This window comes from Piliocolobus tephrosceles, chromosome 5, assembly GCF_002776525.5.
Source record: "Piliocolobus tephrosceles isolate RC106 chromosome 5, ASM277652v3, whole genome shotgun sequence".
Classification (NCBI taxonomy): domain Eukaryota; kingdom Metazoa; phylum Chordata; class Mammalia; order Primates; family Cercopithecidae; genus Piliocolobus; species Piliocolobus tephrosceles.
In genome coordinates this window covers 59,192,070-59,430,239 of record NC_045438.1, presented here as the reverse complement: position 1 = coordinate 59,430,239, position 238,170 = coordinate 59,192,070, and the positions used below count along the sequence as shown (strand labels likewise).

Genomic DNA, 238,170 nt, shown 5'->3' with positions numbered 1-238,170 from the left:
CCCCCCCCCCCCCCCCCCCCCCCCCCCCCCCCCCCCCCCCCCCCCCGGCCTGGGGCAGGTGAGGGCGCGCCGCCGCCTCCCGCCCGGCCCCGCGCTCCCCCCGGCGGCCAGGCAGCTGCGCGAGGCCGCGCCCCGGGGCTGAGGCTTCCCGTGGGCGGGCGTGGAGCGGAAGGGCCTCCCAGATGCCACGCATTCCTCGCCGCGGAGGAGGATGCCCCGCACGGGGAGCCCCCGAGAGCCGGGCCGCGATGCCGGCCGCCCGCAGCCTTATATGGGCAGCCCGGCCCGGCAGCCCGCCAGGCTGGACCCGCTGACTGCTCCCGCCGGGGGCGCTCCGCCTCCCTGTGTGGTCGGCTCCTGCGACCCTGGACGAGTCCTTTCGACCTTGCGTGCCTCGGTCTCCCTGCAGCGAAACGGGGTCATAACTGCACCTACTTCGGCGAGGAGAACTGAGTTAATTCGCGGAGACGCTTAGCGGGTGCGGAGCGCTTGGAGCGGGCTGGAGAAAGATTACTTTTCACTAGCGTTCTATTCCGGAGGCTGTTGCGGTCACCGTCCCCGCCAGGGAGAGGTGTTGGGGGTCAACGGTGCGTTGTCGCGAAGCCGTGATCCCCAGACCACGACCCCCACTTACCACGTGACTCTGACTTCTCTGCGCGCCACCTTCCTCTCCTGTCAGATGGTGACAGCGCCTCTCCCACCGGCCCTGGACACCGGCATGTGTCCACTGGAGTGTGGCCTCGCAGCCCAGTCACCTGTGGCCCGGCCTTCTGGCGCTGGGTTCTAGCGCCGAGGCTCAGCCTGTCAGAGCTGCAGGGGAGGTGGAGTGGGGATGGGTGTTTAGGGCTGAGTTGGAATCACCCTTTGGGGTGGTTTGGCGGCTTAATTGGCTTAATTCCCTTCTCTTGTGATGGGTGAAGCTTGTGAGAAGCCTCCATCAGCTGTTTCCATCCCACCGGCAAACGAACTCAGTTCCTCTCCCACCCCATTCTGCTGCACTGGGCCAAGCTGTTTGTCTCTGGGACTTGTCCTAGGAAGGGCAGAGCCCCCAGAGCCAAGCAGAACATTGCCATGCCCCTGCACACATTCAGTAATGACCAGACAAGGGGACAACCTCTCAGGTGATGATTGGGTAATAAATTTGAGCAACCCCAGCAGAGATCATCTTGACCCTCAGCCCCTTTCCTTGCCCACAAACTCGGCCCAGGTCAAGCATGATGTGCTCAATATCCCAGGCATGATGCTCATCAGCTGTCTGAGCAGCTTCTTTCGGTGTAAATAGAAATATTATTACCTCATGAAAACAGTATGCCCATTCAGTGAGGCATATGAGCCTTTGGCCCACTTTTTGATCCCAAATTCACTTCTTCCTGGAAGCCTTCCTGGAATGCTGAGGTCCCAGATAATAGTGCTTATATAACACCCAGATTATATCTAATATATATGATATATATATATATATTGCTTGAGAAGTGTTTTTATATCTTTTCTCTTAGCCCTGTTTTGCAAATTAAGTGGTAAGGCCTTAGGGAGGGGACCCAGTCTTCCATTTATTTCTCTCTCCTCTTTCCTAACTAGCATCACATAATCTAAAGTCCTGCACAGTGGCATACCATACCTATTTTAGAAATTTTCCTGCAGTCAGGACCAGCACTTGAGCTTCACAGCTTATAGAATCCAAGTCACCATCAACTGTAAAATGAACCACTATTTTATGTACCACTGAGAAAAAAAAAAAAAAAAAAGCTTCCAATTAAACTAGAACATGCCACTGATAGTCATCTCTGCCCTGATTTAGACAATGTTAAAATGCACATCTCAGACTCAAGGAACTACAGCGGCTGTTCCTCCGTCTCTGAGAATTGACTGGGTGAGCCAAGAGCCTGCTGGGTTTTGGGGCCTGTGCTCTCTGGTTTCGGGTGGGACAGTCCACCTGGGCAGCAGAGGGAGCAGCTTCCTCACATGCGCACTGGCTTGATAGACCAAGGGTACCCAGGCACCGGCACCTTTTGCAGATGGAGCAAGTCACTGACCTTGAGGCATTCAAGGAAAAGGTCGGCTCAGACACCTAAACCCCCAGTGGAGTTTGGGCAAAGGAGTGGGCCCATCTGCGGCAGGAGAGTTGGGTGTTTCCACTTTCTGAGACGTAGAATGTCTGGAGGGTAGGGAATTGGGAAGGGGAGGAGGTGGGGAAGGAAGCAAAAGCCAAATCCACCAGCCCCAGAGTAAGCCACAGCAGGAAATGTAGCTCAGCGTGGTGTGGGTGAGGGAACCAGGGAGCCCAACAGGTTATCAGAGCAAACAAAGAGGGGAATGTAGGGGAGATATGCACTGAATGTTTGAGCCACCCTACTGCCCATCCCCTGCTGCCCTACCAAATCCATATGTTGAAGCCCTAACCCCCAGTGGAAAGGTATTTAGAAATGGGACCTTTGGGAGCTCATTAGGTCAAATGACATCATGCTAGTGGGGCCCTCACAATAAGAATGATAGGATTAGTGTCCTTATAAGAAGAGACAGGCCAGGCATCGTGGCTCATGCCTGTAATCCCAGCACTTTGGGAAGCTGAGGTGGGTGGATCACTTGAGGTCAGGAGTTTGAGACCACCCTGGCCAACATGGCAAAACCTCGTCTCTACGAAAAATAAAAAAAAAATAGCTGGGTCTGGTGGTGCGTGCCTGTAATCCCAGCTACTCGAGAGGCTGAGGCAGGAGAACCACTTGAACCCGGGAGGCAGAGGTTGCAGTGAGCGGAGATGGAGCCACTGTACTGCAGCCTGGTTGACAGCGCGACTCTGTCTCAAAGAGAAAAAAAACAAGAAGAGACATGGAGGGAAGGGCCTGAGCATCTGCTGGCCAGGAAGAGGGCCCTCACCAAGAGCCACATCAGCTGGCACCTTGATCTCGGACTTTCTAGCTTCTGGAACTGAGAAATACATTTCTATTATTTAAGCTACTGGCCTGTGGTATTTTATTGTGGAAAACTGCATTATTAGTCTTTGTGTTACTCTAAAGGAATACCTGAGACTGGGTAATTTATAAAGAAAATAGATGTCATTGGCTCATGGTTCTGCAGGCTGTACAGGAAGCATGGTGCTGGTGTCTGCTTCTGGGGAGGCCTCAAGAAGCTTACCGTCATGGTGGAAGGCAACCAGGAGCCAGCATGTCACCTGGTGATATTGGAGCAGGAGAGCTAGGAGGGAGGTGCCGCACGCTTTCAAACACTCAATTCTCGTGTGAATTAACTGAGCAAGAACTCACTTATCATCAAGAGGATGGTACTAAACCATTCATGAGAGGTCCACCCTCATGATGCAATCCTCCCCCCAGGCCCCACCTCCAACACTGGGGATTACATTTCAACAGGAGATTTGGAGTGGACAGACATCTAACCCCTATCAGAGCCTGAGTCGGGTAAGACAAGAGAGGTTTAAAAGAAATACAAGTCTGTATTTGGTGCCTGTATTTGCCCACAGCCCTGTCCCACTGCCTGCTCCCTCCTGCCTCCATACCTGTCCTCCCAACCTCCTGTGGGCTGTGTGTTTGGTATAATATGAGCCGCACAAAGGACAGTGGGAAGTCAGACAGGACCCTGGCATTTTGAGAACGGGACAGCAGCGATACCATCCCGGAGCAAGGAGGAGGCGAGTTTAATTGGAGACAGACTGGGTGGGCAGGTCATCCAATGGGAAATGGCTACAGATGAAGGACCAGGAAAGCGTATGGCAGCGATCAAAGGGGAGTGGAGACAGACGGGGGTAGAAGGCAGGGGCAGGAGGAAAAGACGATCAAGAGGTACCCTGAGAAAGCAGAGGAGCCAAGGGCGTGACCCGGACAGCTCTGGATCTCACGTGAACTGAGTGAAAACTCATCATCCAGAGGATGGCGCTAAACCATTCCTGAGGGCCCCTCCCTCTTCAGAAAGGAGGCATTTTTTAACAGACCCGAAGGAGGTAAGAGAAACAGTCATCAGGCATCTGGGGCTACAGCCTCCCACATGCAAAAGCCCTGAGAGGCGACTGGTTTAAAAACCTCAGGAAGGTCTCCAAGAATCAGGACTCAGAAAAGAAAATTGGTTTGGTGAGAAGGTAACGGGGACCTTTGAGGGGGCAGCTTCACTAGAGGGTTGGGCAAAAAAGCCAACTTGCAAAGAAGTAAGGAAGAAATGGTGCCGTGAGTGTAGTCTGCTGGCTCTGGAAGCCGGGCTGGGAGAAACACAAGATGAACAGAATCGGGGGCAGACGGGACAGCAGAGACCTTCGAGGACCAGCCAGACCCGCACATGGTGGAAGGCAAACAGCAAAGAGCAGAGTAGGAGAGCTCAGGCCCAGCACGGAGAGGCACCTGTCTCTAGAGGGGAGAAAGGAAGGCCCCCGAAAGGGAGGTGGCAGGATTTGGAGGGAGAGAAGGTTGGGAGGACAGGTATGGAGGCAGGAGGGAGCAGGTAGTGGGACAGGGCTGTGGGCAAGCTGGAGGAGGAGGCGCTGTCCTCCCGAGAACTGGCCCTTGGTGAGCTCCCCATGAGCACACGAGGGTGGGAATGGGAGTTAGCGAGAGTGGGAAAGGCCCAGGACGCTGGCCACGGTGCATGCAATCTAGAAGTCATAGTCAAGATCCTCTGGGCCTAAACCCAGGGTGGACTGAAGAACTGGAGGTAGCCTTGGCTAACCATCTCTCTCTGGTTCCTCTGCAAAATGAAGAGGAAGGCCTCAAGCCTGCCAGTTCTAACTGAAAATCATATCCAGGCTCTGACCACGGTTCACTGGCTCACTGTTTCAGGTTCGGTTCCCTGTGGCATGGACTCCCAGCAGGGGATGTGCCTGCAGGGTCTGTACTGGGGAGAAAGATGGAGGGGGAGGATGAGGAGTTGAGCTGCCTGAGTGCATCCAGTGGTCCTGGCTTCTGAGGAGGGGTGAGGGCAGGGCACCCCAGCCAGGAGCAACAGTCGCAGCACTGGGGGAATAGATGCTTTCTCCAGGACCTACAGTTTGAGGTCGTGGCAGGCACCCACTGTCCCCACCTGGTCTGGCATCTTTAGCTTGGATCTAGTCACCCTCCTCCCCTGGCCTCACCGGCAGCTGGAATGGCCCTGCTGACACCGTCAACCTGCACAGCTCACTCTGTGGAGGCTGAAGTCCAGGTGCTCCATGGTCTGGCCGGTCTCCAGACCCATCTGTGACTGCTCTCTGGGCCTTGTCCAGCCAGGCTTGCCACAGTCCTCGTGCTGGTGCACCAGGTGAGCCCCCCACAGGGCTTCTGCGTGTGGGAGGCAGTTGCTCCAGACGCCCAACGCTGCTTCTCTTACCTCCTTCACGTCCATCAAAAAACGGCTCCTTAGTGAAGCCTTCCTGAGCCTCTCTATCTAAACTTCCTCCCCCCATCCACTCCGTTATGGGCTGAATTTTGCCCCCCAAATCCATGCATTGAACTCCTAACCCCCAGTACCTCAGAATGGGACTGCACTTAGAGGCGAGATCTTTAACTAGACGGTTAAGAGAAAACGAGGTCTTTGGGGTGGGCCCTAATCCATCAGGACTGGGGTCCCTACACAAAGAGAAGATTTTGCCAGGTGCGGTGGTTCACGCCTGTAATCCAGCACTTTGAAAGGCTAAGACAGGAGGATCACTTGAGGCCAGGAGTTTGAGACCAGTCTGGACAACCTAGTGAGACTCTACAAAAAATTAAAAGAAAAATAGGCAGCCATTGGATGGTGGCATGGATCTGTAGCCCCAGCTACTCTGGAGGCTGAGATAGGAGGATCACATGAGCCCAGGAGTTTGAGGTTACAGTGAGCTATGGTCATACCACTGGATTCCAGCCTGGGTGACAGAGCGAGACCCTGTCTCTTAAAACAAAAAACAAAGGCTGGGCACAGTGGTTCACACCTGTAATCCCAGCACTTCGGGAGGCCGAGGAGGGTGGATCGCTTGAGCCTGGGAGCTCAAGACTAACCTGGGCAACATAGTGAAACACCACCTCTACACAAAATACAAAAAAATTAGCTGGGGCAGTAGTGCACACCTGTAGTCCCAGCTACTTGGGAGGCTGAGGTAGGAGGACCACTTGAGCCCGTGAGTATGAGGCTGCAATGAGCTGAGATGATGCCACTGCACTCTGGCCTGGCTGACAGAGCAAGACCCTGTCTCAAACAAAACAAAACAAACAACTAAAATGAAATGAAAAATAAAAAGAAGGTGAAATTTGGACCCAGACGGGTGCCCACAGAGGGAAGCCCATGTGAGGACGGAGGGAGAAGAAAACCATATTGCACAAGCCAAGGAGAGAGGCCTCAGAAGAAAGCAACCCTGCCAGCACCTTGATCTTGGACTTCCAGCTTCCACAACTGAGAAATAGATTTCTGCTCTTTCAGCCACCCAGTTATTGGTACTTTGTTCTGGCAGCCTGAGCAGACAAATTCACCCCCAACTTTTCATGTCTTTCCCTGTTTCATTTCTCTCCTTAGTGCTTATTAGTCTCTATTATGATAAATCGTTGACTTGTTGACCCTGTTGTCACCCAACTCTCCCACTGTCATGTAAGCTCCTGTGCAGGGTTTCTTCTGTTTTGCTTTATTTAGCCCTCTTTGTTCACGGTGTATCCCTGGTGCCTAGAACAGTGCCTGGCACCTACTAGGCAGCCAGGAGTCCTTGTGCAATGAGTAGGTGGATCTCCTTCCCACCATCTGATCTCTGTGGGAGGGGAGGATTCACAACCTTTTTGGGCTGTCTGTTGCAGAGATTCTTATGCTGCTTGGTAGATTGATTGAATACATATTTACTAGGCACCTACTATATGGCAAGCATTGTTCCAGGTGCTGGGGATACAGCAGCAAAGAAAACAGACAAAAATCCCTGCCACGGAGAAGAAATCAAACAAAGTACATCATGTGCTCATGGCAGTAGTGCCATGGAAGACAAACGAGTGGGGAAGACGGAGGTGCAGAACTCTAAATAGGTGGACAGCTGAGGCCTTGCAGGGAAGTGGCATTTGAGTGAAAAATGAAACAAATGAGGGGTGAGCCGCGAGGGTATCTGAGGACAGGGCAGGTCAGGGAAAAACCAGGAGGAGGGAGAGGAACCACGGGGAGCAGGGGGTGGTGGTTGAAGAGGAGGCCAGAGGAGGAAGGGGGCCCAGGCTGTTGGCCACTATAATAACTTGGGCCTCTATGCTGAGTGACAGGGCAGAGAAGGAGACATGCTCAGATTCATGTTTTCACCAAGCATTCTAGCTGCTGAGTTGAAACTTGAGTGCAAGGGTGGAGGCAGGGAGACCAGGTGAGACCAGGAAAGAGGCTGCTACCATTGCCGGGGGCAGTAGGACAAGGCTGATGATGGTGGGGTGGTGAGAAATGGTCGGATTCTGTCTAGATTTTTGAAGGGTGAGTAAGCAGGAATTGTTTTTATGGCAGATGCGGGATGTAAGGGAAAGACAGGGGTTAGAAGATGGAGATTTTGGTCAGGACAACTGGAAGGATGGCATTGAATCAGCGGAGACGAGTTTGCATGTGGAGGAGCAGGTGGCTGGGGGTGGGGCAGGCAATTTGGGGCAGGCCGATTTTGAGATGCAGATTACATATTCAGTTGCAAGTGTTAGGTGGACGGTAGAGTATGCAAGCCTGGGGTCCAAGGGTGAGATCTGGACAGAGATGAAAATATGGAGGTCTGTCAGTGTAAAAAATAAAATCAGATAAAATATTACAATTTTAGAAGTGTATTGTGCATACAAAACAATAATTTGCAAACTGGGTTGCAAATTGTTTGCAAACCAAACATGGTAGGAAGCTCCATTCACAACCGTTCTAGTACCATTTATAAAGTATTAGGAGCAAGCTCATTTCCTCTAGGATGATGATGCGAACCTTTCCTCTTTCCTCACAGATCCTATTTCCCTCTACCTCCTTCATCTCAGCAATCTGTCTTGCCTCATACTTTCCTGAGAAATAGTCAACCGAAAAGAACTGCTTCACGATATTTTCCAGCGTGCCAACATTTTCCCATCATCTTCTTCCAAAGTCCCTGCTTCCTTCACCCCAGCCATTTGCTCTCTTTCCCTCTCCTGAGGATTGTGTCCTTTCCTTCATCCCAACGCCCACGGCACTCATCTCCCCCTCTCTCCTGGGTGGTTCATTCCCAGCAGGGTACAAATGTGCTCTAGTGGCTCCCACCAAAAAAGGAAGCCCTCCCCTCACCCCACAGCCCGTTATACTCTTCCCACTAGACCTTTCTCATCGCTCATGCAGTGCTTTGGCTGTGTGCGGTGGCTCATGCCTGTAATCTCAGCCTTTCGGGAGGCCAGGGCAGGAGGATCACTTGAGGCGAGGAGTTCAAGACCAACCTGGATACCATGGCAAGACCCCACATCTACAAAAAATTTAAAAATTAGCCAGGTGTGGTGGTGTGTGCCTGTTGTCCTGGCTACTCAGGAGGCTGAGACAGGAGGACTGCTCGAGCCCAGGAGTTTAAGACTGCGGTGAGCTAAAATCGTGCCATTGCAGTCCAGCAGAGCTGGGGTGACAGAGCGAGACTCGATCTCTGAAAACTAACAATAATAAAATACAATAATAAAACAAGGATTGTTTTGTCAATGTCAAACGAAGCCAATCTGCAGGACTGTGGACTTTTCTTCCAGTACTGTTTAGGGGTGTTGGAATTGTTAAAAAAAATTATGGGAGACATTGTTTTAGACTGAGCTCTGGCACTAGGTCCCAACAACCTAGACAAAACCAAAATGAAGTCACTAATGCTAAATGCCACAAATTCACATGAAGCTTTAAGGAGGCCTCTAGATCCCAAACCAGACCAGTTTTTCCTGAAAACAGGAGATTCCAGAGTCTATCTGAGTCCATGTAATGAGGAGCTGCTCTTTGCTTTAACCCTTACAAAATAGTAATGGAAAAAGTTAACCAGTTTTTTTTTCCTGTTCTGTTTCCTTGTTGCCATTTTATAAAATCTAGTTTTCTGCTATTGCTCAGTGAGAGCTTTTATTTTATTTTATTATTTTTTGAGACAGAGTTTCACTCTTTTCGCCCAGGCTGGAGTGCAGGGGCACCATCTCCACTCACTGCAACCTCCGCCTCCCGGGTTCAAGTGATTCTCCTGCCTCAGCCTCCCGAGTAGCTGGGATTACAGGCATGCGCCACCACACCCAGCTAATTTTTGTATTTTTAGTAGAGATGGGTTTTCACCATGTTCGCCAGGCTGGTCTCGAACTCCTGACCTCAGGTGATCTGCCAGCCCTGGCCTGCCGAAGTGCTGGCTTTACAGGCGTGAGCCACTGTGCCCGGCCTTGTTTTATTTTCTATAAGGGAGGTTTCCCTGATTCATGAATCCTGAATAAGAGCCAATTAGATCTACATCTAAATTGGTTGTTATTTTGTATTTTGACAGTTCTGGGGACTGCAAAGGGACCCAAAAGAGACAACTGACAACTCCCAAGACCCCTTAAGAAACACAGAAGAGGCCCTGCTGGCCCTGTTTGAGGTTTCCTGTCCTTATGCAGTCCAGAGGGGTGTCAGTTCTTCTCAAATTAGGCTCTGCTCTTTGTGCACTGAGGCCCCTGATCTTTTTGGCTTTTGAATTAAGGATTAGTTTGTGACCTTGGAAAGGATCCCAAGGGTAGTTTGTGCTGTGAGAGGGCACTTGTCCTCTGGGTTGCTGTGGCTGATGACTCACTGGCAAGAGCTGCAGTCTTAAAGGCAACTAGTAGTGTTTGCAGTAAGTGGTTATTCCTACAGGGGCCAAGAAGTCTGACTTTCAGAATCTGCAGGTATTTGTGTTTCTATCCTCTTCGTTTGTTTTTCTTGCATGCTTAGGTTGGGGGAAATCACTGGCTAAGTTGATCAAGGGTATCTCAGAGCTAAAGCCATAATTTGATTGGTGGGCATGGTTCAGGCACTTAAACACTATTGGAGCACTTACCAATAATACTCCTGCCAGGTGCAGTGGCTCATGCCTGTAATCCCAGCACTTTGGGAGGCTGAGGCGGGCGGATCATCTGAGGTCAGGAGTTCAAAATCAGCCTGGTCAACATAGCGAAACCCCATCTCTACTAAAAATACAAAAATAAGCTGGTGTGGTGGTGCACGGCTGTAATCCCAGCTACTCAGGAGGCTGAGGCAGGAGAATCACCTGAATGTGGGAGGTGGAGGTTACAGTGAGCCGAGACTGTGCCACTGCACTCCAGCCTGGGAGACACAGCGAGACTCTGTTTGGGGAAAAAAAAAAAAAAAAAAAAAAAAAAGAATAAGACTCTTGTGAAAGGCTAAGCTGGTCACGGAATGGGCTAGTTGATGTCAGGTCACCCACCAGCTGCAAGAAAATGTTCGTGCAATGCAGTACACTGAGGAAGGATTGGATGAGCCAGAAGTGGGATCCTTAATTTCTGCCCATGCCTGCCTTTCCATGCATAAGAATATGGCCCCGAATACCTAATGTAGGTGACGGGTTGATGGGTGCAGCAAACTGCCATGGCAGGTGTATGCCTATGTAATGAACAAGCACATTCTGCACATATACCCCAGAACTTAAAGTATAATAATTAAAAAAAAAGGCTTTGAGAGAGTGCATTCACTGTCTTTTGCCCTTCTGCCATCTCAGGAAATAGTGTTCCTCCCACCGCCCCCCTCGCCACCCCCTCCCCCCAAAAAACAATATGGCCCCAGAAACTGCAAATATTTACAAAATGGCAAAAGATATTTTAGAGTCACAGTGTAATCCCATTTTAGAATTACAGTATATTTTAGGATTACAATATAAAAGATCTTACTAAAAATATTTGAGAATTACAGTGGTCGGGGAGGGAGAGCTTCAGCATAAATAGCTAGTGCATGCGGGGCTTGAAACCTGGATGACGGGTTGATCGGTGCAGCAAAACACCATGGCACACGTAGACTCATGTAACAAACCTGCACATTCTGCACGTGTACCCCAGAACTTGAAGTAAAACAAAATACAATTAAAAAAAAAAAAGAATTGCAGTGGCCATCTGCGGAACATTCTAGATGAACAAGACCATTTATCTAAGAAGTGCACTTGAAGCCCAAGCCTCCCAACTTAGGCAAAGAGAATGGGATTTTTATTTTAATTGGCATTTAGAAGCCTCAAAGAGACAACAGGACTCGTGAGCCTAGGCAGCCTAAGGCCAGGAAAAACAGGGGCTGCCCATCAGAGTGTGCCGACAGCTACCAGTCAGGAGGAAAGCAAGTCAGTCCCTTTCAAGTTCCCTGATGTCGGTCATCAGCGAAGCAGCTGGGGCGCTCTGCCAACATCACCCCCCACACTCCCTGCCCCACACACCCCTGGAGGTGTTAGGAAGACCTGTGTGGCACAGGGCGAGGACTGAGCTCACTTGGCTCAGCTCCCTGGGAAAGCCTGTCTGAGCACTGCTGGGTGGGACAGGTGCTGGACAGCTGTGAATAGGAAGGGCTGGTTTGGAAGTTCATTATGAGTTACTAGTTTTTGTAAAAAAAAAAAAAAAAAAAAAAGGCATATGAGGCACTATCTGTCCATATCTACACACACAAGGCTTGACTTACGGCCTTACGACTGGATATAGAGACTGATCTCTCAGAGGATTGTACCCGAGTCAGCCCAGGGACAGGGGCTTTCCAGACACAAATTATCTTCTCTACCCCTGCTCAGAGTGTGCCGGGCAGCCACAGGCTACCATTCTTGCAGTGCCACACTCTGCAAACTCCAGGCCCTGGGGTTGGAGAGTGCGGGGCCTCCCTCTGTCCAGGTCCCCGGGTTCCTGCATGTTCCTTCCTCCTGGTCTGTTGCTGAAAGTCAACAAGCCTGTTGGTTGGGTTGCTACAGAGACTGCAGGTGCCCGTGGGCTCTGGGGACCAGCGGAGTTTTATTCACTTCCGTGGCCAAGATCAAGCTCCCCACACAGGTGTGCCAGCCTGTCGGCCAGGCCCCAGGCCCCAACCTAGCATCACAGCTGGAAAAACAACCCGAAGCACACCTGTCCCAGGTATATGGGAAAGAAGGGGGCTTTCACATGCCAAGAACAGCAAGGTCTGCCTGTCCTTAATAGAAACGTTGTTCAAATCAATTCCACATCCGAGGAGAACCTACTAGGGACAGGATGAGTTTTCAGGCTGGGGTCTGGCTGTTCCATCGTTGTCAACTGAGGAGGCTCACCAGGGCCTCTGACAATGCAGCTCTGTTCCTGAATGCCCAGGCCTAGCATGGGAGCTGGGCCAACAGACGGACAGGGAAGAAGGGAGGGCACCGCCGCCGAGCGCCTCCTCCCCAGCATCCCCTCGCAGAAGGAGGAACAGGACTCCCAGAGTACCCTCGCTTCCGGGGCTGGCAGGCCTCCTTCCTTTCTGTCCTTAACCTTCTCCAGAAATACCCCTTTTCTGATTGGTCTGCAAGATTCACACAGAGAGAAAATGCCATGACTGTTTTATAAAAAGGCCTGCACATTGTCACTCCAGAGAGTGGAGTAAAAAGTTACAGGGTGGAAAGGTTTGATGAAACATCCAGAAGACCTTTCTGGCAATTCTAGGTGTGCCCTGGAGAAAGGGAGTGCCTTGGGTGGGAGCAAGCTCACCTGCCCTGGAGGGAGGAGACAGCCTGAGTGGCGACTGTGGCTGGAGCGGCTGAGAAAGGAGTCCTTTTACGATGTTTATGTATGTTTAAAAATATTCAAAATAGAAATTAAAAATATTATTCCTATATTTTGCTTCATCATATAGTTTTGAAAAGTAAAGCAGAATTGCAAATTACTATATGGTAATTTCCTTTTAAGAAAAACCAATTTAGTTAAGTCTAAATATATAGCCTATAACATATTATAGCACTTCATGCTATCAGGAACAAAGTGTACTTTGGAATTAGGTGTACTTTAGAATGCTTTGGCTGGAAGTAACAGAAAACTCAACTCTCAAAGTATTAAATAGGCGGGCGCGGTAGCTCATGCCTATAATCCCAGCACTTTGGGAGGCCAAGGTGGGAGGATCACCTGATGTCAGGAGCTCGAGACCAACCTGGCCAACACTGAAACCCCGTCTCTACTAAAAATACAAAAATTAGCTGGGTGTGGTGGCAGGCACCTGTAATCCCAGCTACTCAGGAGCCTGAGGCAGGAGAATCGCTTGACCTTGGAAGGTGGAGGTTGCAGTGAGCCAAGATCCCACCATGTACTCTAGCCTGGGCGACAGAATAGACTCTTTGTCTCAAAAAAACAAAAAAACAAAAACAAAACAAACAAAAAAAAATCTGCCCTCCCGTCACCAAAAAAGTCTTAAATAAACAAGAATTCTCAAGGTAGGCCACCCACAGCTGGGGTAGCACCTCATCAATGTCATCAAAGACCCAGGCAAGCTTGTTCTTTCTCTTCATGATACCTAGCATGTTGGCTTGTTGCCTCATGATCACAAAATAGTTGCTCCAGCTCCAGACATTACAGCAATATTCAAGGTAGAAAGAAGAGAGGAATTCACACCAACTGTATCTGTCCCTTTTATAAGAAAAAGGCAAAAGCTTCTCTCTCTGCAAGTCCACTACAAATTTCTGCTTATGATTCTTCGGCCAGAACTGTGTCATGTGGCCTCCATGAGACACAATGGAAACTTTTGCAGCCTTTTCAGCTGAGATGGACAAGAGAGAAAGGGGTTAGGAATGAATGAGTTTGGGTCAGATGACCAACAATGTCCTCCATGTCTAGTGCAGCCAATATCTGATAATCAGTCTTGTTCTTTAGTGTAAGGCCTAGCACTGCCTTAGAAACTTCGTTATAAATTCTTTCTCCAAATTTATGATAATAATACTATGATTCCTATTAAAATGTATTCCTATGAAAATATACCTCCTATTTTCATTTTTTCCATATATTTCCTCTCCAGGGCAATCATGGTGAAGTAAATAGGACAGGAGTTATTTCTGATTTGTGCAGAACGCTGAAGTCCTGATTGGATTGCTATGAGGCACTGAGTCTCCAAACCACTCGCCTAGTGGATTGTTGTTGTTGTTTTGTTTCATTTTCTTTTATTTATTGTTTTTATTTTTTATTTTTTGAGATGGAGTCTTGCTCTGTCACCCAGGCTGGAGTGCAATGGCACAATCTTGGCTCACTGCAACCTCTGCCTTTCGGGTTCAAGCCATTCTCTTGCCTCAGCCTCCTGAGTAGTTGAGACTACAGGTGTGCACCACCACACCTGGCTAATTTTTGTATTCTTAGTAGAGATGGGGTTTCGCCATGTTGTCCAGGCTGGTCTTGAACTGCTGAACTCAAGTGATCCTCCCGCCTCGGCCTCCCAAAGTACTGGGATTACAGGCATGAGCCACTGCACCTGGCCTCATTTTATTTTTGAGACAGGGTCTTATTCTGTCACCCAGGCTGGAGCACAGTGGTGTAAACAGGGCTCACTGCAGCCTCAACCTCCTGTACTCAAACAATCCTTCCACCTCAGCCTCCCAAGTAGCTGCGACCACAGGTGCCTAACTTTTTATCTTTTGTAGAGATGAGATCTCACTTTATTGCCCAGGCTGGTCTCCAACTCCTGGACTCAAGTGATCCTCCTATCTCAGCCTCTGAAAGTGCTGGGATTACAGGTGTGAGACACCGCACCCAGCCTCACCCATTGTTTTTACTAGTGGTCACACTGCCTCTCTGGTTTCATATTTTATCTCTTTGAGATCACTCGTTTGTCTACTGCATTGCTGTCTAATTCAGCAGAGTTAAGAGGTTGTCTTCATTTGCTGACGAATGCACAGATCGCTGTTCCTCTCACCATAGCTCTAGAAACAGGAGAGCAACTTAACCGCCGTACCCATGGATAGATTTCTACAGCAAATGTGGAAAAAAAGGGAGTGAAATAGAAAGCCAATAGCAATGAAGAAATATTGCAGCACTTTTGTAGATCCAGCTATGTGACTATTTTAACCACAAAACAACACGAATCCACGTAAGACATAAAAAAATTGAGAGCAAAAAAAGGATCTGCTGCGGTTTCGTGTGCACGATAAAGAGGAAAATGGAGCTCTGTCCGAGGTCAGCCGCCTCCCTTCCGCCTTTGGAGTCCTCACTTCTGTAGCATCTTAAAAAGGTATTCTGCTCAATCTTCAACCAGGGCATGGCTTTTGTACTATAAAAATGCCCCCACGGTGTATGTTTTTAAGTAAATTGATACATTCAGACTCAGTGGGCCGAGCGCGATGGCTCACGCCTGTAATCCCAGCACTTTGGGAGGCTGAGGTGAGTGCATCATTTGAAGTCAGGAGTTTGAGACCCAGCCTGGCCAACATGGTGAAACCCCACCTCTACTAAAAATACAAAAATTAGCCAGTAGTCCCAGCTACTCGGTAGGCTGAGGCAGGAGAATGGCTTGAGTCTGGGAGGTGGAGGTTTCAGCGAGCTGAGATGGCACCACTGTGTTCCAGCCTGGGCTATAGAGTGAGACTCTGTCTCTCAAAAAAAAAAAAAAAAAAAAAAAAAAAAAAAAAAAAAAGGACTCGGCGTGTCTCTAGGCCTGGCCCCGTTTCAGGAGCTGCAGCTGTTTTCAAGGCCGACTTGCTTCCTGCCTGAGCGATGCCCAGTGGCCCACTGCTGGCCTGCACGGCTTTATTTAGACAATAATGTTGACCAGACAGCCAGACTTTTCCTACTCTCTTTACGTCCGGAAGGGTTTGCTCATAATTAGTTAAATCAGCTCTCTCTGCCTCTCAGTGCCAAGATGTTTATAGAAATCTCACTACTTCTGCTGTTGGCTATACTTTTCATTCTCTGCCACCACAACTTTCCCCATTGTTTCTAAAACCCTTCATCCAAAAACCTAAATCTCCTCCCTGAGCCAAACAGGGCAATTGGCTTTGAAAGGGAACACACCTGTTCAACACAAAGACTTTCTCTCCTTTCTCCTCGAGGCTCAGCTACTTGCCATCTCTCCCCTTCTTGAGCACCAAAGGGTGAGCAAAGATCTTGGATTGGCTGTTGCTTGCCGGAGCTGTTCTGCGCCAGAAAGATCCTCCGGGCGCCCTTCACAGTGGTGACCTGGGTTCAATACTGTCTTGCTCAGACAGCTGACCTGCTAATCAGCCCGCACCTTTGAGGGCTAAGGGGAAACTGACCTCCCCTGACCTGTGAAATTATCCCTCCCTGCCTCTCCATGACATGCATCTTCAGTGCGTGTGTTGTCAGAAAAAGGAGAGGAGGAGAAGCGGTTCCAAGAAAAATAACAGGATGTGGTTGATGAAATATGAAATGAAAGTCTGGTATGGTATGGAAACTGACTTTGTCTTTTTTTTTTTTTTAGACAGAGTCTCACTCTGTCGCCCAGGCTGGAGTGCAGTGGTGAGAACTCAGTACACTCCAACCTCTGCCTCCCAGGTTCAAGTGATTCTCCTGCCCAGTCTCCCATGTAGCTGGGATTACAGGCACACGCCACCGTGCCCGGCTTTTTTTTTTTTTCGTATTTTTAATACAGACGGGGTTTCACCATGTTGGCAGCCTGGTCTCAAACTCCTGACCTCAAGTGATCCACCCACTTCGGCCTCCCAGAGTGCTGGGATTACAGGCATTAGCCACTGCACCGGGCCTGACTGTGTTTTTAAGGCAGTGGCTCCTAACCTTTATTGAGTCACCCAGATCTTTAAGAATCTGATGACAGGTACAAATCCTTTCCCCAGAAAAAAATGTAAAATATGCACTTGAATGATTTGCCTAAAGTCTCACATGGTTCATTGGTACCCCTTCTCCCAAGCCCCAGAATTATCTGGACCACAGGTGACAAAGTCCTATTTTAAGGCCAGGTGTGATGGATCACACCTGTAATCCCAGCACTTTGGGAGGCTGAGGTGTGTGGATTGCTTAAGCCCAGGAATTCGAGACCCCCCTGGGTAACATGGCGAAACCCTGTCTCTACAAAAAATACAAACATTAGCTGGGCATGGTGGGGTGCGCCTGTAATCCCAGCTACTCAGGGGTCTGAGGCGGGAGGGTCCGTGAGCCTGGGAGGTCAAGGCTTCAGTGAAGCCAAGATTACACCACTGCACTCCAGACTGGGTGACAAAGTGAGACCCCATCTAAAAAAAAAAAAAAAAAAAAGAAAGAAAAAAGATTCCTATTTTAGAAGCTATTACAAGTACCCCTTAAAGGTGGTTGGAATATAAATCTTAACTACAAAGAAATTCCCAATGACATTAGGAAATGCAGAGTTAATATCATGCAAAAGAAGAGGATTAGGAGCTGGGAGCTCCTCAAAGAAAAATTTTAATTCACCAGTGGTCAATTCTTCTCCTGTTGTGGCTATATACCTCCCATTTATGCTAATGAATTTGCTACCCTTTGTGTAGATGTGTGGCAAGAGAAGAATAATCTCTTCTCAGTTGCAACCAATTGATCCATCTGGAAGTGATTTAAACATCAAAAAATCATTCAATCTCACAAAAATCATTTGTTTGCATTTGCAAATTCATGTTTTGTTTTGCTTCCTCTTCCTCTGCATTTTAGAGTGGATGAATAGTTTTCTATATGGCACATTTTCAAATACTCCTGCTTCATTACACCAATACATTTTTAGACATGTGTTTAGGGGCAGAGTGAGCACACACTCTGGCTCAAAAAAGAGAGAGAGACAAGACCAGTCACGACAGGCAGGAATAGTTCCTGCTGCATAACACACAAATACAAGTCTCAATGGCCCAACATAGTAGGAGCTGATTTCTTGATTGAGCACATTCTGCTACAGGTCTGAGTGGCAATCCAGGCCATCTCTCCTCTGTGTGCTGGCTCTGCCTTCTAAGCTGCTGCAACTCTTCAGCCCCTTTGTGCCAATGCTTAGTCCCATCATCACCACGGGAAGTGGGAGGACAGCTGGAGGGATGAACATCGCAATGACGTGCTTCCACCTGGAACCGTGCACATCTCCCCAGCTATGTTTCTTTGGCCAAAGTGAATCACATAGTGATGTCTAGTTTTACAGAGACAGGAAAGCATGAGCCATGGAAGGGGTTCAGAAAAGCTGACAACCAAAGGATAGAAAAGCTGTAAGATCTACTACAGAGACTGCTGACACATGCTTGGGAATTAGAACAAATTTTGAGAAATGTCTGTTAAGATGTTCTCTATGAATGGGAAAACTACCCTTGCCCTAGATTTTAAAAATAAATCAGGCTGGGCGCTGGTTCACACCTGTAATTCCAGTCCTTTAGGAGGCTGAGGCAGGCAGATCACTGGAGGTCAGGAGTTTGAGACCAGCCTGGCCAATATGGTGAAACCCTGTCTCTACTAAAGACACAAAAATTAGCTGAGTGTGATGGCGCACTCTTATAATACCAGCTACTCAGGAGACTGAGGTAGAAGAATTGCTTAAAGTTGGAAGGTGGAGTTTGCAGTGAGCCAAGATCACACCACTGCATTCTAACCTGGGCGACAGAGCAAGACTCTGTCTCAAAAACAAAATAAATAAAGTAAAAATAAATCATGAGTTTTTTACTTCCGGCCATGATGGCATAACAGAGGGCAGTTTACACCTTCACTTATCCTTAGATAAAGAGAAAGCCAGACCCAATATATGAAAAATATATTCAGACACTAGATGTCAGGCAGTGCAAGACTTTGATCACTGGAGAAAAGAAACAAACAAGATGAGGCCTATGAGGGCTCTGCATTACTGTCTGAGGCAGTTCTTAAGCCCAGGAAAGGGAGGGGAAACCAAAGGGATCTCAGTGGTCTCACTGAATGGAGGAGACTGATCAGAATTTGGGGAGGCCGAGGTGGCTAGAGTTTGAAGGGCAAAGTGTGGGAGTGAAGGGAACTACAGAGAGAAAGAGAGAGAGAGAGGGAGACAGAGACAGAGACAGACAGAAACAGACAGACAGACACAGTCCATTCAGACTGTTATAACAAAAATACCATAAACTATGTGGCTTATAAACAATAAACATTCATTTCTCATAGTTCTGGAGGATGGGAAGTCCAAGATCAAGGTACCAGCAGAGTCAGTGTCTAGGGAGGTTCCATTCTTTATAGATGGCAACTGTGTGCTGCATCCTCACATGGTGGAAGGAGCAGACAAGCTCCCTTGGGCCTCTTTTATAAGGGCACTAATCCCATTCATGACCTAATCACCTCCCAAAGGCCCCACCTCTTAATACTATCACCTTAGGAATTAAGATTTCAGCGTATGATTTGGGCAGGACATGGACATTCAGACCATAGCAGAGGGTGTATGAGTGTGTGTGTGTCTATGTCTGTGTGTCTGTGTCTGTGTCTGGTGTGTGTGTCTATGTTTCAGAGAGAGAGAGGAATTGCTTGTTTTGGAGGTCTGCTGAAGAGTGCCCTAGAGAGACTTTGCTGAACATTGTATGCATTCATGTGAGAAAACGATGTGAGGATAGTGATCATAACCACAAAAAACTCCACAGGCAGGCCAAACAATTCCTGGGGCTCACAGGGCTGGAAATAGATCATGTAATCACTAGCCAGAGTGTGAAGATATCTTAATTCAGGGCATCTGGCAGGATCCACTTGGTAGGAGACAAAATTAGTTCTACTCAAAGAGACTGCTCTGATCCTACTCTATAAAATTTAAAAGAAAACCTTGAAAGGATCAAACTGATTTCAAGTTACTGAACTACATGCCAGAAAGAAAGCTGAACACTATTTAAAAGAATACAATAAAACCCAGCACCCAACAATGTAAAATTTTACAATGCCAACATCTAATCAAAAACTACCAGGCATGCAAAGAAACAGGAAAATATGAACATCACCAAGAGAAATATCAATCAACAGAAAAGACCCAGAAATAAAATACATGATGGTATTAACAGATAAAGACTTTAAAGCAACTATTACAAATATATTCCATATATTCATGAAGGTAGGGAAAAATAGAAACATAAATGAGGAGAGAAATTAATAATATAAGAAAGATTCAAATGGAATTTACTAGAGATAAACTATAATATCTGGAATAAAAAAATACATGATGTGGGATTAACAGCAGAGAGATGCTGCAGAAGAAAACATCAGTGAGCTCAAGGACATAGCAATAGCAACTGTCCAAGAACGAAACACATTGACAAAACAAATGAACAGAGAATCCAGTGATCTGTGCACAAGATCAAGTGGTGTAACATGTATATCTCTGCAGCTTCAGAAATAAAGGAGGGAAACAGAATATTTGAAGAAATAGGGCCAACATTTTTTCACATTTAATGAAAACTTTATAGCCATAGATACAAGGACTTTAGTCAAACCAAAGCAGAAGGAGCACGGAGAAAACTATTTTAAGGCACATCATAATCAAACTGCTGGAAACCAGTGACAAAGAGAAAATCTTAAAAGCAGGTCAGGGAAGGCTGGATGCAGTGGCTTGCGCCTGTAATCCCAGCACTTCGGGAGGCCGAGGTGGACGGATCACGAGGTCAGGAGATCGTAGACCATCCTGGATAACATGGTGAAACCCCGTCTCTACTAAAAATACAAAAAATTAGCCAGGTGTGGTGGCGGGTGCCTGTAGTCCCAGTTACTTGGGAGGCTGAGGCAGGAGAATGGCATGAACCTGGGAGATGGAGCTTGCAATGAGCAGAGATCACGCCACACTGCACTCCAGCCTGGGCAACAGAGTGAGACTCCATCTCAAAAAAAAAAAAAAAAAAAAAAAAAAAGAAAAAAAAAAGCAGGTCAAGGAAAAAAACCCATTATGTACAAAAGAGCAAGATAAGAGTGATGGCAGATTTGTCATTCATCAGAAACTATGCAAGCCAGGAGACAACAGAGTGACATCCTTAAAGTACTGAAAGGAGGCCAGGTGCAGAGGCTCACATCTGTAATCCCAGCAATTTGGAAGGCCAAGGCAGGAGGATCAGGAGTTTGAGACCAGCCTAGACAACATAGCAAGACCTCTTGTCTGCTAAAAATAATAATAAAAATAATTAGCCAGGTGTGGTGGCATAGGCCTGTGGTCCCAGCTACTTGGGAGGCTGAGGTGACAGAATTACTTGAGCCTGGGAGCTCGAGGCTGCAATGAGCCATGATTGCACCACTACACTCCAGCCTGGATGCCAGAGCCAGACCCTGTCTCAAAAAAAGTACTGAAAAGAAAAAGAAAGCAATCAATCCAGAATTCTATCCTGTATAAAATTTCTTTCAAAATCAGCTTTTCAGACAAACAAAAGCTGAGAGAATTAATTAACTAGGGAACCTACACTCCAAGAAATGTTACAGGACACTCCTCAGGTAGAAGGAAAATGGCACTAGAGGGAAATTTGGATGTACACAAGGATTCAAAATGATAAATGCATCAGTAAATGTAAAATACTTTTTTGTAATTGAAAATACTCTTTAAAAGATAATTAACTGTTTAAAGCAAAAATATTAACAGTGTCTTTTTGAGTTTACAATATATGTAGAATAAAATATATGACAACAATGAGGTACAAAAGGGGAAAATGGAAGTAACATATTGTAAGGTTCATATGCTGTGTATGAGGTGGCACAATATTATTTAGAAATAGACTCTGATAAGTTAAACACATATAGCAAAGAGGGAAAAGGGAGGTCTTATTGGAGGTAAAATAAAATCATAAAAAGTACTCAATTCAAAAGAGGGGAAAAAAAAGAATGAAGAACAGATTGAACAAATAAAAGACTAATGGCAAGATAATGGATTTAAACCCAGCCATGTTGATAATCACATTAAATATAAACCGTCTAACAATAATTGGGTGCTTTATGACTCCAGTTCAGGAACAAACAAATATAAATACATTGTATACAGGAAGGAAACAGTGAAGACTTTACTCTCTATAATGGAAATGACTGTAACAGTGAAATGCTTCCATCCAGAGGCACAAGAGCCCCTCAAAGCTTTAAGCCATGGCTGCTGCTTGGTCTCTTCAGCTCTTTTTTATTAATTTTTTTTATGTTTTAGAGACAGGGTCTCACTCTGCTACCCAGCCTGGAGTGTAGTGGTATAATCATAGCTCACTGCAGCCTTGAACCCCTAAGTTTGAGCCATTCCCCTGCCTCAGCCTCCCAAGTAGCTGGGACTGCAGGCATGTGCCACCACGCCTGGTGAAGTTTTAAATTTTTTTTGTGGAGTCAGAATCTTGCTGTGTTGCCCAGGCTGGTCTCAAGCTCCTGGCCTCAAGTGATACTCCTGCTTCAGCTTCCCAAAGCACTGGGATTACAGGCATCAGCTACCTTGCTTGGCCTCTTCAGGCCCCTTGATTCAAGAAAGCACAAGGCAAGGAGGGGAGTCACCATCCTGTTGGAAAACTGACCAGTTGTCAGGAGGCTGTCGTATGTAGGGCTGCTTTTCCAAAACAGGGGCAGGGAAGAATACGTTTGGTCTCTGGGTACTCACGTACTCCATTTTGATGGCACATAGATAAGTGCATGCATGCTTCAGAGGGGGCACGAGGAGACAATCTGTGTCAGGAGGTTCAGTTGAATCACTAAATTAGAGTGGTACAGACCGGGTGTGGTGGCTCACACCTGAGTCTTAGCACTTTGGGAGGCTGAAGCGGGCAGATCACCTGAGGTGAGAAGTTTGAGACCAGTCTGGCCAACATGATGAAACCCTGTCTCTACTAAAAATACAAACATTAGCCAGGCATGGTGGTGTGCCCCTGTAATCCCAGCTGCTTGGGAGGCTGAGGCAGGAGAATTGCTTGAACCCGGAAGGCGGAGGTTGCAGTGAGCCAAGATTGAGCCATTATGTTCCAGCCTGGGTGACAGAGGGAGACTCGGTCTCAGAAAAAAAAAAAAAAAAAAAAGAATTAGGGCAGTACAACGGCACTGTTGTACAATTGCACTACTATCCTCCACATGTGTGTGGCAGGGCAGGAACTCTGCAATGTAAAATCACATTTTTTGCCTTTGGAATTCGCAAGTAATCTGTGGGCTCATACGATGGCACCTTGAAATGATGAACCTTTTCCCTAATTGTTTAGGCATCAATTAATGACTCTTGCAGAAACAGATTCCACTGGTGGTTGCAAATGGTCTTTTAAAAGTTATTTTTCTTTTTTGAGACAGAGTCTCGCTCTGTTCCCCAGACTGGAGTGCAGTGGCACAATCTTGGTTCACTGCAACCTCCACCTCCTGGGTTCAGCCAATTCTCCCTGCCTCAGCCTCCCAAGTAGCTGGGATTGCAGGTGTGTATCACCACATCCGGCTAATTTTTGTATTTTTAGTGGAGACAGGGTTTTGCCATGTTGGCCAGGCTGGTCTTGAACTCCTGACCTCAGGTGATCTGCCCGCTTCGGCCTCCCAGAGTGCTGGGAATGCAGGTGTGAGTCACCAGGCCTGGCCGTCTTTAAAAAATTCTATCATTTTTGTACATCTATGAGCAGAAAATTGGTACATGAGGAACTTTCCTTCTTTGTCCAAGATAAATTGATGGTCCTCCTAAAAAGACCAGATAAATGCTTAGTTCTTTTCCTTTACTTATTATATCTAGATATCTACTCTTCTTCAGAGTGCAGAGGCGAGAACAGCTGTGCCAGAAAGCCCCTCCCAGCGGTGGGGCCCTCCCGGCATCACTTAGAGAACGGCAGGAGCTTGGGCCCAGGCAGGGACTCCTGGCTTCTGCTGGGGGCAGCACCTCTCTAGTACAGCCTCCCTGGGACTGCCTCCCACGTGTCCCCCTAGGTGGCTCGGACAGTCACAGTTAAGGCGGGACAGAGTGTGTCCTCAGACTTCCCGCGTTCATCCCTCTCTCAATCCTGAGGTTCGAAAGTGGGAACCAGGCGTTGCCACCAGGTGTGTTCCCTCCGCTGCTCCAGGCGCTTCTTGTCTAGCAGGAAAGAAAGGAGGGCTTCCGAGTGGAGGTGGCCCAGGGTGAGTTCCTACAGAGCCCTCCTTATCTCAGAGGCGGCAGCAAGCGCTCACTGCTGCCCACAGCAGGTGACAAGCCGAGTGAGGGCGCTAGCTCTCCTATCATCATCGTCACTGCTTCCATAAACCGGGAGGTTAAAGTCCAGGAGACGCCGCGCCCCTGCTCCGAGGCACCCGAGCACCTGATCAATTCCAAGCCTGAGTAAATAGTTCTGATTCTCTTCGCCTTGACAAACTCTGATCCTTCACTCAATGATAAGCCTTTGGATAGTGAGGGAGTTCTGAAAGCTTCCTACTTCCCCCAAGGAGGTATTTGTTAGGCTGCAGAAAAGGAAACTGATTCTTTCCAGGTTTTTAAAACGTTCTTCCAGCTCTTTGGCGTGTGAATTCCTGTGACCGCCCCAGCTACGCGCTCAGCAGTTATTGCTTGGACAGTAAAGCCAGTATCATGTGATATACTTTGCCTGGAAAATTACCGTGAGGCATGTGGCAGACCCAAAGAATGAGGACCGCACCTTGTTATTAATAAAGTCAGGTCCTGGCGCTGGAGGCTGAGCCTTCCGAGGGCTTGCAGCTGGGCGCCTGCCCGCTCCACTTCCTTTTCTGGAGGGAGCTGCGTGATCATCGGCTTCTCACGCTCTATTTGCCTAATTTAGATTATTTTTAAAATGAATTCTGTCCTCTGAGCAGCTACCAGTATATTTTGGGGGGTCATATATGAGTAGTGGTTTTCTATTTTGTTTTTTAGGCGTCAGAAATAATGACTGAGTGCACGGGTAAAGGGAGGGTAGTAGTAGAAGGTGCTCCTAGAATCATATGCAGGAAATAAGCTCTGCTGAGGTGATCCCACTCACCAGGCCCTTCCCTTAGACAAAGAGGGTAACAATGTCAGGTTAAATTCAATCCACTCCATCTAATAAGGGCCAGTGATGACTGCACTGATTGGTCTGGGCCTCAAGGAGATGCCATGTCTTAGCCTGAGAAGGACCACAGTTAGCTGAAGGGACACGCCACCAGGTGGGACACAGCAGGCTGGGTTCAGAGAATGGAAGGAGCCCAGGGTGTCAGGAGAGATGCCACCTGCCTGTGCTCCACGTTAATCCTGGCTTTGGGCCGGGCACGGTGGCTCACACCCGTAATCCCAGCACTTTGGGAGGTCGAGGCAGGAGGACTACTTGAGGCCAGGAGTTCAAGACCAGCCTGGCCAACATGGTGAGACCCCATGTCTACAAAAAAATTGGAAAAATAAGCCAGGCATGGTGGCGGGTGCCTGTAGCCCCACCTTCTTGGGGAGGCTGAGGTGGGAGAATCAGTTGAGGGGCAGGGCTGCAGTGAGCTGTGATTGCCACTGCACTCCAGCCTGGGTGACAGAGCAAAACCCTTTCCCTAAAAAAACACCAAAAACAAACAAACAAACAAAACACTCCCCACCCCCACCAGAAGAAACCAAACCCAGCTTTGCTCCTGAGAGTCACCAGAGGGACACTTGGTTTGCATTTGTCACAGCTCCTCTGGCTGGCTAGAGAGGCAGGAATGGGTTATTTATAGAGGACTAGTTTGGATGCAGAGATAATTAAAGGGGTATCACAATGATTCAGGCCAGAGATGACAGTGGTGTCAACTCGCAAGGAGGGGCAGAGATAGAGCAAAATGGGTGAATGACAGAAATGTTTCCATGGTAGACCCACAGGCTTGGAGATAGATGGGAAGTAGGGCAGGAGAAAATGCCCGGGTTTCTGGCTGCTGACTGGAGGGTGGTGCCTCTCCCTGGGCTCCTGAACAGAAGGGGAATGCCTCAGAGAGTGAGCACACACAGGACACAGTTGGTTTCAGGGTGGCCACGGGACCTCCAGGTGGGGATGGTGAGTGGACAAGGACATGCACGGACATGCGCGGATGTGCAGCTACCAAGAAAGGCTGCTATGGAGACCCATGTTTAAGAGTCAAGGAGGCCGGGTGCGGTGGCTCATGCCTGTCATCTCAGCATTTTGGGAGGTGGAAGCGGGCAGATCACCTGAGGTCAGGAGTTCAAGACCAGCTTGGCCAACATGGTGGAACCCTGTCTCTACTAAAAATACAAAAATTCGCCAGGCATGATGGCGGATGCCTGTAATCCCAGCTAGTCGGGAGGCTGAGGTAGGAGACTCCCTTGAAACTGTGAGGTGGAGGTTGCAGTGAGCCGAGATTGCACCGCTGCACTCCAGCCTGGGTGACAGAGCGAGACCCTGTCTCAAAACAAACAAACAAACAAACAAACAAAAAATGAATCAAGGAAAGGGTATTCTGAAATCAAGGCTGTCTCTGTAATTACCTAGGAAGAGAAAGCAAGTACAGAGGAAGGAGAGAATCAAGTCAAGGACAGAAGGAGGTATATAAGCAGATAATGTAATATTTTCAAAGTAGTTTCTTTCCATCTTTTTCTTTACATGCACTGTTTTTCAAAACAGGAACCTTACTGGCTATACAAAAATACAAACTGAACCTGTAGCTGTGTATTCTGCTCTGGGCATTAGCTTTCCCTTGCTGCTTTAGAACTACTTTTATAAACATAATTTTTAATGGATGCATAATTACACCATTTACTTTTTACATTTAAGAAGCCACATTTGAAGTTAGGTTGATAAAGTCATAAAGCAAGCAATGACTTTATTCCATTCCAATGAGAGATGGAATAAGGGTAGGTGTGTGCAAAGGCCAGGGAACATCGTGGGAACTGCTCAGTGCCGTGGGGAGTGGGGTCAGGTAAACTTGACGTCACAGTTGGTCACAGGTGCTGTAACAAAATACCTTAGACTGGATAGTAGCTCACCATGCTACTGCAGTGGAGGCTGGAATGTGCAAAATCAAGGTGCCCACAGATTCAGCGTCTGGCCAGACCTCTTTGCTTCCAAATGACGCCTTGTTGCCATGTTCTCCACGGCTGAAGGGATGGAAGGGACTAGGACACTCCCTCCAAACTCCAAAAGGCTCCACTTCTTAATACCATCACATTGGGCATTAGGTCCCAACATGTAAATTTTGTGGGGACACCCACATTCAGACCATAACTTGGGAAGGCAAGTGGCATTTGAGCAGGGCCCTGGGACACAGCTGGCCTTCTCAGGGTTCAGTCAGTGCCCACTGAAACTAGCTCAGTCCTCAGATTCCCCTCCAACCTAGTTCTATTATTTTTTCTAATTTTTGTGGGTGCATAGTAGGTGTATACATCTGTGGGGTACACGAGATGTTTTGATGCAGGCATGCAATGTGAAATAATCACATCATGGAGAACGGGGCAGCCATCCCCTCCAGCATTTATCGTATGTGTTACAAACAATCCAGTTACACTTCTACTTGTTTTTAAATGTACAATTATTACTGACTATTGTCACGCTGTTGTGTGATCAAATAGTATGTCTTATTCAGTCTATTTTTTTTTGTACCCATTAACCATCCCCACCTCCCCGCCTTCAGTGCCCCCACTACCCTTCCCAGCCTCTGGTAACCATCCTTCCAGTCTCTATGTCCACGAGTTTAACTTTTAGTTCCTACAAATGAGTGACAACATGAGATGTTTGTCTTTCTGTGCCTGACTTATTTCACTTACCATAATAACCTCCAGCTCCATCCATGTTGTTGCAAATGACAGGATCTCATTATTTTTATGGCTGAATAGTACTCCATTGTGCACATTTTCTTTATCCATTCATTTGCTGATGGACACTTGGGTGGCTTCCAAATCTTGGCTATTGTGAACAGTGCTGCAACTAACATGGGAGTGCAGATATCTCTTTGATATACTGATTTCGTTTCTTTTGGGTATATACCCAGCAGTGGGATTGCTGGATAATATGGTAGCTTTTTGAGGAAGCTCCAAACTATTGTCTATAGTGGTTGCAATAATTTACATTCCCATCAACAGTGTATGAGGGTTCCTTTTTCTCAAAATCCTCACCAGCATTTATTACTGCCTGTCTTTTAGATAAAAGCCATTTAAACTGGGGTGAGATGATTGATTTGCATTTCTCTGATCAGTGATGTTGAGCACCTTTCATATGCCTGTTTGCCATTTGTATGTGTTCTTTTGAGAAATGCCTATTCAAATATTTTGCTCATTTTTTGATCAGATTATAAGATTTTTTTCCTATCAAGTTGTTTGAGATCCTTATATATTCTGATTATCAATCCCTTGTCAGATGGGTAGTTTGCAAATATTTTCTTCCATTCTGTGGGTTTTCTCTTCACTTGGTTGATTGTTGTTTCCTTTGCTCTGCAGAAGTTTTTTACCTTGATTTGATCCCATTTTTCCATGTTTGCTTTGGTTACCTGTGCTTTTGGGGTACTGCTCATGAAATTTTTGCCCAGACCAATGTCCTGGAGACTTTCCTCAATGTTTTCTTGTAGTAGTTTCATAGTTTGAGGTCTTAGATTTAAGTCTTAAATCCATTTTAATTTTTGTATATGGCAAGAGACAGGGGTCTAGTTTCATTCTTCTGCATATTGATATCCAGTTTTCTCAGCACCATTTATTGAAGATACTGTCTTCCCCAGCATATGTTCTCAGCACCTTTTTTGAAAATGAATTCACAAGTGTGTGGATTTGTTTCTGGGTTCTCTATTCTGTTCCATTGGTCTATGTATCTGTTTTTATGCCAGTACCATGCTGTTTTGGTTACTATAGCTTTGTAGTATAATTTGAAGTCAGGTAATGTGATTGCTCCAGTCTTGTTCTTTTTGTTGAGGATAGCTTCAGCTATTCTGGGTCTTTCATTATTCCATATAAATTTTAGGATTTCTTTTTTTTTTTTTTTTTAAGAATGTTGTTGGCATTTGGATAGGGATTGCATTGAATCTGTAGATTGTTTTGGGTAGTATGGACATTTTAACAGTATTTTTTCTTCTAATCCATGAACATGGAATATTTTTCCATTTTCCATTTTTGATGTCCTTTTCAATTTATTTCATCAGTGTTTTATAGTTTTCATTATAGAGATCTTAACACTTCTTTGGTTAATTCCTAGGTATTTCATTTTATGTGTGGCTATTGTAAATGAGATCACTTTTTAAGTTTCCTTTTCAGATTGCTCACTGTTGTCATATAGAACTGCTACTGATTTTTGTATGTTGATTTTGTATCTTGTAACTTTACTGAATTTATCAGTTCTAATACTGTTTTGTGTGTGTGTGTGTGGACTCTAGTTTTTTTTCAAGTATAAGATCATATCATCTGCAAACAAGGATAATTTGACTTCTTCCATTCCAATTGGGATGCTTTTTCTTTCTCTTATTATAGCTAGGACTTCCAGTACTGTGTTAAGTGGTGAAAGTGAGCATTCTTGTTATGTTCCAGATCTTAGAGGAAAGGTTTTCAGGTTTTTTCCCATTTAGTAATGACACTATCTGGGGGTGTGTTGCATATGGCTTTTACTATGCTGAGGCATGTTCCTTCTATCCCTTTTTTTTAATCATGAAGGGATATTGAGTTTTGTCAAATGCCTTTTCAGCATCAATTGAAATGATATGATTTTATCCTTCATTCTGTTTATATAATGTATCACATTGATTTGTTGTGATACATTACAAATGTTGAACCATCCTTGCATTCCAGAGATAAATCTCATTTGGTCATGATGAATGATCTTTTTCATGTATTGTTGCATTCGTTTTGCTAGTATTTTGTTCAGGATTTTTGCATCAACATTCATCAGAGACATTGGCTTGTAGTTTTCTTTTTTTGATGTGTCTTTGTCTGGTTTTGGTATCAGGGCAATACTGGCCTAGTAGAATGAATTTGGAAGTATTACCTCCCCTATTTTTTGGAGTAGTTTGAGTAGGTCTCCCTCTGTTTTACAACTGTACTTTAAAAATACTTTTGTCTTTTCAGAATCAAACCTATAAAAATTCTTATGAGAAAATACATGGAGAAATCATTATGATAGATAGGCCTTGTAGATATCATGTTAAGTGAACTAGGTCATAGAGAACAGATATCATCTAATTCCACCTATGAGGTCCCTAGAGCAGTCAGAGTCACAGAGACAGAGAGTAGAAGGGTGAGTGCCAGGGTGGAGGAGGAGAAATGGGGAATTACTGTTTAATGGGTATAGGGTTTCAATTTGGGAAGATGAAAAAGTTCTGGATGGTGATGGTTACACAACAATGTAAAAGTACTTAATGCCACAGAACTGTGCACTTAAAAACAGCTAAAATGGTAAATTTCATGCTATGTATATTTTACAATAAAATAAAAAAACTTTGTCTTAATTACCCCATGATGATGGTGCATTAGTGCTCACTGATGTAGTTAAAAGCTAAAGAAAAATTTTACATCTAAATGTCCAACTATTGGAAACTGGTACATAGACTTATGTGTAGGGTCATTATGAAGACTGCCATAGCATGAAAAAACACAAAGCAAGCACAGATAAAGAATACAAAATTACATGAGACCACAATAATCAATCAATTTACATAAGAGAGATTCTCAATGGCCAAATTTGGGACATATGAGGATCTAAAAATTAGGTCTGTAAATAATTGTAATACATGGAATAATAGAAATCCATGCCTCCATAAGATACTGAAACAAGGGAAAAAGAGCATCTGCCACCTTTGTAGGTGACTCTTACTGTCAGGGTCACCTAGGGGGACACTTGGGAGGCAGGCCTTGGGAGTCCGTTTCAGAGGTGCTGCCCCTGGCTGAAGCCAGGAGTCCCTGGCCTGGGACTATGTCCCTGCTCTTCTCTAAGTGATGCAGGGAAGGGAAGGGCTTTTGGATGCATCTGTTTTCATCCCTGCACTCTGGAGATGGGTAGACAAGAGCTCGCTGGCTCGTTCGAGGGGACACATGTTGGCATCAGAGTTAGGACCTTTGGTTCCTGACAATTCAAATGTCTTTACATTACCAAGTGTTTCTTCACTGGAAGGAAAGTCTCCAAACTTTTGACGATTCCCACACCCCAGGGTCAGTATAAGCATAAAATGAGATTTGTACGTGGAAAGGCAAATCAGTGCCTGGTTCGTAGCTGGTGCTAATGAACGTTTAGTCAACATGTGATTTGGGAAACCAAATCTAACAGTTTAAATTTTTTTTGGATTACAATACAACCTCATTGTAAAAAAAAAATTCAGAAAAACATGATTTTATAATAAAGATCACTCCTGATTACACCCCCAAAGAACAAATGGAGAAGCTGAATCCTTAGGAGCCCATGTCCTACCTCCTAGCCCTAGTTCTGCATTTTTACAGATTTCCCCATCACTCTATTTCTGCACTACCATGGTCTCTTAGACTTTACTGATAATGGCTTTTTATCCTTATCCACAGGCATTTATTGAGCTCCTTCTGAATGTACCTGAAAATACCTATTGACCACTAGGCAAACAGCAGTTGTCTGCTTTAAAGCAGGGCTTCTCAACCTTAGCATTACTGACGTTTTGGGCAAATAGTTCTTTATCACGGAGGCTGTGCTGTGCACTGGAGGATCCACTAGATGACAGTAACACCCTTCAGTAACTGTCTCCAGAAATGGCCAAGTGAGTCCTGGAGAGCACAAGGACTTAAGGTGGAGAACTACTGTTTTAAGGACAACTGGTGGAGCTACCTGTTCGCTGCAGCCTTGGACATTTAGTGGTGGCAACCACCCATGCCCACCACCACCTCGTACCAGTGGAGCAGTCCTTAATTCCAGCTTGCTGGCAAGCTAGCATGTTTTCAGTACAGTCAGTGGCTTCTCTCCAGAATTAATGACTTCCCCTAAGCCCACCTCTTGGCCTCCCTCACCCAGCACTAGGTACTTCCTCCTCTGAGTCGAGCCAGGTGGGAAGTTCCCCAACCTTTAAAGAATAGTGCTTCAAAACAGTGGTTCTTTCAAAGCTCACACGGTTTCTGGAGTCAAGCTCACACAACCTCACTCTCATTCTGTCTTCAGAGTTCTGCAAATCCTACAGACTGATTCACTGGACTTGGTGATTTTTTTCTAAGATACGGATCTCACCAAAAGACCTCTGAGCTTACTGTCAAGTCAGAAACGAAGCCGACCTCTCCCCACGGGGCTTCCTGGTCTTCAGACAACCTTGTTTTTGTCCTTTGAATTGCCAATGGCATTCAAAACATTCTCATTTCTGCTTTGATGAAATCTCAACTTGTTCTGGTTCTTTTCTATTGTATGCTAACGGGGTGTGAAAGACCATTCCTCATCTTCCAACAGTCTAGGCCAGTGTATATCTTTTTGGTGGCTTTATTCATTTATTCTGTCATTAAAAAATGTTTTCTTACAAAAGTACCTGCTGGGTCTGGGATTTGATGTTGCCCTACTTACAAGCAACTAAGTTGGTCTGCTACTGTTCCATGGATACTGGCAGGGGACATGAGACAGGTTCCTGGGTCAGGGGCAAAGCACTTGATGAGCCATGGCACAGCAAGCAACACAAACTCCAGTTCTCCTTGCCCTGCCAGTCCCTTGGTGGAACCTTGAGTGGCCAGAGGGTGCCTGCCCAAACAGTGGGTTGTCAGAAGAGGACCTGGAGCTGGACAACCCACTGTTTTACAGCAAGCAGTAGGCAAGCCTATACTCCTTCCAAGACATGACTCTGTCCCTCAAGTAGCTTGCTACAAATGCAGTGTGGACGGGGTGAAGAGAAGGCAGGGCTCTGTGTTCCTGACACAGCCAGCAAAAAAGCCAGCTGGAATGCAAGAGACCCACAGAAAACATTCTCCCAAAAGGGGAACTCATTCTTCCTACTTGCTTGCAGAAAGGGATTTAAAATCAAACAGGCTGGGAAAATTGAGTTACACACACAGGAAAAACAGGGCCATTCTCACCCATCACTGTTCAGTTCCACTCAGCCATCACTCTTTTTTTACTTTGACTACTTTATAGACTGTGAGGTCGGGTGCCGTGGCTCATGCCTGTAATCCCAGCAGTTTTGGAAGCCGAGGTAGGCAGATCACCTGAGGTCAGGAGTTTGAGACCAGCTTGGCCAACCTGGTGAAACCCCGTCTCGACTAAAGATAAAAAAAAAATTAGTCGTGCATGGTGGTGTGCACCTGTAATCCCAGCCACTCGGGAGACTGAGGCAGGAGAATCACTTAAACCAGGAGGCCGAAGTTGCAGTGAGCTGACATCATGCCACTGCACTCCAGCCTGGACCACAGAGTGAGATTGTCTCATAAACAAACAGACTGTAAGATTCTGGATTCCCAGTTGTTAGGCAGGAATCTACGGATTCTCTCAGCGAAGATGTAGACCAGTGGTGCCGGGAGAGGCTGCTGTGCACAGCCTGTCAACCCTGCCCACTGGGGTGGGGGGTAGGGGTGCCCATAGACCATCTCTCTGGGACTGAAGCCCATGACAGAAGTAGATAATGCTGTCTCTTCTCTATGTGAGTAGACCCAGGAGTCTCACATCCCCTGCCAGTATCCATGAAACAGCAAGAGACTAACTTATTTGCCTGTAAGTAGGGCAATGTCAAATCCCAGATCCAGTAGGTACTTCTGTAAGAAAACATTTTTAGAATGACAGAGTAAGAAAATGAATAAAGCCACCAAAAGAAATAAGAAAGTGAATAAAGTCACCAATAAGAAAATGAATAAAGCTACGTTGTTCCAGCCAGTGCCTCTGTAGTCATCTTTCTTGGTGACCCCAACACCTACAAACCATGCAGTGTTGACATCCTGGGACTGCTGCTCCAGGTGGGAGGTAACTGATGTCACCTGCTTGACAAGGAGACTGACCTTTTCTTCCACCATGCCTTCATCTCTCCTCTCCAAATCCTGACATTTTTTCCACTATATTTGTAAAAGTTACGTGATTGTACGACTATAGCTCTTCTGTGATGTCTACAGGTTGATACAAATAATGAAAAATCAAAACATCAATGTATCTGAGAACCACATGGTGCGTGTGACCCCTGAGGATATATACTCTATGTTGCCACTTGAAGGAGAATCTTCCAGGTATCAAATCCCGTGGATTCTCTTATTTTCTTTCACATTCCCTCTGCTGTTCCTGGCTCACAGTCGGTGACCATGCTCTGAGGAGCCCGTGCCATCTCCATTTCCCCCATCCCTTTTTCACTTTCCTGGCCGCTGCCTCACACCAGTCAAATCCGAATATCTGGGAGGCGGACACAGGGTGAGTGTCTGCTTCTTGCAACTCCCAGGTGTTTATGATATGCTTCCCAGACTGCAACACTGACCTATGGAACTGAAATGATGAATTCATGTCAGACAGAAGTAGGATTTGGGGAAGAATTCATTACCTGGACCATTTTCAGCAGCTGGAATAAAAAGCACTTAATAACAACAATAAAAATCACACACAAAGGCCAAAAAGTGTTTTGAAAAAGTGCTTTGAGAATTTACTGTACAGTTTTTTTTAAACAATTTATTTGTATGTTGGCTTCTACATGCTCTTACATTCGTGTAAAACATTTATACATATTCTTTACAATTTGTACATATATTAAATGGCTATAGCATAAACATTGTTTTATGGGATTTTATAGAAGAAAAATCAAGTGGGGAAAATTACTTATGAAACATTAACAAAAACCTGTGATATTAAAGAACAAGATGTTCTCATATTCATTTGATTTCCTCATCTACTTATTTTTGGTGTCATTTTATTTACGCTGGCCCAGACTTTCCATTTCCCATAATTATTAGGTCAGAAAAATGAAAGCAGTGGGAGGGAACGCAGTAAGGCACCTGTGGGAGATGGAAGCGCTCCTCCGCAGAAGTGAGACGGTGGCTGCCAGTGTTGAGTTAGAGCTGTAGGTGTGCCAAGGTCCTGTTTTGCTTTATGCCATTAACTGAAGTGCTGGTGCTCAGAAACATCCTGTGTGAAGTTTTGGATGTAGTCAGGAAGGGCACTGGTCTGTTCTTTCTTTCCAATCTCAAAGTCCTCAGGATTCTGTACGCTGTTCAGGCTGCAACCCTTCTCAGTCCCTACACTTTTCCATCTAATGGGGAGGGCAGGGGTGCTAAACTGTGCTTTTTCTCTTTGCTGATTACACCAACTGGCCATGAACCCGCCATCCAAATCAAGCAGTGTGCCATCCCTGCAACAGCCCTTCTCATCACGTTGGAAGAGCAGCCAAAGAATAAGAAGGGACGAGAGGCTCCGGGGTGCTGGGTGTGGTGCCCTCCTCCCCCTAGGCCCTCCTGAGCACAGCCACTCACCCGTTAGACCAAAGCCACAAAACTCTCTAAAAAGTCCCTCAATTCTTCTAATGTATTCTTTATGGCATAAAACCTGCCTTAACCATGATTAGGAAGAAAGTGCAAAGAGAGAAAGCACTGGTCCTCACGTGAGAGCAACACATCAGAAATGACGCTGAGGACACGGGTGGCCAGGGGTATCTGCTCATCTGCCAGGCTGTGGGGTCCCCCTGGAGGGACATGGGATGGCCCACCTGCCACACACCATGATGTTGCTGGCAGCCTCGGGGGCCCCCGGCATCCTCCATCCTGAAGTGTAAGCACTTGAGCCGTAACTGTGGCAGTGAAAGGCATAAAGACTTCCCTCAATGATAGGAACCCCAGAGGACTGAAAAGAGTTATAAAAATATACAAACATAGATATTTTTTATTCTGGCATAGATCGTATTTTTAAGAAAGTAATTAGTAATTAATTATCTGACACCAGGTAAGAACTGGAAGATTGTGGGAGACTTATAAATTATATAAGACATATAATTTATAAGACATATAAATTATGACTCTGTGTAAAATATCAGTGGGGAGAAACCCCTCATTCTCCATTGAAAATTCTGGTAACTTTTAAGTACTTTCCAAAAATAGAGATGATTTCCACTGGTTTAAATAATGGATGCGGAAATGAACAAAAGACCATCCCTAAATAACTGATGCGTTTAGGGTGGCTAATAAAATAAACGCAGTTTTTTGCAACTGTTTCTTTTTGGTTTTCTTTTTTTTTCTGAATAATAGGGGAAAAAAAGTTTTGAATTGCATTGCCCCAAGTCAGGAGAAAGCGCTCAGCATTCTCTTCAAGGCCCGTTCTGTCCTACATCACCGGAAAACGGCTGAGGGCCTGCCTCAGCTTTTCTGCAATCTGACAAGAAAGCAAAACAAAATAACGTTGAGATATCACTCCCATTACGACCTCACAGTATTCTTTATTCACAATGCCAACAAGTTAAACATGACACAAATTCCAATTCTTTAACTGGTCTTTTTGGCACCAGCCCTGCCCCGCGTTGCTGCTGGAGAGACCTTAACCCTGAATGGCACTGGCAGCACTGAGGCCCGAGCTGGCCCTGGTGGTCCCTTCCCGCCGGGGGGCGTCTGTACGTGCTCCCTGCCTCTGCCCTAGCGGCGCTTCCAGACGAACTGCTTTTCCTCAGATGAGCTGGGGGCTCAGGCCTTCATGCTTGCCTAGAGCCCCCTCCTTTCCTGGAGGAGTATGAGCTTCCAGAATCCCCTGAAGGTTGTGTCGCCCTGGCCACACCCTGCTCTGTCACTGCTGGGTGTGCAGACAGCACGAGCCTGCCTGTGAAGCTAAGGAGGCGCTGGAGTCGTCTACGCGCCAGGGCCTCCTGCTCCTTAAGGCGCAGCTGTCTTATCCATCCCTGGATGGTAAACATCCAGAGTGAGGGCTTGGTATATAAGAAACACTCAATGTATGTCTGCTCCACGAACACACACGCGTATTTTAATAACTTAAGGGTTGCTGTGCCATAAAACTTAGATTGAAAACCTGACAATGTTGTATCAGCTACTTAGGTTTATGCAAAGACAGTGATGAAATACACGGTTTTCTATTCTGAATTACAATGTATAAATAACTATATTATACTTGGACTTGAAAATCAATAAATCAACGTTATCAAAATTCGGAGAGTTTCCCTTGCATTATTTTCTCACACAGACAAATGTAATCTGTTATATTCTAACATACAATGAAAGGCAAATCCACAATGGCACCAACTGACGGGAAAAGTGTGCATTTAAAGAGCACAGGGCCCATGTCCTGTAAGGGAGGACAGGGTTTAGGTGAGTTCCTCCCATAAGTTAGTCTCCCAAACCAACTGTACAAGACACAATTCACAAATATGCATTAGGCACATATCAAGCACAGTTCTCCTTTAAGAACTGGCTGCTGGAGACAGGTGTTCTCAGTAGTGTCCAGTTTGCAGATGCCACCAGTATGGCTGTGAGCAGAGGGCTTGCAAACCACTCCCCATGAACATGGCTTAGATCCCACGGCCAGAGGAGAGCTGGGTAGGCAGCAAGGCCGCCAGCGGAAACTGGATTCTACATTACAGAACTTACCTGCAGGTGCCTGAGGTGGACATGCTACTAGATCTTTGTTTTCTGGTAAACAACAAAAATACTAGGCAGAGGTAAGAAAAATTTAAGTTTTCGTTATTGTTTTGTGAATAGAACCGTTCCAGGTCTCACTTTTTTGTGTTTTCTTTCTCTGCGATTTCCATGGCGCATTGTGAAAACCTCATTCATGAAAAGCAAAGGCTGCCTTTGGTTTCCTCGTGGTGCCAGGCTCCTGTTCCAGCTGCCAACGGAGCCCCAGGGACGGCTGGGTGACCTCATCTCATTCAGAACCGTTCCTGGTGCACAGAGGCACAGAGAGGCTGTGACACGCGGGAAGGAGCTGCACAATAAGGAACGTCTTGGGGCCTTGCAACTAGCATCCAAGACCCTGCTTCAGAAGAAAACCTTTTTTTAACCCAGTGTTACCCAAAAAGCAAAGGGCAGATAGAATTAGGAGATTAAAAAAATCCTGTCCAAAATTTAGGCTCCTTTGGTTTCTTACTTAGGATTAAAGAAAACAAACAGATTAACTTGACATGGTCAAAGTGGTTTACCAGGAACCCTCTCCTCAAGCACATGCGAAAGGCATGCGGATGCCCACTCACCGTTTCGTAAAACTGCACTTGCTGCTCCAGGTACAGGCGGATGACACTGTTGTAATCATAGATCCGATTACTGTGAAAGTGATTCATCTCAGCTACAACCAAAATCAAAACATCAATCAGTTTTCCCTCCAAGTTTTCAAATGACAACATCTGGTTTCTCTGCTCAGTTACAATTAATCATCAACTGGACCTAATCTGGTTGGCTGCAGTACAGTGTCAGTTCTTGGCAAACCACTTTACTAAGAGATTAGAAAAACAAGTTGAGCCGGGCGCAGTGGCTCACATCTGCAATCCCAGTACTGTGGGAGGCGAAGTGGGTAGATCACCTGAGGTCAGGAGTTCAAGACCAGCCTGGCCAGCATGGCAAAACCCCAACTCTACTAAAAATAGAAAAATCAGACGGGCGTGGAGACAGGTGCCTGTAATCCCAGCTACTCGGGAGGCCAAGGCAGGAGAATTGCTTGAACTCGGGAGATGGAGGTTGCAGTGAGCCGAGACTGCACTACTGCACTCCAGCCTGGGCGACAGAGGGAGACTCTGTCTCAAACAAAACAAAACAGTTAATAACAAACATTACTTTCCAGTATACGAATGACTTACACTGACTTGCATATTCAAAACTATAAAATCCAATACAGATAAATCACCCAAATGTGGACTATTACTCTAACAGAACTGATCAAAGAGAAACTACTTGGTCATACTTGCTACAGATGACTGCAGTTCACAGCTTCCAGTGCGTCTGCATTGGACCTAGCAAGGCACCTGGGGGCCCTGCCCCGCACCCTCCCGCGCAGCAATTGCTTCAGCAGGTTTCTGGTGAAAGGCTGGGCAGCGTGTGGGACAGTGGGAGGCCCTTCCTCAGTACGGGGAGCTTTGCTGTCCATGAGCACCAGCCACGCTGTCAGAACCCAGCCTCTCAGAGGGCAGAAGGACTGGATGCTGAGGGAGAACTTTCCTCATCTTCACTGAATACCTGGATTCCTTATCTCTCTGTGCCCCTCTGCCCCTACCCCCAACTTTGGAGGAGTCTTCATCATCAGAAGGCCTCACTGTCTCCGTTGGATGCCTCCTACTCCACCTTCTCCCAAACCCTCCAGGCTGAGAAAGCCAGCGGCTGCACAGATTACCATGACACACACTGCTCTACATTTTACATTCAGTTATTTGAAGTTGTACAAAGCTTTGTGTTTATCAATTTGGATACCCTCAAACACAAGTTCAAAACCAAATTTCCCATTTCAAACCCTTCAAAACCCAAAACTTCAATCAGGTTTCCTCATTTTTGCTGTAGTGGCCTTGGCTCTGGACACTCCCTCGTCCATCTCTTTCTCCCATGAATGCCCCAGTCTTGAAAGCTGTTCCTTGGAAAAGCCTGCAAATTTGTTTCCTTCTCTTCTCCCCAGTACCACATCTTTAGGTCCTCAAAGCTCAGACTACAACAGTGATGGTCTTCTGGTTGGGCTCTTGGACAGTGTCCGCATTTTCCAATCTCCATTCCATAACCAGCAAATCCTTCTCCCTTGAAGACTGATTTTTTTTTTACTCCCCTTTAATGGCTTCTTAATGCCCACATCAAGTCTAGAGTTTTCAAGTTCTTTCACAATCAAAATTTATTTCCCAGTAACCTCTAAGTATGTTTTACTCTTTCACGCCCATGACACAATCTAGCACCACGATTTTGTGGCTTTTGTTCCTAACAGAACACGCTCTCCATTCTCTGCCATGCAAATGCCATCCACCCATCCGCCAACAGGAAAAATCCACCTGCTGCTCTCATCTGCTCAAAAACACTCAAACCTATACAAATTCATGTCTTCTTTTTTTTAAAACACAAAAAAACTGTGCCTAAAATGACACACCCAAACCCCTTCACATTCCATGATCCCAAGGCACGCAGGTTACAGACTGCTAAAAGCTGAGCTCTGGCATTTAATAGAGCATTATGATATCACAGATTGCAAAAGGAATCTTCAATGTCTCTCAGAAATAGTAAAATGTGCAGTTTTAATCAAGCTGTCATTCACAGCTAGATAAGGTGGACAGGTGAAAAATTAAATAAATATTACAGATTTTCATCAGTACTGGGATCCTGCAAACAAGGGGCTTACAAGTGTCTCAATTACTTATCAGATGCTCATATCTGGATTTCTCTCTAGCAAGGGAAACTTTGCTGGGGAAAAAAAAAACCTCTACCAGCACCTCATAAGGACCCTTGCATCTTACCTTGCAACGCGTAAGACATGGTGCTGACTCTCTTCACCATGTTCTGTTTGTCTTGTGGGGTGATTTTACTTGTTGCAACGAGTTTGTCACTTTCTTTCACCTTTTCTATTGCTCCCTGTGAAATACAAAATACAACAGTATGAATAAAGCTGAAATGATTAGTCATTAGTTTAAAATATAACAATGCTAATATATTCTATAACTGATTTGCTACTGAACAGGAAATACCTCCACAAAACAAGAGAGGAAAGCATCTAAATTTAACTTCCTTCAAGTCCCTTAGAAGCAAAAAGGCTGCTATTCTTGAGAAATGTCACTAAGCTAAAATGAACAGTTTTATGCTACAACAAGAGAGAAAAGCAAACAGCACACCATCTCTGTAATATTCAGAAGCCAGTGCCATTTGAAGAGTAGCACATAATGGAAATCAGACATTAGCAGGTTTTGAAAGTCATGTGCCTAGGTACAGGGCAGTGTGTGCACACAGGCACTTTCTCTCTCTTCTTTTATACAACAGAATATTTTATAAGCTAGTGCCTAAGTGTTCTGATTGTAAGTCCAGGGCTTTCCTTTGATTTTTAAGAGGTGCTGAATCCATTTAAAGACTTAGATGGAAGTGGCTGGAAAGGTTGCCAAACATTTCCCACTCCAGTATCATCATGCTGCTCGTTATTTAGGACTGTCTGGGAAGAACAACTCTATACTCTTGCATTAATTAGGCTCTAGGCCTACAACTCTGATGCTGCTGGCATACATTTTGACAACAAGCTAATTGTTCTCAGATTTGTATTAAGTTATCTGAAGTTGTACAAACCTAATTTACCTATGGTACCCCTTCATGATATTTAAGTTACAAAGCAGAATGCTAAAATGGCCACATGCCAGCACTGTTAAGATCACAGACCAGCCGTTTGCAGAGATTTTCCTAACAAATCCAAGTACATCACAATATACTAGACTACTATGGTTGACATGAAATACTCACAACTCATGCCTGAGGTGATGTACAGACTTTTTAAAAAGGGAGAGAAAACCAGAATTCATTATGTGAGAACACCCCAAACCAATTTTAAAATTCAGTTACAAAACCTTTCTAACGGGAATTACAGTTTCTTTTTTAATAATAAAGATAAACATATAAAACCAATACTACTATGCATGTCTGCCTGCTTCACCTGCTGTTGTCTTCTATAAACGTCTACAATCAGGTTACCTTGTGAGTGCCAATGATGTCAGGGAAGCAGCCAAGAAAACCTTTATACTCGTGATTACATTCCATCAGGAAATGGAGATCTTTCTTTGGCTATAACAAGATACAAGCTGATTGTTACTAGCAGAGAAATTCAGAAAATCAAGGAAAAGAGAACCATTATATGCAAAGACTGTAAATCCTGCATGTGCTACACTAAATTACTGAGTGTTAAGCATTCAGATCACTTTTTCTAAAAGAAAGTAGCTCCCAAGACTGCCTGTCTTTGACTCTTACGTTGTAAAGAAAATGACAAAACATCATGTAATTTTTAAGTTGGTTTGTAAAATTATTTTGTTGTGGCCCAAAATATACCACCATGAAGGAAGAAAGTTCAGCTAATGCTGTATGTTTACATACAAACAAATGAGTTGCTGTAGTTTAACTTCTAAATATGAGCAGAGAATATAAAAATGTTATTAAAACACTCAGTAATCATTTTAAGTGGCAATTTAAAATTTTTCCATTTTTCTGAATTGTAATTTTAATAGCTATGTTACTCACATCTCTAAAATGAATGCATTTTTAGAAGTATTAGCAAAGTAGCCCATAACCACATTAGTGTGTGTACACATGTGTGCATCCACAAACATAGCTTTAAGTCATCCGAAAAAAAATTTTTTTTAATTAAGGGATTAGAAAATAACTTAGATTCTTCTTAAGGGAACTTATTATCTGTTACCTAAAAAAAAAAAAAAAAAAAACCCTGAAATTGGGGTACTAAAGATTCCAATAAAAGCTATGTAGCTATGACAAGGACCTGCCCTGTCCTGGGGACTGTAGCAGGTGCTTTTTTTTAATGAGCTGTTAAATCTTGAGAACCATACAGGGTAGGCACTACCACTGCAGATTAACAGATGAGGAAACCATGGCTCAGAGAGGCTAAGCAATGGTCCATACAGATCTGAGCCAGCGTTCTTTCCTGTTCATTAGAATCCCCTGATGGCTAAGAACAGATCAGAGGCATCAATACTGGGGTACATTCATTTAGATTTCTTTTCTTCTGAGATAGGGTCTCACTCTGTCACCTGGGCTAAAGTGCAGTGGTATGATCATGGCTTACTGCAGCCTTGACTTCCTGGGCTCAAGCAATCTTCCTACGTCAGCCTCCTGAGTAGCTGGGACTACAGGCATACACCACTATACCCGGCTAATTTTTTTGGGGTTCACTGTGTTGCCCAGGCTGGTCTCGAACTCCTGGACTCAAGAAATTCACCCGCCTTGGCCTCCCAAAGTGCCAGATTACAGTTGTGAGCCACTGTGCCTGGCCTATTTAGATTTCTTGATGACAAATTTATCCATCCACTTTGTCTTAATCTAAGAAACCATGATTAAATACAATTAACAAAAATACACAGAAACAGAAAAGAAGAGGGTACTTATTTGGGAAGTTTGTCTTAAGACATGTTTTAAATTAAATATGTGGACTAGATAGCATCAAATCGTAATTGGAATTGTGTGATTATGTTAGTACCTGTTCTGCCACGAGACTGGCAATTTCTTCATAAGTCTTTCCTGCTTCTGTTATTGCATCATTGAGATCTGTTTCACCTGAAAATGACCAATTTTATCAGTGGTTATAAGTTATACATATTTTCATTTCACTTGTTAAAAATTTTATTATTGATTTTATTGGTAAATTTTATTTTAGAAACTTTCAAACATTTTCAAAACTAGTGGAAACAGAATGAATGCCCATCACCCACCATCTGCCTTCCCCACCACTGGCAGCTCTCGCCAGCCTCTGTTCATCTACACCCTGACCTGCTTTCACCGGATATCAATATCTCATCCATAAATCCTGCCTAACAGATGAGGACTCTAAAACATGAGGCAGTACCATTATGACACCTAAGACGAGACTGTCACTCTGCTATAATGAGGTCTCTCAGGGCGAGTTGGCTGCTTGAATCAGGATGTAAAGGTCCACACAGCACAGAACTGATACGTTTCTTAACTCTGTGGATTCTTCTTCCTCGGCCCCTTTTTTCCCTGCATGTTTCTTTTCGTGGGGTGTTGAACTTGTTGTGTGCCTTGGTGCCTGCATTCTGGATGCTGCTGGCTGCATCTCTGGTGATACTTCACACACTCCTCTGTCCCTGTATTCTCTTTACACTAGCTATTAGACCTAGAGGCCTGATCAGAGTCACACGCCACCAGTTCCAGTTATTTCTACTCTTAGAATGTTAGAAAATGATCGTTATCTAGAATGACCATTGTCTGGATCTTTTATTTTATTATTATTTATTCTTTTTTGAGACAGAGTCTCACTCTGTTGCCCAGGCTGGAGTGCAGTGGCACGATCTCAGCTCACTGCAAGCTCCGCCTCCCAGGTTCACACCATTCTCCTGCCTCAGCCTCCTGAGGAGCTGGGACTACAGGCACCTGTCACCACACCCGGCTAATTTTTTGTGTTTTCAGTAGAGATGGGGTTTCACTGTGTTGGCCAGGCTTGTCTCCAACTCATGACCTCAGGTGATCCACCTGCCTCGGCCTCCCAAAGTGCTGGGATTACAGGCGTGAGCCACTGCTCCCGGCCAAGGATCTTTTATTTTAGTATGAGTTTGCAAAATGGTGTTATTCTATTTCTACCATTCCTTCTTTATTAGCCGAAATACTTCCATAAGGATCAACTTTCCTTTATCAGTAATATTCTGGTTACCCAGAGGTAGAGTCTGAATAGGAAAAGCAGGTTAAGTGCTTAATTCTTTTTTCTCTTTACAGTTTTCAAAATAATGAGTTAATCCCCTATCATTCTCTAAAAGTAACTGAGATTAATTTCTTAAAAAGCATCTTTATAATTCTGGATTTAAAAATATTTGATATGCTTCATTCCACATTAATTATCATTTTCACTAATGCTCAAATTTTCTTTTCTTTGGCCAGTGGTAGGCTCTTCCAATTGGTATTTAAGTCTTTTGATAGGAATCCTGGTTCATTGCGGTAGGACGTGGACCTTATCATTGGTGCCAGGGAACGCTTCTTGCTACTGGATTGGGTAATTGTTTCTAGGGCTTTAACAGAAAGGCAAATTGTGCATATATATATATATATTTTTTTTTATTTTTTATTTTTTTTTATTTTTTAAGAGGGAAAACACATAACGAGCTCACACTGATGTTTCCAAAGCAAATTTATGACTTTAGGGGTTTTCTTCATTTATTTTAAAACTTATTTTAAAAATCTTAATTGCTAACAACAGTAACATAATTACATATTTGATTTATCCTACAATATGAAAACAGTTTTAGAAGTTTTAGAATAACAATACCAACCTGATATTGACTACATGTTTCGTGAAAATACCTAACATTTTTATAGTCTTTCTGACCTTGAGGCATCTGCTCCTGGGGGCATATAAAATGCCATTTTAAGGTGCTTTGAAATAATTCCTCTGTGTGCTATGCCTTCATCTTGATGTATCAAGTCATTTGTTTTATTTTGCTTTTGATTAGGAATTTTTTTCCATTTGATTTAAATTTGTTTTCTAATAATTATGTAAAGCATTCACATTATTCCAAAGTCAACTCTACAAAACAAGATATAATCAGAAGTTTACCTTCCAAGTCTCTCTCCTCCCCCATAATCATTTAAGAATTTTTATCACTTATATTTCCATATGATCATCCATAACAATATGCAATGTTTCACGGTTTTGTGCAGGGGCCATGCTAACAGTCTATATTATTTCAAGTTAGTACATGAACTGTTAAAGGAGCACTGGAAGTTATTTTTACTATAATCAGAATATTCCTAGGATTCAAACTCATTTACGTTATTGCAAGATCGCATAGTATAGCACTGCTCAAAGACACCAACACATCTGAGCAAGTGGATGTGATGAGACACAGTACTCAACACTGCTGACCACTGTCCTTTGCGATGGGAGAAAAGCCAGTCAACAGGAACTTGAATGCTTCCTTAAAATAGTATCTTAAGTAGAATGATATTCAATATAAAACATACACTGAATATTTTTAATACCTGAAAAAGTGCTATCTGCAATATGAATATTTAATTATGTATTGATAATTACAGTCCAGAAAATGTTAAAGGATCATGAGGCAGCTCCCAGTAGGGAACCCATGGATGAGCCTGTGGAGCCGGGCACAGTGTCTCAGGTTCACGCTCTGCGGCCCACCTTCTCCCCAGGCTGCCCCTGTTGCTGTGCTGCCTCACCCCTGCTGCCACCTGCATCCTTTTCTACTCCACCTTGCTCCGTATCATTACATTTCCTTACTTCTATGCTGCTTCAGGCTAAAATTACACAGACTGTACAACCCTGGAAAGAATCTGATCACTTTGAAGGTAGGTGAATTCTACCATATTTTTATGAGGATGAGTAATATATGAAAAGATTTACAGCACAAAGTAATTGAAGAACTTTTTAGAAACCATGTCCCAGATTACCAACTGTCTTCTTTTCCCCCTCTTTTCAAGACTTTTGGTTCAATTACCTGTATCCTCTATTAATAACAACATATTTCATGAATAGTTAGTGGTATCTTTGTCTCTTCTAGCACTTCCCAGGAAAAGAAGTGAATTGCTATTTTAAAATTCTATGATTCAGTGCTATAGCTCTTTTAGAATTTGTCTAGCAGGTTTTCCAGGTTGCAGGAAACCTCTCTCTGCAACAACAACAACAAAATGTATGATTCAGTTCAACATCGTTTCTAAGGTTTCTACGTGACTCCAAATTACTGGGGATCCCAGCAACAAATTCTGAAGTTACTAAAGGGGTAATTGTGGGGCTTCTATTTTCAATTAGGATATGGACACTGCAGGAAACTACTGCTCTTGCCGTATTACAAAAATACCAAATCAACTAAACAAGTCAAGCCTTTTTTTCAAGTCACTGAAGCACCATGAAAATGAAGAAATTCAAATCAACTAAATTCAGAAAAAAGTGCGCTCTGCCCCGCTAGGTGATGGGCTTCCCGGGGGCATGTGGGCTAGCACGAGGCACGGGAAGCTGGAGGAACCTCAAATGCAGAGCTGGTTCTCCCACAGGGATTTCTGTGGCCTAAGAGGTGACAGTGGGAAGCTGTGGGCTAGGCTGAAGAACAGTAAGAGGGCTGTAAGGTGAGGTTCAAGGAAGGCAGATTGCAGCTGAGTTCTGACACGTAAGAAAGCATCAGGACCAACGGGCCGAAAGTCCAGCATCTCTAGGAGAAATGCTCTCACCCTGTTGAGACATCGCAGAGCCACCATGCTAAAAGGGCTCCAAGGCATCTGCCTCCTCCCTAAGCAATGGGTGTGGCTCTCATCTCAGCTCTTCCACCACCCACTTGTTACCTGGGCCAAGATGTTTCTCTGTCCTGGCCTTGAGTTGCTAGTCTAGACCTCAAAGACCACTTCTGGTCTAAAAGTGTCAACTGTAAGACATGATAAGGCCAGGGCAATGAGAACTATTCCCAGGTGGGAGCCCTAAATCTTACATTTTGGTGATAAACTAATTTCTTATTAGTTTATTATTAAAATATTCAGAAACTGACATTCAAAGCACTGTCTGCCCTGAGTATCAGGACCAACACCTGTACCAATTCTATCACTTCTGTAAGTGACAGGAGATAACAGATTTAATAGGTGCCACCTAGCTGACAAATGCCTTTTCATTATTATTCTTTTTTTATTTATTTTTTTATTGAGATGGGGTCTCACTCTGCTGCTCATATTGGAGTGCAGTGTTGTGATCATGACACACCATAGCCTCAACCTCCTGGGCTCAAGCGATCCTCCTGCTTCAGCCTCCAGAACAGCTGAGACTACAGGTGTGTGACATCATGCCTGGATAATTTTTATTATTTCTTTGTAGAGATGGGGTCTCCTTATGCTGCCTGGGCTCTTTTTCCTTTTAATAAAAAGAGCTAACTTGTTCTCATTAAGTGCTGCCAATGTAAACCATGAACTCTAAATTCCATGGGTAAGATACATATTTATAGGGTAAGCTGAAACAGTTAAGGAGAAAACAGGCAACACAAACTTACTACTTGGTCAAACATTTTTCCTTGAAATGGCCTTGATGAAATCTGGCTTTTGTTTTTTTGAGACAGGGTCTTGCTCTGTCACCCAGGCTGGAGTGCACTGGTAAGATCACGGTTCAGTGCAACCTCTGTCTCCTGGGCTTAAGTGATCCTCCCACCTCAGCCTCCCAGATAGCTGGGACTAGCTGTACGCACCACCATACCCAGCTAATTTTTGATTTTTTTGTAGAGATGGGGGTCTCACCATGTTGCCCAACCTGGTCTCAAACTCCTGTACTCAAGTGATTTGCCTGCCTCAGCCTCCCAAAGTGTTGGAATTATAGGAGTAAGCCACTATGCCCAGCCAAATCTGGCCTCTGTTAACAGGAAGACTTGGCAGAGAAATGAAACTGATGGCCTTGAAACAAAAATGCTACACCTGAGAGCAAAAAAAGGTAAACAAGCTAGCAAGAAAATACAAATTATAACAACCTTTGGCTTTTCTCAAAAGTCCTAGGATGAGGGTGCAAAAGTCCTTAGTGCAGCAGCCTAGCCAATTTACACATCAACAACCAGGGTGCTTCACTGAGGAGGGAGTCTGCAGGCAACAGGTCTGGATAAAGCTCTAAAGGCCCATTGGATGAATGAAGAAAGACGCACCTTGATAGCCGCTAGAACTGAACACTGTGGCCAAACTCTGCAAGGCCTTTCCTATCTTCTGATATTCCTTGGGCAATGCTGAAAGAGAAAAAGGAATAAACGATTAGTCTTCTGAGCAAACTGAAATGGGATTAAACTATTCCCTGAAAGTGATTACTTTATCGTAACGTTGGAAGTGATTCAAAATAGTCTATATTCCTTCATAAAACATTGTTTCAAAAGTGATTTTTTCAACTGATTTCTTTCGATTATTTTTAATTGACTGTTCAATTAATGGTGGATGCTATCATTACTGACAATCACTCCTACTTTCTCATTCACCAAATGAGAGGTAAGTGAGATGGAAGCTCCTTTAGATGATTTCTAGCTTACAAAGTGCTTCTAGCGACACTGCGCTCAATCATCACGTTAGCCCCTCTACCAGATGCAGAGACACCATCCTCACCATGGAGAGGATTAGGAAAGTAAGACTCAGATAACTGACTTGCCCAAGGTCACATGGCTAATAAATGCTGGATGTGGACTTGTGATTCCAAATACGCAGACTTTCCCACTGTTACGGGTGCATAAATGACCATTTGCAAACCATGACCACCAAAGACTGAAAGCAACAAGGTGCGGAGGAAAATACAACAGTCAGAGGTCGCATGACCAGGGAAGAGGGGTCTGAGTTTTCTCATCTGTATGAAGAGATGATTTCACTAAATGACCCCTGAGGTTTCTGTTTAAGGTGCTAAGATTCTGGGATCACTTTGGAGAACTTACTAAGAGTCTCTGCACCTTAGGCTACTTTCTTTGCATTTGTATGGAGCCCCCTTAAATGGAGCATCTGTTTACCTTTCAAAAGAAACCATTATTTGCATTTAAAGACTCATTGCAGTTTTTAAAGGAGAAAAAGAAAACTTTTAATGTTTCTTTAAAAAATATTTAGGTCAGAGACATTTGAGGTAAGGTCTATAAGCTGCAGTTATCAGGAAACATGAATCCAAATTACATGAGCTCAGTTAATTTTAATAAACTGTCCACCCTCTGGTACCTCAGTTTTGCCTCTCTACCTAAAGGTGCCTGGCATGTGGTTCACCATGCAGAGTGTGTGCTGGAGTTTTCATTCTACACATTAGGAATTTTAAAGAACTATTTTGAGAAAGAGAAGGAGATATGCCTGAGTCAAATCCCTTTCCCCATCCCACAAAAGAGCAGCCTGAGGTCAGCATTCCCTACTTTCTACATTTAGCCTTGTGAATTACACAGGACATGGAGTTTATCGGACATTAGACATAAGGCATTTAATTTTTTAAAAGATATCAAAATCCCAAATTTTTATGATAGCCTTAAAAAATGCAATTGTAAAATTTGCACTCAGGAAAAATGGCTTTCAAAGAACATACAGATTTAAACGATGTGTTATGATGGTCTTGCAAGAGTTTACAGTCAAAATTAATTCACTGCCTTTAGAACTGAATTCTTTCATTTATACTTTAGAACAGCGATGATCCCCAACCTTTCTGGCACCAGGGACTGGTTTTATGGAAGATAATTTTTCCACGGACAGACAGTGGGTTGGGGGGATGGTTTGGGGATGAAACTGTTCCACCTCAGATCATCAGGCATTAGATTCTCATAAGGGCTCACAACCTAGATCTCGTGTATGCGTGGCTCACAATAGGGTGTGAATTTCTATAAGAATCTAATGCCACCACTGATGTGACGGGAGGCGGAGCTCAGGCGGTAATGTGAGTGATGGGGAGCGCCTGGAGATAGAGATGAAGCTTCACTTGCCTCCTGCTGTGCGGTAATGGTCCATGTACCAGCCCATGGCCTGGGGACTGGGGACCTCTGCTTTTGAGAATAATGTCAATTCGCCTTTTGTTCATGAGTCATCCTCTATGACCAAAGTCTTGACACAAGTTTTGTTTTCTAGATGCCGCATTTGTATACATTATTTTCTCAGGGCTAATTCTCTATATTTAGGATATAGCATCATATTTCTTTGCTATGGGAAAGAAACAACTATTATTCCTGGTGTCTGCCCCTCAAGCATGAATAGCTGCTATGTTACAAGTTCTTTTGTTGGTATAATATGTGGATGGTAAAGCGCCACTGGTACTGGTATTGCCGCTAGTAGAGGAAGAGGTAGAGGTAGCATTGGCTAATGGTTGAGGTAAGGCAGGGCCTGGCAAACTTCCTCTGCAAAGTGCCAGATAGTAAACGTTTTAGGCTTTATGGAGCCACAAGTTTCTGTTGAAACTACTCAACTCCACCATTATGACACAAATGTAGCCAAAGACAATAGACAAATAAACGGGCATGGGTGTGTTCCAATAAAACTTTATTTACAAAATACGTGGCAAGCCAAATTCGGCGCTCAGACCATAGTTTACTGACTCCTGATGTAAGGCTTTGGATTTCATATCTGGATCGAATAGTAATACTGGCATTGTCTTTGCTGTGCTATCTTTTAATTCATCTACGAGTCACTCCATATTTAGTTTCCTGTTCTTTAAAATTATTATTGGATTTCAAATTCTGATTGTTTTCCTTTTTAGTGTAAAAATATCACCTTTAAAAAAATCATTACAAGAACAGATCCCTTTCCTATGCTGAGCATCAAAGGCCAATATAAAAGTAGGTATATATTACTCATAATTCAAAATATAAAACATTCTTATTTTTTTAAAACTGAATACAACCAATATTCCTGTATGGTGTTATGAGGTGAAGGCCAGAAAATTCTTAGTGATAGATTAGAAGGCCCTTTTCTCCAGAAGTTAAGACATAGCAATAAGAGCAGACCAGATATAAAGGAGAGAAGTCCTAGGACTCTAAGGGAGTCAAAGACATCTGCATATTGGACAGCAGTGAGATCCCAGCATTTCACGGCCTGACAAGTCATTCTGCAGCCTCTGAGCCTGTGGGTGTAACACGGCAGCAGTCCACAGCATTAGCCCCACAGCTGGATACGTGACTGTTTATCTATCCTGGGCCACATGTGTGGCGACAGAGCTGCACAGTTCTGGGGAATACAGGAAAAACCTTCAGCAGAACGAAAGCCTACAAACCAAAGAGAAGGAGGGAGGCAGGAAGTTCTTAGGGACACGGCAGAGTGGGCAGAAAGCCGTGACTGACAGTGACACTCTCCCCTCGGCAGTGCTTCTGCTCTGACATATTTTTACTACTAACTATACTGGTTTTTTCTAAACACTATGGCTTTAGTCAAATATACAACATCTTACCAAATGGATGAAGATTAAAAAACAAAATCATGAGACTAAGAATAACTACAAGCACTCTCAAAACATGCAAAAATGATTAATTTTCCAAAGATCATAAAGCCCCAAATTACTGGAACTAATTAAGTGAACATGGTGCTCCTTATGAGATTTCTTAATCTGGCTTTGTTAGTCAGTTTTCTGTGGTTTAATTTGGGTGAAGTGAGATTAAACAGAATCATAGGAGGGACATTACTGCCATCCACCAAATACACTTCTGTTTGAGGCAGCAGGTTCCCTTCTATGATAAGGGACATAAAACCGAGCCTGCATCACCCCCTACGAGCCCAGTGCGCTGTAAGGAGTGGACTTACGCCCCGTGCAGCGCTTCCAGTGCTCCTGCCCCACCGTCAGCAGCTCCTTCACGCCGTCATCCATGGCCTTGGTGAACTTCCCCACAGCCTCACACTTCTGCTCTCTGTGGGCGAAGGCAGCCGTCAGTCACATAAGCAGGAGGAACAGCACTGCTGTGGGGACACTCAGGCCAAATGTACCCACAGGCACTTGTTTCCTTGCACGGTAACAACTCCCCTTTCACTAAGTTAGCCTTAAATACAGGCTTGATGCAGACATTTAAAGAACTACGTAAAAAGCGGTGATTTATATTTTAACTTTGCTTCCTTTCTGCCTCTACAATTCTTTGTGAATTTTAAAATTATTCTAAAGTAAATAAAATAATTTATTGAATATCTTATTTAGGAAAATTCCAATCACTGGGGGGACCATCAAATCTATAAAAGAATAATAGGGGTTGCTAATGCTAACTGGCCATTCATTCCAAGTACTCAGTGAAATACAGACAATAACCCGGACACACAATCACCTAAGTGATCTGAAAGATACAGTTCTTTCTAAGGATGTCAAAAGTGTATTTACCAGCCTAAAAAGATCACAATATACTGTTAGATGAAAAAAGCAGATTATAAAACAAAATGTCTAGTGTGAGATCATTTTTGTTTAAACAACCTTTCCTATAATTACATATGTACAGAGGAGGATTTGGGAGACTAAACACTAACATATTAACACTGATTTTCTCTCTGGGTGGTTGAAGAGTTACGTGTATGTGTGTGTGTGTTTCTTGTCTATACTTTCGGTAACACATACACAATAATTTTACGATGAAAAAGTTTTTTAAAATTAAAAACCATGCAAATTTCTTGTAAGTCCTTAAGAGAAAAGGAACTACTCCAAAGTTTCAACTGACCTTGTATTTTAAAAACTAAATGATTAAAATCAACAGATTAAAAAAATATACAGAAAAAGCAGGTTAGAGACTGCTTCCTCAAGGCAATGTTCAAAGAGGTTTGCTGTCTGAATATTGCGTGGGTTTTAGGTGGCTCCGTGCCGCCTGGTTTCATCACACTATTGGAAACAGCTACTCAACACCGTGTCAACTATGAAATCACTGGCTTCAAGGTAAAAGAAAGATTTTAATCTGATGTTGCAGTTATAAAGACAGTACTTCTACATACAAATGATGTTTCCCTTGTCATTGGACTACAAATCCCGCTCATTTCATAAAACTCTAGTCTGACAATTTGAGTTTCGGCTGCGGCTACTCTGGCTGAGGCCTGATGGCCAAAGGAGGAGGGTGCAGATTGAGAAGAAAGAAAACCTGGCAGCGTCTCTCACATTTCTACTAAGTCCAAGTCAGGTGCCTCTGGCTCCATGGTGGAAAATATCATGACTCCCGCCAGCTCATCTTTCTCAGCCTTCCTCTTTCCAGTTTTCCATTCCTGTAAATGAGAACGCTGTAAGGTTCAAGTGGAGAGCACAAACTGGTCTTCAAAATTCCCAAACAGGACCAGCTCATTGATCACCTTTATCTTTCTAATTTTCAGGAAGCAGCTCCCACTCTATCTCCCTCCTCACCATGGACCAAATACCTTTATGCCCCAAATGCAATCTCAGGGCATGAACAGTGTCATTCCACAGAATGGACCTAAAGGGACCAAGTCTTTTGAGAATGAACCGATTCAGTCATGTTCCCTTTCCAATGGCTACCTACATAAACACAGCAAAAAGAAACACCCTATATACATACACACGCACACACACACACACACACACACACACATATATTTTTTGAGACAGTCTCACTTTGCCTTCTAGGCTGGAGTACAGTGGCGTGATCTCAGCTCACTGTAGCCTTGAACTTCCAGGTTCACGTGATCCTCCCACCTCAGCCCCCTAAATAGCTGGGACTTACGGCGCACGCCACCATGCCTGGCTAATTCTTATATCTTTTGTAGAGATGGTGTTTCACCATATTAGCCAGGCTGGTCCGGAACTCCTGGGCTCAAGCAATCTGCCCACCTCGGTCCCCACAAAGTTCTGGGATTCCAGGCATAAGCCACTGTGCTCACCCCACCCTGTGCATTCTAAGTGCCTCAAATGTTTAGGTTAACTGATTTCTAAAAAGGTAAATGCTTTTCTAAAATATAACACAGAAACCAGTATTAGGAGCTTTTTTTTTTAAAAAAAAAATACTAACATATACACACAGAGTACCCCAAAGCAAAAATATCCAGTGCAATGAATGTCACAAAGTGAATATTTGCCTAACGACCAACTAGGCCAGGAAGGAGCAAAGAGCTCCCATTCCAAAAGTACCCCCGCATTGTCCTTTCCCCAAGCACTGCTACCTCTTCCCTCTCCCACAAAGGTAACCAGTAATCTCTCTCTTATGGTTTTCATTTCCTTGCTTTTCTACTATGGTTTGAATGTGTTCCCTCCAAACTTCATGTTTTGAAACTTAATAGCCAACGTGATAATATTAAGAGGTGGAGCCTTTAAGAAGTGATTAGGTCATGAGAGCCTCTCCCCTTGTGAATGAGATTAGCGTCCTGATAAAAGAGCTTGATGCAGGGAGTTTGTCCCTTTTTGTTTTTCCACCTTCCACCATGTGGGGACTCAGCATTTCTCCCTTTTGGAGGATGCAGCCCTCACCACACACCAAATGCTGATGCCTTGATCTTTGACTTCCAGCCTCCGTAACTGTGAGAAATAAATTTGTTGTATATAAATTATCCAGTCTCAGGTACTTTGTTACAGCAGCACAAATGGACTTTGTTTAGATGCACCTAAGCATGCATCCTACCCTGTCCTGCTAGTTTTTCAAGCTAGCAAAGAACCCTATAAATGCGTTCTTTGGTGTCTGGCTTCTTTTGCTCAATCTTGGTTAGGAACTACAGTCACAATTTTGTGTAGAACTACAGTTCATTCATTTCACTGCTGTATAACATTCTACTGTATGAATAATACCCAATTTATTTATCTATTCTACTACTGGTAGCCACCCTTATCAAGTTATGAATGAAGCTGTTACGTACATGTCTCCTGGTGTCTGTGTGCCTGCATTTCTATATTCACTACATACCCAGGAGTGGAAATGCCAGGTCATACGAGAGAGTTCAACTTTAGTAAATGCCAAACTTTTCCAAATTGGTTTTACCAGTTTTCTCCCAACAGGTTATGAGTCCCAATGGCATCTCACCTCACCAAGATGACACTTGGTATGGTCAGTTTTAGCCACTCTGGCAAGTGTGTAGTGGTATCTTGCTGTGGTTTTAATATGTATTTATTGATTGCTAATGAGATTAGGTCCTTTTCTATACATCTGTTGTTGATTCTGATACCTTATTTTATGAAGTACATGATCAAATCTCCTATTTTTCCATTGGGCTTATTGATGTTTTCATATATTCTAAAATCTAGCCCTTCATTGCTTATATATATGTGCAAGTATCTTCTACTCAGTAGCTTTTCGTTTGTAATAGCTCTGCTGAACAAAGAAGTTCTAATGTAGTCTAATTTATCCACATCTTTCTGCAGAGTCTTCTTCATGTCATATTTCAGAAATTCTTCCCTGCTCTCTAGGATACGAGGATGTCCCACGTTATCTTCTGTAAGCATTACTATGTTGCTTTTCACATTTAGATCTGCGAGCCACATGGAATTCATTTTCAAGAAAACTATATACAATGAAAACTTTCAAACATATACAAAAGAAGAAAAGTATAATAAACCCCTCAGGTTCAGCTTCAATAATTACCAACACTTTGCCAATCTTTTTTTAATTATCATTAGTTTAGTATGAGATACAGAAGTCATTTACATGATGAAGCTTTTGGAACTGTGGTGGCACGGGCAGCCTCATGTGATGCCGTTTCAGTAGGGATTTACTTCGGCTTACACACTTTCTAAGAATGGCACCGCCTCTAAATAAGAAATGACCCTTGTCTAGAACTACTTGGTGCCTCCATATTCTGGGAAAACTTTAACTTTCACACTAACTGGTTAAATCTTTCCACCCCCACCTTTAAGGTCTGATCCAATAGCTACTACTGTTGCTTGCAATACTTTTGAGATTTTTCTGGAAGTATAACAACTCCTTTGGCTACAGTTTTGGGTGCTTTCCTTTCAACCAATACTCAAAGACTGAAAGAAACTTTCCAAGTGCCTGTTTGCTGTGACTCCACAGGAGACCCACAGCTCCACCTTCAGCACATGTGGCCAAGGGAGAAGTTGCCCAGGCACCACTGCTCCCCGGGAGGTGCCAATCTTGTTTCATAGGTACTCTCCTCCGTTCTATCTGTGGAATTTTTTTTTTCTTACTTTAAAGCTAATTTCAAATATAATACATACATATATATATATATTTGAGACAGAGTTTTGCTCTGTCGCCCAGGCTGGAATGCAGTGGCACAATCTCGGCTCACTGTAACCTTCACCCCGGGGTTCAAATGATTCTCCTGCTTCGGCTTCCCAAGTGGCTGGGATTACAGGTGTGTGCCACCACACCTGGTGAATTTTTGTATTTTTAGTAGAGACAGGGTTTTGCCATATTGGCCAGGCTGGTCTTGAACTCCTGACCTCAAGTGATCCACCACACCCAGCCTGGGACATATTTTAAAAACAACAATATCAATAACAACCCTAATACAATCAACTGCAGATTGTAGTGAGGTTGCGAGCACATTTCATTTCCCTGTAATGTGCCATCCAACTGACCCAGCACCAGCTACTGAAAAGACTGTCCTTTCCCTACTATGCTCAGTGCCATGTTTCTCAGAGATCAAGTGTCTATTCTGCTCTACTGGTTGGGTTGTCTAGCCTTATGCCAAGTCATGCTTTTAAACATTTTTAGCTTCACAATGAGTTCTGATATGCAATAAAGTCCTCCTCCTAGTTCATTATTTTCCAAGAGAATCCCGGCAATTCTTGGCATTTTGATTTTCTACATATGGAATCCTTACTGTTTTCAGTCCATGAGACACAGTATTAGAAAACTTATTTAGGTCTTCTATTATTTTTCTCAATAATGTTTCATAGTTTTCTATGTACATTTTTTTTACATTTTCTTCTATTTATTCCTGGATATTTGATACTTCTGATGTTATTGTAAATGAGTTTTCTTTTTTTTTAGATTTTCGATTTCTGTTTTTGGCTGATAAATACATAATGTCTTCTATCCAGCTACCTTACTAACCACTTATTTCTAATAATGTCTCTGTAGATTCTTTAGGGGTTTCTGTGTCTACCATTTATCCACATGAGCTGCTACTTACCACAGCATCATAGTTTCTATGTAGTTCTACACTGTCATTTAGCAAGCGAGGAAATTCTGGCCCAAAGGGATTAAATACCTTCACTAAGATCACAGAGGCAGTTAGAAGTAGCGCTAAGACCAGAACTCAAGTGCCCTGACTCCAAGTTCTTTCTTTTTTCTCTTATACCACTTTTATGACAAGCTGATCCCTCTTTCAAAGTGGCAGTCATTTAAAACAACACAACACAACTGATGTCTAGGATTTATTAAACCCACCATGCATAAAACATGGCCTTCAGAAGTGCCTTCTAAATCAAATCCTTGGAAAATCTATCAAATAAGCTCTTATAAAAGTCTTGTGGGCACCAGGAAGGCAACAAACTTGGAGGAGGTTCCCTGTAGTTTCTATAACTACAAAGTAACCAAAACAGTTACTGAATTCAAAGAACTTAGTTTCACTACTATACAGCTACATGACACACACAGTGTGACCGAGTACCCTATCTCACCATAAATATACACAAACTCCTAAGACATGGTGAAAAGACCCGTGATATACACAAATTCACAAAGACATGGTGAAGCATCTCCACGTTGTCTCATTCCCAAGCTGGTGACATATAACATATCACATGAGCTGGTCAATTCCAGAAATAGTCAATAACTGAAAATTATTGTTTCATAGCCAAATATGTATGTTAAGCGTATGCATACACCTGTAAACATACACCGATAGAGCCCTAATATTTAAGACTTACTATCTGTTCACTTCAACAAGTGAAAAGTACTACAAAGAAGTTTAGCAAGTCAATCTCTCAAAGTTCCAAGAGGGTATATGATATTCTATTATTTGATCAGAGACAAAAATAGCTTCATAATTTATTTCCCAGGCTGATAATGTCTTTAGCATCTGCTGTGGCTTCTAGGCCAACTCCTGCTTTTATTCTTTAGGGTGCTTTCTAAGATATGCAGTATTTGTTGAGACAAATTGTGGAGGAAACATCTTTAGAGAATAAAATGATACAATAAGGAGTACAGTAAATGCTTACTGAGAGAGAAAACTATTTCCAAAGCAGACAATTTTGAGATGTCAGGCAGCCAACTTTTCCCTGACTTTAATGAAGAACAGATGACCACTGGCAGACTAACTGGTCACGGGGCAGGCAGAGAGAGGCCAGCATTGACTTCAGACTCACCATTACAGTGATGAAAATGGCCTGGCTCTGAGAAGAGCGGCTCATGTCTGCCTCTCCCTTTCCTGTCATCATGCTATTACATCGTAAGGACAACGTGATCAGGAAAATTGGTCACCCCACTCCCCTCACTTCATGCTGATAATACCTTCAGAGTTTGGGGACTATCCTCCTATTTTTACAACATCTAGGGAAAAACCGCTGACCCCATTACATCCTTCACCCTGCCCCTGCCCATCCTGAGCCAAGCCACTCCCGGTGTAGGGGAAGCCCTTCTGGCAGGCAGCTCTTCACTCATCATGACAAATTTCCTATGGTGGGGATTTAGGTTTCTGTCCCCTCACTGTCACTGGAGGAAGTGAGAAATAACTAACCAACATAATTTTAACTCCTTTCAGAAATAAGTTTGGTGTGAATGAGAAAACTCTCAATATCCTCTGATGCCATAATAATACAATGTCCTACCTTCTCATCTCGGAAATTTAGGAACTGCTGGAAAACTTCACTTTCAGAGATTACTGGATGGCGACACATCCTGGTCATCCAGGCCTGAAGTCTCTCCATGCGCATTTTGATAAATTCCTCTTCAAAGCGGCCTGCAAGCGACACACAAAGAATGACATGCAACTTTGTCTAAAATGAATTACTGTTACCATACTGTAACTGAAAAACCATTTCTATGGCTACTGGCTACTTGGTAGAAAGTGATTTAGCAAAAGGTAAACCATGGTGATTTTTCACCAATCTAAAATACAAGCAACACAATGAACGCTCAAAGACACACAGGTAAGATGCAACAGACTTTAGTATTTAAGAATATAATTCCAATTTAACGTATCTACAAACCCTTTAATTGGGACAAGAATAATGACAACCTCAAAGTGCTATTTTCTTCAATTATCCTTAAAGTACTAAAAAAAAATTAAATCTTATCTCAACATGAAAACCTGTCTCTTTCCTACAAGCTAACAGGCCAGTTTCTTTGTGGCCACAGGAAGTCCTATAGGCAAGAAAGGAGTGATAAGTGGAATTTAACGTCATTCTCACAAATGACATGACATTTCCATATTATAAAAATGTGTCCAAATGCAATATAAATTACATATATACAAGTTTAAATTTATCATTATGAAAAGTAACCAACATTGTAGCTTTTTTCCTCCATGTATTTTAAATTACTTAAATGGAAATACCAAAGGAATTTTTCCATGAATGCAATCATGTAAGTTGCTATTCCAGAACTTGTGACCATACTAAAACAGTTTATAGAGTGGTCCTTTCTGTTTTAAAAGTAGAAGGTCAGCTTGACAAGGATGGCATAACAAACATCGAGTGAACACTAAGAATGTTTATAAATCTACAAACAAAAATTACTATCAGTTGAAAGGCTTCTAGTGGTAGAAGTTCCAGCTATGGCCTGGAGAGATCAGCTAACCCTATCCCTCAAAAGCAACTATAAAGCTAGACAACATTGACAAAAACAATCAAATGAGTGCTCTAGAAAACAATAAAAGGCGAATGGCCATCTAAGAAGTGTTTATGCTTGAAGAACTAAACTTCAGGCAACAATGGTGGAAATCTGTGGTGTTGAGAGGCTGCTCCTGTCTCTCCCGGGCCTGCTGCCTGTGTGTCACCCCACCCCACATGTGTTTGACATGGCAGTACCACTAGGGTGGACAGGCTGTGAAGATGGGCAGCTGCAGCTTCTCCGTCAGGGTAAGAGGCTTACTTGAAGTGATGGGAGATGCCCATGTTCAATGGTGGTGTCAGTGGCAGTGACAATCTCAGAGACAGATGAACAGGAAGGGCCAACAGCTCTGATAGCCAAGGTTGAACCATGCATATTCCAGGCTGAGGCTGTATGCATACACAGTGGAGACCAGAGAAGGTTCAAGCCAGGTACACAATCCTGGTCAACTGTGAGGCTGTACACACAAGTAAAGGAGACACAAAAGGGTCTGGTAGAAAGTAAAAGCCAGGGCAACTTAAATATGACCTGAGTTTTGAATGAGTTACATCAAGTTACAGTTACATCGACAGAGGATAGAAGCCCCAACTTACTGGCCTGAGGTGGCTGGTTACAACCTCTGTCAATCAATCATAGGCTTACTACCAATCCACACAGACACAGGAGCAAACTCTAGGAAGGCAAATGTAAAATAAACTAATTAACAAACACAGCAGTAACTGAACTGCCAGGGAGACAGACTTCAGAGATTTAATCTTAGGCAAGTTACTTAACAAATAAAAAGCAGAAACAACAACCTTCAGGGAGGTAAACTCAGAATCTAGAGTTGCTAAAATATATTCTCAAAAATGTCCAGTTTTCAACAAAAAATTAAGAGATATGCGAAGAAATAGCAAGATATGACCCATACTGAGAAAAAAACAAGCAGTCAATAGACACTATCTCTGAGTGTCCTCAGACGTTGAGTTTGGCAGAAAAAAAAAACAATGTGGCAGATAAAGCAGATTCTCTAAAGATGTTCGAAGAACTAAGGGAAGCCTAAAAACATTAAAGAAAAATATGACAGAGAATCAACACACAGAATTTCAAAAAGGCAACAGAAGTTACCAAAAAAGAATCACTTGGAAATTCTGGAGTTGAAAGTATAGTAATTGAAATTAAAAATTCACTGCAGATAAGGCTCAGCAGAAGATTTAAGGTAGCAAAAGAAAAAAAACACCCAGTGAATTTGAAGATAGATCAACAGAAGTTAACTAACATGAAGAACACAGAGAAAAAAAAAGAAACGTAAAATGAACATACCTTAGAATACATCAAGCACACCAAACACTTGTAATGAGAATCCCAGAGGAAGAAGAGAGAGACCAAAAAATATTTGAAGAAATAATGGCAGTAAACTTCTCAAATCTGATGGAAAAGGAATCTACATTTCCAAGAAGCTCAACAAACCTCAACACAGTCTGCATTTGTAGGATAAATACAAAGAGATTCACAACTAGATAAGACAGAGTTCAACTACTAAAAGACAAAAACAAAATCTTGAAAGCAGCAAGTGAAAAATGACTGATCATGCACAGTGGTGTGGGCATGTTAGATAAACAGCATTAACACAGCTGACTTGCTGTCTGACACAATGTAGCCAGATCAGTACAACTATCCTCTAAAAATAAAGACATACCCAGATAAATAATGAGAGAATTCACTGATAATAGATATGCATTATAAGAAGTATTAAAGGAAGTCCTTCAGGCTAAAAAGAAATTAGTAGAGATGGTGACTTGAATCTGCAGAGAGAAATAAACAGCACCAGAAATAAAAGGATTAATGTAAAAGACTCTATAGATATATTTTTTCTATTTTGTTTCCTTAGCATCTTTAAAACACAAAGGACTGTAGAAAGCAGTAATTGCCACACTGTATTGTTGGAGTCATAACATATAGATGTAATATATATGAAAATAACAGCATAAATGAGGGAAGTGAATAAAGCTATACAGGATAAAAGTTTCTATATGTTAGTGGAATAAATATTAATTTAAAGTGCACTGTGATGTTAAAAAAGATGCATATTATATCCCATAGGGCAACCACTAAGAAAATAACTTTAAAAATTTAGTTTAAACAATGAGAGGAATTAAAACTATACACTGTAAAATATTTAACACAAGGGAAAGGCAGTAAAGGAGCAAAAAGAAGCAAATACAGAACACAAATAACAAAATGGCAAATGTGAATCTAACCATGTCAATAATTATACTAAATACAAATGGACGCCTGTAGTCCCAGCTACTGGTGAGGCTGAGGCAGGAGAATGGCGTAAACCCGGGAGGCGGAGCTTGTAGTGAGCTGAGATCCGGCCACTGCACTCCAGCCTGGGCGACAGAGCGAGACCCCATGTCAATAAATAAATAAATAAATAAATAAATAAATAAATAAATAAATAAATGGTCTAAAAACCCCAATCAAAAGCAGAGATTGTGAGACCTGATAAAAAAGTAAGATCCAACTATCTTGCCTATAAGAGAAACAGCTTAATTTCAAAGGCACACATATACTGAAAGTAAATGGATGAGAAAAGATATACCATACAAACAGCAACCATAAGACAAATGGAGTGGCTATACTAATAGTAGACAAGTATGCTTTAACACAGGAAATCTTACTAGAGACAATGGGGGACACCTCATGATAAAAGAGTCACTACATCAGGAAGATATTACAAACTGTGTGTCTACCTAACAAGAGAGCCTCAAAATACATTAAACAAAAAGTGACAGAATTAAAAGGAGAGATGGTCCACCAATAATAATGCTAAATTTCAATACCCGATACTCAATAATTGACAGAACTAGAAAGAAAATTGGCAAGGATACAGAAACCTGAATAACACTATCAACCCAGTCTGATTGACATGAATGAAATGCTCCACCCAGTTGCTACAGACACATATTCTTTTGAAGCATACATGGAACATTCTCTAGGACAGACCATATGCTAGGCCATAAAATAAATCTGAATAAATGTAAAAGGACTAAAAATCATGCAAAGTATGTTCTCTGAACATAATAAAACTGGAGGTCAAAAGAAAAAAATTTGGGAAATGGCCAAATATTTGGAAATTAAACATAGAGTTGGTTCTCTGGATCCATGGGTTCAGCATCCATGGATTCAACCAACCTCAGACTGCAAATATTTGAGGAAAAAAAAATGTTTCTGTAATGAGTATGGATGTACTTTTTTCCTTGTTATTATTCTCAAAACAATACAGTATAACAATGATTTACATAGCATTTACATTGGATTAGGTATTATAATTAATGTGCATAGGTTATATGCAAATACTATACCATTTTATATCGGGGACTTGAGCATCCATGGATTTTGGTATCTGTGGGAGGTTCTGAAACCAATTCCCATGGATACTGAGGTATAGGTATATTTCTAAATAACCCATGGATCAATAAGATGATGAGAAAAATTAGAAAATGTTTTGACTTGAATGAACATGAAAACTCAATATATCAGACTTTATGGAATGCAGCAAAAGCAATGCTTAGAGGAAAGTTTTTAGCATTTAACGCCTGTGATAGCAGAAATATCTCAAAACAATAATCTAAGTTTCTATGTTAAGAAACTAGGAAAAGAATAAATCAAACTCAAACCAAGCTGATGGAGAGAAATGATAAAAGAGCAGAAAACAATACAATATAAAAGAGAAAAATAAAAACCAATAAAACCAAAGAAAAAAGAGAGGTGATAATGATCAAAATCAGAAATGAAGGAGTATATATCATTACAGACCTAACATCTTTAAAAGTACAAAGAGATACTATGAGCAACTTTAAAACTATATCCAACAACTTATATGAAATAAACAAATTCCCTTAAAGACCCAAGCTACCACAGCTACCACAGAGATAGCCTGAACAGTCCTATAGCTATTAAGGAAATTAAATTCATAGTTAAAGCCTTCCCACAAAGAACACTCCAGGTCCAGATGATTTTAGTGGTGAATTCTATCAAACATGTATAGAACAATATCAATTCTATTTAATCTCTTCCAGAATATAAAAAAGGAGAGAATAGTTCCAAACTCATCCTATAAGACTAGCATTGCCCTGATACTAAAACCAGACAAAGAAATTACCAGAAAACTATAGACCAGCAATCATCATGAACCAAATCCTCAACCAAATATTATTAGCAAATTTAATCCAGCAATATATAAGAATAATGTGTCACCATCGAGTGCATGTAAGGCTGGTTCGGCAGTGGAAAGCTGATGAATGTGATTTACTGTATTAACAGCAGAAGAAAAGCCATACAATCACTCGATGGGTACACAAAATACATGGGACAAAATTCAGCATCTATTCATGAACAAAAACTTACAGCAACCTAGAAATAGAAGGGAAATTCCTTAACTTGATAAAAGCACATCTAACAAAAAAACCTACAGCTAACATCATACTTAATGGTGAAAGACTGAATGCTTTGCCTTTAAGATCAGGAATAAGCCAAAGATGATTGCTCTCACGATTTCTATTCAACAGCATACAGGGAGTCCTAGCAAGTGCAATAAGGTGAAAACAGAAATAGAAGGCCCATGGACTGGGAAAGATGAAATAAAACTCTCTATTCCAAGCTGACATGATTGTCTACATTAAAAAAGAAAAGAGAAAAAAACCAAAGCATCTATACTCACAAAAAAACCTCCTGGAACTACTGAGTAAGCTTAGCAAGGCCACAGATACAAGGTGGATATAAAAAAAAATCAATTGTATCTCTATATGCAATACATAACTAGAAAACAAATTTAAAAAACAAAGAGTACCATCTACAATACAACTCTCCAATGAAATTCTTACACATAAATTTTTTTTTTTTTTTTGAGACAAAGTCTAACTCTGTCACCCAGGCTGGAATGCAGTGGCGTGATCCCAGCCCACTGCAACCTCTGCCTCCTGGATTCAAGCGATTCTCCTACCTCAGACTCCTGAGTAGCTGGGACTACAGGTGCACACCACCATGCCTGGCTAATTTTTTTTTTTTTTTAGTAGAGATGGGGTTTCACCATGTTGGCCAGGTTGGTCTCAAACTCCTGACCGCAGGTGATCCACCCGCCTCAGCCTCCCAAAGTGCTGAGATTACAGCTGTGAGCCACCGTGCCTGGCCTGAAATTCTTACATATAAATCTAACAAAATATATGCAGAATCTGTATGTTGAAGACTCCAAAACCCTAATGAAAATAAAACATGATATATTTATATATATGGACGAGAAGATATCAAGAAGTGAAAACTGTTCTATAGAATCAATGCGGTTCCAATAAAAATTCCAGCATGATTATAAATATCTACAAACTGACATTTAAATTTACAAGGAAAGGAAAAGAAAAAGAATAGCCAAAACAGTGTTGTAAAGGAACCAAGTTGGAGGATTCACGCTACCTGATTTAAAGACTTACCATAAAGCTACACAAGTCAAGACAGTGCAGGACTGGAGAAAGGGATGGACACATGAATCAATGGAACAGAACAGAATCCAGAAATAAACCCACAAATACAATCAACTGATTTTTTTCTTTTACAAACATCATTCTAATAAATGTAAAACAGATCTGTCTTTCCAAAAGATGGTGTGACACCCACTGAATATCCCGATGCAAAAAAAAAAAAAAAGCACTACCTCTACCACACTGCACACCTTATATGAAAATAACCTCAAAATGCATCGAAGACCTAAATGAAAAGCCTAAAACTACAAAACCTTTAGAAGAAAATGTTGTGAATTGATCTTAGCCATGACACCTCAAGCACAGTCCATGAAAGAAAAAACTGATACAGTGAACTTCATTAAAATTAAAAGCCTTTGTTATGCAAAAGACACTGTTAAGAAAATAATAAGGCTAGTGTGGTAGCTCATGCCTCTAATCCCAACACTTTAGGAGGTTGAAGTGGGCGGATCGCTTGAGCTCAGGACTTCAAGACCAGCCTAGGCAACAGGGTGAAACCCTGTCTCTACCAAAAATACAAAAAATTCACAAGAAGTGTTGAGGAGAGCCTGCAGTCCCCTAGCTACTCAGGAGGCTGAGGCTGGAAGACTGCTTGATCCCGGGAGGTCAAGGTTGTAGTGAGCTGAGATGGTTGACATTGCACTCCAGCCTGGGCGACCAGAGTGAGACCCTGTCTAAAGAAAAAGAAAATGACAAGCCAAGCCACAGCTGCGACAAGTTATTTGCAAATCACTTATCTAACAAATAACTTGTTTCTAGAATATATATATATATTTTTAAAAATCTCAGGATTCAACAACAAGAAAACAGACTGATACAAAATGAGCAAAAGATGTGAACAGACGCTTCAGCACCGAAGACCTACAGATGGGAAATAAGCATGTGAAGAGATGCTCGGCCCCACTCGCCATCAGGAAACGCAAATCAAAACCACGCTGAGATCTCACTGCATACCTATTGGACTGGTTAAAACGAGGAAAACTGGACACTATCAAGTGCAGGTAGGGATGTGGAACTACTGATATTCTCATATATTGCTGGTGAGGATTCCAAAATGGTATAGCCTCTTTGAAAAACAGTCGGGCAATTTCTTAAACATTAAACATATACTTGCCAAAAGACCCAGACTCTTATTTACCCAAGAGGAATGAAAACTTATGTTCATACAAAAACCTGTTTGCAAATGTTTATGGCAGCTTTATTCATAATTGCCAAAAGGTGGAAACCCAAATGTCCTTCAGAGTGAATGGATAAACAAGCTATGGTATATCTAAACACTGGAATACTATTGGCCTCAAAAGGAATAAACTATTGACACAACAAAATGAATGAATTGCAAATGCGTCATGCTAAATGAAAGCAGTCAGACTCGAAAGGCTATACACTGCATGCTTCCATTTATAATGACATTCTAGAAAACGCAAAACTATGAACACACAGAACACATCAGCTATTGCCATGGTTAGGACTAGGGGGATGGGTAGCACGAGGGAACCTGGGGAGGTGATGGAGCTGTTCTGTATCATGAAATGTAGTGGTGGATCAGAGAATACTATAAACACCTCTATGCAAATAAACTAGAAAACCTAGAAGAAATGGATAATTTCCTGGACACTTACACTCTTCCAAGACTAAACCAGGAAGAAGGTGAATCCCTGAATAGGCTCTGAAATTGAGGCAGTAATTAATAGCCTACCAACCAAAAAAAGTCCAGGACCAGACAGATTCACAGCCAAATTCTACCAGAAGTACAAGGAGGAGTTGGTACCATTCCTTCTGAAACTATTCCAATCAATAGAAAAAGAGAGAATCCTCCCTAACTCATTTTACGAGACCAACATCATCCTGATACCAAAGCCTGACAGAGATACAACAAAAAAAGAGAATTCTAGACCAATATCCCTGATGAACATCGATGCGAAAATCCTCAATAAAATACTGGCAAATCAAACCAGTAGCACATCAAAAAGCTTATCCACCATGATCAAGTGGGCTTCATCCCTGGGATGCAAGGCTGGTTCAACATACGCAAATCAATAAATGTAATCCAGCATATAAAGAGAACCAAAGACAAAAACCACATGATTATCTCAATAGATGCAGAAAAAGCCTTTGACAAAATTCAACAGCCCTTTATGCTAAAAACTCTCAATAAATTCGATATTGATGTGGAACGTATCTCAATATAAGAGCTATTTATGACAAACCAACAGCCAATATCACACTGAATGAACAAAAACTGGAAGCATTCCCTTTGTAAACTGGCACAAGACAGAGATGCCCTCTCTCACCACTCCTATTCAACATAGTGTTGGAAGTTCTGGCTAGGGCAATCAGGCAAGAGAAAGAAATCAAGGGTATTCAGTTAGGAAAAGAAGAAATCAAATTGTCCCTGTTTGCAGATGACATGATTGTATATTTAGAAAACCCCATTGTCTCAGCCCAAAATCTCCTTAAGCTGATAAGAAACTTCAGCAAAGTCTCAGGATACAAAATCAATGTGCAAAAATCACAAGCATTCTTATACACCAGTAACAGACAAACAGAGAGCCAAATCATGAATCAACTCCCATTTACAATAGCTTCAAAGGGAATAAAATACCTAGGAATCCAACTTACAAGGGATGTAAAGGACCTCTTCAAGGAGAACTACAAACCACTGCTCAGTGAAATAAAAGAGGACACAAACAAATGGAAGAACATACCATGCTCATGGATAGGAAGAATCAATATTGTGAAAATGGCCATACTGCCCAAGGTAATTTATAGATTCAATGCCATTCCCATTAAGCTACCAATGAGTTTCTTCACAGAATTGGAAAAAACTGCTTTAAAGTTCATACGGAACCGAAAAACACCCCGCATTGCCAAGACAATCCTAAGCCAAAAGAACAAAGCTGGAGGCATCATGTTACCTGACTTCAAACTATACTACAAGGCTACAGTAACCAAAACAGCATGGTACTGGCACCAAAACAGAGATATAGACCGATGGAACAGAACAGAGCCCTCAGAAATAATACCACACATCTACAGCCATCTGATCTTTGACAGACCTGACAAAAACAAGAAATGGGGAAATTCCCTATTTAATAAATGGTGCTGGGAAAATTGGCTAGCCATAAGTAGAAAGCTGAAACTGGATCCTTTCCTTACTACTTCTTATACGAAAATTAATTCAAGATGGATTAGAGACTTAAATGTTAGACCTAATACCATAAAAACCCTAGAAGAAAACATAGGTAATACCATTCAGGATATAGGCATGGGCAAGGACTTCATGTCTAAAACACCAAAAGCAACGGCAACAAAAGCCAAAATTGACAAATGGGATCTAATTAAACTAAAGAGCTTCTGCACAGCAGAAGAAACTATCATCACAATGAACAGGCAACCTACAGAATGGGAGAAAATTTTTGCAATCTACTCATCTGACAAAGGGCTAATATCCAGAACCTACAAAGAACTCAAATTTACAAGAAAAAAGCAGATAACCCCATCAAAAAGTGGGCAAAGGATATGAACAGACACTTCTCAAAAGAAGACATGCATACAGCCAACAGACACATGAAAAAATGCTCATCATCACTCGCCATCAGAGAAATGCAAATCAAAACCACAATGAGATACCATCTCACACCAGTTAGAATGGCAATCATTAAAAAATCAGGAAACAGCAGGTGCTGGAGAGGATGTGGAGAAATAGGAACACTTTCACACTGTTGGTGGGAGTGTAAACTAGTTCAACCATTGTGGAAAACAGTGTGGCGATTCCTCAAGGATCTAGAACTAGAAATACCATTTGACCCAGCCATCCCATTACTGGGGATACACCCAGAGGATTATAAGTCATGTTGCTATAAAGACACATGCACATGTATGTTTACTGCAGCACTATTCACAATAGCAAAGACTTGGAATCAACCCAAATGTCCATCAATGACACACTGGATTAAGAAATGTGGCACATACACACCATGGAATACTACACAGCCATAAAAAAGGATGAGTTTGTGTTCTTTGTAGGGACATGGATGCAGCTGGAAACCATCATCCTCAGCAAACTATCGCAAGAACAGAAAACCAAATACCGCATGTTCTCACTCACAGGTGGGAACTGAACAATGAGATCACTTGGACACAGGAAGGGGAACATCATACACAGGGTCCTATTGTGGAGAGGGGGGAGGGATAGCATTAGGAGACATACCTAATGTAAATGACGAGTTAATGGGTGCAGCACACCAACATGGCACATGTATACATATGTAACAAACCTGCATGTTGTGCACATGTACCCTAGAACTTAAAGTATATACACATGTACCCTAGAACTTTAAAGTATTAAAAAAAAAGAAAAAGTAAAGGGAAAAAAAAAAAAAAAAAAAAAAAAAAAAAAAAGAAAAGAAATGTAGTGGTGGTTGCAAGACTTCAGTGGTAGCTGTCAAAACTCAAATTCTACACCAAAAAAATGAATTTACTGTACTTAAGTTTAAAAATAAAATTTAAACAATGAAACTTGAACTTTCCTTTAGAAACTATGAGTATAAGCCAGGCAACGGTGGTGTACACCTATAATCCCAGCTACTTGGGAGGCTAAGGTGGGAGGATCACTTGAGTCCAGGAGGTCAAGGCTGCAGTGAGCTATGACTGTGCCACTGCACTCCAGGCTGGGTGACAGAGCAAGACCCTGTCTCCAAAAATAAATAAATAAATAAATAATAGATAGTATTATGCACCTATATATCAAAAACTTTTATTACCTAAAAAGTGGACTTGAACAGAACAATGAGTCTAGACACTGTCAGTGTACTAAAGCATTGCAAACTTTGCATTTACTAGCAGTAGATTAAGCAGAAGCAAAGCCTTGTGCCTTGGAAAAAACACAATTTACCTCCTGGCCAAAAAGCCAGCCTGGACCTGGGATACGATGAACTCTCCATTATGGCCAGGTGACTTATACCCAGAGTTCATTATCCGATCATTGGTTGAAATTTAGAGATTCTTATTTTATTGAAAAATTGTTCTTGTGAAAATTTTTCTGACACAGCTGGTTTCTCTTTAAGCTTATGACTTCAGATGTTATTTTATGCTTGGTAGAATTTTCAGACCAAGTTGCAAAGAATTAGAAAAAAGGAGGAACTTTTATTTCTCTGTTTTCCATGAACCTTACTAAGGTTTTCACTAAGTATATGAATATATCAGTTTGATCCCAGGAATAAAACCATATTCATTCAATAGTATTTCCATAAAAAAATCTCTAAACACATACAGGAATGTTAACTGTACACTTTTTCATGGATTAATTATCGAGTCCACAGGAATATCATAGCATCACCTACTAAGCATTCCTTTTTCTTTTCTCCTGTAGTTAAGTGAGAGGAGAGCTCTCATATAATAATGATCTGTGGGCATCCCAGGCAGGAGGCAAACAAGTGAGAAGGGAAAATAGAGCCCTTCTGTGCTGTTCGGCTTCCTTGGCTCACATCCCAGTTAGAGAATCAAAGCTCAACTTTCTTCACATTGAGGGGCTGCTGCTTTCTTGCTTTTCTATGACATTCCCCTCCCTGGCTGCACGCCTGAACTTATTTTTTTTAAACAAATCTTAGTATGGAAGGAGAACCGTGACTCTCTGAAGCTTTACAAGAGTACTGAATTATCCGACTCAGAATAAACATTGTATTACAATCTAAAAGATATGAGAATTTCTTACAAGCCTGAAACAGGCCATTAACCTATGTATTTAAACACCATGGAGCACACGCTGTGCCAACCAAGTTGATAAAGGAGAGTACAATATTCAAGGAAATAGACTATAATTTTAAATGGCAGAACTGAAGTTTTCATGGAAAGAAATCTGTATTTTTAAAGAGAAAGCTGTGATTAAAAGCAATAAGGATGACAAAAAGGATGTACAGGGAGTGTCTGAACTGGGTTAGAAGTAGGGGTGCAGTCAGCACCTCTGGGCGGAAGGCAGCAGCAGCCCACGGCCCTCTGGCTGTCACTCCACAGCCCCAGCATCATGAGGCACCACTCAAGTGTCACCCAGGGGACCGTGGGGATGTGTTTATCTACCCAGCAGTGCAGCCCCATCTTCAATTTTCCTATGACAATTTGAAATTTTTGAAATGTTTTCCAAAAAAATCAAAATCAAAACTTTTAAAACAAAAGTTTCCATCTCCACAAAACACTTCAGGGAAAAATAAACAGAAAACAAAGTAAAATATAAAGTAATGTTTTAAGGAGAATAATTTACTCATTGTATGAATACTAATTCTAGGGAAAGATTAGTCAGCCCACATCTTAACATAAACAGAGTAAGTAAGCTGTGGGATCAGGTTCAAATTCCTTTTTCGACAACAGAGAGAGGAACCTGTTTAATGTTTGGATTTCCATTTCCTCATATATAAAGTGAAGATGAAAATGACTATCTGTGAGGACAGATGAGAGGCACTCGGGAAGTGTCCAGGCAGGCACACGTGGGACTCCACGGGGATGCTGACATGTCTCCATCTGGCACTGCCACCTGGCTGTGAAGAGTCGCAGGCCCTCTCTGAACTGTTTGACTCTTGCGAGTGCAGTGAGAATTCCACCGCCTCTGGTCTTCCCTGACCTTTGGGAAAGAACTCTTACTTCACCCCTCCATGTTGCTTCTCCCTGGGTTCAGGTGAGCCTCTCGGTGTCTCCTTCACATCTCTTTCAGGCCTCTCTGGCTCTGACCTTTGAAGACCTCCTCTCACTCTCAGTCCACTCCTTTCTATTTTCGCTAGTTCATGTATATGAACATTTTCTAGCAATATACTAAACTCTGCCTAACCTTTAGGTCCATTTCTTCACAAACTAACTTACTTACTTACTTTATTCATTCATTCATTCATTCATTCATTCATTCATTCATTCATTCATTCATTTAGATGGAGTCTCGCTCTGTCGCCTGGGCTGGAGTGCAGAGGTGCGATCTCGGCTCACTACAACCTCCGCCTCCCGGGATCACGCCATTCTCCTGCCTCAGCCTCCCCAGGAGCTGGGACTACAGGCGCCCGCCACCACGCCCGGCTAATTTTTTAGTAGACATGGGGTTTCACTGTGTTAGCCAGGATGGTCTCCATCTCCTGACCTCGTGATCCGCCCGCCTCGGCCTCCCAAAGTGCTGGGATTACAGGCGCGAGCCACTGCGCCCGGCCCACAACCTTTATTTCAACACACACATACTGAGTCCCTGAGTGCCTACATAGAATAGCAGAGACTACCCTAGGCTGGAGATTAAAAACAAAAACCATTCCTAGACACAAAAACAAACCTTTCTACCTGCATACTTACAAGGTGTTCTAGTAACACCATGGGTTACTTACCAAAATATTCTTGGGGGTAGGGGAGAGGAGGGAATGTGGCACTTAAAAAACAAGAGAAGGGAGAAGGTAATAATCAAAATAAATAGAAAATGGTACTTTTAAAAAACAAGAAAAGGGAGAGGGCAATAATCAAAGTAAGCAGAAAACCGGGCAGCTTCTTCCTTCATTAACACTTAGCAGTTCTGTGGCTTCTCCGTCCAGTGCTCACTCATCTAATGAAATAATGCAGCTTATCTGCATAACCTGTTTGCATCATGTGGGTCATATGTTTTTATTTCCGTTTTAGGCTATTTGAATCATTTCTATTTTTGCAGGTGTCATTTTTCACATATTTTAAATGTACATATTTCTTTTGTAGAAAGGGTACAGCAATGAAGGCAATGACTCTGCTGGAATTCAAGACACATACCAAGATCAGTGATTTGCACATTAAACGTTCTTGTTAGATGTTTAGGCAACTTCCAGATATATGTACAACATGCTATGGTTCTCCATAGCTGTATTTAATTACTGTTCCCAACTCCTGCCTCCTGCTGCTCTACAGGATGGAAAACGCCATCACTGACTTATAGGAGGATAATCTGACTTGAGTCTTTTTATTTGTCATGTTGGGTTTAGCATTAAACATACTCACCTGTGACTTGTTTGTCTGGAAGAGAAGGGATTGGAATGGCTGACCCAAACTTAACCAGGAGACGCTCATATAACCAGTCAAAGTGCTTATACCTGTGGTTTACAGATCGATTAGTGTTCTACAAAATAAGCGGAAGAGAAAAGGTTACCAATGCCAACTCTAGAAAATGAAGAAAAAAGCAAGCTGCAATCAGTGATCCACACGATTCTGCTTTTGATAACGTGGATACTTACAGTGGGTGTTAGCTGATACTCAATGTAGCTCTTCAGACCATACATTTTGGAGCCTTTCCTGGGATCTGCTACCACACAGTCAAATGTAGAGGTAGGATAAACCCACATTGGGCCATAATCTCCAACCTATGCAATGTTCCAGAAATAAGTAATTTTGTTACATGGAAAAATAATAAATATAATTGATGTGAGTCAGTAAGTCATTCTTTTCAGAATGAGAAGTCCTTTGGAGGGTCATTCTTGTTCCGCTTTGAAAGGTGCATACATGGTTCAATGGTTTCTGTTCCTGTTAGATATTATGTTTAAAGAATGCACCTGTGGGAAACTCTTCTGCTCCCATGTGGGTAGCTCAGCCCATGGAGAGGAGACATCAGCTTCCCCCTCCTGAGGAGAGTGCCGGTTACAACACAATGTTTCTTTCTAGTCTAGCTGTCTCAAGCTACATGTGATGAAGGACTAGTTTTTAAAAATTTCCAATCTGTCACAGACTAATAGTTTGGTGAAATATAACATTATACATTTTGATTTTTAACAATACCGAATTGTCCTCAAGTTTTCTAAATATTCTCATGTTCCATACCTATCTCATGGTGGATCAGGAACAAGCAGTTTTCAGATGGGCAACTGGTCTGTGGATCATACTTTGAGTAGCATTGCTGTGGCTCATAGAAGCGATTAATCAGATTGGCCAGAGATAATGGCCATTGTTTTACTACTAGTGGCAGGGTGGGGGGAGGGGGAGGTACTATGTCTTAAAAGCAAGAACCAGGTTAGCTGTTTGTTCCGTGGGCTGCTGTGCCTAAGCACAGTGGGCTGGCTCACTTCCAACCCCGAGGTATCACGCCCACCTGGGCAAGGCTTGCCCAAAGACGGTAGGCCTCCATTCCTTTCCCACTGGCCTTCTCTTCTATCTGTGACTAGGGGCAAAAGTTCACAAATTCAGGTGAGGCTTACACTAGCTCACTGGGATTTTAGCTGTGGTGGGAGGTGAGGAAGGGAAACCAGCTAAGTTCTATGTGGGGGTGTAGAGACCACGTGTGTAAGTTTTGAGCCTGAGAATCATTTCTGCTAGGCATTGCTAGGTGACAATATGTCTGCTGTCCCAAACCTGGTTTTTTCATCTTATTTAAAACAGCATCCAAGGCCATGGGGGCAGCTGCAGAGGAACCTGGATGCTCCTGAAATCACTCCAAGTCACCAACAGTCTCAAGTTGGTTCTGCCTCATTCATTTCATAAACTTCGACCACAATGACAGACTCCAGAGATTCAGACTGTACGACAGTAGCTCTTATGAAAACACATTTCAGAGCAATAGAAGTCCTTATTATACTGAGAATGTTATCTATCTTCTTGGCTTGACAATGAAAAATAATTGAGTTACAATCCAAGACAAGAATGAAAAGCAAACACACGGACTGTAAAAGGACCCACTATTCAGGAAGCGGGTTCACTCAGAGATCCATCCAGAGACTCAAGGAGAATAAAATAATTCATGAACAGGTTTTATTCTTGCAGATTTGAAAAAGTACAGTAAGAAAGTAAAAAGAAAGTGAGAAAAATCACACAGATTGTGCTGAAGGAAGAGAGATTTGTTCAGGCTGAGACCTCAGAGAGGCAAGGCCAGAGAGACATAAAAAGGAAAAAAAAGTATACCCAGTCCTAGTTTTTTTTTTTTTTTAAGTGGAAGATGGGAAAAGCGGATTGGGATATTTAAGTCCAGAGTCTGTTAGGTAAGGAAGATGCCCTACTGTAAGGATAGGAGCAGTTTAAAAAGAGACTAAAATTTCTGAGAACAAATTAATATAACATCCTCAGAGAGAGCCCAGATCCAAGAAACTACCTGAAAGGTGCAGAGGAGATGACTTTTGGGGGCTCCCTCAGTGAGTAGGCCGAGAGCGGCAACTGCGCTTAGCTAGGGCCCCATGTCATGGGTCTCTGCTTCATGAGAAGGCTAGGTTACGGCACTTTTAGAGCAAAGAATTAGTCTCTGCTTTCTCTGGGCCTCCTGAAGACGCGGTGGCTTTCCTCAGCTTCTTTCATGGATAGACGCCCACACAGGCAGACCCACCTACTGGCTGCATGGGTCCAGTTCTACCTAAAACTTGTGGGTCAATGAAAGGCTGGAACCCTTAGCTCTGTACCACCACTGCACGCTTGGGACAAAGTCCCCTTTAAGAATCTGAGGCAGGCCGGCTGCGGGGGATCATGCCTGTAATCCCAGCACTTTGGGAGGCCGATGCGGGCGGATCACAAGGTCAGGAGTTCAAGACCAGCCTGGTCAATATGGTGAAACCCCGTCTCTACTAAAAAATACAAAAAGAATTAGCCAGGCTTGGTGGTGCATGCCTGTAATCTCAGCTACTCAGGAGGCTGAGGCAGGAGAATTGCTTGAACCCGTGAGGCAGAGGTTGCAGTGCGCCAAGATCGCGCCACTGCACTCCAACCTGGGTGACAGAGTGAGACTCTGTCTTAAAAACAAACAAACAAACAAAAAACAAAACTGAGGCAGAGCTATGTGCTCTTGATTTTGACGAGTGTTAAATCTCATGAAAAGAATAATGGTACATGTTCACTTATTTAAGTCCAGAGAAAACAAGAAAAAAAAATCTTTAATATAACTACTCAGAAGTTAATTACCCCAAATTTGCTTTGAGGGAAAAAGCATAAAAAGGGCTCTTGGTTACAGCTCTTCAGTCTGTAGGCTGTAATCAAGCCTGGAGGCTTCCAGGGTTTAGAGTTTTTCAAACATGCAGGCACAAGTAAATAAAGAATCTAATACTATTCCTGCAATTTTATCAAGTCTCCAAAGATTACAGAATAAGACCAGATGTTTCCTCATCCTTGATTGAGTCCAGGGTGAGAACACTCAAGGCTTCAGGTTCCCAATCTGATTGTTACAGGGTTAAGTCAATAGGATCAGAAGAGAGCTACACTTCTCTTTTCCAGAATTTCATTTGGGAATCTACAACTAAGTATCACCTAGACAGAAAAACTATCACCAATGCAAATGTGGAATGAAACCAAAGCGCTTGTGTCACGTTATGCAATAACCAAGTAATTCTAAGACAGATATTCTTAATGATGTCCTTAACTCCCAGCTTTTATTTGGTAGCTCCTTACCTCGATTTGACAGCTGGCTTACTGGAAAAAACACTATTACCAATATATCTGAAAGGGCACCTTATTCTGATAACAAACATGTACTTTACAAGGGAAGAAACAAATATTTGAATTGAGTTCATCAGTGAAACAGAAAAACAGTATGTAAAATACACTTCAAGACACTTTAGAAAAAAATGATCAAAATAGTACGTTTTATGAGTGTTTGTTCAATACTAAAAGTCTGAAAGATGAAGAAACAATATAATGACAGGCATTAATTTGTGTTAATTATCTTTAGTACTCCTACAACACTAACATATATTATCTGTTATTTGAGACATTAAATATATTTAAAAATACTTTCCAAAAGATGAGTAACTCACTTAGTTTTAAGGTACAGTGTTAAGAGTTTAATCAGAAAGAAAGAAAACAAAAATAAACAAACTTACAATGATGGGAATTTTCTCTTTGGGTTTTGCTAGTTGTTTGGCCAACAAATACTGTTCCGTGCCAGGTTTCGCAAATCCAGGAAATCTAATCATGAATATAAATGTTCATCAATCTTAAGTCTTTTACTGAATTTACCAATTTTAACCTTGTCCTGTCTTTCGGGTGCACTAGAACTAGGAAACTGAACTGTGGTAAATGAAACCTAATGTAATCAGATTGTTCAATGGCCAATTAGGCATTTAATTTAGCTTGATCTGGTAAAGAGAACAGTTTGACTCCAGAAGGTGTGATGTTTATGGGCACTCTATTTGCTTGACTGTGTCTGAAACATTCCGTCACCCCACAGAGTGAAGGGCAGACCTGAAAAAACGCCCCCTAGTCCCCTGGGGCAGTGAGTAGTGGGCATGCCAATCTGAATTGGCCACAGGGGGCAATAGCCACGTGCTGGCATTTCTACATCCAAATTAAAGTTGCCTTTCAACAAGCTCACTCCAGAGGCCACAACTGTCCCAAAGAGGCTGTCCTGCTCATCAGTGTATGTGCTTGTTTCTTTTGGAATTGCTTTCAGAAGCAGTTCATGACAGTGGAAAACAAGTCTCCTTGGTAAAGGGACCCAAGGTATAATCAATAAATTTGGCTTTGCGGTGGGGGGTGAGGGGGGAGGTCACTTAAGACCCAAAAACTTAAATAAACTTGACTACTTCCAGAAATCAAATCCACAGCCAAAGGACATTTCTAAAATTGGAGGACAGGTAGAACACAGCCATCCAAAGTGCTACTGAAAAAGACAAGATTAATTTGGGTTTTAGAATTTTTCTTTCAGTAAACAGAATGAAGTAAAATATCTACAGTGGGAAAAGGAATCTTATTGCTATGAAGTTCCAGTTGCATTGCTTCTACTTTCATTCATGTGCCAAGCTGAAGGCCAGTGTGATGCTCTCAGGGGCCCATGTCTTCTTTTCCTGCATTCTTGACTGACTTCCCTTGAGTCTCCTTTCTCTAGACATTCCTTTAAAACACAGCTTATACAGGAGACCAGAGGTGTCCTGCAGCTGGATGGCGTGGGGTTTGAATTCTGACTCCAACACTTAGGTAGCCTTAGGGGCTGAAATCTCTTTGTGGAAGAATGAGACCAGAATGACCTACCTTCTAAGGTGATAAGGGAATTAAAGATTTATGTAAAGAGCCTCGTATGTACTCAGTACATTTTAGTCATTGGTGATTAAGTCATCCCCTCTTTGGAAGTACTCCCTGCAGCCTCAGGTACAGTCTTCCTCGGCATTTTGAGCATATTTTGTGATTCCATTCATCACACGTGATTGCCGCTATCCATTTACCTATTACAACAGCCAGAGTGACTTAGAGGAAGCATTTGTGTTTTCAGGACCTGGAGGAGTTTTTGGAGCATACTGAATGCTTAACGAATTAACAGGCTAACCTGGAACACTTTTATTAATTAATTAATTAATTTTATTTATTTTTTTGAGACAGAGTCTCACTATGTCGCCAGGCTGGAGTACAGTGGCGCGATCTTGGCTCACCATAACCTCCACCTCCCTGGTTCAAATGATTCTCCTGCCTCAGCCTCCCGAGTAGCTGGGACTACAGGAGCGCTTCTGTGGGGATTATATATCACGGCTATTATATATACAGGCTATTACTTGACTAGCCTGTAAGCATTTCACTTTTTGGGCACTGTTATGGACCACAGAAAAATTTGAGGACAGCAATGTATTAATTATTTCAGCAGCATCAAGATGTCTTTTTTTTTTTTTTTTTTTGAGACAGAGTCTCTCTGTGTTGCCCAGGTTGGAGTGCAGTGGCGCCATCTCAGCTCACTGCAACATCCGCCTCCCGGGTTCAAGCGATTTTCCTGCCTCAGCCTTCCAAGTGGCTAAGATTACAGGCGCGCCACCACGCTCGGCCAATTTTTTATTTTTGGTACAGACCATGTTGGCCAGGCTGGTCTCGAATTCCTGACCCTGTTATCTGCCTGCCTCAGCCTCCCAAAGTGCTGGGATTACAGGCATGAGCCACTGCACCCGGCCCAAGATGAATTCTTATAGTGCTCAAGTATATTTAATTTCGGATCTCCTTTTCTAGTATAAAATTTATGTTCCATGACTAGTATACAGCTGTCATATAAAATGGATTAATTGCTGAAAAAGTGTTAATACTTAAAAACAATTTTTATAATTGTCTTAAGTTTAAGTGACTCATTTATACATTAGTAGAGTTAAATACAAATACACCGGGTTTTAAACTGTTCACAGCACTACACAGAGACACAGATGCCTCAGAGGCACAGGTTCAAGTTAGGACTGCTTTCGTGTGGTTTCAACCTGGAACGATATTTTAGAGCAGAAAGAATTCTTAAAGCCAACCTCCTTGCTTTCGAGATGAAGAAACTGAGATTCCAACAGGTCATGAAACTGCTAAAGGTTATAAGTAAATCAGAGAGCAAGAGTGGAGCAGAGGAGAGCACCAAAAAACCAGGGTCAGAGACCCCCAGGCATGAGGGAACCTCACTCATCAGCCATGAAAACATGGCTGCTCATTTTTCTCAGTCTCTGCTTCATTTGCTCAAAATGGGGTTAATTTATATGAATTTTCAATATACTTGATATTCACATTTAAAGAACATCTGACAATGATGCACATCACTACTGACCACGACTGAAAACTTCAAATTTGACTCTGAAACAAGACGCAGTTGACTAACGAGACAGAGAATTATTCATTTTATTATGCATGCAATTGAGCAGGAAAATATATAATGGAAGAAACTGGATTAAGAGGCAGCAAAAGTGTGCAGTCAAAAGAGAACGCATTTAATCATCAAAGCTATTTAAATACACTTTGGAGTACTTGTAGGACTTATTAAACTAGATCTAGACCTAGATCTTGATGTCTAAATATATGTCAAATGTTATGTTTTTAATTTTTCCAGATACAGATTAACATTCCTTGATATCTGCTTTGAATCATGGACTTGGAATATTGAGAAAAAGTATTAGTAATTTCAAAAAATAAACTAAACATAACTGCTGGAAGAAGAGTACTTGAAAATTCTGATGGAAGTCATAAATTATTAATATATCTCCTTCAAGCTACACTGGCATAAACTACAGCCTTATTTAGGTCTCTCCAAAGAATCCTACAGTGCTATGTCCATGGTCACTAGTGCCCACATGCTTTCCTGTTAAGTAGGGTATCTACAAGTACTGTTAAAAACTTTTTTTTTTTTTTTGGCTAGGTACGGTGGCTTGAGCCTGTAATCCCAGCACTTTGGGAGGTAGAGGCGGGTGGATCACTTAAGACCAGGAGCTTGAGACCGGCCTGGCCAATGTGGTTAAACCTTGTCTCTACTAAAAATACAAAAATTAGCTGGGCATAGTGGCACGCATTTGTAATCCCAGCTACTCAGGTGGCTGAGGCACAAGAATCACTTGAACCAGGGAGGTGGGCGTTGCAGTGAGCCAAGATCGCAGCACTGCACTTCAGCCTGGGTGACGGAGACGCCTGTCTCAAAACAAGAAAACAAAACAAAATACAACACTTTTTTTTTGTTTTAAATCTAAGAGAAACCTAAGCTAAAATAAAGCTCCCGACCACGTTTTTAGGTGCAGGAGCTGAGAACACGGGCTTCGGCACCTGAGGGCCTGGTTTCCTGACTGGAACACTTGGGTGCGTCTCTCTGGGCATCAGTTTGCCTGCAGTAAAACACGGGTTTTATATACCACAAAGGATATCAGGGCCACATGCAAATGACACAAACCACTCTGCACAATGCCTGGCACACGGCAAGTGATTAATAAAATAGTAAAACATTTAAAACAGAGTTGTTATTATTTCTTTTTTTAGCTTTCCTGTGACATTAGCAATGAAACCTTAATATGTCATAAACTGATAGAGGTAGAAGTAATGAAAACAATTGGAAAATCATTAAATAAAATAAATATTTCACTTATTAACCTTGTAAAACAAAAATCTTTTTTTTTTTTAAGTAAGCTTCTCAGTTAAGATCCAAATAAAAATAACTGAATCATATCCGAAACTAAGGAGATCACTGGAAAGGGAAAAAGCCAGCTGCCTCTTTGTATGGTACTTTGTATTACCGTTTACTTCTACTATGGTCCTGGTTCCCCAGCTCCCCTTTAAACTTACTTGTTAAGGGGAATTTTCATGGATGAGGAGCTGGCACGACTGTTTCCTCGCTGAGAGCCGCCTGCATCGGCTGATTCCGAATCCTTAAAGTAGGAAGAGGACTTGGGCCCATCCCAGTCTTCATCCCAGTCATCATCATCACCAGTTGCTAGAGGTGAAAATGGAAGATCATCAGTTAAAAAAAAAAAAAAAAAGACCAAAACAAAAATGAAAATTGCTTAATTTTCTGATAGTAACTACCTACCGGGCAAATCAATTTTTTTTTGATGGAGAAAAGGGTATAATACAGGAGTATAAAATGGATGCTAAGAGTAATGGCTGTGTAGTCAATTTTAAGGCTTGAATTACAGATTCTTTTAGTGCAAAACACAAATCAGAAGCAACTTAAAAAGGGCTGTCAGATTAATTTTTAATTTTTGACAAGGGCATCAAGATGACACAATGGAGAAAGGGCAGTCTCCTTAGTAAGTCGTGCTGGGAGAACCAGGTATCTACATGCAAAAGAATAAAACTGGACCTTGTCTTATACCACACACAAAAATCAACTTAAAATAGATTACAGACCTAAATGGAAGACCTGAAACCACACAACTCCTAGAAGGAGACACAGGGGAAAAGCTCCTTGGTGCAGGCCTTGGCAACTGTTTTTTTGAATATTACACCAAAACGCAGGTAACAAAGTCAAAAATAACAAGTGGGACTACAAGAAACTAAAAAGCTTCTGAACAGCAAAGGAAACAATCAAAATGAAAAGGTAGCCTATCAGCTGGAAGAAAATATTTGTGAGCCATGCATCTGATAACCTGTTAATATTCAAAACATACAAGGAACTCGCACAATAGCAAAAAAAAAAAAAAAAAGAAAAAGAAAAAGAAAAAAAAAAACTCAATTAAAAAATGGACAAAGGACCCAAATAGACACTTTTCCAAAGAAGACCAAAAAAATGGCCAAGAGGTATATGAAAAGGCACTCAACATCACTAATCACTAGGGAAACGGAAATCAAAACCACAGTGAAATATCATGTCCCACTTCTTAGCATGGCTATTTTATTTTATTTTATTTATTTTATTTTAGAGATTGAGTCTCACTCTGTCACCCAGGCTGGAGTGCAGTGGTGCGATCTCAGCTCACTGCAAGCTTGACCTCCCAGGTTCTCGCCATTCTCCTGCCTCAGCCTCCCGAGTAGCTGGGACTACAGGTGCCTGCCACCACGCCCGGCTAAATTTTTTGTATTTTTAGTAGAGATGGGGTTTCACCGTATTAGCCAGGATGGTCTCGATCTCCTGACCTCGTGATCCACCCGCCTCAGCCTCCCAAAGTGCTGGGATTACAGGCGTGAGCCACCGTGCCTGGCCTACTTATTTATTTTTTGAGACAGAGTCTTGCTTTGTCACTCAGGCTGGGGTACAGTGGCACAATCTCAGCTCACTGCAACTTCCGCCTCCCAGGTTCAAGTGATTCTCATGCCTCAGCTTCCTGAGTAGTTGGGATTACAGGCACTCACCACCACGCCCGGCTAATTTTTGTATTTTTAGTAGAGATAGGGTTTCATCATGCTGCCCAGGCTGGTCTTGAACTCCTGACCTCAGGTAATCCGCCTGCCTCAGGCTCCCAAAGTGCTAAAATTACAGGCATGAGCCACTGCGCCCGACTGGATAGCTATTATTTAAAAACTCAAAAGATCGTGAGTGTTAGCGAAGGTGTGAAGAAAACGGAACCCTTGTACAATTTTGATGGAAATGTAAATTAGCATAGCTGCTATGGAAAACAGTATGGAGGTCTAAAAAATAAAAATATAACTAACATATGACACAGCAACTCCTCTCCTAGGTATATATGCCAAAGAAATGAGAGCAGTACCTTGTAGAGATATCTGCACGCCCATTTTCAATGCAGCATTATTTGCAATTGCCAAGATAGAGAATCATTCTAAGTGTCTGTCAATGGATGAAGGAATAAAGAAACTGTAGTATACACATAAAATGGAATATTATTCAGCTTTAAAAGGAAATCCTGCCATTTGCGACACCATGGATGAACCTGAAGGACAGTAGGCTAAAGGAAATAAGCCACACACACAAATAAAAATACCGCGTGATCTTAACTACAAGTGGAACTTTTAACAGGTCTTTAAAAAATCTAAAAAACTTACAGAAGCAGAGAGTGGAAGGGTGGTTACCAGGGGCAGGGGCAGGGACAGGGGGAACTAGGGAGATGAAGGTCAAAGGTACAAAGTTGCAGTCATATAGGATAGTCTAGAGATCTCATGTACAGCATGAGGGCTACAGTTAATGAAATTGCATTATATATGGGAAAGTTGCTGAGGGAGATTTTAGGTGCTCTTACCACGCACACCCACTTGCACATACACATGCACACACGCACTTAGGTAACCATGTGAGGTGAGGGATATGTTAAGCGCTTGACAGTAGTAATGATTTCACTATGTACATGTATATTACATCACTCTGTACACCTTAAATATAGTTACTTTTCTTTTTTTTTTTTGAGATGGAGCCTTGCTTTGTCGCCCAGGCTGGAATGCAGTGGTGCGATGTCGGCTCACTGCAAGCTCCACCTCCAGGGTTCACGCCATTCTCCTGCCTCAGCTTTCCGAGTAGCTGGGACTACAGGCATCCGTCACCACGCCTGGTTAATTTTTTTTGTATTTTTAGTAGAGACAGGGTCTCACTGTGTTAGCCAGGATGGCCTCGATCTCCTGACCTCGTGATCTGCCCGCCTTGGCCTCCCAAAGTGCTGGGAATTACAGGCGTGAAAATACAGATAATTTTTTTAAAGGGCTGTCAGTCCAAGTCACTTCAGATAAATGCAGACTATAAGAATGTTAAATGGTACACAGGAGAAAAGACTTCTAGAGGCCTAGACACTGACGCATCTAGTCTTACACATTTACAAATAAGCAGAATACCCTTTAATTCTAGAGGCTTGGGGAGGACAAAAGGGACGACAGATCTTTGAAAAGCAGCTGTTTAACACTAACAATAAAGGGGAGAGAAGCGCAATGAGGGGGGACATTAAAAAGACCGGGTTGGGGTTTGGGAGAAAAAGGGAAAGAGAAAAAGATGAGAGTGAAGAACCAATTAAGCAGTATCAGTAGCTACTATTCTGACAATAACCCCCGTGTCAGATAAGGTGCTGTCGGCTCTCCTCCTCCTCCTTCCTCCCCCATTCTAATGGCCTGAGTGTCCTTTAGTGTCAGACGTTAAGAGTGCCACTATGGAGAAGCTGAGAGACAAATGCCAAATGGGAGAACAAACTGTGAGAAGGATGTGGGCCAAGTGACCACAGAACCAGACACCAGGAGTCTCTCAATGCTTCTACCCAGCCTACACCCCTGGTCCTGCTGACAGGCAGCTCCTGTCCACAACTGCCAGTCTTGAGCCAGGACCTGCACCCTTGTTTAAGCTTACGAGTGAGGTCCTTGCTGTTTAGAACAGATATTCAATTCTTGGCCCAATGTGCTTACAGAGGAGACAGATTCAGAGATTGTAAAAAAAAAAAAAAAAAAAAAAGGGAGACTATCTTCTTATTTAACTTCAGAACAGACATAAATGCCTTTAATTCCCAAATTATTTCCCATTCCATATATTTCTCTTCTGCCTCAGTACTTCTATTCATCACCTAGTCAAACAGGAAGTTAAAACAGTGAATGCAGAGGTCTTAAACCAGCAGGATGAGCCACACCCCATCCACATACACTGGTTTCTGGCTCAAGATTTTAAAACAAATGTGTTAGCTGCTGAGATGTTAAAATGAGAAGGTGACAAATAACCAAGACTTCTCATCTCTCTGAAGATGTGGAGATCAGAATGTGGACTAAGCTTCCTTGCAAATGCAGTGATCCATGGGCGACAGCAGGGGCCCTCAGCCTTCTGCAGCCTCCACCGCCCATTCTGCTTTTATTTTACCAACCCAGCATGTGAATATGTGACTTCACGTGGATAAGTAAGACTGAACTAAAGTTACAGTTAATGACCATCTACATTTGGATCCAGGTTTGCTACTAGTGAATAAGGGCAACTGCGAGTAGTTCTTTTGAATAAAATCTATTTTCGACTCAATGACCCAGAGTGGTATTGTGAGGTAAGAAATAGCTATCTGGTCTGTGTCCCCAGCTCCCAGCACAGAGCTCCTAAAACTCTTGTAACTTCCTGAATGTTAGGTGTGCAAGGTGCAACTTTTGTTCTGATATTTGGTCTCTGATCCTGGCTCCTGACACAGACCTCCTAACCCTTGGAATTTCCCGAGTGGTAGGAGTATCTTTTGTTTGAATGAGGTGACTCTTGGTGGGATAGGGGCTGGTCAACAGAAGGACCAAGCCAGGATTAGAAGCTTGGAACTTCCAGCTCCACCTCCCATTCTCTGGGAAGAAAAGTGGGGCCAGAGGTTGAGTTAATAATCAATCATGCCAGCCAGGCGTGGTGGCTCACGCCTGTAATCCCAGCACTTTGGGAGGCTGAGGCAGGTGGATCACCTGAGGTCAGGAATTTGAGACCAGCCTGGCCAACATGGTGAAACCTCGCCTCTACTAAAAATACAAAAAATCAGCTGGGTGTGGCAGTGGGTAATTCCAGCTACTCAGGAGGCTGAGGCAAGACACTCACTTGAACCTGGGAGGTGGAAGCTGCAGTGAGCCGAGATCACGCCACTGCACTCCAGCCTGGGCAACAAGAGCAAAACTCGGAGGAAGGAGGAAGGAGGAAGGAGGAAGGAGGAAGGAGGAAGGAGGAAGAAGAAAGAAGAAAGAAGAAGAAGAAGAATCGATCATGCCTATGTGATGAAACTGCTGTAAAAATCCTTGAGCTATAGGGAAAGAGATTCTGGGGTGCTGAACATGTAGGGGAACATGGGGCAGGGGGACGTGGAAGCTCCGCCCCATGCACATGTGCCCCACCCTATGCACATGTCTTCATCTGGCTCTTTATTAGCATCCTATAAACTGTGCTTTGTAATAAACTGACAGTAGTAAGTAAAGTGCTTCCCTGAGTTCTGTAAGCTGTTCCAGCAGCTTAAGTGAACCCATGGTGGCGGTAGTGGGAAATCCCTTGATCTGACTCCAGGTAGACAGTATCACGACAGTAGGACACTCAGTCAGTGTCTGCTGCACAGCTGCCTGGTGTGTGGGGCAATCCTCCCTTCCCATGCTGTGGTCACAAAACTGTTCTGTGTTTTGCTAAGTATGGGACAGCAAAAACAGTTTAGTCTTCCCTGTCTCTCTCATTCAGCCATGGGCAGGCAGGGCAGGACCTCACGCCCCTCTCCTCACCTGGTCCTTGGTAGGCCTGGGGGTGGCCGAAGGCAGTGTCCCAGTTGTTGGGAGTGTTTGTGTTTCTTTGGGCTCCAGTCCCCTCTGGCTGGGCCCCCCAGCCTTCTGAGCTTTCCCAGTTCCCGGATTTGGAGGCACTCCAGGCTGACCACGGGTCACTGCCACTGCCAACCTATTGAAAGGGGTAAAAAGAAAGAGAATTTTTGTGACTTTTGGAAACTATGACTCAACTCAATAATGAACTGACATAATTGAATACAACAGGAGTGCTAAAAAAAATTTAATAGAAGTGTATTCAAAACAACTTTACATACACAGTATTTTAATTTCCAAACATGTAGGAAAGCACAAAAGGTAGCATCAACCTAATTTTACTGATACGAACACATTTTGCCATATTTGCTTAGGAACTTTGAAAACAGCAACAAGGAAACTATTAGAAGCAGCTAGAGTCCTCTCTTTTTCTTTCTCTCCAGAAGTAACCACTACTTTTCTGAACCTGTATCCATTCCCATGTGTGTTTTCATACTTCAGCTGCACATGTACACATTCACAAACAACTGTTCTATATTTTTAAAATTGGCCTAAAGGATGTCATACTGTATCTCTTTGCAAGTTTTTTTCCCCATTCAACATTATGTTTTTGAGATTATTCATGCTGATAATGAGGACCTATTTCTAACTGCTTTATAGCAATCTGTTGTATTTTTAAGTAGGTCTTTTAATTTGAAAAAGAATACATGTATAATAAAAAACTTCAAACAGAATAAAAGTATATGCAATTTGAGAAATATGCCTAAAATCTTAAGATGCTAGTCATTCTAAGGAACTACTACTGTCAAAAGACACAAAATTACAACACATTTCGTTACAGATCTACTTGGCTTTTACTTGAGATTCATGAATCTGGGCAGTCTTCTTCCTACAGTCTAGAAGGAGCACTCCCACTGGGCATGAACAGAGCACTCGATTTTTAAAGATGGGTTAATAAGGAAATAGAACAACAGAAAGAAAGTTGATGGTTAACACCAGTTTACTTCAGGATACTTTTTCATAATGGTTAAAGCTGAGGGGACTCCTTATTATGCTAACTCAGGTAGACTGGGATCTCCTGTTCTCAAGAAAAAATCAGTTTGTTTTGGGACCTATCTGCTTCCTTCAAATTTCAGTTTGCTATGGAGCGTCTAGCACAAGTGACTCCATTCTGGTTTGGTCTGGTCTGCTGGGGCCCAGTGCAGGAACTCTGAAACAACGGCCTACTATAATTTTTGTTTCATGCTACTAACAAATTCCTTTTATATACTTACTCAAACATCCCATGGACAGAGATAGATCCTTTTGGTTTTTAAACATGTAAGTTGGCCTAAATTATATTATTTTTGCTTGGTACTTTTTTTTTTTTTTTCTCTTAACAGCATATAACATTCTGCAAGGTACATCAACGCATATGGACACAATATTCTTTCACATTGTCTCCATAAAATTCCATTGTATATATTTCCTACAACTTGACCAGTACATGCTGATGTTCATTTATCTTGTTTTCAGTCTTTGGGTACTATAAATAATACAGTGTCATCAGAAAGACCAAAATAGACACCCCTTTATCAACTAAGATGGATCCTAAGGTTAAGGGAATAGAGCAACTTTCTAAATTACTAGGGCTAAATTCACCAAGAACAGGAGCTATCAGACCCCTCCTAACTCTGATTTACATCCCAGACCAAGACAACTCTAACCGGGCAGAGGACTGGCCTTACAAACATTTTCTTCTGACAAGCAACTGCAGGCCTTAAAGCCAGTTTCAGCAGCTCGCCGAGGCTGCACACAAACTGTGTCTACAGTTCACCTTTACACATAAAGAGCCCAATTCCACCTCATTTTAATGCTAAAATCTCACCTCAAAGTGAACAACAGTATATGTTACATATGTTTACCCACTGCACATGCTCTTAACTCCTCTCATACATATGTATTGCTTTGCCCCAAAACTCCTAAATATATGTGACTCTAGTGTGATACAGGCCCTGTGAGGCATAAAACCCAATGTGTACCTTCATCTTCGGCACACACCAGAGGTCTCTTCCCAGTCTGTAAACTGTTAACTGCCTACAAACCTCTCCTTTCTATTAATCAGCCATCCTGGTGGTCCTTTAGATGAAAACTGCAATCCAAAAGGCCTCTGTGAAATTTCTAGAAGAAAAAATGCTAGGCTTAAGGAGACTGTGTATTTAGAACCGATGGATTTTGTCAAATTGCGTTTCAAAGAGAATGCAGTTACATTCCCACACTCTGACAACTGTTACACTGAGGGGTTTTGTCTTACATAGAAAGGGACTTACATACTTTTATTTAAAAAATATTTCTCAAGATGGGCGGATCACGAGGTCAGGAGATCAAGACCATCCTGGCTAAGACGGTGAAACCCTGTCTCTACTAAAAAAATACAAAAAACTAGCCAGGTGTGGTGGCGGGCACCTGTAGTCCCAGCTACTCGGGAGGCTGAGGCAGGAGAATGGTGTGAACCTGGGAGGCGGAGCTTGCAGTGAGCCGAGATCCGGCCACTGCACTCTAGCCTGGGCAACAGAGCGAGATCCGTCTCAAAAAAAATGAAAAAAAAATATTTCTATCCCATAATTCCTTTGAGTAATTTTATAGTTTAATTATTAATCTTACAAATAAAATTTTGGAATGGGAAATAGATGGCACCCAATCTCAAAGAATATTCCAGTAGAGAGTACACTTAGCACCTCTTAGCCCTGCCCCCACCACCCCACCCTTGAGGCAAATACAGTTTTTTGTTAGCTTTATTATTATTTTTAAACATTTAAATCTTGTATCTGTCTGGAACTAAAGTAAAACAAATAATATAGGGGCTGGGCACAGTGGCTCACGCCTGTAATCCCAGCACTTTCGGAGGCCGAGGCAGGAGGACCACCTGAGGTCAGGAGTTTGAGACCAGCCTGGCCAACATGGTGAAACCCCATCTCTACTAAAAATACAAAAATTAGCCAGGTGTAGTGGTGGGTGCCTGTAATCCCAGCTACTTGGGAGGCTGAGGCAAAAGAATCACTTGAATCTGGGAGGCAGAGATTGCAATGAGTTGAGATCATGCCACTGCGCTCCAGACTGGGCGACAGAGAGAGACTCTGTCTCAAAAAAAAAAAAAAGAAAGAAAAACAAGAGGAGAGGAGAGGGGAGGGGAGGGGAGGGGAGGGGAGGGGAGGGGAGGGGAGAGGAGAGGAGGAGGAGGAGAGGAGAAAAGAAAAGAAATAATCCAGGGATCCAGCTGAACATCTTGTCCTCAGTCTGTCACCCTAACACCATTTCACAAACAATCCATCTTTCCCCCATGATTTGAAATGTCACCTTCACTGCATATCAGATTTGGGTCTATAGCTGGACTCTCTTGTTTCTTAGTGATCTATTTTGTACTAGTACCACACTTTCACAGAAAAACTATCAATACTTTAGCATAACATCTCTTAGTTGTTTATTTTTATGTATAAACTTTAGCATCAGCTTAATATTTAAAACAATCTGAACTTTTACATTAGAATGTTGAGTTAAAATACTGATTTTCATTTGAATCGCTGTTTATTGAATTCATAGAAAATGATTAAAATTATTCACGCCTTTCACTCCACAGTTTCAGTACTAAATCTATTTCACAGCATGAAATAGCATGTCTTCCCCTTTATTTGAGTCTTACACACACACACACACACAAATGGTGGTAGTTAAAAAAAGAAATCTATTTGCAAGAAAATTATCCACCCTGTCTAATACAGTCCCTAATGTTGTAGGACACCCTAGTGGCTGGTCTGTTTCGACTCTTCACCAACCGACACATGGGGCACACAGCTGGCTGTCACGTGCCAGGTGCATCAGAAACAGACCATATGCTTTTCATGTGGAAGTATGATGTCATTCTACTGCCCTATATACCTCTAAGGAAAAAACTGAAATTACTTGTCATTTTACTCTATGTTAAATACTAACAGGAGAAAGATGTTTCATCCCCAAGACTGTGACTTCTCAAACACACAGCTTACAAGGTGACATTCGGCTTCGGGATGGACTCTCAGATGACCCCAGTGGACGTTGGAAATGAAGGCGATCATGCTGAGGACCTGGCAGTCATACTTCAGCTAAGAGAAATCCTTCCTTCTACAGTTTTCTTTAAGGGAATGTAGTTTTATTCTCCTATTTTATGTAGCAATATATTCTGTGTCCTCCAAACTGTTAAGTTACAAGGTTTTGTTTTTCAAATAAGAACTTGAAAAAGTACCAAAGTTTGGGACACTAAGGACAGACTATCATTGGTATAGCGGCCTCAGCCTGGTTTCCATCAAGGACCAGCTATGAAATGGAGGGCCTCGGAGGGCCACAGTCAGGAGCCTAGCGAGTTGGAATTCCGTTAACAGCTCTACCTCTCGCTCGCTGTGTAATCTTGGGCTAGAGTTCAGAAGTAAGCGGCCTGGATTCAGAAGACTGCCAGAAGCTAAGTGAGGTACACCGCAAAGGAACACGGGACTGTGAGCTAGTACAGAAGAGTGAATATTCGCTGGGTCCTTCCAGAAGATGGTGCGGTCTTAGCAAACTGGCCAGGAAGGATTTTCATCAAGATGGAGGAAAGACCTGGAGGTGAACTATTCATAGCAACTGTCCTCAGAAAATTAAAATCCATTTAATTAGGGCAGAAACAAATAATAATTCTTTGCAAATCACTTGGTTAATACTTTATAGGTGTGTAATAACTGTCATAGTAGTTGGTTATGTATACGATCTTAGCTCTCTACCTAGGTTATGAAATCTTTGTGGGTATGTTTATTTCTATCTCTTTGGGTTTTTTTTTTTTTTTTTCTGGAACATTATCTTGTTTCAACCCAACTCCTGCTGATAAGACTTTTCTCAAAACCCTACCAACTGGAGATCTTTCCTGCAGCCTCTGTCATGGCCCTTGGACTCACTCCCTCAGCAGATGGCCTTTTACTCCCCTGGCAGGTCCCTTACCCTCTTATCTGTAACCAGTCACCGGCTTTCTCTCTGAACTCATCCTTCCCATACATTGGTCTCTGACTTCTTTGCTCTCAACCCCCAAATCCCTTTGGTAGTTCCCTAACTACAGACATCTTGTCACGGTAAAACCTATCCTGCTCCAGGGCTGAGGTTTCCATCCTGCGGCGCCTCTCTGTCCTTTCCTTCCACCTTTCCCTCCTCTTCCTTTCTACTGATCAGCATCTTCATCCTCTTTCTCTTCCCACCCCTTATTTCATGAAGCTCTTCCTGACTTAACTGTCCATCATGGCTAATCAAAATCCCTTCATTAGCACTCACTGCCCCTGGATTCAACTCCAAGCTTCCTGTGGCTCAATCAAGAGTCTCTTCAGTGCAGGTCCCAACTTTGCCTCGTGCTGCATTCCCCATTCTCCCTACCTGCCACTAACCTTCACTCTGAAGCTTCGAACTTCACACATTTCCCCAAACCTTTCCACATCTCTGCTGTTACTCACACTATACTGTACTCTTATCTGCACACCTCATCTTCCTCAATTTAGCAAAGTCCTACCCCATCAAAAGGGCTCTGGCCTTCCCACAGCCTGCTGGCTGACATCTAGTCACCTCCTTTTACTTTCTTCATTATTTGCAAATTAGATGGTCAGTACCACCAGTGAATCGGGGGATAGCTCTGTCTTACCTGGAGAACGTTTCCCCCAAAAGATTCTCCAAATGCCTTGTATAAAGTGGCAAGGACTCAAATATTTTAAACGTGATCATTTGTATGAAATACACCTTACTCTTTGTCAGACCTCTAACCTTCATAACATGATCACCAAAAGGAGGAAATCAGATTTGTCTTATGTATACTAGTCTTTTTGAAAAAGTTAACTTGTGGTGGATCGCAGAATAAGTGATTGTTCAGTATGTGACTACAGAAAAAATGATTTTTGGCTGGGCGTGGCAGCTCACACCTGTAATCCCAACATTTTGGGAAGCCGAGGCAGAAGGATCACTTGAGGTCAGGAGTTCAAGACCAGCCTGGCCAACATGGTGAAACCCCATGTCTATTAAAAATACAAAAATTAGCTGGGTGTAGTGGCAGGAGCCTATAATCCCAGCTACTTGGGAGGCTGAAGCAGGAGAATCACTTGAACCTGGAAGGTGGAGGTTGCAGTGAGCTGAGATCACACCACCGCACTCCAGCCTGGGTGACAGAGTGAGACTCTGTCTCAAAAAAAAAACAAAAAAAGATAAAGAAAGAAAAAAAGAATTTTTAGCATGTGACACTATGAGTACTCTTAAAATAACAGTGTCTGAGTTCTGAAAGTGGAATCAGCTCACCACAGAAAAGCTGGACGATACAGACAAGAGATGGAGGGATGGGCAAATATGAGAGAAAGCAGGAGCTGTAAAATGAGAATAGTAATATCCAGAAGGTGGGTATATGATTATTCACTATGAAATTCATTTAACTTTTCTACGCTTGAAATTTTAACAAACATTGGAAAATGCAACAAACAAAATTGACATATACAATCACTCTTGTCTGAGCTCCATCAGAAGGACACAGAGAAGGGCTGTGTCCATCAGGGTTTGCTGCCATCTCCTGCTGCCCGTGAACATGGGGCCCTGGGTAAACGTTTCATAAATTAAGTATCTGTTGAATGAATACACTCCTAAAGCATGTTTGCTTGGGTCTCTGAGACATATTTAAATCTATGTAATCAACACAGGTAGATGATTATGTCTGACTCTCTTCCTAACTCCTGCCCCAACTAAATCAAATGCTTCTTTAGGGACAGGAGCAATATACTAACAAATTTGCTGGTTTAATGTTCTAAATTTAAAAGCTATCCCCTCTTCATAATGCAAATACAGAAATACATTTACGCAGGCTTTACATTGGGAGACTTATTTAAACACATTCATTCACTCAAAAGATTTACAGCATTAGCTAAATTTCTTCAGAAAGTAGCCTGGCTTGTACTTGACTGCAGAGCCACTGGATCACAGAACAGACTGAGAATGGCCACGAGGGGTGGGGGAGATGGACATGCACACCTGTGGTGGTGCTGTGTGGTGAGTGTAGGAAAGCTGCACATAGTACAAATATACAATATGGGATAAAAAGGGGCAAGACGAATTCTGGTACACTAGGTGGAGTTTAACTCCCTTTAGGAAGCTGTTGGAATTGACTCAAGTAATCATTATACCACATGGGTAAAGTGGTTAAGAACTTTAAGGCTTAAAGCCTACTGTCTGGGTTTGAATCCCAGCTTTATCACTTACCACTAGCTGAGTGGCCTTGGGCAATTTACTTAGCTCTCTTAGTCCCCACACTTATGTAAGGGGTATAACATTATCCTCCTGTAAGAATTAAATGACATAATGCACACAAAGCATCTAACACAACACCTGGAACATAGTATGCATTCGGTAGAGGTTATCTTAATAAGTGAGGGCACAACTAAAATATAAAGAAAATAATAAAGACTAGCATTTCTTTGAGTAAATCCCCATCTAAGTAAAATACCTATTAGTTTATGCTATGCAGGAAAAGATCAGACACTTGTATTTACAAATGGCTGCACAGCCAGGTCATATTAATAGACTTTTAATTGAAGAGATAACAGGCTTAAGATATCTTCTATTCCAGTCAACGTTCTGTTCCCTTCAGATACGTAAAAGAGGAAGAAGACAGAAATATTTTTACCGTAAAGGTCAACAACGGCAACTCCTAATTCTTGGGACTTTCGGCACAAATATTTTCTGTTGCCACATGCTGAGATCTTGACTTTTTTCAAAACCTAAGCTTTACTGTAACAAACTAAGCTACAATGATCTGGTTGAAGGATCCTTTGGTATCTGACTTTTTTTTTTTTTTTTTTTTTTTTGGAGACAGGGTCTTGCTTTGTCACCCAGGCCGGAGTGCAGTGGTGTGATCTCAGCTCACTGCAACCTCTGCCTCTCAAGTTCAAACAATTCTCCTGCCTCAGCCTCCCAAACAGCTGGGATTACAGGTGTGCACAACCACACCCAGCTAATTTTTGTATTTTTAGTAGAGATGGGTTTTGCCATGTTGGCCAGGCTGGTCTCGAACTCCTGACCTCAGGTAATTCGCCTGCCTCTGCCTCCCAAAGTGCTGGGATTACAGGTATGAGCTACTGCTCCTGATGTCTCTGACATTTTTGTTCTCCATCCCCACAACCCCTTTGGTCTCTCAACTGCAGACATTTGGTCATGCAATAATCCCCCTCGGCTCCTTCACTCAGGTTTCCAATGCTGAGATGCCTCTTCTGTTTCTTTCTTTACACCTTCCCTTCCTCTCGAATTTCTATAGTACAATGTCTTCATTCTCCTTTTCCCTTTCTCCGTGGTACCACACTCCTCACAGTCAACCACAGAGTTAAAGACCTTTCATGAGATCTCACTGCCCGTGGGATAAATTCATCAATCAAGCCTCCTCTAAGAGGCCTCCATGGTGTAAATCCCCACGATCTTTCCAGTTCCTACATACTCCACATCCCATGTCACCATGCCCCAAGAAGAGCTCCTGCAAGACACTTTACCTGACACAATCACCTCACTTGGGAAAACAATATGACTTTTAGGGTTTATTAAATGTTTATTTCCTCTTGTGTTCAAGTTTGAAATTTACCTTATTAATGGAAGAAGGAGAAGGAGAAGAAGGTGGTGACTGGCTGAGACTTTCGACACAACCAATCTGAGCCAAAATATCCACCTTAAAATAAAAAAGGTGTTCAGTGAACAAGAGTGATAGAGCAGGTCAAAGTTTTTAACCAAAACCAGCACATTCATGGCAGGACCAAATTCTCCAGAAAACTCTAGCATGCCACTCACTCACAAACATTACATGCAAAAAGCCCCAATTGTGTAGCAATGGGTTATCTTCAATGCATTATATTTTCTAAAGTCTGTTGTTTGGTATCACAGTACAGTATTACTGAAGCCCTAAAAATAACTATAAGCAGCACAGAAAGAATGGAACAAGTATCAGGCAAGTCATACAGTCAGAGAAACAAACTCCAGAGGAAAAAACAGAAATAGCCAAGTTGTAAAAAATGTTAATATTCTGAACCTTTTGCTTTCAGAGGCATTAGACATGTATGTGAGAGAGTCCAGACAAAATGAGCAAAGCCACCTAGTCAACTCGAAGCTGACCACAGAGCCACAAGTGAGTCCTACCAATCGCAGCTGTGAAGGACACAACAGCCCAGCTGGTCTGTGAACTCAGGAGCAAAGGCCAATGTCTCCTGATGTGTGCTCTTAGGGGTCTAACTGGCCTACAATACAGCATCTTGTGAGAAGAGGTAACTGACACGCTTCCATGAAGCCAATCAATGGGTAAACTGCAGCAGTGTGTTAAGAGGACCACTCTGGAGCCCAACTTCCAGGCTTCAAATCCCAGTTCCACAACTGTCCAGTAGGGAAGTCAGTACTAAGAACATTTATATAGTGGATGACAGTGTCCTTTTCAGGGGCAACTCTCTTGTGAAGTAAGTGGTGGTATTATTCTCACCTGAGAGATGAAAATAAACTTGGAGTTGAAAATCAGTTAATACGCAAAGCAGACAACAAAGATGGAGTAACAGGGACCCAGTTCATGCTCCAATTGAAAACTAAAAATATGATGACATATAGGAAACTGTGTTCAAATCACTGGATACCAGGTAGTGAAGAAGTGATCCCGAGATACGGGAAACAGAGTAAGCTTACAAGTGCCAGACCACTGCGTGGAGAGACTCTCCAGGCCACAGAGCAGGCATGGAAAACCCACATAAAGCTCGGCGGTCTCTGTGGTGGGAGGAGACAGAGTCTGGGGAAGACAGAGACGCACCGAGAGAGCTCTGGAGACTGCAGAGGGCATTGCAGATCTGCACCGATCAGCCCGTCACGTGAGGGGGCTACCCAAGGTCAGCAAAAGACACACATGAAAGAACCAAGAGTGCAATCCCTCACACAGGGCTATTCCCACCAGCCCAAATGGAAATCTTCGTAATTCACGGGGCATCGGGTACAATACTACAAAGGATTTGTTTCAGGACAGGGGCAAAAATATCCCTAAGCTAAATGTTGCTCTGGGCTTAAAAATAAAACCTGAAATAATCAGACTATTTCAAAGTAACTTAGGTGCATCCCAGAACAAGGCTCAAAGATGTTTATGGGAAGGTAAAAATGTCCAGCGTATAGCAAGGTGAAAATTGCAATGTCTGGCATCCAATCATAATTTACCAGGCATGAAAAGAAGGAAAATAAGACCCAGAACGAAGAAAAATGAAGCTGATGCAGTACTGACAGAGATGAAAGAAGTAGTGCTATTTAAGAGCAAGAGAAGTTTCAAATATCACTGAGGTAGAGGAAGAGCTTGAATGGGCTTCCAAAAGGTGATAACTTTAAACACAAAGAAAAAAAACAAAACACATCATTAAATCAATGTAAATCCATGCATCCATGCTACTATCAGAAAAAAGACAGGAATGCTCTCTTCACTGGTCACTATTTGTAGTAGCTATAAAACAACTTCTTACTTTGAAACCTGGCAATTAAGGAGAGGTGGAATTAGCCATCTATCCTGAATTCGAAATTGAAATTAGACATAATTAACTAGCTCCAGCTGATACAGGAAAGTCCTACTTTCTAGATGAAACCAGCTTAGTAAGTGTGGAAGGAGTAACATTACTGATTCTGGCAAGGATTACCAACTGGTGGTAAACCATTACCATTTATATACAATTTATATCTGTATGTTTGTGTGTATACCCATGTTCACACAGAGAAAATAAAACAGACACCTAGTGTAAAGAGTACTGACTGTGGAAATGGAATACTTTTCTTTCTGGTAGTCTGAATTTTCTACAATGCATATGTACTGCTTCTGTAATAATAAAATAAAAGGTTACTTTACTCACTGTTTTTAAAGACAGGATGCTAATTAGCAAATGCTGACCACAAAAATAGTAGTTTCTGGTTTTGCTATATTTTTTTATGTTGTTGTATTCTGCTCCTCATATGACATCCCTGGGGAACTGGGACCAGTAAGAAACAAACCCTTACTTCTGACAACAACATGCAGAAAGTACGGCAGGGGCTTGTTTGGATGACATGGTTAGACCTGACTCAGTTCACTGGTTTGCTAGTAAGCAGCTAAGACATGGCCTAAGAGGAAGGGCTCTCACTGCAGAGACCATGAGAATAGCAAATGTGGCGTGGCAGAGATGGGCAATGGCACCACGACTGCTATCTGTCTGCACCGTAACCACATCAGGCCTTGCAGGAGGGCTGGGTTTCAGAATTAATGAAAATGGTAACTTACATTTACTTAAAGTTGCTTTCTGTTTGGCTTTCTACCAAATGTGTACAAAGGGTATATGAAAGCTCAAAACATACTGTGAGTGGTCGCGGCTCTTACGGCCCACCTAATTCCTTCCAGTGGACACCAAACGTCCACCACAGGTCAATATATATCATCCCATCTGGTAAGTCCACCAGTTAAGAGGAGTTCCCAATCACAGGCTGACTACTCTCTATGTTATGATCTTGGGATGGGGCCCTGGAGGCATTCAGGGGTCCGCCTATCACCACATAAGGAATTCCTCACTGTGCCTGTCACATCCTTCCACAGCGCCTGTGATGATGTCACCTGGCCTATCGTGCCACGGCCCATCTTATGACTATAACATATGCAACTGCGTTAGGAAGTAGGAATAGAAAGCAAATAATATCTGATTCTTAAACCGGAGAACATCTCAACCAGAATTTCTGACAAAAATTTAACTCTTTTCCTCAAAAGGGCCTGAAGAGGTGACAATATTCTCTTACACAAAAAAAATTAACCACCTTAGCTCAAAATATGGAAGAATTTGACAGGTTTCCTGTTTCGTTCTTTATAGATCCTTGGCTCAAAGGACATGATCTAATTCTACAGATGAACCTGTACTGACGTTAGAAAACCACTAATGGAACATAAAACTTGCACATTGTTTTAAAAACGAAAGTAGATCACAACAACAGACTCAGTCTATTTATAGCCAGTCATATCAATATTACTGATTGGGAATTACCAAAAGAGGTGAAATTATTTAACAAATTCTTTGTTAAAGTCACATTCTGAATGTACAGATGTCAATTTCAGGTGTTTATTTATTTATTTATTTAATTTTTTTTTTTTTTTTTTTGAGACGGAGTCTCGCTCTGTCGTCCAGGCTGGAGTGCAGTGGCGCGATCCGGGCTCACTGCAAGCTCTGCCTCCTGGGTTCATGCCATTCTCCTGCCTCAGCCTCCCAAGTAGCTGAGACTACAGGTGCCCACCACTACGCCCGGCTAATTTTTTGTATTTTCAGTAGAGACGGGGTTTCACTGTGTTAGCCAGGATGGTCTCGATCTCCTGACCTCGTGATCCACCCGCCTCGGCCTCCCAACATGCTGGGATTACAGGCGTGAGCCACTGCGCCAGGCCCAGGTGTTTACTTTTTAAACAAAGAGAATTAAAACAACAAAAGTTTCCTTAAAGTAAACGGATATTTGTATTAGCTTAGAGAGTCTACTTATTCCGATAGCTCAAAGTCCTAAAATAGGCAGCTTTGAGTACAGAATAGGATGGCACTACAATTAGCAAATAGTTTGCTTCCAGACAGACCTAAGAGAAGTCCATGTGAAATAAGCTTTTACCCTGTTCTGATGACAGGATGGATGTATAACAATGCTGGCTGGTCCTTCAGCACCGCAGTTTTAAGGTTAAAAAAAAAAAAGACTTTGCTTTAACAGTCTGTTTCCAGTTAGACAAAACAAACAAAAACCACCCTACATAATAAACTTCACCAGCGTGTATTTTTGAAAGGTTCCTGAGATGTACAAAGCTGTCTTATAGATGTCAGGGATCTGTGATAAAGCACAGAAGGTTGGTATTGGCAGCCTCATGCAGTTTTGAAGAAGATGTCCATACATCCTCTAACACTGGTATACGATCTTCCTTAAAAAGCCCTATTACCAACTAAAAAGAATTCATACAGGGGGTAGGAGTGAGAGTGAAGAGATGGAGAGAACCTTTTCAATAAAGTTCTGTAAAGAGAAAGTCTCAATAAGCAATTATGAGATGCCTAAGGCATAAGACTTATGTGAGTTAATGAAAATATAAGCACATGTAATACTGAACCTTTGTGAAGCTTTATCAATTTATTTTTAAATGGACTACAAAAAAAGACCTAAAATGGCCTGTGTAAAAAATATACATATCTCAATTAAAAATCCTTTATTGCTAAAAATTGCTAACGATCATCTGAGCCTTCCATTAGTCAAGCTGCACCCTTTTTGCTAAGGTGGGGCTCTTGTTTTGATGTTCACGGCTGCTGACTGATCAGGGTGGTGGTTGCTGAAGGTTGGGGTGGCTATAGCAACTTCTTAAAACAAGACAATGAAGTCTGCCACGTCAACTGACTCTTCCTTTCATGAAAGATTTCTCTGTAGCATGTGATGCTGTTTGATAGCATTTTGCCCACAGTAGAACTTCTTTCAAAACTGGAATCAATTCTCTCAAACCCTCCTGCTATTTTATCTACTAAGTTTGTTGTCATTTCAACAATGTTCATAGCATTCTCACCAGGAATAGATTCCATCTCAGGAAACCACTTTCTTTGCTCATCCATAAGAAGCAAAAGTTTTATCAAGAGGTTGAAGCAATTCAGTCACCTCTTCAGGCTTCACTTCTATTTCTAGTTCTCTTACTATTTCTACCACATCTGCAGTTACTTCCTCCACTAACATCTTCTATGAGGGCTGGAATCTACTTCTTCCAAACTCCTGTTAATGTTGATATTTTGACCTTCTTCCATCCATCATGAATGTTCCTCTTGGCATCCAGAATGATGAATCCTTTTCAGAAGGTTTTCAATGTACTTTGCCTGGATCCACCAGAGGAATCACTATCTATGGCAGCCATAGCCTTGCAAAATGTATTTCTTATAAGACTTAGAAGTCAAAATTACTCCTCAATCCATGGGCTGTTGAATAAGTGCTGTGTTAGCAGGCATGGAAACATCAGTCTTCATGTACATCTCCATCAGGGCTCTCAGGTGACCAAGGGCGTTGTCAATGAGCAGTAATATTTTGAAAGAAATCTTTTTTTCTCAGCAGTTGGTCTTAACAGTGGGCTTGATATATTCAGTAAATCATTTTGCAAACAGATGTGCTGTCATCCAGGCTTTGCTATTCAATTTACAGAACACAGAGTAGACTTCACATAATTTTAAGGGCCCTTAGGATTTTCAGAATGGTAAATAAGCACTGGTTTCAACAAAGTTACCAGCCGCAGTAGCTCCTTCTAAGAGAGTCAGCCTGTTCTTTGAAACTCTGAAGCAGGCACTGGCTTCCCTTCTCCAGCTGTGCAAGTCCTAAGACGGCATCTTCTTCCAATAATAGAAGGCTGTTTCATCTGCTCTGAAAATCTGTTGTTTAGTGCAGCACCATCATCAATAATCTTTGCTAGATCTTCTGGATAAGTGCTTCTACAGCAGCACTTGCATGCTTCACCGTGCACTTTTATATTATGAAGACAGCTTCTTTCTTTAAGCCTCATGAACCAAGCTCTGCCAGCTTCTAACTTTTCTTCTGCAGCTTCCTCACCTCTCTCAGCCTTCACAGAATTGAAGAGTTAGGACCTTGCTCTGCATTAGGCTTTGGCTTAAGGGAATGTTGTGCCTGGTTTGATCTTCTATCCAGACCACTCAAACCTTCTCGTTATCGACAATAAGGCTGTTTCACTTTCTTATCATTCAAGTGTTCACTGGACTACTACTTTGAAGTTCCTTCAAGAACTTTTCCTTTGCATTCACAACTTGGCTAAGTATTTGGCTCAAGAGGACTTGGCTTTTGGCCTGTTTCAGCTTTTGACATGCCTTCTTCACTAAGTTCAATGATTTCTAGCTCTTGATTGAAAGTGACAGAAATGTGACTCTTCCTTTCACTGAAACACTCAGAGGCCACTGCAGGGTTATTAATTGGTTAACTGAACTACTGTCGTGTCTCAGAGAAGAGGGAGGCCCAAGGAGAGGGAGAAAGAGGAGGGAATGGCTGGTGGGTGGAACAGCTGGAACACATAAAACATGTCAATTAAGCTCGCCACTGTGGTGCCTCAAAACAATCACAACAGTACCATCAAAGACCACTCATCACAGGTCACCAAAACAGATACAATAATAATGAACAAGTATGAAACATTGTAAGGATTAACAAAATGTGAACCAGAGACACCAAGTGAGTACGTGCTATTGACAAAATGGCGCCCACAGACTTGCTCAACGCAGGGGGTGCCAAAAACTTTTGATCTGTAAAAAAACGCATTACCTGTCAAGTGCAACAAAGTTCTTTTTTTTTTTTGAGATGGAGTCTCGCTTTGTCGCTCAGGCTGGAGTGCAGTGGCACCATCTCGGCTCACTGCAAGCTCCGCCTCCTGGGTTCATGCCATTCTCCTGCCTCAGCCTCTGAGTAGCTGAGACTATAGGCACGCACCACCACGCCCGGCTAATTTTTTGTATTTTTAGTAGAGATGGGGTTTCACCGTGTTGGCCAGGATGGTCTCAATCTCCTGACCTCGTGATCCGCCCGCCTCAGCCTCCCAAAGTGCTGGGATTACAGGCATGAGCCACCGCGCCCGGCTAAGTGCAATAAAGTAAAGGGCAATAAAATGAAGTGTGCCTGTCCTTAATGTCTTGTTTCAGAAGCAGTGGTACATGAGATTAACTATAATGAACAATTATCAAACCACTACTAAGTACTGTGTACTCTTCTAAATACTTTAGAACTCTTTTCATTTACTCTTTCCAACAATCCTATGAGGTTTTACAGATGAGGCACAGAGATGCTAAGCAGCTTATCCTGATTCACACAGGATGTGTGAGATCTGGGATTAAAATCCACACAGTCTGGCTCCTGAGCTCACTGCCTTGACACCAAGCTAGGTTGCCTCTTAAGGAGGAGAGAAAAGACAGGAAATCTGTTAGAACAATGGATCTCAATCAGTTCCTTCTCTTTCCACATCTCAAGGATGCAGAGCACGCCTCTCAATAACAGTGGCTCACGATGGCACTCGGTTAGGGTTTTAAAGCAGAATAAAAAGAGGGCACAGAAAGAAGTAACATTTCAGAGAAACAGAAACAGGAAAGTCAGGAAGAGAAACTAGTTTTGTGGGAAATAAGTGATCCTGTTGAAGATGAATTTCAGATACAGAGGAGACATGCTGATAGAACTGTTCAACAAAAAGCTAGAAATTGGGCAAATCAAAGAGAAAATTCAAGATTAGAGAGACACTTCATAAGGGAATCTACACGATTAGAAAGGGTAGAATAGTGAGAGAGGTTGGAACACAAAAGGGTAAGTAGATTGAAGACACCCTTTTAAAAGAGGGAAGAAGTGGGAAAAGAAGGAAAATATTTATGAAATGTCTTCCATGTGTCCAGCACTATTTTATATTGGTGACCTAATCCACTGACAATTCAGGAGGCAGGTCTTATGCCAAAGCCACAATTCTTACACAGTGGAGCCGGACTGGCAAGCCTGGATCAAACAGCAAAGCTTACATGCTTCCCACCACACCACTTACCTGAGGTCTGGCGGGGTGTGAAAGTGTGAAACAGAAAAACAGAGAGATGCCAGGGACAGCATGTGACAGAGGCCAGAAGGGCTCTCACCAAAAGAAAAGCAGCTTTATTCCAAGTATACACATCTTTCTAGTGTTTGAAGAAGACAGAAAGCAAACCTCTCAAGTAGAAAACCTTCAGATAAGACATCTAGGTTTACAGAACTTTTAAGTAACATTTAAAACTCATTGTTCTCATTTTCTAGAAAAGTACAAAACAAATTTTCTATTTCTCAAAAGTAAGTACTCTAAAGCAGTAATCTGAGAGTTTAAGATCCATACTGAGACCTTTTCAGAATCACGGCAATGATGTAATCTAAACAACAATAACTGGATGAAAAACAAGACTAGCACACACACGAGTAGAGATTTTTAACAACTGAGATTCATTCCCATCAGCTGGGCCATTCATTCTAGTGGTTCGGCCACTAAGGTGAAATACTCTTGAAACTGGAAAATAACCGATAAGTAACTAATAATAAAACTACTATTAACCACTAAAAACTACGCTTTCTTTTCAAAGGTAATAAAACAGTTGTCCTCATCTGAGTAATATACAATCTGTATTTGAATAAGAACATGACAAGAGTTTGATTCAGTTCTTGGGTATCCTTCAATAAATTTTCTATACACTTTGCATCTACGGTGTGTGTGTATGTGTGTGCATTTACACACAAGATAACATTACCCATACTGAGGTGCCTTTTTTAAAAAAATCATATATCTCAGCCGGGCGCGGTGGCTCAAGCCTGTAATCCCAGCACTTTGGGAGGCTGAGACGGGCGGATCACGAGGTCAGGAGATCGAGACCATCCTGGCTAACACGGTGAAACCCCGTCTCTACTAAAAATACAAAAAACTAGCCGGGCGCGGTGGCGGCGCCTGTAGTCCCAGCTACTTGGGAGGCTGAGGCAGGAGAATGGCGGGAACCCGGGAGGCGGAGCTTGCAGTAAGCCGAGATCCGGCCACTGCACTCCAGCCTGGGCAACTGAGCGAGACTCTGTCTCAAAAAAAAAAAAAAAAAATCATATATCTCTATCTGTACATCTAAATCTACCCTCACTCTCCCTAAGAGAAACTCGACTTTCCACCTCGTGGCTGCCTATAGTTCATCTGACCAGTCCCCTGCTGACAGACATTTACATTCCGGTTTTCTGCTGTTACAAACAATGCCGTAGGAAATGTTCTTGCCCAGAAACCTGTGTTCTGTGAGCAGATCTGCAGGAGGAACTCAGAACTGCTGGGCCTTAGAGATATGCATTGTAAATACTCATATACATTACCAAACTGGCCCTGAAAAGCTTCATCACTCTATCCTTTCCCTCGCTTTGTATGACACTGCCTATCTGACCACACCTTTATGACACTAGGTTTTAAAATGTTTTCATTCTCTGCTAGTTTGATAAAAGAATCTCAAAATGAACACTTTCCCAAGTTTATTACCTACTAGTTTGTCCTCCCAACGAACGGCCTGTCTATACCCTTTACCTATTTCTTCTGAATTCATATTTTTCTTACAGATTAGCAAGAATATACGTATATGAATGGAATTAGCCTGTATCTGTCACAGTCAGAAGTATTTTTCCTAATTTAATACTACTTGTTTACTTAAATGTATCAATTATCTCCTTAATGGCTACTAGACTTTGTGTTGTCAGCCTCAGAAAGGGCTTCCATAGACCGGATGCAATCGGGAGGCTGAAGCAGGCGGATCACAAGGTCAGGAGTTCGTGATCAGCCTGGTCAATATGGTGAAATCCTGTCTCTACTAAAAATACAAAAATTATCCAGGCATGCATGGTGGCAGACACCTGTAGTCCCAGCTACTTGGGAAGCTGAGGCAGGAGAATCACTTGAACCCAGGAGGAGGCGGAGGTTGCAGCAAGCTGAGATCGCACCACTGCACTCCAGCGCCTGGGTGACCCAGCAAGACTCTGTCTCAAAAAAAAAATAAAAATAAGAAAAGGGTTTCCATATTCCAAGGCCATAAAAATATGCTATTATTTTCTCCAAGTACTTCAATAAATAGCTTTATAATTTTCCAAATCAAACTGTTTCAGTCCATTTAAAGAACAACTTATCATATTCCTTTCACAGTGACAATTCTAATTTAAACTCAGCTGGACTACGTTTGAGCTGATAAAGCATTTTCTTACCATTAAAGGAGGAAAGCAATCACAGCAGGTCAGCATCCTGGATGCATCAACACTGCCCTGACACCAGCACTCTGCTTACCTGAGACTACTCAGTAAGAATCTAGGATCAAAGGGTCCCCAAGCAACCTGAAACTAGGAGTTTCAAGAAAAACCAAAAGAAAGTGCTATCTTACATAGCAGATTATACATTCATGAACTAGTTACTCTGAAATGCAGCACAGATGAAGAATACAAAGTCAAGGAAAGAGTAGCAGGCCCGAAATAAGTTATTCAAAGGGATCTTTAAAAAGATATGACTTAAAGAAAAATACAACACTCAGGAAATTGGATAACCAACTGAATATGAGGCTTCAAGTTGCTTGTGTGGGAAGAGAGTCAAATTTAAACGAACTGATGTTAAGACGAGTAAAGAGACACTGGCTCAGAAGTTGGCAGAGTGTGCCAAGCTGAAGAGATGCAAGCCTGAGAAGGGATGTGCCCGCAGGCCTGATGGGCGGGAGAGAGGCCCAGCTTCTCCGAGGTCCGGCTGTCAAAACAAAATCGACCCTGGGAGAGAGCATGTGCCGGAACAGGCAATCGGAGCCTCCCAAGCAGCATACCTCAGAGCACGCATTTTCCTACCCGCGTTCAGAAAATGAAAGCAATGGGCAAACCTGATAGGAAAATGTTTAAAAAGCTACCAATTAATAATGGTCATTTGCTTTCCTACACGTGACATCTTTCATGATATTTATAAAATGTACCCAAATTTTGGCCTAAATTGTTCTCATATCTCAGATAACAGAGGGCAGAGATAGCTATTAAAATATTTTTACTTGATTTAAGTTAAATTCAAATGCTCTAACAATGGCTATGCTTTCTGCATTTTACTAATTCTAGTTTCAGTTCATTTTTCTTTGCTTTCAAAGGATCTGATTAGATTCAATGTTAGACTGGATTCCCCACCCCCCGCTTTTTTTTTTGTTTGTTTTATTACCTGCTAAATAACCTAGATGAAACAAATTTTAGACTTATACCAGTTTATATTAAACTACAAGTAAACCAAGGAATATATTTCCTAACAGAACATTACTTAAATCTGAGTTTTAATTTATTTTTATTAGCTAAACTGCTTCCACCTATCTTGAGATAATAGATGGTCAGTCCCTCGAATTAAAATAAGATAAATATTTCTATTTTTTGTTTGCCTCACTTATTCTATGATCACCTCATTACAATTCTCTTATTTAAAACGTTGTCCTTTATTAATGCAAACCCATCTCATGGGTGCTTTTGTGTAATTCAGTGAATCTCAACCGGCTTGGCTTTGCTCCTAGGTAACTTGGCTGTATCTGGAGACATTTTTGGTTGTCACAACTGAGGCGGTGGGCATGTGACTGGCACCTGGTAGGGAGAAGCTAGGAAGGCTGCTCAATATCCTGCAGTGCCCAGGACGGGTCCCATTAGGAAAGGGTGTGGGGCCTCAAATAGCAATGAGGCTCAGGTTGAGAACCCCTGGGAAAACTTCAAGTGAGGTATAACTACTATTCATGTTTCACAGTGAGTAACCCTTACCTGGCCAACGTTCTCAAGTAGTACAGAATGATAAAATATAGAAAAGTGTTCTTCAATTACTGTGATCACCTTGCCTGCAAATTTTAAATATCTGAGTCTAATTTGTAATTCAGAATGTCTACAAAAAGCTGTTTTGAAATGTATAAAACCTGCAGTTGGTATATGGTGATAAACTTAGATAAACTCACTTGCAAGGTCAATTGACAGATATTCTTTCTCTTTTGAGATGGAGTCTCACTCTGTCGCCCAGGCTGGAGTACAGTGGCACGATCTTGGCTCACTGCAGTGGCCGCCTCCCAGCTTCAAGTGATTCTCCTGCTTCAGCTCTCCGAGCAGCTTGGATTACAGGTGCCTGCCACCACACCTAGCTAATTTTTGTATTTTCAGTAGAGATGGGGTTTCACCATGTTGGCCAGGATGGTCTCAAACTCCTGACCTCAGGTGATCCACCCGCCTCGGCCTCCCAAAGTGCTGGTGGGATTACAGGCGTGAGCCACTGCGCCTGGCTAATAAACAGATATTCTATAAGCAAATAATTGTAAGTGATATGATTATTAGGCCTAATAGAATGTAAAATCTTTTATGTAGTTAAAAAAAAATCAACAAATAACATGTCCTAAGGCCCATTCATTTCTAAAGATGTAAGCAGTAACAATATTTTAATTCTCTTTTTTTAACTTTTTTTTTTTTTTTTAACGTGTGGAGATGGGATTTCACTGTGTTGCCCAGCCTGGTCTCAAACTCCAGCACTCAAGCAATCTACCTGCCTTGGCCTCCCAAAGTGTTGGGATTACAGGCGTGAGCTACTGTGCCCAGCAGCAACAATATTTTGATATCTATCTTCTTAATTTTCTTCTTGTCATTTACTCTGTGTCATCATTTGGCAATAAATGAAATAGAAAATTTCACCTAGTCAAATTTTAGTTAAAATTAATGTAAAATTTCCTTGTATTCTTCTCAAGTTATCCCACTATTCTAAGTTTCCTGGAAGCAATACAGTAAGAGTACCAAGTGCTGAGTGCCTGGATCTGGTAGACTTTCACATGCATTGCTTCTATTTGCAGGATGAAGGCCTCCAGCTCTGAGAGTGTAAGCAGCATTCCAGGGCCAGGGAATCCATTTCCTGATCCAGGCCGAGGCTCTGACACTGACCTCCTCAACAAGACCCTCCTTTTCTTCCTCTTCTTTCCATGACTTTATCTAAGAGGGTATTTGCAGTTTCTGGGGTCTGTGTTCATATCATGACAGACTTCTCAAAGCAACCCTCAATTAACACCCTGCCTTTTCTCTTATAATAAATTTTGCAAACAGTCATTATCAGGCTTAACAGGTGAGTTCTTTGTTAGTACCCAACAGAAATGCCACATAACAACCTAAAAGCGACTTTGTTTATGCTTTTGGGGGATAGCAATAGCTATAATGCATCACAAGCTTTCACAAATATGTTCTGCTTTCAGTAAAGCCAGCCACATCCAGAAGGAGGAAGTGAGACATACCTGGTGATTGTTGCTGGCAGCCGACGAACTGGCCTGAGCTGTGCTGGCTGAGAGAGAATCAAGGAAGGCTTGGTCAGCCACTGAATTTCCACAAGAAAATTGATCTTTTCCATCACTGGGTAAAATCTGAACAGTAGAAAGAGGCACAATTATTTTCATGCATTAGGGTCACTTCAGGGAGTCTGATGAGGGCAAGCAAGAACTGTCAAAAAGCGTTTATATTCTTCAATGCTACAAATTTCTCTCTGAGCACTGCTTTCGCTGCATACTCATATTTTGATGGGTTGTATTTTCATTTTCATTTAGTTCAAACTATTTTTTAATTTCTCGATATTTCCTCTTTGATCCATGCATTATTTAGAAGTGGGTTGTTCAATCTTTAGAGATCTTCCATCTATCTTTCTGTTTTGATTTCTAGTGTGATTCCATTGTCGTCTCAGGGCAGACATTGCATGATTTCTTTCAAACATGTTGAGGTATGTTTTATGGCTCAGAATATGTGGTCTGTCTTGGAGAATGTTCCATGTAAGCTTGAGAAGAATGTGTATGTGGCTGTGGTCTGATGAAGCAGTCTATAGACATCCACAAGTGGACATCAATTTATTGATAGTGCTGAGTTCAACCACGTCTTTACTGATTTTCTGCCTGCAGGATCTACTTCTAACAGAGGGGTTTTTATATTCTTAAAAGGTAAGCAAACCCAAGAATATCTGTAATCACTAGGCCTTTCTATAAGCAGAATCCTAGAAAATCCAATTACTGCCAGTATCAACTTAAATCCTCAGATTTTTCTCAATCTTGTCAACTTGTAGGCTCCTGGATGCAAAGTGCATGCAAGTAAAACAAGACTTCAACGTAAGACCTACAGACTGAGGCCAGGGGTCTGTGAACAGGGGTTTGCAGTTGTATGGAAAAGGCTGTGGTGTGTGCATGGGCACATGTTTCTGAAGGAAAGCCTAGAGACTGCATCAGATTCTCTGAGGGGTCACGACTCCCCACCCCTCACTGTCTATCAAGAACAGAAAGATGGCCTTCGATATCACTCTGCAGCCAGGTCCCAGGTCTCCTGGAGGTGAACCAAAGGTACCTTTACTCTTGATCTAGCTCCAGTTGTATTCACAGGGCATCAGGAAACCTTCGCTTTTTTCTGTCACCCAACATGAAAGACAAGCTTACCAAGAAGCTGCACATGCTCGGTTTGGAGCGACCGAAAGACAACCAGCAGGGGGCGCCAGGCGGTTGGCTCAGCTGGGGGAGTCCCAGGCAGGGCCAGCCCAGGCTGTTGTGTTGCTCTCCTGGGTACCCGACCCTAACAGCTCTACCCAGGAGATCCCCACAGCAGCTCACCCAAGACACCCCTCTGTCCATGGGAATGGGAGAAGGAACTGAGATACACACTTAAAAAAATCTATTTAACTGTGAATTAATTGTACAATAAACAGTATTATAGACAGCAGCAATATTAGCAAAGGAAAAATACGTTATATGTATCATATATATTTAAAATATATATTATTAAATATATATTTAAAATTTATGTAATATCTATATATCGATACATTTCATATCTTATTAAATTTATACAATTTATAATATATTTATACATATTTATATTATAGACAATATTAGCAAAGGAAAAACATTAATGTCTATTCAGACTAATTAAAAGTTGCTATCCCTGGAAGAAACTTAATCTAAATATTTATAGTCATTCTTTGGAGCTTGGATCTACAGGTAATATTTTTCTTAGTTCTATTTCAATGTACTTTCCACATTTTATATAGTTAACATTTATTATATTTACAATGGAAATTTTATTTTACAAAAAGTTGCTGACTTCCTGAAAGTTGATAATTCATAAAAAGATGCTGACAAAGAATGAGCTCTAATGAATGAATGACAGGAAACTCTTACTTCAACATAATCCGTAGGAACCAGCCCTCGTTCTCCTTTGATGTTTCTTCCTTCCAGCCATCCTCCACCTACATCCTAATAAGTCACCAAAAAAACCCAAAAAACAAAAAACAAAAAGATTAGAGTTGAGATTTCCTGGAGAAATTTTGTGTGGAGGAATTGTTATACACAAAAAAAGTAATTAACATTAAGCTTTTTATTCCTAGAGAACACTGTTCAAAATCTTAAATTCTTAAGCCTTCTCTTTACTTCAGAAAATGATGTAACCTAAAAACAAGAAAAATCAAACTTCAATAATAAGTGATGAAAGACTGAAAACAGCTGATGATTAGATGACCCACGTCTTGTCTGTGTACTGGTCTGTGGCAGATGATAAAAGCAGCTTGCAGCTCTGAATGTGAAGCGGTGGGATGCGTACCCCAGGCTTGGAATCTGCCCTCTGCCACCTCACTGGTCAACACGATTAGGTGGAAATCCTCCAGGGAATCCAGAACTTGCCTCAAGGGCTTCTGCACACTTCAGCTGGCTCTTCTGGCACCCAAGCCACTATATGAATGAATGTGGGTTGCTAGATGATGACAGAGACCCAGTTTCCCTGTTGCCCCACCCAAAGCCAGCCAACCCGGAGAACTGTCAGAATCATGAGTGAGGCTAGCTTAGACCAGTCAGTCCCCAGCAGGGTCCAGTGACTGCAGACACATACAGCGCAGCTCAGGAGAACCATCCAGCTGACTTGTAGATTCCTGAGCAGTAACAAATGGTTATGGGGTTAAACTACTAAGTTTTAGGATTGTTATGCAGAAAAAGTGAACTGATTCATGGTTTCTTAGTTCTCCTGGATAAATAATATTAATAAACTAAGTAATAAAGTAGAACTCTATATACCAGGATTGCCATTTCACTCTATGATCAAAGGAGAAATTGTAACTTTTAGTCAGAATAAAAGTTGCTATCCTTGGAAGAAACTTTATCTAAATATTAAGCTATTAATGTTAAAATTAATATTATTAATTATTAGCAATGTTAAGTGGCAAGTCCTACTTTCTCATCTTAACATACTAAGAGTTTTTAAAGTTTTAAAATAATGCTCTTATTAGTTAATAATTATCTGAATCTGAATAATCACATTCTCTTAAAAAATCACTTTAAGCCACAACTTTGTCACTTTCTGACCACAATAGCAACTTGAGAACAACACTGTTTTACCAAGAAAACTGAAATACTTCAATAAAAAAATTAGATGAGGCCAGGTACGGTGGCTCACACCTGTAATCCCAGCTACTGGGAAGGCTGCAGCATCACAATTGCTTAAACCCAGGAGGCAGAGGTTACAGTGAGCCAAGATCACACCACCTCACCCCAGCCTGGGTGACAGGGTGAGACCCTGTCTGCAAAAAAGGCAAAAAAAAAAAAAAAAAAAATGTTAGTAAGACTTAAGAATCTTTAATCTCTGCTATGATTAAAACTGAATCTATTTAACTTATATACATCAAGCATTTTTAAAATTTTTTAAAATTATTATTATACTTTAAGTACTAGGGTACACGTGCACAACGTGCAGGTTTGTTACATATGTATACATGTGCCATGTTGGAGTGCTGCACCCATTAACTCGTCATTTACATTAGGTATATCTCCTAATGCTTTCCCTCTCCCGTCCTCCCACTCCACGACAGGCCCCAGTGTGTGACGTTCCCCTTCCTGTGTCCAAGTGTTTTCACTGTTCAGTTCCCACCTATGAATGAGAACATGTACACGTAGCATATTATACAAAATTACTACATAATCTTTTACTAATCAGTGTTTTTTCTTTTTTATTGAGACAGTGTCTCATTTTGTCTCCCAAGTTGATGTGCAGTGGTGCAATCTTGGCTCACTGCAGTCTCGAACTCCTGGGCTCGAGTGACCCTCCCACCTCAGTCTCCCAAGTAGATGGGATTACAGGTGCGCACTACTACACCTGGCTAAATTTTTGTATTTTTTGTAGAGATGAGGTTTTGCCATGTTACTCAGGTTGGTCTTGAACCGCTGAGCTCAAAGTGATACACCCGCCTTGGCCTCCAAAAGGGCTGGGATTACAGGTGTGAGCCACTGCACGCGGCCCATTCATTTTTTAATCCAAGACATATAAAGTATGTTTCCTAAATATGCTCACTATTCAGAAACTACTATTACTTCTGCCGTTCCTCATTCTCCTTCCTTGATCTTTGCACTGCCATAGTCCTCACTCTCTCCTTTCACAGGAGTTCTGTGCGAGAGCACGCGAGTGTGCGTGTGCATGAGAGCAGGTGAGCGTGTCTGAGGGGCATGTGCGTGCTTGCACGGGTGAGTGCTGCATCTGTGTGAGGAGAGTGTGGGTGTGTGAGAGCAGGTGAGAGTGTCTGAGGGGTGTGCATGCGCTTGCACGTGTGAGTGCTTGTGTGAGAGCATGAGTGTGGGTGTGCATGAAAGCAGGTGAATGGGCGGTGTGCTCACACGTGTGAGTGCGTATGTGTACGTGTTGAGAGCATGAGTGTGGGTGTGCGTGAGGGCAGGTGAGAGTGAGGGGGTGTGTGTGTGTGCTCGCACGTGTGAGTGCGTATGTGTATGTGTGACAGCATGAGCATGGGTGTGTGAGTGAAGAGGGTGTGTGTGTGCTCGCATGTGTGAGTGCTGCCTATGTGTGAGAGCATGCGAGTGTGGGTATGTGTGAAAGCATGCAACTGTGGGTGTGTGTGAGTGCAGGTGAGCATGAGAGTATGTGTGTGTAAAAGTGCATATGTGAAAGAGTATGTAAAAGTGTATGACAGTATGAGAGGTGTACGAGGGTGCAAGGGTGTGAGTGCATGTGTGTGCGTGTGCACGCATAAGGGTGTGTGCAAGTGTGTGTGGGGGGGTATGCACAAGAACGTGAGAGAGTGCGTGTGAGAGTACGTACATGGGTGCGCGTGTGTGCCTGTGCACGTGCACAGGGAAAGGTTGGTGAGGTCTGATGGGGCCCATGGTGGGGTGTCTCACACACCTGCAGCTGACAGAATGCTGCCAGAGAGGAATGACCCGGCCACACTGGCCGTTTAGACAGACCCTGGGCTTGAGGGAGAGGCCAGTGAAGAAGATGCATGGTCCAGACAAGAGGATGCCAGCTCAGCTCAGGGTGCTGGCAGGAAGCGCTGGGTGGAGAGGAGAGGCTGGACGGAGTAAAACTTTACGGAGAGAAACCAATGGCTTTAAGTGACTTAGCCTTGGTTCACTGAATGGAAAGGTGCCACAATAGAAACACAGAGAAGTAGGAGTAGGCTGAGCGTCGCATGAGTGATGAGCTGAGTCTTGACGTGATCAGTCTGAAGTGCTTGTGAAAAAACTAAGTGAAGGTGTCTGGGACACAGCTGGAAGACCCCCTCTGAGGCTGGAGCCACATGGGAAAGCTGCAGATACAGGTTTAAAGTCATCAGCACAGAGATAGCAATACAAAAATCTGAGACTGCACAGTATAAGGAAATGGGCTGAAGATGGAAAGACGTGGGAATCCCAACACTTGCAAGGCAGAGCGGGGAAGGACACAAGAGGACAGCCAGCAAGGCTGGGGAGAGGGGTGTGGGATCCAACATGTTCTACAGTGCAGACACAACAAGCTCCCTACTGGCATGCAGACCTCTCTGGAAAACCGGGAGCACAGGGCAAGGGCCAGGTTTCCTATCTTTGTATCTCCAGGGTACCTCTCCCAGGACTGCACACATATTAAGTATGTGAGTGACAGTCACGAGGGAGAGGACACAGAAGAGACATGTTGCAGTGTGGGGTCCAGAGGCGGAGGCATGGACCAAGGAGAGGGATGCACAGGGCAGTGTCACGAAATCAGCCAGGTGAAGAAAGGGTAACGACAGGTTCAAGTTTTACTCAGTTTACAAAGACAAATTCTCCCTATCTGCTTTTGTTCCTTCTCCCTCTATATGAACCTGCAATGAAATACTATTAATTGATACAATTTTTGTTGCAACATTATTTCAAATGATGTTTATCTCATAATTTTGCTACATATTTTAAGAACAGTTACAAAAAGTTACATGTAAAAAGGACAATTAAATGTAATGAGACAAATATCACACAGAAATAATGGAAAAAACTGTAACAGAATCTTGGGCAAAGATTGGACAAAAAATGAATATTGTTTGCCTCTAAGCTTCCTGACAACACAGACCATAACAGAAATCCAACAGTCTATGAAGATTTTATTTCATGAAACAAAATGTGCCCAATCTCCAGGAGAAAGAACCTGAGATAAGAGTTCACATAGATGCTTATCAGGGAGGCATAATAAACCTAGTTATATAAGCAGAGACACACACACATCTGAAGAGTGTGTTTATGTATGTGTACATATGTATACATGAGTGTACCTTGAAGATGCATGTGTGTATGTGTATGTACACAAGATCAAACAGGGTTTTGTAAAGATGCAGAAATGCTTTTTATATATATAGTTGCTTCTTGTTCGAATAAAAGCTGAGGCAATATCTTGTAATTCAGCAAAGGGAACTCCACTGGGAGCTGAGCTAACTCCACTGGAGCTGGTCTAAGTATATTGCTTTCTGGCAATCTAATCTGATTTAGGAAAAGAGCTTAGAAAAATGATGATAGGATCAATCAGTTAAGAAATTTAGGAAAATCACCATCATCTTTTACTTATTCTAGAGACACAGTATTATCATGCTAGGGGTAAACACACTGAACTACATTCCAGGACAATTATGGGGTACCTAAAAGGTAAGATAAACATATCAAGGAAGATACAAAATAAGCAGACCTAATAAACTCAATTACATACATAGCTGTCTTTAGGGAATTTTATTTCTACATTTATATAATAGCTTCTTACTTCACCATCAATACTTCATAAGCAACAGGAAAAAAATCACATGGGTTTGAATGATTAACTTACAAAAAATAAAATCTTAAAAATAAGTCCACATGGGACAATCAGATTTGAATGTACAGTTCTCTTACCGGATTTGTGATTGTGATGATTTCTCCTTCATTAACTGTCAGTTCATTATTTCCAGGTTCAGCAGCAAAATCATACATAACCCGAGCCTATCAGGAGTGGAGAGGAAAAGAGGATGTTACAAACATAGACGGAGCAGTAAAAACACAAAAGGTGCACAGTTCACTTTCTAAGCACGCTGGTACGAACATGACAGTGGCTGCGGCTGTTTTGGAAGAAAGGAAGACATTACCAAAATGATTCATCTGCTCTACTGTGAGGAAGAGTAACACCAACGGCGATAGCCCTGTTCTGTTCCGGAGGCAGGGAAGGTTTCTGGCAGCTGCCCACACTGCATTTAGAGATCAGCCCTAAAAAAGTTACTCAAAATATACCTATTTTGGTTGAGTGCAACAGCTCACACCTGCAATCCTAGCTACTTGGGAGACTAAAGAGCAGGAGGATTGCTTGAGGCCAGGAATTCGAGACCAGCCTGGGCAATTAAGTGAGATTCCATCTCTATCAAAAAATTAAAGAAAAATTAGCTGGGCATCGTAGCCAGCACCTGTAGCATCAGCTACTCAAAAGACTGAGGCAGGAGGATTGCTTGAGCCCAGGAGGTCAAAGTTACAGTGAGCTGGGATCATGCCACTGCACTCTAGCCTGCGTGACAGAGTGAGACCCTGCTGTCTCTTATAAAAACAAAACAAAAAAAGAAAAAACAAAAAACCCCCACCTATTTCAACAACAACAATAACAACAACAGATTATGCTCTTCTTCTTAGGAGGTAAGAGTGGAGATACACAAACTGTTCATTCTAGGAACACTGACTCTCAGAAACTGAAGAGAAAGGCATACACACACGCACACACATCTAAGATTCACACATCTTCAGAAGAATCTCTTGCCATTAAAATGTTCACTGCTCCTTATCTAATAAGAATGATAATACAGCATCTTTAGCCACATTAACTCAGAAATGTGATCTGGGTACTCTTCCACCATATCAAGACTTACATAGGGCAGTGTGTGCTGGCCAAGTTACCTAACAGCCATGATTTTAAAACGTTTCCTTAAAAGAAAAGCTTTTCTTTCTTTATTTTTCCAGACAGAGTTTCTCTCTTCACCCAGGCTGGTTCACTGCAGCCTTGACCCATCATGGTTCACCCATCATGGTTCACCCATCATGGTTCACTGCAGCCTTGACCTACCAGGCTCAAGCAATCCTCCCACCTCAGCCTCCCCAGTAGCTGGGACTGCAGACGCGTGCCACCGTGCCCAGCTAATTTTTGTATTTTTTGTAGAGATAAGGTTTCGCCACGTTGCCTAGGCTGGTCTGGAACTCCTGGGCTCAAGTGACGTTCCTGCCTCAACCTCTCAAAGTACTGGGGTTACAGGTGTGAGCCACTGTGCCCAGCCCTAAATGAAATCTTAGTTTCATATAAGACAGACTAGGACAAAGCTATTCTGGCTGGAGTGAGGAGGGACTGCTCTTGCAGGTTCTTCCTCAAAGAGGATCCTTGAGACAGGGTCTGGAAACACTGATGCCTTGGAACACTGCTATGCGTGCATCCCAAGAGAGAGTCACCGTGGTAAAAACCAAGTATGTGTTTAAAATGTTTTATATATACCTTTATAATATATAATACATATTTTTAAACCACGTTCAAATTTTAAGTGATTGTCTTTCACAGACTGTCTTCCCGAAGTCCATCCTATAAACTGGGCATCACATGTGCCTGGGAAACATACGGTTTAAGAGTAATTGTTTGTCCTAAAAGGCAAATTCAAGTTTAGCAACAGGGCTAGTCTAACAGGACTAATGCAAGTGCATTAATTTAACATATTTACTGAACACCCCACCATATGGCAGAAACTTGAAAGGCCCTTTTGTTGGCTATCACCCTTTCTATGTATTTGCTTAATGATGCCTGAAATTAGTTTAATGAGAATAAAGGTTCATATTTAGTGGTCACAGACTAAGAAAAAAAAAAGCCAAAATACTATTTTGAAATACTAAAAACTAGTAAGATGGATTGATGGATGAGTATGTGACAAAGCAGGCACTGAATCTAGATGGTGGGTCTATGGCGTTCAATTCCAACCTTTCTCCACGTCTAAAATGTTTCCTAGTAAACTGCTGGGAAGAAACAAATGGTGGGAGAGCCTGTGAGTCAAGACATCCCAGCAGCTCCCCACCTCCACCTCCATCCTTGGAGGCTGAGACTCGAGTGGAGAACATGGCAGGGCACCCAGACCAGCAGGGCGGCTCCCTCAGAGCATCATGAAGGACAAAGCAGCTGTGCTGAGGTATCTTCCTGACACGGCTGCAAAGGTGGACAGAATTCTGCTTGTCATGTTATGTGGTGTTTGTTTTTGTTTTTGTTTTTCCTGCGACTGAGTTTCGCTGTCTCCCAGGCTGGAGTGCAGTGGTGCCATCTGGGCTCACTGCAACCTCTGCCTCCTGGGTTCAAGTGATTCTCCTGCCTGAGCCTCCCAAGTAGCTGAGACTACAGGCACCCACCACCATACCCAGCTAATTTTTTTTATTTTTAGTAGAGATGGGGTTTCACCATGTTGGTCAGGCTGGTCTCAAACTCCTGACCTCAGGTGATCCAACCACCTTGGCCTCCCAAAGTGCTGGCATTACAGGCATGAGCCACCACGCCCGGCTGGGGTAGTTTTTGTTTTTGTTTTGTTTTTGAGACACAGTCTCACTCTGGCACCAGGCTAAAGTGCAGTGGCCCAATCCTGGCTCACTGCAAACTCTGCCTCCCGGATTCAAGCCATTCTCCTGCCTCAGCCTCCCAAGGAGCTGGGATTACAGGCATACACCATCACACCCAGCTAATTTTTGTATTTTTAGTAGAGACGGGGTTTCACCACGTTGGCCAGGATGGTCTCGATCTCTTGACCTCATGATCCGTCCACCTTGGCCTCCCAAAATACTGGGATTAAAGGGTGAGCCACAGTGCCCGGCTGGTGTTTTTTAAAAACATGTTGCATCAACCTCGATCCTTCCTGCCATGAGGACAAACAGGAGAGAAACGCAGGCAGGGGATGGACTGGATGGAAGCGACTCCTCAGAGAGGAGCCCCACTCGGGGGCACGAGGAACCCGCTGTTGTGTTATTGGTCCTCAAGAATCCTACTGAAATTTTAAAAAATCCAGCCAAATCCAATTAGTTTCCAAAAATAGAATACCTAAGCTTCTTGTTTACTAAGCTTAGAATGTAGTGAAACAGAACGTGAAACAAGTGAGAAAGAAAGAAATGGAAACGGCCTCACACATTTAAATATTACTAAGCACTTACTCACTGCTACAGTTAAGAGGGTTTGGACCCTCCAAAACTCGTGTTGAAACTGAACCCCCAAGGCAGTGGTGTTGGGAGGTGTAGCAAATGGGGGTGTTTAGGTCACGCAGGCTTTGTCCTCATGAGGGGATCAACACTGCTACAAAAAGGGCTTGCGGGAGTGGGTTTACTCTCACCCATCCTTCTGTTGTGTGAGGACACAACACCCTTTCCCCTGGAGGAAGGGGCACTCAAGGCGCTGTCTTGGAAGCAGAGCCGGGCCCTACCCTGCCAGCACCTAGATCTTGAACGGCCTACCTCCACAATTATGAGGAATAAATTCTGTTCTTTGTAAGTTACCCAGTCTTAGATTTCCTGTTGTAAGCACGAAACAGACAAGGACACTCACAGAAAAATGTTTATAAACCTTGTTAAGTTTATTTAAAACACTGAATTAAGATTTAAACAGATGCTTCTTACGAATCTGAACTGAGAATAATTTTGGAGGACAAAAGGATTTAATAACCATCTCTCCAAATGAGTATAACATGTCAATAAAAAAAAAATATTGACTATTCTATTCAGCCTAGAGACGCTAAAGCTTCAACGAAACTGAAAGCCTTTGGGTGTCATCTCCCAGCACCCCTCTTTTCTCTTTCCTATCCTTGCATTTTGCCTACACCTGGTTTCTCACTTTCCCCTTCTCACCCTCTTGTCTACCACTAACAGTATCCAAACAGACAGAGAGGCTGGCCTCAACCCCAATTGCCAGTCTATTTTCCATGTGGCCTTTGAAAGAAATGGTCCATTTTCCTATACTGCCTTTTCCACTGTTAGCTATACTTCAAGAACTCATTCTTCAACTATTTCCAAGAGCTAAATTTCCACCTAGTCCTGGTCAGTGGATAACTCCAAACTATATATTCAATACATATTGTCAACCACAACTAATCTCTTCAACAGAAATTTCAAAAAGTGTTACAGGTGACATGAATGGCTACTAGACATCAATCTCACATATCTGTTCCATTAACTACTAATCTACTTAGCAGTAAAATAAACATTAATGGATTCAAAGCTCTCCATTCAATGCTCCAGACACTAGAATACCAAGTGTGCAAGCACACATCTGCCCACAATGTGCATAATCCATTCTTAACACATACTTCCTTTTCTGAGAGAAGAGAGGAGTATGACAATACACATTCTAACTGACCTATGTTGTACATATCTGTTACTCTGTCTGCCCCACATCCCTTCCTTTTGGAAACTGGATAATCAGAATTCTTTCTCAGAGCTCTTCGGTATGGGAGCTGGGGACAGTGCTCCTTCTCTCTAGTGTTGTTGTCAATGGCTAACTGGCTGAGGTGTGGAGAAAGTCTGTCTGAAAAATGAAGTCAATGTAGCACAGAATGACAAAGAGAAACAGTGTCCTGTTCGAAGGACAAGCTTGACACTCATTCTCCCCATGGAAGACTTCTCTGTTACCGGAGCCAATGTATCTTCTTTCGTGCTAATGTGAGTCCACATCTTGTCACTTGCAATCTAGAGAGTCCAAGTTAATACAAACCAATAACCCCAAACCAAAGAATTTATTAAGGAAACATTCTAGGTAAAACAACAACAACAACAAAAATCAAAAACAAAAACAAAAAAAACTGGCCATAAGAACTAAGAACTACCTGTATTTATTATGCAAAAATGAAAACAAACAAACAAACAAAAAAAACTAGATCCTAAAATGAACAACAACAGAGAATTAAACAGTTCCAAATAGGAAGGAAAAAAAATCCACAAAACCCTGGCAATGAAAAAAGTTCATGTGAGGGTTAGAATACAAAACCTAAGGCCCCATTCTTAAGTATCTACCTCTCTGACTGCATATAAATCACAATTACATCTTGGGAAAAAAGCAATAAATCTTCAACAGTGTTGCTCCCCATCTTTAAAACAGAAAAGTACAACTAAAAAATAAAATATGTAAATCTTCCGAAATTCCAGGGAAAGGAGGACTTGACATCCTTGAGAAGTGAAGTTCTGCATAAACAGTAGGTAATATTTCTATATATAACTAGTTTACCTCTTTAAATGGCAAGCTTGTTTAACTTAAGCACATTCATGACTTATAAAATTTTATAATATTTAACGCCTTTCTCAATCTTATCTTGGCTTATTAAGATTATCAGAAGAAACAGAACTTACTTTCACAGACCTTGAACGTTATTATGCTAACATATATTGATGTACTTGTCCTTAATCTAAATGGTGAAGGCATAAATGCTTTTCAATATAAGTAGTCCCTCCTCCTCCACAGTTTTATGTTCCTCGGTTTCAGTTAACTGCTATTAAATGCAGTTGGAAAATATTAAATAGAAAATTCCAGAAATAAACAATTATCAGTTTTAGAGTCCATGCCATTCTGAGTAGCATGATGCAATCTCACACTATCCCACTCGGGATGTATGTGAATCATCCCTTTGCCCAGCATCTCTGCACCGCAGACACCGCCCACCCGACAGTCATGTAGTAGCCGTCCCAATTAGCAGACTGACTATCAGGCATGGCAGTGCTCATCTTCAAGTCATCCTTATTTTACTTATCATGATCCTGATGCATAAGAGTGGTGTTGCTGGCATACTACAATAACTGTTCTATTTTACCATTAGTTATTCTTGTTCATCTCTTACTGTACCTAATTTATAAATTAACTTTGTCACAGACATGTATAGAAAAAACATAGTATACATAAGGTTTGTTACAACCCTTGGTTGCAGGCATCCCTGGAGGTCTTGGAACACATCCCCCATCCATACAGGGGAACTAATGCATATCAGTGATTTCCACAGCTTTTGTTCAACCTTGTGCTTACTCCATTGTTATTTGAACCAAATACAAAATATTATAGTTATCACCATGAAACTTCAAGCTATTAGATTCAACCAATTGCTCCAATCTACTAAGAGCTTTCTGAATTCTGAAGCCATCACCCAATTCTCCCTTATCTTTTCCTGCTGGGAGTCATCGGAAAGCCGCACACTTTCCGTAGAAAGAGCACACTTTCTACAAAGAGCCAACTGTAGAAAGAGCACACTTTCTACAGTTTCACCAGTGTCATTATTCAAATTGTTAAACTATGGCAGGTCCAACTCAGCTGTATGTGGTAAGAAGCTCCAAGGGGACGTGGGTCAATTAATTATGTTCTCAGAATGTTGCTCTTAAAATTTCCAAAGAAGGAAATGAAGTTTCCTTAAATGTTTAGAAGCAATTTCTTTAATAATCCATTCAAAAGTATAGTCAAGATGAAAGAAAGTTTTAACAGTTGTTCTAGTAAAATATCTTTTCCCAACAGAAGAAATTTCTAAACAGAACTGGTAACAGCAATTGAGAATGAATAAAAATTTTTAAATATTTTGTATGTAAAATTTTCAGGAATAAACTACTGGTGAATTGATATGTTCTTTAAACATGTTTTTTTCCTAAAATAGGTTTATATCTGTTATTCTGAAATAAATGCACTTAGAGTAATTTGTTAAACTGATGGTCAATTAGACAAGCAGTTTGGGAAATTTTCAAGTCAAACAGAAATGTAAATAGAAATTCACTGAGCAGAATTATAAATTCCAAATAAACACTTAGAGTAAACTTAAATCTGAGTGTAACAAAAGGCAATTGTACAATTCTAGGGGAGCAAAGTTCCGAATACTTAAAATACATAAATCAAATCGTACCATACTCTTCCAAACTACACTCCCTCTCTCTAGTTCACTCATGCAGAACAGCTCTGGAAAGTACTTAGACCGCAGGAAATACGAACTGAGGCTACACTGTAACCAGACTTCTATAGATTAGGATGATTTTAAGAGTCATTCTACCCACACTCACCCAGATCAAAGCTTCTATATGCGGTGTACACAAGAACAATTAGACAAAGATATCTTAACAGTGATTTGATGTGGTGGCACCAAGTGGCCATATCACACGTACCATCACCATTACCAAGTAATGTGCCAAAACAGATACTTCTGAAACCCACGTGTGACTGCCTGTTCTGTGCCTTACTTCATAATTAAACACACAAAACTTTAATTTAATTGGATGTTTTATTGTATCCAATAAAATAAACTGCATCTCACTCTGTCACCCAGGCTAGAGGGCAGTGGTGCAATCATGACTCACTGCAGTCTCGAACTCCTGGGCTCAAGCGATCCTCCTGCCTCAGCCTCCTGATAGGACTATAAGCACATGCCACCACTCCTGGCTAATATTTTATTTTTTAAAGAGACATGATCTCACTATGTTGCCTAGGCTGTTTTTTTAAGGCCATGTCAAAATGGCTGTATCATACAAAACACTTTGATTTGATGGCTTTAAATGAGGGGTTGCTTTTCCTTTCTCTGTACAGGACCAGATAGTAAATATTTTAGAGTTTGCAGGCCATTCAGTCTGTCTTTGCTGCTGCAGTGCAAAAGCCACCACAGACAATATATAAACAAATGGATATGACCGTGTTCCAACGGAACTTTATTTACAAACTGCACATGACAGGCTAGGTTTTGTTCATGGGCCAAAATTTGCTGACTCCTATAACACAACCTGGAACAAAATTATTATGTAAAGATCACTAATCTTAACATAAGGCAGAAGTCATAAAGGAAAGAATATTTTCAATTCAGATCACAAAGTGTTAATCTTCTAAAACATGAAGAGTTTCTGGAACTCAAGAGAAAGACCAGCAACCTAATATAAAAATGGGCAGAGGAACAAACAGTTCATTAAAGAATACAATGGCCCTTAAATGTATGACAAAATGCTCAATCTCACACACTAAGAAAGACAAATTAATCTGGTAGACATTGCCAGATCCCCACTGCCTCAATTTGGGGTTGTACTATTTAAACTTCTACCAGTATTATATACGAAAGCAACATTTTTCTACAGCTTCACAAACAGAATAAATAACTCCACTTTTGTACTTCTGCAAATCAGATGCTAAGGAATGCTACCCCAATATAGCTTCTACTAATAGGCAACTGATTAAATAAACCAGGCTATGCCATCAAAATGGAATATTATACAGCAACAAGAGAATGAGAACGATCTATATACTCAGACATGGAATGAACACATGGTCAAAAAAGGTCGATTGTGGAATAGGGCATATAGCATGCTACCTTTTTCATGAGTAGAATATTTATATTTGCCAGTATTTCCATAAAGAAGCATCAGATAAATAAAACAAGAAATCAATTTTAAATTGGTCACCTAGAAAGATGGGAGAAGAAAATTAGTGATAACACAAGTGGTAGTGACATTTCTCATTACGTTTCTTTTCATATCATTTAATTTTAACTGTGTGTGTGTATATTACCTGTCCAAGAATTCTAAATTAAAATGAGAGGAAAAAGACATCATGTACAGTAATGGCGAAAGATGAAATATTTAGGAATAAACTTAAGAAATGTGTAAAACCTATCTGGAAAAAAACTTTAGAATTTCTCAAATGACACAGAAAATTGGAAAAAATGGAGAGTATGTGATAAAGTTTGGCTGTGTCCCCACCCAAATCTCACCTTGAACTGTAATAATCCACAAGGGTCAAGGGCAGGGCCAGGTGGAGATAACCGAATCATGGAGGGGGGGTTCCCCCATACTGTTCTCATGGTAGTGAATATGTTCCATGAGATCTGATGGTTTTATAAAGGGGAGTCCCCCTGCACAAGCTCTCTTGCCTGCCACCATCTAAGATGTGCCTTTGCTTCTCCTTTGCCTTCCACCATGATTGTGAGGCCTCCCAAGCCATGTGGAATTATTAGTCCATTAAATCTCTTTTCTTTATAAATTACCCAGTCTCGGGTATGTCTTTACTAGCAGTGTGAGAACCGACTAACACAGCAAGGTAGAGTGTAACAATGGCCGCAGTAAATCCTCCCACCCCTATATCAATACCAATTTGCAATATGACTTTGTCACTCCTCCCATCAAGACTCTGGATGATGGCCGGGTGCGGTGACTCACGCCTGTAATCCCAGCACTTTGGGAAGCCGAAGTAGACAGATCACCTGAGTACAGGAGTTCGAGACTAGCCTGACCAACAGAGAGAGACCCCGTCTCTACTAAACATACAAAAATTAGCTGGACATGGTGGTGCATCCCTGTAATCCCAGCTACTCGCGAGGCTGAGGCAGGAGAATCACTTGAACTCGGGAGGTGGAGGTTGCGATGAGCTGAGATCGCACCACTGCACTCCAGCCTAGGCAACAAGAGCAAAACTCCATCTCAAAAAAAAAAAGAAAAAAGAAAAAAGACTCTGGACGAGTTCACGTGCTTACTCTGGTCAACAGAACGATAGCATATGTGATACTAACATAGACATGAAAAGCATTTATACATGGGGTGGGGGCTGCCCTCTCTTGCTGCCAGGATCACCTGTGCTACCACTGAACCTGTCTGGGTTAGTAAGTCTGCTGATCCAAGACCACGTGGAAAGAGGCCCGCATCATCCTAGCTGTATAAGGTGAGACCCCCACATGAAGAAAAGGCCACCTAAGACTATCCAGCCTCAGATGGGCTCTCCAGACCACAAGAACCACGCATTGTCAGTCCACAGAACTGTAAGAAATACCACGTATTTGTTATGTCATTAAGTCTTGGGGTATACAACAAAAATGGGTTCATACAAAGAGTCTTCCCGTATTTTTAGATGAGAAGCCCCAGTATCACCAACAGCACCTCTCCCCCTCCTTCATTAATTCTAATAAAAATACAAATAGGATTTTTTTTTTTCTGAAACAGGACAAACTAATTCTAAAATTCATTTGGATATATATAAACAAACAAGAATGGCCCCCAATCTTTTTTTTTCATTAAAAAAAAAAACAAGGAAAAACTAGAAAAGTACAAAGTTCACAACGACATACAGAAATGTAGGTACCACAATAAAGATGGCATTTTATTGTTTTAGAATAAATGAGTGACTATCTGGGGGAAAAAAATGAATTCCTACCTCACTTCTCCCAACAGAATAAATCATACGATGGCTCAAAGATTAATTTTTTTTTTTAAAGGTAATCATATACCTAGTGCCCAGATTGGGATTTCTGAGCAGCATTTTTCATTAAAAGGAACCAGACTTACTTAGAGAAATGGCTGGCTGACTCTGGGTTTCAGGGGAAAAAAACAAGAACCCCATATAAAACATACAAGATGGGCCTGGAACATCTTATCCTATCAGATTATCAAAGACACTAGCAAAGCCTACTGGTTGTGTCAAAAAGACACAGGCACCAACCTGAAGACGAGCTTGCTGTCCAAAGGTGGAACAATACAAGCATCAATAGGGATAATGACCGCAATGGACTGAAACAGTGAATTTGCTTAAACTCATGAGTTTATAATTATAAAACTAATTGGTTATCATTATAGAAGAGTAGGAAACAAATTCATTTTGACAACTGGTAAATAAAGGCCAAAAAATCAACCATTTATCCTTTTAAAACTGTACTATTAAGTAACCAAGTACTAGATAAAAGTTTCTCTTTATACTTCAGTTAATAAATGAAGGAATAGAATGAGATCTTTTTTTTCAATCCCCAAAGATTTAATTCATCTAAGCATAGTGCATCACAAAGACAACCAGACATTACTTGCCTTCTGATGGAACACAATCCCAGTTATGAAATATACTTGGAAAAAAAAGAATGTGAATCTTATTCACCCTCTAAATCCTAGTAACAATTTACAAGAAATACAAAAGAATATATTAAACTATGTAACAAGGGTAAGGTAAGAAACAGGTACTACAGAAATCCATTCTAACAAATAAGTCCCAAAGACAAAAACAAGTAGGGGATAAGGGTTGGGGGTGAGGTAATGGAACCTATAAATGAAGAGAAGATTGATCATAATAGTAATATGTAGACTTTATTAGGATTTTGAATCCAACTGCAGAAATGATTATGAAATCTGAATTCTTAAAGGACTGTGATATTTAAAAGTATTCATTTTTTAGGCATCAAAGTAGTAGATTATATTTTTAAAAGACTTTCCTCTTTCCTCCCCATCTTTAGAGGTATACACGAAAATACTTATAAATGAAGTGTTAAAATACCTGCCATTTCTTCAAAAATAATGCAGGAGCAAGAGACACTGATGGGGTCTTGATGAAATGAAAAGGCTATGAGCTGGTCAGTTGCCAAAGGTGGACAGGGGTTACAAAGAGCTTTATTTTACTCTTCTACTTTTGAATGTGTTTGGCATGATCCACAATAAAAGGTCTTTTTAAAAAACCATAAAAAACACCAAAGAAAATAAAATCTTAGGAGATTTTCTAAAAATACTCTTGCAGTAGAGGAGGACTTTATGAAATAAAATCGACAAGTCCTTTACAGGGAGAATGGGAGAAATGTCTCTTCACCCAAAATAAAACATACCTGCCTGGCAACAGCCTATACACAAGCAAGATAAAAATCAATAACAGGCCGGGCGCAGTGGCTCATGCCTGTAATCCCAGCACTTTGGGAGGCCAAGGCAGGTGGATCACCTGAGGTCAGGAGTTCAAGACCAGCCTGGCCAAAATGGTGAAACCCTGTCTCTACTAAAAATACAAAAAAAAAAAATTATCTGGGTATGGTCGTGGGTGCCTGTAATCCCAGCTACTTGGGAGGCTGAGGCAGGAGAATCACTTGAACCCGGGAGGTGGAGGCTTCAGTGAGCCGAGACTGCACCACTAAATTCCAGCCTGGGCAACAAGAGCAAAACTCCATCTCAAAACAACAACAAAATCAATGACAATCTGGGGAAAATGTTTGCAATTCGTAACACAGACTAATGATTGGTTCTGCTACTGTATATAAAGACTACGAATCAGTAAGAAAAAAATGGCTTTTAAAATGTAAAACCTTACTCAGAAAAGAATATAAAATGAAACAGTTATTTTTCACCTATCAATCTGGCAAAACAAACAAAAGCAAAACTCTGCTAACACCATGTTGGTAAGGGCATAAAGTTTAGGGAAACAGGTATCCTTACATTGCGCTAACAGGAGAGGCAATTTGGTAATGTCTATCAGGATTACAAACACACATGTATCTGAATGAGAAATTCTAGGAACTTACCCTCTAGAAATGCACTTTTGCAAACTGACATATACATGGCTATTCACTGCAGTGCTACCTAGAATAGCAAAAGACCAAATACAATCTAAAAGGTGGGAGTAGTTCATCAAGTATGGGATCTCTACGAAATGGAGTGCTACAACCAAAAGAACAAGATTTGCTTACTTCTCTGGTGTGGAATGATCTCTAATGTATTCAATGACAAAGTAAAGCAGGCACACGATTTGTGTAAGAAAGAGGTCATGGCGATGCAGTACATGCATTTGCTTGTGTATGCACAGGAAATCTCAGTAAGAATGTAAAAGACATCGGTAACACTGCCCCTGAGGAGAGAAGATGGCTAAGGGAGAGGAGAGGTAGGAGAGGAATTTTCAATGGGGTTTTTTTGCACTTTTTTAGTGTGGTGGTTTTTTTTTTTTTTTTTTTTTGTAACATCAACCTATTATCTAGTCAAAAAAATTAAAAATTTAAAGCACTGTCTTGGATTGTCTCTACCTAGGATGCTCAGAGTCATGTTGCAAACACCAACATTTATGAAAGAATGCTTCCGTGATTATAACAAAGCACAAAATACTCCAAAGTGTAACGAAAAAGCTGATTAGATGGCAAACAGAATCTGTATTAAAGGCCACATAAAAGGGGGTAAACAATATTCCTAGACTTCTCATTCTGAGAATAATTTCAGTGTATACGTACCTACACTTTTATTAATACAACAAAAGCAACATAATGAAGTTAAAAAGGAAAAGTTTCTAAAAGTGCCAAAGGGCACTAGTGCTCATCATTTTTAAAATATCCCTCAAAACGTCATACATTTGCCATACGTGTTTGCATGTACACAACTAGTCAAAGCACATACATGCACGGAAGCAATTAGAACCACAGTATATGCTTACATGCTTTTAACATTTCTTATGTGCTCTTCTACATTTCATTTATTTAGGACTTTTATTTATTCATATTTTCTCATACGACACTTCACATCAGCACAGCTACTTTGTTCTTTATCATAGCTGCAAGGTTACTAACCCACTATTTAACCCCTAGGGCAAGGCACATCAAAACTTACTTTGCTGTGGCTAAGAAAATAACCTCACCACCAGCCCCAAATTAAAATAGCTTTATTGCTTTTCTCAGTTGTAGAACTATATGCTCATTGGGGGTGGGGAGACAGGAATACAAACACAGAAAAGTTTAAAATCAAACAGTAGCAAATACCAAACCCCAGAGACAACTGGCAGAAACTTACTCCCAGTTAAGAGTGCCTATGTCCCACACCCTCACCAGGGTGTGTATTTACAAGGTCTCACCTCCTCCCCAAGGGGGGAGGAAATTTAATTACTGGCAACACACCAATGATAAGCTGGCTTTGAAGCCAGGCACACAGGTTCAAATCCCCACGCCACTGTTTCACCAGTCTTGAAAACTTGGACCAATTCCTTAAAGTCTTGGTCTCGAACTGCCTGTGCCTTGTGACACAAATGAGAAATGAGTAATAAAAATAAAGCCCATAGAATAGGGACCGGCACACAGGGCCCAGTAAATGCAGGCTATCACAACCTTTTCTTTTTTTTTAACATTCCATGTACATTCGCATGTACTAAAAATTGTGGCATAACTATTTCCTAATTCCAGTCCACCAAAGGTTCTGGAACTAGCCTAGAGTCCAAGGGAAAGTAAAGGGCTTGATAACTGATTCCTACAAAAGGTGGTTCTGCTACTTCACCAGACAGTAAGGGAACCAGACATTCCCCTACCCACTAGTCACCTGTGAAACAGTAACCACAGTTACTGCATACATGTAATTCAAATCCCAGAATGATGGAGGGGAAGACAGAAAAAGTGTCTGAAGAATTAATGTCAAAAATGTCCAATTTGTGAAACTATAACCCACAGATCCTAGAAGCTGAATAAATTCCACAGGGAAAAAAAAAAAACAAAACCACAAAAAGAGTCAAGTTTCAGAACATCAGCAACAAAGAGAAAAACCTTAAAATCAGAGAAAGGAGAAAAACAGATATATTATTACATACAGTGGAGCAAAGAATAACTGCAGAATTCTTAAGAACAATAAGATACAAACCAAATTCCGTCTTAAAAGTGCTGAAAAATAACAAAAACTACCAACCTAGAATTCTATATCCAGCAAAAACATCCTTCAAAAATGATAGTGAAATAAAGGCATTTCATACAAAAGCTGAGGAAGAATGTGTCACCAGCAAAGCAATACTACAGGAAACGTCAAACGTGCTTTTACCAGAATGAAAATGATACTAGAAGGAAAACTGAATCCACACAAAAGAAGGAAGAGCACCAGGAATGGTAAATACATGGACAATGAAAAAAAAAAAAAATCTCACTGTTTAATTTTTCTGAAAGAAAACTAAGAAGATAACTGACTTTTAAAACAAGAATAACAACAACATATTTTGGAGTCTATAATACTGGGGAATAAAATGTATGACAAAAATACAAAGGCCAGCCACAATGGCTCATGCCTGTAACCCCAGCATTTTGGAGGCCGAGGTGGGCAGATCACATAAACTCAGGAATTTAAAACCAGCTGGGGCAAAGTGGAAAGACCCCGTCTCTACAAAAAATACAAAAATTAGCTGGGCACAGTGGTCTCTACCTGTAGTCCTAGCTACTTGGGAGGTAGAGGTGGGAGGATCACTTGAGCCCAGCAGGTTGAGGCTGCTGTGACCTGTGATTACGCCACTGCACTCCTGCCTAGGTGACAAAGCAAGACTCTGTCTTAAAACTAACAAACAAACAAACAAACAAATAGCACCTAGGACAGGAAAGGGAAATAGAAGTCTACTGTTACAGAGTTCTTATGTGCGAGGTGCTGTAGTATTTGAAGTTCAAATGCCCTAAGATACACATGCTTATTGTGAACCTGAGAGCAATCATGGAAGGGAGAGGGAGGGAGGGAGAAGGAGGGAGGGAGGGAGGAAAAAATGGAAAGGAGGATTGTGAATTCTGAGAACCATGGCCTAATGTAAAGCAGCTTTTGATGTCCAGTAATCAGACATTTCATTATTTCAAATTAATTTCTACCAATTACTTCAAATAATTACAGTTTTGGAGTATGTGTAAAATTCAGATATACTTCTTTAAACAACAGAAGTCAAACTAAATCAATGGCTGGTGGGAATATAAAATGGTACAGCCACGGTAGAAAACAGTTTGGCAGTTCCTCCGAAAGTTAAACACGGAATTACCATATGATCCAGCAAATTCCACTCAAAAGAACTGAAAGCAGGGACTCGGATACTTGTACACCAAAATTCACAGCAACAGCATTCACAATAGCCAAAAGGAGGCAGCAACCCAAATGTCCATCAACAGATGAACAAACAAAATACAAAGGAATAGTATTCAGCCATAAAAAGAAATGAGATTCGGATACATGCTACATTACAGATGAACCTTGAAAACATTATGCTAACTGAAATAAGCCAGACACAAAAGGACAAATAGGCTGGGTGCAGTGGCTCATGCCTGTAAATCCCAGCACTTTGGGAGGCAGAGGCGGTTGAATCACTTGAGGTTAGAAGTTTGAGACCAGCCTGGCCAACATGGTGAAACCCCATCTCTACTAAAAATAGAAAAAATCAGCTGGGCGTGGTAGCGAACGCCTGTAATCCCAGCTACTTGGGAGGCTGAGGCAGGAAAACTGCTTGAACCCAGGAGGTAGAGGGTGCAGTGAGCTAAGATGGCACCACTGCACTCCAGCCTGGGTGACAGAGCAAGGCTCCATCTCAAAAAGAAAAAAATGACAAATATATGATTCCACTATGTCAGATACCTAGAATAGGCAAACGAAGCCAGAAAGTAGAATGGAGGGTTACCAGGGGATATAGGGAGGGGGAAATGGGGAGTTACTATTTAATGCAATACAGAGTTTCTATTTGGGATGGTGAAAAAGTTCTAGAAACAGTGGCAACGGTTACGTATCATTGTGAATGTATCTAATGTCACTGAATCATTTACTTAAAATGGTAAATTTTATGTCATGTATTTTTACCACAATTTTTATTCTTTTTTTTTTTTTTTTGAGATGGAGTCTCGCTCTGTCACCTAGGCTGGAGTGCCGTGGAGCAATCTCGGCTGACTGCAAGCTCCGCCTCCCGGGTTCACACCATTCTCCTGCCTCAGCCTCCTGAGTAGCTGGGACTACAGGCGGCTGCCACCACGCCCGGCTAATTTTTTGTATTTTTTAGTAGAGATGGGGTTTCACCATGTTAGCCACGATGGTCTCAATCTCCTGACCTCGTGATCCACCCGCCTCGGCCTCCCAAAGTGCTGGCATTACAGGCGTGAGCCACCACGCCCGGCCATATTTTTATTCTTTTTTACCTAAGATTTTGTATACTTTGAAGAGGTTTATCTATATTTATTCATTTTAGGGTTTTTTTTTTTTTTTTTTTTGAGACAGAGTCTTGCTCTGTCACCCAGGCTGGAGTGCAGAGGCACAATCTTGGCTCACTGTAGCCTCCACCTCCCAGGTTCAGGCAATTCTCCTGCTTCAGCCTCCTGAGTAGCTGGGATTACAGGCATGTGCCACCATGCCTGGCTAATTTTTTTGTATTTTTAGTAGAAACAGGGTTTCACCATGTTGGCCAGGTTGGTCTTGAGCTCCTGGCCTCAAGTGATCCACCCGCCTCAGCCTCCCAAAGTGCTGGGATTACAGGCATGAGCCACTGCGCCCAGCCTTATCACTATTTTCAAAAGACCATACAAATAAATAAAAATGTACAATTGTGGAATAAACCAGAATGGTACCCTAACTGCATGCTCCTTCCTTCTATGGAGTTAGCCTTATTCAGCTGACAGTTGGTGCACCCAAGCATAGGCCCAGCCCCTGGCAGCCAGCAGTGCCATGCACTGAAAAGTCAAAGAAGTGAAGATATGCTCTTAAAAGTGACCTGCCAGGAGGCCGTCAGGAAAAATAAAATACTTTAAATACAGTTACCAAGCATTATCAGATGTACTGAGCTTGACAATGAAAAACCACTATCAAATATTTGTTTAAGGGAGCTCTTGGGGGTTATATGTAGGCCCATGACCTTTACCCCAACTTCAGAAAGTGGAAAAAAAAAAGAGAAGCCAAGAGAAGAGACTCCCCCAGCAAACTCGAAAGATAACGTGCATGTTAGCACACCCACTTGCACTGGGACTCTTGCTTACTCCTCCCATCCATGCGTTGACTACAACTTCGCTATGCTCTCTTTCCCATTCGTGTTTAACCCACTTGTCTGTCACATCCTTAAAAAGGAAAAAGAAATCCTCCCTCAACCCCACATATTCCTTTGAGTAATACCTTAACATCAAGAAATTCAAATTTTAGAGAAGTTTTCCACATGCCCCGTGTCTACTTCATCTGCTACTCACTCTTCACCCTGCACTAGTCAAGCCTTGCCCACACTGACACCACTGAAACGGCTCTGGCCAAGGATACCGGCAGCCTTCTTACTGCTAAATCCAATCACCATGCTAGGCCCTCATCCCACCTGACTGCCTGGCTGCATCTGACACTGCTGTCCACTCTTCCTTCTTGAAACACTCTCCTCTCTTCCCCTGGCCTCTCCACACCTGCCCTCCTCTGGTTTTCTTTCCTCCTTTCCACCTTTTCTCCTTGCCCAGGCATTAGCCAGGCCACACTGTAAATGTCTGTATTCCCCAAGGTTCTGCACTCTTCTTACTCTAGACATTCTCCCTGGGTGACATCCACTCTGACAACGTCACCCGCCATCTTTCTACTGATGAATCCCAAGTCCATTTCTTACATCTTTCCTCCTGAGGTTCAGACTTGTAAACCTGTCACCTATAAGATTCCTGCACGCAGTTCCAAGGGCACACACACCACACCAAGCAAGGCCTCAACAGTGTTCCACACAGAACCTGCCTTCTCTCCAGCATTCCCAGTCTTCTAGATGGAATCTCTCCTATCCACTCACCCAAAAGAAACTGAAAGGTACTCCTGACTCCTCCTCTCATTCCTTTCCACCTCTAAGAAAGGCCTGGAAAATCTACTTTCTAAATATTGCTACAATCTACTCACTTCTCTCCATCCCATGTGTGAGTTCCATAGTCCAAGTCATCTTTAACTATTTTCATTCACTTCAAAAGCCTCCTCCAGGCTTCCCACACCTCCTGAGCCTTGCTCCAATTCCTCTTCCGCTTGCAGCTGCAAGATCTTTCGAATATGCACACTAAGCATTGCCGCTCTTGACTCAAACCTTTCAGTGCTTCCCACAGCCCTTGCAACAAAGTCCAAGCACCATGCCTGGAACACAGTAGGTGCTCAACATCTATCTGTTCATTAAATAAATCCCAATGTTAGTATACATGGCTTATAAAGAGGTTGACCATGTATCCTCATCTATCCAGGCCAGCCCCAGTTTATGCCTGTTATCTCAGTGTAATGAAGGGTACCCTCTTTTTTCTTGAAAGTATTCCAGTTTGGACCAAAAAAAAAAAAAGTATATGATTACCTGACCCTGAACACCTCCATGGCCTTATCACTTACAATTCTTACCTTCAATTATAAATTCCAGATTTATTGAACTATTTTCTTTTCTCTTCTTGAGACAAGGTCTCACTGTCACACAGGCTGGAGTGCAGTGGTGCATCACAGCTTACTGCAGCCTCAAACTTCTAGGCTCAAGTGATCCTACTGCCCCAGTCTCTCAAAGTACTGGGATTATAGGCATGGGCTACCACAACCGGCCTGAACTATTTTCAATTCCATAAACATGTCACAACCTTCCCTCTTTCTTCACCTGACCAAATCCTACTCACCTTTCAGGTCTCAGCTTAGATTTCACTAGTGGGAAGCATTTTATGACGTGTAAAATCGGTTACGTATCTATCCCTCCCATGGACCGCCTTATAACACTACCCTTCCCCTATCATTTTATGGCTACTGTACTATTGTTGCTTGCGGACATGTCTGCATTCTCAAAACTGTAAGCTCCCTCTCGGTCTTGCTCAGCACAGTGCCTGACACAGCCATTTACCAGGTAGCACGGCATCTACCACCTAAGAGGTGCTTACAGAGTTCAAGTTTCATTGCCGTTTCCAAATAAATTCAATCTTACTAGTTCAGTTTTCAAAGTACAGAAAGTACAGTTTTTTTTTAAATAAAAAACTTCATTTAGTCTAGGTTTACTGCCCCAGCTAAAAGAACCAAAAGCCAATACTTTAACAGGCAGTCATTAAACTTTTAAATTTATAAATTAAACTTTATTTTGCAAAAAGCCAATGCTTATCCCCTTCATGTCTTAATTACACTTTTTCTAAACCTCTACCATGGTTTGGGGGAAGAATTTTCCCCCAGCAGCCTACCCAGTTTTTTCTGCTTAAAGCCATCAGAGCCAATTCTAAAATTCTGCATTCTCTGGGTGGGTAAAGCCAATGACCAGCTACCAGACTGAAGCTAGGTAGCTGGTATGTTTCTATTTTATCCACACATATTGAATAAGCAGTTATTACCATGGGTGCTGTTCTAGGTGGACATAGTGGTGAAAAGCCAGGAACAAGATGTTCTCCTTCTCTCAGAAGCATTGTTTCAGGAGGAGACTGAGCCATCAACACGCAAAGCAATTCCGGGTGGTAGTGAGAGCAATTACAGAAGCTAATCAGATGATGCGACAGAGTAAGGGCCTTAAAGGAGGTGGCTGAGGAGGGGTCTTGCCAGTGAGGAACAGGGGCTAGGGAGGATGTAGGGTGGGTGGGGGGTGGCAGCAGGCCCAGATAAAGGGCTGTGTAAAGCCAGGTCAAAACAATGCCAGAGGCCAAATAATGTAATAATGTAAAGGTACATTTACCAAGAGAGTTATAAAAATTAATACCTTATTTTCAGCAGGGCTTCCCTGCTGCTGTTTCTGTGCAAATAAATTAGCATTCAGAGATGAAAAGGAATATTTACATAACCTACGAATAAAATATACTGAAAAATACATTACAGGATTTTAGCACTACTAAAACCAGAATAGACGATGTGTAACTTATGATGAAGCTTCCTCCCTCCTTCCTGGGCCCACCGTGGAAATTATTAATCCGTCAGCATAGCTACACGTAGCCTGGCTCCTTCCCAGCAAGGCTTCCCCACACTCCTGCTTGCCACTTCAATCCCAAAAACCCAACAATTGAAATGGATGAAATTTAAAAATATGTATTTTCCAGTAAGAAAACTCCTATAGAATATACAGCATTTGGGTTATTCAGCTTTTCCGAAGATCTACACCAACAGGAAAACTTTAGCCTAACCATTTTTCTTGGTCTTTTTAAAGTAAGTACTACAAGGCTGGGCACAGTGGCTCGTAACTGTGATTCTAGCATTTTGGGAGGTGGAGGTGGGCAGATCCCTCGAGCTCAGGAGTTCAAGACCAGTCTGGGCAACATGGAAAAACCCCATCTCTACCAAAAACACAAAAACTAGCCAAGCGGTGTGGTGCATACCTGTGGTCTCAGCTAACTGGGAGGCTGAGGTCAGAGGATCACCTGAGCCTAAGAGGTGGAAGTTGCAGTGAGCTGAAATCATGCTACTGCATTCTAGCTTGGGTGACAGAGTTAGACCCTGTCTCAAAAACAAAAACAAAAACAAAAAAACCTGCAGACTCTCCTAGTTTCATAAAAAGCTTACTCTGAAAGTATAATTAAGAAGCTTTTTTTTTTTTTTTGAGATGGAGTCTTGCTCTGTTGCCCAGGCTGGTGTGTAGTAGCGCTACCTGGACTCACTTCTCCACTTTCCAGGTTCAAGCAATTCTCATCCCTCAGCCTCCCAAGTAGCTGGGACTGCAGGCACATGCCACCACGCTCAGCAAATTTTTGTATTTTTAGTTGAGACTGGGTTTCACCACATTGGCTAGGCTGGTCTCAAACTCCTGGCCTCAGGTGATCTGCCTGCCTTGGCCTCCCAAAGTGCTGGGATTACAGGTGTGAGCCACCACACTCCGCCAAGAAGAATCTTTTCTTAATGACTCAAGGTCACCATCATAACCATGAATTATTGTGTAAGGTGAAAGACACCGAATACTTATTTCCCAGCTCTCAGCTTTCATACATGAAAAATGACAGGGTCAGCCTAGATGATCTGCAAGTCTCTGGGCCTTTTCCAATAATTTAAATACTTTATATCAAAGTATTTAAAGAACATTAATAAAGTGAAACATACAGATCTTCAAGCTACTCAAAATGATACTTCTCCTTAAGGTCATTGACATAAATACACATACAACTAGGTTCCATGAGGAATGCGGGTCTCTGCTTTAAGCCACACTTGGCATGAGGCCAGTATTCTTGTTTTGTTTTGTTTTGTTTTCTTGAGATGGAGTCTTGCTCTGTCACCCAGGCTGGAGTGCAGGGGCGCCATCTCTGCTGACTGCAAGCTCTGCTTCCTGGGTTCACGCCATTCCCCCACCTCAGCCTTCCGGGACTACAGGCGCCTGCTACCATGCCCGGCTAATTTTTGTATTTTTAGTAGAGATGAGGTTTCACCGTGTTAGCCAGGATGGTCTCGATCTCCTGACTTCGTGATCTGCCCGCCTCGGCCTCCCAAAGTGCTGGGATTACAGGTGTGAGCCACTGCGCCCGGTCCAGTATTCTTAACTATGATTTATTTTTATCAGCAGTTCCTCTTCAGGGCAATTTCTCTTCTAGATTCATAGAGCTAACATAAACCTCACCACAGAACTGCAGCTGGCTTTTACTGCACCACAAATGTAGGCTTAAGGACATGGTAAAATACTGCCAAAGAGAGTTAAGTAGGAAAAATACAATTTGAAGAGGTAACTTCAAGTTTATTACACAAAAGTGGAAGAATGAATCATACTTGGACAAAGGAAGAGATTTTGCCTAACAGCAGCCGACAGAGGGGAAAAGGGGACCAAATGAGGGATTCATCAGATGAGAAGGCAGAGAAGACAAAGACAATCTAGTCGGGGGGCCGTAAGGGACACCTGCGCAGCAGGACAGGAACCTCTCACCAGAATTTTGCCAGGATCCTTCGTGCCTTCCAACTGACCCTTCTTGCAAACCAATAAGCACTGAAAGTGTTACAAAAGCACCTCTGATCATTTTGTAAATTATGATATGGCACTAGGATACTGATTTATTAAGGGAGTCGACTCAATCAAGTTACAAGAGTAAAGAACAAAACAGTATCAAATTCAGCATCTACTATCAATTCTTTTCGAAGTCCAATATTGGGTCCACAAGAACCATACTCTAACCTAAGCAACCCCAGGAACTAGCCATAGATCTCAAAACTATGACTAATAGAAGAGTATCACACAGCCTGTATTCTACACAGTCAACTTACCAGATTCACCAATGCTCTCTATGCTTCGTATAAAATATGTGAATGTTGAGCTCCTGCATTTAGCAGGATACTCTCTAGTACACAGGGGCAATTCTGACCCCACCAACTGAATCATATACTTACCACGAACCAGTTATGATTACAGTAAGTTACTATTGTAGCTACACAACGGAATTATTACATAGCTAATGAAACATGAGTTCAAAAAAGAGTAATTGTTTCCAAGAAATCTAAGTAGATGGCTAAAAAGTTTACTGTCAAAATAAGTGTAGTTGAGACAACAGTTAGACAAATGGGGCCTACATTTGTGGTGTAGTAAAAGCCAACTGCAGTTCTGTGGTGCGGTTTCTGTTAGCTCTATGAATCTAGAAGAGAAATTGCCCTGAAGAGGAACTGCTGACAAAAATAAATCATAGTTAAGAATACTGAGCCGGGAGCGATGGCTCACACCTGTAATCCCAGCACTTTGGGAGGCCAAGGCAGGCAGATCACCTGAGGTTAGGAGTTCGAGAACAGCACGGCCAACATGGCAAAACCCCATCTCTACTAAAAATACAAAAAAAAAAAAAAAAAATTAGCCAGGTATGGTGGCGGGCGCCTGTAAGCCCAGCTACTTGGAAAGCTGAGGCAGGGGAATCACTTCAACCTGGGAGGTGGAGGATGCACTGAGCTGAGATCATACCATTGCACTCCAGCCTGGGCAAAAAGAAAAAAACTCCCCCAAAAAAAAAAAAAAAAAAAAAAAAAAAAAAGACATATGGGAAAGGGCCACCTGCGGTAGCTCAAGCCTGTAATCCTGAAACTGCCTTTGCAAAATTATGACTAAGACAATGAAGGAGATCTAACTTAACTGACCTCATCGTGCTTCTAACTTCCAAGCTGTCCTTGTTCACTCCTGGACGTAGGCTGAACGAACTTTGGGAATTTATAGTTTAAAACAAGGATGACGGCCAGGCGCAGTGGCTCATGCCTGTAATTCCAGCACTTCGGGAGACCGAGGTGGGCAAATTATTGATGTCAGAAGTTTAAGACCAGTCTTACCAACATGGTGAAATACCGTCTCTACTAAAAGTACAAAAAATTAGCCAGGCATGGTGGTGCATGCCTATAGTTCCAGCTACTCGGGAGGCTGAGGCAGGAGAATCCCTTGAACCTGGGAGGTGGAGGCTGCAGTGAGCTGAGATTGCACCACACACTCCAGCCTGCCCTTTCCCAAAGCAGAACTCCTCCTTGCATGGGGACTAGATTGCCTTTGTAAGACTAACATTAGCCACAAGATTAAAAATTATGATTTAGGAGTCATGCAGCTGGAGGCTACAAGATTCTGATCCTCTCTAAACTGCTCCTTTGAGATATTTTGCAGACCCTGCCCTTGATGGATCAGCTGGCACCACCCAGATCAATAAACGGGCTCATCTGATCTTGTGGCCCCCACCCGGGAACTGACTCAGTACAAGACAGCTTTGACTCCCTATGATTTCATCCCTGACCAATCAGCGTTCTTGGCTCACTGGCTTCTCCCACCCACCAAGCTGTCCTTAAAAACTCTATGGGTAGACTGATTTAGGTAATAATAAAACTCCGGTCTCCCATACTGAATGAATTACTCTTTCTCTATTAAAATTCTCCTTGTCTTGAGAAATCGGCTCTGTCTAGGCAGCACGCAAAGTGAACCCATTGGGCGGCTACAACCCCAGCATTCTGGGAGGCTGAGGTGGGCAGACAGCTTGGGGCTAGGAGTTTGAGACCAGCCCGGCCAACATGGTGAAACCCCGTCTCTACTAAAAGTACAAAAATTAGCCAGGCGAGGAGGCATGTGCCTGTAATCCCAGCTATGCAGGAGGCTAAGGCAGGAAAATCACTTGAACCTGGGTGGCGGAGGTTACAGTGAGCCAAGATCGTGCCACTGCACTCCAGCCTGGGCAACAGAGTGAGATGCCATCTCAAAAAAAAAAAAAAAAAAAGACAAATGGGAAATAAGTTTTAAAATCTAGAATTCTGTACTCATGATGCTTTGAAACTGTCTTCAAACTAAGCTCTTCTAAAAGAAACAAAAAAATGAGAATTGCAATGAATTGAGTATGGATTATGCAAAATGGATCACTTAGCACTGTAATCAGAAATACACAAAGACCACAGCTGTCTATCAAAGGACTGGTGAGTAAATGCACATTATACATTTTAAGTTAAAATAAGATAATCAGTACAGTTCACCCTTGAACAACACAGGTCTGGTCCACTTTACATGCACTGTTTCTTCTATTTCTGCCACCACTCCCTCCTTTTCCTCCACCTACTCAATGTGAAGAAAATGAGGATGAAGGCCTAATGCTCTACTTCCACTTAGTGGTAAATGTATTTTCTCTTCCTTATGATTTTCTCAATAACATTTTGTTTAGTTTAATTTACTATAAGAATACAGTATGTAATACACATAACATACAAAATATGTGTTAACTGTTTACGTTATAAGGCTTTCAGTCAACAGCAGGCTATTAGTAGTTAAGTTTTGGGGGAGTCAAAAGTTATACTTGAATTTTCAACTGGGCAGGCGGTTGGTGCTCCTAACTCCCATGTTGTTCAAGGGTTAGCTGTATTTCCTTTGCAATCTTCATTTTCGTCAATTCTTCAACCCTTGTCCTAAGCATCCTCCCATTGCTGGCACCAACTAAGCTGCACAGAAAGGCTTAGAAGGGCTTCATCTCCTTGAAACCACCCTTGCAAAATTATACCTGAGGAAATTATGACAGTGAAAGAAAGGAGACCTAACCAACTCCATCTTGCTTCTAACCTTTAAGCTGTCCTTGTTCATTCCTGGGCACAGGCTGGAACTAACTTTGGGAAAGAATTTGATGCATGGTTTGACTCTGAAACAAAACTGATAACAGCCCTTTCCTGAAAAGACCCCCTTCTTGCCTAGGGTCCAGTCTGCCTTTGCAGGACTAACAAAATAACTACAAGAAATTACAATTTAGGGGTCATGTAGCCTCTGGCTCCAAGAGTCTGAACCTCCCCAAATTGCTCCTGGTGACAACATCACTATTGTAAAACCTAAGATGAGTGATTAAGATATTTGCAGACCCTGCACTCCATGGACCCAGACCGGTAATCTGGCCCAACCAGTTCTGCCATCCCACCCAGGAACAGAAGACATTCAGAAAACCTCACTTCCACCCCCTAAGATTCCATCTGCAACCTGACCAATCAGCACTCCCCACTTCCCAAGCCCCTACCCGCCAAATTATCTTTAAAAACTCTGATCCCCAATCCCCGAATGCTTGGGGAGACTGATTGGAGCAATAAACTCAGGTCTCCTGCACAGCCAGCTCTGTGTGAATTACTCTTTCTCCATTGTAATTCCCCTGTCTTGATAAATCGATTCTGTCTAGGCAGCGGTCACGGTGAACCCACTGGGCAGCTGCATCATGAGGATTTGATAAGTGCACTGGAGTCAACAAGATAAAAGCAAGACATGCATATAGTTTTTAACTGTTAGGTTATGTTACCTGCATGGTCACATTACCTGTGGCAAATCTGTTTTACGTTAACATGGGCATGTGATACCCTACCTTGTTTTAACCTGATTGACTCTCTCAGCTGAGAGAGCCGGACAGACTCCATTTTGGTTTCTTTGACTGCAGCCCCTTGAACTCCCTCCCTTAAGGACATAACTGGTGCAAGCTGACTCAAAGCACATCCAGGAATGCACTTACTGATAAGATCCTAAGGCAAGCTGTACCAGTAGCTCCCAGGAATGTGCTCCGTTGATGGTACCCAAAGCGATTATTGCTTTGTGAGAGTTTAAGCCCCTGCACCTGGAACTATTTATTTTCCTGTAACTGTTTCTGTAACCACTTATCTTTTAATTTTTTGCCTGTTCTGTTTCTGTAAAAATTGCTTCAGCTAGACTCCCCCTCCCCTATTTAGACCAAGGTATAAAAAGAAATCTAGCCCGTTCTACGGGGCCTACAGAATTTCGAGCTCTAGCCATCTCTCGGTCACCGGCAATAAAGGACTCCTGAATTAGTCTCAGTGTGTGGTGTTCTCTCTACAACTTGCTCAGTTACAACAGGCAGACTCATACAAATGCCAACCAGTAAGAGATGGCACTGTTCTCGCCTTAATACGATCATGCAACTTAATCTACACAGCAAACTTAATTTATGAATGTTTATACTGACTACCAATAGATTGGATATTTGAAGATATTAAGAATTTATTCTGAATTTTTAAGTATAACAGGAATTACAGTTACTTAAGTCTATAGTTTTGGAGATACATATTAAAATACCTACCATGAAACGACATCTGGAATTTGCTTTCAAAAACGGAATTTTCCCCTGTTTTCAAAAAGGGGAAAACAGGGGAGGGGAGGCTAGAGGAAACAAAACAGGCCAGGATCACTGTGGAGGCAGGTGATGGGTACACAGGCGAGTGTCACTGTGCTGTTCCACTTTTGTCCATGTTTAAAGTTTTTATAAATAGAAAGTTAAAATAGAAAATATTGAATCACACCAAACCATTGAGATGATAGTTTAAAAAGCCACAGTGTAGTAAATTCTTATCATTTTATGTTGCCTCAGCATGCACTGTGAAGATAAGTAGGACCTTCTCAGAGCAGAAGCAGGGCTCTGTCACCCTGGACACAGCACAGGGTGCAGTTCTACACCTCCTCCCAGTTCCTCAACATGGCCAATCCAGAATCCTGCCTTAGACAACTTCCTCCTGGCGACCACCTCCCCATGGGAAAGCTACACACAGCCTACTTCACTGGCCCCCACCCTCACACCCCACATGGGCTGTGCAGTAACGGTGTGACCTCCTGGAACCAATTGAACCTCCCTGAGGGAAACCTGTTTGGACCCCACGAAGGCATTGGCCCATGAGTCTCTAGGTGGGTCTCTCTCACTCCCTTCACGATTCCTGACCTTCAAGCTCCCGGACCATCCTGTGTGTGACCTCCAGGCATGCTGTGTACTCCCAGGGTCTGCAGGTAATAAAATCTGTATTTCCATCTTGTGCCTCTCTTAATCATTGGGGGATGCTCTTCATCTTAAAGACCCTAAATTAAAACACACAGATGTGGAATTTTTTAGCACGAGTAATATGAAATTCCAGTGATATACTTCATATTAAAAATAATCACTTAATAGAACCAGGAAAGAATAAAGATTCATTGAATCTCCAAATTCTAAGCCAAGATGATGCTATTTCTTCTAAGCCCGTAAGAGCATTCTGACCCAGTTCTTGGGGTTCCAGCTGCTTTCTTCTACTGCTGCTCTCAAGACTGCTCGGGCTTCAGGAAGTTTACACTAGAAACCTGTAAACAGTGACCCTCATCGGAAGAGAAATGCACTGAGTACTCGCTGATCAGAAATGGTTTCATCAGCCAGAAATCTAGCAGTCTGAAAGTACTTTGCTTACGTCTAGGTGGCCACCAGTCGAGTGAACAGCGTGATAATGGTAACAGCCCAATGGTCTGATGGGCTGTCAGTATTCACTTTCAGTATATCAAGGAAACATAATTTGAAATTTTCTATCAGACAGAATCTCAAATTCAAGATATTAGAGGTTTTTAAAAATTTCTTTACAAATTTTTTTCTCCCAGCTGATGTGACTGGGGTATTCCTCATATAGAGAAGGATACTGTGTTAATCCCTCTGAAGCTCTCTTCCTGACTGACTTAAATGGAGCACAGGACTTTCCTAGTGTGGCTTTAATAAGATACAATCAATTAAGTTTTAAGAAGGGATAAAGTAAGGCTTAAATCTAGTATCAAAGCAAACTGAGTGTTAACTCCTGCAGTTAGCTTTGGCCAATAAAGGCAAGCTCAACTCTTAAAAGAAAAGGGCCAGGCGCGGTGGCTCAAGCCTGTAATCCCAGCACTTTGGGAGGCCGAGACGGGTGGATCACGAGGTCAGCAGATCGAGACCATCCTGGCTAACACGGTGAAACCCCGTCTCTACTAAAAAATACAAAAAATTAGCCAGGCGACGTGGCGGACGCTTGTAGTCCCAGCTACTCAGGAGGCTGAGGCAGGAGAATGGCATAAACCTGGGAGGCGGAGCTTGCAGTGAGCTGAGATCCGGCCACTGTACTCCAGCCTGGGCGGCAGAGTGAGACTCTGTCTCAAAAAAAAAAAAAAGAAAAAGAAAAGAAAGAAGTTGTAAAAGTCAGTCATTTTGGGTGTGGTAAAAACTCTCCAATGGTTTTACTGCCAAATAAATGTCAAAGCCCCTGTGGTCACCTGGGCCTCCCCGGCCCAGGGAGCAGTCCTTCTTCCCTGTGCTCCCTCAGCTCCAGCCTCACTGTGCAAGCACCAGCCTGAGGGTCTGCTCTTTCCTGAGATCCAAAGACACCCCCACCTTCCCTCAGGTGTCTACCTGAGTGTCACTTTCCCAGTGAGGCTTTCTTGTTTTTTTCACCTGCTTTCAGAACTCTAGTGAAACCATGAAACAACTGGAGGGGATAGGAGAATCCAAACAGCTCTGTATCACATTAAGAAGCTCTGAGTTTTGCAGAGATTCGTGCCCCAATACTGTGCACAACCAGCAAGGTGGTTCCCATGCCCTCAAGTAGCGCAGCAATGAAGTGGTGGAGAGAGCTACTAAACTGCGGGGCAGCAGGAAAGGCCGAGAGAGGAGACTGGAGGGCAAGATGGGGTCCTACCTCCAAGGTCATGGCACTAGGTTACCATCCCCACCCTCAAATTATGCTTAACCCTGGGCAAGAGGCGGCGGCCTGGGAACTAATTATAAGTCTGCTTCCCTAGCAGGACGGAGATGTAATTTGTTGGAAATTATTACAGAAAAGTAAAATTACAATTTTCCCCTCCTTGGACTGTGCAATGGAATTCACATCTGAATCTATTCAATTACTTGTATTTTACAGATGAGGACACTGAAGCATTAAGTAACTTTCCAAAGTAATATATTAATAACTGGACTGGGATTTGAACCCAGGCTCCTAATCTCTATGCTATACCACCACCATTACATGAAAATACATACGCTTCATAATCAGGTAGAACTAATTTTATTCATTCATTGCATCTCTAATAAAAGACACAATTTCTCTTTTACTCTAAATATAAAATTCAAGAGAAACAAAACATAAGGGAAAGCGGCTTTTATATAATAGCTATAAAGAATCACAGAGGAATCCCAATGACCTCAACATTAATTCATTACATATACACACCCCACACACAAATAACAGTAATTATACACAAGGACAATTCATTGATACCTAACACCAAAACGGTACTATGAAGTCCAGTGTTTTTAAGTAAACCTGTATTTTATTAACTGGATCTATATACATTTTAAATAGCTGAAGATCCCTGATAATTCACCAGCTGGGAATCTCTTCTCTAGAATAAGCTCTGGGTATTGCAAACCAGGTAAACAAAACATACCAAACAACAGCTTACCTGGAAATCAAAAGGAACAGATCCATCTTAACCATTTCAAGATGCTATGTCCTCGGCCACAAACGATTCAGAACAAGCCTGGGCACAGAAAGACTACTTGCCTCGAACGTTCACTGGTTCCTAAGAGTGGCTTAGTGTAACTAGTCCCAGATAAAATTTTAGAGCACAACCAGGGAAACTGGACATTTATAATTCTCTAAAATGCACTTTCTGTCCAACAAGGTCAGTCACTAAAATAGGAGCTCTTTAAATGAGACCTCGAACTAAACATGCCTTCAAGTATTTAACGCCATTCCCTAGAGAAATGATCTTCTTCTACACCATGAATAATATAATGTCAGAATATTTAACTAGCACTTCTACATAAAATTTTCACACTATGGCCTCTTTATTGATATAAATTTATTTTTACTCTTACGTTTCCAATGGCTAAATGGAGGGAAAAAGGTTAGAGGGTCTATTTCTGACTCCAAATACTGAGCTGTCTCACTGTACACTATGTACATATACTTCTACCATAGCAACGGTACACCTAATTGAAGATATCTAAGTGTCTGTGTTCTCCATTAGACTGTAAATTCTTTGGATAGAAAAATGTATATGCATTTTCACTTACAGTGTATATTCTGGAGAGAGACTGAATGAAAAAACAAAACAAAACAAAACAAAACAAAACACCCATGGCTGAGTGCAGTAGTTCATGCCTGTAACCCTAGCACTTTGGGAGGCCAAGGTGGGCAGATTGCTTGAGCCCAGGAGTTCAAGACCAGCCTGGGCAACATGGCAAAACACTATCGCTATAAAAAATACAAAAATTAGCCAAGTATGGTGATGCATGCCTGTAGTCCCAGCTCCTCGGGAGGCTGAGGTGGAAGGACTGTTTGAGCCCGGGAAGTTGGGGCCGCAGGGAGCTGCCACTGTACTCCAAGCCTGGGCAACAGGGTGAGGTTCTGCCTCAAAAAAACAAACAAAATTTGATTTTTGGTAGCAATGTAGCATACTTAATATTTCTGTCAATATCCCTTGATGTTCATGCATAATAATATTCTAATGTTAACCACAGCCAGTAACAATTACAAGTGTTCCTTCCATAATTCATGGTACAGCATATGCTGTTCACAGATCCCACAAGAAACAGAACAGTACAGTTCAGTTGCCACCTTGTTCAAATGCCAACAAGGGCTTCACGATCTGCTGCCCTTCTCTTGTTTAGACACTCGTTACTTCTTACTGATTCTACAGAGGCAGGTCATATGAACACAGACAGCATGCCCATGCCTTCATGCATATGGGTCCTATCATAATGCATGGGTTGATCTGATTATTCAGAGGTAGATTTATCTAGTTTGGGGGCTATACCCATTCTTTTTTCTGGCTTTGACAAACATTTGTTTCTTTACTTCTTTAAAGCTTCTAAGTGGGCAAACAGGAAAAATGAAGCCGCTGAAATTCAAATTCATCAAAATTACGTATGGGTACTTATGACACAAATAACATTAAAAACTGGATTTACACAAAGGCATGTATTATCTGACTCAAAATAATTTAAGAACAGGATTCTTTCAGATAGCAATCTCTCCTAGTGAATTAAAAGTTATTTTCATTATATAATCACGGTAGGAACACACTATGCAATGCAAATAAATCCGGACTGATTACTCTTTTAATAACACACAAAACTGTATCGCATGTTTTCTGGCTAACTTAAAAAGCAATAGGAAGAGTAGTAACCAGCCTCCACAGTAATCTGAGATTCTAACGGTGTTGAGACATTTTGCATATAATACCAATGATAAATCAAAAGAACTGAAAAGTTACTGACAACACTACAAGTTGGTGAGAAACTAAATAGCTTCTGAGAATATTTTACTGATCTTTGATTTTCTGCATCATTTGAACCCAGTTAGATAAAAGAATCCTTTAAGCAAGACACAAGTGTTCGCTGCACCCAGCATGCTAGGGCAGCCACCCATTTTACAGCTTCACAGATCTTAGGGACCAGCCAAGGACAGAACCCAAGTTCTTTTATTTTTCCATCCCTCACAATAGTGGTTCTGAAAGTTAGGTCCCTAGACCAGCAGCATCAGCATCTCCTGGGAACTGGTAGAAATGTGTATTCTCAGCCCCACCCCAGACCTCCTGAATCAGAAACTCTGTTTGATTGAAAAAGCTCCCCGGGTTGGCGACTGTGATGCAGCTAGTTAGAGTACCACAGCTCTACCATGAATTCCTAACCCTTAGGAAATATCATCACTTGTAAAATACTGATGGGCTTTAGTTCAATTTCTCTCTCAGATGGAAGCTTATTACCATTGCCGCATCTTTCTGTATAGCAGAGTCCTAATGAATCAGAGAAGAGGGGAGTTTTAAAAAAAATTTTAATACTTGTAGCATTTTAGAGAATCACCATCTATCACTTTCATAATGAAAATGACAGAATGTGCACAAGATGTTTCCACTTATCAAAAAGGGGAATGGCTGTAATTCCAGCACTTTGGGAGGCTGAGGCAGGAGGAATGTTTGAGCCCAGAAGTTCAAGACCAGCCTGGGCACATAGAGAGACCCTGTCTCTACAACAACAACAACAACAAAAAATTAAAAATTAGCTGGCTCTGGTGGCATGTGCCGGTAGTCCCAGCTACCCGGGAGGCTGAGGCAGAAGGATTGTTTGAGCCTGGGAGGTCGAGGCTGCTGTGAGCCCAGATCACGCCACGGCACTCCAGCCTGAGCCAACAGAGTGAGACCCTTCTCAACAAAAATAAAAAATAAAAAAGAAACGGCTAGGCATGGTGGGGCATGCCTGTGGTCCCAGATTGTATCAGTCTGTTTCCACACTATAAAGAACTGCCCAAGACTGGGTAATTGATAAAGGAGAGAGGTTTAATTGACTCACAGTTCAGCATGGCTAGGGAGGCCTCATGAAACTTACAATCACGATGGAAAGTGAAGGGGAAGCAAGGCACCTTCTTCACAAGGTGGCAGGAAGGAGGAGTACTGAGTTAAGGTGGAAGAACCCCTTATAAAACCATCAGCTCCGTCAGCATGGGGGAAATCGTCCCTATGATTCAATTACCTCCACCTGGTCTCTCCCCGACACTTGGAGATTACAGCTATTACAATTCAAGATGAGATGTGGGTGGGGACATGAAGCCTAACCATATTACAGATACTCAGGAGGCTGAGGCGGGAGGACTGCTTCTCTGTGGGAGTTCAAGGTTTCAGTGAGCCATGTTTGCACCACTGGACTCCAGCCTGGGCAACAGAGCAAGACTCTATTTAAGAAAAAAAAAAAAAGAAAAAGAAGGAAGAAAATGGGTTTTAAAAGGCTGAAAACTTTGCTTTTGGTCATTATATGGTAACTGAACTCTAATAGAAGTAAATATTAGAATATTTTTTAAATCTTGGCTGGGTGTGGTGGCTCATGCCTGTAATCCCAGCACTTTGGGAGGCCGAGGCAGGCAGATCACTTGGTGTCAGGAGTTTGAAACCGGGCTGACCAACATGGTGAAACCCCGTCTCTACTAAAAATACACAAATTAGCCGAGCGTGGTGGCACACATCTGTAATCCCAGCTACCTGGGAGGCTGAGGCAGGAGAACTGCTTGAACCCAGGAGGTGGAGGTTGCAGTGAGCTGAGATTGTGCCACTGCACTCCAGCCTGGGTGACAAAGTAAGACTCTGCCTCAAAAATAAAATTAAACTGGCCGGGCGCAGTGGCTCAAGCCTGTAATCCCAGCACTTTGGGAGGCCGAGATGGGCAGATCACAAGGTCAGGAGATCGCGACCATCCTGGCTAACACGGTGAAACCCCGTCTCCACTAAAAAATACAAAAAAACTAGCCGGGCAAGGTGGCGGGCGCCTGTAATCCCAGCTACTTGGGAGGCTGAGGCAGAAGAATGGCATAAACCCGGGAGGTGGAGCTTGCAGTGAGCTGATATCCGGCCACTGCACTCTAGCCTGGGCGACAGAGCGAGACTCTGTCTCAAAAAATAAATAAATAAAAATAAAAAAATTTAATTTAATTTAATTTAAAATCTCTATACTTTTTGATATCATCTTGGCTTTAGATGATTCAGACAGCTCAATCTATTGTAACCACAGATCTCAGTAACCTAATTGCTATTTATTTCCTAGGGTTTTGGAGTTTTTAGGGGTTGTGAGGATGTTAAATATGCTTTACATACTGTCGGAATTGCATCAGACTAATCTGGTTCAACTTATACGTAACAAAGTTATGAGTTGCTTTTCAGTTGGCATGGATCCCAGGTTGAAGGTCACATCACCAGAGCATGCCCAAAACTAAGTGTGCAACCATGGACAGAATCCATGTGCTCAGATGGGCACTTGGAATGGAATGGGCATGAGGAATGTGCACTGAATTAAGAAGTGGACACCAGGCCGGGTGCGGTGGCTCAAGCCTGTAATCCCAGCACTTTGGGAGGCCGAGATGGGCAGATCACGAGGTCAGCAGATCGAAATCATCCTGGCTAACATGGTGAAACCCCGTCTCTACTAAAAAATACGAAAAAACTAGCCGGGCAAGGTGGCGGGTGCCTGTAGTCCCAGCTACTCGGGAGGGTGAGGCAGGAGAATGGCGTAAACCTGGGAGGTGGAGCTTGCAGTGAGCTGAGATCCCGCCACTGCACTCCAAGCTGGGTGACAGAGCGAGACTCTGTCTCAAAAAAAAAAAAAAAGAAGTGGACACCAACAGTTTGGGAGGCTGTAATCCCAATACTTTGGGAGGCTGACACGGGAGGATCGTTTGAGCCTAGGAGTTGGAGACCAACCTGGGGAACGTGGCGAGACCTCAATTCTACTAAAGAAAAAAAATTATTTTTAATTGACTGGGAGTGGGGGTAGGTGACACACAGCTGTAGTCCAAGCTACTTGTGAGGCTGAGGTGGGAGAATCACTTAAGCCCAGGAGTTCAAGGCTGCAGTGAGTTATTATCATGCCACTGCACTCCAGCCTGAGCGACAGAATGAGACCCTGTCTCTCCAAAAAAAAAAAAAAAAAAAAAATTAGCCAGGTGTGCTGGCACACACTGTGGTGCCAGCTTACTCAGGATGTTGAGGTGAGAGGATCACTGGAGCCCAGGAGGTTGAACTGCAGTCAGCGGAGGTTGCACCACTGCACTTCAGCCTGGGCAACAGAGGGAGACCCTGTTTCAAAAAAAAAAAAGAAGAAGAAGAAAAAAAAAGTGGACACCACATGGCAGGATCCAAAATCCAATTAGATCAAGCCCTGGTGTCACCCCATGGCAGGATCTAGTCAGATCATGCCTCCAGCATCACCCCATTGCAAGATCCAATCAGATCATGCCTCATTACCTTCTTTGTTTTTTTTTTTTTTTTTTTTTTTTTTGAGACAGAGTCTCGCTCTGTCACCCGGGCTGGAGTGCAGTGGCCGGATCTCAGCTCACTGCAAGCTCCGCCTCCCAGGTTTACGCCATTCTCCTGCCTCAGCCTCCCGAGTAGCTGGGACTACAGGCGCCCATCACCTTGCCCGGCTAGTTTTTTGTATTTTTTTTAGTAGAGACGGGGTTTCACCATGTTAGCCAGGATGGTCTCGATCTGCTGACCTCGTGATCCGCCCATCTCGGCCTCCCAAAATGCTGGGATTACAGGCTTGAGCCACCGCGCCCGGCCGCCTCATTACCTTCTAAGTACAAAACCTGACCTAGCCCCCAGCGTGGAGAGAGACAGACTTAAGTCCAACTCCTGTCTCCTTGCTCAGCTGTCTGGCAATAAGCCTTTCTCACTACAAAAACCTGGTGCTTCAGTGTTTGGCTTTCCACTACATGGGCAAATGGACCCAGTTCAGTTCGGCAGTACTGGTAGACAGTCACAGGACAAAGTAAATGTGATACATCAACAAAACAGCTGTAAAATCGTATTATTCAACTCTTGACTCTAAAATCTGAGTCATGGTTTAGGAAGGTGGGAGAAGTAGAATGCTGGAAACCCTGCCTAACCACAAAGAATTAGCCACCCTGCCTCTTCTAAGCTCCTGAGGGAGAAGGTGCGCGTGGTGGCAGGTAAAATTACCAATGTATTTATGAAACAACAATTTGTAACACCTTCAGATTCAGTGCTAGTTGTTCAGTAAGTTTTCAGTTAGTTTTTAAAGTTACTTTTAAAATACAACTTTTTTCCCTTGGAAGAAGAAAATTTCCTTAAGTACCATACTTAAGAAAATTACAAAATAATATTTGTAGTCCTGAATGCATTAGCATTCTTCTATTGAAGTGCCCTTACTATGTGTAAGCATTCAAAATTTTTTCCAACCTAGGACAAGTTGAAACAAATTAACAGAAGGTATAGAAGTTTGGGAATCTGCTTTAGAGGCCTAATGACAGTACGTTTTTAATTTTTTTAAAAAAATCTTCTTTCCCTTGTTACAAAAGCAGCAAATACTCATTACTTAAAATCTAGAGACTATAAAACAAGCTAAAACATAAAAAAACTTCTTAATGTGCAGCCACTATGCAATAGGCAACTATTATACATCCGTCTACATTTTCAAGCCTTTTACTGTGAATTTAAATTAGGAAATACATTTAAACTCGCACATTTTAAATATGCCAATTCATTAATATCTGAATGTCAACTGTCCTAGGGAGGATCCAAATCTTTACTCCCAGCATCCAAGTGGCACAAAATAGCTACTGAAATGTCTGCTGAACTGAATATCTGGGATCTGACAAGACAAAGTCTGGACTTGCAGACTGTGGAGCTGTACTATGGAAGTATTTTTAAAGCAACTGAAGTGATAGAATAAGGGTTAAAACTCACTCAAAGTACTAAGTAACAGACTGATATGGTTTGGCTGTGTACCCCCATATCTCACCTTGTAGTTCCCATAATCCCCACATGTTGTGGGAGGCACCTGGTGGGGGTAACTGAATCATGGGGGCAGTTACCCCCATGCTGTTCTCATGAATTCTCACAAGATCTGATGGTTTCATAAGGGAGTTTTCTCCCTTTTGCTTGGCACTTCTTCCTGCTGCCATGTGAAGAAGGACATGTTTGCTTCCCCTTCCACCATGATCGTAAGCTTCCTGAGGCCTCTCCAGCCCTGTGGAACTGTGAGTCAATTAGACTTCTTTTCTTTATAAATTACCCAGCCTCGGGTATTTCTTCATAGCAGTATGAGAACAGACTAATACACAGATATTTCAAAACTTGGGTCCTCTGAAATCCTCTGGGCTTGAGAAACTGTGCCAGGAGCCTGCACTGTGCCCCTGCAGACAGCCTGCCCTCCTTCAGGACACTGTGCCCTTTGAGTACAAGGACAGGCCTTTCATACTGACATCCCAGAGGACCTGGCACATCTGAAGTTCAAATGAATGAGCTGTGGATGACAATGGGTAATAGGTAACAGAATGAAGCTGCATTTCCCCCTCTTTAACTTATCCCTGAAGTATCTGACTTAATTGAACAATCACAAATCTGTGATTTCTGAGTACTGTCCCTGTGGGTAATACTACCATATGACTCGATTTTCAGATACTAAAAATAACTTAGAAAAATTGAGTCACACTGAATAGCATCCTTAAACACTGCATTTACAATGCCTAGAAATTAATAAGGAGTTTATTACATGCTTTTAATAGTCAAAAGAAAAATGACAAAGAAATATCATTGGAAAGTTTTGAAATGACCAGTTTGACAGCTTGACTGAAGGTTTGGTTTCAACCAAAATGCTTAAGAACTTTTTCACCTTTCCCCTCTGCAAAGATCAGACTAACACTTTCATGCACATATTCCACTCCCTTCACTTGACAGTCTGTTACAAAGATGATCTGACTTGGATTTTGTTCCAGCAACTAGAGCAAGCTAATACCTGAGCCACTGCCAGACTGAAACAACTGAAGTGCTGAATAAAGTACTAAACGCAAAAGATACAAAACTAATAAACACCTTTTGAAACATGCTGCTGAGTTAGCTGGAAAGGAAAGGCTCCAGGAAAGGCTCCAGAGAGGCCACAAAGGAAGTGAAAGCAGAAACCCTGGGAGAACACATGTGCTGAGGCAGGATTTCCTGCTAGGAGACTCCACAAACCCGGGAGCCTGGCTCTGTGCTCTGGGGACTGTGTGGGGACAGGGAAGGCAACACACAAAGTCTCCTGTATTAAGCTACAAGCTGGGACTCCAAAAGGACCTCAGCATAAGGGTAAAGAGGAAAACCTGTGTGCAAGGAAATGTCTCATCATCGACACAGAGTAGTGGGAATGAGGAAAATTTCTCCTGAGATGCCAGGTCCATCTTTATTCTGCCCAGTATGGCTGAGAAAACGTTAAGCCAGGAATTAAAGATATAGTGACCCCAAGGATGTAATGTCCCCAGGAGACTGGTATCAGCACACACAGATCCTCCCTAGAAGGATACAACCTCAATCTAGGTAACAGAATTCCCTCAGATGAAGTTCCAAGGAAAACAAGCAACTCAAGGAAAAATCAAAATAAATCACAAAACACACAAGAAAACAAAGCACCATGAGTGAGAATGTGCAGAAATGGATGGCTTGAATCAGACTCCTGAGATTAGGACATAAAACCATTAATGTTTCTACATGCTTAAGAGAAGCTTAAAAACATAAGCAAAGAACAAGAAACTATAATGAATGATAAGCAGATTTGAAATAGAACCAAATACAATTTCTAAAAATAGAGGATAAACGAAACTGAAAATAGAACCAAATACAATTTCTAAAAATAGAGGATAAACGAAACTGAAAATTAAATGGATGAATAAAAGAGCACATTTGGCCTGACTGAGGAAAGAATAGTGAACGGAAGGTAAGAACAAAAGAAATTATCTAGAATGAAGCACAAAGAAAACATGACAGGTTGAGAGATGGGAAGTTAGATTTCCACTGGTCCTTTTCATGCTACTAGAGTTCCAGAAAGAAAGAATGGAGAAAAGGCAATTTTCATGAATAACCACTGAGAATTTTCTAGAGCTGCACTCTCCTATAAAGTAGCCATTAGCCACATGTGGCTACTGAAATTAAAATTTAAACACAGTTCCTCAGTCACACTAACCACATTTCAAGTTCTTGTTAGCCACAAGTGGCAGACAGTTACCATATGGACGGCCCAGATGTAGAACATTATCATACAGAGTCTACTGAACAGCACAGTTCTAGAACTAATGTAGCACCCTTCATCAGATCCAAGATACCCAGGAAAACCCAAGCTGTGTAACCAAAATCCACACATGGACACAGTACAGTGAAGCTGCAAAATACTAAAACACAGAGAAAGTCTTAACAGCCAGTGAGGAGTCACACCACCGACAAAGGAACAATAATTAGATAACTGGCTTCCTAGCAGCAAATGTCAAAGCCAATAGAAAACAAAGAAAGAATACCTTCATTGTACTGGGAGAAAATGCTGTCAACCTAAAACTCTTTCAAGACCAGGGTAATTTTCATACCCAAGAGACACATAAAAGATTTACCAACAACATACCGTCTCAATGGAAATTCCAATTTCCATGGAATTGGAAGGAAAATTATCTCAAGACAAGACTGAAATGTAAGAAGAAACAGTAAGCAAAGACAGTACAATATGATTAAATCAAAAACATTTAACTGTATAAAAATGAAAATAATGTCCAATTTGTAATGAAAAAGATATAACTAAAACACCAGGCAATGATTGATCATATTCAGGGAGATGATTGGAGTTACATAATCTTATGTCATTTTGTAATTCAGGAAAAGGCTAATGATATTAAGTAGTTTCAGACTTTAACTTAATGTTAACATGCTTATGATAACCACTGGAAAAAAGAAATGTATAACACAAACCTTCCACAAAGTTGGGAGTGGGCTCCTACAATCTATAAGATGGTAGACAGAAATCCAAATACACCAGTAAACACAATGCTGTACAGGAAGGCAACAAGATCAGACTGCATAAAAAGGTAAAATTCAGCTATTGGCTTTTATGTATTTGGGAAATATTTACCAAAAGCTAGTGAAATCACATTAACATTAGAAACATAGTCTTTAAGAAAAAATGCATTACTAGAGATAAAGAGGTTCACTTCATAATGATAAAAACTTCAATTCACCTAGAAAATAACACTAATTCTAAATGTAGAGAAAATTTTTTAATTCACCATTTTAACATCTCCATCAAGTAGACAGAGGATCAGTTAGATACAACAGATCAATTAGAGAAACACAATTAGTAAGGATATAGCTATGAACAGCACAGTAAGTCTAATGGACATACAGCATACAGAATAGACACACACATCAATAATATATATACTCTTTTTGTCCACAGGTGAAACATAAAAGCTGACTGTATGCTGGGTATAAAGTTAGCCTCAACAAATTTCCAGGTACAGTACTGATTTTAATCAGGCTCCCTGATCACAATGCAATCGAGTTAGAAATCACCAACAAGAAGGAGAAAAACCCAATACATTTGGAAATTAAAGACGCCTCTGACAACTCATAGGTTAAAGACAACTTTTCAAAGTCTCAGAAATATGAAGCTTGTCCCAATTGTCTTAAAACATGAGGCAATTTCTCATGTAATCATTAGTAAAACTGATTATGTTTTAAAAAATATAATTGCCAATACCTAAGGTGCAGATGTAAATTTTGTCTTGTACCTGTATACACTTTTAACAAATACACGAAAACACATAATTAAAAGAACAAAAGCTTACAGTCAGGGATTAATAGTTTTCTACTTCAATAATCGAGTCATTTATCTCACTAGATTATCTTTTTGCTCTTTTAAACTGGTCATTGAAGATACGAAAGTGAGCAAACACACAGTCTCAGCTTCTTGAGGCTGACAGCATTCAGTGGAGACAGCCATCAATTATAGAAACAAATATAAAACGGCAGTCAGGTGTGTAATGTGACCCTGAAACAGGGGCGGGGACATCAGGAAAGGCTTCCCCAGAGAAGTGATGCTTAGACACATTAAGACCTAATATGTGACCGAGCGCAGTGTCTCACACCTATAATCCCAATACTTTGCGCGGCTGAGGAGGGAGGATCACCTCAGCTCAGGATACATGGTGAAACCCCATCTCTACAAAAAATATAAAAAGTAGCTGGGCATGGTGGCGCACACCTGTAGTCCCAGCTACTTGGGAGATTGAGGTGGAAGGATCACTTGAGCCAGGGAAGTCGAGACTGCAGTGAGCCGTGTTCGTGCCACTGCACTCCAGTCTGGATGACAAAGGGAGACTTCATAATAATAATAATAATAATAATAAAAACTTAACATCTAAAAACAAAGTACCTAGGGAAGGACAAGGGAGAACAGCATTCCAGAAAAGAAACAGTAGTACTGCAAAGCTACAAAGTTTTAAGTAAGCAATTAAAGTAAAACTATAATTTAATTTTTAGATGGTCAATACAAAAACAAGGCACAGTAGAAAACTGCAACATTTTTATGCTTTCTAATCTATTCCTTCTTTAATGAGACATGTTCATCTTTCTACTGTCACAGAACTTTTCTTTGACTATACAAATACTGCACAAACACTCTACTTAAGACACACAGAAAATACTACTGCTATACAAAGTTAAATGGTTAGCATTTTCCAGACATTTTAAACACCATAAAAATCAACTTTAATCCTTAAGAACTGTTAGAAAGATATTTCTATTCTAGTCTTCAAATACAGAGGTTTCTGCTCTGGAGAGGCCACAAAGTGTGCCTTCTAAATTGTTCTCACTAACCTATACATGGAATAAACAGCCTTAAGCAATTCATTTATTCCCTACCATTATTTTTAACATTCCATACCCACTGAATTTAACCAGACAAGCTATGTAACATGTGTATAACTTTAAGTATTGGAACTGAGGAGTTAAAAAAAAAAAAAAAAAAGCAACAAGAACTCCTAGAATCTTATTATAACTAGTCTAAAGGTGACTATGTAAGCACAAAAGGATCCAAATTAGTGACTGAAGGTTAACTTTGACATGGCAATTACAGCTAAATTATATAGATATGGATTAACCTCCACTAACAACTTTCTTCATGTCCTCTTTGACAGACCTTGAAAAAAAATTCTTCATTTCTTTCCTAGGACTTGATCTTTTAAATAAAACGTGATGACTGACAATATATTTATTGTATATTTTGTATTTATTGTATATATTGTATATATAATATATATATAAATATAACCTATAATATAAACAGGTTATATTTTGGCTAGGTCAAAATATAACCTTCGGAGGCTTCCAATAAAGATCAAGACTAAAATGCTCTGCAGGTTTTGTATTAATATTTGTAAAATAAGACTTGATTGCACTGAGTGAGTGCATACACTTAAACTGAATGTAGCATTCTACTAAGTAAGGATTAGAAATAGAAAACAGATAATCCCCTTAAAATGTGCAGTTACTGATTAACTTTCTTTTTTTTTTTTTTTTTTTTTGAGACAGAGTCTCACTCTGTCGCCCAGGTTAGAGTGCAGTGGTGCGATCTTGGCTCACTGCAAGCTCCGCCTCCCGGGTTCACACCATTCTCCTGCCTCGGTCTCCCAAGTAGCTAGGACTACAGGCGACCACCACCACGCCCGGCTAATTTTTTTTTTCTTTTTTTGGATTTTTAGTAGAGACGGAGTTTCACCGTGTTAGCCAGGATTGTCTCGATCTCCTGACCTCGTGATCCGCCTGCCTCGGTCTCCCAAAGTGCTGGGATTACAGGTGTGAGCCACCGACCACACCTGGCCCTGATTCACTTTCCTTAGCAGTGAAGGACTGTTCAACTAAACTACTTCTTCTAAAAGATAATTTCCTTTTCTATTGTAAAATATACTAGTGGAGTTTTTAAAAATGCCGATAGTTCAGTGATAACCACATCCTTAAGAAAATGCCTAAGAACAAACAAGAAAATTGCATCTGAAGATACTATAGCCAAGTTTCTGGTAAATCCAAAGGGAAACGAACATCCCCTAAAATATCCAGATACTGAACTTACTTTTCATCACTTAATACTTACAGCAACAGCCTGAGTGCCACTGGAGCCTACATTTTTATTAAAAGTTAGTCATTACTACTAAGCACATTCTCCCCACCCTTTGAAGAAGACGAAGAAAAAAAAACAGAACTACTCAGGTGTGGGGAAGGGGTGTGTATATGGGGGAAGGGAAGAAAGTAGCAACTTGCCTCTCTGGGGACAATTAAAAAATGAGACTTTGGTTTGACCCAAGTATCACCAGGATGTCAGAAAACTAAGGAAGGGTCTTCTTCTAATAACTGCTTCATTGCTCTTCTTTTTCTTAAAATGGAAATGGTCTGTCACAATGTAGACATGGAAATGAGCACCATGTGGAACAGTGATTAGACAGCAAAAGAAACTAACAGAACTACTGGAATTTGCCTTCGGAGTGGTGTAGATAACGAAGTAGGAAGTGCTTATGCATGCTTTAAGGCTCGTGTTTAAGCAAAGACACATGCAATTCAAGATTAATATACAAGAACCACTTTTTAATTTTTTGGAAAAAAAATTAAGTTCAGGCTTAACTATGAAATAAAAATTTCACTACGTATACCTGCACTAGTTGCTAAACTGCATTACACTTAAAGGACAGTACAGGTAACATGCCTCAGTAGACCAGAGTGTAAAAACACACAGACCACCACTGGACAGATCTCTACGTCATACACCACCTTGTTTTTTTTTTTTTTTTTCAAACGGAGTCTCGCTCTGTCGCCCAGGCCAGAGGGCAGTGACGCGATCTTGGCTCACTGCAACCTCCGGCTTCCGGGTTCAAGCGATTCTCCTGCCTCAGCCTCCCGGAGCAGCTGGGGCTACAGGCGCGCGCCACCACGCCCATCTAATTTCTGTATTTTTAGTAGAGACGGGGTTTCACCACGTTGGCCAGGCTGGTCTGGAGCTCCCGACCTCAGGTGAACCGCCCACCGCGGCCTCCCAAAGTGCTGGAATTACAGGTGGGAGTGAGCCACCGCGCCCAGCCTATAAACCGCTTTTAAGGTTGCAAGATGAGCGTGTACTAGGATGTGTAACTGGTAATTTCTGGAGTGTCTGGCAACAAACCTCAAAATCAAATTTCCTTAGAAATCCTTGGCCTAAGTTTTATTTTTAAAAATGTCAACACAAAATTAATAAGTTCAAAAGGTGGCAAGTTCTATCACATTAATAAAACCAAAGCACAGCACAGGCAATAATATATTAACAAGAAGGTAATTATTTCAGTAACAGCAGCAACAGGTTCCCTGGAGGAGAATCCCCACTTCTCTATAAACAGTGCACCTAGATGGACTCAGAGCACAAAATTTACCACAGGACATCTAGCAGACCGAAGTCAAGCAATGCTGATCTTTTAAAGAAATTTCACATTTCTTACCATTTCCTACCTTAACACTCCACCAAAAAAAGCAAATACCTATCGAAATATAAAAAATAACGTTTCTAGCAACCCAAAAGTAGCTCAGAGGTCTCAAAAACAAACAGGGAAAGGGGTGCTGATGCTAATAAAGTGACACTACAAAAACTAAATGCAAAAGTAAACCTACTCCTCACAGCGTATCACAGATCAGTTAATGGTTCAGGTAAAGAGCCTCCTCCCCCAGGTCCTCCTTCCGCGACCATGACTCCCCAGTGACTATTTTACACCAAGTAACTACTGAAAACGCCCAAGGAAAAGGAGTGGGGGAGGGTGGCTTTTGAAGATTCAGGTAGCAAAGAGTGACTGCTAATTTCATAAACAATAATGCAAAACAAGCAAACCACCGCTCCTAGCCAATTACCAAGCAGGAGTCAAAGTTCCACCACGTAATTCGGGCCTGGGCCTTTTTTAGGCAAACACGTAATCGAAAGCACAGTCATTTCCCTCTTGATATTTTATTCATGCCGGCAATGCCATTCACACTGAGAATGTAGCAAAACAAAAGAAAAAAATAACAGCAGCGAAGGCAGAGGGGCGCGGGGCGTCCCAGCCTCCGTCCCTCTCTGGCTGTGAGCTCCCGCAGGCCGGGACGGGAAGCGCAGCGTCCTCTCGGCTGAGGTCTCGACTCCCACCCGCCCCGCGGGGCCGAGGGTCCCCTGGGCTGCAGCGGGAGGGGACGTGGGGGCGGCAGGGACGCCGGACGCCGCGGGGACACCGGACGCCACTGAGCGCCTGTCGCCTCGGGGGTCTCCCCGGGCTGCGGGAAGTTTCCGTCCCGCTCTCGCGGCCCCTCCCGGCGAGCCCGCCGCAGCCCACGCTCAGGTGCAAACTTCCCAAACCTCGCTGCGCCGTGGGTCCCAACCCGCGCCCAGACCCGACGCCTTCCCCCGGCGCGATCCCGGCCGTCTGCACGGCCCGCCGCACCCATGCCCAAAAGGGACTGGCTGGGCCGCTGACCCGCCCGGGGACCCCACCGAGGACGCGGAGTGGCCCCTCGGCCGCCTCCAGCCCCAACCCTCCCCGCGGCCCCGGCCCCGACCGTCCCCGCGCCGCCGCGGGCCTGAGCAACCGGCCGGGCCTGCGCCGCGCGCCCCTCACCTTGGTGGCCATGGCGGGCGGGTCCCCCGGCCCGGGACGGCCGGCTTGTCTCCTGCGCCGCGGATGGTGATTCTGAGCCGCGCGGGCGAAGGCAAGGGCGAGGGCGGCGGCTCCGGCTGGGCCCCGGCGCGGCGGCCGCTCCTCCGCCTCGGCCCCGAGTCTCGACGCTCAGGCCCAGCCGCTGGGCGCTCGGCTACTCCCGCGCCGCCCGCTCCTGCAGTTCCTGAAAGTCCCCGGCTGCGCGGCCCCCGCCCCTGCCGGCCGAGCCTCCCATTTACCGCGGCGCGCGCGGCGCCCGGCGGAAGCGCGCCCTGGGCCCTCGGCCGCGGCCCGGCCTCCTCGCCTCCTGGCCGCCCCCGCGCTGCGCCGCGCCGCGCCGCCGCCCCGGGCAGTCGCTGCCGCCTCCAGGCGCCCTTGGTCGAGGATGGGGACTGCGTCCCCCGCGGCGGCGGGATCCGGACAGGCGCCCCGGGCCATGGCCCGCACCCTGCATGGCCCTTCCACGGGCAGCGCTCCGCGGCCCGCAGAGCCGCTCGTGGGAGCCGAACCTGACTCCGGTTCACGCTCGGCCAGCGCCGCACGCTGTGGCTCGGGGCTTTCCGTGCATGAGGCGGGAGGGGGGGGGGGGGGGGCAGGAACTCTCGACGCTCCCGGCAGACAGGAGCCCCGCAACCTCGCTGTCTTTTCCCCACGCCGGGGGTGTTGCGGGGTCGCCGTGCCCTTGGCCGAGTACCTTGAGTGCCACGTAAACAGCCGGCAAGGAACGGAGCAATGGCTTCCTGGGCCTCTTCCTCCTGCCCGGAGGCTCCCTCAGGCCGGGGTCCTGGCTTGGAGCCCCTGGGACAGGACGGTGGGGGGTTCTTTTTGTGACGTCCAGTTAACCTCATTCTGGAATCTTGATAAGTTTAAAAATGCCCGAGGGCCCAAGAGGTTTAGGGGACAATAGGCTCTCTGAAGTGGAAACGAGGGCTCTAAAATTTTCCATCTTTCTGTGTTTCTCTCCAGAGTTGGAGATATGTGTGTGTGTGTGTGTGTGTGTGTGTGTGTGTGTGTGTGTGTGTTATGAATAAACGAATGACTTGAGCAGCAAGATTTTTCGCTCAAGGACAAAACACAACTGGAAGATGTATCCTAACTGGCATACTAGTGGAGTGCTTTTTTTATTTTGAGGGATATATTTGTAAGAAGAGACAACTATCAAATCTAAATACTCTGGTATTTAGAGTTAATGTCAAGTTTGTGTCTTCTTAAATACATTCTATTTGACCTGAGATTTCACTAGTTACATTCAATAATGTGGTTTAAAATAGATATGGTATTGCAGAATTTTCTGTGAATTTTTGTGTTTGTTGAGCTCATGGTTAAGCTATAGTCATCGTAATATGCATAAATAGTTGTCTTTCTCCGTAAAAAAAGATGGAGGCCAATATTCATTGACAGCCTGCTTGCTATATACTGGGCTTTTACATCCCCATCTCATTTAATCCTTATAAGAAACGTTTGAGAAGCTCATTATTGTCCACTGTTTACAAATAAGAGCGAATCAGGGCTCACTTAAATAACTTGCGCTTTTGGTAATACTTACTCAAATCGAAAATGACCATAGCCTTGGACCCAGCAGCCCTCCTAGGAGTTTATCCTGTCAAACTTGTACAAGTGATCAAAGATGTTCATCAAAGATTGTTCGGTCCTAACTCCAAACAGAAAACAACCCATGTGTTTGTTAACAGGACTGTTTCAGTAAATAAGATGCATCCATTCAAACAAAATACTAGAAAGCCCGTAAGAAAATAATATTTTAAGAGGTGTTAAGAAAGATAAAAGAACATGATGTATGGTACATTTATGTAAAAAAAAAAAAGGAAATATGTTATACATGCCTAGAAAACTTCTGAGAAAGATTCGCTAGATCCTGTTGTCAGAGTTTTTGACCATGTGTATGTATGACTTCATTTAAAAACAGAAGTTATATTTTAATAAACAATGGAAGAAATAACTTGGCTAAGAGTACACACTAGTATGTGGAAAAGCCAGGATTTGAACTCAGGCAATGTCATAAGTAATGAGTTTTCCATATTCTTTTAAATGTGAAGCTTGGGTACAGCTCTCTCTGCAGTCCTTCAACTATGCCTCCTTTGATAGGAAGGCACAAAGTTAGGGGCACACCTGTGAAGACACGCCTTTCCACATACTCATCTGGCAAATCCTATGGAAATAGTCATCCTGGGCACCCTGCATCATGAAAGCAAGAAGACCAGAGACTTCAAGCTTTTCCCACCCCAAAAGTTCCATAACACTGGTTTTATTTTTTAGAAGTAATGGTGGAGAGCTGAAATGGAAGGATTGCTTGAGCCTAGGTGTTCAACACCAGCCTGGGCAACATAGTGAGACCTCATTTCTAGAAGATTTGTTGTTGTTTAAAAAAGAGCAAGACTATCAAAAACAAACAAAAAAGTACATAAAAAGAGATAAACGTGGCCAGGTGCTATGGCTCATGCCTGTAATCCCAGCATTTTGGAAGGCTGAGTTGGGTGGGTCGCGAGGTCAAGAGATCAAGACCATTCTGGCCAACATGGTGAAACCCCTTCTCTACTAAAAATACAAAATTAACTGGGCATGGTGGCGCGCCTGTAGTCCCAGCTACTCAGGAGGCTGAGGCAGGAGAATCACTTGAACCTGGGAGGCGGAGGTTGCAATGAGCCGAGATTGAGCCACTGCACTCCAGCGTGGGCAAGACTCTGTCTCAAAAAAAAAAAGAGAGATAAACATGTGCCCTTCCACAATAAGCCACACCGCAGGGATCTTGAACATAACTAAACTCTTTATCACATTTTTAGTGATGAATCGGGTAGTATATCTCCAGTAAATACTGCCAAACTTAGGAGTTTTATTTTTATATACGTCAGTCAAAATCAACATTACTTCATGAATGTTGTTATAGAGGAGACCCACTTTCATAGAATATATTTATATATATAGAGAGAGAGTGGGTCTTGCTCTGTCACCCAGGCTGGAGTGCAGTGGCTCGATCTTGGCTCACTGCAGCCTCCGCCTCCCCAGTAGCTGGGATTATGGGCACCTGCCACCATACCTGGCTATTTTTTAATTTTTTTTTATTTTTAGTAGAGTTGGGGTTTCGCTCTATATTGGCCAGGCTGGTCTCAAACTCCTTATCCCAAGTGATCCGCCTGCCTCAGCCTCCCAAAGTGCTGGGATTACAGGCGTGAGCCACTGCACCCAGTCATGGCGTTTGTCTTCTGTTCCCACTTGATCACCCATGCACATCTCTCTTCTGTCCACCACCTTCCTTTGAGCGAACTTCCTCAGAGCTGATGCTCTATGCAGGCCTGCCTTGAGTACCCAGAACCCTGGGTCATGCTAAGTTCAGATTTTCCTCTATAGCATGAGCTTCCATTACTCCAGGGGTGGGAACACAATTAGTTAAGCAGTTGGATTTGCATTTGCAAACTGCTTTTGGTTATTACTAGATTGCACCTTCAAAAGAAAAAGACGTGTAGCCAGAGCAACAGAGCCACTCTATTTAGGCTTTGTACTCCAGCTTTTTTTAATTTAATCATATCACAGGAGGTAAAGTGATTAGGATTTGCAGGAAGCCTCGTCCAGCCACACAGCTGGGGGGACAGGAAAAGAATAACCACCACTTCTTCCCTGGGTTTGTTCAGTATGGCCCGGTGTGTTTATTCAAAATTAGATTCTCCTTACGTTTTTAAGAGCTCGGAACCCAACTAAATGCTTGGTCAACTAATGGGAAACTAATGTGGGAAAGTGCAGCTCGGAAACTAATGTGGAATGGAGTGAAAATGTGTGATGGTCACCTCATCTAAGGCTCGGAGGATGAGAAGAATGTGTAATAATATAGTCAGCCTGGGTCTGGCACAAGGGGATACCTCTTCCTCTGACTTTAGGGTGTGAGTTCAATGAGGTTAAAGAAAACCTCAGAGGGTGACCTTGAAAATAAAGAGTGGAAAGGAGTGCAGCTGGTGCCATTCCAATCCTAATAAATGTATGCCGTCCCCACATTGGACCGGACGCTGTTAAAGGTGAGGGAGATAAAAGTCCCTGCTCTCTTAGAACTTAACAATCTGTAAAGGGTGGGGGAAGACAATAAACTACAAATAAATGTCTAATGTGCCAGGTGCTTTTATAAGTGCTCTGAAGAAACTTTATGGGGATAAAGAGAAGCAGGAAAGGTTTTTTTTCGTATGTTTCCCCGTGGTATTAGACTAGCTGAGTGTATGTGTGAAAGTGTATGGTTTTAAAATTGTGTTTGTCTTAGTTGGTTAGCTGATTGGTTGGTTTTAATTTTTGTTCCATTTTGACTAAGTCACATTTCTCTTTCCATCGTCTGGGAGACACAGAGCCATACACAGTAACGGGACGTAGTGTCCAGAGCTAGAAATTGAGCAGAAATCTGACTGCTAGGACCTGAGCAGTCCAGAAAGGGACAGTTGGCATGGGCAGAGAGAGACTGGAGGCTGGGGAGGCTGCATAGATGGCAGAGGTGGCAGCAGTAGGCAGCATTAGACTAGAACAGGAACCGTTTGCTCAAGATTCTGTACTAGACTGTTTGCTGAGTTTGGGTAGTTCTGGCTTCCGTAAGGACTGAGCTGTGAGGTGAGGGCGGCAATAGAAGATTGGCTCACCACTTGGCTTCCCAAATGAAGTCCCAGCTTGTAGGATCCCTGATGTCTCCTGAAACTTTGCTGTAGGATATTGTTTTAATTCTTTGACCGGTGATGGACAGGCTGGCATGAGTCCTCGGAGACATACTTGCATTCAGTGATTGGGCACAAAGAAGTAACGCTGGATACAGGACATTTTGCTAGTTCACGTGTCATTGCTCAAGTTACAAACTGTGATGGTTAAAACTGAGTGTCAACTTGACTGTATTGAAAGATGCAAAGTATTGATCCTGGGTGTGCCTGTGAGGGTGTTGCCAAAGGAGATTAACATTTGAGTCAGTGGGCTGGGGAAGACAGACCCACCCTTAGTCTGGGTGGGCACCATCTAATCATCTGCCAGCACAGCTAGAATATAAAGCAGGCAGAAAAACGTGAAAAGACTGGACTGGCCTAGCCTCCCAGCCTACGTCTTTCTCCTGTGCTGGATGCTTCCTGCCCTTAAACATCAGACTCCGAGTTCTTCAGTTTTGGGACTCAGACTGGCTCTGCTTGCCCCTCAGCTTGCAGACGGCCTATTGCGGAACTTTGTGATCATGTGAGTTAATAAACTCATATATGTGTGTGTGTGTGTATACACACGTATATATATGTGTGTGTATATATATCCTATTAGTTCTGTCCCCTCTAGAGAACCCTGACTAATGCACAAACTATAGAGAGTTCTTTTTTTTTTTTCTTTTTTGAGACAGGGTCTCGCTTTGTTGCCCAGGCTGTAAAGCAATGATACAATCACGGCTCACTGCAACCTTGACCTCCAGGGCTCAAGTGCTACTTTATTTATTTATTTATTTATTTTGAGTTGGAGTCTCCCTCTGTCACCCAGGCTGGAGTGCAGCAGTGCGATCTTGACTCATTGCAACCTCCACCTCCCGGGTTCAAGCAATTCTCCTGCCTCAGCCACCCGAGTAACTGGGATTACAGCACCCGCCACCATGCCCGGCTAATTTTTGTATTTTTTAGTAGAGATGGGGTTTCACCATATTGGCCAGGCTGGTCTCAAACTCCTGACCTTGTAATCCACTGGCCTCGACCTCCAAACATGCTGGGATTACAGGCGTGAGCCACCGCGCCCGGCTCAAGTGCTACTTTTAAAGCTAAAAGCCCCACATAACATGCTAGCACACTCTGACACACTCTCATATCCTTGCTTTATGGAAGGCAACTCTAATGACAGTGCTTACTAAATACAAGTACAGGACTTTGCTGTGACTGCCATGATTTAGAGCCAGACACTGCAAATTACATCCTCCATCTCTCATGAGTCCTGTTCTTCCTTCCCAGGACTTTGATCAGAAAGCGCACCCACTGCTGAGTGCTGAGTGCTGAAGAGATGGCCTTGGCCCTGGCATTAGGCATCCTTGACTTGAAACTCACTTCTGCTGCTTGTCACCTGTGTGAACTTGAGCAGGTACTTTCATCTTGATCCTCAGTACCAATGTCTGTCTTTGTCTGATCAGGCTGCTATAACAGAATACCATAGGCTGGGTGGCTTATTAATGACAAATGTTTGTTTTTCACAGTTCTAGAGGCTGAAAAGTCCAACATCAAGGCGCCAGCAGATTCAGCATCTGGTGAGTGCCCCCTGGTTCATGGACAGCCGTCTTCTTGCTGTGTCCTCACATGGTGGAAGGGTGAGCGAGCGCTGTGGGATCTCTTTTATGAGGCGTAATTCCAATCATGAGAGCTCTGTCCTCATGACCTGATCACCTACCAAAGGCCTCACTTCCAAATACCATTACATTAGGGGTTAGGATTTCAACATCTGAATTTGAGGAGGACACAAACATTCAGTCAATAGCATAGCAATATTGCCCTGGCTTTGTTTTGAAGATTCTGTGAAACTCACTTTAACTGGAGTAGCAGAAAGTTCTAACAGATCTTAATAGTTATTATAACGATGTGCTGGGCTTCATGCTGGTGGTGGCCAATATATTCTTGCAGCTCTCAGTTCTATAACAAATCTCCCAAGATGTTGTTTTCCAATGACTACAGAGTATTGATCACACCCAGTATCTGTATTTGCTCACTCCTGTGGCATTCCTTTCTTTCTTTTTTTTTTTTTTTGTAGACGGAGTCTCGCTCTGTCACCCAGGCTGGAGTTTAGTGGCCAGATCTCAGCTCACTGCAATCTCCGCCTCCCGGGTTCACACCATTCTCCTGCCTCAGCCTCCTGAGCAGCTGGGACTACAGGTGCCCGCCACCTCGCCCGGCTAGTTTTTTGTATTTTTAGTAGAGACGAGGTTTCACCATGTTAGCCAGGATGGTCTCGATCTCCTGACCTTGTGATCCACCCGTCTCGGCCTCCCAAAGTGCTGGGATTACAGGCGTGAGCCACCGCGCCCGGCCTGTGGCATTCCTTTCTTCTTTTTCTTTTCAGTCATTCATTTTATTCCTCAATATTCTCTTTCTTTTACCCCACTGTATTTCATTTCAGTCCCTTGGTGTATTTCATCTCTTCTTTTACATGTCTAGAGAATGTTCCTAACTCTAGTTTCTCAGGATTTTTCCAGGCACATCAGTAACTTTTCTGCTTTTTAAAATCATTAAAGCTTTGATGAAGTAAGAAAATGTCAAAATGCAAAATATCCTTTTAAGTAAACAAGTGCATAAAGCTCACAATTTCAGTAAATATTTCAAAACAGGTAACAAGTTTAATGTTATACTCTTTAGAAATTCTGGCTTAATTTAAAAAATATTAAGTAAATGACTGTTTAGAAACACAGATGGTTCTTATAAATAGTTATGATCTACCTGTTACCTCCCGTGTCAATATTGCACAGTAAGAGGGTAGTTTTCAGGGGGCAATTGTGTGTTCATTGACTGGAGGGATGCACACAAGAGCCCTGGCCTGGTGCTTGGCACTTGAGGAGTTTAGGAAACAGGGGTTCCTCTCGTGGCTAGTGTGGTCTATTTGCTACTTATTATTATTATTATACTTTAAGTTCTGGGATACATGTGCAGAATGTGCAGGTTTGCTACATAGGTATACATGTGCCGTGGTGGTTTGCTGCATCCATCAACCCGTCATCTACATTAGGTATTTCTCCTAATGCTATCCCTCCCCTAGCCCCCCAGCCCCCGACAGGCCCTGGTGTGTGATGTTCCCCTCCCTGTGTCCATGTGTGTTCATTATTCAACTCCCACTTATGTGTGAAAACATGCGGTGTTTGGTTTTCTCTTCCTGTGCTAGTTTGCTGAGAATGATGTTTTCCAGCTTCATCCATGTCCCTGCAAAGGACATGAACTCATCCGTTTTTATGGTTGTGAAGTATTCCATGGTGTATATGTGTATTAGCTGCTTCTTATTTCATGCCTAAGCTATCTACTGAGAGCCTACAATGTGTAAAGTGCTATAGTAGATAAGCTCAAAGTCATGAAAAACGCATTTTGTGCTCCTAGAACTTAAAATCTCATGAGAAAAAGAAAACCTTCCTCTTAACACCCTAAGAGAGCCCTGGGCCAGGTGTGGTAGCTCATGCCCATTATCCCGACACTTTTGAGTATTGCTTCAGTCCTGGAGTTCAACACCAGCCCAAACAACACAGTAAGACCCAGTCTCTACAAAAAATAAAACTTAGCTAGGCGTGGTGGCGTGTGCCTCTAGTCCCAGCCACTTGGGAGGCTGAGTTGGGAGGTAGGAGGATTTCTTGAGCTCAGGAAACTGAGGCTGCAGTGAGCCAAGATCAGGCCAGTGCACTCCAATCTGGGCAACAGAGTGAGATACTGTCTCAAAAACAACAAAACAAAACAAAACAAAAAACCAGACAGCCCTGGCTGGTTATTCACTCTTACTTAGTGTCCTCTGCTCCTTCCTGAAAACAAAACTCTCCTATTGTGGCGATGAGAACCACTGGGAGAAAAGAGAAACACCTGTGTTTTAGAGAACCTGTGGTTACAGAAATAAAGAAGGAGAAAAAGCAGTGAAGAGCAGAACAATTTAGGGAAATCAGTCAAACCACACTGCTCTTGCCTCAAACTCCAGCACACCAGCCCCAGCCCCAGCCTTGCAATCAGCCACAGCCTCCAAGCCTTCACTGAAACTTGGCAATTACAGACTAAGTTAGCATGTTCTTTTGAAAATATAATTGTATTGGGAAAAAGGGGGGATTAAGGACCTATTGATCTCTTGCATAAAACTGGCCCGATAGTCAATTGATTGACTAGACAGAAATGGAGGGGAAGTGAGTATTTTTGTACTGTGGTTACTAACTCTGTAAGGAATTGGATATCTGTAATCTAGCAGCCCAAATCACTTAAGATAGGGATACAAGTTATTTCCTCAGTGGACATAGTTATCAGGACTGGCTGCATAATTTGTGGGCCACAGCATAATGAAAATGCAGGGCTCCTCGTCAAAAAAGTATTGAGAATATCAAAACAGCAGAAGAGAATTAAACCAAGCATGGGGCCTTTTATTCTTGAGGCCCTGTGAACTGTATAGGCCCATGACCCTGGCCCTGACAATTGTTTTTTTCACAGATAGTTGTCGCTTACCACTGGAATAGTCAGGAAACTTCAAAAGAAGGTGTGATCTGAGCTTTCTTGAAAGACAGGTAAATTTTCCATTTTTCAAGGAGGAAGGATGGCATGAATCAAGACACAACAAGGAAGCAGTTCAGGCTGTATTTCCCTGACATCGGTTAGACCATGTTTACTGGTGCAGAAGTTGTCATGTGGGAATAAGTCTAGAAGGATGGGTAGAGGACAGATTATGACATTGGAAGGCCATGGGAAACCATTAAAAATTATCTTAGTAATGTTTTTGGAAGATTTGGCAGTGGCATGTAGGATGCTTTGGGGCAAGTCTACTCTAGAGTAAGACCAGTTAAAAGGCTCTTATGTAGTTGAAGGCATTCATTTTTCCAGTGGTTATAGTCATACTATTCTGAAATATTTCCTCCCTTCCCTTCTCCAAGAACTTGGAACTGTTAAATAACATTTACTGGAAGCCATTGGTTTGGACTGGGCTCCTGCACTAGGCCTGAGAGACCAAACCAAAATGGAATGACTCATGCTGAAGTTTGAGTGCCACCAAGCCAAAACTACGTTGTTTATCTGACCTTCCAAAAAATCAGCAGAGAGAGAGATAATAGCAAATTCCCAAACAAGCCAGCTTTAGCTGGCACGGTAAGGAAGTTCCTTCTGCTCTAATCTTTACAAGGAAAGTAACTTTGAAAGGACCAGTGTGCATTTTGTTCTCTGATACTGCTTTCCTCACCCCTTTTCTGTCTAGAAAGCCAAAGTCCTCTGCTCTAAAGCATATTCTATAGCATACCATGAAGTGTTGCCTGATTCTAGAATTGCAAATAAAAACCAGTTAGGATCTTGAAACTAAATTTGTTGTAATTGCATCTTTTGACAGTATCTGGCAACCACAAAGGACCCAAAGCACACTGCCGACAACTCTTGAGACCCTCTGAGGAATGAGGAGAGGTGCTGCTGACCCCTTTTGAGGTTTCCTGTCTTCCTCATGGAACCCTGAGGGTTGTAAATTCCTCTCCTCTTGGGGATAACTCTACACTGAGCCGCAGTACCCACACCCTCTACCTCCTGATCTTTTTGGCTTTCAAACCCAGGGCTAGTGTGTGCTGTGAGAACACATGACCCTGGGCTTGCTACCAAGGGTTAGTTTATGCTGTGAGTGTTGGGGAAGAGAATATGACCTTTTGGGGTTTGCAGTGGCTGACAAGTCACTGGCAAGAGTGGATGTCATGACAGAAACAGGATGGGGTCCTGTAGGGAGGCCTCGGGTGTCTGACTGGGTCTGACAGAAATTGGCAGTAAATGGCGATTCTGCCATTTACTATATGAATTTTGACTTTCAGAAATTCTTTGTAGGAATTTTGTACTCTATCCTTTTCCTTTTTTTTTTTTTTTTCTTGCACACAGATCACTGTGATCACTAACAGTAGCTATGTTGACAGTTAAGTCATTGTGGGATTGTTTTTGTGTACGGTGATAGAAGTTTATCTTCAATTTCTTAAACATGGCTAATCAGTCAATTAATCATCATTAACTGACAAAACCACTATATCCTCTCTGATCTGCAATGCCAACTGCATCATACTACATGTTTCTGGCTTCCAGATTCCATTCTATTGCTGTATTTCCTATCTCTATGTTAATGCCACTTTGTCTTAATTACTCTATTTTTATAATATCTTATAGTATCTTGTCTATTACAACAAGTAACCCCCAAATTTCAGTGGCTTAACTCAAAATTTCCCCCACTTCCAAAGATATTGGTTGGTTGGGAGGCTGGGGAGAGTCCTGCTCTGCAGTCATTCAGGGACCCAGGCTTTTCCATTTAGTGGCTGTACCATCCCCAAAGTCTTCAGGGGCCTTCACTGGATCATCACATCAGCATCTGGCTGGAGGAGGGAAACCATTTACACCCACTTTACACTGGCCAGGTCCAAGCGCTTCACGTCATCTAAGTTTCAAGCAAGGCTGGAAGTGCAGTCTAGTCGTATGTCCAGAAGAAGAAGGAAATGGGTTTGGTAAATACACTGTCTGCCATAATCTCACACAAGGACACAAAATTAAACATGTAACTAAATTAATCTCACAAAAATTTCTCCCAGTCTTACTACTGTTTCTGTATTTCCTAGCTCTGTCATTAATTGGACATATATTTGTTGAGAGCCCACTAGACTTTTGTGGTATGCAGCCTCTAAGACAGCCCCCAATGATACCCATTTCCCCCATTCATTCCCTGTAAAATCCCTTCCCCTGGAAAGTGAGCTGAACTTATTGAAATATATTTAATGAATGGAATAGGGTTGAAGGGATGGGTGGGTGTTACTTCCAAGATTAGGTTATAAAAAGACTGTGGTTTCCATCTTGGTTGCTCTGATTCCCTGTCTTTCTCTTTCTGATCACCAGCTACCATGTCGTGAGGATATCTGGGCAGCCATTGGAGAGAATTCCACGGCCAAGGAACTGAGGTCAGCCTGCAAAAACCTGACTAAGTTTGGATCTTACTGTGATTTCCAATTTACTGTGACTGCCAACAGTCACATGATGGAGCTTGCATATAAATTCTCCAGCCCTAGTTGAGCCTTGAGATAAGCCCTGGGTGACACCTAACTGCAATCTCAAGAGTGACTTTCAGAAGTACCCAACTAAGTCATGCCCCAAATAAATGTCTGTTGTTTTAAGCTGCTGAATAGTGAGGTAATTTGTTTTGTGGCCCTAGATCATCAATATAACTTTGTATTAATTACTAGGGACAAAAGACTTAACAAGGCACATTTTGCTTAAGGAATCACCATGTTCTCCCCCCAAGTATGAAATCTTAGGATCACCTTTGACTCTGACTTTTTAAAAAATGAGTTCCCTGTGGAGTCCCAAAGTCTGTAGTCCAATGACCTCCATTCTCTCTAACTTCCACATTTGAAGGTAGCCCACACTTATTCCCTATCTTATCTTTGTACATTTTCTTTTACCTTCCTAATCATCTTACACTGCATTTATAGCAACTAGCCTCTACTCCAATAATGCCTTTTTATTTTTTAAGCAACTATAGTATATTGAATAATTTGTACAGCAATACACTATCATATCTTCTGGATGGCAGAGTGGGGTGATCCCTAATTGTGGCTCTAGCATAGACTGCACTAATGACCTTAAGTCTGAAGACCTCTTAAGGAGCCCAGGAGAACCATCTCTGGAGGTGACACAAACGCAAACTGATTTTCATCAAGCCACTCTTTAGGCTCAAGCATTTTGTCTCCTCATGACTCCAAGAAAACTGTACTTTTCTTTTTTTGTGAGTTGGTGTTAGTTGCATCTTTACTCACTTTAAGGAAGGTAAGTCTTTTGTTTCATAAATAAGGAGTGAGGAAACACAGGCATCAATAAAAGGTGATTCAAGGAAAAAAAATAGTATCAAACTATAGTTTTTGTTTTTTTGTTTTTTTTCATTGACAGGGTCCTGCTGGAGTGCAGTGATGCTATCATATTAACTGTAGCCTGCAATTCCTGGGCTCGAGTGATTCTCCCACCTTAGCTTCCTGAGTAGTTGGGACTACAGGTGCGTACCACCACACCTGGATAATTGTTTTTATTTTTTATTTAGAAATGGAAGCTCACTATGTTGCCTAGGCTGGTCTTTAACTCCTGGACTCAAGTGATGCTCCAGTCTTGGCCTCCCAAAGTGCTGGGATTCCAGGCATGAGCCACTGCGCCCAGCCAAACCATAGTTTTAAATGAGCTTTGCTGGAGAGAGATTGCATCAATTATTATTCAGCAGGAATTTACAAAATTCCTTCTGTATGTCAGACAGAAAAAAAAACCAAAAACCAACATCAAGGGTTCCATTCCTGAAGATTTCGTAAGTCAGTGGAGAAAGGAACAAGAAGCAAATGGTTACGATGCAATAACCGAAGGGTTAAGGGAACGGTTATCAGTTAGATTGATTAGAATGACTTCTCTTGCAAGTAGCCTGGGCAGATTTTATAGTTAATTGATTCCACAGCTCAACAGTATCACGAAAGACCTTGGAATTTTTTCCCAACAGCTTTATTAGGGAGTAATTTATATATAATACAATTCAGTGATTTTAAGTGTTTAATTCATCAAGTTTTGAAATATATACAGACAAGTTACCACCCCCACAGGGAAATATAAAACCTCCAAGCAAGTTTCCTCATATCCACTTGTAATCAATTTTCTATCTCCAACCCTTGTCCCACACAGCCCACTTTCTGTCATTATATTTTTGTCTTTTATAATATAATGCTATATAAATTAAACCATACTGTATGTAGTATTTTGTGGCAGGCTTCTTTTACTTAGCATGATATTTTAAAAAATTCATTCACGCAGTTGTGTATATCAGCTGTCATTCTTATTTATTGCCAAGTAGTATTTTGTTCAATGGATATGCCACAATTTATTTATTTATTTACTCCTTGATAGACATTTGGGCTGTTTCCAGTTAAGGGCTGTAGTGAATAATGCTACTATAAACATTGCATACCAGTATTTTGTAGACATGTGTTTTTATTTCTCATGAGTATGGACCTAGAAATGAAATTGAGTGATCATATGATAAGAGGATGTTCAACTATATAGTAAGATGACATAGTGTTCCAAAATGACTATACCATTTTCCATTCCAATTCCCAACAGAAACATGTGAGAGTTCTAGTTGCTCCACATCTTCACCAGCACATGGTACTGTCAGTCTTTTTAGTTTTTGTCATTCTACTGTGCATGCAGTTACATCTCATTGTTTTCATTTGCATTTCCCTGGTAACTAACGATGTTGAGCATCATATAATATAGCATCTTTTGTGAAGTATCTGTTCAAGTCTTTTGCCCATTTTAAAATTGGGTTGTCCTGTTATTTAGAAGCAAAATTCTTCATCTGTTTTAGATATGTTCTTTATCAGATACTTGTTTTATAAATCTTTTCCCCAAGTTCCTTTTCATATATTTCTTGCCTTTTTATTTTTGATGGTATCTTTCAAAAACCAAAATAAGTCCAACTTATCATTTTTTTCTTTTATAGTTTATGCTCTAAGAAATCTTTGCCTACCATGAGATCATGAAGATTTTCTCATTTGTCTTATGGCTTTAGCTCTTACATTTAGGTCCATGAACCATTTTGAACTAATTTCTGTGTATGATGTGAGCTAAAGGTTGGGGTTTGTTTTTTTGAATATGCAAACATCCAGTTGTTAAGACACCATTTGTTGAAAGGACTGTCTTTTCCCCCATTGAAATGCCTGGACAACTTTGTTAAGCATCAATATGAGGTCTGTTTCAGGGCTCTCTATCCTGTTCTGTCAGTCTGTACGTCTAATCTTCTGCCAACACAGTATTATTATCTTGAACATTTTTGGTTAATGTTAAGTGACCTGATAGAGTCAAAGGCCTAAGCTTTTCTTTTTAATGGGAAGATTTTTTATTACCAATTCAATTTCTTTGGTTGATAGAGATTTATTTGCATCTTTTTTTTTTTTTTTTTTTTTTTTTACTTTGATTCAGTTTTGGTAATATGTGTCTTTCAAGGAATTTTTCATTTAATCTAAATTACCAAATTAATTAGCATTATGCTGTTAATAATATTCCCCTATTATCGTTTTAATGTCTGTAAAATCATTAGCAATGTCCTTTCTTTTATTCCAATTACTGTTGACATATGTATTCTCTGATGTTTTCTGGGCATTAGGTGCTGCTGGTGGCTGCGCCCTGCAGCAGCTGTGCTCTGGAGAAGATGAGAGACCTGTAGAAGCCTCGTTGCTGGGCACACTGCCCACACATGAGGAGCTCACTTCTGAGGAAGCCATGCACATCATGAACATACCAGAAGAGAAGGAAAAACTCCTCGCTCTTCCAGGTGCCCTCTACTGATGTAGCTTAGTATCAAGCTATATGGCAAAAAAACATGTTTAAAGGGCTCAGATCCATTTTCACAGAGCTGGCAAAAAGGATGAATTTGGAGTTGAAAGGCAAAAACGTCATAAATAGACATACAGTGGTTTGTTAGGCAACAAAAGCTAACTGATGGAGATGTATATTAGACTTTTGAGTTTATCTTCTAAGTCTTTTAACCTGTTTACATTTTTCTCATCTCTTTATCTTTCTGTGTTGTACTCCGGGATATTTCTTAAAGATCCAAGTCTTTCCTTAGTAAATCCAATCTGTTGTTAACCTAGCAATTGAATTTTAAATTTCAAAAAATATATATTTTTATTTCTAGAGGAGCTATATGGATCTTGTTACATAGTCCTATTTTTAAATGATGATATCTTTTAAAAATATAATTTTAAAGACTTACTTTACCAGCCATTTCCAGTTCTTCTGTAACATCAAGTTCTTGCTAATCTTTCTGTTTATTGTGTCTGTGGTGAATTGTTTCTTCCTGTGGTTTATAGTTTTTGTTTCTGAGCTCATTTCTTTAGGATTTTTTTTTTTTTTTTTTCCCTGAGAAAGTCACTTGTATTTTCAACTAAGAAAATACCTTTGGGAAGTATTTTATATTTTATTCTGCCAGGTAACCAGAGATTTCACCAGTGTGAGACTAATTTTCATATTAAAATTTTAGCTTGTAAATTTTCACACAATGAAGGCACTGTAAATTTTGACTCCACACCTCTGCATAATGCAGGTTTGGAACTTCAGTATTTCACTGGGAATGTTTTTCCTTTTAGGACCCTGGCTAGGGTACACTTTATTATTGTTTTCTTGGGAAAATATAGAGGTTTTTTTAATCCCTCTTTCATTGAAAGGATAGCTTCTCCAGAGTCTTAGTTTATTTGTGGGTCTTACTTCCAGCTATTTACCTCATGTGGGCCCAGGATGACACATCCTGCCTTTACTTGAGTATTAAAATCCCTCCCCTAGCGTTTGGGGCCTAAATGCAAATCCAATTCCTGACCTCATCCCAATATCTGAGACCTCAAGTTATAAATTTACTTCTCATTCTGACATTAAGTTCCTTCTTTATTTCTGGTACTTGAGCTTTTGAGCTCAGCTATGCATTTTAAATAATTTTGCTATATTTTATGTAGTGTTTCTATGTGTTTGTGGGGAGATGTGATAAAGAGAGAGTAGGGTCTACATTAGCTAAATATGCCATGTTTCTGGGACCTGAGTTTTAGATCTTTCATCCCTTTAGGATTTACAACTGAATATTTTAAGTGACAGAGAAACATGACCAAATTTATTTTATAATAATTCTAGTAGATCTAATAATGTATTGTAGAAGAAAGTGACTCATGACTTGGGGATCAGTTAGAATGCAAATGCAACAGCCACATTTTTTAAATGTTGAGGAAGTGAAGGGTCTCCCTTCTCCCTACCCCACTCAAATAGAGTCCTTGTCCTATCACTGTGCAGTAAAGAGTGTGAACTGTCATGGTCAAGGGAGGCTTAAGGAGGAGATGACAGCTGTTCCTATCTTTGAAGGATGGAAGGAAATTACTTAGATGGTGTGAAGAGGAAAGAGCCTTCCTTTAGGTTGGAAAGGCACAGGGTGAAGCCAAGAAAGGGCAATGGTAGGAATGCAGGTAACTCATTAAAGGACTACTGGGGAGGAAGGCAGCTGGGCCAGAGTGGAGGGGCCGAGCAGGGCCAGTGGAAGGCAGTTGGAATAATCAGCTGGAACCATCTTGGGAAGGGTGTTTAATTTTCCTACAGGTATTCTCACTGTTGGTGATTAGTAATCACATTTTTGCAAGAACTGTACTGGGCTTTTCCAGGGCTGAAGTCAAAATATATATTTATATATTGTTTAGATTGACATAGAAAGGAAGTTGGGTCCAAAAATGTAGTTGTCCCAGTTTTCAGATCATCCAAATGTTGTGTTGCCATGACAACTGCATTTCAATTTCAGAAACAAAGTAAATATTTGGCAGGTGATTTAAATCATCTGCTTCTGACTACATCAAAACAAACAAACGGTTGGTTTGCATGCTACCAGCTGCCAGTTTTTACTTGATTTTAAGATTATTTGATAGAGGGTAGGATACAGATGGATGTTTGATTTGCTTTATATTTTTTTAAATGAGATTCATTTTAGAGTTGTAGACCATGTGAGTATTTAGAGGAAAACGTTAGGATTCTTCCTTTATTTTTTCCACTAAATGTTGCAAAGCCAAAATTATATCCATGGAATAATGTTTCACAAATGTGCTTCTCCCCACAATGATCAAATATTTTGGAGGGTTTGAGTAACTGTCACATCTGTTGAAGATGGGCAACTCAGTAACCTACAGCACATGCAGAAATGGAGGAACAGAAATAAAGAGATGATGGCTTTACCAACCAGAGCAGAACAAGAAGCCAAGGAAAAGAAATGCGTTCTATTTTTTCTTTTTAAAATGATGAGAATTTATAGAGTAGCTCAATTTTAAGCTAACACTGTTTCGGCTATTTATCCTTTCTTGTTAAGAGTCTGATGAAAGAGATAACCATAATTTTTATTAATTTTTGTGTATGGAATTCCAATAAAATATTCAAATAATAACTTTCAACTCACAGATTACAGTGGGTTGAGTGCCTGTTACTGCGACAGACACTTGCTTCATACCCAGCCTGTGGCCAGGAAAAATTGATGCATGTGTGAAGCTACAATAGATAGCCCTGATCTTACACATCTGGGTATGCTCAGCACCTGACCTAGTGCCTGACAGAGGATGGGCACTCAACAAAACTTTGTTGAATGGTTGAATATACATGTAAATGAATACGGAAGAAGGTAGGATAGACTAACATAAACTTATGTTTAGATAATAGAGTGTACAACAGGGGCTGTAGACAGGCAAATTGAGTGAAAATATTATCCAGAAAAACATTTTGAGCAAAATGGAGTGAATCTGTTTTATTTCACCTCCTGAGGTGGGAAAGGTCTATTTATTTAAACTTCTATAGTTTCCAACTTTTTATTTGTGTCCTGTGTTCTGTCCTCATTTGTGGTGGAACGTGATGGACCTGGCAGCTCCACTGATCACAGCACATTCAACAGTTGAGTCCAGGGTCCCCTACGTCTGGAAGTTGGAGCAGACCCTCTCACACTCTAGGAGCCCACATGGAGGCAAGGCAAGGGGCGGCAGTATGTGGGTGGTTTATTAGAAAGTGAAGCCTGGAGGCATGTGAAGGATGGTCAGCGATAGTAAAGAAGGAGCTGGGAAGAAAGAGCAACCAGGAGGTTCAGGTAAGAGTGCAGGTGAGAGATGATGAGAACCTGGGTCAGGATGGTGGCCCCAGGGATGGAAGGGAGAGACACGGGAGATGGCAGGATTGGTGACTGCTGGGACACCAGTGAGCCAGAGGGAGGGTCAGGATGAAGGCCAGCTCCTGGCTTGGGTGATGAGTGGCTTGGGATGCAGTCACCCAATCTAGCCAAGGCTAGAAGTGGAAAGTACTGGGTGTGTGTGTGGGGGGAGCTACCACTTCATCCGGTCACAAAACCATGCTTACACGACTCAAGCCTCCAAATCTCACCGAGGCCTTCCTGCTGAACTTACAAGTCCTTCGTAAAGAAAACAAAAATTTTTTTTTGGTTATCTGTAACTGTAATTGTGCCAAATGTTTATCATTTTAAAAAGCTGTGCAGCACCTGTCTCCCTCCCTGCTTCTGGGGCACCCCCCGCATGAGTGGTACTGATGGAACCCTGAGCACTGCTCCTCTCTACAGCAGTAAAGGTGGGTTCCTCCCTCCCTCCACGCTCCAGCTCATATCCTGGATTCAACCATCTGGATGCTGGGATGGTTATGTTATATGTCAACTTGGCTAGGCCCTGGTACTTAGATGTTTGGTTAAGTGCTAGTCTAGAAATTACTGTGAAGGTATTTTTTTAGATGAGATTAACATTTAAATTGGTAAACTTTAGGCAGAGCAGATTACCCTCCATGGTGTGGGTGGGCCTCATCCTATCAGCTGAAAACCTCCAGGGAAAGACTGATGTTCCCTTAGAATTCCCTAAGAGGGAATTCTGCCAATAGACAACTTTTAGACTCCAACAGCATCTCCTCTTCCCTGGGTCTCCATCCTGTTGGCCTACTTCCTCTCTCTCTTTCTACTACTGATTGCCTGTGTTTATAGGGCGAACTCTAATACAGATATACTCACCAAGTCCTTAAAACCAGCTAGAGGAATGCATAGGAGGAGAGAGGACGCATTCCCAGTAGTTTCAGCAGAGTAAAGGGCCAGCACTGAATACTTTCGTGAGAACACTTTGGGTGGGAGTACTAAGAATCAATTTGCCCCCTTCTTAAGTGAAACCAGGACATAATTATAAACCATAAACAAGCTGCTGTCATTACTGTCATCCCAGGCAAGTTCCTTAGGCCTCTCCTTGATTTAGTAAACTCTCAACAGCCTTCTAATGAATTCTTTCATTTTTAAAAAAACTTAAAATAGTCAGAGTTTGGCTGGGCGTGGTGGTTCATGCCTGTAATACCAGCACTTTGGGAGGCCAAGGGGTAGATCACTTGATGTCGGGAGTTTAAGACCAGCCTGGCCAACGTGGTGAAACCCAATCTCTACTAAAAGTACAAAAATTAGCTGGGCATTTTTTTGGTTATCTGTAATGTAATTGTGCCAAATGTTTATCTTTTTAAAAAAGCTGTGCAGCACCTGGCTCCCTCCCTGCTTCTGGGGCACCTCCTGCATGGGTGGTATTGATGGAACCCCGAGCACTGCTCCTCCCTACAGCAGTAAATGTGGGCTCCTCCCTCCCTCCACACTCCAGCTCACAGCCTGGATTCAACCAGGTGGTGTGCACCTGTAGTCACAGCTACTCTGAGTGGCTGAGGCAGGACAATCGCTTGAACTAGGAGGCAGCGGTTGCAGTGAGCCGAGATCATGCCACTGCACTCCAGCCTGGGTGACACAGCGAGGCTCTGTCTCAATAAAAAAAAAAAAAAGTCAGAGTTAGTTTCTATCGCTTGCAGTAATGAGCCCTGTACAGTAATACATGTTCATTGTTGACAAATTGCAAACCCCAGAAAAGGACAAAGAAACAGAAGAAATTCACATATAAGCAGATGCAACCAATTTAAATGCTTTTCCTTACAGACTCTTCAATACATGTTTTAAATAATTGCATCCATATGTATATGGTATTTTCTCCTACTTGTCATTAACCCCTGATAATCCGGATGATACTCTGGACAATTGGTCCTGTTTCAGTCGCCTTGATTACACTTCCTGCTTGTTACGCGTCTTTGTTATTTTCTTGGTTTGCATCTCTTGTCGTGTGGGATATATGGTATCTTTTATTTGCTTTCATCTCCTATAGTAATGTTGATGTAGATATTCTGTTTTAAGACTATGTGAGGTTACCTTTCTTTTTTTTTTTTTTTTTTCCTGAGACGGAGTCTCGCTCTCTCACCCAGGCTGGAGTGCAGAGGCCAGATCTCAGCTCACTGCAAGCTCCGCCTCCCGGGTTTATGCCATTCTCCTGCCTCAGCCTCCTGAGTAGCTGGGACTACAGGCGACCGCCACCTCGCCCAGCTAGTTTTTTTTTTTTTGTATTTTTTAGTAGAGAGGGGGTTTCACCGTGTTAGCCAAGATGGTCTCCATCTCCTGACCTCGTGATCCGCCCATCTCAGCCTCCCAAAGTACTGGGATTACAGGCATGAGCCACCGTGAGCTACATGTTTAAATCAATTTCTCTCATTATTAAAGTTAAGAACAAATTTTGCCCTTAGGTACAGAACCCCCTTCCTTTCACATGCTCTCTTTTTTAGTTTATTTCTAAAATATGTGAAGTATTTGCTCATACAGATCTTTTTCAAGAGTTTTATTTCTGTATCAGTTTTGAAACCATATTGGAAAGAATTATGTGTATGTTCAATTGGCTTCAATACTTAACAGCATGACATTCCTATTTGAGTGATGTTTTCAGGAAGGTATAGGATGGCATATTTTTTGAGCCCTTGCCTATTTAAGACCATCCTTGCTACATTCACACACAAAAGACAAGTTGGTCGGCTCAGAGAAGGGTTGTCAAGCTATCAATGGGGACTTCTAATTGAGGTGTGTCAGAAACTACCTTCTCTCTGGCCGTCCATTACTGTGCTGGTCCAGGGACCAGGGAGGTATGGTTCACAAGGGTAATTTTTAACCCAACCTCATCCACCCCAAAGCAGTGGAAATTCCCCCATATTCTGGAACGTGGCTTTCTCCCCTCTCTAATGTCCAGGGGTGTGGCAAGTTCATCAAGTTTTGTGTACACTCAAAGGTATTCTAGTGGAAAGTTCTGGTAGAGGGGCCCACCAAGCAAGATGTAGAGTCTGCTGCCATATTGACCCCTAAATGCTGGCACTATTTTGTCAGCTCTTCTTATTTTCTTAGCCCTATTTTCAGTAGGTATTTTAGATCCTCTTCATCTGTATTAGTCAAACTACTTTGGTTGCAGGTAACTGAAAGTACCTTGAATTAGCACAAACACAAAAAGGAACCATCCTATAATAATACAGGAAAGTTTCTTGGAACCCAAGGTTAAAAATGTTATTACTGGGTCTTCATGGGGAAGTGAAAAGTTCTTAGGACTCTGTTTCTTACTTCTGTTTCTCCCTGCAGTGCTTTGTAAAGATTAACAGAAACAGCTGACATCTACTGAGTACTTAGTCTATGCCGTAAGAGCCCTCAGAGAAGGGGATTTTAAAGCATCACCACCGTTCTATACACGAGGAAAGTCAGACACAGAGAAATCAAGTTGCCCCATTGTCATCTCATTAGGAAGCTGCTGGCATAAAATTTGGACCCCAGCAGCCTGGTTCCAGAGGTGACACCCTGAAGCTCTTCCAATACACAGATGGGTCCAGATTGGACACCTCTCAGAGTCGCCCCTCTACAGCCTCCAGCATCCGTTTGAACACCTTCAATAGCAACTGCGGAGGGCGGAGGGGAAGATGAGGATCCCACTGTTGGCAGCCTTAACTAAGCAAATCATTCCCTATCTTAGTCTAGGAACCCTCGGAGATCTGAACGAACATCTTGAATGAACATCCGCCTCTCTGAGAATATTCCCATTGGCCAAGTTTCTGTCCCCTGGGGCCACCCTGAGCCCATCCAAACCTCAGTGTGCTCAATTGCCTTCGAGGTATTTGAGGACCGAATGTTATGGATGCTTTGGGCTTGGCCACCTCAATTCCTTCAACCCTTCCCCAAGGGATTTTTTTAAAAAGTGCCCCATCATGTTGCTTCCCGTCTTCACAACATGCCTCAGATAGTGCAAGCCACCTTTGATATGTTTCTGTCAGAGCACACGTTCTCATCTTACCAGACACAACAGCCATCTTCTTTTCATAATGGATATTTTGTGGTTTGTTTGTTTGTTTAAGTTTTTTGAGACAGGATCTCACTCTGTTTCCCAGGCTGGAGTACAGTGGAGAGATCACGGCTCACTGCAGCCTTTACCTCCCTGGCCAGGGGATCCTCCCACCTCAGCCCCCTGAGTAGCTGGGACTACAGGCACACGCCACCATGCCTACAAAAAATTTTTGTATTTTTTATAGAGATAGGATTTCACCATGTTGCCCAGGCTGGTCTCAAACTCCTGGGCTCAAGAGAGCCTCCTCCCTCAGCCTCCCAAAGTGCTGGGATTACAGGCACAAACTACCATGCCTGGCCCACAGTGGATATTTTGTAATGTCCCCTCTGTGTATAGAAATAAAAGCTACCCACACACATAATTTTAAAACACACATAATGTCCCAATTACAACATTAAGGAGGAATAAAAGAGAAGTAATTATGAAAAAATATGTAATATATAAATGCTCAGGCACAGCTACTTTGGAAAACATATGAAACAATGTTTGCACCTGCTTATAATGTTTGGTTTCACAAGAAGTGAAGAAGATCGGAAGCCCATCTGTAGAAACAGTATAGAAAATGAAAGAGTAAAGGGAGGAGTATACAGTAGGGTAAATAACAGGCCAAAATTATGTCTATATGATGCAAGAAAGAGAAGGTAACCTTACCTGAAGTCATAATATACGCCCAAAGAAAGGTAGACTGTCAGAAATGGGCAAGTGTGAGATCCTCACAGGTGAACTCAGGGCTCACCTCCAAGTGTAGTGTCAAAATCGTTTTCTGCCTTTTGACATGGGACAGTGTTGTAACTGAGAATGGCCAAGATCATAGCTCCTGGATGGAGCTCCTTAATTTACACTACAGAAAGCTTTGGAGACGTCGGCTTCCATGGTCAATGAGGCAGACAGAATGGACTGGAAAGAGACAGAGTGAAATAAGGGCTGGGAGGCTGTGGTAGACCTCTGGAGAGAGCATCTGAGTAAGACTGAGAAGCTGTAGGCAACTAAGGAATGAGTCATCACAGTATGCAATTTCGCAATGTATTTCTTACCATTAGGTAACAAAAGTAATATACATTTGATAGCTATCATTAAATATTTTATTTATTTTGAGACAGGGTCTCATTCTGCCATCCAGGCTGGAGTGTGGTGGTGCAGTCACAGCTCCCTGCATTCTTGACCTTCTGGGCTCAGTCAATCCTCTCTCCTCAGCCTCCCAAGTAGCTGGGACTACAGGCACATGCCACCATGCTCAGCTGATTATTTTATTTTATCTTATTTGTTTTTTTTGCAGAGACAGTTTTGCCATGTTGCCCAGATTGGCCTCAAACTCCTGGGCTCAAGCAATCCACCTGCCTCAGCCTCCCAGTGTTGGGATTACAGGTGTAAGCCACTGCACCCAGCCTAGAAAACATTTTAAAATAATTCTTTTGAAGTATGTCATGTGTCTCTGCTAATTTCATAATTTTTTGGTTGTCAGTTAAGATGAGACTCAAAGCAGCTCTGTTACATGGTTGCTTATGAAAGTTGCAAAGGCAGAGTGATAGAGGTATGTGTTTGGCTACTCAAATACCATGGACAACATTGTTATAGGTGATCTTATTTTTCCCAAATAGTGAGCAGCTTCTTGGTAGAGTTTTAAACAAGATGAAGTACAAACTGCTCTCAATTTACACGATAGTTGCATTCCTGGAAAATTCAGCAAATGTGAAAACTGTGAAAAAGTATTTTGTATTTGGGTTCTTAGCTGGAGATATTTAGGAAAAGGTTTCCCCGTTATGAATGCCTGTGGGATGCTTGAAAACCATGGAGACTTGGGACAATTCTTTCTCATGGGCTGTCCACATTGTAGCAGTGATATGGTTCGACTATGTCCCCACCCAAATCTCAACTTGAATTGTATCTCCCAGAATTCCCCAGTGTTATGGGAGGGACCCAGGGAGAGGTAATTGAATCATAGGGGCTGGGTCTTTCCTGTGCTATTCTTGTGATAGTGAATACGTCTCATAAGGTCTGCTGGGTTTATCAGGGGTTTCTGCTTTTGCTTCTTCCTCATTTTCTCTTGCCACCACCATGTAAGAAGTATCTTTCACCTCCTGCCATGATTCTGAGACCTCCCCAGTCATGTGGAACTGTATAAGTCCAAATAAACCTCTTTTTCTTCCCAGTCTCGGGTATGTCTTTATCAGCAGTGTGAAAATGGACTAATACAAGCAGTCTAGCATCTCTTCTAGCATCTCTAGCCCCCACCTACTAAATTCCAGTAGTGCCCTCCTTCTCCAGTAATAGTGACTGACAATAGAAAAGTGTCCCCACAAAGTTGCAAATAACCCTCAAGACTGATCTTGCCCCAAGGAGACCCACTGGGTGAGAGTAATTGATTTAATCCTCTTCGCTAGGATTCAGGTAACATATCTCTCCACACACTCGAATTCTCTAATTCGAGTTTAGAGAATTACATGGTTTGGCTCTGTGTCCCCACCCAAATTTCATCTCAAATTGTAATCCCCGCGTGTCAGGGGAGGGACCCGGTGGGAGGTGATTGGATCATTGGGGGTCATTTCCCACATACTGTTCTCATGATAGTAGTGTTTTCAAGAGAGCTGATGGTTTTAAAGTGTGCCACTTCCTCGTTCTTGCACACACTCCCTCCTGCTGTCTTGTGAAGAAGGTGCCTGCTTCCCCTTCACCTTCCACCGTGACTATAAGTTTCCTGAGGCCTCCTAGCCATGGTTCCTCTTAAGCCTGTGGAACTGAGAGTCAATTAAATGTCTTTTGTTCATAATTACCCAGTCTCAGGTATTATCCTTTATAGCAGCGTGAGAACTGACTAATACAGAGTACAGACTAGTTCTGAATGTATTTCCTGAGCAACGATTTTATTGTCTATTTTTCATATACAATTTTCCTAGCTTTAGAAACATTATTGTAAAACACATACAACATACATTTATCATTTTAAGTGTACAATTTAGTGACATTAAGTGCACTCATGTTGTTGTGCAACCATCACTACCATCCATCCCTGGCTTTTTAATATTTGAAATGCATTCAAGCTTAGAGAAAGGTTGTAGAAATAAGCCACTTAAGAGTAAATTGCTGCTATGATATCCTATCACCTCTAAATACTTTGGTGTGAAATTACCTAAGAATAAAGACATTCTCCTAAATAACCACAGGACAACCATGGCAATCAGGAAATTGACATTGGTGAAGTACAATCAGCTAGTCATCAGACCGTGTTCAAATGTCACCAATTATCCCAATAATGTCCTTTATTAAAAAGGATCCGGCCTAGGATTTAGCATTACATTTCTTCTCATTTCTCTTTGGTCTTCATCAATCTAGAATAGTTCCTCAGTTTATCCTTGCCTTTCAGGATCTTGACACTTTCAAAGATTACAAACCAGTTATTTTCTAGAATGTTCCTCAGTTTGGATTTGACTGGTGTGTCCTCATGATTAGATTCAGGTTATGTTTTATATGCAGGAATATCACAGAAATCATGGTGAGTTCGTTTCATTGTGCCCTCACAGGTGGTATAAGATTTCCATTTATTTCATTAAAGATGACATTAACTTTGATCACTTGATTAGAGTGTTGTCTTCTGGGTTTTCTCCCCTTTTTTCTTTTTTTTTTTGAGGCGGAGTCTCGTCGCCCGGGCTGGAGTGCAGTGGCCGGATCTCAGCTCACTGCAAGCTCCGCCTCCCGGATTTTCGCCATTCTCCTGCCTCAGCCTCCCGAGTAGCTGGGACTACAGGCACCCGCCACCTCGCCCAAGGCTAGTTTTTTTGTATTTTTAGTAGAGACGAGGTTTCACCGTGTTAGCCAGGATGGTCTCGATCTCCTGACCTCGTGATCCGCGCGTCTCGGCCTCCCAAAGTGCTGGGATTACAGGCTTGAGCCACCGCGCCCAGCCATTCTTTTTTATTATTATTATTTTTATTTATTTATTTTTATTTATTTTTTTTGAGACGGAGTCTCGCTCTGTGGCCCAGGCTGGAGTGCAGTGGCGCGATCTGGGCTCACTGCAAGCTCCACCTCCCAGGTTCACACCATTCTCCTGCCTCAGTCTCCCGAGTAGCTGGGACTACAGGCACCCGCCACCGCGCCTGGCTAATTTTTTTGTATTTTTAGTAGAGACGAGGTTTCCCCGTGTTAGCCGGGATGGTCTCAATCACCTGACCTTGTGATCCACCCACCTCGGCCTCCCAAAGTGCTGGGATTACAGGCCTGAGCCACCGCGCCTGGCCTCCTTTTTTCTTTTGATGCTAGTAAGACTCTGGTAAGGAGGTACTTTGAAACCATGAAAATATTCCATCCCTCATTAAATGTTCACCCACTAGTTTTATTATCCACTGGTGTTTGCTGGTTGCGTTAATAATTACTAGGTTGGCAAATAACAATTTTCTAATTCCATCATCCCTTGTACATTTATTAGTTAGCATTTCACTGTAAGGAAAAGCTTTCCTTTCCCCACACTTATTTACTGTGGCATCTCATTGCATCAGTATAAACTTCTGGATTCCTGTTTTATTTAGTCAGCTATCATCCCTTACTATAGTTACTTACTTTGATGCCAAATTGTCCTGGATTTGTCCAGTGTGAGGCCCATCAAAGTGGTTTCTATGAGCTTTTAACATGCTTCTGTCCTCCATTGAGCCATTCTCTACTTTCTGGCACAAAAAGATATTCTAGGCCCATCTTGTATTTTCCCTGTCCCAACCCTGGAATCAGTCATTTCCCCAAGAATCTTGGAATCCTTTCAGTAAAGAATGATACTTAGAAACCAAGGTCTAGACTCTAGGTGTGCACATTATTAGTGGGTATCACTGTTCTCAGCAAGAGTTAGAGATATCTATCCATTATTTAAATAAAAACAGAGCTATAGATGTATCTATCTACACACACACATACACAAAACCACATATGTATCAGACATTTACATTTATTTTCATTTTTTATCTCTATATGTCAAAGCATATATTTTATATTATTACTATTGTGTATATTAAAAACTGAATTCATACCAATACTTCCAATTCCAAATCTAACACCCCATGGTTAATTCTAGTTTTTTTCTTTCCAGTGCTCTACACTATGCTCCCAGACATGGATGGCAGGGGGGCAGGAAGGAAGGATGCTTCCTAACAATTTAAATTCAATTTTTGTGTTATTTTAAATTATTTAACTTCAATTAGAAATTACTTGTGTGTTTTACATTTACAGAGCACTTGCTCTGTGCAAGGTACTGTGGGCCTTTACATGCATCATCTCTTTTAATTCTTGCAACCATTCTCTAAGCTACATATTATTATCCCTTTATCCATTTTATAAAGGAGGCAACTGAGGCTTACAGAGATTACACAGTAGGAGCACAGCTAGGACACTCCAATAATCATCTTTGATAGTAATTTTAAAAATTTAAAAGTATTTATAATATATAATACCTTCTAGATATGTATTATGTGTATATCAGCAAACAGATTTTTATCTCTGTCCTTTGAGTTTATATTTTATTCTGGTGAGCAACAAAAGAGCTGAGCTTACTATGTACTTACTCACCTTTATGGAGTGCAGCCATTTAATTAAATCCCTGAATTATCAGTACCCAGAATAGTGCCTGTGTGTAATAGGTACTCAACAAATAGTTTTTGCATAGATGGATGATCAATACATCTACACAGCATGTAATGACAATGCAGTAAACAGGGTGCCCAGCAAAACATGGTTCTCTTTTCCTTCATTGACATATAGGAGGCCACACTTCTTTGCCCCCTTGCAGTTAGGTGGGATCCTGTGACCAGTTCTGGCCAAAGGAAAGTGAGCAAAAGTGACTATCTAGAAGCCCCAGTCTCTCTTGACCTGCTGTGGCAAGTTCCAGATGGCACAGCCACTAGATGGGTTCTCTGGCAGCCTGGCTCCCCACCCAACCTATCTCCCTATCTTCCCCCGTTGCCTTGCTGACCAACAGTAGAGTTTTGTGAGAGATGATTTTAAAGCTACTGAGATTCTCAAGGTTAACTTGTACTTCGTAACCTGGCCTATCCTGACTCATACCTCTCTTCTCTGGTTTTACAGAGCCAATTTAAACTTTAAAAAGGTATACTCCTTACTAATAGTCCAAACACCATTCCACTGGCAGTTTAAGCAAATGCCATGTGTGAGATTTATCAAAGAAACAGCATTGCAAGCATATTTATATTGAAGGAAGCACTGAAGAAGACAGGAACAATAATTAAGAAAAAAAAAAAAAAGAGTACTGGGGTTCAAGGCATACTGACAGAGCTCCTTCCCCTGTAATTTCATGTGGATCCTTCCTGGGAGTGACTTCAGATTCTGACTTCCTTTATTCCTAAAATGCCAATTTGTCAAGTCACACTTCCTCTTTAAATAAATACTGATTTCGTTCATAGTTTTAAATTTTAAATTTTTTACCCACAGGAAGATGAGAAGTATAACTTTTGTCCAGTTACTGACTGGCTTTGCACTTCTACGTCAAAGGTATTTTTAGTGTTATACCACCCCAGACGCTGTTCCAACATTAAAATGGTACTTAGGTTAAATTGGGAAGACTGTTCCCTTTGCCCAAATGCGCTTTTGGCATTATTCCTATGAAAATTTATAACAATTTTATGTGTAAAAGCAGAGGAAATAATACAATGAATTACTATAAAATTATCACTTTAATTTTACAATTGTTAATATTTCATCATGTTTCATCTATGTTCCCCTTTGCTGAAGTATTTTAAAACTAGTCCCAGACATCATGGCACTTAACCTTTAAGTACATCACTGTACATCTCAAAAACATAAGGATATTTTCTTATATAATCATAATACTATCATCATACCTAATAAAATTAACAACATAATTCTTTTTTTTTTTTTTATTATACTTTAAGTTCTAGGGTACATGTGCATAACGTGCAGGTTATATCAGGTATAACTCCCCAATGCAATCCCTCCCCCCTCCCCCCTCCCCATGATAGGCCCCAGTGTGTGATGTTCCCCTTCCCGAGTTAGCAAACTATCACAAGAAGAGAAAACCAAACACCGCATGTTCTCACTCATAGGTGGGAACTGAACAACATAATTCTTTTACAATATCTGATACCCTATCCACATTTAAGTTTTCTAAAATATCCCTAAGATGTGTTTTAATTTTTTATTTTTGAGATGCAGTCTCTCTTTGTCACCCAGGCTAGAGTGCAGTGGTGCAATTTTGGCTCACTGCAACCTCTGCCACCCGGGTTCAAGCCATTCTCCTGCCTAAGCTTCTCCAGTAGCTGGGACTACAGGCACACTACACCATGCCTAGCTAATTTTTGTATTTTTAGTGGAGATGGGGTTTCACCATGTTGAGCAGATTGGTCTCGAACTCCTGACGTCAGGCGATCCACCCGCCTTGGTCTCCCAAAGTGCTGGGATTACAGGCATGAGCTACTGTGCCCAGCCTCAAGATGTGTTTTTATATTTCATTTTTATATTTGGTTTGATGGGATCTAAACTAGGTCTACATACTGCATATGATTGTTCAGTTTCTAGTCTCTGATCAATTTATTTTAAAATTCATCTGGATCTATTTCCTTGCACTTTTCTACTTTTTTTGTTTGTTTTTCAATTCTGCTTTTCCAAATCTTTTCCTTTTTTGGTGGAGGAAGTTTGAGCAAGACAATATTCTCACCTTGCATCTGGGGAAATCTAGTCTCTTTTTTTTAAGCATCTCATGTTCCTGGTCTTTTTAAAAAAGACAATGTAAATGTAAGCTAAATACTAATTTTTAAAAGTAAGTAATTTAAAACATCTAGCTGATAGGATACTCGAGAATGAGTAGAGTTTTATGTTTTATGTATTTCATATTTGCTAAGCTTATCTGGGTCAGAAAACAAAGCCCTCTTTTATTATAAGTCTTTAGATGTAACGGCCAATCAGAGATAAGACTTCTCTAATTCTTCAAGAAAATTTCCTAGTCAAAATAAATAAATAAAAGATAAAGATGTTGTGTGTTTGTTTTTAGCAGTCTCTATAGACAATACAATGTAGTAGTTTTAAAAAATACTATTAATATCAAGTGATTTAGGGAATAAGAAGACTTGGTTCTAGTCTTGCCTTTACTGTGAACTAATGCCTTGAATAAGTTCTGTAAGTTGTCTGAGCCTAGCTTCCGTATTAGTCTGTTTTCATGCTGCTGATAAAGACATACCTGAGACTGGGTAATTTACAAAGAAAAAGAGGTTTAATGGACTCACAGTTCCACGTGGCTGGGGAGGCCTCACAATCATGGCAGAAGGCAAAGAAGGAGCAAAGTCATGTCTTACATGGTGGCAGGCAAGAGAGCATGTGCAGGGGAACTGCCCTTTATAAAACCATCAGATCTTGTGAGACTTATTCAGTATCATGAGAACAGCATGGGAGAAATCCACCCCCGTGACTCAATTGCCTCCCACCGGGTCCCTCCCATGACACATGGGGATTATGGGAGCTACAATTCAAGATGAAATTTGGGTGGGGACCCAGCCAAACCATATCACCTTCTTCATGTGAAAGCTTGGCCTAGTTGACCAACAAGATATACTTTTAATATTCTATAATTTCATAAAGCCAAATGCCTGCAAAACAAGAAAACCATTTTTGTCCCCCAACAAATATACCAGGTCTTAGGTTTTCACATGAGGCTGTTTTCAAAGCAGACCCCTTGGAGCCATGTGGTCATATCCCTGATGGGGCCACCCCTCAAAGTATTTTTATAAATACTTTCAAATCAGGTTATAAGCCACACAAGAAAATAAGTACTACTGCTTGATGGTCCTTCTCCTCTTTTATCTAATAAGTATTTGTTGCAGACTTGCTCGGTGCATGAAGAATTGTGCAAGGTGCTGGGGTTGCTGAGGCAGGATGGGTGCAAACATGAGCAAGACCAAGCCCTGCTTGCTAAGGAACTTAGCTTTTTGTAAAAGACCAGCGTTCTCTAGCATCCTATTAGCTAGATATTTTGAATGACTTGCTTTAGAAAATTAGTATTTAGCTTATATATATAGTCTTTTTTTTTTTTTTTTTTTTTTAAGACCAGGAATATCAGTTGCTTAAAAGAAGATACTAGTTGGAGGGAACAAAAAAGATCTGGTTGGAGGGAGGAGGTTGGTACATACACAAAACAATGAAAGGGAATGAATAAAAATTTGGGGGGGATGGGGAATATCTTTGGCATAGCATGAATGTCTCCAAAGCCAAGGTCCTTGGGTTTCAGAAATGGAGCTCCTCAGCTATGAAGACATTAACTTCTATTTTGAAGCCAATAAAATGCCTCCTACTTGGTATTTATCGAAAATAATTCTAAGGCTGGGTGCGTTGGCTCACACCTGTAATCCAAGCACTTTGGGAGGCCAAGGTGGGTGGATCACGGGAGGTCAGGAGTTTGAGACCAGCCTGGCCAACATGGTGAAACCCTGTCTCTACTCAAAAACCAAAAATTAGCCAGGCGTGCTGGCACATGCCTGTAATCCCAGCTACTAGAGAGGCTGAAGCAGGAGAATTGCTTGAACCCGGGAGGCGGAAGTTACAGTGAGCTGAGATTGCGCCATTACATTCCAGTCTGAGCAACAGCGCGAGACTGTCTCAAAACAAAAACAAAAACAAAAAACAACAACAAAAAATGCTGTGATTCTGGTATCTTCAGGCTGGCACGTGGTGGATATATGAGTAATAGCTGGAAGTTACAAAGTTCTGAGCATCCATTGGGTAAGGTTGAAGCCAAAACAAACACACTACACACTAAATACTTTAAATAATTAACACTCAGTCTTTTAAAACATTGAGCATTGAAGGGTTCATAATAATATGAAGGACCAGGGGTTGGGAGAGAGTTGGGAGGTCAGTTGGGGAGAATGTTGGACAAAGGATACAAAATTCCAGCTAGACAGGAGGATTACATTTAAGAGATGTATTGTACAAAATGGTGACTTTAGTTAATGAAAATGTATTGTATTCCCAAAAATTGCTAAGACAGCGGATTTTGTGTTTTCGCCCAAAAATGGGAAGTATGTGAAGTAATGCACATGTTAGTTTCATTTAGCCAGTCTACATTGTATATATGTATTAAAACAACATCGTGTGCATGATAAATATATATATTTTTGTCAAAAAATGAAAAAAACAGGCCGGGCATAGTGGCTCACGCCTGTAATCCCAGCACTTTGGGAGGCCAAGGCGGGCGGATCTCGAGGTCAAGAGATCGAGATCATCCTGGCCAACATGGTGAAACCCATCTCTACTAAAAATACAAAAATTAGCTGAGCGTGGTGGCGTGTGCCATAGTGCCAGCTACTAGGAGGCGGAGGCAGGAGAATCGCTTGAACCTGGGAGGCAGAGATTGCAGTGAGCTGAGATCGTGCCATTGCACTCCAGCATGGTGACGGAGCGAGACTCTGTCTCAAAAAGAAGGAAGGAAGGAAGGAAGGGAGGGAAGGAGGGAAGGAATAAGAAAAAGAAATTAATAAGTAAAATAACGGAATTCGAAAGCACTGGATCCCACAGAACTCCAAAACAGACAAGCAATAATATGAAGGAGTTTTGCTGTTCTTGTGTTTCCAGATCACCTCAATTAAATGTTCCAGTGTTCAAGTGTTTTCAATAGGGTTAGCTTTCTGCTGGATTATTTTTTTCTAAACCTCTTGTTAAATGATTCCTTCACAATCATACCATAGGTATCCCTCATGTTGACTGGAAATTTTAATATAATTAGTAACTTGTTGATGAGGTAATGAATCCCAGCTGAGAAAGGGGTAAGAGGAAAAACAATCATTACCCCCGTGCAATGAAAGAACTTGTCCTGCTGGAAATATCAAGTGTTGTCCTGATGTGGGCTAATTACCAATTGTTCTGGACTGACTTAACAGCCACATTTTTGTTGTAACACCTGCAGTTTGTGCCAAGGAGAAGAAAGGTGTCACATTGCCAAGTGCTAGAGAAGTATTTGTTGAGGAGAATGGGCACAGCTTTTTTTTTTTTTTTGAGATGGAGTCTTGCTCTGTCGCCCAAGCTGGAGTGCAGTGGCCGGATCTCAGCTCACTGCAAGCTCCGCCTCCTGGGTTTACACCATTCTCCTGCCTCAGCCTCCCGAGTAGCTGGGACTACAGGCGCCCGCCACCTCGCCCGGCTAGTTTTTTTTTTTTGTATTTTTTAGTGGAGACGGGGTTTCACCGTGTTAGCCAGGATGGTCTTGATCTCCTGACCTCGTGATCCGCCCGTCTCGGCCTCCCAAAGTGCTGGATTACAGGCTTGAGCCACCGCGCCTGGCTGGGCACAGCTTTTCAAAACTACTCATAAGAAAAATCATGATTCTCATTTATTTATTCAAGATATATTTATTGAAAACCTACCAAGGACTACGCATTGTCCTAAGTGCTATGGTTTATGGTGATTTTGGGCATTTTCAGCCAATTCAAACAGGAGGCTGATGGCATAGTTGCAGAGGGGCCTAGTTGGCTTAAAGAAAGAGACAGTTTATTCTTTGCTATTAGGAAAAATAACTTCCATTGTATGTACTAGAACTACAAAACTTTCTTCTGAACAGACAATAGCAATAGAAGACTATTATCAGTAATTTAGAGTCACTGAATTAATATAACCTGCACATGCAGTTTGGGAGGCGAAAAATTATACATGATGTCAAAGTATTCAATGGCATAAGCTAGAACTGCAAGAATCTGACAGATGCTCACTCAAAAACTTTCCGATACAATCTGTTTATAAACAAAACTGAAACAGCAAAAACAATCTTACTAAAAACCCCACAATCACAGCCCTAAAATGCATCAGAGTGACTCCAACGAAATTTGTTCTCATCCTGTGGGTTCCCAAACCGCTCCAACAATGATGATCGAAACAGGAACCAGACCACAGGATTTTAATGGATTCAGCTGTTCCAGCCTTTGAAGCACTTAGTTCTGAAAGCTGCTGCTGCTACTTCTGTTTCCTGCTACTTAGGGAGAGAACAGAGAACCAGAAAGACAAATGAGTTTTCTCATTTGAATGAGAGGGAGGGCAAGGCTGTCTGGGATGCAAGGACAACTGGCTGAGGTGGGCTGTGGTTGCAGAGATAAGTCCCGGTCATAGAGTCAAAGCTGAGCCTCACCAGCAGTGCCAGGTCTCCTCTGTTATCCCAGAGCTTCCCAGGTAAATGCTCCCAAGGGCCGAGTCCACCTCCTACCTTATCTATTACTGCCCTGGTTTAGGTTGAGAATACAGAAAACAGGGCTGGTGGTGGGGGGGAGTGGGGTTGTGTGCCAGTCTCTCAATCCTTTGTAAATGGAGGCAGAAAATAAGGACTGTCGGACATGATTCCTGTACCCCAGACCTTCCCTGTCAATCTCCTATACCCCAGACCCTCCCTATCAATCTCACAACAAACAGGCCACAAATGAACATAATAGGAAATCACCTGTGCTGCCCTATCTTCTCTTCTTTGTGGTGCTCTTCCTATTTCAAAGTCCCCCCATCAGCTACCTTTCTTTACTCTTGTTATTAAATTAAAGGTTTTGATTTTAATATGCTAGGTATTGGAAAGCAAGGCTGTGTTAGAGACTGCAGGTTTGACCTTGATACCTGTTTTTTTCTTACAGGAAATGTAATCCCCCAGGGAAAACTCAGACCAAGACTACATCTCCCAGCCCCGATTGCACTCCCTGTGGCCATGTGACTAGGTTCTGGCCAATGGGAAGTAAGTGGCAGGGGCGTGGGAAGTGCAGCAGCGTCTCCAAAGGGAGTGGATGCACCCTTCCTCCCTGCCTTCTTCCTTCCTGGCGACGATGTGGAAAATGGCCCTGATGGCTGGAACGCTAACACCAGCGTGGACCCAGAAGTGGAAACCGCGTGTCGAAGTTGGTGAAGCAACGAGACAGAAGGAACCTGGGTTCCTGAGGATGGTGGAGCAGCTCTGGTCACTCAGACGTAACTGATGAGAGGGCCAAATAAACGTTTCTCTTTTCCAAGCTTTTGTTACTTTGGGTTTCTGTCATTCGGACTTAATCCTAACTGATGTGAAAGCTGCCACTCGCTTTCAGTTAAAATAATAACTGAGACTGAGCGCTTATTCTGTGATTATTGAGGACTTTGAGGTTTCTTAACTCATTTAATACAACAACTCTATGAAGAAGTACTATTATTTATTCCTATTTTATGGATGAGGAAACAAGCACAGTGATGTTACGTAACTTGCTTAAGGTCACACAGCTGATAAATGGCAGTCAGAACTTGAATTCAGGCAGTGTAACTCAAAGTATGTACAGTCTTCTACAATAGAGTTGGTGGTCTACAGCAGGATGGCTAAATCCAGCCTGCTGCTGCTTTTTGTAAATAAAGTTTTATTGGAACACAGCATATTCATTCATGGACTGTCTATGGCTGCTTTCACCCTATAATGGCAGAGTTGGGGTGTTTTAACAGAGACCCTATGGCTCCTGGATCTATAATATTGACTAACCAGCCATCCCTTTACAGAAGAAGTTTGCTGACCCCTGTTCCACAATGTACTGCTTCTAAACCTGTTGTGGCAATATATAAATTTATATAAAAGGTGAACTAGGGGTGATTACTTTGGAAAATAGTTGACAAATCTTGAGTAAAAACAAATTTTTTGAGAGCCTCTTTTGTACCAGGTACATCATTAGGCCCTTTTCATAATTATTTTGTTTATCTTTACAGTTGCCCCATAAAGTAAATGTTCTCATCCCCATTTTGAGGATGAGGAAATTGAGACTCAGAGAATTAAGTAAATTGCCCACAATGATACAGCTATTAAGTGCCCAAGTGAGAATTTGAACCCAGGATTTCTGATTCCAATCCTATAGCCTCCATCCACTATACCATGCCACCTTATTTAAAGCATTTAACATACAACTTAATTTACAGAAAAATGGGCTTTTCTAGGAAAACAAAGCACATTTGTATGTTGTGAACCTTTCAACAAAACTTTATGTAGCAATATTTAGTGAAGGATTATTTAAATCTGTATTATAAGGGATGACTCCATCATCCTATAATGTTTAGTGGGTTTTGGTCTAACATTCCCCTACCTAGAAGGGCTGGGAAAACCAGTTCTAGAAGAGCTTTTTAGAATTTTGATTTTTCTGAGTTGTGAAAGAAATTAACCGTCTTCAGAATGGTGCTTCAAGAATAAGAGCTTTTGAATGAGAATAATGAAATATGAGAATCTTTCTAGACAAGCCAATGCAGACATAGTTCACGGTTGATGTCTTAGCTCAATGATTTATGATCCTGTAACTGGACAATGACTTTCATCTTCTAAGGTTCATAAACCTCTAAAAGAACCTCCAGACTTTTTCCCTTGAAAAAGATTAGTATCTATATTTAAATAGTTTTTCAGACCCTCGAAAGCTTATTGACGACATTTTGGTGTCCCTAGACCCCCAAATTAAGAGCTTCTGATTTATCTTTAGTATCTTCTCTCTATTGTTACTAACAGTATAACTTGGGACAAGTTACTTAACCTTGCTAATCATCAATTGCTTCATCTGTATAGTAGGAATAATAATATTCATAGATTTTTGTAAAGACTGAGATAGCCACACAAGGTGCTGAGTATGTACTTGTTAGATAATAAGCATTCAATAATATTACTTCTGATTATTGGAGTTGGTTTATGTTTCCTAACTTTGTAATGTTACAAGGAAAGGCTCAATTCCAGTTGATGAAGATTGATTGAACACTGCTTATATCCAGCACTGTGCTGGGATTTGCAGGAGATATTAAAGTCTCATGAAAACATGGGTCATTCAATTATGCTACAGAATTTATAGCTTAAGAATATATAAGGAGTTGATAAGTTATAAAAATGATAATTAGCTTTCTATTCGTGAAATCTAATTTATTTTTGAATTCAAATATTTATATGAATTTAATTTATATCATATATTTATAATATTCTAGAATATCTCCCATATTCTCAGAATTCATAATGATGATATTAATGACTAATGTTGATGTAACCTATACCGTCTTGGGTAGGAAATTATGACATAGTGATGCCCTGAGCTTTCCTGAGCTGCTGCTGCTTGGGAGTGTGTATTGGTCAGAGTTCTCCAGGAGACAAAAAATATATATATGTACTATATATATGTATGTGTATACACACAAATACACACACACACAAACCCATATACACAGGGGTGGGGAGAGAGAAAGAGAGAGAGATTGAATTATTATCAGGAATTGACTTGTGTGATTACAGAGGCTAAGTCTCAAGATCCTCAGGCTGAGTTGGCAAGCTGAAGTCCCAGGAGAGCTGATGGTGTGACTCCAGTTTGAGTCCAAAGGCCAGAGAACCAGGAGTCAATGGTGTAGTTGCAGTTTGAAGACTGATAGACCTGAGACCCAGGAAAAGCCTGTGGTTTCAGTTTGAATCTGAAGGCAGGAAAAAAATTGATGTTCCATTTCCAAGGCAGTCAGGCCAAAGAAATTCTCTCTTACTCAGGGGAGGGTCAGCCTTTTTTTTTTCTAGTAAGACCTTCAACTGAATGAGGCTCAAACGCATCAGGGTGGGCAATCTGCTTTCCTAGTGTACTGGTTCAGATGTTATTCTCACTTAAAAACACCATCACAGACACACCCAGAATAATATTTGACCAAACATCTGGGCACCCTATAGCCCAAATTGATACACAGGGTGGGGATATACATGATGTTTCATGGGAAGCATCAGAATGTTTATGGTTTTATGGAATGGGGATCATTTATTAGACTAAAGCAAGTGGAGATAGTTCTAACACCTGTTATAGGATGCAGAGCTCAGGTTAGAGACACAGAGAGCTGTAAACTCAGCAGGCACAGTCTCATATCAATGTTTTGTAGTTTTCAGGGTCAAAGTCTTTGCACATCTTTTATTTATCCCAAAGTATTTTATGTTTCTTTATTGTGATTTAAATGAAATTAAAAAATTTATTGTCCTATAGTTTGCTGCTAGTATATAAAAATGCAATTGATTGTTACATATTGACCTTGTATCCTGAGACTTTGCTAAAATCTTTAATGAGTTCTAATAATTTTTGTTGTGTTGATTGTTTAGGATTTTCTATATAAACAAACTGTTATCTACAAATAGGAATCATTCTACTTTCCTTTTCCCAATCTGTCTTTTATTTCCTTTTCTTGCCTTATTACACTTGACTTACCATTTTACTGCACCTTGGGTTAGTCAGATGCTCCAAGAAGTAGATGCAAAGACAGAATTAAACATGCAAGGATTGGCCAGGCATGGTGGCTCATGCCTATAATCCTAGCATTTTGAAAGGCTGAGGTGGGAGGATCATTTGAGGCCAAGAGTTCAAGACCAGACTGGGTAACATAGCAAAGCCCGATCTCTATCAAACAATTTTTAAAAAATTTAGCCAGGTGTAGTGGCATGTGCCTGTAATCCCAGCTACTAAGGAGGCTGAGGGAGGAGGATCACCTGAGCCCAGGAGATCAAGGCTGCAGTGAGCTATGATTGTGCCACTGCACTCCAGCGTGGCTGACAGACCGAGACCCTGTCTGTCTCCTAAAAAAACAAGGATTTTACTGGGGAAAATGCCTATAGGATACAAAATGCAGAGGGAGCCCCACAAGCTGGAAGAGCCATCAGACATTGATGTGAGAAAGTAGAGGAGAAAGGGAAGGACAAGTAACTGGAATCACTCTAGACTGCTATGTTGCATGAGGAATATCTGCAAGGAATATCACTGAGCCAGAGTCCTGTGACTCCAATCAACTTCAGAGTTCAGTGGCTGGGACCCTTGGTCAATTACATTGTCTTTAGTAGCAGGTGTACAAAGTGTATTCTCATGACCACCACAGATCTCCAGTACAATGTTTAACAGAAACGGTGAAAATGGCCATCTCTACATTTTTCCTGATCTTATGGGGCAAGTGTTCAGTATATCACCATTAAGTATGATGTAGGCTATAGGTTTTCAGTAGATCTTTTTATCAGACCACAGGATTTTAATGGATCAGCTGTTCAGCCTTTGAAGCACTTAGTGGCGTGAGCCACCAGGTCTGGCCTATGCTTTTCTTTTCTATTTCCTAAGAGTTGGGTATGATGGGTATCATTTCTTTCTTAAATGTTTAATATGTTCCTTAAGTGTTCACTGTGGTATATTTCTTTCTTAAGTGTTTAATTTGCCAGAGAAACTACGTAGGAAAAGTTTTTGAGTGTGAATTTGATTTCTTTGGTAGATATAGAGATATTCAGATTTTAAAAATTTCATCTGTATTAGTTTTTGTAAGTTGTATTTTTCAAGGAATCTATTAATTTCATTTAAATTGTTAAATTTATTGACATAAAGCTGTTGATAATGTTTCCAGCTGGGCATGGTGGCTCATACATGTAATCTCAGCACTTTGGGAGGCCGAGGCAGGAGGATCACCTGAGGTCAGGAGTTTGAGACCAGCCTGGCCAACATGGTGAAACCCCATCTCTACTAAAAATACAAAAATTAGCTGGGTGTGGTGATACATACCTGTAATCCCAGCTACTCGGGAGGCTGAGGCAGGAGAATCGCTTGAACTTGGGAGGCAGAGGTTGCAGTGAGCCAAGATTGCGTCACTGCACACCAGCCTGGGTGACCGAGTGAGACTCCATCTAAAAAAAAAAAAAAAAATTCCTTTTGATAACTATAAGGTCTGAAGTGATATCCCATACTCTCATTTATGATATTGAGAAATTATTTTTTCCCTTTTATTTTATTTGACCAGTCTTGCTAGGGTTTATTAATTTGATTAACCTTTTCAAAGAATCAAATTTGTCTTTAAATATTTCTCTGTTTTTATTTTCTGTTTCATTGAATTCTGACTTATTTCTTTTCTTCTGCTTGCTTTGGGTTTATATTACTCATTTTTTTTAAAAAAAGATGAATACTTGGATAGTTGACATTAAGCCTTTCTTTCTAATGTAAACATTTAAAGTTATAATTTTTTTTCTCATTTATGGTCTATAAATTTTGATATGTCATATTTTTATTATTGTTCGGTTTGAAGTATTTTCTAATTTATCTTGTGATTTCTTATTTTAAAAAGAGTTATTGGCTGGGCACGGTGGCTCACAACTGTAATTTCAGCACTCTGGGAGGCCGAGGTGGGTGGATCCCGAGGTCAGGAGTTCAACACTTGCCTGGCCAAGATGGTGAAACCCCTTCTCTACTAAAAATATAAAAATTAGCCAGGCGTGGTGGCAGGCACCTGTAATCCCAGCTACTCAGGAGGCTGAGGCAGGGGAATTGCTTGAACCCAGGAGGCAGAGGTTGCAGTGAGCCAAGACTGAGCCACTGTACTCCAGCCTGGGCGACAGAGTGAGACTCTGTCTCAAAAAAAGAAAAAAAAAAGGAGATATTTAGAAAAATGTTTAATTTTAAATACTTGATGCTTTTTTAGATATCTTATTAGTTTCTAATTTAATTCACTTGTGGACAGAGAACATACTTTAAAATTTTAGTCTTCCAAAATTTACTAAGATGTGTATGACATGCTCTACTGTGGTTAATGTTTTATGTGCACTTGCTAAGAATGATTATTCTGCATTTGTTAGATGTGGTGTCTTATAAATACCTATTAAGTCAAGATGGTTGATAGTGTCATTCATATCTTCCATTTTCTTGATAATAATGTTTCTTGTTCTAGTTGTTCTATCAGTTCCTAAGAGGAGGGTGTTAAAATCTCCAGTCATGATTGGGGAGCTTCTTCTTCTTCCTTTATCTCTCTCATTTTTTGCTGCAGGTAGTTTGAAGTACTGTATATTATTATTTCTTCCTGATGTATTGGACCTTTTGGAATTATAAAATCTTTCTCTTTCTCTTTAGTAATACTCCTTACCTTGCTATCTATTTTCTCCAAAAGTAATATAGCCACACCAGTTTTTTTATGCTTATCATTTCCATAATAACATTTTTCATCTTTTTGCTTTTATTCTTTTTGTGTGTCTATGTTTAAAATGCTTTTCTTGAAGACAGCGTGTAATTGGATCTTGCTTGTCTGATATGGTTTATTTAAGTCTACTGGCTTCATATTTATTTCTTATTTTCTCATCTATTTTTATTTTCCCTATTTTCCCTTCCCTACCTTCTTTTTGTTTGTTTGTTTATTTGAGATAGAGTCTCGCTCTGTCGCCAGGCTTGAGTGCAGTGGCACGATCTCGGCTCACTGCAACCTCCACCTCTGGGGTTTAGGTAGTTCTCTGCCTCAGCCTCCCAAGTAGCTGGGATTACAGGCACATGCCACCATGCCCAGTTAATTTTTGTCTTTTTAGTAGAGACAGGGTTTCACCATCTTGGCCAGGTTGATCTTGAACTCCTGACCTTGTGATCCACCCGCCTTGGCCTCCCAAAGTGCTGGGATTACAGCCTAAGCCACCGCACCCAGCCCCTACTTTCTTCTACATAAAATCTTCTTAACATTTATAAAAATAACAACGTTTAGTATGTTTGCCTGTTTGCATTTTTTAGTAGTTACTGTAGTGATTACAATACACAACTTTATCACAATCCTTTTAGAGGTAATATTGTACAACTTGATATACTTCATAAGAACTTTATAGCAGTAGAGTTCCATATGCTTCAGTGGGGGAGGATAAAACCTTTATCTTCTCCCTCCCCTCCTAGGTTCCCTATCTGGGGCTCTGGAAATTAAATTGACAGGAGACATTAACAAGAGAAAAACAGTTTATTAACAGGTCAGTGTGCATACACACAGGAGAACTCAGTCATGAGTAACTCAAAAGAGTGGTCAGAACTTGGCCATATTTCTCACCTTAACAAAGAACAATAAAATTTTAGAGAAGTGACAAAACAAAGAAAAAGAATTTCAGCTTTTCTGGGTGTCAAACTGTGAGAAGGTAGAAATATGGGGGAAACTAACAGTAGATAGGGTTTTTTAGTAAGGTCTACATGTGGACCCATCTTGGTGCTGACTCTGACTTCATGGCCACAAAACTCCCCTGGAAGAGGGGATTTATTGCAGTCCTATTTTTCAGAATATTCTGTTCGTAGTCAGATAAGGGAAGCTCCAAGGAGGCTTCTTTCTGCATCTGTTGATTCTCATTTGCCTTTAGCTCAAAATATCTTTACACCAAAGTGGCATAGTTTGGGGTGGCATACTCTGATGCCCTACACTGCACATGTGCACATATGGACACACACACACACACACACACACACACTTTGTGATACTGTTGTACATATTACATCTACCTCAAGCCAGTAAGGCTGATGTTTTCTGCCTATAGGGGATGGTGGTAAGGGAAGTTCTCTCAAGAAAAATAAAAAATAAAAGAAGCTGTAAACTCCCAAATCCCGTCTTTCAAGAGTAAACTCCACTCCAGTTTCTACCTGCTTCTGCTCACTCTCTAGGGTTTTAAAATATTTTTCAAAAAATTGCCCTCATTATGTCAGGCTTTAGTCTTACTAAGCTACTTAGTTATTACCAGAACTTAATCTCCACAATCATCCTTTTCCAGAGAATTTTGTAAGAACCAAGGCCTTCCATTGAAGTCAATTAGTAAACATTCACTACCTTGGGAAAATACATAAGCGTAGACTGAGACCTCATCTTAAGTGCATAATGCTGGAAGCAAGCACTCTAGCAGAGTACGTGTCCCAACAGAGCAAATGTCCTAACAGAGCAGGTGGTCACGTCACCCAGAAGCAGGTCCAGCTGGGTGACGGAGGAGGTGCGGGCACCAGACAGCAGAGCCTGCTCTGTGTCTGCAATGGTTTCTTGAATGGGAGCTTGCAGGGATAGGTTGAACATGTGAAATTGCTGCTGTTGATCATTTTTTTTTTGGACCTTGAAAAACATGAATGGTATAAGTTCAACCAAATATTCTGCTACTGAGTGTGAGGTTCAATCCTTCTCAAACATTTTCTCATCTTCACAAAGTCCTAGAGTTAAAGAAACATTCTCTATATTGTTACATAAAGGCACATGGGATGGACACTACCTGACTATTAGAGTCACAACTGTAGAAGGCAGGACTAGGGGAGTAGTCCTATTCAAAGACTTCTGCCTTAATGAGGAGTGTTACATAATTTGGGTGCAGAATTGCATGTCATGCATTAACACCAAGAACAAGTTTGTGCTTCCTTGAAGGTACATATTATGTTTCTTCTAAATGTCATGGTCCTGAAAGGTTGCTACACAACATCGTGGACCCCTAGGTTTGCCAGATTTTGCAAAAAAATTGAAAGAAAGAGGAAGGAAGGAAGGAAAGAAAGAGAGCAAGAGAGAGAGAAAAAGAAAGAAGAAAGAAAGGAAGGAAGGAAGGGAGGAAGGAAAGAAAGGGAGGGAGGAAGGAAGGAAGGAAAGAGAAAGAAAGACAAGAAGGTACAGTTAAATTTAAATTTCAGATAAATGATGAATAATTGTTTGAATAATTAGGATTCATGCAATAGTCCTAAGAGAAGCGAGACATCCTTATACTAAAATATTATTTATTGTTTATCTTAAATTCAAATTTAACAGGGAGTCCTGGAAAATTTAACTGACAACTCTGTTATATTCATTCAGTGCTGCTGAAAAGGAGAGAATTCTGGTCCTGGAAGGCTACATTCTAGGGAAATGGGCCTCCAGTTGGGATGTTCAGAATTCTGTCCCTAGGAGGATGGAGGCACACCCAACAGAGGTCAAATCACAGTCCATGCCAAGAGTCACCAGCTGGATGCTCAGAAGGAAAATCTTCCTTTTGTGAGCTCCTAAAAATAAATGTAGCTTTATCAGGAGCATTACATGTGAGTGTGCTCTATAATTATTTATCCACTAATTGCCACAACATCCTGTTGAGGTTAGTAAATGTTTTTACCACCCTCATTTTGCAATGAAGTAAGCAGGGAAGGAGCAGGAGGTTTACTCACCAGGCGGCCCAGCGAGCCAGTAGAGGGTGGAGGAGAGAGCCAGGCGGGACCTTGGGGTCCTGTCACCAGAGGTCTGCAGGCTTGCTGGCCTCAGAGCCCAAATAAACATCATAGCCCAAATAAAACTCAGAGAAGAGGAATAAAGAAGATTCTCTGAAACTCATGAAAACCACACATTCCGAACAGCCCCATTGTTAGTAAACAAAATAGTCTAGAACAAATATTTGCACAAAGGAAACTATTGAAGACAGACTTTATTTTGCCCAAAGGAGAGAATAGCTTACTCACCCTTTGTTTTTCCCCCAAGCAAAGTAGATTTTTCTTGTTAGTGCCTGGTAAAAGAGGATGATAAGACAAGGAAACTCATTCCATTCTATAATAATAACAACAGTGGATATTAATCAAATATCTGTTACATCAGGTACTTCACATATTGGATTGAATTTAGTCTTCATGGGAAGTCTCTGTGTACTGACTGCACCCATTTTACCCATAGGAGAGATTAAACTCAGAGCACAAGAGACTGACAGAGACCTTCACACTGCTATCAAGTGGTGGAGGTGAGATTCCAACCCAGGCCCCGTGACTCGAACACATACCATTGTCTCCGTAAACCCTTCCCCACCACCCACGAAAAAAACAGAACACCCAAATCTAATGACATTATTTGTCTTTTAAAATGACATTTACATTAACTTTTTGTCTTTTTCATTAATTCTAAAGCAATTGCAGGGAAGGGCCGTGCTTCAAGACAGCCACCAACAGCGTCTTGCCAAGGCTTTTAGGTCCGTAGTAATACTTCCAAACACATTATCCTGGCGGCTTTCCCAATGATACCTCGAGGAGGCTCAGGCAGGCATCATTATCATCCTTTGGGAGAAGAGAAAACTGAGTCACAGAAAGACTAAGGGATTTGCCTAAGGCCATGCAGTACCAGAAATGGGACCAGAATACATCTGCTGGCTCTCTCCATTGTCCTTGCTGAAAGCTTGAGGAATTACAGCAATCATCCCCAATGTGCAATCTGAGTAATACACATTTTTTTCTCTCACACATATTTTCCACCCCCTGTCCCATGACTGGCAGCTGGAAACAGGACTGTCCTGCTCTTTCACTTCCAGGGCTCCCTTATTCTAGCAGCTCCCAGATAGGGATTGTGACAGGGAAGCCTTCACCACGTGGTTCTGACCTACCTGTCTAGCTCATCAGCTGCCCTCCCAGCAGGAGGCTGTCATTCAGGCCAGACAGGTGATGTCGATCCTCTACAACATACTCATAGCACTCACATCACATTTTCACTCCCTGTTGCCACCTAGGAGCCTGTGCAGTGCAGTGGACTGGGTTTTAAGCCAGAATGCTTTTGCATCAGCTGGACCTGGGTAAAAATTCTTACCACCATCCAACAGTGTGACTTCGAAAAAGTCATGTTACATCTTCAGAATCAATTTTCTAATAGATTGTAGACAATGGGGGATTAGGGATCATATTCAAAGCATCCAAGCATCCAGCACAGTGTCTAATACAGAGTAGATGACCAAGAAGTGGTTCTTATGATGACAACACGTCCTTATCCTCAAATCTATCTAACTCCTAACCATTATTCAAGATTTACTACTCCCTTGCCTCACTCAAGGTAACTCTCTCTTCCCTGGATTTAACATGAATTTCACCTGTGTGGCATCTAGTTCTTGCTCTCTTACAGTCTTTTCATGAATATAAGAAATATTCATTAGGAAGTGCTATGGGTTGAATTTTGTCTTCCCAAAAGATATTTGGAAATAGGGTATGTGCAGATGTAATCAAATTAGGATGAAGTCATACTGAATTGGAGTAGGTCCTAACCCAGTAACTGGTGTCCTTATACCGAAAGGCAGCAATTTGGACACAAATAGATTCATAGTGATGAGGGAGGTAGAGATTGAAGTAATGCAGCTTAAGGACCAGGACGGCTCAGGATTGCTGGCAACCACCTGAAGCTGGGATGAGGCGAGAAGGGACCCTCCCCTAACACCTCCTGAGAGAGCGTGGCCATGCCGACACCTTGGTTTTGAGGTTTTGAGTTTCTAGCTCTAAAACTGGGAAACAATACATTTCTATTGTTTTCAGCCTCTGGTTTGCTGTTATTTGTTATGGCAGTAACAGGAAACTAATGCAGGAAAATATCTGATCTAACTCCCAATTGGATAACAGGCTCATTGACAATGGTGAGGACTGGCCTCTTTACCTGTGGTCAGTGCTCAGTATAGCTCTGAACCTTGGGGAAGCCTGTGAATAAATCTGACTGCTGACAGCAGCTGCATACGGAGCACCACTCAGCTGTTCCTACCACCCTGGAGGCTGCCCTGACAGCTAATCCCACTGCAGGTGCAGCAGCAGTGCCTCTAAAGTCCTTTGGGCTCAACCTGCTGGCAACAGCACCAGCAGGAGAAATTCACTGGATAGTTAGCCATTCCCCATTTGAACAGCAAAGTATTTCCTAAAATGGGGAGAGAAAGCATGATGATAGGTACTGCAACTGGACCCTTCAGAAATTGATAATTTCATCAGACAAGGATGCCACTCTATAGTTATTCCAGTGTTAAAGACGGGCATCACCAAAACAACAGAAAACACAGTTAAAAGAGCAGTATGTCTTCTGTTAATGATGGGATGACTGTTTAAAAGAGGCCTCATTTTATATACATTCATTCATTCATCATTCACTTCAATATTTGTTGAGAATTTACTAGGTGCACAGCACTGCTTTTGCCTCCTTTAGCAGGTCATTATGTAACAGAACTTGAAGGAAATTCATGGGTGTGGCAATTTGAATTTTCAAGTGGGGAGGGACACTAATATTTGTTGGTTGCTTGCACCGAGATACTTTATAGGAATTTTAATATCTGATTTTGGTTAATGCCCTTGATCATTCCACAATGTAATTGTTTTAATTTCCCTTCTGCAGATAAAGAATGGATGCCTCAGAGAAGTGAAGGATTTGTCTCAGGCACATAGCCTGTAAATATCATACCTGAGATTCTAATCTGGCTCCATTGCATCCCAATGTCTTTGCTTTTGCAGCAACTCTACCATCCTTCATCCACCAGAGACCAGACCTCTTGTAGCAACCCAAACCCATGGGAGCCACGCCACATCCTAAGAGGCCCGTGGGACTTTTGGCCACCCCACCCCACCAGGAACCATTACCAGGCTCTTCGCTTTCTACTTTCTTTCCATCTCTCAGCCTCCTTCTGTCCTCATTTGCTTCTCTTGAAGTGGGTGGATGTTGTTTCTTTCCGGTACCTGCTTCTAGTAGCAACACTCTCTTTCTTCAAGATGTGATGGGAGAGCTTCTTCCCCACTGGAAACTTAAGGACCTGTGGGCTGCACCCCTGAGTGCCCACCTTCCGAGCCTGGAGCAATCACTGAGCCAGGCCAGGCCGATCAGTCTTCCCCCAGGATTTTTTTCATCCACAATGGGGGACAGAACACGTCATTTCTCTGTGGCTATTGTCCTGGGGTGAGACAAGTGGGAGTTCTTGTGACCATGGCCTCCCCTCATTCTGCCCATGGAGAAACACCAGGCTGGATGGTGGAATGAGAATTGAGAGGCCCAATGATGCCATCTGAGCCCCTAGCTCCTGTCACCCCTGTGCTTCCCAGTTACTAGCAGTTAAATTCCCTTTTTGTTTGTACTAATACGGGTTGGCTTCTCTTATTCAAAATCAAGGGTTCCAGTTCACACATCCAGCTATGTTCCATGGGCCGGCTTTTCAACTTCCCTCTTGCCAAAACTTAAATTCCAGTTTCCCGTTTTCCTTCTGTTCATCCGCTTAGAAGAACCTTAACTCTGGCTAAATTTACCTTCTCAGTCTGTACACCCAAGGTGCTGAGTTCATCTGGGGCAGACAATGTCACTACCAAACCGTGGTCCCCAACCTTCCTCATTTCATCCTCTCTTCCATTCCCAGTAGCAGCTACTTAGGACTGTCTCCACACTCCTCAAACATGACTCTCCATCTTTCTCCTCCTTTTCAGCAAGTGATGTCGTCTCCTACTCAGTAGAGAAAATAGAAGGCATGGGAGGACAAGTCTTCCCCATCTCTCCCCACCCTGCCCTTTTATAATTGTGCTGGTGGCAAATTTGTGAAAACGGAAGGTGGCTACTGTTGGAAGCAATTGTTCTAAGAAGGAGTGCAGAATTTCTCTTAGAGAGAGACTGCTCTTTACTTTCAGAAAACGTCTTGACTTTTCAAGTGTAAAAGGCAATTGGGGAAGAAATGGAGGTAACTGCTGCAGCACTGTAAAGTCAGCCAATGGTAGGAAAATGAGGAATTGTTGGCCACCCGAGTGGAGGTACCAAGGGGAAATGGGCCAAGCCTCCTGGCATACGACTGACCTGGAGGAAAAAGATCCGGTTTCTTTCTCTGAAAGAAAACTGGATTGGATCCTGATTTTTAAAAAACTTTCAAGTCTCCCAGCAAGAGCCAGCCTGCTGCTAAAGTTTTTTTTGTTTTGTTTGTTTGTTTGTTTGTTTTGTGAGACAGAGTCTTGCGCTGTCACCCAGGCTGGAGTGTGGTGGTGCGATCTTGGCTCACTGTAACCTCCGCCTCCCGGGTTCAAGCAATTCTCCTGTTTCAGCTTCCCAAGTGGCTGGGACTATAGGTGTGTGCCACCACGCCCAGCTACTTTTGTATTTTTAGTGGAGATGGGATTTCACTATATGTTGGCCAGGCTGGTCTTGAACTCTTGACCTCAAGTGATCCACCCATCTCGGCCTCCCAAAGTGCTGGGATTACAGGCGTGAACCACTGCACCTGGCCCCCACTGAAGTCTTTGAAAGGCGTTTGTGTTGATCAGAAACACAGTCGGCCCTGGGAAACCGAACTGTCTTTCCACAGCCATAGGAAAGAGCCAGTGAGGACTCCCCTGAAACTGGGATAGTGCCAGACAGGGGTGCTGCGCCTCATCACTGCACTGTGACCAGTGGCCTTGGGTTCACGGGACTAGGAGGAAATAAAAGACAGGCTTCACACCTGCTTTGGACGGGACAGTAGGAAGAAGTGTGTTCCCTCCCTCCCCCTCCCCAGGCCATCAGGGAGGGAAGAGCGCATTTCAGAAGGTGAGATTTGTCCTGCGTCTCAAGGGAGATGAGCAGCGAAGAGAGCACAGCAGATGTGAAGGCCTCAGAGGTGGGGGGTTGCAGCATGGACCAACGCAAGAGGAAATGCGATCCGGCACTCCTCCGAGCTTTCCCCAAGTATGCCAGAGGAAGGAGACTCCGGCAGGTGTGCAGAGACTGCTCTGTTGCAGACGGGGCCATTCGTAAGGCAGACAAATGGGTCGACAATGGTAGGGCCTTCCTCTCCCATCGGAGGCAGATCGCCCCATCTGAGCTCTGCCCCTCATCCTCCGCTTCGCCTTGGAAGCCCCCCTCCTTATCTTCAACCTCCTCCTCTCTACGGCTCCCTCCCACCAGCATGGAGCCCACTCATGCTCACATCTGTCCCACTTACAAAGATGCTTTCTCTCCTGGGTATCCCCTCCAGCTGTAGCCTCTCACTTCTAGCCCAACTTCCACCTTCCCTCCTGCATCCCTGCTAACACGCCTCCACCTCCTCCACTCCCCTGGAAAGGCTCTTTCCCAATCTTTTCCTCACTGCCAAGCCCAGTGCAGCTTGGCTGGCCTCTCTCCCTCGGGTCCTCTCGCTTTGGGCTGCGTCTGCCTCTTTCTCTCCGACACGACACTATCCTTTTGCAGTCCCCTGGGCAGGCTCCTCTGCCCTTGTGCACGTTCATCTCAAGTCGGCTCTCCTCTGTTCTCAGTCCAGATGCTTTCCTTAGGGGACCTCAGGAGCCTTGCAGACTGCCAGTTCTCCAAACTCCAGAAAGGGTGTCCACTATCAAATTGTTCACTTGGCAGCTTCTCCAATTAATCGTGCCACAAGCACTCCACCTGTAACACGTGCACGGGTGACCTCATCAACTCCCTTGGAGCCTGCTCTCCACTCCTGCTCAAAAACAACACCTTGGCTCCCCAGACTTTGGCATCCTTCACCTCTTAATGTCCTCCCTCCTCCAATCCAGCTCAGCACCTTATCCTGCCATCAAGTGCATGTCCTGGAAATCTGGGACGCTGCCCAGACTGTCCCATCCCAGTTGCCTCGTCCGTAATCTTGAGGATTGATCATCTCTTCCCTGGATGGCAGCCAAAGCTCCCTAAAGGATGTCCTTGCAATGCATTTTGCCCCTTTCAGTTTTGCTTTTCACATGTTAAGTCTTCTGACATGCAAATATCTCTTTGTATTGCTCCTGCCCTTTAATCCATTCCATGGTTTCTCATTGCCCTCAGGAAAACTTACTCTGAACCTCTGACTTGTGCACAAGGCCCTACTTGTTCTGGCTCCTGCCGAGGTCACCTGACTCACCTGCTACCTATCTCCACTCCCACTGCAGGCTTCTTCCACCTGCCTCTGGACATGTGACCTCTGCCCCTTGGCTGCCCAGTGCAGCACCTGTCCACTTGTCCACAGTGTAGCTGGGGCCTGTCACCCTGGCTGCAGTCAAGGAGGGACTCAATCAGTATTTGAGGTGAATGAATATTCTTTCCTGATCAATTTGTGTTGTTTTCCTCTTGCCTTTTACTTAATATATAAAAAAAGAAAACTATTAAGGAAAGCATGACATGAGAAAGGATTGTAGGTGTTTCCTCTTAGGAGAGAAACGTGAAACAATGGAGGCTGAATGTGTTTAGAGGATAAATATACTCACCAGTATCTCAGCTGGAATTGCCTTATTGACGACATCATCACTTTCTCTCAGATGTGGATGTCAAGTTTGTAACGCCAAGAACTGTTCGGAGAAGTTCCCGTCATTTGTCTTCTCGTCTCTCCCCCTGTTCTCCCCGGATGGCCTTACCCGAGTCCAGCTCCAGCTCACCCCTTATTCCTCCATGATCTCCATTTCCAGCCAAGATTATTTCCTAAGCTCCAGGCTCTAGTGGCTTACAGCTTTCCACCCAAAGATTTCCCATATTGAGGCTCCTTACTTGGGCTCAATGTGCTTTAACCTAGTTTTCTGTCTTAACCTCACACTTCTGTGTTTTCCTATCTCAGTGAAGGTCCCTGGACTAGTTCCATGGGCTGTCATAACAAACGACCACAAAGTAGGTGACTTTAAAACAACAAAAATGTATTCTCCGCCAGTTCTGAAGGCTGGAAGTCCAAAACCAAGGTGGTGTTATGGCCACGGTCTCCCTGAAGGAAGGATCCATCCTCACCTCGTCTGTTTCAGGCGCTGCCGGCGGGCTGTGCTGGTCCTTAGCCTGTGGATACATCACTCCAGTCTCTGCCTCCCTTGTCACACGGCCTTTATCCCTGTGTTTGGGCCCACATTTTCTTTTCTTCTAAGGATGCCAATCATTGGACCTAGGGCCCACTTAGGGCCTATTCCAGCAAGACTTCATCTTAATTTGATGATATCTGCAAAGGCCGGCCCTATTTTCAAATAAGGTCACAGGTACTGGGCATTAGGACTTGAACATATCTTTTGGGGGACACAGTTCTACCTGCTGGGAATCCCACTGACTCCTTCACCCCAGAAATCCTTGACCCTTCCCTGTTCTCTCCTTCACACTCCACATCTAGGCTGTTTATCCTATTTTAAATAGCTCTCATGTTTTCTCTGTCCTCCACTCCACTGTCTTACTTCCAGCCCTAACTAAGCTAGATGACCATGACAGCACCCCTACTCTTCCTTTTTGCCCTTTTGAGTCCCCCCAGCCCATCCTTCAGCCAGCATCCTGGTTCTTAAAATTTGCCTGCCAGGCCAGGCGCAGTGCCTCATGCCAGTAATCCCAGAAGTTTGGGAGGCTAAAGCAGGCAGATCACTTGAGGTCAGGAGTTCAAGATCAGCCTGGCCAACATGGTGAAATCCCTCTCTACTAAAAATACAAAAATTAGCTGGGCATGGTGGTGGGTGCCTGTAGTATCAGCTACTCCAGTGGCTGAGGCAGGAGAATGGCTTGAGCCTGGGAGGCGGAGTTTGCAGTGAGCCAAGATGATGCCACTGCACTCCAGCCTGGGTGACAGAGTGAGACCCTGTCTTTAAAAAAAAAAAAAAAATTGCCTACCAGTCATCCCACTCTGGATATGTCCCTGGCAGCTTCTCCTGTGTGCACCGTGGGTGACGCTGTCTTACTGACTCATTCTCCCCTATCCTTTCCACCTCAATTCCTCTTCTCTTCTGAGAGTCAAAACCAGTTCCTACCGTCTCTGAACACTTAATTGCCTGTTAGTAGCTATACCATTTTTAAAAATACAAGTTATTGAATGACTACAACATATATATTATAAATATAAAGTAGATATTACATCCATTTGTGTATGGGGAAACTGAGGTTCCCATGGCTTAAGCAACATGCTGAAGAGGGAGCTGAGGTTTGAACCTAAAACTCTATGGCTTCAAAGCTCTTCCTATGAACTATATGACTATGCTTCAGAAGATGTAGCCTTGTAAATATCTGGAAGGGCTTGCCACGTTTCCTGTTCTTCTTCTAAATTTTGGTATTTTATAGAAACTGTCTGCTGTAAATGAATATAAAACACCTAAAGAAATTTATGATGATGATCCATACCTCAGTTATTCTTAGTCATTTATTTTCTCATTTCATAGTAAACTAATAGCTATTTGGTTCAGAGCCTACAGGCCTATCATATTTTGCATAGCAATCCTGGTGAATTTATAGACAGTTCCCTGAATAATGAGCTTATCGTGTTCATCTTAAGTTTTGGTAAAACCTTCTCTCTTTTTTTCTCCTTGAAATAAATGTAAGCATACGTATATTCACAAATTTTCTTTTAAGTCTTTACAGTAATATTTTTATTTTCGGTGCAAATTTTGTTTAGCATGAGACTCAGGCATCCTGTGAAATTCTTAGCCATTTTGAGATGGAGCCTTGCTCTGTCGCCCAGGCTGGAGTGCAGTGGTGCAATCTTGGCTCACTGCAAGCTCCGCCTCCCGGGTTCACGCCGTTCTCCTGCTTCAGCCTCCCAAGTAGCTGGGACCCACCACCACGCCCGGCTAAATTTTTGTAATTTTTTTTTTAGTAGAGACGGGGTTTCACTGTGTTAGCCAGGGTGGTCTCGATCTCCTGACCTCGTGATCTACCCACCTCGGCCTCCCAAAGTGCTGGGATTACAGGCATGAGCCACCACGTCCGGCCAATAAATCATTTTTAAAAAGTATTTTCTGGCAAATAGCCTACCCATTTGGTGTTGGCTTGAACTTTTGGAATTTCTTTAGTTTGACTTATTAAAGTAAATGAAACTTGGGTAAAGGAAATTCCTGTTTTACTCAGGCCGCCGACTCAAAAGTTCATGTTATTGAAATGCCCTCAGTCTCCTGTCTCCATGGCTGGTGAGCCGGAAGTCTTCCATACGTGCACTGCTCTGATGGACTTTATCAACAAGCCATCCCTGACACACTCACAGACACCAGCGGCCCTGAGCTGGGCACTGCGAGCCTCCCTCACACTCCTGTCCTGCCTGGCGGAATCTATGAACAATCTAGAGGCCTTGGATGGAGTCCACGTACCATTAGCTGTGCGAAATTCTGCATAGATCTGTGGAAAACATTCAGCCCTGGGCAGGATCAGCTATATAATTTGCAGACCTGATGCAAAATGAGACTGCACGGCCTCTTGTTCAAATATTACTAAGCATTTCAAGATGGTGACAACATTTACTTAAGCACTGAGCCCAACCACAGGCTGGCTCAGCTTACCTGCCCATGAAGCCAGCCATGCCCTGGGGGCTACTGCTCTGCTTTCAGACCCCTGGTACTCTCCTTCTTCAACCTATTATCTGGGCCCTCATTTTCACCTGCATGTGTCATCCATCTCCAAGCACTGCTGGGCCTGTGGCCTAGATCCCTCCCCGCAACACACCCAGTGCTTCCCCTTCTGCTGCCTCTCACCCCCGCCACAAAAAATCCTCCGCACGGGCCTCCAGATCTGGCCCTTTCTGTCCCTTCCTTCCTTCCCTGACATCCTCAGCTCCAGTCAGGCCTTCTCCGGCCTCGATGTGTCTACTGTGGCTTTCTGTCACGCTGCCCTCGGGAGGGATGCTCCCAGTCCCTGAACCTCCTCACAGGCGGCCCCCTCTGCCTGAATCACCCCTCCTCTTTGTCCTCCCCTGGCTAACACTTACTCAGCCTTCAGGTCTTGGCTTCAGCACAACGTCCCCTGTCCTCCAGGAGCTTTCCCTTCCTCCGCAGATCAGGAGACATCCCTGGCTGCCCACGCCCCAGGGCGCTCTTCCTGCTGGTACAGCTAAGTGTATTTCCTGTCCACGAAGACAGGGGTGCCTACGCCTGCAGAGTAGAACTCTGCAAACATTTGTTGATTGTTAGTGGGATCGATGCCAGGCTCTCCGGTGAATTCGGTGTCACACACAGAGAGAACTGCTGTCACTTGGCAATGAGGGAAATGCAGTGCCTGATGTTGCTGCTGCTGTTGCTTCATTGGAGGCCTGAGGAGCGTCCTTGGAGCTGGTGGCTCTGCTGAAAGACAGTGTGGCTCATCTGAGCAAGTACTGCTCACCAAAGTGTCCACTACTTGTGTTGCTATTAAGCATGTTTTTATTTATTTATTTATTTTGAAATGGAGTCTTGCTCTGTCGCCCAGGCTGGAGTGCAGGGGCACAGTCTCAGCTCACTGCAACCTCTGCCTCCCGGGTTCAAGTGATTCTCCTGCTCCAGCCTCCCGAGTAGCTGGGATTACAGGCTCCTGACACCACGCTAGGCTAATTTTTGTATTTTTGGTAGAGACGGGGTTTCACCATGTTGGCCAGGCTGGTCTCAAACTCTTGACCTCAGGTGATCCGCCCGCTTCAGACTCCCAAAGTGCTGGGGTTACAGACGTGAGCCACCGTGCCCTGCCAAGTATGTTTTTAAAATATGGCTTCTGAGATATGTGCGTTTCAAAATGTTCTTCTCTGTTTTTCTGATTTGTGACAATATGCGTGTGGTACTTTGATAGTCATGAGGAACAACCCGTCCCCAGGAAATTTTACGTTAAAAAAAAGTACCAGGCAAGAGCAATTTGCTGTTAGGGTTCATTTTAATTGCAAATGTATTTCCTCTGGCTGGAAAGGGGAAACATCTTTCCTGACCTGCTCTACACCCCACAGAAGAAAGGGTATGAAGAGGAAGTGAAGTACGGTGTTATGTAAAAGTAAGAAGACAAAACAGCCATGGCGCTAAATCGAGGCTGCTGCCGAGCCTCAGGGTGGTGTTGACTGCTGCTGAGGTCCTGAGCTGGGAGGAGTGAGGGACCTGGCCTTCAACTCCAACCAAGGCCATAGCCATAAGAAACAATGACTTCCAACCCCACTTAATTATCTCTCCTCAGTCACTTTTTTCCCTTCTGTTATATTTGTCTTCTGCCATGTAAGTAAAGGAAGGAAAAGCAAAATTTAAGAAAAGTCTATGGAGTAGGTTAGGCGGGAGTTAGTGTGGATAGTGAGACCGAAGGGTCAGAGGAACATGAGACAGGTCAGACTGGGGTGACCAACTGTGTCAGTTCACCTGCGACTGAGGAAACCTGGGCCTGAGACTCTTGTTTTAATACTGGGATGGTCCTGGACAAACCAGGAAGAGTAGATCCCTCTACTCCCTGATGGCCTGGGAGGCAGCAGATATGACCCAGCCGTCCCCCCAGGAACCCCCACTGTGAGGTCACATGCCCTGCACCTCCCCATGGCACCCCCTGAGGGCCTCACAGGATTACCCTTTTCCAGGGCAGTTTTGGGAATCAATTCTGGCCTGACCTTGGGAATCCAAGCCATATTTTCATCTTCAGCATGCCACTTTTTAAACAATTTTCCAGAATGAAACTCCTTTAACTTTTGTTTTAAAATGATTTGTGATGAAAGAGAAAACAGGATCCTTGTATGAACTGAGATTGTGGCACATCTGAACAGTCAAAATTGTTGCCTTTAACTTGCATTGAATGCAAATTTCAGTTCCTAAAAAACCCAAATAAGGTAATAAATGTTCAGGGAAGGAGGTTTGATTTATCTCTTTTCCCAAAATGATGACCTTGTAGGAAAATTGCTGATTGAGGAAAAACACGTGGAGAGTTCACACTAACGCAGGGACAGACTTCATGGCTGCTACAGGGTCGCCATGAAAATAATTAGTATCACGCCCCACTTTCCACATACCACCCCCAGTCTTTCTAATGATTCCGTGAAGTAGGTGCCCTCATCATTTTAGTTCTACAGACGAGAAACTTGGAGCAGTTAAGTGGCCTGAGGACAGGCATCCACACCTCACTGTCACCAGCATTGACAGCATTTCCACCATGGCTTTGCTTCATCTCTTCTTATTCAAAGAGAGAGAGAAAAAAGTCTATTTCTGCTTCTGTATAGCCCTTGTGCTATCTCAACGGCTCAGAGCCAGGGAGTTAAAGTGCCAGCAAGCGAAATACCTCCAGCTGAGTATGAAAGATGAGACAGTCAGAGGCAGTTTCATATTGAAGGCAGATCCATAGATGATAAAGATCTTTCACATTCATTAGGAGGAGGAGGAGAAGCAGCACTAGTAACAATTGAAGGAGTAATTAGTAATAGTAACAATAAAAGTACCTTTCATTTAGTACTTGTCACACACTGGGTGCACTTGGGTAAATGCATTTAGGTAAATTATATATTTAGGTAAATTATATATTTCTAATTTTCAAAACAACCCAATGAGGAAACTGAGACCCTGAACGTGGCTTTATCCCAAGGCTGACCCCAATGTTCAAGCGTTTTGCATTTTATCATATTCACATTTTCAAACGAGTTTCTCTCATTTTACAGTTGAGGCAACACAGATTTATTGGGGGTACAGTTTTCAGCGATTACACATCCTTAGAATCAACAGGGCCAGATTCCACACCCACCTGTCCAGAAGTCCCTCATACAGAACTCAGAGTTAGTGCCTGGGAGAGGCCACAAGGCTTGTCCAATCAGCTGGCATCCCAAACCCCATAGAAGGATGGGATTCCAAGATACTAGTTAGGAATCTTTTGATTCTATGGGGTACAATCACCCAGAGTTGAGCACACAAGGAAAATGTAATACCTGAGAAGCATCCAGCAGAAGCAGGACCAGGCCTCCCGCAGAGCTTGTGGAAGGGCAGGACTGAAGTCTGAGAAGCCTTCAGGGCTCTGTCTCTTGTTGCTGTAGGACAACTTCCATGCGCATCAGTGCAAGGTGGGGAGCACAGAACATGGTCTGGGGAGCACCAAGCTACACATTGTGAGTCCAGCAATGGGAAAGATTTCTTTGTTCCATTTCATATTCCAGGGGAAGCACCAGTGAGTGGCTAAACCTGGGTAAGGTCGCCATCCTGGTCCACACTATTATAGACAGGAAGCAGGTGACCAATGACAAGTTCATCTCCTTGGAATGGGGGACTGGAGTTACCAGAGAGCTGGGAATCATTGTGAGTGGACGGAGGACTCAGTAGGTGTCCACTGTGTGTCCAGGTGTCTGAATTCAAAACAAGTTAAAATGAAACATCATACTCACACCCAGACAAAGTTAAGCAGGGACAAGTTAGGACAAGATAGTTCACCAACTATTTATTAAAATCATCTGGAAAATATGTGTGTGCTGTAAATATTGTCTTGATGATGACAATGAGCTGTTTTTAAAAAATATATATATATATTTTGAAATGGTGTCTTGCTCTGTCGTCCAGACTGGAGTGCAATGGAGTGATCTCAGCTCACTGCAACCTCCGCTTCCCGGGTTCAAGCGATTCTCTTGCCTCAGCCTCCTGAATAGCTGGGACTACAGGTGCCCGCCACCATACCCAGCTAATTTTTATATTTTTAATAGAGACGGGGTTTCACCATGTTGGCCAGGATGATCTCAATCTCTTGACCTCATGATCCGCCCACCTCGGCCTCCCAAAGTACTGGGATTACAGGCTTGAGCCACTGCGCCCAGCCAGAAGATTTTTTTAAAGGATAATTTAGTGGGGAAACGTGCTCCCAGACAACAATGCTCATGGACCCAAGACCTTTTAGGAGACTTTTGCTGCAAAAGAGTCTGCACGGATAGGCTTTCCTGACTCATACCCTACTTGTTTCCAAAACTTCCCTGTGAATAAATATTAAGCAAGAGGGTCAGGATGGAACATTAGCAGATGTGAACATTTTGGCTCTTGAGGGTGACAGCGCTGAATCTACGCCAGGTCTTTTCTCTCTGGAAAATTACTAAACTACACTCAAATGATAAAACAAATACATTTCGAAATGAACACCCGAAGCCCCCACAGCTGTAGCTGTGTGCCTCCATGCACTTCTGCAATGTGGTGGGACTGGGAATATCCATGCACAAATACTTGCCCATAAAGATCTCCCATCTAACTCTTCATGGGGGAGATGAGATCAGAGTGGAAGGGCTAGGTGTCCCTGAGGGTAACGCCCAGTGTAGAATCAAGAGGAGTCTCTTTCTAACCCTAATAGGCTTGTTAACTCTTGGCTTTCTTCCTGTTCCTTTTTGGATAGTCGATTAGATTGGCACAAAAGTAATTGCAATCTTTGCCATTAAGTAATGGTAAAAACCGCAATTACTTTTGCACCAAAATAATACATCATAGGTTTACACTCAGCCTTTGTTACTATTTAAGGTTGAATTATTTCCGTGCAAACCCTCAAAGCACAGGTATCCATAATTATACTTTGCAAGAGATGTTACGTGCTACCTGCAAATTTTCCAGCTCAGTGTTGCAAGGCAGTAGCTGTACGTCTTCTGACATGTAGTTATTCATTCCATACAGTACTGAGAAAGAGCCTTAGTCACATTTGGCCTCCCTGAGGAACTGTCAGGCCACATCACTGCAGCCACATTCCTGCGCAGAGCTTGCCTTAGCCTCGCTCCTCCAGGCGAGTTCCATGCCCCACGCCGGCCTCGTGATGGCCCCGCCAATGTTGAGAAGTGATTCATCGTCAGCTCCAGGGGAAAAACAGACTGTGTAGGAAGGTTCCACATGACAAAAACATCCGGATTTTTTTTTCTTTCTGGCTTCTACTGGGCAATTCGGACCTTGTTAGCATACATTTGAGGTGGAAGTGTGACGTAATTAAACTGATTTACGAAAGTCACATACAGAAACCAGAGTCATTTTTTAAAGCCCCAGTGTGGTTAAAGTTTACTTCCTCTGTACATTTATAGCAAAGGCTTTTGAACATGGTTGAGGGCAGAGAGCCAGCTTTGGGTAGATTGGAGAAGGTCTATTTGCTGGTTACTGCTTCTTCAATTTGTATTTCCCCCTCAGTTTTACCAAGGAAAAGGCCTTAGTGGACTCAATTCAATGTGAAGCTTGCGTTATTCTCTATCTGTGGCCACTTCGATGTGAACACCAAAGACCATGAGCCGGGTAATGACTTGGAAATATACTAGACAGAGCACAGCCATGGGAAATACCACAGAAGACTATTTTAGCTCCAGAATCACACCATTAAGACTAGCTTAACTTAGTACAGCATCTGGATCAGAAATAGTCCTAAACATGCATACACAAGCAATTATACATTTGCATGATATGGACACAGAGCTTTAAAAAGCAACCTGGATATAGTGTGTCAGTTTTCAGAAAGGGACCAAAATGAGATGAATGAACCTTGACACCTGCTTTGCTCTCTTCCACTGCCGTAGAAATCCTCTCTGCGGAGAGCCTGGCATACTTCATAGATACAGCATTTGGAGAAGCAGCAAGGCTAGATGGTTTGTGTAACACACTGGAAACGTCATGAGGCTGATTCTAGACTTGCCAGTCATCAACTGGGAGCACTTGGCCATGTTTTCTAACTCACAAAGTTTTCCAGGGTAACATTTCACACTACTTCCCCTTGGTGTTTTGAGGAATTGCCAATGGGACAGACAGGCGAGCACATGGGAAACGTAAGCTGCTAGTTGGCACAGGTGGGTTGGGCTGCTGGGATTAGGCAGGTGTATGGAGCGGGGTGACTCACGGAGGAGAAGGGGTTCCACCTGGGAGGGAGGCTCTCCGGTCTCTCTCCACATAGGGAACGTGAGTCACCAGATTCCTGGCTCCCTGCCTGACCAGCTTCCTGGTCAACCACAGAACCCCAGGGCCACCTGAGGTTGGGCCTGCTCCAGCTGTTCCCTTCGGAGCCTTGCCCTGCTTGCTTTGCACTTGTTAGAAGAGGGAGCAGGTACTTCCCCGCAGGGATCTGTCTCTGCCTTCAGCTGTCTAAATTCCATGGAGAAGGCCTGGAGATCCACGGGGAAAACTCCTTTCATCCTGGGATGGTCTGGCCTGGAACCCCAGGGCAGCTTCCTCAACCCTGCCACCCTCCCATTCTCCCTGCCTCTTACCCAAGGAGCCCCAGCCCCTACATCACAGAGGGCAGAGGTGGAGCCCACCTGGGACAGTAGCCACCTATACCCTCATATCTAGGCCTACATCAGCACCCTCTGGGCATAACTTCCCTCACTTTCTAGGTAATGAAGAAAAAGCTTGTGTTTTACTTTGAGGTGTATAATCTGTGTAGCTTGGAAGATGAGACTATGCAACCCCCAAATATGCGTAAGGATTGTTGAGCTGAAGGCAATTAAGAAGCAGATACAGGAGAACTCTCTGCCCTCCCTCTGTTTGCCTAAAGCGGGGCACAAAGACAAAAGCTGCCCTGTCTCCCTTCCACCAGGGAGAGCAAAGGTTAACCACAGAAGACAACTTCAAACCCTGTCGGTCTGGACATGATACTGGAGGAACCCACATGGGCAAGCCTCACCGAGCGCCTTCCTCTGCCAGCTATTTGCTTCTCCCCAAATTGCTGCCCCCTAGAGACTTGAAATCCTTTTCTGTTCTTATTTTTTAAATATTTTAAAAAATACTTCCCCCACCCCCACCGCATCCTCCCGAGCCACAGCAGGCTCCGGAACAGTATTCAGAGTCCTTTTCCTTTTCCTTTTCCTTGTCACTTCTCTAAAAATTAGCTGTTCTTTGTTGAAGATATTACCTAAGCTGGAATTCAAAGACATCTCTTTGGAAGTTACTCACTTCCTGGGTATCTTCCATGTACGTATTAAACACACAATATTAAATTTCTGTTTGTTTTTCTCCTGTTAACCTGTCTTTTGTTACAGGGGTACATTCCAACTAAGAATTTATGAAAGCTGAAGAAAAAATTATTCCCTCCCGCCCCACACAGCAATGAACCAGAAAGAGGCCACAGGGCCATCTGCTTTGGAAGCTGTGGTGGGATTCATAGGCTTTCCACCTCCTTCCTTCGTAGAAGAAACTGCACTCTTCAAAACTGCAACAAACCCAATGAAAAGAGAAGAGGCTTCTGGCTTCAATCAAATCTGCCAATTGGCAGTTGATGGTGGGGGCACTGCCCCCAGAGCAGCTTCTAGACCTACTCTGCCCCTCCCAGCCCCTCATGGGGCGCCCTGAGCTTGTGAGAGGCACAGCCCTACCTGGGACCACTCCCATCTTCTGGCCGTGCTCCCTGCAGTGCTCCCCACTCCAGTGAGCTCCAGCCTGGCTCCCTTCCTTGCTGCGACATTTACCCAGTTTCTCAAGTTCCAGTTTTCATTCTGATGCCCTCGAACTTTTCTCAGCACACTGTATCTGCAGAGAAAATGGAAATTCCAGACCTAAATCTATATTGAACCTCCCCACATATGCTGACCCTGGGCTCTCCTTCCCCCTTCTTGGATCTTGAGGAACTGAAGCTGTCCTAAGAGCTCACGTGTGTGTCATCCCTTCCTGCACCTGCTTCCACTGGCCCTTAGCAGTAACCTGGGAACAGCCCGTCATGTACTGTTAACCCCATTCTACCAGTGGAGAAACTGAGGCTCAGAATAGCTCAGCGGGATGTGCCTTCTAAGGTCACACAGTTCACGCGCACCAGAACTTGCTTCTAGGCCGCCTTTCCATATCCTGTGCTTTTTCAAAAGCCCCCTTTTAATGCTTACAACCCCTTTCTGCTGTGCAGGGTACAATGCTAGCATAGCAGGAAAGTGGTGACTCATAACCAACTTCTGACTTACTTCACCACACACACAAAACAAGGCTCTCTACCAATTTTTCCAAAGCACAAATTGTGTCTTTAAGAATGCTCTTGAACTCCAAGTGTAACTGACAGCACACCATAGACCGCTTGATACATGTTGTTGTCGGAATGGAAAAATAAGACATGCCTCCAATTCCCCCAAAATAAGTGATTCTGTGAAACTAACATCACAAAAAGGAACTAAAGAAGAATGTGTCAGCTGTTCTAATACAATCAACTGATTACCTAGAACACAGGCAAAAATGCACATCTGGGGTGTAACCAGTGGTGTGGGGGTGGGTCTGCCATTGTTTACAATTGCCACACATGGTGATAATAGAAAGCAGACCACTGCAGTGTTTTTCTTCCTATTTTTAAATTCTCTGCAGACAATGTACCCCGATTCCCACAGCTCTCTCCTTCCCCTTGGTACACCACCAAGTGTAACTAGTGATTCATACGAGGGTGATTCATGTTATCCATCAGATTTTTTCAAAATTATTTTTATTAGTCTTCTTGTTGTTGTAAAACAAATCTCATTTCCCCTGGCTGGGTTGCCAGACACTGCCTTCCCCAGGCTGCTCCCCTGCTGCCTGCCTGCTTGCATCAGCCAGGCCTGGGGCAATGAGAAGGAACTGCAAGGTGTTGAAGACCCCTCCCCATGAGGGAGTAGGACGGGAGTCAGTCTGTGCAGCTCCCTGTCCCCTACCCAGGCCAGTGTAGGTGAACAGGCCACCAGTTGGCGTTTGCCCTGATCCTAGATTTCTTCTGGGCCTCAAATCCAGCCCTGAATGTCAGGCCAGGCAACCGGAAGCTACTTCCTCCCAGTCCCCACATCCTCCGTACCCTCACTGGCTGGTCCTGCACCTGGGCAGAGAGCTATCTGAAGCTGTGACACTGGCATCTCCTGAGGCTAAGAACTGTCCTTGCCTACACACCTGGCTGTCACCCCGGCTCTGCTATACCAGCCTCACCAGATTGAGACAGAGGCCACTCCGGTTCAGACTTGAGTTCCCTACTTCGTGATTTGAACCTTTGGACACTCTCTCGGGGAGAAATGTGGATGGTGACACCCTCTGGCCTGGTGCTGGTAAATGTGCACAACAGGCTCTCTGGAACAACAGCCCTGAAATGTACATTTGCCGATTTCTGTGGTGTTAATACTGCCCCCATGGCCAATTTCCAGCTGTCAGTAAGGTGTCACTGAATGTGGAGGTGGAAAGAGATGTAGAGCAGAACAGGGTTATATAATGCTTCCTCCACTCAGACACACAGATCTAAATAACCTTGATGGCTTGGGCATGGTGGCTTACGCCTGTAATCCCAGCATTTTGGGAGGTCCAGGAAGGCAGATCACGAGGTCAGGAGATCGAGACCATCCTGATCAACATAGTGAAACCCTATCTCTACTAAAAACAAAAACAAAAAATTAGCCAGCGTGGTCCTGTGCTGTGGTGCGCACCTGCAGTCCCAGCTACTCAGGAGGCTGAAGCAGGAGAATTGCTTGAACCTGGGATGTGGAGGTTGCAGTGAGCCAAGTTCATGCCACTGTACTCCAGCGTGGCAACAGAGCAAGACTCTGTCAAAAAAAAAAAAAAAAAAACCTTGATGGCATAGGTAATAGTAAAGTGTAAATCACTAGGAAGTGATGAGCTTTAAGTGTTTATTAATTTTGTTTTTAGTATAATCTATTCAATTTGTAAGTTTATATCATTTAATTTGTATTTATTTTTCTCATTTATTTATTTATTTATTTTGAGACGGGGTCTCCTTCTGTTGCCCAGGCTAGAGTGTGGTGGCAGGATCATGGCTCGCTTCAGCCTCAACCACCTGAGTTCAAACAAAGCTCACACCTCAGCCTCTTGAGTAGCTGGGACTACAGGTGCCCACCACCATACCCAGCTAATTTTTGTATTTTTACTAGAGACAGGGTTTCACCATATTGGCCATGCTGACCTCAAACTCTTGACCTCAAGTGATCCACCAGCCTCGGCCTCCCAAAGTGTTGGGATTACAGGTGTAAACCACTGCGCCTGACCCATTTAATTTTTAATAATGGCTGTGTTTAACAACCAGCTTGCAAATTCCCTGAAAATTTAACCATGAGTGCTCCTGGGCCCATGAGGGCCAGTTCTAGCATGACACAGCCTGGTTTGGCTCTCAGGCCACATCTTTGCATGGCTTCAACTAGACGTCATGGTCCCCTGCCCGCAGCCTTCATGACTCATTCCTATCAGTCAGGGCCATGTGACTTCTGACGTCCTGGTTGCTAAATTCGACAGGTAAATTTCAGTCCTTATTCTACTTGGACTCCCAGAGGCTCCTCTCTTTTGAAACTCTCAACACCATCATTGTTCCTTGCCATGATTTCAAACCTTCTCTGAGGGTGCAGGTTCCTCTGCCAGCCCTTCAGTCATTGGTGTTTTTCAGGACCTGGCCATGAGGTCTTCTTCCACTGTCCTCACTGGGAATGCGAATGTCCCTGCTTCCCAGATCCCTGCCTTCAGTTCAGGTCTCCCTGATGAACTCAGGTCTCATCTGTGCAACTTCCTGCTGCACAGCTTCCCGTGACCATCTCTCAGGCATCTCCTACTCAACAGGTTACATCGTCCCCACGTGTCCTGCTCACACAGGCATCCATGCTAGCGTTCACCCCATAAACACTTCTCAGACACCCATTACTTGCTAGTCACTACACCATGTGTTGGCAATACAGCTGTGACTCCGCCACAGTCCCACCCCTCATGGGGCTTATCCAGGAGACATGGTGTCACCATGTGCCCAATGACCCCAGCCAGAGCCTTTAGTCATCCTTACCCCAAACCTGTCCCACTTAACATTGTTTAGTCAGTAGATCTGATCTGTTCTTCTTCCTGCCTGACTCCAGAAGCCTCCCCTTCCTCTGTCCCCACCAGGACTGTCTTTTCCCCAGGCCCTTGTCATTTCGCTCTGGGATCATTGGGGAGCTCCTCACTGCTCTCCTATCCCCAGACTTGCCGCACTCTAATACATTCTCCATGCTGGTAGAGTAATGATATTTCTGAAATCACATTTATGATATTGCCATTTCCCTGTGTAATATTCCCCCAAACACCCTCCTAGCATTCCATATAACATCTATGCTCCCTGGCATGGTAGAAAAGGCCTTTTAGGTGACCTAGCCCCATCTGCTTCTTTTTTCTTTCTTTTCTTTTTCCTTCCTTGCTTCCTTCCTTCCTTCCTTCCTTCCTTCCTCTCTCTCTTCTTTCTTTTCTTTCTTTCTCTCTCTCTTTCTTTCTCTTTCTCTCTTTCTCTCTCCTTCCTTCCCTCCCTCCTTCTTTCCTTCCTTCCTTCCTTCCTTCCTTCCTTCCTTCCTTCCTTCCTTCTTTTCTTTTCTTTTTTGACAGGGTCTTGCTCTGAAGACCCTGGAGGCTGGAGTGCAGCAGTGAGATCATAAATCACTGTAACTTTGAACTCCTGGGCTCAAGTGATCCTCCTGCCTCAGCTTCCTGAGTAACTGGGACTACAGGCATGCACCACCACAGCCGACTACTGAGCCGGCACCACCTCAGTCCTGCTATGTTGCCCAAGCTGCTTGAACTCCTGGCCTCCCCGTCTGCTTCTTAGTCTTCTTGTTACCATTCCTCCTGAGACCTATGCTCCAGCTGTGGGGATGTTTCTCAGGCCTACCCCCTTTGCTGGTGCCATCCCCTTTGCCTGGAATCCCTCCACCCAATAGCAGCCCTAGCCCCCATTCCCTTCTTTGATTGCCTGCTCCTTCTAGTCATCCTTCAGAGCTTGGTTCAACTGCAAGCTTCCCAATATGGCTGTGCAAGGGGGCATTGCAAAGAGGTGGAGTGTGTCCCATGCACATCTGTGGTCACTGTAGATTATGACAATTTTCTGGTACATAGTGATAAAAGGAATGATGCCACTGAGGTCATCAGCAGGGCGACTCTTGTCACCTCCTCCTGGAAATGTTCACTGGCCCTGCCAGTTTGCGTTGGGTGACTCTGCTCTGTCATGGCCATGTCATACCAAACTGTGACTGTTTATTAGTGTCCATGCTTCTTTGGTGCATAAGCCTTTGAAGGAGAGGACCGTGTCCTTCCCTTCTGTGTATCCAGCATGAGAACCGATGGGCAGTCAGTGAAGGTTTGTTGAGTGAATGAGCACGTCCGTGGTAACAGAGTGCCGTGGATAAGGCCCCAGTATCCTGAGTTAGAATCCTGGTGCTGCCCCTCCCATGCAGGGTGACTTAGACATGGCACTCCACAAGTAGCCACCTCATACAAAGAGTAGGGGGCTCAGTGAGAAAGTGGCTGCCAAGCACTGAGGGAATGCATGGTGACTCTTCCAACAACTGAATATTTTCCAGCGCTGAAGCTGCTTCTGTGTTATGCTTCCTAGTCCACGTTTCTGGACTCCCTCCCTCAGTTTGTTTATTATTAGTTTAATCCTCCTGAGTTTTACTAGAGAGGCAGCATCATCTTGGTAAATATCTGAACTGCCAGCTCCTGGTGCGGGGAGGGGGTGGAAGTTGTAGTGGAATTCAGTGCAGTGATGTGTGAGATAATGGAACACACACACATTACAGCTAAAGTCCAAGGGAAAGGCTGGCAGAATTAGCTGGATTCTCCGAGCATCCTCTCCTCACCAGGGCTTGCGATCTGGCCCTCGGCCACAGGTTGGCACAGCCTGCTTTGTTTCTGAGATGCCCCGCTTCCTCTCACTCCTGCCCTCTGCTGGCCGGAATCAGATCCTTCCCTGCGTATTTGACTCTCTTGCCCCCTGGGGATCCGCCTGCCTCTCAGGATCCGCCTGCCTCTCGGGGGGCCTGTTTTTCAGTGGGTATTCACTTGCTTTCTGGAGTGTCTATTCCCTGCGTGCTGCATTAGAAGCTATGGGGTACACAAGTGGTGCTGGTCCTCAAAGTCAACCTTCAAGGAGGAAGAAATTTGGATAATCTTGGAGAAGCAGAAGCCGGGACCTCAATCCAGAACTCTGTGCCTGGAGCGATGAAGGAGTTATTGTCCCCAGACATGGCACACTAGATTGCAAATTTATAAAGATGGGGAATTGTACTTATGTAGAGCTTTGCAATTTACAGAGCACTGAGACATACGTTTTCCAATTTAATCCTTTTTTTTTTTTGAAACAGAGTCTCACTCTGTTGCCCAGACTAGAGTGCAGATGCATAATCTCAGCTCACTCCAACCTCTTCCTCCTGGGTTCAAGCAATCCTCCTGCCTCAGTCCTGCAAGTACCTGGGTCTACAGGCACTTGCCACCACGCCCAGCCAATTTTTGTATTTTTTGTAGTGAAAGGGTTTCACCATGTTGCCCAGGCTGGTTTTGAACTCCCGACCTCAAGTGATCCGCCCACCTCAGCCTCCCAAAGTGTAGGGATTACAGGTGTGAGCCACCACGCTTGGCTAGTTTAACCCTTTCAAGCAGACCAGTGAGGATGGTAGTAATGAAATAAAATAGAAATTGTGTTGGGAGACTGACATTTACTGTCATCAGATGTCATTTCTGGCCAACATCTCGCTAGTCAGCTGATGTTATGTCTCACCTCAAAGGACACACCTGGAAAGGAGTCTGGTTTCAAAGGAAAACCATGTGGTCTGGGCCATCACACTATCTTTCCGTAGCACCTGAGCTTTCTGTCCCTGCCTCTCCAGCAATGTCTGAGAAGATCAAAGTCTGAGGAGACAGATGTGGTTCCTGGAGAGGCATCCAATGGGTAGTTCTCCACTTCTGCCTTGCAACCCTGATCCCAGAAATTCTGAAAGGGCATTTTTAGGATTAAAAGCATTTAGCTTCATTTCCTCCTTTGTAGGAATGGAAAAATCAAAATCATTCTGAAGTCGTGGTTTCTTTTAAGATGCAAAACAACTCCTTTCAAGCCATTGCTTTTAAATCTTTCACATTCAAGCTTAAATCAGTGAGTGACATTGTCACAGTATAATCTGAGTGAGTTAAATCGAATAGCGGGAAAGTGGCCTTTTCTTTCTTTAATCTTTGAGGAAATAAGGCAAATTCTAAAATTACACCCAACAGTCTATCAGCAGTCTTTGTTGTGCCACATGTTCAAAGAGAAATGTCTACAAACTCTCAGCTGGTGTTTTTCTAACCCGGACGCATTCTCTTCCCTACCAGGAAGAGAGGAGTGACTAATACTCAGGCATATGATGCCGAGAGAGGCCACTAGGAAAGAGACGGCTGAGAGGGAGAATTTCTCCCTGTGTCAGAGGTGTGTGAACTAGAGCAACTCCATCTTGAATAGGAGCTGGGTAAAATGTACTGGCCTGCATTTCCAGACTGTTAAGGCATTCTAAGTCACAAGATGAGATAACAGGTCAGCACAAGATACAAGTCATAAAGACCTTGCTGATAAAACAGCTTGCAGTAAAGAAGGCGGCCCTATCTCACCAAAACCAAGATGGCCACGAGAGTGACCTCTGGTTGTCCTCACTGCTACACTCCCACCTGCACCCTGACAGTTTACAATTGCCATGGCAACATCAGGACGTTACCCTACATGGTCTCAAAAGGGGAGACATGAAATCCACCCCTTGTTTAGCATATCATCAAGAAATAACCATAAAAATGGGCAACCAGCAGCCCTCGGGGCTGCTCTATGGAGTAGCCATTCTTTTATTCCTTTTTTTAATACACTTGCTTTCACTTTATTCTATGGACTCACCCTGAATTCTTTCTTGCACAAGATCCAGGAACCCTCTCTTGGGGTCTGGATCAGGACCCCTTTCCTGTAACACCTGCACTCTGATTCCGATCACAGTCTTGGATGATTTGAGGTTGCGATAACTGCACAGGTAAGAGCGAGAGCCCTCACTCAGAAATTTTGCTCCCCAAACTCAGAGGCACAGAGCAGACTTAGGATGTGCTCATGTCCAACCTCACAACATGCATGTGTGCTCATTTCATACAATGTGTGATGCACATGAGACCACTTTCAAGAAAGCACTTTTTATGTCTCAAAACAGGAAGCAGCCAATAAATGCAGACACTGTTTGTCGAGGACCCAACAGCCACTTGACTTCTTCTTTCCAACAGAATCTTGCTCTCGTCCAGGTTTCTATCCTATCTGTGCTTCCCATTTTCTGTCCTAGAAGTGAAACCGCCTTTGCAAAATTATGACTGAGAAAGTGAAAGAGATCTAACTTCACCGACTCCGCCTTGCTTCTCACCTCCAAGCTATCTGTGTTCATTCCTGGGCATCAACTGAACTAACTTTGGGAGAAACTTAGCTTATAGTTTAAACAAAGACACTGATAGCTCTTTGCCAAAGCAGACCTCCTTCTTGCCTGGGGACTGATTTGTTTTTCTAAGACCAGCCAAGAGGGCACAAAAGAACCAGCGAGTAGGCAAGGGTAACAGCAAAACTGCACATTTATTTTTGGTCACCTAAGGTGTGGGGGAGAAATCTGTCGGCCTCCGGCAAAGGAGGCCGGCAGAGTCCCCCGGTGGGGCTCTCGGACGGACTTCCCACAGTCCCGACATCCTGACAGGAGTGGGGCTGTAAGAAGGCCGCGTGGCTCACTGGCTGAGAGTGGCTTTTCTAGGGGTGGGAGGGCAATAGGCGGGGCACGGGTGTGTCGGGGGCGTTCCACAGGTGCGACCAGGTAAATCTTGGTCTCTTCGGATTGACGTCACCTGGCGCATGCCCAGTTGGTCTGCACCTTCCTGGGTCGCCGGCTGCATTTTCACGCGCGCGGGTAAAGCTGTGGGGGGGAGGGATGAAGAACCCGGAAGTGCACCATCCTGCCTCCGTTCGTCCAAACAGTCCAACCTTTTATTGATAATAGTGATAAAGGGGCGCCGTGGTCTGTCTGGCTACTTCCTGCTGTTAAGGGGCGTCGTTAAGGTCAGGGCCCATGGTTGGTATTTGGACGCACGGATGAAAAATAAAATAAGGCGCAGTATTAGTATAGGAATGAGGAATGGAAGCATTTGTTGGAATATGGGCAAAACCCAGAAGGATAGTCCTGGCAAGGTTGGGGAGTATGAGATAGTTAAGAAAATTTAGTAAGTTTGAGGCGAGTGGGGGAAAGCCAAACTGATTTCCACTGATTGCTTTCGGTAGGGGCCCTTTTTAGTTGGGAATGAGGAACCAGTGTGCAAAGTACTTGTTGGCCAGGCAGCAATTAAGGATTGGAGTTTTTCGTGGAGTGGATGGCTTTCCACTTACTCCTACTACAGAGATATTGGATGGAAGGCTAAGTCCAGAGAAGGACGGCAAAACAGAATAGGTAGCCTCGCTGTTGATTAAAAAATTGATTGTCTAACCCGCTACCAGGAGAGTTACCCGCGGCTTGGCGAGGGTGATGGGGGTCCCCGAGTCTCGGCACCTTCAGTTGTCATCGTCCAGATGTAGGAGCTGGAAGGAGCTCCCAGGATCCTGGGAAAGGGGGGTCACGTGGAGACGCAGCACCTGTTCTCAGGGTGGGGCAATCAGACTTCCAGTTTCCTCCCTGCTGGCAAGCAGGGCAGGGGGGTTGCTGGTGGACGAGGGTTAGGGCATTCACTGGCCTAATGTCCTGATGCCTTAAGGCTGCGTTGGGGCTCAGGGACCTTGCGGACACCTGTTGGCATAGTGTCCTGCCTTGCCGCACTTATAGCAGGCAGGCTCCTTTTGTAGCTTTGGAGTCTGTGGGGTGTGTGCTCTCTGGGCTGGGGTTACGACTGGGCTGTAAAGCCGCTGCTAGGAGCTGTGCCTTCTGTTCAAGGCGAGCCTGCCGTCTCCTCTCTGGGGTTATAGACCTTAAGGGCTAATTTAACTAGGTCTTGTATTGGTGTCTGAGGACCATCCTCTACCTTTTGAAGTTTTTTACGAATGTCAGGAGCTGATTGAGAAATGAAATAAGACGCCAAAATGGTGGCCCCTCTGGGGGAGGCCGGATCTAACCGGGTATACTGGGTTAGAACCTCAGTCAGTTTAGGGTAGAGGTTAGGATAACCTGGAGGTCATGCCAAGTTAAGTCATAGGCCTGACAAAGGTGTCTAAATTCCTTTATGTATATGGTAGGATTAGCTGAGAAATCACCTAAACGCTTCTCAATTTTGGAAAGATCGGCCAATGAAAAAGGGACATGTACTCTAGCTACCCCCTCCGCCCCAGCCACCTCTCGCAAAGGTGCTAACACTGTAGAAGGGTGTGGGCAGAGATAGGGGACTCAAGACAGCCAGTTGGGGGCCCCGAAGGAGGCACGGGACCGAGTGGATTACTAGTAGATAAGGAGGAGGAAGGAGGAGTCTGGATGGGGGGGAGGAGGAGGAGTCTGGGCAGGAAGGGAGGGGGTGGAGAGAAGGAGGAGTATAGGGACAAGAGCTCAAGGCCCAAAAGCCTTGTATGTAAATTTCGGACCACTTGCCTAGCCGCTGGCAGAAATTGCTGAGGTCGATCATGCCACAGTGGAAAGGAAAATTAACCGCTTCCTCCTAAGGTCTTGTTCAAGCTGTAAGGTTTTTAAATTGGCTAGGAGGCACCCTAAGGGGGTGCTCTTTGGAAATTTGGACTGGGGGGTTTCCCGTTTGTCTCCTCTTTACTTACACAATGGACACAATGGAAATGGAAGTGGATCTCTGCCTGGCTTCAAAGCGTCCTTTGGAACCAGCAGAGACAGACTGGAGGCTCTTGAAGCCAAAGTGGAGATTACCTTCAGGCGGACGTCTCCGTCCTGAAGGGGTCTCCCGAGCCACTTGGTGGCTCCAAATGGACCTCGGACCTGCGCAGGATTTTGGCCGAGGGACACAATGGACACAATGGAAATGGAAGTGGATCTCTGCCTGGCTTCAAAGCGTCCTTTGGAACCAGCAGAGACAGACTGGAGGCTCATGGAGCCAAAGTGGAGAGTACCTTCAGGCGGACGTCTCCGTCCTGAAGGGGTCTCCCGAGCCACTTGGTGGCTCCAAATGGACCTCGGACCTGCACAGGATTTCTGGCCGAGGGAGGTAAAGAGGAGACAAGGGCACTTACCCCAGAGAGGCCATGAGAGTGAGGGAAGCGGGTCTCAGGTCCTGGTCTGTCTGCGGTGTGGAAGCAGGAGGAGGTTCCTCAACCCCTAGAGGCCTGAGGAGGGGTCTCCTCCTGGGTCTTTGGCACCAACTGATTTGTTTTTTCTAAGACCACCAGAGCGAGCACAAAAGAACCAGCAAGTAGGCAAAGGTCAGGAGCAAAACTGCAAGTTTATTTTAGTAACCTAAGGTGTGGAGAAGAAGTCTGTCAGCCTCCGGCAAAGAAGGCTGGCAGAGTTCCCCTCCCCCAAGCTCTCTGACGGACTTCCCACAGTCCCGACACCCCGACAGGAGTGGGGCTGTGAGAAGGCCGCGTGGCTCACTGGCTGAGAGTGGCTTTTCTAGGGGTGGGAGGGCAATAGGCAGGGCACGGGTGTGTCGGGGGCGTTCCACAGGTGCGACCAGGTAAATCTTGGTCTCTTCGGATTGACGTCACCTGGCACATGCCAGTTGGTCTGCACCTTCCCGGGTCGCCGGCTGCATTTTCGCGCGCGGGCGGGTAAAGCTGGGGGGGGGGGGAGATGAAGAACCCGGAAGTGCACCATCCTGCCTCCGTTCGTCCAAATAGGGACTAGATTGCCTTTGTAGGACTAACATTAGCCGCAAGATTAGAAATTATGATTTAGGGGTCATGCAGCTGGAGGCTACAAGATTCTGACCCTCCCTAAACTGCTCCTAGAAATCAGTGCTTCAGATATTTTGCAGATCCTGCACTTGAATCAGTTGGCACCACCCAGATCAATAATCTAGGTCATCTGATCTTGTGGCTCTCAGTTAGGAGCTGACTCAGCACAAGAAGACACATTCAACTCCTCGTGATTTCATCTCTGACCAATCAGCTCTCCTGGCTCACTGGCTTCCGCCACCCACCAAGTTATTCTTAAAAACTCTGCTCCCCGAATGATCGGGGAGGCTGATTTGAGTAATAATAAAACTCCCGTCTCCCACACAGCCGGCTCTGCGTGTATTACTCTTTCTCTATTGTACTTCCCCTGTCTTGACAAATCGGCTCTGTCTAGGCAGCGGGCAAGGTGAACCCCTTGGGCAGTTACAGAAGCAGAATCTTGATGACCCCAGGCAATTATGGTGGTCCCAGTGACTGGCTTCGGAGGGAATATGTGACCCGTTCTGGCCAATGAGACATTGGGGGAAAACTGGAGGCTTCTGGAAAGATTTTTTCACTTCCTTTGAAAATAGAGGGAAAAGAAAGACACAGATCCTTGTTCTCCTCTGGAATTAACCATGGCTGTTTTTAATCTCAGGATGTGGCAATCATCTTGTGATGATGAAAGGAACCAGCCCGAGGCAGAATAAGTCTATTGAGTCTGGTAGACTGAAGAAATGTAAACAACTTGGAACCCTGAAGAAATGGAAGCACCTTTTTGAGTTACTGAATTAGCCCTGAAACTGCTCTACCTGTGAACTTCTTTTTATATGAGACTAAATCCCATTGGTTAGACCATGAGTTAAATCTGAAAGATGCTAAACAAGAATCCATAATTATCTATAATCTCTATTCAAAGCTGCTGTACCCCCTCTTTTTTTTTTTTTGCCACTAAAAAGAAAACTATGGCAAGAACACTTAATATAAGATCTATCCTGTTTTTTTTTTTGTTTTTTTGTTTTTGTTTTGTTTTGTTTTGAGACAAAGTCTTGCTGTGTCACCCAGACTAGAGTGCAATGGTGCAATCTCAGCTCACTGCAACCTCCGCCTCCTGGGTTCGAGCGATTCTCCTGCCTCAACCTCTGGAGCAGTTGGGATTACAGGCATGTGCCACCATGCCCAGCTAATTTTTGCATTTTTAGTAGAGACAAGGTTTCACCATGTTGGCCAGGCTGGTCTCGAACTCCTGACCTCAAGTGATCCACCCGCCTCAGCCTCCCAAAGTGCTGCGATTACAGGCGTGAGCCACTGCACCCAGCCCTGTTAATTTTTTAAGTGCACAGTAGACTGTTAACTACAGGCACTGTGTTGTACAGCAGACCTCTAGAACTTATTCATCTAGTATAACTGAAACTATATTAATTGAATAACAATTTCCTATTTCCCCTCCCTCCCTCCAGACTCTGGCAACCACCATTTTGCTCTTTGTTTCTATGAATTTGACTATTTTAGATACCCCCTTTAAGTAGAATCATGCAGCATTTGTCTTTCTATGTCTGGCTTATTTCACTTGGCATCACATTTCCAAGGCTCATCCATGTTGTCTCACATTGCAGGATTTCCTTCTTTTCTAAGGCAGAATAGTATTCCACTTATGTACACACCACATTTTCTTTACCCATTCAATTGTTGTACATTTAGGTTGTTTCCACATCTTGGCTATTGGGAATGGTGCTGCAATGAACATGGGAATGCCAATATTTGAGATTCGGATTTTAATTTTTTTGGATAAAGACCAAATTGCCAGATTATATAGTAGTTGTAGTTTTAATTTTTTGCAAACCTCCTGATATGGTTTGGCTCTGTGTCCCCACCCAAATCTCATCTTGAATTGTACTCCCATCATTCCCATGTGTTGTGGGAGGGACCCAGTGGGAGATAATTTGAATAATGGAGGTGGCTTTCCCCATACTGTTCTCATGGTAGTGAATATGTCTCGTAAGATCTGATGGGTTTATCAGGGGTTTCTACTTTAGCATCTTCCTCATTTTCCCTTGCCACCACCATGTAAGAAGTGCCTTTCATCTCCCACCGTAATTCTGAGCCTTCCCCCAGCCATATGGAAATGTAAGTCCAATGAAACCTCTTTTGCTTCCCAGCCTCGGGTATGTCTTTATCAGCAGTATGAAAATGGACTAATACACCTCCATACCGTGTTCCACAGTGGCTGCACCATTTTGTATTCCTGCCAACAGCATACAAAGCTTCCAATTTCTTCACATCCTCTCCAACACTTATTATCTTTTAAAAAAAAAATAGTCATTCTAACAGGTGTGAAGTGCTATCTCATTGTGGTTTTGATGTGCATTTCCCTGATGATTAGTGGCATTGAACATCTTTCCATATGCCTGTTGGCCATTTGCATGTCTTCCTTGGAGAAATGTCTATTCAAGTCCTTTGCCTATTTTTAAATTGCGTTATTAGGGTTTTCTTTTTTCTATTGAGTTGTAGAAGTCTCTTATGTGTTTTGGATATTAATCCTTTATCAGATATAAGGTTTGCAAACATTTTCTCCTATTCAACAAGTTCTCTCTTCACTCTGTTGATTATTTTCTTTGCTGTGCAGAAGCTTTCTAGTCGGATGTTTTCTCACTTGTCTATGTTTGTGTTTGTTGCCATATCCATGAAATCATTGCCAAGATCATCTCATAAAGCTTTTCCTCTCTCTTTCTTCTAGGAGTTTTACAGTCTTAGGTTTTACATTTAAGTTTTTAATCCATTTGAGTTGATTTTTGCGTATGGTGTAAGATAAGGATACAATTTGCATGTAGATATCCAGTTTTACAAAACACCATTTGTTGTAGAGACTATTCTTTCTCCATTGCGGATTCTTGGCACCCTCATTGAATATCAGTTGACTGCATATGGATGGGTTTATTTCTGGTCTTTTGGTCAACATGTCTGTGTTTATGCCAATACCATACTGTTTTAATTATCAGAACTTTGTAATGCATTTTGAAATTAGGAAGTGCGATGTCTCCAGCTAACACAGCTGGAGTTCTTTTTCAAGATTGATTGGGGTATTCAGGGTCTTTTTTATTTCCACATGTATTTTAAATTTTTTTCTATTTTTGTAGAAAAGGCATTGGAATTTTGATAGGGATTACATTAAATTTATAGATCATTGTGGGTAGTTACGGACATTTTGAAAATGGTAACCCTTTCAATCCATGGACATGGGTTGTCTTTCCATTTATGTGTGCCTACTATAATTTCTTTCATCAATGTTTTGTAGTTTTCAGCGTACAAGTCTTCCACCTTCTTAGTTAAGTTTATTCCTAAGTATTTTATTCTTTTTGATGTTATAGTAAGGGGAATTTTTTTCCCCTAATTTCCTTTTTTGGCCATATCAGTTCTTCTACCCTTCATCTTAGTAGGAGTTAGTGCCTTGGTATGGTGGCTCATGCCTGTAATCCCAGTACTTTGGGAAGCCGAGGCGGGTGGATCACCTGAGGTCAGGAGTTTGAGACCAGCCTGGCCAACATGGTGAAACCCCATCTTTACTAAAAATACAAAAATTAGCTAGGCCTGGTGGCTGTAGTCCCAGCTACTCTGGAGGCAGAGGCAGGAGAATCGCTTGAACCCAGGTGGCAGAGGTTGCAGTAGCCAAGATCATGCCACTGCACTTCAGCCTGGGTGACAGAGCAAGACTCTGTTTCAAAAAAAAAAAAAAAAGCACAATTGCCACTACTGACTGTAATACAGTAATTACTCCCATTACTTCAGCATATACTCTATGTGAGGTCAGTGCCAAGCCCTTTACATGTAATATATTACTTAATTATCAAAATGATTCCATGAGGTAGGTTTCCTCATCCCATTTTATAGATAAGGAAACTGAGGCCCACAAAAGGTAAATAATTTTCCCAAGGTCTCAGACTAGTAAGTTTCAAACCTAAGAGCCAAACCAGACCCTGACCGCACCCCATCACCCATCTCCCCGAACTCTCTCCCCGTCTAACCGTGGGAACAGCAGTTATGCATGGGATAGAGACCTCTTCATCTGATGGTTTCACGGAATCAATATGCAAGTCCCCTCGGGGTTGTGAAATCTAATTTAGAACCCAAAGGTAATGGACTATATAAAATTCACTGCCTGACATGAATTCTCTTGCGAATTTTATTTAACCTCTTTGTACTTTAGATTCTTTGTGAGGTTGTGACAGAGATTTTCCACTACCTACTTCCTCAGGATGTAAGAAGATAATTGAGATAATGTCTCTAAAAGCATTTTTCAATATTGAGAGGAAAGATACTATGGAGAGCCATGCTATTGTTACTGTGATTTTAGTAACTCTTTTCAACTCTTAGGATATTGATATTATAATGAAACATATTAATTTATTGAAAATATTCCACACAGCTCCTTAAACTCTCAGGAGAAAAGACTCTTTGAAAATGAAAATGAGAAATCAGATAAATTATCAGCTCTAGATACATTTTTTTTTTTTTTTTTTTGATACAGAGTCTCGCTCTGTTGCCCAGGCTGGAGTGCACTGGTGTGATCTCAGCTCACTGCAACCTCCACCTCCCAAGTTCAAGTGATTCTCTTGCCTCAGCCCCTCGAGTAGCTGGGACTACAGGTGCGTGCCACCATGCCTTGCTAATTTTTTTTTTTTTTTTTTTTTTTTTGAGACAGAGTCTCGCTC

The 238,170-nt window shown here is 42.7% G+C and overlaps 1 protein-coding gene and 1 non-coding gene across 3 annotated transcripts; one reads left to right on the top strand and one right to left on the bottom strand.

Annotated features, from left to right (window-relative positions):
• Positions 1 to 34,111: 34,111 nt before the first annotated feature.
• Positions 34,112 to 160,720, bottom strand: SNX9 (sorting nexin 9). 2 transcript variants are annotated; one of them, XM_023206068.2, is made up of 19 exons: positions 160,405 to 160,720; positions 142,398 to 142,531; positions 114,757 to 114,843; positions 109,774 to 109,848; positions 107,860 to 107,985; positions 86,000 to 86,171; positions 80,711 to 80,858; positions 76,543 to 76,627; positions 72,991 to 73,116; positions 72,758 to 72,875; positions 58,253 to 58,383; positions 52,676 to 52,779; positions 51,355 to 51,458; positions 47,772 to 47,849; positions 42,623 to 42,699; positions 41,113 to 41,202; positions 39,900 to 40,014; positions 37,674 to 37,765; positions 34,112 to 35,851 (listed from the first exon to the last, which is right to left on the bottom strand). In XM_023206068.2, exons 2-19 carry the CDS (start codon positions 142,482 to 142,484, stop codon positions 35,804 to 35,806), a joined length of 1,863 nt encoding a protein of 620 aa, XP_023061836.1. In that variant the 5' UTR covers positions 142,485 to 142,531; positions 160,405 to 160,720; the 3' UTR covers positions 34,112 to 35,803. The 2 variants fall into 2 exon arrangements, with proteins under 2 accessions (XP_023061836.1, XP_023061837.1); XM_023206069.2 differs by lacking the exon at positions 142,398 to 142,531 and having other exon boundaries at positions 160,405 to 160,718.
• On the top strand, positions 45,716 to 45,774 carry LOC111538670. Its single transcript, XR_002730421.1, has one exon. It is a non-coding gene; the product is annotated as a U7 small nuclear RNA (small nuclear RNA).
• Positions 160,721 to 238,170: the final 77,450 nt, after the last annotated feature.

Coding starts and splice junctions, on each gene's coding strand:
- SNX9 (XM_023206068.2), bottom strand. CDS start 142,484: ATGGAAATACAGATTTTATTACCTGCAGACCCTGGGAGTACACAGCAT. Junction 107,986..109,773: donor TTCCTACGGATTATGTTGAA/GTAAGAGTTTCC, acceptor TCTACTGTTCAG/ATTTTACCCAGTGATGGAAA. Junction 58,384..72,757: donor TCCAGACAAACAAGTCACAG/GTGAGTATGTTT, acceptor TGTCGCTTGCAG/GCCGCTTTGAAGAGGAATTT.